This window comes from Schistocerca nitens, chromosome 2 (assembly GCF_023898315.1).
Source record: "Schistocerca nitens isolate TAMUIC-IGC-003100 chromosome 2, iqSchNite1.1, whole genome shotgun sequence".
In the NCBI taxonomy this organism is placed as follows: domain Eukaryota; kingdom Metazoa; phylum Arthropoda; class Insecta; order Orthoptera; family Acrididae; genus Schistocerca; species Schistocerca nitens.
The window spans coordinates 993161059-993441192 of record NC_064615.1 but is presented as its reverse complement, the minus strand read 5'-3'; the positions used below and the strand labels follow the sequence as shown (position 1 = coordinate 993441192).

At 40.2% G+C, this 280134-nt stretch overlaps 1 protein-coding gene across 1 annotated transcript; it reads left to right on the top strand.

Moving 5' to 3' along the window:
* Positions 1–76546: 76546 nt before the first annotated feature.
* Positions 76547–254105, top strand: LOC126235493 (uncharacterized). The gene is made up of 19 exons (XM_049944212.1): positions 76547–76691; positions 114118–114305; positions 117188–117384; positions 122718–130057; positions 139695–139915; positions 158582–158623; positions 174159–174349; positions 175482–175645; positions 178086–178261; positions 182384–182540; positions 190124–190284; positions 191712–192040; positions 196555–196709; positions 206254–206359; positions 213161–213269; positions 225907–226005; positions 239362–239485; positions 247449–249372; positions 251877–254105. The coding sequence occupies exons 1-19, from the start codon at positions 76547–76549 to the stop codon at positions 252721–252723; spliced, it is 12675 nt and encodes a 4224-aa protein (XP_049800169.1). The 3' UTR covers positions 252724–254105.
* The last annotated feature ends 26029 nt before the right edge of the window (positions 254106–280134 follow it).

Sequence of the window (280134 nt, the reverse complement as noted above, 5' to 3'; positions counted from 1 at the left end):
GGTTCGGGGCAACATTTCCATTACTCTTCTCATTTTCTAAACCTCGCCAGTCCTTTCTCTTCATTACTTTGCCTTTACCTTCAACCATTCTGCAAGGAGGAGGAGCCATTGGCTCAAAAAACTCGCACATTTCCACGTCTTGTGTGTGTTTTCTTCTGACACTGCTTGGGAGTAAATTTTTTCTCCATCCATATTATATTTTCAAATATTGCTTATTATTGTTGATATAATAACATAAGCTGATAAAGCAACTTTGATTAAATAACCTGCTTTTAAGAATAGTCAGTCCTCTTGAAGGAGAAAAATAATGTTGTTTTTGACATTATTAGATACTTAGAATAAAATAACACAACTTATAAGGTAAACGGGTTCTGTATTGCCTTATAAATATGGTTGATAGTAAATAAATGTCAATGTTTTTAAATGTGTGGGTGACAATTCCTGTTGTTTCACATCTCAACAGTTTACTAGGAGTTATAAACTTTTATAAAGAACATCAGGTATGAAGTTTGCTTTGACCATTAATAAATGTAGTCAGTTCTAGTTCCTTAATTCTGATACTGTATTCTGACTTTTTCTGTCGTGAATGGTATTTTGTAACCTCCATTTCCCTGTTTCATACTGGGCCATGCAGAGTGGCGTGTTGACTTTCTGCTTAGTGTGAATAAACAATAATGCTTGCAATTCTGTAGCCATTTAATGCAAATTGACCATAATAGTGTTGATGAATAAAGGATGTGAAATTTGATGGCACATAAATTTGCTCTATGTAAGCAATGTACGTAATTCTGAGCCATACTTCCTGGACTATGACTTCATTTTTGTACATGTACCAGACAGGAAACAAATTAAGACAGACAACAGTTTTGGAGTGTGTCCTGTGGTGAATGAACAGTTACTTTTATGATGCAAATTTTAACCAACTGCAGGTAATATCTTTAAATGTATCAAGAAATTGTTGTAATGTATTAATTCTTCTTAGGTGTTCGGCCTCATTGATTGTGCACAAATTTTTGGCTGTGAGATTTGTTTCCTTTCTCAGCTTAACATTAAGATGTTGCAGCAGGGACCTGTTTTATACCCTTAGCAGTACCCCTATTATCAGCCAGAGGCTGGAGTCATAGAGGTTGGGTCTGACCATTTTTGGCAGAGGTGTGCAGACCATCTCGCCAACGTATGTTTTGCAACATTGGCAGGGGCTTCAATAGATTACAACCTTCCAGAGACCAAGATAATCTTGTACATTCCTAATAAACCCCAGGCCTTCACAAAGATATAGTGTTATGCCTTACTAAGTGTCTCTTTATTTTTCATTTGTCACATCTTTGTGCAGGATAGGGCTGTTCCCTCAAGAATTTTCAACTCATCCAGTGTGGGAATACAGGCTATTCCAAAAGTGTGTCATGTTTGCTGATAGTTGTAGCCATTTCTTTTGAATCATTTGTACCAGTGTTTTAAGTCTGCTGCTGAGCTCTTTGAATCACAAATGGCTTTTGTTCTGTGGCTCAATGTGTTTAAAATCCTTCAGACTATGAGCTACAGCTCTGATGGAGGGAAACATGGCATTAAAGCTCTTTATTGTGTCATCTCACTCAAGGGGAAGTTCCCGAGTTCTTTGTGTGAAGTCTCCAGAGTTTTGTACAAGTGTTAGTACATACTGACATGTGGCCTTACTAGTGTTATTAAATGCTTAAAAATCTCATTTACCGTCACTCTCCAATGTTACTTGCAATTTGTTGCAGTGCTAAATTCAACTGGTATGTTTTCTGCTTTTCTGTATGCATAGTCATCAAGTTGCATGCAGGCTTTCTCCATTTATTCTGCAAGTGGGAGTGCACTGTAGCATTGGATCTGTCAGCTTGTGGGAAGACTGTCTCTAGGTCATCTCATAGTGTAGGAAGGGCACACTATCTGCCCTTAAGTAGTGAGGCTCTCGTGAGCATGCAGCACATTTCTCAATGAATTTCTTCTTCTGCGTCTGCAGGTTTGGTCCACATTGATAACAACATACTTTTCCTAAATATATTTATTTTGATTTCTTTTCAGATTTCGTGAAGCGAAAAAGAAAAACATCAATCTTTTTAATAATACCATTTTCTTTGCTTATATGTATCCCATCAGATCTTCTTGCTTGGGAGCATACATTGCACTGTCCATTGGATTGGATTTCTTCTCAATTGCCAGAATGGTTCCAGGGAAATGCCATGCTGATAGCCAAAGGGGTTGTTGCTGAGTGCATGAGGGACATCCAGAAGTTGAAGAAATGACGCTTGCTTTGTGTTTCATTACAGATTATTTCACATTACTTATCAAGGATATCATACTGATCTTGCATTCTTCTGACTATATTATATACAAATTCCAGATTGTTCCAGTGATAACTTACTTTGTTGTGTAGATTTTAACTGCATGTAGTAGAACAGTAACTATGACCAAGCCATCCACTTACTGCAGAGAACAGTCCAGGAATCAGCAAAAAAAAAGTAGATGTACATTCAACAAAAACTTGTTGAGTTACTAAATTGCATCAAAATTGATACTAACAATATCTAGTTTTATAACAGTTGTGCAAGAATCTGTCAGAAATTCACTTTCATACAGACATCATTTTTAAACTTACTAGGTGTGAAGACGTCTCTCCTTACTGCCAACACTGTGGTAGGCGAGTGTGCACTTATCACATTGTTTTTTATTTATTTTTTTATTTTTTAAATCAGATGTAGCTTAAATTGGTCAAGTGTTCAGTATCTGAAACATGAAAATTATGTCAAGGATAAGGTGTTGTTTATTTCCAAACAATGAAATATCATTTGGTGTTAGAGATTTAACACTGAATGACTTTTGCAAAATAGGGCTCAAAAATCATAAGAATAAAAAGGGAACAAGGAAAAAAATGTGTGTGATTTAAGTTGCTGTTTCTTCTGTCTGTTTTTTAAAAGCATCAGGTAAAATCCAAATATGTCACTTATGTAGGTTACAGTGAGTAAACATGTATGTAGATGTGGTGTACAGTGTAGGATATTCAGTGTTTCTCACAATATAGTGGAGATGCTGAGTCTCAGAAAGACACAGCAAAAAGACTGTTGGAAAGTTAGCCTATGACCAACAAAGTCTTTTTCATGCAAAAATACACTCAAACACATGGGAAAAATCACAAAAAGGATGAAATCAGGGGAAACAAGATTAAATCTGAGGGAGTAGATGTGTAGTGAAAGATGAAAACCAGCTGAAATTGGTGTGAAGTCACAATGAGATCGAAGAAAAAATATTAATATTAATAATGTTTGTTGGCCAAAAGCTAACTTTCTGGCAGTCTTTTGGCTGTGCCTTTCTGCAACTCAGCACCTCTGCCATATGGTGAGTAGCAACTATCTTTTTCATTATGTTGTTACATTCCATCCTGAATTTTCCATTGTTTAATATTTGGTGTTTGCTGCACAAGTCAGATGAATGCCTATATTACAGAACATGGAATTCCATTAACAACCAGCAAGACAATAATGTTCTCCGCATGCAAATGCAAGGCAACCCTTATATTGTCTACTGTTCATCTGTAGCAATCAAGACTATGTTGTGAACTGCAATATAAGGAAACATGCTGCTTTTCACCATGATTACCCAACAATTGTCGAGAAAAATACATGGCTATTTAATAGAACAGATTTACAGTGCAAAAAAAAATTGTATAATACAGAATTTTTCTGTTAGAATAATTGATATGTCTTTGATCCACTCCCCAAATGTTACTCTTCTGCATTGTGTTAGATAATAAAATGGCCATATTCTTCTTTTGTAATAGAAAGAATGTATGTCCAGGAACTTCTTCCATACCGCTGGATCAGTTTTAACCAAATTTGGCAAAAACGGCAGGCATCAAGAGTATCAGCACTGTGGAGTTTATAACCTCCTAGCTTCAATACATGCAGAGATAAGGAGTGTGGAATACCATCTGCCTACCCTACCGCCCTGTTTTGCAGTACAGCCTGCACATTAGGGGCACATGTTTCCCTGCCCCTGCCCTTCCACATCGGCTGGACAGAACTAGGGGGAGGTCTGAGAGAGGGAGGAGGAGGAGGAGGAGATGAACAGTGATGGTGGGAAGGAAGGATGGTCAGAGGGGGGGGGGGGGGATGAGGAAACGTCCTGGCACATTAAATCTGTGTGGCGGATCAACACTCAAACTGATGATCGTTGCCTCTCATGTGCAACTACTCTACCCACTAAGCTACCCAAGAACTACTCACAACCTGCCCTCACAGCTGTACTTCTGCCAGTATCTCACCTCCTGCCAGTGCATACTTGGCTGCAGAGTGAAACTTTCATTGTAGAAACATCCCCTAGGCTGTGACTAAGCCATGTCTCAGCAATATCCTTTCTTCCAGGAATGCTAGTTCTGCTAGTCTCAAAGGAGAGCTCATGTGAAGTTTGGAAGGTAGGATATGAGGTACTGTCAGAAGTAAAGCTGTCAGGATGAGTTGTAAGTTGTGCTTTGGTAGCTCAGATGGTAAGCAGCTATTGACGAAAGACGAAGGTCCCATGTTTGAGTATTGATCTGGCACATAGTTTTAATCTAACGGGAAGTTTCATGCAGTATCATTCTGTGGACTGAGGAGTTGGTCAGAGAGAGGGAGAGGCAATGCTGGGCTTTATGGGGGGAGGGGCAGAGGAGAAGGAGATGGAAAGAGAGAGGGGGAGATGTGTGTAGTATATGTGTCGAACATGTCCTCAAGCAAAGCTCCATCACCCCTCACTCTCTCTTTCCATCGACTGCTCTACCCTCTCTCACTGTCCACTTTGTGTAGTGATATGGGTAAAGAAATGATGTACTCAGCCCCTACTGTATAGGTCGTGTGTGTCTGGCATCCCCTCCCCAACCCCTGGATCAGTTTCAACCCATTTTGGCACACAAAAGGCAAACTTCAGGAATATCAGCACTGTCGGGTTTATAACCTAGCAGGAGTGGAGTTACGAGCACCTAGTGTTTTCTCAGCCCCTGCCATATAGACGGCTCTGCATGATAGATGTGTTGTGTGGAAGTAGTATGGCATGCCTTATTGATCAGCTTTGCAAGGCAGCCTACTATACATCAGAGACAAGAAACAATTTCTCAGCCCTGACGTGTAAGCTGCCGTACACAACAGGTGTGGTGGTGTGTTGTTGAATCTGGGCTACCTTATTGGCCTGCTTTGCAGGGCAGCCTACATGCCAGGGGCAGATAACAGTTCTGAAGCCCTTTATGTGGAGGCTGCCCTGCATGACATGCATGTTTTGCCAGTAGTATTGGCCTGCTTTGTCAACCTGTTTTGCGGAGGCTACACATGTGGATGTACACAACTGGGTGAAGGTTGACGTGGGTAGAATGGATGGACAGAGAAGGGGATGGATAGGGGGAGAGGGTGGCAGTAGAAGGGGTAGGAGGAATGGACAGAAAGAAAGGGGGAAGAGAAGAGGGACAGAGAGAGGGGGAGAGGAGATGGATAGGGAGATGGGCAGAGCGAGAGGAGATGATGAATAGAGGGGCAAGAGAAGGAGATTGGCATGGGTATGGGGGATGAGGGTGTGGTCAGATGCAGGAGAAATGGACATAGGGAGGTGGGAAGGAAAATGTACTTTGTGGAAGGTAACATGGACAGCGAGATAGTGGTGGAAGAGACGGACAGACCTGCAATGAGGATAGGGCAAGGGGTGCAAGAGATCGACAGAGATACAGAGGGTTGGAGTGGGGGCCGAGGGAGGTAGGAGGAGGAGATGGGGAAGGAGTACATGGAAAGACAGGGGCAGGAGGTTTAGATGGACAGAGAGGGAGCAGGAGGTGGAGTGTGTGCAACCTGTGTTGACTGCACACTTGAGTGAAGACACAGGGACAAAACTGGTCTACATATAAAAATGAAGGACCTGCAGTAGTATAGGCAACTTACTTAGATACACTGACTGCCGAAAGGCCACCAGCAACCACAGCTGTGCCATATGCCAGATGCCGTGTGCCTACTGGCGGCCACAGCAGAGCCTGACACCAAGGCCTGACCCAGTGGAACATCTATGCTGCAGTCAAAGTGTTAAGGAAGGTAAGTTTACAAGGAACAACTGTTGTGGATCTGAGTGGTCGATAAGCAATTAGACAGAATCAAAATGCTCGCTAAGCTTTCAGACTTATTCAGATAACAGTGCAGCTGTGTTTTTAGATGGATGTGTTTTTGTTAGGTAATTCAGAGAAAGTTGCCAAAAGCTTAATAACAATTTCAATAACATTCATGTGCCTGTCAGCTGTTTGACATCTCAGCTGTAAGGTGAACTTTTACCTGCACCCCTGCTGTTATCTGTATACCACCCAGCATTTTCTGGTATCATGACTCCATTGACACACAAATGTATAACTAGCCCTTCCCCATCTGGGGGTCTGCCATCTCTGTAGAAAAGAATAGACCATACTCACTATGTCAGTCTGCTGCAGCTGAATTCCCAACAGGAAGAAATCCACATGGGACTTCTTTCAAACAGTCAGACTAGGGCTACTTATTCCAGGTGCTGGAGTGAAGCCATCTCAGTTCCCCTCTTTAAACTAGAGTAGGATCTCACCGCTTTCACAGATTAGCAAATCCAGCTTTTTTTATTCTGTTTCAGAATCTATAGAGAAGAAACCATTCTACCCTATATACACTATATGATCAAAAGTATCCGGACACCCCCAAAAACTTACATTTGTCATATTAGGTGCATTGTGCTGCCACCTACTGCCAGGTACTCCATATCAGTGACCTCAATAGTCATTAGACATCTTGAGAGAGCAGAATGGGGCTCTCCACGGAACTCATGGTCTTTGAACTTAGTCAGCTGATTGGGTGTCACTTGTGTCATATGTCTGTGCATGAGATTTCCACACTCCTAAACATCCCTACGTCCACTGTTTCTGATGTAATAGTTAAGTGGGAACGTGAAGGGACATGTACAGCACAAAAGCGTACAGGCCGACCACTTCTGTCGACTGACAGAGACCGCTGACATTTGAAGAGGCTCATAATGTGTAATAGGCAGACATCTATCCAGACCATCACACAGGAATTCCAAACTGCATCAGGATCCACTGCAAGTTCTATGACAGTTAGGTGGAAGGTGATAAAACTTGGATTTCATGGTCGAGCGGCTGCTTGTAAGCCGCACATCATGCCGGTAAATGCCAAACGACACCTTGCTTGGTGTAAGGAGCATAAACATTGGACGACTGAACATGGAAAAATGTTGTGTGAGTGACGAATCACAGTATACAATGTGGCGATCCGAAGCCTAGGTGTGGGTATGGCGAATGCCTGGTGAACATCATCTGCCAGTGTGTGTAGTGCCAAAAGTAAAATTCAGAGGTGGTGGTGTTATGATGTGGTCATGTTTTTCATGGAGGGGGCTTGCACCCCTTGTTGTTTTGTGTGGCACTATCACAGCACAGGCCTACATTGATGTTTGAAGCACCTTCTTGCTTTCCACTGTTGAAGAGCAATTCGGGGATGGTGATTACATCTTTCAACACGATCAAGCACCTGTTCATAATGCACGGTCTGTGGCAGAGTGGTTACACGACAATAACATCCCTGCAATGGACTGGCCTGCACAGAGTCCTGACCTGAATCCTATAGAACACCTTTGGGATGTTTTGGAATGCCGACTTCATGCCAGGCCTCACCGACCGACATTGATACATCTCCTCAGTTCAGGACTCCGTGAAGAATGGGCTGCCATTCCCCAAGAAACCTTCCAGCATTTGATTGAACGTATGCCTGCGAGAGTGGAAGCTGTAGTCAAGGCTGAGGGTGGGCCAACACCATACTGAATTTCAAAATAACCGATGGAGGGCACCACGAACTTGAAAGTCATTTTCAGCCAGGTGTCCAGATACTTCTGGTTACATAGTGTATATAAGAGTCTTTCCTTCATAAGTAGTGTCTCATTGAGAAGGTGTATAACAGTATTATGTGGTTTAATATCTTATGCCAGTTCCACAACTAAGTATTTTATTGTTGTTCTTCTTCTTTTACATTTAGTGTTGGGAGTAGTTTCTCGGTTCATTCTGTTCAAAATGAAGCAGTCTGGATGTGTAGAACCACTTCTGTGCAGGGCTGGGTTGTGGCGAGATTGTGGGAAGAGGCTGTTAGCTGCATAGTCAGTGTCCAAAGGCAAAACATTTTATTAACACTCATTTGACTACATTCATAGTGCCTTGGTGAAGGTGCTGGCCACACACAATCCCCTCCCTCCCATTGCTGCATGTGATGAAGTCAGGGTGTAGCAGCAGTGAGCTGATGGCAACAACACAGTGACATTGTCGCCTGGCAGTGCTGACTCCAGTAGCTTATGAAGCAGCTGGCAGACCCCATAAGTGGGATTCAGCCACATGCAGTCAGAGCCAGTGGCACAGAAAACCGCCAAGTTACATGCAAGGGATGTCAGCTTGAGGTGGTGGAGCTCACCCCAGCAGGTGATGGCGCATGGTGTCCGAACCAGCACAGAAGGGTGGGTGGCTGTACCACCTGCATCTCATTCCACTGTCCTCCAGGGCAGAAATGTTGCAGCTGCTGAAGTGGACCAGGAGACAGCTCACAGGTAGAGTAATACCAAGTCCAATGAGGATGAGTTGGCACTACAAGAAGGTGTGGCAGTGGAAGTCTGGATTCGTCCTATTCAGTTCATGTTCCAACATGGTCCTCTCATCCCTACACACACTACTAGACTGCTGGTGATTTTTATACCCGTTTACAGCGCAGATGTGCTGATGAACTTTTTCCAGCCACACTCGATACCACAAATTCATGGCCTGGGGTGTGGTAACAGCTTGCCTCACTCTGCAAGAACATTGCTTTCGTGTGGCAGCTGCATTACAGTGGTGCATGACCTGGTCCACCTTGTGCTGTATAAACCACCCTGATGCTGCACTCGGCATACCTGAATGTCAGCTGCCTTCCACTGCTATGGCTGAACTGCTAGCTTCTGAGTAATTCCCAAAAAAAGTGGCAGCCTTATATTACCTCCTCTCTTTGGAAGACCTGGGTGCCTGGTCTCTATGTTAGGTGGGTCTGAAACAGAACTTAACATATGTGGATACAGTGCACAATATTTTATAAGTTCCCTTTTAACCACAAGGTTCAGAGGCTATGAATTTACTCTACAGTTTAGTTCCTTGGCTTCACATTTGTACACTCCACGGTCCTTCTAAGTTTACAACCAGTAGTTTCATGGAAGTATTTATGACACAACTTGCAACTGCTATTGTCCTTTCACTCTTAATCCTGCCATCACGGCACATCTCCCAATGTTACTTAATGTTAGCCATGAGCTCCATGCCCTGTGCAATAGAGCTTTGCGCAATCTACATATAAGGGAATACACTTCTTAACATTACTTCTATTGCAATTTTCATGCACACGACAATATTCATGCTCTCCATTTCCTTTTTGTTATTCGTAGGCAACTGGCGACCTAATCTACTTTGGTCTGTACTACTGGGAATTCACTTAGCTGGCCGGTGCTATGCCTCATCTTTCTTTTCCATGTCGCATCGCAATGCTGCAAACACGTTCTCCAATCTCCTCACCTCATTTCTCATCTCCCATACACTGATAACCAGTTTCAGTGCCCACTGATGACTAGTGAGAACCACATCTCTTACCCAATAACGGCACTCCACTGCCCTGATATTGATCTCGCACCACCACCACTCCTGCCGTGGTGAAGCACAGACACAACTACAATCCACTGGATCCCTTATCCCTGGTATCCAGCAACCTGAGAACAGGGAGCTACAGCTACTCTGCCTCCACCCTGTGGAAAGGTCTGCCGTCTCCCGATACACTCCTTACACCTACATTAAACATACACCCGAAATTTATAATTAATAACAGCTGCTTATACAAAATATATTCCACACACCCTTTTCATTAAACCTTGCTGTTTCTGAAAACCACACCATCCTCACATTACTGCTTCATAAGTCCGTAATTACACTACAACATATCACAAAGTATCCCTAATTTCACCCCTCATTTTCTTGGCCTTAATCTGTATGGTCTTCTTGCACAGGTTGCATAACAACTTCACACTCACCCTCTTTTCACATCTTGTGCCCTTTCTCTTTATTGTGGATGTTGATTTAAGTGGCAATGAATCTGGAGCACCTTGAAATGGTCACAGGCATCCAAAATGAACTGTCATCATTCTAGGCAGCAGCTACATCTTAATGTTTACTGGTGCAGATGTTTCTATTATCTGATATGGCCCTAATATGTTGTCACATTTTTTTTTTTTTTTTTCCGGGGTACAAGGGCTTGATAACATTACCCAATCACCTACTCTATACTGAGTTTACTTCCCCATGCACTTTCCCACTGCCCCTTGCAGTTCAAGAGTCCCTTAGTGTCAAAACTGTAAACCAGCTTTCTATCCTTACCAATCTTTGGTTTGATCACCTCAATCTCCCTCCCATACGCCACTCCATAAGGGGATAGCACAGTACCAGTATGAACCTTCGAGTTGTATGCTGCCACATTGAATGATATGTACATGTCCCTCTCATTGTGGTGAGAGGTTAGATAGTGACTCAGCATCTTACCAACAGTTTGATGCATGTGCTCTGTTCTACCTTTGGTTTGTGGGTGCAGCAGACTACTTCTTACTATCCAAACCCGTAGCAAATGACATGGCTGTTTTATCAAGTACAACATGAAATTTGTCCCTTGGTTTCTGATTACCTTCTCAAGTATACCAAACTTGAGCAGCCAGTTGCTAACCATTGCTTTTGGATTCAGTATGGTAACATTTCCATTTACCATGAAAAGTGGTCAACAATTGCTTAAACAGAACCATTTCTCACTGGAGTCAGGTAAAACAGGCCTAACTTCCACCTAAATCATTTCAGACGGTTTTATTGCTTCCAGTAAGCTTTGTAATGATATTCCCTCATGGCTGATGTCCACTCACAGTGCACACTGTTCTTTACATATTGATCCACATCTTTTTCTCCCCTTCCAAAAGCACCGTTCTGCTACTCTCCATTTCATTCCCTTCCAACCTCCATTGCCAGATAGCATGTGGTCTTTGTATTGTTTCCCTTAAAACTTCTTCCCTGAGCTTAGCTGCAACATTACACAGTGCCCTAACCTAGTTGCCTTACATAATAAGCTGTCGCAGACACTGAACTGTGGCTGCATCATGTGCAGCTTGCATTCAACATCAGCAGTTTGGACTGCTTGCCACTCAGTGATGCTGTGTCCCAGTACCTGCACTACTACTACTTTTCTGCTCAACCCATCTGCATTTCCATGCTTCTTACCTGGCTGATGCACAACTTCATAATCAAATTCACATAACCTCAAAGCTCACCTTGTGAGCCTGCTAGAAGAGCCCTTCAGTCTGAACAACCTCTTTAGAACTACATGATTGGTCATTACTTTGAATTTTTTCTGATGTAAATAACACTGAGAATACATGACCCCTAATATTAAACTGAGAATCTCTTTTTCTGTCTTAGAATAGTGCTTTTCTGCTTTATTCAATTGTTACAAAGTGTAAACCATAGGATGTTCCTCACCATTTATGACCTGACGTAAAACACACTCTAATGCCTGATTGGAAGCATCACATGATAGTACAAACTGCTTCTGATAGTCTGCAAAAATCAACACTGGGTTTCATATCAAAAGTGCATGTCTCTCTGTCCAATAGAATTTCAACCTTTTTTCAACAGTTGCATGAGTGACAAATCTCATCACAAATTTCCTATATTAATTTGAGACCCTTAAAAATAATTGTAGCTCCTTATCCATCCTAGAATCCAGGAAATTCTGTACTGCTTGTACCAACTATGCTTCTGCCCTCACTCCTTCCTTGCTATTTACGTGCCCTTTTTATCCCATCTCCTCTAAGGCAAAATGACACTTCTCTGTGCTCAGTGTAAGATGCACAGCATATAACCTTGTAAAAACTTCTCTCAACTACTGTATATGTTCTTCCTCATCCCTCAAGATAACAGTTATTTCATCGAGGTACACTAAGCATTGCTGAGGTTTCAACCCTCTCAGTACTCCATCCAGCAGCTGTTGAAATGCTGCTGACGCATTCCTCAATATGAATGAGGACCGAGAAAGCTGTCTTTGGCCTTCATTCCATGGTAGAGAAATACTGGCACTGCCACAAATTATCAATAACCTCCTTGATACTGAGCATGGGGTACACACTAGTTACTATCTTATTATTAAAATGTCAATAATCACAGCAAAAGGTGTACTACTTTGAACCAGCTGCCAACTTCTTTGGCGCGAATATGACAGGTAGTCCCCCAGGGCCTCGTGCTATCCTCCTCTGTTGTTCCATTGGCTAGTTGCTGGCTAATGCAATCCTCCGTAATCTATTGTAAATGCTGAGGTGTATGATACAACTTCCAATGAACCAGTGCTTTGTGTCCTGTTGCGGTTCAGTGTTGTATTACAGCTTTTGCCAGAAAAGGGCCCTAAAGGATAAAATAACTCAAAACTTTTGTCGTAATCTCTCCAATGACAGTCTTTCTGGTCCTTTTAGATACTTTACTTTCTTATGTAATCCAGTTTCAGTGGCAGCCAGTGTCTGATTATGCTCCACATCTAATGTGCCCTAATCATCTTCCTGTATGATGTCTGAATTTGCTACAAACAGTTCATTGTTTGTTTTATTCCACGGGCGTCAAAATTTTCTATATTCACAGGTACCATTTTCCCAGTATACAATGCTCCTTATCACAAAACAGTGTTCTTTTCTAGTGACTGTATGATACATATCAACAGGTAACTCAGGTTCGATATTCACCTAAAAGTGACTTCCTGGTGCCCTGTGGCACAGATCATATTAATCAAGCCATGGTGTTTTTGTATGCAGTTTTATTGGTCCATCTCTTATGGTAGTTTTACCTTGTGACAGTATTTCACTGGTGACAGTTCCACTGTATGTCACTGAAGGTCAGTTTTTGCCTTATGTTTTGAGAGAAAGCCCAACCCCAGGATCATACAGTAACCTTCACTTACATGAAGCACTACCTACACACACTGTTCAAACTTAGCCACCTCAAACTGAATATTCAATAAGACTGACATCAATGTCTTCATGTTATTGTCTCCCAACCTATAACATGGTGGGTTTTACAGTTCCAGAAGACTTGCCATTGACACTCGTGCCCCACGTCTAACAGAAACATATTTCCTTCCTTTCACCACCCACACTATATGACATTCCGCATCTGCATACATATCTTTAGCATCAAAACTTAATAGTAACCCCACTTGGCAGATCTGAAGTTCCCTTTTATGTTCAAGTCTTATCCATTACCATCTTGGCTATTCCCAACATTACTTCTTTAATCCTGTTGATGGCGTCTATCCACACCATTCTTACTCCATTGAGGCTGCCTACATTGCCTCTTCACATTAGTGGAAAAAACTCCTCATTTGCCCCACACCCTTATTGCTATATCAATTTCCTCAAACTCTTTAGCTAATCTGACAGTAGTGTACAGGTTTTTAGGGGTACCCACCTGAACATATCTTGACACATTGGGTGACAAGCTCCTCAAGAAGCCATCTAGTGCCATATGTTCAGCTTCTTGGAGTATAACTTTCTTTGCTTCATCAATCCTCCTTAATTCTTATGTCTGGACATTACTCTTACATTATTCTGTCTGCAAAACCTCCCACTGGACTCATGTGTCTTTTAGTTACATTACTCAACTACTCATGGAAAAACTTCATGCTGTGGTTTTTCTCATAGCACTACAGGCTGCCTTCCATTAACTGTTTTAATGCCTGTGCATTCTTTAATCCCTCTCTACACCTGACAAACACTGTTGGCTCCCCAAACAACTGCAATTTCGATACTTGTAACTACTGAATATCTGATCAACCTCCTATATTTGTCAATGCTTCCAGGTAACACAAAAAAGACATTATGTTGCAACGTTCCACTACATTTTTATCATGATATTGACTGGTGAGGTAAAGTCTGCTTGGAATTTGTGATTTCCTATTATCCAGTTTTTCTCACTTGGCTATTTATTCACAGTCACCATTAATTCTTGATTGGATTTCATTTCTTGAAGTGCTGCAGTGATTGTTGAAAGTTAAGAGTACAATCCAACATCCAAATTCTCAAAATAAATACTATGCTTCTCACAAACAATGTGTCATATCCTTAACTCTCACTTACAATGACCATGCATAAAAAAGCTGCCTCGTTATTTGGAACATCACAAATACATTAATATGGACTATGTCCAAAATGGCCTGTCTTAGCTAACAGATACCAATTGAATATACAAATAGAAATTTTTCTCTTGTCCCTGTAACGTCATTGGGATTGTCATGACTGTCCTTTCATGGCTTACTTCATATCTCCAAGGCAGGACCCACAACATGAAATAAACTGCCTAACCAGCACCATAAATGTAGTAAGATTTCTATCACCATCCCAGTGAAGTGTTGTTGACTCTCTTCTTATGTGTTTGCAGCCAAGTTGGAATGTCATCTGAAGTATAGTGTGTTAATTTACCTTCACTGCAATTCAGTCATCATTGATTATCTTCCTTATGTGGAGGTCCTGGAAAGTAGTATCTCTGTATAACCATGTGTAGCCCTGGAAAGACTTCAACTCTTCTCCTTTGCAGTGGTTATTGGTGGAAGGAAAAACTGATATCTACTCTAATTATGAAATGATGTCAAAATTTCTTCATTGACCCGTGTATGTGTTTCAGTGGGTGTACAGATCATGATTACTTCGTAACTTGAAGCAGATACAATATAAATTAAATACATCATCTACCTTGAAGTCTCAACAAGAGAAAATAACATTTCATGTTAGACTTTATTTTGTTCTTTGCTCTTTTCATTCTTGGAGAGGATGTCTGCTCCTTAACGCTCAAGACACAGCAAGTCATGACACCAAAACATAAAAGGTTCCGTCTACAGCAGGCAAAGACAATTTACTCACCTTCATGCCTTGCCGATTACTCGAACCACACACATCTCCATTCAACTCTGCACAAACATGAAACAAAATGACCACACACAGTATGTGTTTTGGACCTTAATCCCTACACCATCTAAGCCTACTTTACTACATTGTCACAATTGTCTTTCTTTGTCATAAATTTTGAGTGAGAAATGTCGTTTGCCTAAACAGCAAGTAACACTACACTAGCTTATAGATAAGCTGCATAAATACATTCCAGAATTCATGTACACAAATGAAAACACATGTGAGCAGCAGGCTACACCAATTCACAGCCTAAAGAAACTTTTTGCGGTGGCGCTTGTCAGTCATCAGTTTGGTAAACACTTTTGATGCACATCACTTCACCAAAGTGATATGTTACCCTACAGATTCATACCCTTAATACAAATAATGTTGTCACTATAGTGAAATGCAAATAAACAATGAACATTTAAAGTTCAAAACTAGTTTTAACCTTTGTAACTAAAGTATCAACAGCTTGTGTGTACTTGAGGCATGTTAACAGCTGTAATTGCATCTTATTTGTAATAAATACAATCATTCATGTTTATTACATGCGAAATGCCCTACAATGAATCATAAACCATTAGTCACACTATTTATTTGACCTCTCACCACTTTCATTATGTCTTTCATACCTCTACCAGGTAATCATTCTCTTACTATGAATATGAAACCTCAGATAATAAACATTTACTATCAATACTGATCATTAAACAGTTTTACAATATATCTTCATTTTATACTAGTGTACTATACATTACTAGGACTGTAATCCAGTAGTCCTTTTAGTTTAGTCTTCCATATTTCATTCAGCCAACTATATTTGTTGCAGAGCTCAGACTTTACTAGTCATAGTTATTACACTTTTGGAAATCATCGGATGTGTGCTAACCCTCTGGCAAGCCTAGAAATACTAATACAAAATTTTAGGGAACTTAATTCATACTTCCAATAGGAAGAGTATATGAAATGCTAGTAAACTTGCATAGCTTTAAGTCATTTTAAGAAAGACATCCATTGCTATGAGGCCAGTTTCCAAATTAGACACCTTCAGCATTTATGAGACAGCCACCAAATCAGAGGAGTCACATGTATTGAATGATTAACAATCCTTTGTTGTCTGGCATTCTGTAATCAGTTACCTATCTTTCCAGTTCTTAGGAATAGCATACAAAACTTAGATGCTTGCCTCTTTATTGTTCCGTCTTTAATTAGCACACAGAACAGATTAACAAACTCGGGTAAATTCATCCGCTTTGCTATTTTGGAGGAAGCTCAAAGCTAATGATAACTACTTCCATAGTTATCATCAAGATACATCTCTTTCTGCAGAAAGATTACCTCTACAGAATCATCTAACTATCCACAATGATAGCATCCTTATTTATGTATGCTCATATTTCTCTCAGGTATAGGTCAGTCATCATTTTCCTTTAGATTCTTGTATCCTTTTCAACACACCTTAAAGTGATGGAGCTGACAGCCAGTACTACTTAGAAGAAACAACTCACCTAGATTTTGCAGCCCATCTGCTGGTCGGTGTTTGATAAGTTTTGCTGTTTGCCAAATACACTCATGTTCAGAAAAAAAGCAGAACACTTTGAATGACTAGATAGGACATTCATTTTCACAGGACATGTACATTAGTATGATCTGCAGAAATGATCAGCATTTCAGTCACCTCAGTTCATTACATGTCCTGCTGCCTAGTAGGCACAGGGTCTGCCATAGGCCCTGATAACTCGTTCCATGCGTGATGGCATCAATGCATATAAGGCACTAATGGCGTCCTGTGGTACAGCCATCCGTGCTGCATTCACCTGGTTCCAAGGTTCATCTGTGTTGGTTGGCATTGGTCACAATGCTTTCAAACTCACTGATTTGATGATATGGTTCATGCATATTTTGCAAGGCATCCTGCACATCTGCTCAAGTCACACTGATCCATGACCTTTGGTTTGTAGCAATAACGAGAGCCACAGGCACATTTTACCGGTAGGTGGTCTTGTGTCGCGATATCGTTGTTCACCTTGAGTTCGAGGTCTGACATGGTTCAAATGCTAAAATCATTTCCGCAGAACATACTAATGTACATGTGCTGTGAATATGTAAGTCTATCACTAGCTCTTCAAGGTGTTCTGTTTTTTTTTTTTTTTCCCCCTGAACATGAGTGCATTAATGTAACCCTACATAATTTGAATGAAATGCTTTTGATTGCCAAGAGGCCAGTGCGAGAAGCTTTCAGTGACTACTGTAACAGAATATTTTCGCAAACTTGCATACAAAATCCAATGAAATACTGGTCATATGTGAAAGAAGTCGCTGTTATAACGTCAAATTTAACAAATATATTTCCGAACGACACAACACATATAAGTCACAGAGTAAATTGACAAGCAAGACATGTGTACACGTTAGCATTCGAATGAGCACTGAGTCCCAGTCTAGCGGCCGCTGCTCGGCTGGCCGCTTAGGTGGCGCAGCTGCTGCATGGCTGGCAGACAGCGCCACACCTAGAGGACGCATGTAATTGCGCGGCGGCGCTTTGAATGATCAGCGAGTCACAACACTTTTCCCCCCTTTAAAATTGTTGCACTGGTCTTGATGGAGGTGTCCTGGAGATGGCTAACATCCATAGGCGTTGTTTGACTCGCCGTAAAGTCTCGAGGAGGAGGCTTCCCGTATGGATGAGAGTGTCCCCGATGATAACGGGTTGAGATGACAGGAGATGTAGGGGTTGAATCTGCTGGGGCCCCATGCACCAATCTGCCCATTGCGGCAAGTCCAATTGATATGACAGGAGACATGGGTGATGTGTCGGCGTCCATTGGAGGAGGAGGCAAGTAGATTTGCTCTGACAGAGGATAGTCATCTGGTTCCTGCATGGGCACGTCTCCTGGTGGCGTCCGTTCTTGTGCTGGCATCGCGATGACGGTGAGAGGGCTGCGTTGTGAGTATTGAGAGATGCCAAGATCCCGAGCGTCAGGTAGAGCCGAAGGTGGTATAGCGGCATTCGGAACAGGCGTTGCCGGCACACGAGGCCGAAGCTGGTCCGAATGACGCACTGCAACACCCGTGTCCATCTGGATTTCATATAGGCATCTGCCACGGTGTCGTAAGATGCAGCCCGGGCTCCATTTTGGCTGCCTGCCATATCCCCGTACCCAGATGAGGTCGTCAGCGGTGAACCAGCCAAGTGAAGGCACCCGCGGCCGTGAGGTGGAAGGCTGCAGAAGATGAAGTAGCATGCGGGGCTGTTGGCCATGTAAGAGCTCAGCTGGGCTGTGGTTGCCCATGGGGGTGAAACAGTAAGACGCCAGAAACTGGAGAAGTGCATTGTCAGCAGCAGAAGAAGTTGGAAGTTTCTGCATCTGAGCCTTAAATGTGCGGACCAGTCGTTCAGCCTCACCGTTGGATTGTGGATGGAACGGCAGGGCCGTGACATGCATAACGCCGTGATGAGCACAAAAATCCGCAAATTCGGAAGAGGCAAATTGCGGACCATTATCAGTAACAAGAGTTAGGTGTCAATTATGAGGAGCCAGTAAGTACCTAAAAAGGGTCCCGCAAAGTCAGCATGAATGCACTCCCAGGGCTTCTCAGGTGAAGGCCACGGTGACAAAGATGACTTCGGGGCAGCGGCCTGTGACACACAAGGGCCGCAGGCAGTGACCATGCGTGCTATTTCAGAGTCGATGCCAGGCCAGTACACATGACGGCGCGCCAGAGATTTTGTGCGAGACACACCCCAGTGCCCTTGGTGAAGGAGGCGCAAGACCGAAGCACACAAAGATGCAGGTACCACGACACGCGGCAAAGCATTGTCAGTGGAGAGGAGGACAACACCATCCCTAGCCATGAGGCGGTAGCGCAAAGCGTAGTAGTTCCGCAACGGATCAGGAGTCTTAGCGGACGGGTGATCTGGCCAACCCTTCTGAATACAGCATAAAACCCGGGTAGAGGGTAGGGTCAGAACTCGTAGCAGCTGCCAGCTGTCCCCAGTGATGGGGAACCCGTCCACAACCCGCTGCTCGGCAACATCCAGGTGGAAACACAAAAGTTCATCCCTATCGAATGCCTGATCAGGACCCATGGGAAGGCGAGACAGAGCATCAGCATTTGCATGTTGAGCCATTGGCCAGAAATGAATCTCATAAATGAAACGAGACAAGTAAAGAGCCCAACGCTGGAGGCGGTGTGCAGCCTTGTCAGGAAGTGACGTTGATGGATGAAACAAGGAAACAAGTGGTTTGTGATCCGTAACAAGATGAAATTTTGAGCCATAGAGAAAAACACCAAACTTATGAAGAGCATAAATAATGGCCAGAGCTTCTTTTTCAATTTGAGAATACTTTTGTTGGGCATCTGTGAGCGTTTTGGAGGCATAAGCAATGGGTTGTTCCAAACCGTCAGAAAAACGGTGCGCAAGGACTGCACCGACCCCGTATTGAGAGGCGTCTGTGGCAAGAACAAGATGTTGGCCAGGTTGATAAGTAGCCAGGCACGGGGCCTGTTTCAGCATAGTCTTCAATTTCTGGAAAGCCGCATCGCATGACGCGAACCAGTGAAAAGACACGTTTTTATGCAACAGGCGATGCAACGGCTGAGCCACCGAAGCCGCAGACGGTAAAAACTTGTGATAGTATGCTATTTTCCCCAAGAAGGCCTGCAGTTCCTTAACAGATGTAGGGCGAGGAAGGGCATCGATTGCAGCGACAGTTTGCTGAAGCGGACGAATACCCTCCCGAGAGAGTTGAAACCCCAAGTACATGATAGATGCCTGAAAAAATTGTAATTTCTGAAGATTACACTTAAGACCGGCAGTCTGTAAGACATGAAAAAGTGTGCAGAGATTTTGAAGATGTTCTTCAGTGGTAGAGCCAGTGACAACAATGTCGTCCATGTAATTGATACACCCAGGGACAGGGAGCAATAATTGTTCCAAGAATCGCTGAAAGAGAGCAGGGGCGCTAGCAACCCCGAATGGCAATCGTTGGTATTGATAGAGGCCGAAAGGTGTGTTAAGGACCAGAAACTGCCGGGAAGCAGCGTTGAGAGGAAGTTGATGATAAGCTTCTGACAGGTCAATTTTAGAAAAATACTGGCCTCCAGGAAGTTTAGTGAACAGTTCTTCAGAACTGGGCATAGGGTAAGTGTCGATGAGGCATTGAGCATTTACAGTGGCTTTGAAATCGCCACAGGGACGAATATTACCATTTGGCTTAGCAACGACAATGACAGGAGAGGACCACTCACTGGAAGTGACAGGAAGCAAGACCCCTGAAGTAGTGAGACGATCCAGCTCCCATTTTACCCGATTACGAAGGGCCACAGGAATGGGCCGAGCCCAAAAAAACTTAGGCCGAGCAGTGGGTTTGAGTGTGATATGAGCTTCAAAGTCGTTTGCACGGCCTAACCCAGGGGAAAAAAGGGACGAAAATGTCGTCGACAAGGAATCCAGTTGGGCATAGGGAATAGCATCAGAGACAATATTGACAGAGTCATCTATGGAGAACCCAAAAACGCGAAAGGCATCGAAACCAAAAAGATTTTCTGCATTGCTCTGGTTGACCACAAATATGGGAACAGTGCGAACGATGGATTTGTAAGATACCTCAGCAATAAACTGTCCCAAGAGAGAAATCTTCGGTTTATTGTACGTCCGTAATTGCCGAGTGACAGGTGACAGGAGTGGAGAACCCAACTGAAGATACGTCTGAGAATTAATTACAGTGGTAGCAGAACCGGTATCCACTTGCATGCGAACATCTCGACCAAGGATTTGGACAGTGAGGAATAACTTCCCTGAAAGGGAAGAAGTGCAATTGACAGACAACACAGAATCAGAATCAGCGTCATGTTCATGAACATCATGTATGCGGTCGGATTTGCAAACGGGAGACACATGACCTTTCTTTTTGCAATTGTGACACACAGCCCAACGTTGGGGACAATCCTCGCATGAATGTTTCGTAAAACACCGCGGACATGAAGGAAGTTGCCGGGGGTTTTGCTGCAGTTTCTTAGCGGGTTGTTTATGGCTAGGCCGAGGCTGCGCGTGGGAGCGCACTGCGGCCACGTTGGCCGGAGGGGACGCGCCGCACATGTCGTCAAGAGCGCACAGAGGTTGTATTTCCCCGACATCACCCCACGCCTCTATTTGCGCCCCAGCGGCGCGAGAAATTTCAAAAGACTGCGCAATGTAGAGAACTTCATCTAGAGTCAGATTCGCCAACTGAAGGGCACATTGCCGAACTTCTTTGTCGGGCGCCAACTGGATAATAGCATCCCGTACCATGGAATCGGCATAGGATTCTTTGTGAACGTCAGTAACAAATTGACACTTTCGACTGAGGCCGTGAAGTTCAGCAGCCCAAGCGCGATAGGATTGATGTGGCTGCTTTTGACAACGATAAAAGGCAACACGAGAGGCTACCACATGCATTTGCTTTTGAAAATAGACAGACAGAAGTGAGCACATTTCAGCAAAGGACAAAGATGCAGGATCCTTCAAAGGAGCCAATTGCGACAACAGCCGATACATTTGAGGTGAAATCCAGGAAAGGAACAGAGACTTACATGGTTGTTTGTCCGTGACACGAAATGCTAAGAAGTGCTGTCGAAGACGTTTTTCATAATCAGACCAGTCTTCCGCCGTCTCATCGTAAGGAGGAAAAGGAGGTACAGCCAACGACGAGAAACGCCCCGCATTTGACGCCGCGATGAAATCGCGAATCGCTGCTGTTAGAAGCGTTTGCTGTTAAAGGAGATTTTGCAATAGTTGCTCGGCAGTAGCCATGGAACCCTGTGGGCCAACGTTGAAAAGGAAAAATCCACTACCTCGTCGCCAATTGTTATATTGTCAAATTTAACAAATGTATTTCCGAACGACACAACACGTATAAGTCACAGAGTAAGTTGACAAGCAAGACATGTGTACACGTTAGCATTCGAATGAGCACTGAGTCCCAGTCTAGCGGCCGCTGCTCGGCTGGCCGCTTAGGTGGCGCAGCTGCTGCATGGCTGGCAGACAGCGCCGCACATAGAGGATGCGCGTAATTGCGCGGCGGCACTTTGAATGATCGGCGAGTCACAACAGTCACTATCAGTGGCACCCATCCTAATTTTGAGACATTCATGGATGACACAGGAACTGAAATTGAGGATGGTAAAAGAATCAATACTGAACTTCATTTTCAAATGTTGCTTTGCTAAGGAAGATACAGATGTACTGCCCCAATTACTTCTCACACGTTTGGAAATATGAATGATACAGATATTAGTGTCAGTGGCATTGACAAACAGCTAAAATTAAACATGTCACCAGGGTCTGATGGGATCTCTGTTACATTCTGTACAGAATTTACAGCTGAGTTAGCCTGATTTTTAACAATAACATGCAATATCCCTTGAACAATAAATCCTGCCCAGTGACTGAAAAAAAAGGACAGGTAGGAACAGTCTACATGAACAGTAACAGAACTGATGCACAAAACTATCATAAAATCTCACTGGCATCCATCTATTGTAGAATCCTGTAGTGTCTTCTGGGCCCAAATGTAATGAGATATTTTGAACAGTATGACCTTCTCCATGCCAACCAGCACAGATTGTGAAAACATGGATCATGCAGATCCTAGCTTGCACTTTTCTCACAAGATGTCCTGACATCCGTGAATTAAGGAAATCAGATGGATGCAGTAGTTTTTGACTTCTAAAAAGTGCGATATTAGCATTATTTAATGAGTTATCGTATGAGTTTTAAGCAAAATTTGTGACTACAATGAAGATTTCTGGGTAAACAGGACACAGCAAGTTATCTTTGATGGAGAGTCATTGATAGAAGTAGAAGTAAATTAAGGTATGCTGCAGGGAAGTAGGTTGAGACACTTGTTGTTCATGTTGTATATTAATTACCTTGCTGACAGTATAAATAGCAACATCAGACTTTTGCAGCTGATTTAGTTATCTATAAAGAACTACTGTCTGAAAAAAAGCTGTAGAAATATGTTGGAAACCTGCTTGAAATATACAAACAAGTAAAATTATGCATTTCTACACAATGAGAAAATGTCATATCCTTTCTCATTAAAATCATTTGGGGTGTACTGCCATGTCATGGTATAAAATACCAAAAGACTTAAAGCTCCATTGCTAGCCCTGTCAGGCCATTCAGTAGTGACTGGTCACCATGTCACCCTCCACCAATGGTGTCATTCAAATGCAATGTGGAGGGGCATAGTGTCAGCAGACTGTCCTCCTGGTCATTGTCAGCTTTCCAGACCTTGGAGCTGCTACTTCTCACTACAGCAAGTTCTCAGTTTCTGTCCTCTCACCAAGGAAAAATCTCTTGTAGTACCAGGAATTGGACTCAAGTCCTCCAAATAGCAGTCAGACACACTGACGACTGAGCTACATAGAATACCAAAATAAACTGATGTTTCTCCTATATCTGTGTCCTCAGACAGAATGGTGAACAATCTGCAATATACGAGGCATACCCAAAAGCAACCAGACTAATTTTTTGGTGGGCAGAGCATTTGTAGTACCATGTTTTGCCACTAGGAGCACATAGAGTGAACATTCCAGAGTCAGTAAGTTGAGCACCATTGCTGAAGGAAGTCGGGACTAGTTTCGGCAGAGTTTATAGTGACAACTATTTTGTGTGATTCCCATTTTTGCTATGGCTGATTTTTGTGAACAGTAAAACTTGGAGGAAGTGGAACAGAAGCTCTTGAAAAAATACCAGTGACCTTATAGGTCAGGCATCCACAGCTAAAAATCTTGTACATAATGTAAAGAACAATCAAACACTTTAAAATCAGAGATGAGAAGTCATCCCATCTGGTAAGTGTCCTGTGACCTGGGTTTCTGGGTGACTTTCCGAATCTGTACTCCTGTCCTTAAACCTCTCCAGTCCTTTTCCTTCACCCCTCTTCCTTCCCCTTCAATCCTGCTGCCAGGAGGAGGAGTCACTGGCTCCAAAAGCTTGCATGTGTTCAAGGTTGACATCTTCAGGGAATGTAACACAAAACTCTTTGAAAAAGTGAAAAAGTATAAATTTTCCCCTTCCACTTGTACTTCAAACAACGACAGATTCCCCTGAAATCCTTTGCTGATTTTGTAGAGATCACAGATGAGGTTATCCAAACTGATACCCACTGCTGAAAACAAAAACAAAGCAGTATGGAAGACTGTAAAGCAGGAAACAGGTACCAGAAAGATGAACAAATGAAACATAAAAATCAAAGACAAAGGGAATCTAATAAAAGACCCAAAAGATTTGGCAAACTATATAAATAAGTACTTTAGCAGTATCAGAACAAAATTACAGGAAAAATGTAAACAGCCCTTTACATCAAAAAGCTAAACACGTGTGTACCACGTTTAATGATACTACTGTCCACGACAAAGGAGGAAGTCTGTGAAGCAATTCACAAACCAAAACACAAAACTTCAACAAGTTTGGATGAAGTACCAACTTGTCTGATTAAAGACTGTATAGAGAGCCTACCATCACCATTAACTGACATTATAAATCAACATGGTTGCTTCCCTTACTGCTTAAAATATGCTAAATTACTACTTCTCTTCCACTAAGGTAACTGAAAATATATAAAATAATAGACCACTCTCACTATCTTGCTTTGGAAAAATAATAGAGACTGTGGTAATAGGTAGACTAATGAATCATTTAAATATATATGACATCCTTTCAAGTGACTAGTTTGGCTTCCAATCTGAAAAAGGTATTGAATCAGCAACAGCATACCTAACAAAACATGTCCTAGATGCATTGGATAAAAGGAATTGTACAACAGGTATATTCCTTGAGCTAACTAAAGCTTTTGACACAGTTGCCCACAAAATAGTGTTAAAGAAGCCAGATGAACTGGGAATAAGGGTGGTGGTGAAAAATTGTTTTCAGTCATATCTAGAAAATAGAGTGCAGGTGACTGAAATTACACATATATCAAGAAGCTCCCAATGTATTCACAAACATACTTCTGATCCTAAATATATAAACATAGGGGTACCACAGGGTAGCGTGCTGAGTCCAGTACTGATCCTAATTTACATAAATGATTTCCCACAATGTATCAAGCATGGATAAACAATATTGTTTGCAGATGACTCTAACATACTTTTCACTGACAAATCACTAGAAGCACTAAGAGAGAAAGCTGAAGAAACACTTAGTAGCGTATATGAGTGGGCAATGAACAATAAAGTTGCTCTCAATATAAAGAAAACAAGCACTAGGAACTTTCACGTAAACAAAAAATGAGATTACAACTACCTGAAAATAAATAATGAAGTTATACAGTGTACGGAATGCACAAAATTTCTGGGAATGCATGTTGACTGTCAATTAAACAATTAGCAATAGAATCTCTACAGCATGCAAAGCCCTCCAAATTTTTACATCAGTACTTGATATTTCATGTATCAGATCAGTGTATTTTGCTTATATTCATTCTGTTATGAGCTATGGCATAATTTTTTGGAGAGAGAATAAGAAAAATATTCAAGCTGTATTCAGACTGCAAAGAAGAGTAACAAGCATAATGACCAAGAGTGGAAATATGGCTCACTGCCTCAAACAATATTAAAAATTGCTTAGTACATGATTATAAACACAGAAACTGCTATAATTTGCATCTGAACAGAAAAAAATAAAGTTAAAACTCAGCAGAGTTTATTGTATAATGTCATAGTATTATATAACAAATTACTACAGCATATAAAAGAAATGGATAATGTCTACTCTTTCAAAACAAAACTGAAAGATTATTTACAAAATAAAAGTTTTTGTGGGTTAATGGATTACCTAAATTAAAACAGGTTACCTATTGTAAGAAGTACTGTTTATAATTTGTATATAGAAGTAATAATTAGCTAATATTATAAAAAATACCAAACATAATTAGATTTAAAAAATTTATTGTCAGTTACTATATAAGAAATTAATACTGACCCATAAAAATCCAATGTTTTACATCACAACATCCATATAATGTAAATTGTTTCATGGTTTAACAAAGCAATGAGTCAATCACTCAATCAGTCAGTCAGTCGGTCGGTCAGTCAGTCAGTCAGTCAATATTTCTGAGAGTGTAACTCTCCAGAAAACTTTGACTACGTTGATAGGTGTTTTGTTTCATAGTGTTGCCTAAGATTGTATGCTTTCACAGCACATTACACAAGTAGTTTTCTGCTCCTTTGTTTCCACAGAGAAGTACTTTGCTCCCCATTCTTCATTGAGAATGCTACACACAGTGTCAACTTTCCTAAGTAACCATAATGTATGGTGAAGTAAATGGGATCTGAAAATTCACAAGTCTTGTGATGACACAAAATAACTAAACATTACAATAAACAAGAATTTTAGATAATATAATTTGAAACTGAACATAGCAAATTTAAGACACATAGCTTCCAAGAGGTCTCCACAAGTGTGATGATGTCCTAGTATTGTAAATATGATATTTAAATTGTATCACAATATTTTATGTTCCATACATTTTATCAAGCAAATTCAAGTACTGTTGGCAGGCCAGATGAACTGATGTCCCGGGCTGGATCCAGCCTTCAGGGCATAGTTTGGTGGTCTGGTGTGACAAGACCATCACATCAAGTCAACATGTAACTCCTTCGGTAACTTTAAGCAAGCCACATGATTCCCTTCATATTTGTGGCTATTTTACAGGAACCTTAAATGTACAATCAATGACTAACATCTATCCTGTACTAACACCAGAAGAGTTCATGCCAAAACTATCATGTGCCCAGTGCTTCTCCAAAATTGATTTTTCCTAAACATACTTACAATTGCCACTATATGCACACTCATACCTATTTGTAGTTATTAACATCTCATTTCAACTATACTGAGATAACAGGTTGCCATTCAGAATTGTTAGCACACCAGCAATTTTCCAATGTTTTTTGGAGCAGCTAATTTAAAAAATTCTGAATACAGTAAACTATTTGGATGATATATTGGTAAGTGGCACTACAAGAGAGCAACATCTTGCTAACTTACATCAAAACTTACAACAAAATGGACTTAAGTGCAATCTACAAAAGTGTGAATTCTGTCAAGAGCAAATGTAAAACCAAGGCCATGCATTGGATCGTAAAGGACCACAGCCAACTTAGCAACATGTGGAAGCCACAGTAAAAAATAAAATGCCTAAAAACTTAAAAGACCTTCAATTATTTCCCTGCAAAACCAATTACTACACCAAATTCATACCAAATGCCATCCAGATTGCGAGGCCTCTTAATAATTTACATAAGAAAGATACTAAACATGAAGACTCAGAGCAGTGTCAGGAATTTTCTCTATAGTCAAAATAACATCTAAAGTCTGCTCCTTCTCTGGTGGCCTATATTCTATGAAAATGCCTTATCCTGGCCTCTCAACATGGCATCAGGGCCATCCTTTCTCACAAAAGCACTGATGGGCATGAACAACCAATCACATATACACACATTTAAAACACTAATTTCAGGGCAGATGTACTATGCTCAAATCAAAAAAACAGGCCCTTGCAAACAAATTTGGTGTTCATAAATTCCACACTTTTAGTTAAGGTTCAGAGTATTACTGACAATAAATCACTCATTTCCTTGTCCAGCCCTAACAGCTGATTTCTGGAAAAAATGGACCAATTCTAGGCCTTCTTCCTAAGTAATTATACTTACACAATTCATTGTCACATGACAGCACAAGATACTAGTGCTGGTGCCTATCACGGAATGGTACAGTGCATTGTCTATCACAAAAACTGTTCCACTCATTGCTCCGCTATGGAATCATCTTTTGGGGAAATTCAACTCACAGCACAAATATATTTAAACTACAAAAAAGAGCACTGAGGATAATCTGTGGCCTCAAAAAGCTGGAATCCTGTAAAAGTCAATTTATAAAACTTAATGTTCTAAGCATCCCATCCCTATTCATTCAAGAAACAATCCTATTCACCAGGGAATACATCTCAAGAACAGGCAAATTAATCCGAAACAATGATATACACGCTCATTATACCAGAGGGCAATCTAATATCCATCAATTTTTTTCAAGGACATCATCATACCAAAAATATATAACGCATCTGGGTGTCGTATTACACAATAAAATTCCAGAACAAATAAAAACTGCTCCAGATCCAATATTTAAAAATAAACTAAAGGCATTTCTGACAAAGCACTGTTTCTATTCAGTACAAGAATTCCTGGAAATGAAAAATTATAAAGTTCCTTTGTAAAATACTGTGATTAGAGTAAAACATTCTGTAGGCAAAATAATAACCTAATTTCTACTATACACAACTATGTTTCAGTTTCACTTCCCAAAATTTTTCAACTCGCTTTTGAATGTACAAGTACACATTCTATTAGTATTAAAACTTAATTGTCTGTGAAATCTCAATGTTAATTTCATGTTTAATGTAGTTTTTAAATGACATTATCCTTCTGTTGTGTTTCCAGTTGACATTTTCACTATTCTGTAATCTCAGTGATTATTTGTGTAAATTTAAAGTAGCACTACATTGCCTACATGTTTCTTAGTTCCCCATGTAAATTGTTTGTATTCTCTGTATGTGAAGTTACTATATTCATCAACGAACAATTTTGTGTACATTTTTTTAAATGGCAGTCCATTGCCTATATTTTTTTCTCCAAACTACATATTTGTTAAGAAAAATGACTTGTCCTATATCATGTGTACTTTGTACAATATGTGATCCACAGGATGAATAAATAAATAAATAAACAAATTTTTAAACCACTGTAGAAACTGTGGGTGGTCCATATCATTATGATAGTCAACAGGTTTTTTCAATTGAAAAACTAGAAGTCCTTCAGTCACAAAGCTGTTTGAAGATCCTGCATGGGCCATAATTAATCTGGACCCTCTTCCTGTTGGCTGATGACCGCTGCTATTCGGAGTATCATCTGTCCAGCATTTCTCAACTGATTATCCAGTGTTGACCCAGGTTTTATCTAACCATATGACTGGGTGTATGTACTTTCCTACAATTCTGTGTACAAAAATCATATGAGCTTTTCCTAGTAACAGTTTTCATCCATCTAACTTTTTAAAACAGAAGCCCATACCTTTTAATATCATCTTAAGTGACATTTTCCCCCCTGAGAAAAGTTCACTTTCTTTTAAAGAAAGTAGCAACTTCGCTATTGTGGGGTATTCTTTCCTTTTATAGTATCTGTATATGTGCCGACAAATTGCATCGGATTGGAAAGAATCAATATCTGTAACAGGACATGGCTGCTTTTTTTTTCTTGCCCAGAGTACTTAAAAACACACTGTTTCTTCCACAGGGGCTTTCTTCCACACTGTTCACTTCACTGTCTTTTAAGTCTTGAAGTAGTACCCCTTTCCTTATAACTGTTCTTTGACTGAGTCCTAGAGTTTTCGAGGTACGCTCTAAAACTTTATTAGCAGGAATCAACACATGCTCATGAACAGAAACAAATTCATTTTCTTGATCGTAAAACTCACATGTCCTCTGTAGCAATTCCAAAGCCTGACTATTTAACGGCACTCCACAGCACAACAGATTGTCGCTTGGTGAATGACATCGTTTTGGTGACACTGTTTAGCAAACAAAAACTGTAGTCGAGGCAGTAACACTACACAACAGCAGGCGTTCATGCACTAACATACAATGTTTACACGGAAGCCGGCAATGTGGTAGTGTCGACACTGGAATCAGCTTTTGTTCAGAGCTGTTATTGGTTCAGAAGACACGGCGCCTCCCGTCCCTCACTTGTTTGTTAGTTATATAACCACTCTACGGTGCTTGGGGAGTGACCTTGAAGTGGCATGTTTCAGCGGCACCTTGCAGAAAATATTTGCCTTTGGAGAGGCCCCAAGAACAATTATTTCAAACAGTAGCCCTCCATTCTCATGTAATATATTTCAGGATTTCTGATCTCAAAATGGCATAGTGCACCTGACACAGCACTGTTCCACCCAGACTCCAGTGGTGAAGAAGCCAAGCAGCTGATCCACACCTTTGAGCTGCAGATGCAAAATGTAATGTCAGTCACACCAGCAATGATCTTGTGAGCAAGTTTGGCCTCCTAGAAGGCCACTCCAGTCCAGGGAGGCACTCCAGTGAAAGTGTTCCACAGTTGCGACACTGGAAGCTCTGGGAGCTCCTGAGGACTACAACACACTTATGCCAGCCCAGCTGTTGCCCCACTACTGTCTGGACACAGAAGTATGGGCTTACACTTTCAAGAGAGTTCCATGATGGCTACCAGGCATCATCAGAGTCATCCGCGTGCAGCATACATTCACCATGGAGGCCAGATGTGCTACGCTTCCTTAGGAAGGCTGCTCTAACATGAATGCTTTGTAAGATGATGCAGCAGTACATGAAGGATTTTCATCTGATTGACTCTGGCTGCAGAAGCTTATGTATTTATATCCTGTAGTGCCCTATGACTACAATATTAATGATTCATAATTAGAATCATGCAACTCATACAAGTACCTGGATTCAGCAATTTGTAGGAATATGCAATGGATTGATCACATAGGCTCACTTGTTGGTGAAGCAGGTGGTAGACTTTAGTTTATCAGCATTTTACTGGGAAAATGCATTCAGTCTACAAAGAAGAAAGTTTACAAATCACTGATGCTGAGCGTATATAAAAAAAAGAGAGGCTCAAATGACCACAGATTTTCTAATTCATGAGAAGGCATCATGGAAATGTTGAAAAACCTGAATTGGTAGGCTTTTGATGATACATGAAAATTTTCCCATGAAAGACCAACCACAATATTTCAGGGACCCATATTAAGTGAAGAATCGAGAGATATTTTTCAGCCCCCTACACGTCACTCCTGTAGGAGCCATGAAGGTAAAATTAGACTAATTACAGCATGCAGAGTGCCACTTAAGAAGGAATTTTCCTACACTTATTATGCAATTGGAACACAAAGAAATGCCACCGTGTAGCACAATGTACTGGGGGTGGCATGACCTGACACCACTCTGTTACGGCCCATGGGGGGAGTGAGCTGAGTGGTGGGCTGGTTACTGGGATTAGGTCTGTGCCTATCCCCCATGTTTGGGTTATTTACTTGGGGTGGTTCCATGTTGTTTGGCATGTGGTACCCCCATGAATTATCATTTCTATTTTGCCAGTTATGGTTACCATTTCTGTGTTGGTTGTTGCTTTGTCCCATGTTGTGCTGCTGATTGTTTATTCATTTTCACCTAAGGTGCAAATTGCAATTTTGATGATGCAGTCTGTTTAGTGTTGCAGGTCTGCTGTGTGTATGTACCTAATCAACCTCAGTTAGGTACATGTGATTCCTTTGGAAACAACACAGTGTTGAGTGTAGAGTCCTGATAAAAACTAGCCCACATGTGCTAGTAACAAGGATCCCACAGTAAATGCACGAAGGAAATCAGATATTCTTTTGGTAATGGTGTGGCCTGAGGATGGCAGGTACTGCCAAAAGGTTAATCAGGTACATGTGATTGCACTGAAGATGATTCGGTGTCAAGTATAGACTCCTGATGAAGGCTAGCCTACGTGCGCTAGTAACAAGGATCCCACACTAAATGCATCAAGGAAATCAAATACTCTTTTGACAGTGGTGGGACCTGAGGATGGTGGTAATGTGCCGCCAAAATTGGTCATGTGATAGAATAATGTCATTCTCATGATACAGCTTTGGTGGTACTTTTTCTCATATATATCATCAACTGAAGTCCCTTGTCCATGCAATAAGGTGGACACCCATACATTGAATGGTCAGAGTACTTTCTTAAGCTGCCCTGTTTCATGTTATAGGGCTCAGTATTGTATACTTTTTTCTGGAGTCACTCCATTATGGATGCTCATCAATATTTATTTCAGAAAGCTCTTTCAAATTCCTCGTAAGTTTGGAGTTTTTTGACAGTTTAAATAGCCTAAAGGGTGCCATCTCCTTGTATGTAATTGGTAATGAGTTTGATCTTTTGTTGATCATTCCATATTTGGGGTAACACACACTGAACCATCTTATGAATACAACTGAATGGAGTGACTTTTTCTCTGGGAGAAACATCTGAAACTGCCTATTTTCTAAAAGGCTCTCCTCTAGAAGTATAGCAGATAATGTCAGACCTGCCATCACCTGTCCAAATAAACTGTTTTTGAAGGGTCTGACCAGTACCATCTCCTCTTTGTAGTGTCAGTAATACAAGGTGACACAGAAAAATGGGAATATTTCCACAATGCAATATAACTATAAATGATGAAGGAAAGAAGTTGCATTCATAGTAATTGAAACCTTACAACTTTACCATTAATGAAACATTGATAGCATTTATCATTTTTTTTTAAATTACATCCTTTAGATGGCATCCTCTTGTATGAATACATTCATGAAATCTGCTGTTGAGATTCCTCATTGACCACTGCAACATCTCAGCTGGGATACTGTGAATTGCATCCCGAATTCTCTGTTTTAACTCATCCGTGGTTCTTGGTTGAGTTGCGTAGACTTTGCTCTTGAGGTAGCCCCAAAAAAAGATCATGAACAGATAAATCTGGTGATCTAGGGGTCAGGGAATGTTACCAAATCATGAGATCACGCGGTTGCCAAACAATTCTCGCACATATGCAATTGATTGCTGTGCAGTGTGTCATGTCACTCCATCCTGTTGAAACCATGCTTCTTGAACATTTGGAAAGTTGTTCCAGCATGTGTAACAAAAGTTCATAACATCTCCACATAATAGTCGGCATTGACAGCTATTGTGTTTCCCTTTTCATTTGCAAAAAAATACGGTCCGATAATCCCATGTGATGAAACACCACACCATATCGTCACTTTCCTAGCGTGTAAAGGGCACTCATGAACGTCATTAGGATTTGTGTTTGCCCAGTAATGGTAGTTCTGTTTATTCACATAACATGTGAGGTGAAAATGTGCCTCATCTGACATCCACAACTTGTTTATAAATTCATTGTCATTGTTTATTTTGGTTATCATTTGTTGACAGATCCATAATCGTAACTGCTAATCATTGTCCTTCAATTGTTGTACCACTTGTAGTCTGTATGGATGAAATTTTAAATCAAGATGAAGAATTCTGCGAACACTCTCCGGGGACATTCCAACCACTGCTGCTTGCTCACAAATTGAACGCCATGGGCTCCGTAAGACAGACTCACGTAGAACATCAATGTTTGCTGAAAAACATGCACTTTTTGGTCATTCTGTTGGTTTCTTCTTGAGGACGGATCCAGTCTCTTCAAAGTTAATAATACAACATTTTATCACTTATTTCGATGGAACGGCATCATGACATCCTAAATTATAAAAATGTCGAAACCCCCTCTGTGCAGCTACCAAACTATCATTGTTTTTATAAAAACATTTTTATGGATAAGGCACACTGTTGTCTGTTCCATTACTACTGAAATGGTGGACTGTTTACTCACTAACTGTCACAAACTCACAGTGCTGCCACCTGCCCATGGCTGCCACTACTCATTTCAAACATTCCCGTTATTCTGTGTCACCCTGTATAAATGTGCACTTCTGAATGTGCCACTTGCATGTGTGCTTACCAGTGACAGTTTGTGCACAGTGCCTTTCACTGCTGCTATATCCTGCCACAGGCTGTTGACCTGAGAATTTACTTCTTCACACCACTGGAGTTTGTTGTGCTTTAACTCAGTCTTAATCTGTGTCAGTACTTTTTTTTTACAAGATGTTTAGAGGTGCTGCATCCATGCACCACTTCTTGACTCACACTTTGTACATTAGTACCTAATTCAGTATTCAGCAGTTCATTAATCTGTGTCTCTTGCCTCCTCAACCATTGCTTGTCAAAGCTCTCTCAGAGATTATCCTCTTGCTTCACAACTAAATTCTGAAACAGAGTTGTGGGCTGTTATATCAATGTTACCATTGTGATTCATGCCATGTTTAGCACAGTCAGATTATTTGATAACTGTATTGCAACTGGTATGCCTTGATATGTGTCTCTCAATGCTGTAATTTCTGATTGTATTCCTTCAAAATTCATGGTAATGACAGTCCCATCAGTATTTATACATAGTTGCCTAGTCAACACAAAAAGAAATCAAGAGAGCTACAAATTACAGCAATCCTTTCATTGCCACAATACACATCACATAGAAAATATTGCCCAACCGTTTACAATACTAAGCAAAACTCACAATGGCAATAAAATTCTGAAGTAAAAATGTCCCATGCACTGCCACCAGAAGCACACACTACCTTATTAAAAACCTTCAGAAATGTTCTGCAAAACTGGCTTAAAAAGAAGGCTTTCTATGCCATAGAGAATTTTTTTTTTTTTTTAATTGTGCAAAAGTAGATCGAAAATTTTGACTTAAACTTGTTGTGCATCTGTGTAAAAATCTACATGATCTAACTATTTTCTTTATTTATTATTACATGTATCATTACATATTGTTCAAGTTGTACAAACTGTTAACATCAGTAACATGCAAAATGCTCAAAGATGAAAAATAAATAAGTATAAAATAAAAATATAAATAATTTGTGATACAACATTATAAACAGATCTGCTGTTGCAGATGTTTGGAGAACTATTTCAGCTGAGGGTGATGTACTTGCACTTCTGTCTCAGTGGTGAGCATGTCTATGTTTTCGATGGTTGGCTCCACCATACTGCCGTTTACAACGTTTTCCTGATGTTGTATTGCATCTACATGATTCATGTTTCCTACTCTGACAATTTTCATTATAATACAGTTAATAACTTTGAAAAATAATATTATTCACTTCACTTGCATTTGCATGTATAAGTATGTAATGCAGTTAACAACACTGAAATTGTGACTCTTCAAGCTCTCCCGATGGATGTGTTGTAAATAGTCTTCACAGGTTTGCCACCAGATCACGTTGTGCAAATTCCACAATATTTCCTCAACAAGCTAAGGTTTGTCAAATGACTAAATATGATTGACTAAATGCAAGAAGACTTGCCAAGAAGACGTACTGTGTTTAATCTCACGGAGACGACTTCGAACGACGCTGCAGTTTTGGTGCTAGAGAAGGGTCTGAATTTTGCACCTACACCATGGACCATTCCCATCTGAGATATGATTAGTGGAATAGAGTAGGCTGATTCAAAACTTCCTAAGGATGCTGCCGAAGAGATTAGGCATGACACATGCCTCATCTTGACTCGAGTTTCATCTCAGCTAAAAGAAATGCACTATGAGAATTGAGAGAAGACCAAGACATTGTCATCTTACCTGGTGACAAAGGAAATGCTACTGTACTTCTCTCACACACAGAATATAAAAGCAAGATATACAAACTGCTCAACAATCCTGCATACAGTAAATTAAAAAGTGATCCGATGGGTAGAATCCAGAGGAAAACTGTGGAACTCATCAGGAAGAGCTCGATTCCAGCGAAAGTCACTAAGGGTTTGTGTCAACAGGCTGCAGTTCTTCATAGACTCTACGGCCCACCCAAGATCCATAAGAATGGGGTGCCTCTCCGTACCATTGTAAGTAACATAGGAGCACCTACTTATTTTGTTGCCAAATACCTGACATCACTATTGGGACCTCTCATAGGCAAGTGCAACCATCACATTCAAAACTCGGAAGATTTCATAGGTCACCTGGAAACCCTTAGGTTGCAATAATCAGATCTGTTAGTAAGTTTTGATGTTGGGTCTTTATTTACAAAGGTGCCCTTGCAGCACTCTTTGGAGCTCATTAGCAACAAGTTTGAGGAGGACATAGTAGCATTATTCAGACATGTGCTTACTTCAACATACTTCTTATTTCAAGACCAATATTTTGAACAAGTCGATGGTGTCACAGTGGGAAGCCCTCTGTCTCCTGTCGTGGCCAATTATTTTATGGAGGACTTCGAAGAAAAAGAACTACAGTCAGCCACTCTCAAACCCTCTTGTTTTCTGCAATATGTGGATGATACATTTGTGGTGTGGCCACATGGACTTGATACTCTTCCTACACTTCTTCAGCATCTGAATTCACTCCATATGGATATAAACTTCACAATGGAAGTGGAAAAAGGTGGTACTTTAGCTTTTCTTGATGTCTTGGTACGAAGGAAGCAGATGGAACCTTGGGACACAGCGTCTACCACAAGCCAATGCATACAGGTCTATATCTGCAGGCCACAAGCTGCCATCATCCTGCACAATGCGGTAGTGCATTATGTATGTTAGTTCATAGACCACATGTGGCATCTGATCCTGAGAGCCTGTCGAGTGCAATACAACATTTGAAGACAGTGTTCCGACAAAACAGTTATTCTGAGAGACAGACACGTAATGCATTCAGGCGCAGGTGAGTTCAATCTATGGAGCAGAATGAAGATATGAAGACACCCACTACTTTGGCCTTTTTGCCATATTTGGTGCATGTTGTCAAGAATCGGAAGAGTCTCAGAAGATACAGAATTAAGTGTGTTTTTCAGCCATCTGCAAAACTGAGAAACCTGTTGGTTTCAGTTAAGGATGACCTTGGACTGAGGAAATGTGGTGTGTACAAGATTCTTTGTTAGTGTGGGGCAGCGTATATAGACCAGACATGCCGCACAGTACAAGAACGCTGCGATTAACATCAGCATCATACACGCCTTCGTCAACCGGAAAGGTTGGCAACTGCGGAATACTGCCTGAATACAGGACATTGTATGATTTATGAAAAGACAGAAGTTTTATCCCTGGCATCATCTTTCTAGGACTGCATCATTAAGGAAGCAATACATATCCGTACAGCTGATAATCTCATCAACAAGGATACAGGATTTTAACTGAGCACAGCCTAGAATCCTGCATTGACTGTTATTAAATCACGATGTGAAAATCAAGATTTTTCGATAACAGGCCCGTCATAACACTGGCCTAGTACGGCCATTGGTGAGTAACATCTGGCAGCACTGTTGACAAACGCAGCATACAGCGCACACGCGGGAGAGCCGCTCTGCAATTTTTGGCAGAGGGAGTTTGAATAGGGTAAATCACTGCGCATGTGCGATTTCTGCAGCTGCGCATTCTTTGAGTGCGTGCTCTAAAAATGGGGCACCAGTTTGCAGATACCATGAGTCATACCTAGCCACGAGCAAGGTTGAACCACCTGAAGATGTTAGACAGTTACTCCGAGGAAATATTGTGGAATTTGCACAACGTGATCCGGCAGCAAACCCATGAAGACTATTTACAACAATTCTTCCCGAACTTTTGAGAAGAGGCACATGACATTACAAGGCAAGACAACATCATGTCAACATTTTAACTAGGTGGAATGCAATAATACCAACTTAATGCCATGATTCCTGAGAACTCAACTATTACTGTAGTTAAAATTTTTAGAATTGTCAATTAAAAAATTAATGATGGGTACCATCTGTCCACTGTGGAGGCTCAAGATTCATGACATCTGATAGCAAGAGATAAACCAAGGATAAATCATTTTAGAATTCTCAGTCACTATCATTTCAGATCTCTGTACCATCAATGATTTTTTCCTTTGACGGATCAAATCATGGTGATTATCAATCATCAACTTTGTTTGAAGGTTCATTTTGACCATGAAATACTATTGTGAATTCCATCTAAAAGGTGGCAATGAATATTGTATCAGACTTGGTGAAAATAAATCTGTAGGTTCAATTTGTGAACAATAAAATACTTAAACAACACACTTTGATGAGCCGTTAGTCACTCTTCCTTCAAATAATGTGAGCACAATTTCCCAAAACATCCATCTATAACATACCAATTCATTAATCAATTCAGTATTGTGATATAAAATGGTTAACTGCAATAACTGCCAGACATTTGATATTTAAGAATGAAAGCATTATTATTTCATAAAAGTACAAAATGTGAGATTCTGCAATATCACCTCTTGTCACGTCAATGGCAAAAACAGAAGTAAGTACCCTTAAAAATCATTTGTTTCTTTAAAAAAATTAATATGGCTTTACATTTCATATGCTTGGTCTCTGAATTATCTTTAACCCTTTTTAATTAAGCATTACATTATATATTATGTGTAATATAATAATTTTTAATAAGGTGAAATTTTTTCACATTTTTCAGATACATTTTACTTTTCTATCACACTTCCCAACCCAAGACCAGGTGAGCCAGCATGCTGTCTATGAAATTCCACTGTATGGCTGGAATAATGCTGAGGCAGCACAGTGCAAGATATGAGCCCATCACAGTGGCAAGTGAAGTTAGTTCATGCCACAATCTAACACTGTGTTGCGTTGGTCCCTACGTGACATGAGATGTGACCTGATCATAACAAAGCTGGTCAAATTTGCCATAGATACTCGCTGTCTGGACCTAGCATTCTCTCTCTTCAACTGCACTAGCAGCATCTGTTTTCACCTGCTGCCTACACCAAGAATTACTCCCACTGTCAGCTCAATGTGGATCACCTTGCCTCACTTACAACTAGCTGCTGCCTCCATTAGCTGCTGGTCTGTGGGCCACTCCCAGATCTGTTGCTCCCAATATGTGGCTCGGTTCTCCTCCATGCTGTCATCAACTGTCTCCTGGTTGCCTCCAAGGAATCCTTTGTTCACATTCCGCCCTTGAGCACACCTCGCAACTGACCTGCCAGAGGTGCTGGCTGGTGCATGCTTGCCTTGCTGCCAGAGAATTATCTGATGCAGGAACACACTGCAGGGCTACTGATGCTATGACTCTGCTGAGGCCACCATCCTGCCCAACATTCATGAGCCAACCACACCCGAACACACATTGTGTTTTGATGAGGTGAATTCTGCTTCCTTTGGTCATTGCATGCCAATGAGATGCCACCTTCAGCTACCACACAACTCCTTGCTAAATAAAGTATGATGTTGATATTGATGCAATTCTGGTTCCACAACTGTCAAGGCACTGGTTCTTTACACCCAATAACCCACTCACCATCCTGAGTTGGCGTCCTGACATTTAACAGTTGCAATGGTGAATAGACCATTCTGGCACCATAACAACTATTGTCAGAAGTAGCTGATGATGTTGAGCAACATCATGGTCAGTGTACAGCATCATCATCACAATCAGACGAGTGAAGACAAATTGTGTTTCCCTGCTTTCAATTTGTGTGAGTTGCAATGACAGAACATGTAGACTGGAAAGCTCATTTTCAAGGGCAATTCATGGGGAAAGTTGACTCAGTTGTAGATCTGAGCAAATATTGCAGGAGCACTTGGGAGGTGCATGTGTATACGTGCCCAGGTAAGTGTACACAATGTAATTTGCTGGGGCATACTGCCTACTGTACTCAATTGTCACCAATCATTTGTTTTAAATGTAGAAGGCTTCGATCTTGTGCCACAGAATGCAATGAGTATGTATGGCTGGTGCTGAGATGTTAAGATTAAGTAGTGTTAGAAAAGTGTTACAGTTTGTTAAATCCCTGTCTTTTTCTGCTATATTTTGTCCTATTGTTATAGGTATATACTTTATAATGAGTAAATCAGTGGAATAGATGGTTACTGTCCTGGAAGTAGTTTGGTATTCAATGTTCCTATGCTTCTTTACCTTGATATTAGGTGGTGATGTAAAGTCTAATTGAAAGCTTCAACTTCCTTTCATTCAGTCTTGCTCACCTTATTATTTCTGGACGCTGCCAATATTTTCTGACTGAATTTTGTTTCTCAAAGGCTTCAGTTATTTCTGGAAGTTAAGATTACAGTCTAACTTCCATTTCTTGCAATAAATATGATGCTTTGAATAAACAACATACCATATGTTGTAGTCTTGTTTTAAATGGCTATGCATTACAAAATTGCTTCAGTATTTGGAACATCACAAACACATTGATAACAACTATGTTCACAAAATAGTCTGTCATATTTAAAAGATTATAATTGAGTAACTATGTAACAAGCTTTCTGTTGTTCCCATGATGTCATAGGCATTGTCGCAGTAGCTCTTCCTCCATGGTTTGCACTTTATCTCCATGGCAGGACCCGATAATAAACCACTCAGCCAGCAGGTGCTGCAAACATGGTACAATGTCTATCATTGTCCCCATTTATAGATACACTGTAGCTATCTATTCCTTAATGCTTGCACATAAATAAAACATATGCCCAAACTGTAGGTTATACTAGTTCATTACATAAATAAACTCTTTATGGTGGCAATCATCATTTGTCAGTTTGGTAAATGTTTGTGCAACACATCACTTCACCAAAGTGATGTGCTACATTACAGATTCCTCCCCATATGTGAATGATGTCATTACTACTGTGAAACACTCAAAAAATATAAACATTCAAAATTCAAAACTAGCTTCAACCTTCTTAAGTACAAGTATCAATATCTTTCGTCTGTTTGATGGATAGTTGTGGCTGTAATTGCATCTCATTTCTAATAAATACAATTATTCATGTTTATTACCTGTAGAATGCTCCAAAACAATTTATAAACCATTAGTCATAGGTATTTATTTGCCTTAACTTCACTTTAAGTTTCTTAACACCTTGACTAGGCAATCATTCTTCTACTATGAAGATGGAACCATAAACAAAATTTATTACAGTATGAGTCATTAAACTGTTTTACAGTATTCCTTTGTTTGTCTCAGGAGTTATTAATTACTAGGACCTACAGTCTAGTAGCCATTTAGTCTAATTGCCCATACTTCATCTAATAAAATATATTTCACCAACAATCAGGCTTTTCTAGTCATGTTCATAGCACTTTTGGAAGTCACTAGACATTGGTTACACCTTGGGCAAGACTGGATGTACAGGTTTTAATAAATGGATATAAGAAGTTTTCCAAGAGACTAATGAATATGGTAAAGAGGGAGGATAGCTGAGGTACTCCAGGAGGAGAAGAAAGAAAGGAAAAGACTAAGGATGCTGGAACCTAAGAAAGAAAGAAGATAAACCTTAAAGACTGATACCCACCCCACCACCCACCCCAAGGATCTTGCCCAGGGAGGTTCTTCACCAAAGGGTCGGATATTGAAGATCTTCATCAGATCTGCAGAACAAACTCCAATGGCTTCTTCCACAGTTGTGGAACCAGAATTGCATCAATATCAACAGTTGTTATGGTGCCAGAATGGTCTATTCACCATTGCAACTGTTAAATGTCAGGATGCCAACTCAGGATGGTGAGTGGGTTATTGGGTGTAAAGAAGCAGTGGGACTGTCATCACCATGAATTTTGAAGGAATACAATCAGAAATTACAGCATTGAGAGACACATATCAAGGCATACCAGTTGCAATACAGTTATCAAATAATCTGACTGTGCTAAACATGGCATGAATCACAATGGTAACATTGATATAACAGCCCACAACTCTGTTTCAGAATTTAGTTGTGAAGCAAGAGGATAATCTCTGAGAGAGCTTTGACAAGCAATGGTTGAGGAGGCAAGAGACACAGATTAATGAACTGCTGAATACTGAATTAGGTACTAATGTACAAAGTGTGAGTCAAGAAGTGGTGCATGGATGCAGCACCTCTAAACATCTTGTAAAAAAAAAGTACTGACACAGATTAAGACTGAGTTAAAGCACAACAAACTCCAGTGGTGTGAAGAAGTAAATTCTCAGGTCAACAGCCTGTGGCAGGATATAGCAGCAGTGAAAGGCACTGTGCACAAACTGTCACTGGTAAGCACACATGCAAGTGGCACATTCAGAAGTGCACATTTATACAGGGTGACACAGAATAACGGGAATGTTTGAAATGAGTAGTGGCAGCCATGGGCAGGTGGCAGCACTGTGAGTTTGTGACAGTTAGTGAGTAAACAGTCCACCATTTCAGTAGTAATGGAACAGACAACAGTGTGCCTTATCCATAAAAATGTTTTTATAAAAACAATGATAGTTTGGTAGCTGCGCAGAGGGGGTTTCGACATTTTTATAATTTAGGATGTCATGATGCCGTTCCATTGAAATAAGTGATAAAATGTTGTATTATTAACTTTGAAGAGACTGGATTCGCCCTCAAGAAGAAACCAACAGGATGACCACTAGGTTCACCTTTCCTTTCCAACACACCATACATTCATACAGATTAGAGTAAAAAACCATGGTAATATCATATATATATAATAGAGGGAAACATTCCACGTGGGAAAAATATATTGTGTTTGTTTGTGTGTCTATCGACCTGCCAGCGCTTTCGTTCGGTAAGTCACATCATCTTTGTTTTTTTATATTTAGTCATTTTTTTCCTCTTCCCCGATGAAGCAACAGTTTGTTGCAAAAGCATATATATATATATATATATATATATATATATATATATATATATATATATATATATATATATATATATATATATATATATAAAAAAAGAAAGATGATGAGACTTACCAAACAAAAGCGCTGGCAGGTCGATAGACACACAAAAAAACACAAACACACACACAAAATTCTAGCTTTCGCAACCAACGGTTGCTTCGTCAGGAAAGAGGGAAGGAGAGGGAAAGATGAAAGGATGTGGGTTTTAAGGGAGAGGGTAAGGAGTCATTCCAATCCCAGGAGCGGAAAGACTTACCTTAGGGGGAAAAAAGGACAGGTATACACTCGCACACACACACATATCCATCCACACATACAGACACAAGCAGACATATTTAAAGACAAAGAGTTTGGGCAGAGATGTCAGTCGAGGTGGAAGAGTAGAGGCAAAGAAGTAGTTGAGAGACAGGTGAGGTATGAGTGGCGGCAACTTGAAATTAGCGGAGATTGAGGCCTGGCGGATAACGAGAAGAGAGGATATACTGAAGGGCAAGTTCCCATCTCCGGAGTTCGGATTGGTTGGTGTTGGTGGGAAGTATCCAGATAACCCGGACGGTGTAACACTGTGCCAAGATGTGCTGGCTGTGCACCAAGGCGTGTTTAGCCACAGGGTGATCCTCATTACCAACAAACACTGTCTGCCTGTGTCCATTCATGCGAATGGACAGTTTGTTGCTGGTCATTCCCACATAGAATGCATCACAGTGTAGGCAGGTCAGTTGGTAAATCACGTGGGTGCTTTCACACGTGGCTCTGCCTTTGATCGTGTACACCTTCCGGGTTACAGGACTGGAGTAGGTGGTGGTGGGAGGGTGCATGGGACAGGTTTTGCACCGGGGGCGGTTACAAGGATAGGAGCCAGAGGGTAGGGAAGGTGGTTTGGGGATTTCATAGGGATGAACTAACAGGTTACGAAGGTTAGGTGGACGGCGGAAAGACACTCTTGGCGGAGTGGGGAGGATTTCATGAAGGATGGATCTCATTTCAGGGCAGGATTTGAGGAAGTCGTATCCCTGCTGGAGAGCCACATTCAGAGTCTGGTCCAGTCCCGGAAAGTATCCTGTCACCAGTGGGGCACTTTTGTGGTTCTTCTGTGGGGGATTCTGGGTTTGAGGGGATGAGGAAGTGGCTCTGGTTATTTGCTTCTGTACCAGGCCGGGAGGGTAGTTGCGGGATGAGAAAGCTGTTGTCAGGTTGTTGGTGTAATGTTTCAGGGATTCCGGACTGGAGCAGATTCGTTTGCCACGAAGACCTAGGCTGTAGGGAAGGGACCGTTTGATGTGGAATGGGTGGCAGCTGTCATAATGGAGGTACTGTTGCTTGTTGGTGGGTTTGATGTGGACGGACGTGTGAAGTTGGCCATTGGACAGGTGGAGGTCAACGTCAAGGAAAGTGGCATGGGATTTGGAGTAGGACCAGGTGAATCTGATGGAACCAAAGGAGTTGAGGTTGGAGAGGAAATTCTGGAGTTCTTCTTCACTGTGAGTCCAGATCATGAAGATGTCATCAATAAATCTGTACCAAACTTTGGGTTGGCAGACCTGGGTAACCAAGAAGGCTTCCTCTAAGCGACCCATGAATAGGTTGGCATACGAGGGGGCCATCCTGGTACCCATGGCTGTTCCCTTTAATTGTTGGTATGTCTGGCCTTCAAAAGTGAAGAAGTTGTGGGTCAGGATGAAGCTGGTTAAGGTAATGAGGAAAGAGGTTTTAGGTAGGGTGGCAGGTGATCGGCGTGAAAGGAAATGCTCCATCGCAGCGAGGCCCTGGACGTGCGGAATATTTGTGTATAAGGAAGTGGCATCAATGGTTACAAGGATGGTTTCCGGGGGTAACAGATTGGGTAAGGATTCCAGGCGTTCAAGGAAGTGGTTGGTGTCTTTGATGAAGGATGGGAGACTGCATGTAATGGGTTGAAGGTGTTGATCTACGTAGGCAGAGATACGTTCTGTGGGGGCTTGGTAACCAGCTACAATGGGGCGGCCGGGATGATTGGGTTTGTGGATTTTAGGAAGAAGGTAGAAGGTTGGGGTGCGGGGTGTCGGTGGGGTCAGGAGGTTGATGGAGTCAGGTGAAAGGTTTTGCAGGGGGCCTAAGGTTCTGAGGATTCCTTGAAGCTCCGCCTGGACATCGGGAATGGGGTTACCTTGGCAAACTTTGTATGTGGTGTTGTCTGAAAGCTGACGCAGTCCCTCAGCCACATACTCCCGACGATCAAGTACCACGGTCGTGGAACCCTTGTCCGCCGGAAGAATGACGATGGATCGGTCAGCCTTCAGATCACGGATAGCCTGGGCTTCAGCAGTGGTGATGTTGGGTGTAGGATTAAGGTTTTTTAAGAAGGATTGAGATGCAAGGCTGGAAGTCAGAAATTCCTGGAAGGTTTGGAGAGGGTGATTTTGAGGAAGAGGAGGTGGGTCCCGCTGTGACGGAGGACGGAACTGTTCCAGGCAGGGTTCAATGTGGATGGTGTCTTGGGGAGTTGGATCATTAGGAGTAGGATTAGGATCATTTTTCTTCGTGGCAAAGTGATATTTCCAGCAGAGAGTACGGGTGTAGGACAGTAAATCTTTGACGAGGGCTGTTTGGTTGAATCTGGGAGTGGGGCTGAAGGTGAGGCCTTTGGATAGGACAGAGGTTTCGGATTGGGAGAGAGGTTTGGAGGAAAGGTTAACTACTGAATTAGGGTGTTGTGGTTCCAGATTGTGTTGAAAGGAATTTTGAGGTTTTGGAGGGAGTGGAGCTGGAAGTGGGAGATTGAGTAGATGGGAGAGACTGGGTTTGTGTGCAATGAGAGGTGGTTGAGGTTTGCTGGAAAGGTTGTGAAGGGTGAGTGAGTTGCCTTTCCGGAGGTGGGAAACCAGGAGATTGGATAGTTTTTTGAGGTGGAGGGTGGCATGCTGTTCTAATTTACGGTTGGCCTGTAGGAGGATGCTCTGAACAGCCGGTGTGGATGTGGGAGAGGAAAGATTAAGGACTTTTATTAAGGATAGGAGTTGACGGGTGTGTTCATTGGCTGAGTTGATGTGTAGGTGAAGGATTAGGTGGGTGAGGGCAATGGATTGTTCAGTTTGGAACTGGTATAGGGACTGATGGAAGGAAGGGTTGCAGCCAGAGATGGGAACTTTAAGTGTGAGGCCTTTGGGGGTAATGCCAAATGTCAGACAAGCCTGAGAAAATAGAATATGGGAGCGTAATCTGGCTAGGGCGAAGGCATGTCTGCGGAGGGAATGTAAATAAAACTTAATGGGGTCGTTGTGGGGGTGTTGTGCGGGTGACATGGTACTAGAAGGTCGAAAGTGTAACGTGAGGCTGAAATGAAAATGAATGTAAAAATATGTGGGGAGAGATAAAGGTGAAGTAGAAAGCAAATGGAGATCTGGTGTGAAAAGAGGCGAAAAGGGGTTGGTTGGAGCTGGGTTATGTTGATCCTGTGGTGAAATAGTGTAGGTAGAAAACGATGTGAATAAAGGTTAGGTGGTTGTGTTGCCGCCAAAACACGTTAAAGGGTGGAGAAATTCGGGAAAATTTCGAAAAAACTACGTGAGGATGTATTAAAAGTAGTGGTATGGTGGTGGCAGAATATGGAAATGAGGCTAACAATTGTCTGGTGGAGAAATAATAACGTTAAAACCTGTGGGAAGCGGCTAAAAATGATCGGTGACGTGAAAAAACGGAAATCGAAATAAAGCAAAAGTTATTAAAACTAGCCGAAAAGGTTGTTTAATAGCTGAAAGGAACTGTTTGTGAACTAGAAACGGTGGATTTTATAGCAGTAGCGGAAGAAAAAATTTTTGTTATGGTTTGGAAGTGGGTTACGTATTATTACGTATTGTTGAGTATATATCGGCGGGATAAAATTGTATAGTGGATTACGGTAAAAAGGAGAAGGTGAATACAAAGGGAAACTACTGGCAAAAACAGAAGGAGGAAATAAGACGACAGAAAAGACTTCGAAATGTAACAGTGACAATAACAAACGTCATTGTTGGGTTCAAATTAATGATATGAATGATATGAATATAACAGAGGGATCACACCAGATCTCCATTTGCTTTCTACTTCACCTTTATCTCTCCCCACATATTTTTACATTCATTTTCATTTCAGCCTCACGTTACACTTTCGACCTTCTAGTACCATGTCACCCGCACAACACCCCCACAACGACCCCATTAAGTTTTATTTACATTCCCTCCGCAGACATGCCTTCGCCCTAGCCAGATTACGCTCCCATATTCTATTTTCTCAGGCTTGTCTGACATTTGGCATTACCCCCAAAGGCCTCACACTTAAAGTTCCCATCTCTGGCTGCAACCCTTCCTTCCATCAGTCCCTATACCAGTTCCAAACTGAACAATCCATTGCCCTCACCCACCTAATCCTTCACCTACACATCAACTCAGCCAATGAACACACCCGTCAACTCCTATCCTTAATAAAAGTCCTTAATCTTTCCTCTCCCACATCCACACCGGCTGTTCAGAGCATCCTCCTACAGGCCAACCGTAAATTAGAACAGCATGCCACCCTCCACCTCAAAAAACTATCCAATCTCCTGGTTTCCCACCTCCGGAAAGGCAACTCACTCACCCTTCACAACCTTTCCAGCAAACCTCAACCACCTCTCATTGCACACAAACCCAGTCTCTCCCATCTACTCAATCTCCCACTTCCAGCTCCACTCCCTCCAAAACCTCAAAATTCCTTTCAACACAATCTGGAACCACAACACCCTAATTCAGTAGTTAACCTTTCCTCCAAACCTCTCTCCCAATCCGAAACCTCTGTCCTATCCAAAGGCCTCACCTTCAGCCCCACTCCCAGATTCAACCAAACAGCCCTCGTCAAAGATTTACTGTCCTACACCCGTACTCTCTGCTGGAAATATCACTTTGCCACGAAGAAAAATGATCCTAATCCTACTCCTAATGATCCAACTCCCCAAGACACCATCCACATTGAACCCTGCCTGGAACAGTTCCGTCCTCCGTCACAGCGGGACCCACCTCCTCTTCCTCAAAATCACCCTCTCCAAACCTTCCAGGAATTTCTGACTTCCAGCCTTGCATCTCAATCCTTCTTAAAAAACCTTAATCCTACACCCAACATCACCACTGCTGAAGCCCAGGCTATCCGTGATCTGAAGGCTGACCGATCCATCGTCATTCTTCCGGCGGACAAGGGTTCCACGACCGTGGTACTTGATCGTCGGGAGTATGTGGCTGAGGGACTGCGTCAGCTTTCAGACAACACCACATACAAAGTTTGCCAAGGTAACCCCATTCCCGATGTCCAGGCGGAGCTTCAAGGAATCCTCAGAACCTTAGGCCCCCTGCAAAACCTTTCACCTGACTCCATCAACCTCCTGACCCCACCGACACCCCGCACCCCAACCTTCTACCTTCTTCCTAAAATCCACAAACCCAATCATCCCGGCCGCCCCATTGTAGCTGGTTACCAAGCCCCCACAGAACGTATCTCTGCCTACGTAGATCAACACCTTCAACCCATTACATGCAGTCTCCCATCCTTCATCAAAGACACCAACCACTTCCTTGAACGCCTGGAATCCTTACCCAATCTGTTACCCCCGGAAACCATCCTTGTAACCATTGATGCCACTTCCTTATACACAAATATTCCGCACGTCCAGGGCCTCGCTGCGATGGAGCATTTCCTTTCACGCCGATCACCTGCCACCCTACCTAAAACCTCTTTCCTCATTACCTTAACCAGCTTCATCCTGACCCACAACTTCTTCACTTTTGAAGGCCAGACATACCAACAATTAAAGGGAACAGCCATGGGTACCAGGATGGCCCCCTCGTATGCCAACCTATTCATGGGTCGCTTAGAGGAAGCCTTCTTGGTTACCCAGGTCTGCCAACCCAAAGTTTGGTACAGATTTATTGATGACATCTTCATGATCTGGACTCACAGTGAAGAAGAACTCCAGAATTTCCTCTCCAACCTCAACTCCTTTGGTTCCATCAGATTCACCTGGTCCTACTCCAAATCCCATGCCACTTTCCTTGACGTTGACCTCCACCTGTCCAATGGCCAACTTCACACGTCCGTCCACATCAAACCCACCAACAAGCAACAGTACCTCCATTATGACAGCTGCCACCCATTCCACATCAAACGGTCCCTTCCCTACAGCCTAGGTCTTCGTGGCAAACGAATCTGCTCCAGTCCGGAATCCCTGAAACATTACACCAACAACCTGACAACAGCTTTCTCATCCCGCAACTACCCTCCCGGCCTGGTACAGAAGCAAATAACCAGAGCCACTTCCTCATCCCCTCAAACCCAGAATCCCCCACAGAAGAACCACAAAAGTGCCCCACTGGTGACAGGATACTTTCCGGGACTGGACCAGACTCTGAATGTGGCTCTCCAGCAGGGATACGACTTCCTCAAATCCTGCCCTGAAATGAGATCCATCCTTCATGAAATCCTCCCCACTCCGCCAAGAGTGTCTTTCCGCCGTCCACCTAACCTTCGTAACCTGTTAGTTCATCCCTATGAAATCCCCAAACCACCTTCCCTACCCTCTGGCTCCTATCCTTGTAACCGCCCCCGGTGCAAAACCTGTCCCATGCACCCTCCCACCACCACCTACTCCAGTCCTGTAACCCGGAAGGTGTACACGATCAAAGGCAGAGCCACGTGTGAAAGCACCCACGTGATTTACCAACTGACCTGCCTACACTGTGATGCATTCTATGTGGGAATGACCAGCAACAAACTGTCCATTCGCATGAATGGACACAGGCAGACAGTGTTTGTTGGTAATGAGGATCACCCTGTGGCTAAACATGCCTTGGTGCACAGCCAGCACATCTTGGCACAGTGTTACACCGTCCGGGTTATCTGGATACTTCCCACCAACACCAACCTATCCGAACTCCGGAGATGGGAACTTGCCCTTCAGTATATCCTCTCTTCTCGTTATCCGCCAGGCCTCAATCTCCGCTAATTTCAAGTTGCCGCCACTCATACCTCACCTGTCTCTCAACAACTTCTTTGCCTCTACTCTTCCACCTCGACTGACATCTCTGCCCAAACTCTTTGTCTTTAAATATGTCTGCTTGTGTCTGTATGTGTGGATGGATATGTGTGTGTGTGCGAGTGTATACCTGTCCTTTTTTCCCCCTAAGGTAAGTCTTTCCGCTCCCGGGATTGGAATGACTCCTTACCCTCTCCCTTAAAACCCACATCCTTTCGTCTTTCCCTCTCCTTCCCTCTTTCCTGATGAGGCAACAGTTTGTTGCGAAAGCTTGAATTTTGTGTGTATATTTGTGTTTGTTTGTGTGTCTATCGACCTGCCAGCGCTTTTGTTTGGTAAGTCTCATCATCTTTCTTTTTAGATATATATATATATATATATATATATATATATATATATATATATATATATATATATATATATATATATATATAATCCTCTGTAGCCCATACTCATAGCTGGTTTTCTTTATCTTTATCTGTCTTGTGTGCTGTATTTATTTTACTCCTCTGCACATAATCATTCACTACTGTAACTCTGAATGCCCTCCTATTATATGTTTCAACAAATTCCTTCCTTTTACATGGTTCAACAATTGTGCTTGGATCTTACCCCATTATATTTACACTTTATGGCAAGCATGTATCCTCCTTGATTCTCCTGTCCAAAGTGACGGAGCTAACAACCAGCACAACTTAGAAAAAGAAGTAACTCATCCAGGTTTTGCAGTCTATTTGCTGGATAAAGTTTGTCAATTACTATTGTGAATGTTTGTTTAAATGCCTCTGTGCATGCTGTAATTAATCTAATCTTGCCCTCACAGTTCCTAAGTGAGTGATATGTAGGGAGTTGTAGTACATGTCTAGAGTCATCATTTAAAGCCAGTTCTTGAATATTTATAAGTAAGCTGTTGCAGGATAGTTTATGTCTACCTTCAGGAGTCTGGCAGTTCAATTTCTTCAATGTCTCTGTAACACTCTCTCATGGGTCAAACAAACTTGTGACCTTTCATGCTTTGCCACATAGTAATGCCACACTACATGAGTTGTGCAGTAATTACAATTTTAAAGAAGATAGAGAAATTAGTAAGAGACTGCTATATGGAAAGCTAAAGCTGAAGAAATTTAGCAGACAACTCAATACCTAGTGGGTGTCAATCTGATAAATTCAAACAGAAATTGAATTTATCTGAGGAACGTTTCTCAGGACACGCAAAACATTTCCTCTTATAATTAATCGATATGGGCATAATTTCATGGATCAAGACTGTCTTACATGCTATAAAATAATTTTTCCAACATTCATCATTTTCTTTTATATTCCCATGCAATAGAATAATCAGTAGGTTAAACTATCATCATAAATTCAACTCACTATGTTTTCTTCCTGTCAGAGACCACAAAAATTTGAGATGCTACATTTATTACTCCAAAAATCCCTTTTAATTTTTCAGTTCATCAGCTAACCTTAGACAAATGACTGCATGACAAGACTCTGTCAGATATGTAACTTACACTTTTCTGAACACCATTTCTCATATTAAATAAAATCAATAAACAACCCAGTTATGCTGCCTCATATGTAAAGTGATAAGGTAAGAAAATCACAAACACAAATAAAAACATTTTTAAACACTTGTTAAGTAAATATAAGTTTCTGTAGTCTTGCACCAAGTTACAGAAGAGAGACATCACATTAGTAATGCTCCATGATGTCTCTAGACTAAGTGCCACCCCCCTTTTCCACTCTTAGGAGTGTAAATTACTGTTGACCCTACTCTCTAACTATTATTATAATACCATGGGTCAAGATGTTCAATATCAATTTTTCTTGAGTGTTAGGAGACCAGTACTTTTCCTGAAAATTGATCCAGGACATAAATTCTTCTGCATGAGCAGTCCACCACTCCACTGCATCACCCTCTAAATAGCTTAGTGCAAAATCAATGTTCTTCAAATCTTCTCATTGCTTCAGTAAAGATTTAGTACAGGGGTAGTCAACCTTTTTTACCTATTGCTCATTTTTGTATCTCTATTAGCAGTAAAATTTTCTAACTGCCCACCAGTTTCATAGTAATGGCTTTTTATTAGTGACTTACAGAATTAAATTTACTTTACAAGATTTGTAAAGTAGAGTTAAAGCAAGAAAATCACATAAAAAAGCAGTTACAGCAAGATTCAGCATGTAATAGTGATCACTTACGAAATACTTTACATCGAAATTTTATGAAAACATGATGAAAATGTTTTTAAAATCCCTACAACCTGCCGCCCACCATGAAATCTGGAACACCCACTAACTGGTGGTAGGGGCCAGGCTGACTACCACTGAATTTTAGTAAGTACTCTTAATAAGTATGTGGGGTGAACCTCCCCAGCCAGCTTAAATTTAGGGAATTGTTTGGATAGACTAGTTCCACTTCCCAGCTGTAATTCCTCTATCACCTTGAATGATAGTCAACTATTTCCAATAAACTTTCTTTTATTTAGTTCCTCCTTAGTTTTAGTTAATTCATTCCAAATTTTCTGTAGTTCTCTCTCTGTTCTACCTGTTACAGCATTAGAATGAGGCGCATCTACAGACAATTCATTCTTTTCTTGTACTTTATTATTGACTGAATCAATTGCACACTCCTCCAAACTAGCTGGTGTAGAGCTTGAAAAGGCAGCCTCATCTGGGTCTTTGCTTTGTTGCAGTACACTTAACTTTACTTGTGTGCCTGAGGATTAATCATGTATTGCATTAAATTCATGGTCAGTTAATTCTTTTAACTGTTTCAGGTCTTTGTGCACATCTCTAGATCATTCATTCATTTCATTATGAACTAAATAACACTGTTTCAACTTTTCCAAATTTAGCTCCTCTGTTAAGGTGGAAAGTGTTGTCTGTAATTACAATGTGTTACTTTAGACTTCTTGTTTTACCTTATGTGACTTGTTGATATGCTTTTCAAGTTTGATATTCATTTGCTTGAGTATCATGTTTGTGTGCTTGAGTGTTGTGATTGTGTGCTCAGGTGTCATGTTTTTTGTTTTTATTTCATTTTTTAATTCGGATTTAGTATTCTCTATACTAGCAGTTAGTACACCACAAATGCTGGTTGCAAAACTGCTTGTACATTATCACATAACACAAGCACCACCATCAAAAAAATTTTGAAAGTAATCAACTCAGATTTTAAGCAACTCAGCAGAATCTTGCCGGCACTAGATGATGACAGGAAGTGTTGTGGATTGGCAGAAAGGCCAACCCATATGAATAGAGGAAGCCGAAAGGCACGCGTTTAGCTCATGCAGGCTGGCGTGAGGTCTGGAACAGGACAAGGATATTAGAGCTTAGAAAAAAAGGAGGTAACTGGTGGAATTCTTAACTTTAATCCATTCACGTTGAACGTAGCTCTTGTCTGTACATTCTTTACAATATCAATAGCAACTGATAATGGCGCCTTGCTAGGTCGTAGCAAATGACGTAGCTGAAGGCTATGCTAACTATCGTCTCGGCAAATGAGAGCGTATTTTGTCAGTGAACCATTGCTAGCAAAGTCAGCTGTACAACTGGGGCAAGTGCTAGGAAGTCTCTCTAGACCTGCCGTGTGGCGGCACTCGGTCTGCAATCACTGATAGTGGCGACCCGCGGGTCCGACGTATACTAACGGACCGCGGCCGATTTAAAGGCTACCACCTAGCAAGTGTGGTGTCTGGCGGTGACACCACATTCCTCCCCGGCAAATCAGCGTACGGTTGTGTTATAAGGCTTCCGCCCGCCATGGGGAGGACCCCATGTTGACGTATGCGACGAGGTGGGGAGCCTAACAACAGGCGAGGCTATGCCACCCGCACCCTGCCATTCGGTCCGAGGGGAGCTAGGAAACGCCTGAAAACCTGCTCCAGGGTGCACGCCAACATGCGGTGTATGCGCCCACAGAGAGACAGGAGGGGCCGAAGGGTCGACCTCCATCGGGCCGGTGCACCCGACGGGCGAAGACGCCATATGGTTCAGAGCGGGCAAGAGGTCCATGTCGGAGGACAACTGGGCACGGGAAGCGATCGGCGGCGCGTGACCCAGGGAGGCACCCGGCGGTTGCAGCGAAGCGTCCACTGCGGGCGTCACCAGCAGGAGAACAGGCGGCGGCGGCGCGTCGCCATGGGGCAAAATGGAAGGCAGCGTCGGTAACACCTGGGGCTGAGGCGAGCCAGTAGATGGGTCCCCAGGGCGCTGACCGGACGGCACCATCGCTGAAAGCAGATGGGGAGCGGCAGAACCCATGCGATGACAGAGGCGCAGCTGATGGAGATGCCGACGCACCTCACCAGAGGCCCCCAAAACCAGATACAGAGCGCGTCCGAGGCAGCGAAGAATGCGCCCTTCAAGCCAATGCCGTGAACCTCGATAGTGACGATAGTAGACAACGTCGCCTGGAGCAAAAGCAAGTGTCTGCCGCTGCACAGGAACCCGATGCGGCGGATGTAGCAAAGACATCAAGGTTCGATGAGGACGACCGTGGAGCAACTCAGCCGGCGAGCGACCATCCCGGGGCTGAGAGCAATACGAGGACAAAAAGAGCAACAACGCGTCCCCCCGAGAATGCGACTCTTTCAACTTCAACATCTGGGACTTGAAATTCCTGACCAATCGTTCAGCGGCACCGTTTGACTGAGGCGAAAACGGCGCGGCTGTCAGATGTTGAATACCATTGGCCTTGCAGAATGACTGAAATTCTGCGGACATGAATTGTGGGGCATTGTCGGAAACAATAGTCTGCGGAAGACCTTCAATGCAAAAGATAGCAGATAACGCTTGGATGGTGGCAAATGACGTCGTGGAAGACATCCGGACAACAAAAGGAAAATTACTGAATGAATCTACCAGAACCAACCATCGAGCACTCCAGAATGGACCAGCAAAATCAATGTGTAAGCGTTGCGAAGGGGAAGGGGCTTTCGGCCATGCAGAGAATTTCCGTGGTGGTGCGGATTGTCGTTCAGCACACGCCATGCAAGAAGAGCACAAAGTCGTAATCGCAGCATCAATTCTGAACCAAGTACAGTGCTGACGTGCAAGTTGTTTCGTTCTCACTATACCCCAATGTCCTTGGTGGAGAAGCTGTAAGACAGAGGACTGTAATGAACGTGGGACTACGACCCATTATCAGAACGCAACAGCAAAACACCACGTCGAACAAAAAGTCTCTCCTTGTGAGCAAAAAATCGGCGAACCAACGGGTCCTCGATCTGTGACTTTGACAAGGGCCATTGCGTAGCAACCAAATGCAGAATGGTAGCAAGGACAGGGTCAGCAGCCGTGGCTGTAGCTACACGACGAAAATCAATCGGAAACGATTTGACCACGTCATTGGTTTCCGCATCAATGAACATGCAAGCAAGGTCGGAGGAATCGAATGCTCTATCCTCAGCAACAGGCAAATGGGACAATGCATTGGCGTTTCCATGCTGAGCTGTGGACCGATACAAGATATCATAGCGGTACCGCAAGAGGAAAATAGACCAGCGAATGAATTTCTTCGCTGTACGTGGAGGTACAGGCTTGTTCGGATGAAAAATCGATGTCAAAGGTTCGTGGTCTGTGATGATGGTAAAGTGACGACCATACAAGAAATCATGAAACTTTGTAACACCAAATACGAGAGCCAAAGCTTCTTTCTCGATCTGTGAATAATTTCTTTGCGCAGACGAGAGCAATTTGGATGCAAAGGCAATAGGGCGATCGTATGATCCACCTGTGTACGCAAGCACAGCACCGATCACGAAATCCAATGCATCCACCATCAACAAAAGGGGCTTCTGGGGATCAAACATCGTGAGGCAAGTATTGGAAAGCAACGCCGATTTCAACTGGCGAAAGGCGCGTTTGCATTCCGTCGTCCAGGCGAACGGAACACCTTTACGGCGTAAGCGATGAAGCGGAGCTGAAAGGGAAGAAGCGTGGCGCACATAGCGATGATAATAATTGATTTTTCCCAGCACACTCTGTAGCTGCTTCAAATTCTGCGGTGAAGGCAAGTCTTGTATGGCACGGAGGTGCTCGGGACTAGGGTGTATGCCTTGGGCATTGATTACATGTCCCAGGTAGGGCAAGTCGCAAGCAAAAAACACACACTTGTCCTTCCGCAAGTGAAGACCATTTTGTCGCAAGACCTGAAATAATGTTCTGAGATTGGCTAAATGTTCTTCTTCCGTCTTTCCGGAGATCACAATATCGTCCAGATAGTTTGCTGCAGTAGGGACCAACGTACAAACAGTTTGCAGATATTGCTGAAACAATGCAGGGGCGGATGCACACCCGAATGGCAGTCGTTTGAATTGATACAAACCAAGATGCGTGTTAACCACCAAAACGCGCTGGGATTCTTCGTCCACCGGTATTTGCAAGTACGCATCTGCTAGGTCCAACTTCAAAAAATATTTACCTGGGCACAGTTTGTCAAAAAGATCTTCCGGGTGGGGTAAAGGAAAAGTTGCAATCACTAGTTGTGGATTCACTGTTGCCTTGAAGTCCACACAAAGTCTCAATTTTCCGGAAGGTTTTGGCAAAATTACTAACGGTGATGCCCAGAGAGAAGCCTGCACACGTTCAATCACACCTTGTGATTCCAAATCATTTAATGTTCTTGCGACCTCATCACACAATGCAAGGGGAACATTGCGCGCTCTGCAAAATTTCGGTTGCGCGTTTACTTTCAGTTCCAAATGTGCTTTATAGTTCTTAGTGCAACCAAGGCCCGGTGCAAAAATGTCTGCAAACTCTTCACATAGATGAGAAACACTGTCTGAAGGCACAGTCTGGTTCACTGATAGGACCTGATTTATGATGGGCAAGTTAAACAACTGAAATAAATCGAAACCAAACAAGTTCACTGCAGAAGAAGAACAAAGGACGTAAAATGACACAAGTTTTGTTTGTCCTTTGTATGTTGCAAGAAGGGTGCACTGTCCTAACACAGGGATCGCCTGTCCTGAATAACTACTTAACTTAACATTTGCAGCACGCAACAGAGGTGTGCCCAGCTGTATGTACGTGTCATGATTGATCAGTGAAACTGCAGCTCCGGTATCGAGCTGGAATGGTATAACTTTGCTGTTAATGTCCAAGTCTACAAAAAGTTTATTGTCCTGCTGACGACAAGAGCGACTGTCTCGTGCAACGTGAACTGACACTGGTACAAAATCACTTGTGACATGATGGGATTTCCGTCGATGTCGACGCACACTATTTGTGGGACGAACACAGTCACTGTTAGAGAGAGTGGCACTGGGCGGAGTTTCACGAGCTGGAGTATCCTTGGTTCGATTCCAATTCCGGCGCGAAGCAAAGAGCCTGGAATGGTTGGGAGTGTCCGTTCTGAGCTTTTTCTGGCAAACACTTTGAACATGTCCTTTTTTATTACAGAAAAAGCAAATAGCTTGGCGTGACGGGCAATTCTCATGCGAATGTCTAGTAGCACACCACGGGCATGATTTTAGCACTGCATTTGCTTGCCTGCGCGACACACGTGGCTGAGAGCCTGGTGGCAGCAGTGCGGACGGGCGCGAGGGCTGTTTACTGTTCCGTGCAGCGCGCCCGGTGGGCCGGTTAATGTGACACACGGCTGGTGAAGTTTCAAATGATTCCTGAGCAAAGTCAAATGTGTCCTGTCAATCCAATATGTCCATCACTTGTTGAAGGGAGGGATTGACGAGTTTCAAAATCTGTTACCTTCTACGAACATCAGAAACGTTCTGTGCAATTGCATCACGGACCATAGTATCTGAATAAGGGAGTCCACATTGACACTCAAAAGCACAATCCCTAGTAAGGCCTTGCAAAGTTGCAACACACTCCCGATTAGTTTGACCGGCCGTATGGCTTGTACGAAAGAAGGTATACCTTTTTGCAACTACATTGACTGATTCTTTGAAATATGCATCTAATGCAGACAAAATTTCGTTGTAGGACAGAGTTGCTATTTCGTGTCGGGGAAATAATTTCACTATCACATGGTACGTTTGGACGCCAATGGAAGACAACAAAAATGGCTGCTGCTCGTTACCTTGAATTCTGTAGGCGGCAAGATGGAATCTAAATTGGCGTGACCGCTCCGTCCAGCTTTCCAGTGCAGCATAAAAAGGGCGAAAAGTTGGTGCAACTGTGTGTTGTGGCTGTGTTAGCGGTGGAGCGGCGGCTGCCGCATCGTTTTGCATTGCACGTTGACCCTGGACGAACTGTCCAAGGGCATCCAGTAAGGCCTGCATTTGCTGATTCTGTAAGCGATAAAATTTGGACAGTACATCTGGAGATTGTGGCAAAGCCATTACACAAGTAAATCAGGGCAGTATAGGTACGAACGCGGTTTGGCCTCATCGCCAAAATGTTGTGGATTGGCAGAAGGGCCAACCCGTATGAATAGAGGAAGCCGAAAGGCACGCGTTTAGCTCACGCAGGATGGCGTGAGGTCTGGAACAGGACAAGGATATTAGAACTTAGAAAAAAAGGAGATAACTGGTGGAATACTTAACTTTAATCCATTCATGTTGAACATAGCTCTTGTCTGTACATTCTTTACAATATCAATAGCAACTGATAATGGCGCCTTGCTAGGTCGTAGCAAATGACGTAGCTGAAGGCTATGCTAACTATCGTCTTGGCAAATGAGAGCGTATTTTGTCAGTGAACCATTGCTAGCAAAGTCGGCTGTACAACTGGGGCGAGTGCTAGGAAGTCTCTCTAGACCTGCCGTGTGGCGGCGCTCGGTCTGCAATCACTGATAGTAGCGACCCGTGGGTCCGACGTATACTAATGGACTGCGGCCGATTTAAAGGCTACCACCTAGCAAGTGTGGTGTCTGGCGGTGACACCACAGGAAGCATGATCAGTGTGTAGGTCAGACTTTGTCACAGAAAGTGAGTGCACCATTGACACTCTGTTGCTGCAGGTTGATGAGCTGCGGCTTGATCCATGATGGCTGTCATAGATTCCAGCAAATCTTTGTATCCCAAAACCTCCAATTTTCTTCAAAAATTCATACTTCTGGTCACTGTTCTTGTTCTTTATCAATTTTATTTACTCCCAGCCATATTTTTTCTGGGTTGTTGTCACCACTCACCACATGCACTGTTCCTCTGCTTCTTTATTGTGATACTGGATGGTGATGTAAAATCCGATTGGGAGCTATGACTCCTCTTCAGTCTTATTCACCTTATTATTTCCACACACTTGCCAATACCTTCTGATCAAACTTTGTTTCTCAAAGTGCTGCAATAACTGCTATAAGTTAAGGGTACAGTCAAACACCCAATTCTCAAAATAAATATGTTGACCCTCATTAACAATGGATCATATTTTGTACTCTTGGTTACAATGACTATACATTGCAAAGTTGCTTCTTTATTTGGAACATCACGAATGCACTGATAAGGACTGTGTCCAAAAATGGTCTTTCTTATTTAACAGATTTCAGTTGAGTAACCATATAACAAATTTTATCTTGTCCCCAAGATATCACAGGTGTTGTCATATCCACTCTTCCTTCCTGGCTTGTACCATATCTCTAAGGCAGGACTTGACAACACAGAGTAAACCACCCAATAAACAGGTGCCACAAATGTGGTATGGTATCTATTGCTTTCCCAACTTGCAGATATGCTATGTCCACCTATTCCATAATAAATTTGCATAAATAAAAGATACAAACAAACAGTAGGTCATACTAATTCATTATGAAAAGAAACTTTTTATAGTGGTGATCATCATTCGTCTGTTTGGTAAATTCTTGTGCAATACATCAATTCACCAAAATGATATGTTACACTACAAGTAATTGCTGGATCAAGTGACTCAGATGATGGCAGTTAATGAAGACTTGCAAACGCAGTCAGATGCTTTGAAAGAGGACAGATCCTCATCCAGTTTATCATTATCCATCCTATGTGTTAGTATCATTGGCTTAGTTGATCCTTTTCTGGGTTTGGCAGCAGAGGATATGTTGGCTTTTGAGGACAATCTGTTGACATCTACAGTGCTGAGTTTTTGGTCAGAGGAGCAATTGTTACATATTGCCAAATTATGTTTGGTACGAAATGCAAAAACATATATGATGGCCCAATGAAAACCTAACAAATGCTCAAACATTTGAAGTGCTGAGGTAAGGTTTAGTGCAGCAATTTAGAAGGCAAAATACTTGTAGGTATTATAGGGAGCAATTAAGTGGTGTATCACAATGACAGGGCAAATCCATTGAAGTGTTCATGGATAGAATAAGGAAACTCACTGCCAGTACCTTTGAGTTATTGGGGAGTCATGACAAAATTGAATTATTCTCCAAGAAGAACACCTTTTGTGTGGGGATTACCACCTATATGTCAAGAACAGTATGCGCAGAATTTCCTAAGGACTTAGCTGGAGTTGTAGGAATGGGATTTAGAAAAGATAGATGCTGTAACAAAGTCTGGAATAGAAGAGGTATTTTTTCCACAGACCTCAAATATTACCATTGAGGATATTTAGGTCACATACAATCAGACTACCACTAGCCACAATGTAGTAAACATGGAAATAGGACTGTGGGCAGAATGTAGGACACCTACAAATACATGTACATAGATACTCTGTAAGCCACCGTACAGCATGTGGCAGACCCTACTACTCATTTTCCTTCCTGTTTCACTTACAAATACAGCAAGGGAAAAATGACTGTCTATATGCCTCCATATAAGCCCTAATTTCTCTTATCTTATCTTTGTGGTCCTTATGCACAATGTATGTTGACAGCAACAGAATTGTATGGCAGTCAGTTCCAAACGCCAGTTGTCTAAATTTTTTCAATAGTGTTTTCAAAAAGAACATTACCTTCCCTCCAGGGGATTCCCATTAGAGTTCCAAAAGCATCTCCATAACACTTATGTGTTTTTTGAACCTACTGGCAACAAATCTAGCAGCTCACCTCTGAATTGCTTCAATATCTTCCTTCAATCTGACCTGGGACGGATCTCAAACACTCGAGCAGTACTCACACCAGTATCCTATATGTGGTGTCCTTTACAGGTGAAACACTCTTTCTTAAACTTCTCCTAATAAACCAAAGTCAACCATTCACCTTCTCTACTACAATTCTCAGATGCTCATTCCATTACATATAGCTTTACAACATTATGCCTAGATATTTAAATGACTTGTCTGTGTCAAGCATGACTCTAGTAATACTGTATTCATCCACATTAACTCATATTTCTTCACATTTAGAGCTACCTGTCATGCCCAGATATTTAAATGACTTGGCTGTGTCAAGCAGGACATTAATAATACTATATCTGAACATTAAAGGTTTGTTCTTCCTATTCATCTACATTAACTCATATTTTTTTCACATTTGGAGCTGCCTGCCATTCATCGTACTAACTAGAAATTTTGTCTACGTCATCTTGTATCTTCCTATAGTCATTCAGTCTCAATACCTTACTGTATATCACAGCATCATCAACAAAAACAATCACTGATTATTGCCCACCCTGTTCGCCAAATCATTTATGTATATAGGGAACAACAGCAGTCCTGTAACACTTCCCTGGAGCACTCTTGATGATACACTTGTCTCTGATGAACACTCACTGTCAAAGACAACATACTGGGTTCCATTGCTTAAGAAGTCTTCAAGCCACTCTCATACCTGGGAACTTATACTTTCATTAACAGCCTGAAATGGGGCACCGTGTCAAATGCTTTCTGAAAATCTAGAAATATGGAGTCTGTCTGTTATCATTCATCTATAGTTTGCAGTAAATCAGTTGAGAAAAGGGCAAGCTGAGTTTCGCATGAGTGATGCTTTCTAAAACTATGCTGATTTGTGTACATAAGTTTCTCAGTCTTGAGAAAGTTTAATATATTTGAACTGAGAATATGTTCAAAGATTCTGCTACAAACCAAAGTTAGGGATATTGTTCTGTAATTTTGTGGGTGACACCTGCACTTTTTTTCCAGCCATTTGGGACTTTGTGTTGGGTGAGAGATTCACAATAAATGCAGGCTAGGCAAGGGGCGAATGCCATATAGTACTCTTTGTATAGCTGAATTGGGATTACATCCGGACCTGGTGATTTATTTGCTTTCAAATCTTTCAGTTGTTTCTCTATGCCAGAGATACTTATTACTACACCATCCATATGGGAGTCTGCCTGATGGTCAAATGACAGTATGTTTGCACGAATCTCCTGTGTGATTGATTTCTTGATGGTGAAATTTAAAACTTCAGCTTTCATTTTGCTATCTTCAACTGTCACACCAGACTGGTCAACAAGGGACTGAATGGAAGCATTAGATCCACTTAGCAATTTTACATATAACCAAAATTTTCTCAGGTTCTCTGCCAGATCTTTTGCTAAGGTGTGACAGTGGTAGTTGTTGTATTCTTCATGCATAGATCTTTTCACAGATGCACGAATCTCTACTAACCTTTGCATGTCAACATTGATGCATTCTCTTTTGAACTGAGAGTACAACAATCTCTGCTTGCTCAGCATCTTCCGAATTTTGTTGTTAAACCATCGGGGATCCTTTATCCACTTACTAGGCACATAACTCTCCATACCACGATTTACAATCTGCTTAAACTTTGCCCATAATTCTTCTACATCCATCTTACTGGAACTAAGTGATGTCAGTTCACTGTCTAAGTGAGATGCTACCAGCTGCTTATCTGCTCTGTCTAGCAGAAACACTCTCCTAGACTTCTTAAACTCATTAATTAACTTTCATAATAATAGTTGATATAATGACATCATCACTGCTAATCCCCGTTTGTATACTGATATTGTCAATAAGGCCCAGCCTATTTGTAGCTACAAGGTCTAAGATATTTTCTTTGCGTGTGGGCTGCCGAGCTAGCTGCTCAAGACAGTTTTCAGAAAATGTGTTCAAATATATTTAGCATGACTGTCTGTCTGTAACACCTCCCCCCACCCTCACTCCCACCCCTCAGCATCGAGTCCATAGACATCCCATTCTGTAGTTGGTAGGTTGAAGTCACCTCCAACTAGTGTTGCATGATCTGGGCATCTACACACTACTGACCATAGACTTTCTTTGGGTGACTCTAGAACTATCACAGTGGAATTGGGTGGCCGGTGAAAACATCATACAATTAACTTGGTTTCGACTATACCTGTTATATGTGACTAGATAACTGCACTGTCACACTCGAGGGTTGCAAAATGAGAAAAATAAACTTTCAAACAACAATGGAAACCTTGGGGGCACTGAACAGTGCTCCCAATGAATTTTACCACACCTGAAACATGTGCAGAGGTGGAACTTGGCAACTCAAGTCCTTATTGCTCATAGGTTCTTACATATCTGTGGCAAGTTTGGACCTCATGGCAAAGAGTGGTTAAACCCTCCCTGGTATAAGTAATATGGAGTGGATGATAAGGAAGTGCATTCATTGGGTTTGGTGATTTTAAATTTTCAGGTGGAAGCAAGACATTTCCAAGTCTTGCCTCATATTAGGAGATGAACACTGTGTAGTCTTAGAGTTTGATCTTGAAGAGCATATAGCAGAACTCGGAACATCTTTTTATCTGGAGAAAACAATTGTCAGTGTCACTCTGACACAAGGTTTGTCTGTCATGAAAGCTGAAGCAAGTAAGTTGTATGCCAGAGCACTAAGGACAGTCAGCATGATAAAGCTTCCAGAATGAAATTTTCACTCTGCATTGGAGTGTGCACTGATATGACAAAGTATTGCAAGGTACAGGGAAACTGGCACAGGTGAGCACAGGAACTGATCTGCCAGCAAACTTCTTATGTGTGGTTGAGATACTGGGAGAGAATTATGAATTAAATAAAGCAAAGTGTTTTGTGCACATGAGTATTGTGCATGTGTGGGAGATAGACAGTGAGCATGTAGCGTCTATCAGTATGACTTCCTTGCACACTGCTTGGGTCTTTAGTGGATACAGGAGCAAGGAACAGATGTCTTTCATGAACAGAGAATTCAGATATTAATTTATTCTACATCTAATATCAAATAGCAAAAATAATACATAATTTTGATGCTGTATTTGCAGTGTCAGTAGCTAACAGTAAATTTGAATGTAGAAATATATACAGGTACAAAATATTTACAAATCTGTCATTCTTAAGTACAATGTCTATTCAGAAGATGATGACCTTGGCCGCTATGAAAGTCTGTAAATGTTATTCAACTAGAAAACACACAAAATGGGTCAGTGCATTAATGTTCGAACTTAAGTACGCTGGCAAGTTTGCACAAGTTACGTGCACATTTTTTGTGTATTGTATGTCATGTACCATGGGAATGAGAGCGTATAAAGTGTTTGTTGCACAAATTATGTAGGGATCCTTGTTTTATTTTGTTTTTTGCTTGAGCGTATACAAAAGGCTTTAAACATGTCAGTGGTTATGCTAAAATATGGTTACAGGTAGGCATTTAAGTGTGGTTTAACAGGTACAGTGTTATGTGTTATCAAGTGTGGATGAGTTTCATTCTGGTGGGTTAACGGTTTTTAAGAACGTCATGTGGTTTGTTTAATTGAATTGATTCTAGTAATTTGTTGGTGTTGTAATTTGGGAGATTGTTTTGTTTCACAGTGTATCTGAGATGAAGACTGTTTATTTTATTATATGACTGTGATGTAGTAGAGCTACGAGTTTTTTTTGGTTGTAGGTTTAGAGAGGGCATAACATAACCTGCTATCTTTGGCAAAGAACATTGCAAGAGAAAGTAATGCACAGTTGGCATGCAGTGCAGCACTGTAGAGATTGTGGAAGTTGACTGGTTTTTGTCTGGTGATCCATCCAGGATGATCAAAATTGCAACAGGGCCATGTGAAATATGAGGGACATTTCATAAATAATGTACACTATTTTTTTTTACTTACTAATTTTTTTAAATACCTCTTTAAAGTCCTTCTCCCTGTTTCTCTATGACTGAATCCCAATGTCTTGGAAGCTCTATTATTCCATCCAGGACATCACTTCCGTTCATCTGTAAAATGCTTTGGCAAACAGTGGCAGAAAGCTCCTTCAGAGAAAGATAACGACATCCATGCATAGGTTTTCAGAAGTTCAAAAACAAGTCAATGTCTCATGGGCTCATGTCCAGGTTGTAGGGAGGCTGCGGCAACACTACCCATCCACATTCATGCAGTATTTGGGCTACAGCATTGCTGATAAGCAGGTGGGCATTGTTGAGGAGAATGAGTGGCCCAGCCTTAAGCAACTGAGGTCAATTTTGTGCATTTTTCCACATGGGACTCTGTTGCGATGATTTCTTGGTTATCATAAGCAAAACTCATCATTTGCTTTAGCTTTGATTGAGCCCATTGAAATTTTTTGAACATATAGAATCTGAAGCTCTCCACCTATTATACTGTTATTTCAAATCTAGTTCAGAATCTCTAATCCACTTTTCATCAATAACAACAATTTGACATAAGAATCCTTGACCTTCATGGTTGAATCATTGTTTGTCCTGGTGATTCTGTTTATCTTCTGAAGTCATACAATGTGGGATCCATCTCACAGAAAATATTCTCTTGTTCAAATCATTTGTCAGAATATGGAATATTGATGTTGGGAGAATTCTCATGGCTCTTCAGAGAGTTCCTCATGTCACACTGCGATCTTCTTCAAAACCATCTTCCACAAGTTTCACAGTTCATTCATCTGTTGATGGTTTTGGCCTTCCAGCTCTGTACTCATACGACCTCCATGATAATGATTAACACAATGTGAAATGATACTATGGTCTACTGTAAACTCATCACAAACTCACTTAATGCACACTGTATTTCTGTCAGGCCTTTGCCATGTGAGGTTTCAATGTTCGTTTTCTGCCTCTCAATGATTTTGTGTTAGAGTACAAAGGAAAAAACATAAGAAAAAATACTTGCTTCTTCCTCAAGCTCTCAACTACATGTGATGCAATTTTCATTGTTGTTGCATCAGACAATTCACAGTAATATGCATTAAGTGTGGAATGTTCCTCATAGACTAGTTTCCAGAAGGGACAAGAGCAGAACGGTCTCCACAGGATGTCCTTGTGCTGCAACCTTATTACCAGGTGGCAGGACCACACAGAATAGCTACATCTACATCAATATCTATACTCTGCAAGCCATTGTGAAGTGCATGGCAGAGGGTATGTCCCATTGTACGAGTTATTAGGGTTCTTCCCATTCCATTCACATAAAGACCATGAGAAGATTCATTGTTTAAATGTCTCTGTGTGTGTTGTAACTAATCCAATCTTGTCCTCACAATCCCTATGTGAGGAACAAGTAAGTGGCTGTAGTATATTCCTAGAATCATCATTTAAAGCTGGTTCTTGAAACCTTATTAGTAGACTTTCTCAGGATAGTTTATGTCTGTCTTCAATAGTCTTTCAGTTCAGTTCCTTTAGTATCTTTGTGACAGTCTTCCCACAGATTAAACAAACTGGTGACCATTTTTGCTGCCCTTCTCTGTATACATTCAATATCCCTTGTTAGTCCTATCTGGTATGGGTCCCATACAATTAAGCAATATTCTGTAAATGTTCACATCACTGATTTGTAAGCAATCTCCTTTGTAGACTGACTGCACTTCCCCAGTCACAAATTTTGTTTGATACCCCATATGATTATACTTCTGAAAATAAGCATAGATGTGGTACTGAACCAAATGCTTTCCAGAAATCGAGAAATGTATCTATCTGTCTACCTTGAATCAAGACTTTCAGTATGTCATGTCATAAAAGTGTGAGTTGGGTTTCACATAATCAATGTTTCAGAATCCATGCTGGTTGGCATTGAGGAGATCATTCTGTTCAATACACCACATAATGTTTGAGCTCAGAATACATTCTAAGATTCTACAACAAATCTGTGTCAAGGGTATTTGATGGTAGTTTTGTGGACCACTTCCACTACCATTTTTGTAGATGGATGTGGCCAGTGTCTTTCTAGGAACTGGGCAAGGATTTTTGTTTGAGGGATCTACAATAAATATAGTTAGGAGAGGAGCTAACTCAGCCCCAAATACAGTGTAGAATCTGACAGGGATGCCATTGGAACCTGGAGCTTTGTTCAATTTTAATGATTTCAGCTATTTCACATCACTGACACTAATACTTATTTCATTCATCTTTTCAGTGGTAGGAGGATTAAATTGAGGCAATTCTCCTGGGTTTTTCTATGTAAAGAAACATTTGAAAATGTTATTAAGCATTTCAGCTTTTGCTTTGTACCCTCAGTTTCAATTCCTGTCTCATTTACTAGAGACTGGACATAACTTTGGTGTCACTAACATCCTTTACACATGACCACAATTTCTTTGGTTTCTGTGAAAGACCACTTGACAATATTCTGCTACGGTAGTCATTGAAGGCATCACAGATTACTCTCTTACAGCCAAATGCATTTCATTCAGCATCCCTCCATCTATAGCCCTATGCTTTGTTTTACTTCTATTGTGCAGTAATCTTTGTTTCTTTAGAAGTTTCTTTACAGTGACTGTATACCATGAAAGTTCCCTCACTTTATGAACTTTCCTGCTTGGTACATATCTATCCAGTTCATGGTCAACTATTCTTTTAAACTTGGGCCTTAGTTCCTCGGCATGCTCTTGTCCTATACTGCAGGTTTCACATTCCTCATTGAGATATGAAACTACTGCTTTTTTGTCTAGTTTACTGGACATGTATATCTTTCTACTCGTTTTTGTTGTATTTTGCAGCCGTGTGGGATTAGCCGAGCGGTCTAAGGCACTGCTGTCATGGACTGTGCGGCTGGTCCCGGCGGAGGTTCGAGTCCTCCCTCAGGCATGGGTGTGTGTGTTTGTCCTTAGGATAATTTAGGTTAAGTAGTGTCTAAGTTTAGGGACTGATGACCTTAGCAGTTAAGTCCCATAAGATTTCACATACTTTTTTTTTTTTTTTTTTTTTTTAATCACACTCACTGCATGATCCAGTGCTAGTTGTCACTAATTGCTACAGCTGTGGATGATCTGAAGATACGAAATGTTTACAGCTACACCTACTCTGCAGCAGAATACTGCAAAACAGTATGAACTGTGACATTTCAGGGCCAGTTTTTTGGTTCCAGCAAGTGTAACAGGGGCTGCACTTCTGACTCCCATGTATTCACTACTGTGCTTGTCTGATAAATCTTTAGGAAGATTACCAGCTAGAAACCTGACCTTTCTCAATGATGCCTTGAATCTCTTCTTATTCTGTTCTCTGGATGAGCTTGTAGCAACGCAGAAAGGGTGCATTAGCATGGAACAAATGTTCCAGCATACTCAACAAGTAAGGCAATAGATATCACCAAAACATCATAGTGATGGGAATACCATCATTGGGTACTATCTTCAGTCTGGTACTCACTTGTGCAGCCTCTGTCTGTCTATGGTGGAGAACCAACCACCCTTCTGATCTCCCTGTCTACCGTATACTGACTGAATGTGTCAGCCCTTTGATTAGATTAGATTAGATTAGATTAGTTTTTCATTCCATAGATCCGTGCTGAGGAGATCCTCATGGATGTGGAACATGTCAATTTTTTTTTAAGCTGAAATAACAATACTAATAGTATGAATATATACAATACATCATTTGTTTCTATTAAAAAATTCATCAATGGAGCAGAGCACTATGGCTCTGAGCAATTCATCAATGGAGTAGAAGGAGATGGCCACTAGTAAGTCTTTCAGGCTCCTTTTAAACTGATCTTTATTTGTAACTAAATTTTTTATGTTTACTGGCAAATTATTGAAGATGAGTGTTCCTGAGTAGTGGACCCCTTTTTGAACTAAAGTAAGTGCTTTTAAGTCCTTATGCAGATCATTTTTGTTCCTGGTATTGTATGTATGAACTGAGCTGTTTGTTGGAAAAAGAGATATATTATTTAGAACAAATTTCATTAATGAGTAAATATACTGAGAGGCAGTAGTTAGTATACCCAGTTCTTTGAAGAGGTTTCTACAGGACGTCCGTGAATTTACTCCACAAATAATACATATTACACGCTTTTGGACTCTGAAAACTTTTGTTTGACTTGAAGAGTTACCCCAAAATATTATACCATATGACATTATGGAATGAAAGTAGGCAAAATATGCAAGCTTTTTCATTTTTATGTCACCTATGTCTGCTAACACTCGAATTGCAAATACAGATTTGTTAAGGCGTTTCTGCAGTTCTGTGGTGTGCTCTTCCCAACTGAATTTATTATCAAGTTGTAATCCCAGGAATTTAAGACTGTCAACCTCTTCTATCTGCTCTTCTTCGTATTTTATGCATATGCTGGGTGGAAACCTCTTACAGGTTCTGAATTGCATATAGTGAGTCTTTTCGAAGTTTCGAGTTTGAGTACTCATGAGTACACCAGGCATCATACATTGTGAGTGGGAATGGACTTGCAGGAAGACAGTTAGTGTGAAGTGTGTAAATAGGTACAGAAAGAAAATGTAAAATGTATTATATAATGTTGAAGTAAATCACACACGTAGCAGCAGCCAGGGAATTCAGTGAATGAATCTTTTAAAGGTGGGAGGAGTGTTGTGCCAACTGGCAGAGTTCACAAAACGCAGGCAGGCTGTCCAGCATGCTGCTTGTGAAATTCCACTGAGGGCCAGAATAGTGGTGAAGTGGCATGTTGCAAGACATCAGCCCACTGCAGTGGCAAGTGGAGTCACCTCATGCTGTGCTGCTGATGCTGCACCATCGTGGCCCCCTTTGTGACCAGGGAAGTGGCTTGGTCATAATAAAGCTGGGCAAATTTGCCATAAACACTCACCACTCCTTACCTAGCAGTATCTGTCTATGACTTCTGCCTACAATGAGAACTACAGCTTGCAACCATCAGCTCAATATCAATCAAGTAGCCTCATCTACAAATAGCTGCTGCTGTTGCCTCTGCTAGCTGCTCCTAGACGTGATGGTGTCAGTGTCTGCATGAGCACCACCCAACTGGTCTCTCCTCTGAGCTGTCATAAAATCTGTCAAGGCCACCTTCCTGCCCAGCATTCTCGCACTGATTGTCACCAAATGTGCCACCTTGTGCTTTGCTGAGTCAGAATCTGCTACTTGGGGCTGCACATCAATGTGATGCCATCTTCCACTACTGAACGAGCTCATGCTAAATAAAGTATGATGTTGATATTGATGCATTTCTGATTCCACTACTGCTGAGTAACTTGTTCTTTGCACCCAGTGCCTTGCTCACTATCTTCTACATCTACATCTACATCTACATCCATACTCCGCAAGCCACCTGACGGTGTGTGGCGGAGGGTACCCTGAGTACCTCTATCGGTTCTCCCTTCTATTCCAGTCTCGTATTGTTGGTGGAAAGAAGGATTGTCGGTATGCTTCTGTGTGGGCTCTAATCTCTCTGATTTTATCCTCATGGTCTCTTTGCAAGATTGAATTGGCATCCCACTATTTAACAGTGTCCATGACCAATGGACCATTCTCGCACTATAATACTGACAGGAAGTTAAGAGTCTTCCTTGTGGTATGCTCCTTTTATTCCATGAAGAGCTTCCACACAGTAGTTTAGGTCCCTCACTCTATTACTTAACTTCCATAAAAAGTTTACTGGGAACAGAATGTGATATGGCTTGTTCCAAGACTGATTAACTTTGTCTCAAATCTACCAACAGTATGAGGAAATAACCTGAAAATACACAAAATATAAAAGAGCTTAGAAATAAAGCGTAAACTATATGGAGCATTATTAAACATGAAAGAACTAAAAAACTGAAATGAATGAAACTTAGTTCCTAGACAATAGCTGTGACAAAAATGATGCCATACTGAGAACACTGGGTGTGAAAATTAGTGATTAATTCCTTATGGCAGCAGCAATCATGGAATCTTGTAATAAACAACAAACTGCAGAAGCCTTATATTTACTGTCAGGAACCATGCACATCACAGACAGGCATTAGCTTTCATACTACAACTTCCAAGCAGATTACAAAATTTATTAGATCGATAAAAATGGCAGTTCTTCTCGTTATGATAATGGTTCCAGTAGAATGTTAAAATACTATGCTGGCTTGAGCTTGCTGTGGCAATGCCTGTCTGTGCAGATTCACCACCTGTGGTGAGGTGGGCAGTCTATCTGCCTGTGAAATCCTGCTGCCAATGGTGGAACAATACTCAAACAGCATGATGCAAAGCCCCCAATTTGACACAATGGTGCTCCATAACCAACAAAGTTGGGAACAGCCACAATAAAAACTTGCCACTCAAACCCTAGCAGTATGATGTCTTTGACTACCTAAGACGCTGAGTCCTACTCCACACCATTTGATGGTATCATGTAGGCCAATAAGCTTCATCTACATCTAGCCACTTAATCTGCTGGTCTACAAACTGCTTCTAGACCTGGTGATTCCCAGGCTCAAGTCAGAGCCACCAAGAGGAAGACATCTCAAGGGTTACTTCATCCAGTATCTGGGCATCTCCAAGGGGTCTTGGGTTTGAGGCCTTTGCACCAGCATGCCACACATCTGACAGGCTGCCAACACATGGGCACTTGCTGCCTATCTTCCTGATGGCCACATGCTGCCACAGCCAAACACACTACCTTGTGCTATGCTGACAGGAATTCAACACATGCCATCAAGTTGCTTCCATCAACCATTGTATGAGTGTCTTACTGATAAAAAAAGTATTTTCCAATTGAGCTCTTGTGACTTCATGACCATTGTGTTGCTTCTACTACATAACCCATCATCCTGCATACACCATCTTGTGTTAGAGGTGACTATCCTGACAATTAACAGTGGCTGCAGCCCCCAACACTATTACATAGAAGAGTCTCTGAGCTATTTTTGTAATTAGTCTGTGCACATAACCATTATTTTGTAAATTTCAATATTGGCTATTTTGGTTAAATCAAAATTTATTTTCAAGATTTGTTCCAGTAGTCACACTGAGTTACATAGTAAGTATACTAGCTGTGGTCACATTTTGGTTTCAATATTGGTATTATCACAAACAGTAGCTTTCTTTAGTTTCAATAGTGTAATAAATTATATTTAAAGAGAACAAACCCTTTCATTGTTCTTTTTTTGTAGGTTCCACTAAATAGGAGATGTGGTTCAAGTCGAGATGTCTATAACTAAAGAGAAGCAACTCATAGAAACTTAACCTATGCCCTGTATTAACAATATACTATCACCATACTGAATACTATCTGTGCTTATGCCAGCTAAATTTTATTAGTAATGAAAATCTGCACAATGTGCACATACAATACTGAGTTAAATTAGTCTAATTCTGTAGTCGAGTTGGTATGAGAGGATACCTGACAACTAACATCGCTATTGTCAGCTTTTAGTTGTGTAGTGCTAATGGCTGCAGGTGCAAGCAAAAGTTGCTGTATAACTGTGACAACACTGTGCCGTAGAGATGTTTACAAGATAGCATCATGTGACTGGTTGAGAGAGGTGCCAGGAGCTGTTGTGCCAAACCCCCTGCATCTGTCAGGGATCAGTTTACACCAACTCAACTATAGCTTTATTATTGACAGTCACCTTCTTCTGCTGTTTTTTGCATGATACCTTTCACAGTGTTCCTTGCGCATTTGGCATATGCAGTCTTCATTTGGCTTATAGAATCCCTTGTTTTGGCAGAACTTGCAGTGAAAATCATGTGTTACATACCGTGTTACTACATGTCAATGTTCATAGTTTGCCTGTTTCCACTCTTCCATCCTTGGTTGAGTAAAAATCATTACATACAGAGTTGTTTTTTTCTATGAGTATTTGGCATATGCTTTCAGAGGCATTGGTGTTTGTCAGGAGCACTAGCTCTGACTCTTCTATGAAGACTTCTTTAGTTAAGATGTAAGTCAGTCTTGAAGGCATTGTCTTCCTGGTGTCCAGGATTCTTTTCTTATAGCAGGATTTGACTTCCTGTGATGTTATGAGATCATTGACCTTTAGTTTGTGACAGATTATGTGGATCCCATAAGTTGCTATGGTCCAGTCATATTAATGTGACCACCGCCTATGTTTGATGTCAATGTGCAAACATGCAATAACCACTTCCAGAAGCCACTTTCCCACGCACTGTGTACTTTAACCATGGAAGCACATGAAAATTTTACAAACTTAGCTGTTTTGGAATGCCTACACGTGACAACACGAACAGTGGAGGGTATATAAACTGTGTCAGAGGCACGGCAAACAGTACAGTCATTGTCGTAATGTGGAAACAGAGATATCTTTCTGATGTCCAAAAGGGCATGATCATTGGTTTCTGGGTCTAGGGTGGAGGCATTTCCAAAATGGCTAAGACTGTAAACTGTTCATGTGCTGCTGTGGTAAAATATACCATGCATAGCAAAATGACACCATCCATAAACAGTGTCCATAAATGATAGTGGTGAATGACAGCTGTGGAGATATGTATAAGTGAACAGATGTACAACTGTTGACCAGCTGGCCATACAGATCAACTAAGGGGCTACAAACAGTGTCTCCTCAATGACAGTTTAGCGAACATTGCTGTCTATGGGCCTCCACAGCAGGCGGCTGGTTCGTGCACCTGGGCTGACTGCTGTTCTTTAATGATAAAAGCTGAGATTTTAGATGACAGTACTGCAGTGATAAGATTCTGTATACATGCCGTCTGGTCCTGAAGCCTATTAATTAGGGGTGTGATTTTCTTATTGTCTCATAGGCTGTTTCCTTGTGTTGGTGATTTACATCTACATCTACATCTACATGATTACCCTGCAATTCATATTTAAGTGCTCGGCAGAGGGTTCATCAAACCACAATCATACTATCTCTCTACCATTCCACTCCCGAACAGCGCGCAGGAAAAACGAATACCTAAACCTTTCTGTTCGAGCTCTGATTTCTCTTATTTTATTTTGATGATCATTCCTACCTATGTAGGTTGGGCTCAACAAAATATTTTCGCATTCGGAAGAGAAAGTTGGTGACTGAAATTTCGTAAATAGATCCCGCCGCGACAAAAAACGTCTTTGCTTTAATGACTTCCATCCCAACTCACGTATCATATCTGCCGCACTCTCTCCCCTATTACGTGGTAATACAAAACAAGCTGCCTTTTTTGCACCCTTTCGATGTCCTCCATCCATCCCACATGGTAAGGATCCCACACCGCGCAGCAATATTCTAACAGAGGATGAATGAGTGTAGTGTAAGCAGTCTCTTTAGTGGACTTGTTGCATCTTCTAAGTGTCCTGCCAACGAAATGCAACCTTTGGCTCACCTTCCCCACAATATTATCTATGTGGTCTTTCCAACTGAAGTTGTTCATAATTTTAACACCCAGGTACTTAGTTGAATTGACAGCCTTGAGAATTGTACTATTTATCAAGTAATCAAATTCCAACGGATTTCTTTTGGAACTCATGTGGATCACCTCACACTTTTTGTTATTTAGCGTCAACTGCCACCTGCCACACCATACAGCAATCTTTTCTAAATCGCTTTGCAACTGATATTGGTCTTCGGATGACCTTACTAGACGATAAATTACAGCATCATCTGCGAACAACCTAAGAGAACTGTTCAGATTGTCACCCAGGTCATTTATATAGATCAGGAACAGCGGAGGTCCCAGGACGCTTCCCTGGGCAACACCCGATATCACTTCAGTTTTACTCGATGATTTGCCATCTATTACTATGAACTGCGACCTTCCTGACAGGAAATCACGAATCCAGTCACACAACTAAGACGATACCCCATAGGCCCGCAGCTTGATTAGAAGTCACTTGTGAGGAACGGTTTCAAAAGCTTTCCCGGAAATCTAGAAATACGGAATCAATTTGAGATCACACTTTCATTTAGAGAGACATCAAATGGTTTTCCCATGTGTACATGGAGATTCCTCTTATTGCTAGTGGTGTTCATTTCCTGCACTAAGCCAGCTAAATGTATTGTAGCAGATAAGAAGGCAAACTGCTTTTGAAAAAAAGTTCTGCTCTCTCAGTTGTATTAAACAACTGCTGTTTACCCTCAATTGGTAGCTTAATATTTGCATGATTATGTAGGTATTTTTCAGTGAAAGTAGTTAACTGTAACTGAAACAACAGAGGTCTGCTGGTAGTCACTAGTATTTGTTTCCAGAATAAATTCTCACGCTCCAGCGGTGTGGTGTCCTGATCTGAAACTTTCTGTCAGGTTAAAACTGTGTGCTGCTCCAGCTGTGTACAAAAAGAGTATTTTCTACCTACAATGCTTTAAAAACTTCTTCCTAGGATTCTAATTTTTCTGGACACACAATGATAAAGGCATTGTTTGAGGTTCTGTGATACAACATTTTTCTTCTATGATCTGAACTTAATGGGTCAGCATATATGAGGGTGTGCTGAAAAGTAATGCCTCCAAATTTTTATATAAAAATTCTTAAAGTTTTGTTAAGTAAAAAAGATTATTAACATTCTACGTCTTTATTGTTCATGTCTAATATTTATTGCTCAACATAGTCACCCTGGTGATGATCACATTTCTTCCAACGAGAGACCAGTTTGTTGATACAGTTGCTGTATAATGTTTGACTTTGTTGATGGAGCTAAAACCTCACCTCTGCTTGCATCGCTTCACCACTATCAAAGTGAAGGCTCTGAAGCTGCTCAGCACCTCTTCCATTTGCATAGTAGTGATTTGCTTCTGTAAAAAAAATTTAACCTAAATTTTGTTTGTATTTTATAACTCTAATCCCTTTTTCTTTTCAGAAGCTCATTAGGCTCAGTGTTTTCTCATTGATATATTCCACAATATGTCTCATACACATATCCCACTGTAAACAAATGTTAAGAATCAAAGTATCTTGTACAGAAGAGAGCAATGTGTAGCCTAACACTACCATTTTTTGCGGGTGAAAAGAGGAAATAAATAAATTCATATAAAATATGATTTAAAAAGGCCACAGCGTTCACAGTACCGGAGAATAGTCGAAATCATATGGAATTATCACTCTTTCTTGTTTAAGAACGTTGTCAATGACGCAGGTAGGGAATCCAAGCGTGGAGAATCCAGTTGCTGATGCAACAGGTATCCCGAAATAATAAATGAAATGATCGTAGGGTATTGTTGCCGTGAATATGAGGTAGCTAGGCCGCCTATTGCGAGTCTTCCTATTTGACATCACTTCGGCGACTTGCGCGTAGATAATGATGATCAAATGACGACAACATAAACACGTCAGTAATAATATTGGTTATACCATATTCTTCAGGTGACAGTCGCAACTAAGAAGTGATACGGGTAGTTTTATAGCGCACCCGAATAGTTTACTTTTCAAGTTCTCTTCGCTCTCGGGACGGGGGAAATAGGAACGTAGATTTTTGAATTTACGCAACTTGTCAAAACGATTAACACATTTAATAACCACAGATTCGTGTGTGTTTCGCTTTCTCAGCAATGATTCAGACGAAACAGTACCGCATTGCGTTATCCTAAAAGAATTGCGCTTTCGTACGGAGTTTCAGGACCGGGAAACTCAAATATATACGTTCGTTTAACTAGTATGCCAGCTACTTTTCCTCTAGTAAATTCATTTTTTCCTTGTGTGGAATGATGACTCTGAATTGAAATATCTCATGTGTTTTACCCTCCCTGTATGTTCTAACCATTTAAATCTGACGTGCGAGACAGAGCGGCCTTGGATTGCATGTATTGACATGACGGACATTACACTATATTTGTTATTAAAAAACTCTAGGATCAATAAGAAGTAGCTGTATTGAACACATTAAGGTATTAGTTTTAAGTTTTTAACAGATAGCCATCCCCAAAACTATCTACAAGTGCGTTATGTTAAACTTCCCTCATTTTAATGTGGAGAGTGGTGGCTATTCGGGTTTCATCGATCATAGCTACCGTGCCGGAAATGTTGTTTTTATCTGGGGTATTAAAGCTGCTTTATACAATATAATCAATCTAGTTGAGCAAAACATTGACGTTAGCGTTGCAGGAGCGTTAATTGAACTTGTCTTTAGCAGATTGAAAACAAAGATATTTAACGTATAAAAAGAGCGTAGTTGATATTTAAATTTTTGTGTATTTTGTAGAGCCGCACACAGCAAGTGTTTCGGTTTGGCAAGTCTTCAATTTTGTGATGAATATCCTGATCTGGGAATGTTTAAACGACGAGAGATGCATATCCAGAAAATCTTGTTGTCAGTATCGTAGTTGTGCTTCATGTAAGTGAAAATGGCGTCGGATGGCGAAGCTTCTTGTGGTTCTGACCCAAATTTTGCCGTCATTTGCTCATTTTTAGAAAGATTTGCGAAGTCATGTGGAATAACACATCCAAATATCTCAGAGCTTCAAGAAATGCTAGAGAATACACAAGAAGGTAAGTAAAATCGATAGTTTCGCTAATTATTTGTGCTTTGACAAAAGCGTCAGTACTGTGTGCTGTTAGAGTTTCTCAGTGTTTGGGCATTATTTTGCGGCAGAAATGCAATAAAATACCGTTATACTCTTACGTTTTATAAATATATTAATATTTCGACCAATTATTTGCTCTCACCGCGTTACAGATGTTACACTATTAAAATTGCTGTAATGACTTCTGCTATGACAGATTTGTAGAGATTATGGCGGGGCATATTTAAAAAACTGAAGGTGAACCAAAATACCTACTCAAGATAACTGGGCACAGATCTGTTCAAAGTGACACAGTTGACATTTTGTGCTCCACGTTCATAATTAAGATGTATCTGGAAGGTTAGTGTATTTACGTCAGATGTGTGCCCTAACCTATATCCAGAACGACAACAAAAACAGAAACGAATGTACATATTTACTGCCCGGTTTTGTCGGTTATCTACTGCTTGAAAATCTGTTTCTGATAACTATATATATCATTGGCAATCAGTCGAGGAGTTTTCCTAAATAATAATGTTATGATTGTTCTGTTTGTAAACAGACTGATGCTACTTGAGCCAGGCACATCCTTTGATTACAATAACAATTTTCTATGCCCCTTCCGTACTCACTATTGATTAACCATCTTTTTCGTTTTTTTAAATCATTATTAAAAGTTTGCATGCATAATTGCGTTCTTTATACACACTGTTTTTAGTTGTGTCAAATCTGAACAAGTGCTTTGTATTTTATTGACGTGTTAGTAACAAAGGTATTAACGTGAACCGGAGTATATATTTCACTAAAGAACTTCTTAATAGTGTTCTTCTTCTGGAATCAAATTTTTCTTTGAAATCTAAGTGTCTGTAAGAGCGCCATGTGTTTGGTTTGGCAGCCAGTAATTTAACACAATATCTTACTTAAAATTCAGCTGGTTTTAAAAGTAATGGCCTGGAAATTAACCAGCTGCAGTACTAAAAAAATATTATTGGTATGCTCAAAATTATATATAAGTAGTGAATATGGAAGCCAATGCAGTTTGTGAATGTATTTTTTATGTCCACTTTTTAGTGTATGTGCAGTTTTTATTTTTCAACAGGTGACACCGATTGAGGCAGTAACTCATATACCATCTGTAGTGCAGTTCACACTTCTAAACTATTTATACTTCTGTTAAGCAAAAAGCTCACTTTGTTCGAACAGTGCCTAACAGACAGCCCACATTGTTCTCCATTTGTACCAAAAGTAACGGTCTGAATAAATAACAATAGTAAGTAACTCAAGAATTATAATAGTACTACCTACCAATGAAAAATTGAGGTATTTTGACGATAAGTGTGATTTAAATGTTCAGGATTCAATCATTGGTTGAATCGAGGATTTTTTCTGTTGCTTCAATTTGTTTTGTCTGCAGTAATGATTTGTCAATGAGGAAACTACCAAGTTGCATCAAGGTATGGAGTTGATGTTAAATTGTAAGTCCTGCTATAACTGTTCAGTTGAAGAGTCAGAGAAAGGGGGTATAGAGGAATGTTCAGTACAAGTCATCAGCTTTGACCAATGACATAGGAAACATGTGGGAAATGCTGTAAACAATATAGCAACTATAACGTGATATTATTGGCGATTTTTTTTCAAACAGGCTGAGCTGCTGGTCAGTCTGTCACCACAGCCAGGTTTTTTTGGTAGTGTCACATTCATTGGGTTTGCCAACTCACAACCTTCCAGTCAATCCTACTTCTTGGGCAAAGCTACAGATCAGTCTGTCATCACAACTTCCCCCCCCCCCCCTCTCCCCCCATAAGCCAACGACTTGTGCGGAATGTTCCTCTTGTCCCAAGAAAGGCAAGGGCATTCTTATTGCCAATAGGACCATGCCTTGTAATTCTCTGTGGGGTTCAAACCATTTCCATCTTTATGATTACTCTGCAATTCATACTAAAGTGTTTTGCAGGGAGTTCAAGGAAACACTTTCAAATGATTTGTCACTTCTTTCCTGTCAAGAAACACACATGAAAAATGAATATCTAAATCTTTCCATGAAAGCTCTGCTGTCTCTTATATCATCTCGACATAGGTGGAAGTCAACAACTCACTCTTATAGCATAATGTGCAGCTCGCTAGCTTATGAGAGAGAAATGTGAGTCATACCTTGCTCAAATCCATGCGGCAAATTAAAGACAGTGGCTGGTACACTGGTTTTTAGGAGGTTTTTCAAGCTCGTTCAGGCAAGTACCGGACAGGGCCTAATTTCTGCCTCAGGAAGTACTAACAGTTAAAATACAATTGTATGCAGAATGAAGTTTACACAGTTCATAACCACGTGGCACTCATGACTTTCCTCTAGGAAACTAATGACTGTGGTGACAGGAAGGGCATATGTCACAAAATTAAGTAAAATAAACTTAGCAAATTCTTGAGTACAATGGGCCCCTGTGATAAATAGGATTAATGCTAAGTAAAAGAAGCAGAAGAGAGGGGAGTCAACAAAATATTTTGGCATTTGGAATTTGACTTCCAGAAAACATTTGATATGGTGCCGCACTGTAGATTGATGATTAAGTTACAATCATGTGGAATATATTCCCTGAGATGTGAGTATCTCGAAGACTTCTTAAGTAACAGAATGAAGTATGTTGTTGTTGATTATGAGTGTTCATCAGAGATAAGGGTATCATCGTGAGTAAGCCAGGGAAGTGTTATACGGCTGTTCTTATTTCGTATACACAGATATGATCTGACAGACAGGGTGAGCAGCAATCTGTGGCTGTTTGCTGACTATGCTGTGATGTACGGGAATGTACCATCATTGAGTGATTGTAGGAGAACATAAAATGGCTTGGACAAAATTTCTAGCTGGTGTAATGAATGGCAGCTCTCTCTAAATGTAGAAAAATGTAAGTTAATGCAGATGAGTGTGAAAAACAATACCATGGTGTTGGAATACAGCATTAGTAGAATGCTGGTTGACACGATCATGTCGATTAAATATTACGGCATAATCTTGCAGAGCAATATGAAATAGAAGACCACATAAGGATAGGGTAGGGGAGGTGAATGCTTGATTTTTTAGGAAAATGTTGTTCATCTTAAAGGAGACTGTGTATGGAATGCTACTGTGAATCACTCTTGAGTACTGCTCAACCTATCGATTCGGATTAAAAGAAGACATCAAAACAATTCAGAGGCAGGCCGCTGGATTTGTTACCTGTAAGTTCGATCAACACACAAGTATTATGAAGATGCTTCATGAACTCAAATGGGAACCTCTGGAGAGAAGAGGACATTGTTTTCATGGAGCAGTATTGAGAAAATTGAGAGTTCCAGCATTTGATGCTGACTGCAGAACAATTCTACTGCTGCCAGCTTACATTCCATGTAAGGACCACAAAGGTAAAATAAGAGAAATTAGGGCTTGTATGGAGTTACACAGACGGTTGTTTTTCCCTTGCTCTATTTGCAAGTGCAACTGAGAAGTGAATGACTAGCAATGGAATAAGGTAATCTCCACCATGCACCATATGGTTGCTGGCTGTGTACATATGTAGATGAAAGTTGGTGATCAATCTTCTGTGAAAAGATTTTGCCACATTGAAAGATGCCTTTGCTGTAATGATTGCCATCCCAACTCGATTATCATATCCATGATACTCTGTCCTCTATTTTGTGATAATACAAAGCAAGCTGCCATTCTTTGAGCTTTTAAGATGTTCTTCACCAATCCTGTGTGGGAAGTATTCCGCACTTCACTACAATACACCAAGATATTTGATATTTACAGGTATAGTTTAGGAATTCTCTTTAGTGGATTTGTCACATCATCTAAATGTTCTACCGTTAAAACACTGTGATCTGCGCAAAATTTTCTTATTTGATGGTTCCAATTTAAGTTATTCATAATTGTAGTTCTGTGGTTTTTAGTTTAATTCATAGCCTTTAAATTTGTGTGATTTCTCATGTAATCGAAATTTAGTGATTCGTTTTATACATATATCCTGTCAAAATCATTTGCCGAGTAGGTTTTTTTCTTCTGATGACTATACTAGAAGTTAAACAACACCATAATTTTCAGACGAACTGTGTTGTCTCCTAAAGTGTTTGTGCGGATTGACAACAGCGGACGGTCCATAACATTTCGTTGTGAACCCCCGATCCTGCTTTTGTATCTTTAAATGACTTCCCAGCAGTTACTATTAATTATGACCTCTCTAGCAGGAAATGACAAATTCAGTCATGCAACTTAGGCGAAACTCCATATGTGCACAATTTGATTAGACGTTGCATGTGAGGAACAGTGTCAAAAGCCATCTGGAAGTGTGGAATCAATGTGAGATCATTTGTCGATAACATTCATTGCTTATTGCAAATAAAGAGCCCAGACATCACAGCAGCCTTTATTGTTTTCCATGAATCTGTTCATTAAGTTTTCCATGATCCTGTTCATTAAATACATCAAAGCTGTGGAGCACTGTTTAAAGGAAACATTTTTACTTTTGGTTAGAAACACCATTCTCAATGGACTTGTCACTTGAATGAGGGAATGATGACTTTGTAGTTTTGTCCTTTTTGTTTGGGATCCAAGCAAAGGAACAATTTTTTGGTCTGGGTGTGATGAATTTGAATATTTTAAAATAGGGCTGTATGCAGGGTGTCCTATTTATCACGACCACCCTAAATAACTGTTTGCCCAGATGCAAATTACAAAATTTTTCAAGCAAATGTTCTTTAGCCATCAGGGGGACATCAATCAGCTTGATTGACTTTGTTGTAGCTTTGTTTTTTACAAAGATATGAACAGCGGTATGACTTTTTAAAATGAAACCCTGTATTTTTATTCAGTAATTCATTTCCTCTCCTAAAGACCTATTAAAAAATGTATCACAGTGTACTATTCACTGAAACACAGTGTTATTAATTGCATAACACAGCATTGACTTTGAGCCCAGGATCACAAACTCGTCCACTTGCTGGAGTTGTCAGAAAACAAATGAAAACCAATAAAAACATGAACACAAAATGACTCTACTGTACCATTGCCCAGGAGTAGAACAGTCAAAGGAGCTCAAAGTGGTGACTGGACGCAGATACACTGGTGCGCTCGTTGAATGAAAGAATTATTTACTGCTTCCAGTGTTGCCTGCTGAAGAGAATTACAAGCAAGCACAATATGTTCCTGCATGTCCTCTGGAGTTATTGGAATATTGTGATAGACAGCATCTTTAATGCATCCCCATAGAAAAAACTCCAGAGGATTTAAATCAGGAGACCTAGCAGGCCGAGTAACTGTTCCTCCATGACCAATCTGTCTGTTCAGAATACAGCGTGCACGCAAGGCACTATGTGCTGGACATCCATCGTGTTGATACCACATAAGTATTCTGGTTCTTAGCGGCACTTCATCCAGAAGAGGAGGAAGAGTTCGTCTGAGGAAGTAGGCATACACTGTGCCGTTTAGACTACCATTGATGAAATAAGGGCCAATAATTGTACCAAGCATCCCACACCAGACGTTAACTCTCCATTGACGCTGATGTTCCACCTGTCTAAGCCATAGTGGGTTGTCACTGGACCAATAATGCATGTTCCTTGTGTTTACCTGTCCTTTGTTTGAGAAGTAACATTCATTGGTAAATAGAACATATAAGAAGAAGTTCAGGTTGGCAAGGATTTGCTACTGTGCCCACTAACAGAACTGTATTTGATTGTGGAAATTACCGAATAAAAACTACAGGGTGCCATTTAAGAAAGTCATACCACTGTTCATATATTTGTAAAAAACAAAGCTACAATGAAGGCAATCATGCTGATTGATGTCCCCCTGGCAGCTAAAGGACATTTGCTTGAAACATTTTGTAATTTGCACCTGGACAAACAGTTATTTAGGGTGGTAAAGATAAATGGGACACCCTGTATATTAAAGTACATTATGATAAAGTAAATTAGGATATATTGCTGGTCGCCGCATAGAGGAGTTGTTAAGTGTCGGACAGGGACGTTTAAAGGGAGAATGTTGGTTATTAATTGTTCATCAGATGTGTGTGTGCGTACACACACACACACAACAGCAGGCTCAGATTTAACCCCAGCTTTAGGCAATTAAGAAACAAGGGTGGAAACTTTATTGGTTGTATTTATGACCTATCCAAATGAAATTGATTGATCGGAGATTATAACTTAAATCCTGGATTATTTGTCAACCATGATGTCTCTCTGTACTGCACTTTCCTTTGTTTTTAGGAAACTATTGACTTTTTATCATTATTTTTTTCTGTTTTGATTCCATGCTACAGAGTTAAATGCAACAAAATACATGCTTTACAGCTCACTGAATTCTCGGAGTCGTAGAGCATGTAGAGTTCTGTAATCCAAATTTTTTATCTACTGCATCTAATCTGTTGTATAAACTTCATTTCATGCACATACATCAATATCAAGCCTTCCATCCTACTTTTTATCCTTTCCCCAAATGTTTAGAAAACTGTTTATGATCAGAATTTTTGCTAAGATTTCCATGCATTTGGCTGGCATCTCATCGTAGGTACTTTCATTCATCCTTCAGTGAAATCAAAATGTGCAGGATTGAAAGATAACATGATGAACAGTGGCAGTCTATTGTTTGTTAATATTTATTGCTACCAACACTAACCACTGCTCTTCTCACTGAGAGCTTAAATTGAGAGGTTCAGACAATCTGTCTTGTGCATTTGTCTTTTTCACACACACACACACACACACACACACACACACACACAAAAAGAGCTGAATGCTTTGAGATAAGTGTGTACTGTACTGAATGGTCAGTAACAGGGCATAAAAAGAAATGACAGCTGTAATGTGACACAATTGAAGAAGTGTCTGAAAATAAATTAATCACCAAAAGCCATGAAAAGGAATTACCTGTAACGTCACATAATTGAAGAAAGTGAGTAAAAATAAATAAAGAAATAAATCACAAGATACTTTGTGCAAGAGTAACTTGTGCATGAATTTTTTTAATAATGTTACAGGTACAAGTATGCTTATTGAAATATTCTTTGGAAGTAAAGTGATGAAAATGATGAATATGAGAAAAGATAATATGCATTGAAAGAAGAAATAGTCGTTCCCCCCTACTGGAATTTAAAAGATTAAAGTGATAGAGATGACAATATATTTTAAAAATGTATGCTGAGATAGCTACTTAAATGTTCCATAAGTTGTATTTGTAATTATCATTGCAGCATGGGATGAGTCATCAGTTACATAAAAGCTACTTACAAATCTTAAAATTTATATATTGCTACATGCTGATCATTCACAGAAGAAATGGAGGGACAAGACTATGTTGGAAATTATTTTGGGATCAGGATGTATGATGCTTGCAGATTACATGGTGCAACTTTATATGAGACTTAAGTCAGTGTGGAATAACTTTTCTTGACAGGGAGGCACAGATAAATGCATCCAACAGTGACTTCACTTTGTAGCAATATACTATACGTGGCTTACAAAAAGACTGTGAAAAGCATCCCTAAATCAAGATGAATAGAAGGATGTATTTGTACATAAAAATATTGTAGTAATTTGAAACTATAGTAAGTAGAGAATACGAAGTCCTTGGGTGGCAAAAAGCTGTAATTGTATAAATGCCAACTGTACCGATTCTACCAGTAGTTCAAGAAAACTTCCAAAAAGTTCAGAAAGAATGTTAAAATGTGTATAAGTAACAGAAAAGAAACTGACTATTTATGATATTAGAGTTGGACACACTGTCAGAATTGTTTTCAGTTTGGAGAGGAATACGATGGAAAAGTTAACGCATGTGTGTATTAAATTTGAATTTGATTGCAAGGGAATAATTCTGAACAGAAGTATGTCGTTATTTGGTACAAAACAGAAGTGTAACCAAAGTGAAAGAACTGACAAAGAATCTAGTTACTGATGAGGAGTTTAATGAAGAAAAACTATTATTGGTGTGATAGGGGATTTGGCATGTTTGTAACATAATGAATGAGCCATCATAACCTGTAGCTCGGTAGGAGCTATTAAGCAAGTACTTTGTACACAGTACTAAAGAAATGTAACCAGAAAAATGTGATATATTTCATATATATTAAAAAGGAAACAGATTGCTTGTTAAAATGTGTTATCGGTTACACACAAACAAAAAAGTTAAAGCAAAAAATTTTAAAAAAATATATAAATTGATTCTTAAGCAGTGATGCATTGATTTCATACTTTCTTTAAAATACTACATCTACACCTCCACTCTGTGAACCACTGTGGCAAAGGGGACATTCCATTGTACCAGTTGTAAGGATTGTTTCCTGTCCATTCACATATGCGGCACAGGAAAAGTGATTATTTAAATGCCTCTGTGCCTGCTGTAATTAATCAAATCGTGCACTCCTGATCCCTAAGTAAACGATACGTAAGTGGTTGTAGTATATTCTTAGAGTTGTCATATAAAGCTGGTTCTTGAGACTTTTTAAGTAGGTTTTCTCTGATAATTTACTTCTATCGTCAATAATCGTGCCAGTTCAGTTTCTTCAGCATCTCTGTGACACTCTCCCATGGATCAAACATACCTGTGGCCATATGTTCAATATCTTCTGCTAATGCTGTTTGGTATGGGTCCCCACACACTTCAGCAATATTGTGGAATGGGTTGCACGAGTGACTTGTATGCTATTTCCTTTGTAGTTTGATTGCATTTTTCCAGTATTTTACCAATAAACCGAAGTCTACCACCTGCTTTTCCCACAAGTAAGCCTGTGCGATCATTCTGTTTCATATCCCTACAAAGTGTTACAGCCAGGTATTTCAAACAATGGAAAATCCAGGATGGAATGTAACAATATTATGAGAAGGAAAGGTGCAGCTCACCATATAGCGGAGATGCTGAGTCACAGATAGGTACAACAAAAAGAAGTGACTCAGCATCTCCGCTACATGGTGAGTGGCAACTTTCCTTCTCATAATATTGTTACACCGAGGTATTTGTATGAGTCGGCCAATTCCAGCTGCGACTCATAGATATTATAGTCATCCAATACTACTTTTTTTTCATTTTGTGAAGTGCACAATTTTACATTTCTGAACATTTAAAACAAGTTGCAGATCTTTGCACCACTTTGAAATCTTATCAAGAGCTGAGTGAAAATATGTACAGCATCTTTCAGACAGTATTTCATTACAGATATCTGCATCGTCTGCAAAAAGTCTGAGATTATACTATGATTTGCAAGGTCATTAATGTATAATATGAATAGCGAGAGTCCCAACACACTTCCCTGGGCACACCTGACGTTTCTTCCACATCTGATAAGAACCCTTCATCCAAGATAACATGCTGTGTCCTCCCTATCAAAAAATCCTTAATCCAGTCACAAATTTCACTTGGTACCCCATATGATCATACTTTTGTTAATAAACAAAAATGTGAAATTGAGTAAAATGTTTTTCAGAAAGCAAGAAGTACAGCATCTACCTGACTGCGTTGATCCAAAGCTTTCAGTATGTCATGTGAGGGAAGTGAGAGTGGGGTTTCACATGAGCCTTGTTTTCAGAATCCATGCTGTTTGGCATGTAAGAGGTCATTCTGTTCGAGATAGCTCATTGTGTTTGAGCTCTGAATATGTTCCAAGATTTTACAACAAATCAGTGCTAGGGATATTGGATGGTAATTTTGTGGATCACTTCTACTACTCTTCTTGTAAACGGGTGTGACTTGTACGTTCTTCCAACTACTGGCCATGGTTTTTTGTTTGAGAGATCTATGATAGATTATAGATAGAAGAGAGGCTGACTCAGCCACAAATTCAGTATAGAATCTGATAGGGATTCCATTGGACCCCAGAGCTTTATTCATTCTTAATGATTTCAGCTATTTCTCAACACCACTAACACTTATTTCACCCATCCTTTCAGTGCTATGAAGATGAAATTGTTTTTCCTTTGTAAACTCTCTCTTGACAGCCAAACACGTTTCATTCAGGATCTCTCTATCTATAGTCCTATGTTTTGTTTTGCACCTATTATGCACTAGTCTCAGTGTCTTTACAGTGACTGTATATTGTGGAGGGTCCCTCTCATTATGAGCTTCTGCTGGGTACATATCTATACTGTGCATGGTCAACTATTTTTTTTAAACTTGAGCCATAGTTCCTCTAAAAGCTCCTGCCAGTGCTGAAAGTTTCAAGATCCTCATTTAGAATGACTGCCTTTTTTAATCTAGTTTACTGAAAATGCATATCTTTCTATTTGTTTTAGTTGTCCTTTATACATTGGTAACCAGTGTTGCTACAACATCATGGTCACTGATACCAGTTTTGATGGGAACATCCCCAAAGAGTTCAGGTCTCTATATTGTCATTAAGTCTAGTATATTTCTATTGTGAGTGTGATCATGAACTATCTGTTCAGGTAGTTTTCAGGGAAGGCATTTAGTAATTTTTTCACATGATGTCTTGCCACACCCACCACTAACAAAACTGTAATTTTCCCCATTGATTATTGGATAATGAAAGTCTCTACCAATGATTGCAGTATGATTGTGGAACTTACAAGTGACCTGAGGTTTTCTCTAAAGTTTTCGGTTACAGCAGGAGGGGAATATGGCACATGATGGAAGGAACCAGTTACCATTTTATGCCCACCCCTGACACTGAATCTTGCCCAAGGAATCTGACATGCAGCTTAAATTTCTATCTCGGTGGATTTGAGTTTCTTGTGTTCTGTGAGAAATACACCACCTCCATTTCCCATTACCTTATCCTTTTGATAAACACTTAAATTTTCCCCAAAAATCTCACTGCTATCAACTTTAGGTTACAGCCAGCTTTCTGTACCTAGTACAATGTGAGCTTTACTATTTTCAGGAGTGCTCTGGCACTTTGTTGTGAATGCTTCAGCAGTTATCTACTAGGATTTTAATACTCTCTCCTGTAGGGGACTTACTTGTGGACTTTACAGTAATGCTTCTTGGCCTCCTGCAGCTGTCTTTGTTGGAATTCATGGGGAGTCAATCTAAAAAAAAAAAAAAAAACCACACCACCATGTACCCCCACACGCAGTCAGCTACTTGGATAGCAACTTCTGATATGTAGTACATACCTGACCCATTTAATGGTACCATACAGTTCTCAATCCTGTGACACAGCATAAGTTTATCTCAGTAAAAATCGTGAAAATCTGCAGCATCAACAAAGCATGTGTTCTACGTGGAGCAGCTAACAGTACAGATACTATTGTGGAACAGTATTTGGCAAGTGTGGGACAGAGAAAGCAGTCAAAAACTGGGAATATATGTGCATGGTATATGAAAGTTGTTTATAGAATGCAAGAGGTCTACATAACAGCATCCACGTAAAAGCATGACAAAGAAAACAGAAGCCAGATCACTGTTGATTTGTGTCATGTCATGAGCTTTTCTGTAAAGACCGTTTCAGAACCTTGCCAAACAGGAGCTAAAATCAAGTTCACTCAGTCACAGAATACAAAAAATAGTGAAGATTATGATTCAGTACACAGGGATGTGATAAAACCTTGCAGAGGTAGCACTGATGTATGTATAAAATATGGACAATATGAGAAAGTTTAAATAACTTAAGGGGTCCCAATACTATTTTCTTAACCATTGTATAGAAAACGAGAAAGCTTTGAGGATTATGTTTATATTAAAGTATGTCTGCGGCATCAGGCTCTCTTCCTAACAGTGCAGAACTTTTTTGACACCTGATGACTGTAATAGAAGAGTGTGGTGGCAGCTAAGTTCTAATGCAGCTTTGTGTGTACAGTTCCACTGGTTTTGTAGCGAGGTGGGCAGGTGTAATTTGGGCTAGCATCATCTACAGATGTCTGACATCTCTAACAGTCTTGAGGATAATTTGAGGACTGTGCAACATTGAGACAAGATCCTCCAATCTATTTTATTTATTTATTTATTTATTCATTTATTCACCTAGAGAGCATGTAGTACGATAATATCAGAAATTTCGTAAGCATTACAGAAATATTCCATACATATTATAAATTTTGTGTGTGTGTGTGTGTGTGTGTGTGTGTGTACCATTGGACTGATTTCAGCCAAACTTGATACATATATCCCTTACTGTCAGTTAACAATCACTGTTTGGGTGAAAACCACCTACCTATCATAGTTCAGGAGATATGACTTCATAAATGAGATGCCTGAAAACCTACCACATCATGCACAGCATTTAATTGTATTACTTCTGTGCTACTAGATGTATTTGCAATAAATTTTGCAGGCAGTGTTGTAGTTGTGGTCTTCAGTCCTGAGACTGGTTTGATGCAGCTCTCCATGCTACTCTATCCTGTGCAAGTTTCTGCATCTCCCAGTAACTATTGCAGCCTACATCCTTCTGAATCTGCTTAGTGTATTCATCTCTTGGTCCCCCTCTACAATTTTTACCTTCCACGCTGCCCTCCAATACTAAATTGGTGATCCCTTGATGCCTCGGAACATGTCCTACCAACCGATCCCTTCTTCTAGTCAAGTTGTGCCACAAACTTCTCTTCTCCCCAATCCTATTCTATACCCCCTCATTAGTTACGTGATCTACCCATATAATCTTCAGCATTCTTCTGTAGCACCACATTTCAAAAGCTTCTATTCTCTTCTTATCCAAACTGTTTATCGTCCATGTTTCACTTCCATACATGGCTACACTCCATACAAATACTTTCAGAAACGACTTCCTGACACTTAAATCTATACTCGATGTTAACAGATTTCTCTTCTTCAGAATCGATTTCCTTGCCATTGCCAGTCTACATTTTATATCCTCTCTACTTCGACCATAATCAGTTATTTTGCTCACCAAATAGCAAAACACCTTTACTACTTTAAGTGTCTCATTTCCTAATCTAATTCCCTCAGCATCACCCGACTTAATTCGACCACATTCCATTATCCTCGTTTTGCTTTTGTTGATGTTCATCTTATATCCTCCTTTCAAGACACTGTCTATTCCGTTCAACTGCTCTTCCAAGTCCTTTGCTGTCTCTGACAGAATTACAATGTCATCGGCGAACCTCAAAGTTTTTATTTCTTCTCCATGGATTTTAATACCTACTCCGAATTTTTCTTTTGTTTCCGTCACTGCTTGCTCAATATAAAGATTGAATAACATCGGGGGAAGGCTACAACCCTGTCTCACTCCCTTCCCAACCACTGCTTCCCTCTCGTGCCCCTCAACTCTTATAACTGCCATCTGATTTCTGTACAAATTGTAAATAGCCTTTCGCCCTTTCGCTCCCTGTATTTTACCCCTGCCACCTTCAGAATTTGAAAGAGAGTATTTCAGTCAACATGGTCAAAAGCTTTCTCTAAGTCTACAAATGCTAGAAATGTAGGTTTGCCTTTCCTTACTCTAGCTTCTAAGATAAGTCGTAGGGTCAATATTGCCTCATGTGTTCCAATATTTCTACGGAATCCAAACTGATCTTCCCCGAGGTCAGCTTTTACCAGTTTTTCCAATCGTCTGTAGAGAATATGCCTTAGTATTTTGCAGCTGTGGCTTATTAAACTAATTGTTCTGTAATTTTCACATCTGTCAACACCTGCTTTCTTTGGGATAGGAATTATTATATTCTTCTTGAAGTCCGAGGGTATTTCGCCTATCTCATACGTCTTGCTCACCAGATGGTAGAGTTTTGTCATGACTGGCTCTCCCAAGGCCATCAGTAGTTCTAATGGAATGTTGTCTACTGCCGGGGCCTTGTTTCGATTCAGGTCTTTCAGTGCTCTGTCAAACTCTTCACGCAGTATCTTATCTCCCATTTCGTCTTCATCTACATCCTCTTCCATTTCCATAATATTGTCCTCAAGTACATCGCCCTTGTATAAACCCTCTATATACTCCTTCCACCTTTCTGCCTTCCCTTCTTTGCTTAGAACTGGGTTTCCATCTGAGCTCTTGATATTCATACAAGTGGTTCTCTTCTCTCCAAAGGTCTCTTTAATTTTCCTGTAGGCATTATCTATCTTACCCCTAGAGAGACAAGCCTCTACATCCTTACATTTGTCCTCTAGCCATCCCTGCTTAGCCATTTTGCACTCCCTGTCGATCTCATTTTTGAGACGTTTGTATTCCTTTTTGCCTGCTTCATTTACTGCATTTTTATATTTTCTCCTTTCATCAATTAAATTCAATATTTCTTCTGTTACCCAAGGATTTCTCTATTTCTTCTGTTACCCAAGGATTTCTATTAGCCCTCGACTTTTTACCTACTTGATCCTCTGCTGCCTTCACTACTTCATCCCTCAGAGCTACCCATTCTTCTTCTACTGTATTTCTTTCCCCCATTCCTGTCAATTGTTCCCTTATGCTCTCCCTGAAACTCTCTACAACCTCTGGTTCTTTCAGTTTATCCAGGTCCCATCTCCTTAAATTCCCACCTTTTTGCAGTTTCTTCAGTTTCAATCTGCAGTTCATAACCAATAGAATGTGGTCAGAATCCACATCTGCCCCTGGAAATGTCTTACAATTTAAAACCTGGTTCCTAAATCTCTGTCTTACCATTATATAATCTATCTGATACCTTTTAGTATCTCCAGGATTCTTCCAGGTATACAACCTTCTTTTATGATTCTTGAACCAAGTGTTAGCTATGATTAAGTTGTGCTCTGTGAAAAATTCCACCAGGCGGCTTCCTCTTTCGTTTCTTACCCCCAATCCATATTCACCTACTATGTTTCCTTCTCTCCCTTTTCCTACTGACGAATTCCAGTCACCCATGACTATTAAATTTTCATCTCCCTTCACTACCTGAATAATTGCTTTTATCTCATCATACATTTCATCAATTTCTTCATCATCTGCAGAGCTAGTTGGCATATAAACTCGTACTACTTTAGTAGGCACTACCCCTATTTGATTTTGTATTTATAACCCTGTATTCAGCTGACCAAAAGTCTTGTTCCTGCTGCCACCGAACTTCACTAATCCCCACTATAACTATCTTTAACCTATCCATTTCCCTTTTTAAATTTTCTAACCTACCTACCCGATTAAGGGATCTGACATTCCACGCTCTGATCCATAGTATGCCAGTTTTCTTTTTCCTGATAGTGACGTCCTCTTGAGTAGTCCCCGCCTGGAGATCCGAATGGGGGACTATTTTACCTCCGGAATATTTTACCCAAGAGGATGCCATCATCATTTAATCATACAGTAAAGCTGCATGCCCTCGGGAAAAATTACGGCCGTAGTTTCCCCTTGCTTTCAGCCGTTCACAGTACCAGCACAGCAAGGCCGTTTTGGTTAGTGTTACAAGGCCAGATCAGTCAGTCATGCAGACTGTTGCCCGTGCAACTACTATTAAGGCTGCTGCCCCTCTTCAGGAACCACATGTTTGTCTGGCCTCTCAACAGATACCCCTTCATTGTGGTTGCACCTATGGTATGGCTATCTGTATTGCTGAGGCACGCAAGCCTCCCCACCAACGGCAAGGTCCATGGTTCTTGGGGGGGGGGGGGGGGGGCGGTAGGCAGTATCCACATAAAATGCTAAATGCTTCTACAAAAGAATGTCGTGGTATCAGACATAGTTCAGGAGATACGATGTGATAAAAACTGAGATCCATAAAGAGCTGTTGTATTGTGCATGATGTTTAAATTTATTACTTCTTTTGTACTTACTCTATTCGCAACACATTTTCCAGACAGTACCTACAAAATTATATCATTGTATGACAAATAGATTGGGAGAAATGACACCACAAACACTAAGATGCGTGAAAACCCGCCACATCATGCGTGATGTTTAAAGTTATTACTTCCTGCTGCTGATTCTATTTGCAGCATATTTCACTGACAGTATCTGCATATGCTGCTGAATGTACCTACACAGATATATCATTTTACAATACATAGCTCAAGAGATATGGTTCATAAACACTGAAATACATGAAAAAGTGCTGCATCATGCGTGAAGTTTTAATACATATATATTTTTACTGCTAAGATACTCCTACAGTTGAGTCAATGTTAGGTAATCTCTGACTTCTGGCATTGCTTTTGACAGCTTTCAGCTGTGAAACACAAACGGTTGTAGGTGAAAATGATAGCCATCTATGGAGCTCTGAAGTGGCATTGCCATAGAGATGTTTGTGAAACCATGTTGTAGACACCTGAAGTGGCTGCACCCAGCATACCGAAACTGTCCAGGATCATGTTTCTTAATTTGGGTACTGTACTTGTACATTTCCAAATCATGCATATTTCTTTGTATGGCTGTTTCATAATTTGAAAGGTGTTTTCGTGATTCATGAAAGCCTGTAAATGATATTTTTTGATAGCTCATTACAAAAACAGTTAATTTTTTGTTTTTGTTTGCAACATAAAATTGGCAAAATGAGTATCCAGGCAGTGCTGTGTGTGTCAGCTAATATATACAGTAAAACATTAACAAAATAGGACAGTAGAAGGCGAGGATAGGGCAGGAAATTGGTCATGGCCTAATCAAAGTAACCTTTCCAGCATTCACCACAGTGACAAGGGGAAACCGTGGAAAACCGAAGTCAGGATGGCTGGACAGCGTATCAACCCTGGTCCTCCCGAATGCAGTACATTAAGACTGGAGTATCCACATCACTCGGTACATGATTGGAAGGGCAATTACAAAATATTGCAAGTGCACACAGTAAAAAAAAAAAAAAAAAAAAAAAAAAAAAAAATTAAAATTAAAGACACCGCTGAAACAGTGAAAACACATGAACAGATTACACAAGACTGCAGAAAAGTACAAATTGCATAGTAAGTCAGTCAATAATGTAGGTTAATCATGAAATTTTGATTTAAAACACATCTCAGAAAATAAAACACACTAGCACATTATGCAGCACTACTAAAAAGTATAAAGCACGAGCATACCAAAACCCACCGAAACTATTACCATCGAAATTGGGCTAGTATCAGATCCCTTCTCAGCAGAGGTGTGTCACACTGCATCTGAAACAGAGGAAACAGAAAACCAAAGCAAATACATTCCTTTTTTTTTTTAAAAAAAAAAAGAAGAAGAAGAAGAAGAAGAAGAAGGAAAAACACAGCACTAATGTTACATCAGCTAACAGAATTAAACGAACCCAACAATGAATGAGGACCTAATAATCCTATAAGGTAACTTATTTATTTACATTGTAGAAACTCTTCTCAATAAGAAATTTGTTCTAACTCCAATCTAGAAGCTGTTTCTGTCTCCAATCTCTGTATTGTGTTGGAAGTGCATTGTAAAGAATGGCACCAAGATAGCTCGCATGTCTTTGAGTGCAAGGTGTTCTAACTTGTTCTGTGTAGAGAGACTCACAGTTGCTAGCATTATAACTATGATAATCAGAATTGGTTAGTAGGTCACCAAGTCTAGCTCTTGTCATCAGTGCAGATTTGTGTATGATTCTCTGCAATGAAAAAATTTCGGGTAATTGGATAGTAATTTTACCCAGAAAAGTATTATGTAAGCTACAAGGAACTGAAAGCAACCAAAGTAAGCCATTCTGGCACTAGCTGAGGAGCAAACTTTAGAAATAATTCTCAGAGCAGAACTGTGTTTCTGTAAGAGATTAGTTACATGGTCTTTCTAGTTTAAGTCTTGGTCAACATACAGTCACACATTTCTGCCAAGTACCAAATAGAGAGCTGGATTTTGATCCATCTTCCCCAATTGTATACCACTTGTTTTCTTCACATATAGAGCCAGCCTGTTGATGTTTAACTATGAATCCAAGAATTTAAGTTGTTAATAAGCTGTAGTGGGCAGAGATCTATTACACTAGTGTCATCTGCAAACATGATCTTGGCTGCAGAGTCTGAGGTGTGTATTGTCATAAATATATAAATATAAGTAAGGAACAGAAGGGGGCCTAACACACTAGCCTGGGATACACCTATTTTGACTTTCCTTGAATCGGATACTAATCTGATTTTATGATTAGCATGAGATGATGTGAGCTCCACAACCTGTAATCTGTTTTACAAATATGATTGAACCCACTTGTTGTCTATTCCTTTTATCCTCACCACATCCAAATTATCTGAGAGGATTTTGTGGCTAACCATATCAAATGCTTTAGAAAATCGTAAATTAATTTCTACTATTGTTGTTATCCAGATTACTGTTTTGTCAGTGTAATCATTTATCACTGTGTTTGTACTTCATCCTGTTCGAAAGCCATGTTGATTATTATTCTGTAGGCTGTGGTCGTCTTAAGTACTTGATGATTTGTTGTTTCATTAACCTCTCAGTTACTTTAGAGAATGCCAAGACGAGTGAAATGGGTCAGTAATTTTCATCTTTATGCCTATTTCCACATTTGAATAAATGTGTCACCTTCGATATTTTTAATCTTTCACAAAACACACACACTGTGAGTGATAAATTAAGTATGTAAACTTAGGGCTTTGCAATTTGTGAAGCAGTATGGATTATAAGTGACACTGGAACATCATCTACACCAGCTGATAGTTTGCATTTGAGGCTTTTAATCACCTTTACTACTTCATGCTCATTAGTTAGAAATAACCTCGTACGCTACAGTCAGTATATTGGCAATTGTCTTTCATGATGATCATTTGTGAGTACACTGAACCACCAAGTGAACATGTTCCTTCAGGAGACACGAATCAGCCAAATGGTGTATCCTGCAGCATATGCTAACATGAACTCAATTGAGCATTCTTGTGACCAGTGGAAACTTGTTGGGCATTGTCATTGGAACATTCCTAATGTACTTGTTGCCTCAGGAAGGCTGCTGTTAAAGAGTGGAACAGACGTAAAGAGCAACATGCCAACGAGAATCAGAGCACATTACAATGGATTGAGTGCAGTATGGCACTGGATGTTACACAGCAGCAAATTTTTATTTTATTTTCAGATTTGTACTTTCAAATAGATTGCTGTTATTTTGGTTATTACTTTCTTTTTATTCCCCAGTAAAGCTATTTGTTTAGTTTAATAGGGCTTAAGCTTTCACTCTCCATTTCCCTTAAATCAAAGTCCACACACATTCACAGATATGCAGGCGGTGCAAAATAATTTTTGAGCAGTTTAGATGATGTTGAAAAATTACAGTTTATATAATGATGAAATGAGTGTTAAGTGAATACACATTTGGAAAAGATTGAGATATCATTTATGTTGACAAACCCTGGAGTCCTGTGACTCACATAAACTGTCTTGACTATTATGCTCGTGGTGTCCTGAAACAGACGATAGAGAACAAATTACTATTATCATGGATGAAACTTTTTGGAAGAAGTAGCACCCACAAAATATTTGGGGATTACTCTGAGTAATGAGTTTAAGGAGGAACAACAATGCCTGTCCTCGGTTTAGATGAGTTATTTCAGTAATGGAGTAATAGGCAGAAAAAAAAAACTGTTACCATGCACTTCTGGTCATACACTTCTACTTGGCCTTCTGTGATGGATAGAAGTCAGCTGAACTTGTGCTGCTCCAAAATGTTTACGCCCATTTCTAATGTTAGGTGCTTAATAGTATTTTGCATAACTGTAAGTGGCAGTTGTGAACATAGTGTTGATCTGTGTGTTTTGTTGTGCATAGTGATTGGTAACATTATTTACAAAACTGAATGAAGAGGCTGTACTTGGTCCTTCCAACGATTTGCTATAAGCTTTTGTGTCGCTTCTGTGATCATTAATCCTTTACATGTTCGTTTCTAACCATGGAAAATCCAGAAAGGAGTGTAAAAATATTAAGAAAAGGATAGTTGTTACCACCATATAGTAGGCACAACAAAAAGACTGTTGAAAGTGAGCTTTCAGCCAACAAGGCCTTTGTTGAAATTAGAACACACACACACACACACACACACACACACACACACAAACGACCACAGTCTTTGGCAACTGAAGTCAGAGTCTGGCTTCAGTTGCCAGAGACTGTGGTCATGTGTGCAAGAGTTGTGTTTGCTTGAGGGGATGTGTATGTTGTCTATTTTCGACAAAGGCCTCGTTGGCCGAAAGCTCATTTTCTGACAGTTTTTTCATTTTGTCTATCTGCAACTCAGCATCTACTATGTAGTGAGTAGGCATAAGCTTCAGTTCCCAGCAGCCTCTGCTTAGAACCAAAGTAAAAGTGTGCGATCAGATCAGTACATACCTCTGAATTTTTGTACCATTCATACAGTACAGGGAAACTATTAACACATATCTGAGAATTTTTGCATTGTAAGGAATGGGATGGGGGTAGCTGTAAAAAAAAATTGTAGAAAATTAATATATTATAAAATTGGAAATAAATGCAAATGTTCCCTAGGATGACACCATATGGAGAGGACCCATTGAGAAACTTTCCGAATAGATTGAAAACAGTTGAAAAAGGTTCCCTGTACTTAGGAAGCAAGTTATTACAGTGCCTCCAGAAGAGCTTGGAAGACATCAAACATGATGTAGTAAACCAAAATGTACTTATAGAGTGCAAAATTAGTATTAGATTGTACGCAAAATTAAATTACATTTATAAATTAACAAATATGTGATATAATAATGTATTGATTAGTGTAAGTAAGCTGAGTAAAACAGAGATGATGTGACTTACCAAATGAAAGTGCTGGCAGGTCGACAGACACACAAACAAACACAACAATACACACAAAATTCAAGCTTTCGCAACAAACTGTTGCCTCATCAGGAAAGAGGGAAGGAGAGGGAAAGACGAAAGGATGTGGGTTTTAATGGAGAGGGTAAGGAGTCATTCCAATCCCGGGAGCGGAAAGACTTATCTTAGGGGGAAAAAAGGACGGGTATACACTCGCGCGCACACACACACACACATATCCATCCACACATATACAGACACAAGCAGACATATTTAAAGACAAAGAGTTTGGCCCAAACTCTTTGTCTTTAAATATGTCTGCTTGTGTCTGTATATGTGTGGATGGATATGTGTGTGTGTGCGAGTGTATACCTGTCCTTACCCTCTCCCTTAAAACCCACATCCTTTCGTCTTTCCCTCTCCTTCCCCTCTTTCCTGATGAGGCAACAGTTTGTTGCGAAAGCTTGAATTTTGTGTGTGTGTTTGTGTTTGTTTGTTTGTCTATCGACCTGCCAGCGCTTTCGTTCGGTAAGTCACATCATCTTTGTATATCATCTTCGTTTTTAGATATATTTTTTCCCACGTGGAAGTTTCCCTATATATATATATATATATATATATATATATATATATATATATATATAAAAAGAAAGATGATGAGACTTACCAAACAAAAGCGCTGGCAGGTCGATAGACACACAAACAAACACAAATATCCATATATATATATATATATCCATATAAATATAACAGAGGGAAACATTCCACGTGGAAAAAATATATCCATATATATATAAATAAATATATAAATATAAATATATAAATATATAAATATATCCATATATATATATATATATATATATATATATATATATATATATAAACAAAGATAAAGACAAAAGAAAAATATATCTAAAAACAAGGATGATGTGACTTACCAAACGAAAGCGCTGGCACGTCGATAGACACAGAAACATACACACAAAATTCTAGCTTTCGCAACCAACGGTTACCTCGTCAGGAAAGAGGGAAGGAGAGGGAAAGACGAAAGGATTTGGGTTTTAAGGGGAAGGGTAAGGAGTCATTCCAATCCTGGGAGCGGAAAGTATGTACATCAGCCTCATGTTTTATGGTAGTTTAGTTTAGTTAGTTTCCATGAATCATTTGCGAAATATATTGAAATGAAGTGGAATGGAGTCATTTTATACTGACATCACATATTAATTTGTAATTATGGCTACTTCCTGAACATTTATACTTTTTTAGTGTACTATACAGAGGTGTCAAAAATCAAACAATGGAAAATCCAGGATGGAATGTAACAGTATTATGAGAAGGAAAGTTGGTACTTATCATATAGCAGAGATGCTGAGTCGCAGATAGGCACAACAAAAAGATTATCACAATTAAAATTTTCGGTCATTGGCCTTTGTCAACAATAAAAACACACACACACACACACACACACACACACACACACACACACACACACACACGCGCGCGCAAGCAAATGCCGCTCACACACACGACTGCAGTGTCAGGCAACTGAAACCACAATGCCAGATTGTGTTAGTAGTAATTCCTACCCACCAACATTTACACACTACAATAGTAGAAGTTTATCTACAGAAAAGAAGCAGTTCTCAAGGAGACATTTCTTAAGTTTGTTTTCAGATTTAATTTAGCTGTCTGTTAGACATTTTATATCACTGGGTAAGGAATCAAAAATTTTGATTGCAGCATTATGCACCCCTTTTTGTGCTAAATACAACTTTAATGGGGAGTAACAAATGTCATTTTTTTCTCTTGTATTTAATTATGTACATTGTTGTTCCTCTTGAACATCAGTGGATTATTTAAAGCAAACTCCATGAGAAAATAAATATATTCTCAAGCAGTAGTCAGAATGCCCAACTCCTTACACAAATAGCTACAAGATCATTGTGGTTGAGCATCACATATATTCTTACAGCATTCCTTTGGGCAATGAAGACTTTAACATTAAATAGGAAAACACTTCCTAATGTTCTGGTAAAAATTATATTTATTTGGTCACAAACTGGCTATCAGCTTCTTAGGCAACCTTCATATGACTGTCACAAAGACAGATGTCTGTGTTCGTGACACTCCATTGTCACCTCAAGATGGCCTAAGAAGCCGAACACTACTTCATGACCAAATAATTTGATGTTGTAAATAGTCTTCACAGGTTTTACAACACATCCGCTTGAAGAGACACATAACTTGATGTTATTACTGTGTTCTACCGAGCACCGACTGAAAATTCAGTTAATGAATACTTTCTTTCTTAATGATGAGTTACCCCAGAACATTATTCAGTATGACATTTTTGAATGAAAATATGAAAATATATACCAACTTACCGTTTTGTCTGTCCTGGCCCTGGAGCTTTGTTCAGTGTTAATAATGTCAGCTGTTTCTCAACCCCACCGACACGAACATTTATTTCACTTGTCTTTTCGAGGGTGCAATGATTAAATTGGTTTTCCTTTGCAAAGGAACATTTCAAAATGGAGTTAAGCATTTCAGCTTTTGCTTTGCTTCCCTCTTTTTCAGTTCCTGTTTCATTCAGACACTAACTTTGGTGCCACTAACAGCGGCTTTATATACTGCCAGAATTTCTTTGGGTTTTATTGAATATCATTTGACAATATTTTGCTACAGTAGTCACTGAACACTTCACGCATTGCTCTCTGGACAGCCAAATATGTTTCATTCAGCAACTTTCCATAGTCCTATGCTTTGTTTTACACCTATTATGCAATAGTCTCTGTTTCTTTAGAAGTTTCCTTACAGTGACTGTATACAATTTAGGGTCCTTCTCATTATAAACTGTTCTGCTGGATACATAGTTGTCCAGTGCACGGTCAACTATTCTTTTAATCTTGAGCCATAGTAGGTCTACATGCTCCTGTCCTGTGCTGAAAGTTTCAAATTCCTCATTTAGATATGACTCTGCTACTTTTTTGTCTAGTTTACTGAACACATATATCTTTTTGTTTTACGTGTTCTTTGTACTTTGACAGTCAGTGTTGCCACAATCATGTCATAGTGCCTGACACTAGTTTTGATACGAACATCTTCAAAGAGATTAGATTTGTTTGTTGCCATTAAATCTATTTCTGTCATGAATGGGGTTATGAACTGTCTGCTGTAGGTGGTTTTCAAAGAAGGTATTTAGTAATGTTTCACAGGATGTCTTGTCACACTCACCACTAACAAAACTGTAATTTTCCCAACTGGTTGTTGGATGACGAAAATGTCCACCGACGATTACAGTATAATTGGGGGGGCTTACAAACAAATGATCTGAGGTTTTCTCTCAAGTTTTCGGTTACACGAGGAGGTGAGTGTGGTGAGTGATAGAAGGATCCATTTTCCATTTTATACTCATTCCTGATACTGAGTCTTGCCCAGACAATCTCACATGCAGCTTAAATTTTGATCTCAGTAGATTTCAGTTTCTTGTCTACTGTGACAAATACACTATCTACATTTCCTATTAGCCTGACTGGCTTGGTGCAGCCCGCCACAAATTACTCTCCTGTGCCAACCTTTTCATCTCATAGTAGCACTTGCAACCTACATCTTCAACTATTTGCAGGATGTATTCCAATCTCTGTCTTCCTGTACAGTTTTTATCCTATACAGCTCCCTCTAGTACTATGGGAGTTATCCCCTGATGTCTTAACATATGTCCTATCATCCTGTCCCATCTCCTTATCAGTGTTTTCCATACATTCCTCTCCTTGCCGAGTCTCCAGAAAACCTCCTTATTCCTTACCTTATTAGTCCACCTAATTTTAAACATTCTTCTGCAGCACCACATCTCAGATGCTTTGATTCTTTTCTGTTTTGGTTTTCCCACAGTCCATGTTATACTACCATTCAATGCTGCAGTCCAAATGTACCTTCTTTAAAATTCCTTCCTCAAAGTAAGGTCTATATTTGTTACTAGTAGCCTTCTCTTGGCCATGAATGCCCTGTTTGACTGTTCTAGTCTGCTCTTTGTCATCCTTGCTTTGCCCACCTTGGATTATTTTGCCGCCTAAGCAGCAGAATTCCTCAGCTTCATCTACTCTGTAATCATCAATCCTTATGTTAAGTTTCTTATTGTTCTCATTTCTGCTACTTCTTATTACTTTCATCTTTCTTCGAATTACTCTCAATTCATATTATGTACTGATTAGACCGTTCGTTCCATTTAACACATCCTGTAATTCTTCTTTCATTGAGGGTAGCAGTGTCATCAGCAGAACTTATCATTGATACCCTTTCACCTTGAATTTTAATTCCACTTTTCAACCATTCTTTTATTTCCATCACTGCTTCTTCCATGTATATATTGAACAGTAGGTGCAAAAACTGCACCCTTGTCTTAATCCTTCTTAATCCGAGCACTTCGTTCTTCATCTCCCACTCTTATTATTCCCTCTTCACTCTTTTACATATTGTATTTTACCTGTCTTTCCCTGCAGCTTACCCCTATTCTTTCTTACGATTTTGAACATGTTCCACCATTTTACATTGTCAAATGCTTTTTCCAGGTTGCAACTCCTATGTTCTTCTTTAGTCTTGGTTCCATTATCAACCACACATCAGAACTGTGTCTCAGGTGCCTTTACCTTTCTTAAAGCCAAATCGACCATCATCTAACAAATCCTCAGTTTTCTTTTCCCTTCTTCTTACCCTATCCTTTTGATAAACATTTACATTTTCCCCAAAAATCTCACTGCTAACAGTTTTAGGTTACAGCGAGCTTTCTGTACCTAGCTCGAGGTGAGCTTTATTGTTTTCAAGAGCACTTCAAACTCTGACAGTTTGCTACAAATGCTTCGACAGTTAACTACCAGAATTGTAATACTCTCACCTGTAGAGGGCATTCTTTTGGACTTTACGCTTGTACTTCTTCGTCTCCTACAGTTATCGTTATCTGAATTGGACAGAGAGTCACCTTAAAAAACTTGTCTGTATCCCACATGCAGTCAGCTACCTGGGTATCTGCCTCTGATGTGTAGTGCGCATCTGACCCACTTAGGGGGACCCTACAGTTCTCAACCATGTGGTGCAAGTCCCCGAAGTTACAGCCTAGCGTGTCACAGAATCCTCGAAGTCTTTGCTTCAGTCCTTCCTCTCTACTCAAAACCAGGGGCTCACAATCAGTTCTGAGGGCAATGCTGCAAATTCTGAGCTTTGTTGAAACTCCATGCCTAAGGCTGGTTTTCTCAACGCTTCTCTGCCAATTGCTGGAATGATGCCGGTGTAACTTCAGAGCATAGATGATGTTCCAACATTTGTTCCAATGTGCACCACAATCTACTGTTACTTTAGTTGCACCCTGTTTCCTCAGTGGCTGCCGCAATAGCCTCTTCGTCATGCTGAATGGGGCCCCTAGGCATGTACACAGAGTGCATCTTGTGTTCCTTCCTGCCATATCCCTTGGGGATTACCATTATTCACTGTATGTTTGAACTGCTGATGATTAATAGATCCCTACCTCTTTGCGTTTGCCTCCTCTTGGCATGGGACAAGCAGGCTTCCCCAAAACAGATGAAGTGAATCCCACTGGCTCAGTTTCAGTGAAGGACAGCACCTTGAGCTTGTTAGTTAGGGGGATAGGTATAACACCCTGAGTCCTCCGTGGTTCCTGTCCTCCCCATTCAGGATGCCTAGCTCTTACCATTGAAATGCCACTCGCAGCCAAGAGGACGAGTAATGACAGATCCTGTACCTCCTGCAGAGGTGATGGGATGCACAGGAGAGGATAGTACTTGAGGTATCTTTGGTACCACAGGTACGCAACTCTCAGGAGCTCTGCCGACACACAGATTCACAGCAGCTGCTAATCTTTTGACAGTAGTTGGGGAATTTTCTAGCTGCTTATGAATGTCAACTAACTCATCTTGTATTTGAGAACAGTATTCACAATGGCGCTGCATTGTGGCTGATGCAGTGTTTTACAGGGCAGTCAATGAATAACTTTAAACTAGGCCTGCCCACTATCTTTTCATCTGTTGAGCTAAAAAATTATTACTTCCCTACAAGAATTGAAGCAAATACAAAATGAGATGTCTATTAAGGCAACAGAATAGAACTGTTGTAAAAATTGGCAATTCCCTAAAATTTTTAAGGTTTATTATAGACACTAACAAACTTAAAAAATAGATAACATGTACTACTCTTCAAAGTGAAAAGTAAATGTGACACAGTATCTTAGTTATAATATCTGCTACAGTAACTAAATCACAAATGCTTATTTAATACTACAAATTAGTTTATGCACAGGACAGTAACAACTTCCAAAAATTCACAAAAAGTATCTTTATTTGCTTTGATAAATACCGAAATTCACGGTGATCTATTCTTTGGCATTAACAGAGTCACTGACACTGATTTGCCATGAAATAAGTTATCCACAATTCTTGTAACTTATGAAAATTTTCAAAAATATAGTTTTGTAAGCATCAAAAAATTCTCAGTTTCCCACATATAGTGAAATTAGAGCATATTCTATGGGTTGCAGCCAGGTCCTGTTGACTTCTTGCCACAATATTTCAGCTGGCAACTGTCCAGACATCTTCAGGTGAGTGTCCGTCACTGGAGTCTGCTAGTTCATGGTGTCGGCCTTATAGCAAAAATTGGCACGGAAACTTATGCACATTGGCGGCTGTTACAGGAGCACCCTCTATCGAAGTCCGCGCCCTCTGTAGATACTGTTCCACCGGTGGTGTGCACACGTATGCATAAAGGTGAAACTACATGTACGCCCTCTGTTGGAATGTGCGTTCGTGTCACTAAAAACAAACATCAGATGTTGCCTGATGTCTCATTATGAATAAAATGTTTTCTCTCAGAAGATATTAAGGAGATCACCGGGTCCCAAGTCTTATCCAGTTGAAAGCTGCCATCCCAATTAATAAGATTTTGTACTAGATGAATTTCCACAGATTCTTTAATTACTGAATCCCAAAAGGATTTAGCTAGTGCCAAGATTTTTGTGGCAGAATAATCTGTAGTGTCCTGCAGTAATACAGTACTAGCTACTTACTGGGCTGCGAAAGGCAAGTGTGGTGCTCATGTTCAATGCACCTTTTATGTACTGTGCATAGTGCGATGCCACTACCCGAATTTACTGTATTATTATTAGACCATCGGCATCGGACTTCCGGAAAGCGGCTCTCGCGTGTAATAGGTTTGAATAGACACCCAATGGTGATCCAACTACTACACGGAATTTTCGGAATAAATAATGAAAATGGCACGTAACAAACTTATTTTTACGTCTCTATTTGAATGTTAGTAACACTGATAATCTCTTTGAAGTGACTGAACAGGGAGCACTTAATTCTATGTTTGATATTGCCTAGCAGGAGGACATTATTCATTTAAAACAATACCACAGCCTGAAATCGTTTCACAATACATAAACACACATGTTAAACACTTGAACTTGTTTTAGGTTAATTTAAACTGCACAAATTGTAATTACTGAATTTAATGTTATTGAGCTTGCATTGTGCTGAAGGCACAATGTGTACTGTGGTGGCAGCAATTTCCTTGAACGCTTAATTAAGGAACAATATAGATCTGCTTGTCAATATAGTTACTAAAAACACTAATTGAGAATAAAGTTGCTCAGACGAAACCGAGTAATTTTTAACTATGGCAAAGTACTGAAAAGCCACCACATCGAGCTGGATAGTAATTAAGGTGGCACAGTACCTGGCATCTTCCATCCGTTGCATGAAGCGGCATCTGCTCATCTGCTGGCAATTTTGGCGTTAATTCCGACTATTTTCTCTTGTAATATAGCTACGCCGATACTCACGCACCATAACTTTTCACTGATGTTGCAGCTCATAGAAATCACTGGCTATGGGGTAATAATGAGCTATTTCCTTTAAACAATTGATTACGCTCAGGGAATGCAATTTAAACCACAAAATTATTATTGCCTCCAAACTTTACACACTGTAGAGAACTTGGTTTGACTATTACACAAACTGATGCACAAAATATAAATGTACTGGTAATGGCATCGGTATAACAACCACTGTTCATAGTAATTTTCTTGTAAGATAACTTCTAGTTCGTTGCTACCGAAGTGAGCTCACCAATGGACCTCACCAGTTATTCAGATCATAATATGCCACTGGATGCGGCTACTGGTCCCTTCACACCTTGCCGTTGGCACAAGCAACTCATCGCAATTAACACAGCTTTGCACCATGCAGTGCCATGTACCTCAGAGCAGGAAAATGTACTATTTTGCCACTCACAGTCCATCTCCATTGAAATACCGCATCTTACAAGCCTTAGTGTCCATTTAGCTTGTAGCCATACGATAAATGAAGTCCATATCTGTTTTCAGCTCACTTCTAAATGGTCTGTTAGCAACGTTACCGTAGCAGACACCGACAGTCACTTTTACGCCACTTAACACTTGTTCTGCCTCAGAGCTACGCCAACTTACTTCTACCGCCAATATTATGCGCCAACCGAACACTGTTCTCATTCTCGGGGATTCCCCCCACACCTAAACATTATTTTACATTACGCCAATTTCTCTATTTACAATTAAACATACCATAGCATTACAATATTTAATTAAAGTCATTTTCATATATTAAAGTAATATTACATTTATATTTTTACTACACATAACAATATTATTTAGTTTAATTCTTTTTTTATTTCGCTGTCAGTGTGCAGCACAAGCCATACACTGTCTCCCGTATAGCGTTCATTAATTTAGCTGCTACCAGGCGGAAGCACTTCTGCTTTGCCTTCGATTCTGGCTCACAGATGGCATAAGCGTCCACTTTCTCTACCGTTGCACCTTGACTACGCCTGGCATTTACTAGACGGCACGTTGTCACATTACAGTATCTTCTGACCTATGTAAGCTTTGCCACACTGGCAAGGAATTTTGTAAACTCTGGCCTTCCACAGACCCAGATCGTCCTTTACCACTAACCTTCGCCAGTGGCCGGAAGATTACTTTAACTTGATGATTCTCTAGGATTCTGCCGGCTTTAGATTAAACGCTGCCAACGTATGGAAGGAATGCCCCAAACTTGAACAGCTCCTTATCATCTTAATGTTGTGGGTGATCATGTTTCTTTCTCCTTAGCGCTGTACTAATCTGATGTGGAGAGTAACCATTATCTTTGAACACTGAATGTAGATGTTCTAGCTCGTTTGTAAGACTATCTAAATTAGAAACAACATGGCCTGGTGTGCCAACGTTCCAGGGACGCCGGTAGTTTGTGAAGTGTGATGGCAGCTTAACGCTAGTAGGTAAAGGTCCATATGTTCAGGCTTACGATATACAGAATGCTGTAATGACCCATCCACTCTCTTAGTAACCAAGATGTCCAAAAATGGTAAGCAACCATCCTTCTCTATTTCCATCATAAACTGGATTTTCTTGTGGATTGTATTCAGATGTTGCAAGAAACATGACAGATCTTCCTCACCATGGGGCCACACTACAAAAATGTCATATACATGTTGCCAAAAGACTCTTGGTTTAAGTTGTGCCTAATCAAGAGTGCTCTCCTCAAAGTCTTCCATAAAAAAGTTTGCTACCAGAGGGGAGAGAGGACTGCCCGTGGCAAAACCGTCAGTCTGCTCTTTTTAAATAAAAAGTAGGTTGAGGAAAGGATATGATGAAAAAGTGCTGTTATATTGGCTGTGAACTTATTGCTGATGAGTAACAAAGAGTCCATAAGAGGAACCTTAGAGAAAAGTGTGATGTCGTTGAAGATCACTAGTAGGTTAGTTTCATTGAGTCGAAGCGACTTCAGTCTGTTGAAATGTCAGCAGAGTCGTGAATATGATGCGCGCACTTCCCCACAAAAGGTTTTGGTAGAGAGGCAATGTGTATAGCCAAATCATACGTGGGAGCGTTGATATTACTGTAACAGAACCTCTTTTTCATGAACCTTCGGAAGGCCATATAACCTATGTGGCACAGAACTATGAGGTTTTAATCTTTTGGCCACTTCTTGCGGAATAGAAGAAGAATTCTGCAGTGCTGATGTTTTCCTTTCCATTTTCCGTGTGGGGTCTTTGTCAATCTTACAATACATTGTTTCACTTAGCAAGTTATAAACCTTCTTTTCATAAATCTCATGTAGCAACAGCTGGACGGTTGGCAGCCACAATATTGTGGCAAGAGTCATGCAATTCGGAAAGCTCATAGAATATTCAGTACGCCGGAGAAACTTCAAGAATCAAATTAAAATGAGTATTGATACAGTCATTGAGAGATTATGCACGTGACACAAGAAATAATGCAGCTAACTATTTGCAGAAAACCAGTCAATAATGATTTTAAGAATGTTGTTTACTGTTTCTTCTGTTGCTGTATGTAAGCTAGGGTTGATTACAATACTAGTGTTATCTGCAAAAATAGATGGAAGACTGTCTCCATAAAACGAGAAACAATGGCAGGCCTAAGATTGAGCCTTGGGAAACCCCATACGTAATTTCTCCCCTGTCAGAAGAATATCCCCAATTACATTGGCCGAGTTGCCAAGTACAACATTCTGCATTCTTTTGATTGGATATGACATTATCCATTGGTTGGTTGTACCATCAATTCTATAAAACCTAGTTTTATTTAGTAGAATTATGTGTTTTGCACAGTCAAGTGCCTTAGATAGGTCACAGAAAATACTGACCAGTGCTATTCTGTTGTGGAATACTTGTAAAATTTGGGGAGTAAATGTGTGAGTGGAAATTCATTAGAGCAACACACTGAAATCAGAACTGTAATTTACAGAGGATATTGTTGCTTAGGTGGGATACAATTCTGGAATACACCACTTTCTCAGAAGTTTTGAAAAATAATATCAGTAGTGAAACATTCAGTTGTTATTGAAATCTTTCCAATCATTATTTTTATGGAGGAATTTATCAATGGCATATTTCAATCTCTGTAGAAAAATAACCTTGGGTTAGTGATGCATTTCATATTTCAGATTAGACATAGCTTATTATATGGGAACAAATCTTCAGTACTCATAAACACCATCATATCCAGATGAGTGTTTATTTTTGAGAGAATATATATAATTTTCTTAAATTATGAGGGAGAAATATGATCAAATTTTATGAGAGTTGCTTTTTCAACACACTGCTGTGATTTTTGTATTGAACTGTTTGTTCCTGTACTTGTTACTATATTTCAGAAGTGATAGTGAAACACATTTGCTACCTGTTTCTCATAATTTATGGTTCTTCATTTAATTCAGTAGTGATGTTATCGTCTTCTTTGGCCAAATGTTGTCTCTCATTGCACTACAATCCATATAGCCTTAAGTATGTTGTCGGAATTACTGATTTCTGACATTATGTGCTTGTTCCTTGATTTCTTAAAAAGTTTTCTTTGTAATTTTTAATAGTTTCTGTAGTTGCCAACAGATACATTTCCCTTTTCCTTCTACAAGATAGTTTAATCCCTCTAGTGGTCTATGGTTTTTTTACATAGCTGTTTAGTCTTCTTTCTGATTAGCTTATGTGGAAAGCATTTTCAAGTAATGATATTTATTTATCTTGGAACAGATTAAAATGTATGTCTGGGTTTGGTTCATTATAAATTTCATCCATATCATCTCTTGTAAACTATTCTTGTTGTTGTTGTGGTCTTCAGTCCTGAGACTGGTTTGATGCAGCTCTCCATGCTACTCTATCCTGTGCAAGCTTCTTCATCTCCGAGTACCTACTGCAACCTACATCCTTCTGAATCTGCTTAGTATATTCATCTCTTCGTCTCCCTCTACGATTTTTACCCTCCACACTGCCCTCCAATGCTAAATTTGTGATCCCTTGATGCCTCAGAACATGCCCTACCAACCGGTCCCTTCTTCTTGTCAAGTTGTGCCACAAACTCCTCTTCTACCCTATTCTATTCAATACCTCCTTATTAGTTACATGATCTACCCACCTAATCTTCAGCATTCTTCTGTAGCACCACATTTCAAAAGCTTCTATTCTCTTCTTGTCCAAACTATTTATTGTCCATGTTTCACTTCCATACATGGCTACACTCCATACAAATACTTTCAGAAACGACTTCCTGACACTTAAATCTATACTCGATGTTAACAAATTTCTCTTCTTCAGAAACGATTTCCTTGCCTTTGCCTGTCTACATTTTATATCCTCTCTACTTCGACCATAATCAGTTATTTTGCTCACCAAATAGCAAAACACCTTTACTACTTTAAGTGTCTCATTTCCTAATCTAATTCCCTCAGCATCACCCGATTTAATTTGACTACATTCCATTATCCTTGTTTTGCTTTTGTTGATGTTCATCTTATATTCTCCTTTCAAGACACTGTCCATTCCGTTCAACTGCTCTTCCAAGTCCTTTGCTGTCTCTGACAGAATTACAATGTCATCGGCGAACCTCAAAGTTTTTACTTCTTCTCCATGAATTTTAATACCTACTCCGAATTTTTCTTTTGTTTCCTTTACTGCTTGCTCAATATACAGTTTGAATAACATCGGGGGAAGGCTACAACCCTGTCTCACTCCCTTCCCAACCACTGCTTCCCTCTCGTGCCCCTCAACTCTTATAACTGCCATCTGATTTCTGTACAAATTGTAAATAGCCTTTCGCCCTTTCGCTCCCTGTATTTTACCCCTGCCACCTTCAGAATTTGAAAGAGAGTATTTCAGTCAACATGGTCAAAAGCTTTCTCTAAGTCTACAAATGCTAGAAATGTAGGTTTGCCTTTCCTTACTCTAGCTTCTAAGATAAGTCGTAGGGTCAATATTGCCTCATGTGTTCCAATATTTCTACGGAATCCAAACTGATCTTCCCCGAGGTCAGCTTTTACCAGTTTTTCCAATCGTCTGTAGAGAATATGCCTTAGTATTTTGCAGCTGTGGCTTATTAAACTAATTGTTCTGTAATTTTCACATCTGTCAACACCTGCTTTCTTTGGGATAGGAATTATTATATTCTTCTTGAAGTCCAAGGGTATTTCGCCTATCTCATACGTCTTGCTCACCAGATGGTAGAGTTTTGTCATGACTGGCTCTCCCAAGGCCATCAGTAGTTCTAATGGAATGTTGTCTACTGCCGGGGCCTTGTTTCGATTCAGGTCTTTCAGTGCTCTGTCAAACTCTTCACGCAGTATCTTATCTCCCATTTCGTCTTCATCTACATCCTCTTCCATTTCCATAATATTGTCCTCAAGTACATCGCCCTTGTATAAACCCTCTATATACTCCTTCCACCTTTCTGCCTTCCCTTCTTTGCTTAGAACTGGGTTTCCATCTGAGCTCTTGATATTCATACAAGTTGTTCTCTTCTCTCCAAAGGTCTCTTTAATTTTCCTGTAGGCATTATCTGTCTTACCCCTAGTGAGACAAGCCTCTACATCCTTACATTTGTCCTCTAGCCATCCCTGCTTAGCCATTTTGCACTTCCTGTCGATCTCATTTTTGAGAAGTTTGTATTCCTTTTTGCCTACATTTTTATATTTTCTCCTTTCATAATACATCAGATGACTGAAAGTAAGTAATTGTCTCTTAAACCAAAAAATAGTAAATTAATGACTATTAAATTCAATATTTCTTCTGTTACCCAAGGATTTCTATTAGCCCTCGTCTTTTTACCTACTTGATCGTCTGCTGCCTTCACTACTTCATCCCTCAGAGCTACCCATTCTTGTTCTACTGTATTGTTTCCCCAATTCCTGTCAATTGTTCCGTTATGCTCTCCCTGAAACTCTGTACAACCTCTGGTTCTTTCAGTTTATCCAGGTTTCATCTCCTTAAATTCCCACCTTTTTGCAGTTTCTTCAGTTTTAATCTACAGTTCATAACCAATAGATTGTGGTCAGTCCACATCTGCCCCTGGAAATCTCTTACAATTTAAGACCTGGTTCCTAAATCTCTGTCTTACCATTATATAATCTATCTGATACCTTTTAGTATCTCCAGGATTCTTCCATGTATACAACCTTCTTTTATGATTCTTGAACCAAGTGTTAGCTATGATTAAGTTGTGCTCTGTGCAAAATTCCACCAGGCGGCTTCCTCTTTCATTTCTTACCCCCAATCCATATTCACCTACTATGTTTCCTTCTCTCCCTTTTCCTACTGCCGAATTCCAGTCACCCATGACTATTAAATTTTCGTCTCCCTTCACAATCTCAATAATTTCTTTTATCTCATCATACATTTCATCAATTTCTTCATCATCTGCAGAGCTAGTTGGCATATAAACTTGTACTACTGTAGTAGGCGTGGGCTTTGTGTCTATCTTGGCCACAATAATGCGTTCACTATGCTGTTTGTAGTAGCTTACCCGCACTCCTATTTTTTTATTCATTATTAAACCTACTCCTGAATTACCCCTATTTGATTTTGTATTTATAACCCTGTATTCAGCTGACCAAAAGTCTTGTTCCTCCTGCCACCGAACTTCACTAATTCCCACTATATCTAACTTTAACCTATCCATTTCCCTTTTTGAATTTTCTAACCTACCTGCCCGATTAAGGGATCTGACATTCCACGCTCCGATCCGTAGAACGCCAGTTTTCTTTCTCCTGATAACAACGTCCTCTTGAGTAGTCCCCGCCCGGAGATCCAAATGGGGAACTATTTTACCTCCGGATTATATTTTACCCAAGAGGACGCCATCATCATTTAATCATACAGTAAAGCTGCATGCCCTCGGGAAAAATTACGGCCGTAGTTTCCCCTTGCTTTCAGCCGTTCACAGTACCAGCACAGCAAAGCCGTTATGGTTAATGTTACAAGGCCAGATCAGTTAATCATCCAGACTGTTGCCCCTGCAACTACTGAAAAGGCTGCTGCCCCTCTTCAGGAACCACATGTTTGTCTGGCCTCTCATCAGATACCCCTCCGTTGTGGTTGCAGCTACGGTACGGCCATCTGTATCGCTGAGGCACGCAAGCCTCCCCACCAACGGCAAGGTCCATGGTTTTTTTTGGTGTGGGGGGGGGCGACTATTCTTAAAAACATTTATTCTTGAGTCATTAATTATTCTCATTGGTTTCCACCCTAGAGTATTGAGACTGTAAGACACTATCTTATTTACACTAACTAAATGTACATCATGGTCAGAGAAAAAACTTTTGTTACGTGGTACACAGTTATTTTTTCTTGCTTTTAGCTTATCAAAGAAAAAAAAAACATTATCAATTAGGGTAGATAGTGTCTCTTCTACACTTGAGGGACATTCTATATGCAAAGTACAAAACAACAAGCCTAAATGTAAAAATAAAATTAAAAAGAAATGTAAGTCAAGCTTCAGTGCTTCATGGCAATGTGAACACACTCAGCCAAGAAAAAATAGATGGATGAATGTTTTGTGGCGACAAACATTTTCATGTTTTCAAAGTCATTTTATGATTTAGTTTCTGATGTGTACATTGTCTAGTGGTGCATTTTACAATTGATCAAAATTTCCTTGCAATCAGGTTACTATTTGATGTTTCTGATGTGCACATTATCTAATGGTGCATTTTACAATTGATCAACATGTCCTGGCAATCAAGTTACTATTTGATGTTTCACTGTCATATCTGATATTTCACACACAGCTGATCTGTGAGCTCTAGAATATGTTTTAGTACTTTTTCCATACTTGTGCTGAATATTGGAAACAATTTATCTCTGTTTCGCTGTCTTTGGGATATTTCTGTGCATCCATATTAAAGTTACTTGTTATACAAAGATATAAAAGTGACTCAACCAAGCAAAAGAACTATATGAATATTACATAGGATCATGTTAACATGAAACCTGTGAAATGTACCTGTACCAATTGCAAGAAGTCCATAAGAAACAAATTCATCAGTGAAACAGAAATTTATATTCTGATGAATAAGCTATAATGACAAAATCAGCATCTATACTCTGACATGATTACTTTTCCCAAATCTGATTTCTTGTAGCCTTTCTGGTAAATCATTTTGTGACCACAGAAATGGATAATATGAATCATTGGTGTGAAGTTACAGTTTGTGTGTGCTAAGGTTTCCGAGTTATTTGCCCCACACACTGAGGTCCAGAAATTTCTCACTTTGTTTTGTTACATTACTGTGACTTTGTGGCATTTGGAATCAACATAGGCTAACTATTTTGGAAACACTTTTCAAATGTAGCCGCTTTGCAGCTGATGTTGGCAATTGTGGAATGTCATGTTGTTAAAAGTTATAAGAGATACTTACAGTGAAAAAACTTGTTGTTTTTTTTTTAGTACACTTGTATCTTTACTTTTTGTGTGTCCTTTTTTTGAAAGTTGAATATTTCATTGAAGACTGATCTAGGTAGCTCAATAACTGACACAGTAGCTTTTCAGTTGGCAGGAGAGGGTTCGGATAACCTGTCAGACCATTCAGATTAATTTTTATTAGCCATACAATGGTGGAGCTTCAGCAGTTGTCAGTTTTATTTTCAGACACATTCATAAACAACTTTTATAGCTGTTACTGGTTTTGAAAAGTATGTAATCTTCAGGTAACCAATCCAACAGAGAGAAAGATCATCATTACTGTACGTGAAAATATTAAGGAAATAAAAACCTAAAAGATAAACATGATAAAATAGAAATAAGAACTATGTCACTCACATTATATTCAGCTTCAACAGCTCTTGATCTAAATGGAAAAGTTGTCTTTAGTTTCAGTAAGTGGATCAAGAGCCACAGTACATGAATACCATGTGTTATTCTTTTTATGTTTTTAACACACTGACTTCAGTAATTCAATTTATGTGCTCTGGACATGCCTTTTCTCCACAATGAAATGTTTATTTTGCATTTATTATTTTCAGTACCGCAACCACTGATAGAACTGCATGTGAAACTCCTACGTAAAGCAAGGAAATCAGTATCAGGGGAACGATGGGAGCGTGCACTTATAAAATTCTGTCACACATACTCATCAAATCAAGATGGCTGGGAAATTGAACGTTTTGGCTACAAGAAAGCTCGACTTGGTGTGAAGTTGCGAGTGCTGAAGGTTTGTGTTTATGCCTTGAAAATTGTCAGAGTTATAACCTGTTTCTGCAGATGTGTTTATAATTGAAATATTGTGGTCTTCATTGATGAGTGACTTTAATAATATGTGTGTGGTGTTTGATGTGCAGTTTTCAGAAGTGTTTTTGTCTTTATAGGTAAACAGTTTCTCAAGTTGGCTTTTATTTATCAAGGAAGATATGAATATTGCGTGTTCCAATATATTTAAAATCATAGTCGATATTTCACTCTGTTTTTAAAAATGAGAGGTCTTCATTACTGAACACAAATGACATGGCATTTGTGTAGGTCATAGAAAAACAAATTGTCTCTGAACTTTTATTGTCTCTCTGCATCATTTATTTGCTGAGGAGGTCATTAGGGATCTTTATAATTTTTCCCTTTGCAGGCTAAAGAGAAATTTTAATAAACATTTTTGTAACAGTGATTAAAATTTTTTAAAATTTTTTGTTTTTAAAATTCAGTCTTAATCACACCACATATGTTACAAGAACATAGGTGACCGGTTTCGGTCATATCACATGACCATCAGACCTGTAATTTAATTTAGAAAGTGATAGAAACCTTACTAGATTTACAATAAAATAAGACAAAATGCTTATAAGGATAAAATACAATAAGACGTGTTATACCCAAGGCATCCTTCGAAGATGGTAGGTGGAGCACTCTTCTCAGATGCTGTGATGTCAACTGGTGCCAGCATGTGAGGAGCATATGCTTAAGTACGAAGATGTTCCATCTACCTCTTCTCCCTCCACCTCACATCAACCAATCAGTATAAAAATGGGTTCACATAATTGTCAAAAAAAAAAGTACAATAATAACATAAAAATAGTTATGTATAATATCTCTTTACAACCATGGAATTGTATAAAATATCAATTAAAAGCTTTAAAATAACTGTACAGACAATGTATAGTCAGTGTGCCCTCTATGGGCTAAGGTGGTACTACCACAATTGTTTCAAAGTCAACAATGTTGTGGAGGTCTTTGGCATTGCAGAATCATATCGATATGTGAGTTGTGACTCGACTGCAAGTATACACCTATGCTAGATTCAGTCTGTCTGTCTTTTATTAAAATGTCATAAAACTGATTTATTAAACATGGAGTCACATTTCGTAATATTTCTAGTTGGAAGTTTAAAATTGTGATATAAATATTTACGTACTGTCCTACGGTACATTTCTGAAAATCTAACTGTTCATTGAGAAGCACTGACAGTTCATCTCTGTAATGGGCATATATCTCGATCTCCTCCAAAATATTTAATAATAAGCCTTTATTAGCATAATGAAGGACTTACAAATTCTGTTGTACCTCCACAACATCGTTGACTTTGAAACCGTTGTGTTAGTACCATCTTAGCCCATAGAGGGCACACTGACTATACATCATCTGTACAGTTATTTTAAATCTTTTAATTGATATTTTGTACAATTCCATGGTTGTAAAGAGATATTATACATAACTATTTTTATGTTATTATTGTACTTTGTTTTATTTTTTTTTTATTTTAATTTTAATTTAATTTTATTTTATTTTATTTTATTTTATTTATTTACATTTTGACGATTATGTGAGCTCATTTTTATATTGATTGGTTGATATGAGGTGGAGGGAGAAGAGGTAGGCGGAGCATCTTCATACTTAAAGTGTATGCTCGTCACTTGCTGGCACCAGTTGACATCACAGCAGCTGAGAAGAGTGCTCCACCTACCATCTTCGAAGGATGCCATGGGTATAACACATCTTATTGTATTTTATCCTTATAAGTATTTTGTCTTATTTTATTGTAAATTTAGTAAGGTTTCTATTACTTTCTAAATTAAATTACAGGTCTGATGATGGTCATGTGATATGACCGAAACTGGTCACCCATGTTCTTGCAACATACATGATGTGATTAAGACTGAATTTTAAAAACAAAAATTTTTAAAGAGACATTGTTGTGAACAGTACATGTAATTTTTGTTCATTTTATGTTAATGATGCTGTTAATGACAAACTTGGTAGAATATTAAATAGATTAACAGACTATTATTTATAGAATTGCCTCGAAGAGATTTGATCATTTATAAGACATATAATCCACAAGTTTTTGTGTGATAAAGGCTCCAGGAATTCTTGTAACATTAAATTTAGAGATCTGCACTTTTTGGACAGTTAACATGCAAACTTAAACCAGTTACACAATGAGATTGCAGAAATACTATACGTGAGAGAGTAAAAGAGACAGTAACACTATGTTTCACAGTTTGAAGCAAAGGATGGAAGAAAAAGAGTAAAATTTCTTCTGGAAATTATACACTTATAAAAAACATTGTGCTTTAACCCAAAAAGAGAGAGGAATGTAGCTGCAATAAGGCAGATGTGGTGAGCATTCCATCTTCATGCAGAAAAGTGCTATTTTTCCTATTGCATTTTGTGTTTTAGTTGTTCATGAGTTCTCTTCTTCCATCTGGTTTGCTGTAGTATTAGGTCCTCTTTGTGCTTATCATAATCTTCTGTTGTTTCCATTATGTGTGTTCTGAAATTGTAAATGAAAGTTAGACTAGGAATGTTTCATTATACTTAGCTGTCATTTATATTTTTGTTAAGAAAAAGTTTACCTTTATTGGTGGTAATTTAATGCATGCAAAATTAATATTTTCAGTCATGTGATACTTTTAATGGTTTCTTTCAGAATTCATTGTTTTTTATCACTTTGTCACTAATTCTCCTTTAGTACAAATTGTGGGGATAAAAGTAACTGCTGGTTAGAGGAAAATATTATTTGAGAATGAGTTAATGATTGCCTCCATTTGCTTATTACATTTACAAAGATGGTAGTTTCTTAATTTGTTATTGCCCTTTTTCTCACAGACTCTGCTGGAACAACAGTTTGATTTGAATGCAAAGTTCAAAGCAGAGATCAACCGTTTGAGTGCTATGGAGCTACGCAGCAGTCCTCTTGGCCGTGACAAGCTGGGACAGACATATTGGTGCCAGCTGGACGAAGCATGCAATTTACGTGTATACCGGGAGGACCTAGATGATGAGACATGGGAAGTGGTTGCAAGGTATAATTAACAGCTTGATAACTTATCTTCTACACGTCTGACTTCTTTGCTGTGGTATAAGGGAGGGATGTATTTTTTTGATTACCGATTTAGTATTTTTAGTCATCTTTAGATTAGAATGTTTGTTTTGCAGAATATTGCATCTTAGTAATTGATGTGGTATGATTTCATTGCAATCACATGTATATTAAATGAAAGTAGTTACCACCACAGACACAATATCTGAAAAGCTGTTAGATGAGACTCCTGTAATGTGTAAGTCCATCTACATCTACATACATACTCTAGAAACCAGTGTGAACTGCATGGCAGGGGGTACTTGTTGATGTTGTACCACATGTTAGGGTTTCTTCCTGTTCTGGCTGCATATGGAATGTGGGAAGAATGACATCTTTAACACACTTATGCGTGCTATAATTAGTCAGTCTTGACTTTGCCATCTCTACTGGACTGACACATTAGGGGGCTGAAATATGTTTTTAGATTCTTCACTTAAGGGGGGGTAGGACGTGAAACTGGTCGACTTGGAGCAGGAGAGGCACCATAAGACATTTTAATTTACACTGTCTATACTTTCACAAATAAATTCATAAAACTTTGTTAGTGTGACCAGGAAGGATTCAGGATTCACACTTATAGCAGAGGAAGTTCAAAAACTTAACAAAACAATTTTTTTTTTTTACATTTGAAATTTCATCATTTTTTTCACTGTTGGCTGCATTTGTTGCTGTAGCTACACTTTTCTTCATAAGTAAGAGAGATTCTTTGATGAATTTTGCACAGCATACAAACCATACTTACAGGTGTATGAAACTCTAGAATTTCCCAAATCTGTTAAAAACTGTGGTAAAAATTGAGATAATTAACTATAAAATTCGAGTTTTCTCTAAACACAAAGTTTAAAACATAACAGCCCATTCATTTTTCTATAGATTAAATAAATTCTAGAGTTTCATACACCTGTAAGTATGGTTTTTAAGCTGTGCAAAATTCATCGAAGAATCTCTCTTATGAAGAAAAGTGTACCTATAGCAACAAATGCAGCCAACAGTAAGTGAAAAAAATCATGAAATTTCACATTTAAAAAATATTATTTTTTCGTGTTTTTATACTTCCACGGCTATGAGTGTGAATCCTGAATCCTTCCTGGTCATTCTGAGAAAGTTTTATGAATTTATTTGTAAAAGTATAGAAAGTGCAAATTAAAATGTCCTGTGGTGCCTCTCCTTCTCGAAGTCAGCCCGTATGACGTCCTAACCTCTTAATACTGGTTCTTGAACCTTTGCATGTTGGATTTCACGGGATAATTGGCACCTATGTTCAAGCGTCTGCCAAATCAGAGTTACAGCATTTCTGTGACTCACTCGTGCAAGTCAAACAAATCTCAATATCTTCTGTTAGCCCTATTTGGTATAAGTCCCATACACTTGAATGATATTCTACAGAAGTTCACATGAGTGTTCAGTAAACAAGACTATTTTCCCAGTATTCTGTCAATGAACCGAAGTCCGCTACCAGCTTTACCTATGACTGAGCCTATTATTCCATTTCATATCCATTCAAATTGTTACATCCAGATATTTGTATGTTTTGACTTATTTCATTTGGGACTCATTGATGTTGTTGTCATAGGTTACTACTTTTCTGCATTTCAAGCTGAACACAATTTTAGATTTCTGGAGGTTGAAAACAAGTATGCCAATCTTCACACCACTTTCAAATATTATTTACATCTGACTGCATATTTGAACAGGTATTTCAGATAGTACTTCATAATAGGCAATGGCACCACCTGCAAAAAGTCTAAAGTTTACTCTAAATGTTGTATGCCAGGTTATTCATATATAATACAAGCAGCAAGGTCCCCTATGCATCTGCCTGAAGTTGCTTTCACATCTCTTGATGACCCTCCAGGTGAGATAACATGTTGCATCCTCAGTCCAATCACTAATTTTGTTTGATACCTATATAATTGTGTTTTTGGTAATAAAAGTTGGTGTGATACCAAGTCAGATGTTTTTCACAAATCAAGAAATACTGCATCCACCTGATTTCCATGATCTGTTGCTTTCAGGATGTCATGAGGAAAGAACAAGTTTGGTTTAGTGTGATCAACATTTTTCTGAATCTGTGATACTTGGAATGTGTGAGGTTATTCTATTCAAGATACGCCATTACGTCTGAGCTCAAAATATGTTCTAGAATTCTACAATGAATGGACACCAGTGATTTGGATGTCAGTTTTGTAGATCACTTCTCCCACCTATATTGTAGGTTGGTGTGATCTGTGCTTCATTCCAACTATTTGGCACAGTTTTCTGTCCATCATGTATGTTGTGGAGTGCCCCCATAATAGGTACATATTTTGACCAAAGTATTCATCCATGACTACCTGTACCACCTGACACCAGGGGGACATCATTAAGGAGCTTAAACATATGTACAGAAGACACCAAATTATTTGCCTCGAGAGGGGGGGGGGGGGGGGGGGGAAGGATGCAGATAAATGTCATGACATACTTCTTAGCTTAGTAGAACACTTCTCTTGAACACTGAGCCAATTGGAACAGTGGTTAAGACACTGAATTTGTGTTTGGTAGGAACTGGCTTCAATTTCCCCTACAGCCATCAATATTTAGATTTGCAATGGTTTTTCTGAATTGCGTAAGTCAGATATCAGAATGGTTCCTTTGATAAGAATAGAAACGTTTCTGTCCCCGTATTTCTCTGGTTTGTGCTTGTGCTCCATCTGTAATGTAGACAAGATGTTAAATCCTAAGCTGCCTTTTTGCCTCCTCCATCAGCCAGAAACCGCCTTTTCACATCAAACACGCCACTTTTTAAAAATTTACTATTGATAGGCTGGTGGGATATACTTTGACAAGTGGCGTAATTTACAGGTGAGAACTCATTTGATGAGTATATTGAGAAATGTGCAGGATAAGCCAAGGTTTTAAATTTCTGCTCTTAAAACTTAGGTAGATATGCGTATGGGTTGGTAGGTCACCTACTAAACAACATTTTAATTAAAAAACAATTTGTGTTATAAAGGGAAGAACAACATAGATTTGCGCAAAACATATTTTATAAGCTTACGGAAATTAAAGCTGTGTCGTCTTTTCCTCTTCACCCCATTTTTATCTTTGCTTTTGAAATTTAGGACATAGGAAAAAAAGTAAAAGAAAAAGATATTTACAAACCAAACTTGCACCCTGCCCAAATACACACACACACACACACACACACACACACACACCAGTTCAGTATCAGTTTGAAGAAAGTCAACATGTAATGAATATTGACAAGTAGTAGGTATGCCAAGGGGCATTCTTGTGCAGTCTGAAAACTATTTCTGTACTATTCTAATTGCAGTTGAAATGTCACATGGCTCGAGGTCTGTGGTTCCCGATCTGGGATTAGTTCTCTAATATTTATTACATCACCATTGTCATCATCGGCTGTTTGATGTTCAGCAGTGGATAAAGGCTTCCTGAAGACGCACCCATGTTGCTTCATCATATTTCCCAGAGTGATCTTTCTCTGATTCATTATGTTTTTGCATTAGTTTTTTTTTTATCTGTGGAATCCAATAAACAACATCTTTGCTCCATCTACTATCTCTTTGCCTGGCTACATATTCCACTTGCATCCATTTCATTTTCATTACAAATATAATTATTTTTTCCGCTCTAGTTTGTTCCCTGATCCATTTATTTATTTTCTAATTCTGACCTTGCATCTCTAGATTTCTTGCTGAACACTGCTCACTTTTTTTAATTGTTTCAGCATTTAATGTCTGTCCCTCACTGCCATTATAATACATACAAATTATAAAATTCTAATTTTGGACACAATGGATTCTTTGTTTTGAAAACTAATTTCCCAAATACACTCCAGTCCTTTTGCTCTTTCTGTTCATTACTTTTGCTGTTCATATAGTTGTTGTATGATCATAGTAGTTATCATCAGTAATATATTCTATTAACAATTTTGAGACTATTTTCTTGGCCTCTGTGAGGTCAGTACATTGAAAGTAGACATAAGGTATAGCCAAACTACCAGCAACATTTTGGCAGAAGGTTGGTGACGAGTATCCATTATTAATGGGAAAAGGTATACAGGGCAACCATTCACCACAACTTGCAGGTGTTAGATTTCCGTGTACAATAGCAATATTAACAAAAGTGAGGAACTAAATGAACTTGGGGCATTGGATGACATCAAACAGAATATTAAAAAGATGACTGTTGCCATTGCCAGTTGTCTTATTGACTCATTAATTCTTTGTTTGACAAAAACCTAGAAAAACATGAAAATTTTACTTGTTTTAAAATTTACATTTTATCAACTCTTGTTACTTTAAAAGTAGTGGCATTAACTTTTATTTTTCAATCTAAAGTTAAATTAGGTGCTGAATTTTGTTGGGACTATTGACTAATATCTTATCTGGTTCAAGGGTAATTGTTTCAGAATGAGTGGGAACAATTTCTCTAGGCTTTAAACCATTCCATTACCAATGTTCCTTCAGTTCGCAATGTTTAATTCTTGTTCCCATCCAATGTAAAACTATATCCTCTTAGTTAAAAAAATTGTGGGTCATATTATAAATTGGAAGCATTAGTATTTTTGTTGTTTTATGAACATAGTTTTTTTTAAATAATTTTGAGTTACCTATTGTAAAGATTGTTCTTCATTCCCTCCACCCATGCCACTTATACGAAATAAATACGAGCTCCTCGTGCTCCCCCTCCTGCCCCATTTCCCCCCATATCCTGGGTACACTCATGGCTGTAGAATTATTTCTTTTTTTTTTTTTTTTTTTTTTTTGTTAATCTTTTATGTTTTTGTTTCCTTTGTATACATTACATTTTTCTCCTTTTCTCTTAAAAAACCTTTGGTCTGGTCCGTGCTACATTTTGGTGGCACTGTGTAATGTTCTTCCTTCTTTTAATTCTCTGTGCTGCAAAATTCAAAAACTTGGGATTTCATGTTCTTTTTAATTTAACAGAAGTACCAAATTGTTTACTACTTGTAAAGTTTTGTTATTTCATCTATATTTTGTTATGTTGAAGATTGTATCAGAAAAATAATGAATTATTTGCTTATAGTTAGTCTGTATGGGAACTGCTTGTACTCCTTTGGAGAACTAAGCAAATTGGGGCATCTGTTCTGAAAGGATGACTAGTGTTTTTTTCAAAGTATTATACTATTGTGATGTGTATGATAGCTCAAGATAAGTACTGGTGTTGGTTCAATGTCAATCCTAAAGCAAAGTACATTAACTAGTTTGCCTTTGTTGTTTTTTCATTGAATCCCTGCTATTTTCTTTACAGTGACCGAGAAGGCTTAGTACAACTGATATCACAGCTGTCATCAAATGATCCATTTCGAAGTGGATCAGAAGTCGTAAATGAAGATAGCAACAGCCTTGGAGTGGACAAACCGGTAACTGACACTGGCCAGCCAAAATCCTCATGCTCAAAAGATTGTGATGGTGATGATGCTGATGATGACAATGATGAAGAATTTCAAGAAATTCCTTCAAGTGACTTGGAGGAAGATGATTCTGATTATGACAGTGATAACAAACATCATAAAGAAGACATCAAACTTGGCAGTGATAGCAAACATCAGAAAGAAGATGCTAAACCTAGCAGTGATAGCAAACATCAGAAAGAAGACACTAAACCTAGCAATGATAACAAAAATCACAAAGAAGACGTTAAACCTAATGTTAGTGACAAACATCAAAAAGGAGACTTTAAACCTAGCAGTGATGTCAAACATCAGAAAGAAGATGTAAAATCTGACAGTGATACTGAGCATCAGAAAGAAGACATTAAACCTGGTAGTGACATCAAAGATGAGAGAGAAGATAAAAAATGTGACAGTGATAGCAAACTTCATAAAGAAGACATTAAACCTGGTAGTGATAGCAAACACCAGAAAGAAGACATTAAAACTGAAACTGCAGGGCTTTCAGCTTGTGAAGCAATTCTTTCAGAGAAAAAGGGGGAAATCAAGGTAGAAGAAGGGACTGAACATGATGCTGAAGTAAAACAGGGTAGTTCATCATCACCATCCTGCACAAATTTTGAAAAAAGTGAAACATTAGTGTCTGAAGACATGAAAAGTAGTTGTGTAGAAAGATCATCTGATTCCCCTGATAATAAGAATTCAAGTAGGGAAAAAGTGTTAGCAGATAGTAATGTAACTCTATCTAACAAAAATGTAGATTCAGATTATAAAACAACTGAAAATAAAGTGTGTGACAACAATTCATCTGAGGAGGAACAAAAAACTGATGAGCAATCTTCATCTACTGAATCGAAGATTGTCGCTGACATATCTCACGACCCAAAACCTTCACCTAGTGCACATTCTCTCATTTCTTCAAAAGAAGAAACTATTTTGGGTGCAACTGCCAGTGATTCACCTAAAGAATTCAATAAAGATGCAAGTTGCATATCAGTAAAAAGAAGTATCACATCTACAGATGATGTAGTACCAGCTAAACGTTTATGTGAAACCAGTTTAGAGAAAGAAACTGAACCAGAAGTAGGTGAAGCTATAGAGGAACCTGTAATGGTAATAAGTGGTGAAGGATCAGGGAAAGAATGTGATACAGGTAACCCTATGAAACACAGAGAAAGTAGTGAAAGTGATCTGGAAGTAAGCGAAGCTGTAGAAGAACCTATAATGGTAATAAGTGGTGAAGGATCAGGGAAGGAATGTGATACAGGTAATCCAGTGAAACCAGGAGATAGTAATGATAACGAACAAGGAAAAAATGCAGATACAACTGATTTGAGTAAAAAAGAGAATTTGTCATCTGAGGAGGCTGTGTCAGAGAATTCAAGCTGTGGTAATCTTGAAGTGAGTCATACACCAGATAAAGTGTCTGATGAAAATGTTTCTGTTATCAACTCCAAATCCAAAAGTCTGGAAGAATCAGTCAGCCAGAAAAAGTTGCACAGAGAAAAATGCAGTGCAAGCAGCTCTCAGCATTCACAATTAGCATTTCCATCAAGTTGTATTGCAGATATCTCAGTCGATTCAGAGGCTAACAAACCTATTTCATATCAAGAATGCCCTCCTGAGATGAAAGTATCAACACACAATGCAAGTCAGAGTACAACTAGAAACAAAAGTTTATCTGGAACAACCAGTGAGACTGTGACTGACAGTTCAAATAGGACAACAGATATGAAACAGCTGAATACGGCAGGCCTTTTAAATACAACAGAACATAATCCACATATTGATAGCACAATAAAAGAAGAAAAACGTGGGCACAATATTAGTTCTGAAACTGATGGCCCTGAAATGGCAGAAAATGTTGGCAAACTTAGTGTATCATCTGCAGTAACTTCCATTACTGATGAAGAAAAGCCAGTAGATACAAACTATGCATATTCCTCTGCATCATCAGTGGATCTTACAAAAAAGTGTTTGCCAGAGGATGGTGAGAAAGTGAGCAAAACAAATTTTGCTCAACAACCATCGATTAAAAATGTACCAAAATTATGGAGCATAGACACAATATGTGCCGCAAAAGAAGAAGGTGACAGTGATAAGTCTGAGTTAAGTGTACCAAGCAGTAAAGCCATTGATACCCAGGCTGTTACAAAAATTGTTGGGGAATCGCATGAGACATCTACTCTAATTAATAACTCCCCTGCTGATAGTCTCCCCAAATGTGTTTCAAGGTGGGATGTTGGTAAACCAGAAAGTTCGTTATCGGGTGAATGTTGTAAAGAAAAAAAGAACTCAGATAAAGCAGCTGGTGCCAAAAACCCCAATTCTTATACAAATGAGAATGTTAAACCAGAAGTGAAAGAATCCAACAGTCTACCTAGAAATACAGAAACTGGGATTTCTGGGGCCTATGTTTCTGAACCCTTGACATCACTAACTGCAAGTCAGGTAAACTCAGAAGGGAAAGCAGTTACTGAAACTTCAAGTTCCTCTGCATCTAAGGATTTGACAACCCAAGGCACTGAATGCAAAGATAAGGAACAGTCTGAATTTGGATCTGTCAAAGTAGGGAAAACTGAACCAGACTCTCATACAGCTTGTGATTCTATGCAACGCTCAGGCATGCTACGGGAATCACCTTCTGAAAGTACTAGATACTCAGATAGAACAGATATGAAGTCCAGCATATCTAACAATAAGGAAACTGGAAGTGGCAAAGCAAGTACTAACAGCAATGGAAGAGAAAGTGATGTGTCCCACGATAGAAAAATAGAAATAAAAGCTCCACAACTTACTGTTGAGTCTTTGAAATCAGGTGTTTTGTCTGACATGAGAAGCAAATCACTTGAAAATAGTTTGGCAACTACACTTGAAAGTAGTGAAAGTAAAATAAAATCCTCACATAAGTCAGAGCTGATAAGTGGTAGGGATACAAGTGATAGTGAAGGTAGCAGAACAAATAGGTCACTAACGCATGCTGGTGCAGCCACTTATGATCCACTGAATTTGGAGCTACCTTCAAATAACAGTTGTATGGCACAAATGCCAATACAGAAGGAAACAGGAAGAAATTCCAGCAAGGAAGAATTTGCCCAAAAAACAAATAAAGAGTCAGATATTGTTAGTTCTCAGAATCATAGCAAATTATCTACTTACAGAGTAGACATGCATGCTTCTGCTTCTGCCTTGTCTCAGAATAAATTCAAAACTGGGAATGAAATTGACTGTGGTGCTTCAGTTACCCATGTACAACATAAATTGTCTGAGGACAGAATTTTCAAAGAAAGTAAATACCTGCCAGATTCACTTGACATATCAGCTTCGACGATTGACTCAAATAAAAAGACTGACATAAATACAACAAAAGCCGATTTGGAGACTAGTGCTAGAGATCATTTGGGAAATATTTCAAATTTCTCTGTCTGCAACAGTTCTGTGACAATCGAAGCTATACCACTGACAAAAAATTCACAAAAAAATTGTCCTAAGAATTCAGATGATGAGTTTGTAAAACCTTTAAATCTTGAAAAGAATAGTATGCTTGATAAGAATAGAGGTCGATCAGTTTCTGACAACATAAGTATATTGCCAAGTACTTTAAAATCGAGAGATGCACATGCTGCTAAATCACAGCAATCTGTGTCTGCAATGGGTAAAAATAGAAGAAAATCTGTTGAAAGTATAACAATGGGTATAATGAGCAAACTGGCAGCTAGGGAACACCAGAAAACTGCTCAAATTAAGAGTATAGATGAGGTTATGGCAAATAATATTCCTGATCCTCATAAAACACCAGGAAAAGTCACTGCCATTTCTTCTGATGCACGAGTTTTAGATAGTAAAGATTATCAACCACTGAATTTAGACAAAATGTCAGAAAAACAAAGTGGTAGTAGAGCAAGTGATTTCAGCAAACCAGTCGAATTTCAGCCACCATCCAGTATCCCAAAGAAACACTGCAATCTTGGGTTTCCTCCTGAAGCCATTCATCAGATGGGCCTCCCTCCATTACCAAGTGCTATGTTGGATCCACTGAGGCAATTAACGAATTTAGCACTGCTCAGTCAAAATCCTGCAGATGCAGCATTCCTCAGCAATTCCTTGGCTAAGAGGTTTGATGACATAGCATCACGAAGAGACGTGGAATCACTTGGACTAGAATTGTTAAAGAAAAGTATGGATGGAAGAGGTATTGATCCAGCAATTGCTCTAGACTTACAAATGATGGGAAAATTTGCTGCTGATAGAAAAACAATGTTGGAATCTCAGATGAAAATCCCTGAAATGCATCTTCCTGGTATAGAAAAAACATTTAATGCCTTTCCAGCTGAGAAGTTGAATATGAAGGACTCTGCTGATATTAGCAATTTAATGAAGGCAACTGATGTAAGCAAACTAGCTGAATTGTCACTTCTAAAAAATTTTGTTTCTGAACCTTTAGCGGTGAAGGAACAAGCTTGGTTATGTGGCAGTGGAGTGCCACTACACAATAAAGCTGAAATGCAGGGGCATTTTAATCTTCCATATGGTGCTAATGCTGCCACTCACTTGTATGACGAGAAAATGAGATTGTTATCAGGTGCAAGTAATACATCAGTGAGAGAGAAAGGCGAGAGTAAAAGGTTAAATGAAGAAGTAAAGCACAGAGACAACAGGCATGTCAAGAGAACAGAAACTAGAAGGGAACTTGGAATTGAAAATATAAGAAATAAGAGTTTGGCTTATTATAGTACTGTGAAAGATTTGTCTAACATTCATAGGGACCATGACACAAGCAAGGCTTATCCGTATGGAATGCCTGTCCCTTCGAGAGGTTCTGTAGTTCCACCACCAAAAAGCAAGGACAACCCATTAGAAAACCTCCCACAAGATCTAACAGTGTCGTCATCAAAACATGGAACAAATTTATCGCTCAAATCACCTGACATAACCATGAAAGCAACAGAATTATCCGCTCCACTAAAAAGTGAAGCAATTCCATTGGTGAAAGGTGCACCATATAAGAATATATCTATTGAAAGTTTGAGTGATGAAGCAGTGGCTAAAGATTACTCATCAGTGAGCAATGTAAATATCAAGAAACAGGGAGTATCTCAGAAATTTAATACAATTCCAGTTTCACAAAACTTATCACCACAGAACTTTGAAAAATGTACTGTACCACAAACTTTCCAGCCAATTGTGGCTGACAGGGTATCTGAAAATATGAAACCACTGGACATGAAGTTACCAACACCAACAGAGGCTCCAAAAGAAAAGATTCATTATGGTCTGAAGGTCAAGCCACTGGAGAAACTCTCAGAAGTAAAACTATCTGAAATTGTAGACATAGCCAAAGAAAAGGTACCAGATAGTAAGTGTTCAATAGATGAGGTTGTTATTTGTTCCAAATCAGAAACACAAAATTTAGACAGTTCAAAAAATACTCCTTCGGAGAAACTGGACACATTAACATACCCAGTGGTAAAGCCAGAAGCAGAAAAACCTTTTACTAATGGAATTAAAGTTGTACCACTTGAACGATTGAGTGAGGCTAGTTCAGTGGGTGATATCTGTGGTGCAACAGATAACACACCAGTTTCAGAGACTGTTTTACCGGACTCCATAACTGAGCAGAAACTGAATGAAGATAAGTCAGTGGTTGAGCCTGTCAGCAGCAAGGTTCATACGCAGCTTCCAGTGAACAAGGAAAGCTCAGGTGATGCAGTAACTGAAAAAAAGAATGATACTGCCTCCGAGGAAAAATGTCAGTCTGAAGTAGTGATTGCTAAAGACTGTGTGAAAAATTCTTCTGATGCAAGGTCACCCTCTTCAAAATGTGTCCCTTCAGAAGAAGATGAAAAAAGAAAAAGCTGTGATCAAAGACCCATTGTGGGGAAAATACAAGTTAGATCTTTTGCCAAAGAATGTAAGCAGAAATTGTCAACTTCTGAGAAAAAAAATGCTTGTGAAGAAAGGGAACAAACATGTCCAGAAAAGGAGACAAATAAGTTGTCTGCTGCATCTGTAAAATTACCTAAGTGCAAGTCACCTGAAGTCAAAGAGTCCGAGGATGCTACACATAAGACAGAGAAAAAAGGTGGTGCACAGAGCTGTAGACCTGAGACCTCTGAATCAGTGATTGAAGGAAAGGAATGTGAGCCTGTGACAAATGTTGAAGATAACAGCAATGAACACAAAAAATCACAGTCATCAAAAAACAGTTCTGAGGGTACTGCAATAAAGTTAAAACTTAGAAGTAGGAGAAAGGCACCTCTGGAACCTATTCGTAGTGACTCACCTGAGGAAGTGGAACTAGTTAATGATAAAGGGAAGACAAGTAAACCTGCTGTTAATGAAAAAATTAAAATTACTGCTGCTGAAAGTAGTGAAAGTACTTCAAATACAGGTAGGGCCCCCGTTAAAAAATCAGCAGATGGTAAGTTGACTGATGCTGTTAGAGGTAAGCCAAAATCCACAGCAACAGATATGAAATGTGAGCTAATTACCTCAGAGACACGTGGTAGTGTTAAAGAGAAAATCCCTACAGTAGAAGTCATTCGCCTGAAGATAAAATCACCAAGGTCCATTAATGAAAATTTGTCTTTTGATTTCCACGAAACTGTTAGGCGTGATGTACCTGTTGATAACAAAAATAAACACACAGCTGAACCAGTCATAGCAGGCAAAAGAAGAAGAGGCAGGTCAGGAAGATTTATAAAAAGTCCAAATGCTGAAATTGTGAAGACTCCTATCGGGAAACATGAACCTAGTGATGCTGATGCAGATACAGATCCTGAGCACATAGTGAGTAATGTGAAACGTACAAAACCTGCCCGAGGTGGAAGAAGAGCATTGGAAACACGCACAAGGTCCAGTAGGGAAACAGCTCTTAGAAAGCAGGAGACAGTAGAGGTGAGCAGCAGTGATGATGGCTGCAGGGATAACTTACAGTTACAGATGCGGCTTGGAGAAATTTCGACAGATGACTCTCAAGATCGATCCGCTGTTCAAGCTCGTGGTGCTGCTAGGAAAGGTGGAGCACGAAATAAAGTCAAAGCACGTGCAAGAGGTGGCAAAGCTACCAGAGGAAACCGTGGAGGACGTGGAAAAAGTTTTGGTTCTGTTTCCAGCACAAGAACACCTGTTGATAGCCCACCGCCAAGCAGTGATACTCAATCAGATGCTGCAAAGACGAATAAACGTGGTCAGAGAAGTAAGTAACTTTATACAACTTGTAGTTAATAGCTGCATTTTCTGAGATTTTTATGTGTGGTATTCATTGCAGTGTATAAAGGAAATAAATAAGTACGCTAAAAACAATAATGAGATATCCTGGGTGCACTACAAATAATGGACGGTGTAAAGGTAACAACTCACCATACAACTGAACCATTGAGCTGTAGTGCCAGGTTGTCCAAAAGCTTAAGTTTTCAGCCTTGTCTACGTACCTATCAATTACACAACATGTCAGCTGTGCAGTGAGTTGTTACCCATTTGTTTATGTATATAGAGAATAAGACTGGTCGTATCACACTTTGTTGTGGCAGTCCTGATGGTACCCTTGCCTCTGATGAACACTCACCTTCGAGTAAAACCGATTCCATACACTTGTATCTTCATTAACAGTTTGCAAAGGGGCACCATGTCAAATGCTTTTTCTAAATCTATAAATATGGAATCTACCAGTTGCCCTTCATCTGTAGTTCATGGTATATCATGCGAGAAAAGGACTAGCTGAGTTTTGCAAGAGCAATGCTTTCTAAATCCATGCTGATTTGTGGATGGAAACTTATCTGCTTCAAGCAAATTTATTGTAGTCAAACTGAGAATATTTCTAAGAATTCCACATCAAACCAATGTTGAGGATATAGGTTTGTAATATTGTGGGTCTGTTCTTTTGCCATTCTTATATACAGAAGTCACCTGTGCTTTTTTCCAGTCACTTCACTCATAAATATTTCTCCCACAGTTTGGCTATGGGCACCTGCATGGCACCATCCTATGCCAACTTATTCATGGGCCAACTAGAGGAATCCTTCCTAAATGCTCAGAATCCCAAGCCCCTCACCAGATTCAGGTTCATTGATGACATCTTTGTGATCTGGATTGAGGTTGTGGACACCCTATCCACATTCCTCTAGAACATCATCTCCCCCATTTGCATCACGTTATCTTACTCTATCCAAAAGGCCACATTCCTTGGTGTTGACCTCCACCTCAAAGATGGATGCATCAGTACCTCCCTCCATATCAAACGTACTAACCATTAGCAATACCTCCACTTTGACAGGTTCCACCCATTCCATACCAAGAAGTCCCTTCCATACAGCCTAGCCAGACGTGGCTGTAGCATCTGTAGTGACGAGCGCTCTCTCTCGAAATATACTGAAGGTTTCACCGAGGCCTTCACACACTGTAATTACTTCCCAGCCTTCTACAACAACAGATCTCGTGTGCCTTATCTCTCCAGTCACCCACCATCTTCCAAACTCTCACCATCCGGCCACAGTGGAGCATTCCTCTCGTGACTCAGTACCACCCAAGACTGGATCAGCTGAATCACATTCCCCGCTATGGTTTCGACTGCATCTCGTCATGCCCTGAAACGAGGACTGTTCTACCCACTGTCCTTCCACCTCTTCCACAGTGGAATTTCACCATTCACCGAACCTACAAAATATCCTCGTCCATCCCTACACAACCCTCATTCCAACTCCTTGCCTCATGGCTCATATGCCTGTAATAGACCTACATGCAAGATCTGTCCCATGGATCCCCCCCCCTCCCCCCACCACCACCACCACCTACTCCAGTCCGGTCACAAGCATCACCTATCCCATCAAATGCAGGGCTACCTGTGAAACCAGTCATGTGATTTACATGCTAAGCCACAACCTCTGTGCTGCATTCTATGCGGGCATGACAACCAACAAGCTGCCTCTTGTCATAAATGGCCATCAACAAACTGTGGCCAAGAAAAAACTGGACCACTTCATTGCTGAGAACAGCTCCGAACACTATGTTCTTCACATCAGTGACTACTTCACAGCCTGTGCCATCTGGATCCTTCGCACCAACACCTGCTTTTCTGAACTGTGCAGGTGGGAACTCTCCCTGCAATATATTCTACTTTTCCATAACTCTTCTGGTGTCAACTTTTGTTATTCATTGTCCTTATCCATCTAGCCCCTCTCTGTTCCCATTCCACAGCATACACAGCCCTTTATTCCACCAATGCACCCTAATTCTTTTTACTTCTTTTCAGCTACCCCCCCCCCCCACCAACCCCCCCTGCCTCGTCTAACCTCTCGACTGCACCTAGCTGCCCTACTCTCTCTCCACCTTGTCCCTGTACGCTCCCACAAGCAGCACTTTACTGTGCCTGACCTCCACCCTGTCAATCCCTCCCCCTATGTGCCCCAGCCTCCTCCTTACGCCCACCACCCAGTTGCCTCTTCCACCATGCATTGCTGTTCGAGTGACAAAGATCTTGTTGGTCGAAAGCTCACTTTCTGACAGAATAGAAGCCTTTGGCCCACTTATCGATTTTATGCACAAAGCAGAATTCTCTCAGGTTCTCAGCAAGATATTTTGATAGGGTATGATGGTGAACCCCCCCATGAACCATGGACCTTGCCGTCGGTGGGGAGGCTTGCGTGCCTCAGCGATACAGATGGCCGTACCGTAGGTGCAACCACAACGGAGGGGTATCTGTTGAGAGGCCAGACAAACATGTGGTTCCTGAAGAGGGGCAGCAGCCTTTTCAGTAGTTGCAGGGGCAACAGTCTGGAAGATTGACTGATCTGGCCTTGTAACATTAACCAAAACGGCCTTGCTGTGCTGGTACTGCGAACGGCTGAAAGCAAGGGGAAACTACGGCCGTAATTTTTCATGAGGGCATGCAGCTTTACTGTATGATTAAATGATGATGGTGTCCTTTTGGGTAAAATATTCCAGAGGTAAAATAGTCCCCCATTCGGATCTCCGGGCGGGGACTACTCAAGGGGACGTCATTATCAGGAGAAAGAAAACTGGCGTTCTACGGATCGGAGCGTGGAATGTCAGATCCCTTAATTGGGCAGGTAGGTTAGAAAATTTAAAAAGGGAAATGGATAGGTTAAAGTTAGATATAGTGGGAATTAGTGAAGTTCGGTGGCAGGAGGAACAAGACTTTTGGTCAGCAGAATACAGGGTTATAAATACAAAATCAAATAGGGGTAGTGCAGGAGTAGGTTTCATAATGAATAAAAAAATAGGAGTGCGGGTTAGCTACTACAAGCAGCATAGTGAACGCATTATTGTGGCCAAGATAGACACAAAGCCCATGCCTACTACAGTAGTACAAGTTTATATGCCAACTAGCTCTGCAGATGATGAAGAAATTGAAGAAATGTATGACGAGATAAAAGCAATTATTCAGGTAGTGAAGGGAGACGAAAATTTAATAGTCATGGGTGACTGGAATTCGTCAGTAGGAAAAGGGAGAGAAGGAAACATAGTAGGTGAATATGGATTGGGGGGAAGAAATGGAAGAGGAAGCCGCCTTGTAGAATTTTGCACAGAGCATAACTTAATCATAGCTAACACTTGGTTCAAGAATCATAAAAGAAGGTTGTATACCTGGAAGAATCCTGGAGATACTAAAAGGTATCAGATAGATTATATAATGGTAAGACAGAGATTTAGGAACCAGGTTTTAAATTGTAAGACTTTTCCAGGGGCAGATGTGGATTCTGACCACAATCTATTGGTTATGAACTGCAGATTGAAACTGAAGAAACTGCAAAAAGGTGGGAATTTAAGGAGATGGGACCTGGATAAACTGAAAGAACCAGAGGTTGTAGAGAGTTTCAGGGAGAACATAAGGGAACAATTGACAGGAATGGGGGTAAGAAATACAGTAGAAGAAGAATGGGTAGTTCTGAGGGATGAAGTAGTGAAGGCAGCAGAGGATCAAGTAAGTAAAAAGACGAGGGCTAATAGAAATCCTTGGGTAACAGAAGAAATATTGAATTTAATTGATGAAAGGAGAAAATATAAAAATGCAGTAAATGAAGCAGGCAAAAAGGAATACAAACGTCTCAAAAATGAGATCGACAGGAAGTGCAAAATGGCTAAGCAGGGATGGCTAGAGGACAAATGTAAGGATGTAGAGGCTTGTCTCACTAGGGGTAAGATAGATACTGCCTACAGGAAAATTAAAGAGACCTTTGGAGAGAAGAGAACCACTTGTATGAATATCAAGAGCTCAGATGCAACCCAGTTCTAAGCAAAGAAGGGAAGGCAGAAAGGTGGAAGGAGTATATAGAGGGTTTATACAAGGGCAATGTACTTGAGGACAATATTATGGAAATGGAAGAGGATGTAGACGAAGACGAAATGGGAGATAAGATACTGCGTGAAGAGTTTGACAGAGCACTGGAAGAACTGAGTCGAAACAAGGCCCCGGGAGTAGACAACATTCCATTATAACTACTGACAGCGTTTGGAGAGCCAGGCCTAACAAAACTCTACCATCTAGTGAGCAAGATGTATGAGACAGGCGAAATACCCTCAGACTTCAAGAAGAATATAATAATTCCAATCCCAAAGAAAGCAGGTGTTGACAGATGTGAAAATTACCGAACTATCAGTTTAATGAGTCACAGCTGCAAAATACTAACGCGAATTCTTTACAGACGAATGGAAAAACTGGTAGAAGCGGACCTTGGGGAAGATCAGTTTGGATTCCGTAGAAATGTTGGAACACGTGAGGCAATACTAACCTTACGACTTATCTTAGAAGAAAGATTAAGAAAAGGCAAACCTACGTTTCTAGCATTTGTAGACTTAGAGAAAGCTTTTGACCATGTTAACTGGAATACTCTCTTTCAAATTCTGAAGGTGGCAGGGGTAAAATACAGGGAGCGAAAGACTATTTACAATTTGTACAGAAACCAAATGGCAGTTATAAGAGTCGAGGGGCATGAAAGGGAAGCAGTGGTTGGGAAAGGAGTGAGACAGGGTTGTAGCCTCTCCCCGATGTTATTCAATCTGTATATTGAGCAAGCAGTAAAGGAAACAAAAGAAAAATTCGGAGTAGGTATTAAAATTCATGGAGAAGAAGTAAAAACTTTGAGGTTCGCCGATGACATTGTAATTCTGTCAGAGACAGCAAAGGACTTGGAAGAGCAGTTGAACGGAATGGACAGTGTCTTGAAAGGAGGATATAAGATGAACATCAACAAAAGCAAAACAAGGATAATGGAATGTAGTCAAATTAAATCGGGTGATGCTGAGGGAATTAGATTAGGAAATGAGACACTTAAAGTAGTAAAGGAGTTTTGCTATTTAGGGAGTAAAATAACTGATGATGGTCGAAGTAGAGAGGATATAAAATGTAGACTGGCAATGGCAAGGAAATCGTTTCTGAAGAAGAGAAATTTGTTAACATCGGGTATAGATTTAAGTGTCAGGAAGTCGTTTCTGAAAGTATTTGTATGGAGTGTAGCTATGTATGGAAGTGAAACATGGACGATAACTAGTTTGGACAAGAAGAGAATAGAAGCTTTCGAAATGTGGTGCTACAGAAGAGTGCTGAAGATGAGGTGGGTAGATCATGTAACTAATGAGGAGGTATTGAATAGGATTGGGGAGAAGAGAAGTTTGTGGCACAACTTGACTAGAAGAAGGGATCGGTTGGTAGGACATGTTTTGAGGCATCAAGGGATCACAAATTTAGCATTGGAGGGCTGTGTGGAGGGTAAAAATCGTAGAGGGAGACCAAGAGATGAATACACTAAGCAGATTCAGAGGGATGTAGGCTGCAGTAGGTACTGGGAGATGATGAAGATTGCACAGGATAGAGTAGCATGGAGAGCTGCATCAAACCAGTCTCAGGACTGAAGACCACAACAACAACAACAACAACAACAACAACATGATGGTGAAAGTTGTTCTACACCTCATGTGTCGACCTTTCTGCAGACACATGATTTTTTTCTTTTCTATCTTTTGCCTCTCATCGTGTGCATATTCTTTGTTAAACCAAAAGTGCAGTTGTCTGCTTCCTCACCATATTCTGAATTTTGTTATTAAACCAAGGTGGGCCTTTGCTGTCCTTAATCCACTTACTCAGCACATACTTCTCCAGAGGAAGATTGGCAATCTGTTTATACTTCACCAATGTTACTCTACATGTATTACGTTGGAACTAAATGATGCGCTTTCATTGTTAGGTGGGATGCTAATAACTGGTTATGTGCTCTTTCTAGCAAAAATATTCTCATTAACATGGCTTTTGGTTTAATATTGCATCCTTCATTCTGTGTGTTACAGAACTTTTATTTTAGTATGTAAAACGTCTGCATTCAGTGATGCCATTTGTGCCTAGCATATACAGTGGAAAACAGTCGTAGGCATACCGTGTGGTTAACATTAAAACTCATATTTCAGATACTGCTGGAGCTTTAATTTCATTACCTAAGATGATAAGAGGCCTTTATCCACTTACATTTTCCTTTTCTGCAGTGCGATCTTCTTTTGTAGTAGGAAGTATATTAAAAATCATTACAGGGGAGAGAGGATTTGAGATAGGAAGTAAGCAGAAAAATAGGAGCTGGAAATAAAAAACTACTACAGTAAGTAGCAAAGCATTGGGTTAACAAACAGTACAAAAATGTTGAACATGGTTTGAGAATTTTGCAAATAATTCGGATGAAGGTAGCCTAATATGTGTGAAGATGTAGTATTTAGTCTTGAAATATAATACAGAGTAGACATTGTTGTTCATCACATGTATGTAATTGTTGTATCAAACTACAGAAAAAGTACAGTATAAGATTGAGATTAAAAGAGTGAAGTTCAGTAGCACTGCTGTGAAAGCAATAGGAAGAAGGCTGTCTAGAAATGGTACATGTGGGTAACATAGAGGAATACTTAAAGCACAGTGATGATGAAAACGGCTCACAGCACTGAAAAAATTACTGAAAACAAATAATAAGCAGAAAGGTAACCAATGTAATAAATGACCAGGGGGGTATTGATTGCGGCCTGGGTGATCATATGAGCGAAGTAAATGTTAGAAATGTACATCTGTGTACAATGATGGTTCAATAAAGTTGAGACAAAGCTGTACTAGTTGTTGACAGAAATGTCTGTGGATAGGAATTGTGGTGACACACAGTATGGATGGTAATGAGTATAGTGAGCAAAAGGGAATGCCTTAAATTGTCCACTTCGTGAGGGCACATAATTCTATGTTGTATCTGAAGTATTCATCTATGTCGAATCTTAATGTTGTGTTCCCACATGTATCTTTTCCCCAGATTGATGATTTGCTTTTCTTGGGCTCTGTATTTCCTTCCAAAAACACACAGATTTTTATGTTTCGTTTTTTTAAGTGTTTAATTTTCATGCTCAGGAAAATGTAACCCCTGACACAATTTTTTAAGGGTGTAGAACAGGGTAGAAAATTTTTGTAGCTTAATTTTTTTATTGGCTTAAAATGTTCCTTAGAGGGTCTGTTTTTAAGATTCATTCATAAAAAGTGTGCCATAAATGTTAAAATATGTTAAAACCATGGTTCACTGCATGGGGGACTGACCCATCCGCACTTGAGTGCACCCACTGTAATAATATGATAGTTACCGAATGAAGAGGGTTCCAATTTGTTTTGGATAGTATCACAGAGGGCATTAGAATCAACTAAAATACTATTCTCAATAAGATTTCTCTTCGTAACTTGATTCTTTTATGGTAAACACATGCTTGTCTTTAATCTGTTTAACTTGTTATTTTGCTTGTTTTTATATATATATATATATATATATATATATATATATATATATATATATATATATATATATATATATATAATGTTAGTACCTGAAAATAACAAACAAACGTATTTACAGTGATAGAAAAAGGTTTGAAAAGCAATTGTTAATAAATATAAATTTGTTAAAATCAGTATGGTTCAACATCAATGAAAAGAAAGACAACTGTAAGGTGCTAGCATTTCCGATTAAAGATTTTTCGTACCTCCATAGTTGAAATGGCCTGAAGATGATGATGTTACAATGTCGAAACTAGTTGCCAAAATAAAATACAGCTGGAGGAATTTCTTCATTTTTAATATAGGTTAAAGATTTGTTCAATTTTAATATTAAAAAACACAAGTTGAAACTTTAAATGCTTGTTTTTTCAAAACAACATTTTTCAAGTTGGCGGGAACTATACTCATAAAATATTCTCACAGTTACATTAAACCTTTTTCGTAACTTGTGGTCTGGCATTTTTTCTACTGTACTTTACTAGTCAGCAAGCTCTGCAACAAGACAGTTGTAACCTTGGTGCCATTTCATGACCTGTACCGTAGGGATTCTTCCTTACAATGCCAGTTTCTCAGAACTTTGCAGCTGGAAGTTAGATTTAGAACATGTGCTTGGTTCTTGTCACTCACGGGGCCTAAATTTATTTTAAGTTCTGTAGTCTCAACATTTTAAAGTATCTATTCTTTTTCTTGTATCCCATCATATTTTCTTATTGTTTATTTCCTGGCCTATATATTTTTTCCTGTCTCTCTCGCCCATCTACCATGTGTAATTCACTTCACTTTCCAATCTTACTGAGTCTTTCACGATGTTTCTTCAATAATCTCTATCTTGCTTATTACCCTATCTTCCGTCTTTAAGTTCTCAGGTTTTCAAATCTTTTACGATGCAGGTACCAATAGTCAGTCATTCTTTCTCATATCACCCAATACGTTTCCCCCGATCCAGGATTCTGGGCGACTTTTTTGTAACTCTCGCCATTTCCTAAACTTCGCGAATTGTTTTCCTTCAACCCTTCTGTGAGAAGGAGCAGCCATTGGCTCCTAAAGCTTGCATGTTTCCACATCTTTTATGTGTTTTCCCCTGCTGCTGCTTGGTGAGTAGATATTTTATTTATTCATATTATACTTTCTGTTTAATTTCATGCATTCAATGCTTAGATAAATTAATAGTGGCTCCTCCTTCTTAGTTATGTATACCCAGATCTTTTTTGTAGTTTTGTACCTGTTATCTCTCTCACATTGATCTCCTCCTGTTATCTGATCAGCCTTTTCTTAATCATTCGTCTTTTATCATTCTCAAATTTTGTTAGTGTTGCATGCTGTAATTGTAATGGTATCTTTTTTGAGGGTTCATTCATCTATCTTTAGCAACATCTGATTGGAGAACAGTGTTTAGAGATCAGCTGAAATGTAGCTACAAATCTATTAAAGAGCTCAGAGTTCTCTGTCAAATTATTTTAAAGATCTAGGAAGCAATAAATAATATTGGATTACATGGATCCAAGTAGGGTGGACATTGGGGGGGGGGGGGGGGGGGGTTACCTTTCATCCTAGTCTGGCCATCCAGGTTTAGGTTGGGGTGCCTCTAAGGTGATTAAGATGAATGTTTCAATGATTCCTTGGAAGCAGGTATGTTCAGTTTTCTTTACTATCCATGTCCTAGCCAAGCTTGAGTTCTGGCTCTGGCAACCTTGTCAACAAAATATTTGACCAATCTTTTCGTATTTGTGTTGTACTTGGACATTTGTAGGAACTCCCTCATATTTTCTCACGTCATTCTTTTTTTCTGCCTACTAAAAACCAGTGATATCATGAGGTTAACTGCAAATTGTAGCTTATTTCTTTGAAATACTTTAATAAATGTACTTGTAAAATGATTATTTTGCTACTGTTTATGAAATAAAATTCTGCTACATGGTGAAAGCAGTGTTCTATCTACATTTTTCCTCGTGTTGTGTATTACAGGTAGTTTTTCTTACATATGTAATGAAAACTACCAGAAGTATTCAGTTTTACATAATATCTATTTTTACAGAACCAACAGTACTGGGGCTTGATGTAGGTGTAGACATAGTTCTGGAGGAGAGTAAATCTGATGCAGGGCCAAGTTCAGATTTGCCAATGAGACAGTCTCGCCGTATTGCCCAGATTAAAATTAAAGAAGAAGCTGAGAGACGCAAAATTGAAGAATTAACTTTTCTACAGTTAAAGGAAGATCAGCGCATATACAAACGTGCTAAGAAATTGGAAAACAAGGTAAGATAAAATATAAAGAAAGTGTTAATTCTTTTATGTTAAGTCTATTTTATTTAATAGTAGTGTTTGGGAATGTTGTTGATTTAGTTTGCTACAGCTTTTGTTCCAACATAGGGTTAAAGTAAAACTCTCTCTCTTACGTATTTAATGTCTTTGTAATGGGTGTCGAGGGCACTCCTTTTGCTGAGTTTCATTTATGAGCTTACACATTTTCGCAAAATATTATCAAGATAAAGAGTTGCTTGTGATGTGTTCTTCCACTCCAGTTCTTAGTTGTGATGAAGTGGAAGAGCAGAGTGTATCTGCATGCTTTCAGTGCTGAATTTACTATTGCTGTTAACAGGATTACCTGCCTATTATCGTAGGTAAATATTGTTGACATTATTTAAAAATTGCAAAAGTCCAAGACAAAATTAGAGCAACAGTGTTTAGTTCTGGAAAGCAGTGAAGCAGTCCTGTGTATATCATGCTGCTAATACATTCAAAATCACTCCGTCGTTCATCATTGCTGCAAGATTAGTTGTGTAGATTAAGTCACTAATGAGGAGGTACTGAAATCAAATTGAGGAAAAATGAAATTCATGGCACAACCTGATAAAAAGAAGGAATAATTTATAGGACACATCTCGATGCTCGTCAGTTTGACATGGGGGCTAAAATTGTAGAGGGAGACCAAGGCATGAATAAAAGAAGCTGATTCAAGTGGATGTAGTTTGCAATTCTAACGCAGAAATGTAGATAATTGTTTAGGATCGACTAGCTTGGAGGGCTGTATCAAAACAGCCTTTGTACTGAAGACCACAAAACAACAACGGTAACAACACCAAGACAAGATAAAAGAAAAAACTCCCTGAAATTAAAATTGAAGGTGGATTAGTGAAATATGTCACTTTTAAAAAAATGAAATCATCCTGCTTCTGGCTGTTAAAACATTATTTACTGCAATAAATGATATGTAAACAGTCAGAAGCAGAATGATTTAGTTATCATTAAACTTCTAATTATGTAACTGGTTTAGAATTTGATAAATTTTGAAAGGTTGGCTATTTCCCTCAGTGCTGCCCAAGTCTTTCCAACTCTCCTTGCCTCCTCTTCAGCCATCCTCTTCTCTGTACCTCTAGGCCAGCCTCTAATTCCAATGCCTTCTTTTTGACTGCTCCATCTGGCTTCCTCAATATGTACCCCAGCCATCTCCACTTTCTCTTACATATATGTTCTGCTACAGGTGTCTGGTTTGGTTTTCTCCAGAGATCCTCATGACTTACTTTTTCTGGCAACCAGACATTCATTATGTGCCAGAGACATTTATTTGTGAAGCTCTTTAACTGTGGTGTTATGATGTTATATTTTTATCTATTTTCCAACTTTCACTGCCATACAGAAGAGCAGCCTTCACATTTGTATTAAAATATGAATTTTAGTTTTGCATGTGAAGTTTCTGTTTCTCCATATTGGTTACACTTATGAAGGCAGCATTCGCCTTCTTTATGCGGTTCGTCACGTCTGCTGTGGCTCCACCATCTTCTGTCATCACATTACCCAGACACAAGAATGAATTGACAGTCTCCACTTGCTGGTCCCCTACAAGCAGTGGCACGTCCATGTTCCCAGAATTTATTGTCATTTTCTTTGTTTTATGTATGTTTATCCTGAGCCCAGCAAATTCTGCTTTTTTCTGTGGGCTTAATTTAGCTTTTTTCTGTCAGCCTTTGAGCAAATAAATCAGCGTCATCTGTGAAATTCAAATCCTTCAAATGTTTATGGATCCTCCATTAGATTCCTCGTAGTGTGCCCACTGTCACTCTTCTCATAACTGAGACAAGTAGGAAAGATTGTTGGTGACAAAATAAAACCCTGCTGAACTCCGGCTGTTACCTCTGTTGGATCTGTGAGATTTTCATCATGGGCCACAAAACATTTGTAGCCATCATACAGATCTTTGATGATCAGAATCTTCTGTGGTATACTATACTTCCACAACAACTGCCACAGCACTTCATGTGCGACAGAATTGAAGGCCTTTTTAGAATCAATGAATGCCAGGTACAAGGTTGCCTGGAATTCTTTGCTTTACTGTGATATGATCCTAAGAGTATTAATGAGATCAACACAACTGTGCCTGAAAACCAACCAGTTCTTTATGCAGTCAATTTTCAACTGAATTTTTAATCCTGTGATACCGTGCCAGTTGTCACAGTCTGAAACATTTTCCTTTTTTCGGGAGCTTTACCACCAATCCACTTTTCCACTCCTTTGGTAATTTCTCTTCAAACCAAATATGCTTCAGTAAGGGGTGGGCTTTTAACAGCTCCAGTGGTATGTTATGTAGGCCTGGAGCCTTTGCATTTTTTAGGTGTCTCAAAGCATTCTTAATTTCACTCACTGCGGGACACTACAGACTTATATCTTGATCTGCTTCGACTTCCTCTGGAGCATCCCCCACCTATCCCTCTTGGTTGTCTTTACGATTTGACAACTCCTTGAAATGCTCCTCCCATTTCCGCGGTTGTGCCTGTTGGTTTGTAATCACCACCACATCCTTGCTCTTAACTGGTCCTTCACATCTAAAGCTCTTCATTCATATTGTACTGCTCCTTTATCTTTCCTTTCTGCTGCCATTCTGCCAACTGTGCTTTCTCATCTATCCGTTTCCTTTTATCTCGCCATATCCTTATTTTCACTCTTTTGTTTGACTCCGTGTATTCTTTATGTGCTTCAATCTTCTGCACTCTTGTCTAAAAAAATTGTAACTTTTGTTTTAGTTCTTTCCTGCAGCTCATTTCATTCCATGTGTCATCAGAGATCCAGTCATTCCTTTGACGTGTCTTTAATCCTAATATGTTCTCTCCAACACATAGATAGCTATCTTCAAGATTTTTCCTACCTGTTTCAATTCCTTACTGCTTAAAGTTTTCGTCAGAGCATATCTGCAATCTGTTTTGTAGCTAAAGGGCAAATCTTTGTGTTATATGGTGTTTTTTTAACCTTACCTCTATATTTTTGCTGCTGTGATTGAGCTTGGTTCTATTTGCCACAATATTCAATCTGAACCCAGTTGGTGATCTCCTCCAACAACCACTCTTCTCTTATTTCTGATGCATAGCAGAGTGTGTCAAAATGTATGGCTTATGACTGTATGATCCATCTAATATTCAGTAACATGATATGGCAAGACCCACATTATATTATGGCAGTTGCGATGTGGAAACATCCGCCACACACCGTCAGGTGGCTTTGGAGTATAGATGTAGATATTGTAGATAGAAACAGTGTGCCTACAATGACTAGGTCATGCTCAGCGCATGTATCTATCAGCAGTTCACCGTTTGCATTTTTGTTCACAATGTTGTGTACACCCATGATGTGCTCAAGCCCTTCATTTTCTGAATCAACTTTTGTGTTCAAGTTTCCCATTAAAATTTTTATGTATCTACAATTAGCTCGTCTAAGCACTCCATTTAGGTCTGTATAAAATGCATCTTTTAATTTTCCTTCACACATTTCAGTAGCTGCATAGCATTGGATTATAGTGATATTTCACACATTTGTTCTTAAGGATCTAGTTGTTATTCTTTGTGACATTGGCTTCCACTCCAGTAAACTTCTTTTGCAGCTTTTAGATACTAAGAGCCCTACACTGTTTCTGTACATCGCATCTTCACCTGTCTATCATACATACAGCAGCACTCCAACTTCCTCAGATTCTGGCCACTTTATTTCACTCAGTCCCAGTATATCCAATCTGTAGGTCTCCACCACTTCAAACCCATTGCAAACAATTGTGGCCTAGTGATATGGCACATTGTCATCCATAAAAATTCCATCGTTGTTTGGGAATATGAAGTTCATGTATGGCTTCAAATAGTCTCCAAATAGCCGGACATAACAATTTTGAGCTCCCACACTGTTATGGAGCCACCACCAGCTTGCACATTGCCTTGTTGACGACTTGAGTACGTGGCTTCGTGGGGTCTGTGTCAGACGCTATCATCAGCTCTTACCAACTGAAATGGGGACTTGTCTGACCAGGCCACAGTTTTCCAGTCATCTGGGGTCCTACTGATATGGCCATGAGCTCACGAGAAGAGTTGCATGCAAGCAACGTCATGCTGTTAGCAAAGGCACTCACATCTGTCGTCTGCTGCCATAGCCTGTTAATGCCAAATTTTGCTGCACTGTCCTAATTGATATGTTTGTCATATGTCCTACATTGATCTACAGTTATTTCAAGCACTGTTGCTTGTCTGTTAGTATTGACAACACTATGCAAATGCTGCTGCTCTCATTCATTAAATGAAGGCTGTCAGACACGGTGTTGTCTGGGGTAATGCCTGGAATTTGGTATTCTCAGCACACTCTTGACACTGTGGATCTCAGAATATTGAATTCCCTAATGATTTCCGAAATGGAATGTCCCATGTGTCTAGCACCAGCTACCATTCTGCATTGAGAGTCTGTTAATTCCTGTTGTGCACCCTTAATCACATCAGAAACATTTTCACATGAATCACCTGAGTAAAAATGACAACCCAGCCAGTGCATTGCCCTTTTCTACCTTGTATATGTGATACTACTGCCACCTGTATACATGCAGATCACTAGCCCATGACTTTTGTCAGCTTACTGTTACATGATTTATCTTGTGGCTGAGTCACGAATAAAGGTAATAACTCGTGAAATAGTAGAGGCATTGTGTCATCAAGAGGTACTCTTACAAGACTGAATACACAAGTAGCTTTCAACAAATCCTTTCTCAAGCTAGAGTACAAAAACAAAAAAAGGGGAGGAGGGTGCAGTTATAAAAACACAGGGAGAGATTTCTCTGGCCACTGTCACCTCAGTTCCCCAATTTACTACCCTCATGTGGTGTCCCTATTAAGCTGAGAAACTCGGTAGAAGGTTGGGTGACCAACTCCAGTGGGAAACTGAATCAGTGATTAGACGGACTTTGCAAGTCAGTGAAATGCTACAGGAAACCAACATTGAAATTATCATGAAAATCCCATGGCTTTAATCAACTCAAATGTTATAGGATTTCAGATTCCCTATTTGGATTTCTGGAGGGGAATTAATTTAAGAGAAGCTTTACAACAATTAAGATGCTGTGAGAAGAACTACAGTTTAGTCACGTGGAATATAAGATCGGTGTATCAAGGGAAACTGGACATAGTCAAAAGAGAAGAGAAGAGAATTGACATTGATATGGGGAATAAGTGAAATGGGGTGGACTGACATGGGAGAATTTGCTTCTGATGGATATACAGGATACAATTCTGGACAATAGAAGAACAGAAGTAATGGAGTAGCCTTTATAGTTAGTAACAGATTAAGAAAAGCTGTAATGGTGTGCAATTATAAAAATGATTGAATGATATCTATCAGATTTCAAGTTCAGTCTCCTAATATCACAAGCATTCAAGCTTACATGCCAACCACTCTTGCTGAAGAGGATGTTAATGACCAATTCTAGGGATATTTGCAAGAATTGCTGCTGCTGGTGCCAAAAAAGGATGTTGTCTTCATAGTTGGAGATTGGAACTGTCGAAAGTGTAAAGGAAAAATTTGGTCTTGGTACAAAAATGAAGAAGAACAGATACTCCTATAATTCTACTAAAACAATTCAATGGTTATAACTAACACTGTTCCAGCTACTCATATGACACCTATACACTTAGACTTCGCCAGATGGCCAATACCGGAATCAGATTGGTGACATTCTTTGTAATCAGAGGTGGGAGAGTGCTATCATGTCATTTACAACAAGCCTTGGGTCTGATTGTGGACCAGATTATGAGTTTTCAATTGACAAATTCTGGCTGAAACTGAGAAAAGTAGCCAAAGATATTGCACCTTACAGATACGGCCTTAAGAACATATCTTCTTATTATATAGTAGAAGTCAGGAACAGATTTAATTCAGTTGAGTTAGGAGAAAAAAAAACCATAAGTGCTAGTGGACAGAAGTAGCCTATGCTGTCAAGGAGGCAGCAGAAAAACACATTTCCAAGAGAAAGAATATCAGGAAGGTCAGATGGTTATTGGCTGAGGCATTGCAAATTGTAGAATAATGAAGGAAAGCAAATATTAAAGGGAATAGATCAACAATGTTTAAATTAAATACAGGGTTTCAGAAATTAGCTAGAAGAGACAAGAAGATCTTCTTAAATTAACAGAGCAAAGATGTTGAAGAGAATAGCAGAATGGGGAAGGTTAAGGGTCTTAACAAGAAAATTAAAGGCATCAAAGGAAAATTCCAGGCAAAAATTGGAATGATAAAAAATAGAGACGTTAGGTCTAAAAGAAGCCGATGACATCAAAGAAAAATGGGCAGAACATGTCGAAGATCTGTGTAGGAAAGAACTGCATTGAAAATCTTACAAAATAGGCTTCTGGAGTATATAGACCAAGAACTGCCTGAAGAACAAGCTGTATTTTGTAAAGGAAGAGGGACCAGAGATCAAATTGCCAATATCCATTGCATTATGGAGAAGGCAAGAGAATTCCAGAAAGATGTGAATCTCTACTTTATTGATATGCTAAGGCATTTGACTGTTTCGACCTCAATCAATTATGGGAAGTACTTGAAAACATAGGAGTACCAGATCACGTCATTTACCTCATATGGAATTTATACTCTGACCAAGAAGCCACAGTGAGAACCATATATGGAGCAATTAAATGGATCAAGATTGAGAAAGGAGAGTGGTGAGGCTGCAAGTTGTCTCCTTAATTATTCAATCTGTATGCAGAACACATTATGAGGAATACCGGATTAGATGAAGAAGAAACCAGAATTACAATAGCTGCGATCAATACCAATAACCTTAGATACGCAGATGATACCATGCTGATAGCAGAAAGTGAATAAGAGCTAAAGATCCTCTTATTGAAGATGAAAGACATCGTCAAAGGCTAGTGTAATGCTGAATGCCAGGAAAACAAAATTTATGACAAGTACACCTATCACTTGATGACTTATAGGGGAAGAAACAACGGATGGATTCCATGTTCAGTTATCTCAGATTTCTGCTGATGGTGACTGGAGCTGCAAAATCAAGAGGGCTTGTTACTTGGTAAAAAGACTATGTCCAACCTTGACAATGTTTTAAGGAGTAGGTACATAACTTTAATAACCAAGATCTGTATAGTAAGGGCTAAGGACTTTTCCACTTGTGATATATGGAATTGAGACCTGCGCCATAAGAAAGGCTGAATGTTTTCAATTAGACGCCTTGGAATTGTGGTGTTGGAGAAAACTCCTTAGTGTTTAATGGACCGCAAAGAGAATGAATAGATCAGTATTACAGCAAATAAAAGCCAGATTGCTCCTTGTAAGGTCTAATACTGAAACCAAAGGCGGCCTATTTTGTGCACATTATGAGAAAATAGGGTTCACTGCAAAAGCTGTAAGGCTGGTGAAGATCGAAGGCACAAGAGAAGAGGATGGCAAAGGATGAAATGGATTGACAGCATCACAGAAGTAATTGATTCCAGCCAAGCGGGAGAAAGTGTTGGACAGAAGAAACTGGTGTGCTTAGTTCATGGGGTAACGGGGGTGGGGAAGGGTGGCTTGAGTGAGGTATCTGATGACTCAGAAGGAGACAATAGGTGTATGAAATAGGAAATCAGGAAGAAGAGGCCGCAAGTCTGTGGCATAGGAATGTGACAATCAGGCACCAAAGCCAGTGAGTTCATGCAGTGCACAATGGTCTTTGGAGGAGTAGGTTTGGGGGGGGGGGGGGGGCAATGACAGAAGAGACTGCTGAAATTGAGGCCAAGAGGATTGCAGGATCAAAGGGTATGTTGCAAAGATAATACCTGCCTACTTAGTTAAGAAAAGCTAATTTTGGAGGGGGAAGCATCCAAATGGCATGTGTTGTGAAGCAGGCATTGAAGTTGGGCATGTTGTCCTGAGCAGCATGTTCTACCACTGGGTTCTCTTGGCCACTGTTTGGCAGAGCAGACTTGACCCACCAGTGGCAGAACAGGCTGCTGAACACAACGTGCTTGTTTCCAATGGCTGTTTTACAACCCGCGGAAGTGGATTCTTCGCCTAATCACTAGATTTTCTGAACAATGTAGATAGGAGTTAGCCTTGCAACACATCTTCATTCCCATAGTCATCATGGCTCCAATCTCTGATAACCCCCTGCATGCACACTCTCTTCCTCACTCTCTCCCTTTTTCTCTATTTCGTCACCCTCTCCCAGACTACTCCTCCAAGTCACTCTCACTGATTCCAGGCCTATTTGTCACATTCCTGTCCTGTGCACCTGCCCCTTCTCCCTTTTGCATTCTCCAACTCTCCCTCCCACTCTTTGCCTCCCTTTCCTCCCCTTGCGTACCCCACCTACCCTAACATATCCCTTCACCCAGTCTCCTGCCAAACTGTGGTTCCAGCATAGTGTATTTGGTTTGTGTGTGTGTGTGTGTGTGTGTGTGTGTGTGTGTGTGTGCACTCAATGCCACTGCTACTCAGTGAGTTGTTACCTTTGCTCCTAAATTATTTACAAGGGCGGTTCAGAAAGTAACCTCCGATTGGTCACAGTGCGGGTTGTGGGGGGAGTAGCGACGCCATCTGTGCGTTCACGCACTCAACAGGTCAGTCGGCATCAAGCCGTGGTCGAGTGAACGTCGTACCTGCGCTAGTTTAGTTTTTGTGGCAGTTTGAAATGTGTGCTGCAATAGAAAACCCCGCCAAATGTGAAGTGCGTGCTGTCATAAGGTTTTTTACAGCCAAAGGATATTCTGCAGCAGCTATTCATCGTGAGCTTTGTGCCGTGTACGGACCAAGAGTTATGAGTGAAGGAGTTGTCCGTGAATGGGTACGTTTATTTAAAAGTGGATGAGAAAACGTTCATGATGAAGAGAGGAGTGGTAGACCATCATTGGTGACTGACGAACTCGTTCAGACAGTTGATGCAAAAGTTCGTGAAAATCGACGTTTCTCAATGTCGGAGTTGTCTACTGGTTTTCCACGGATTTCTAAGACTCTCTTGTACGAGATAGTGACAGCAAGATTGGGTTACCGTAAGTTCTGTGCACGATGGGTGCCCAAAATTCTTACCGACCACCACAAAACTCAAAGAATGGCCTCTGCATTAGACTTTTTGTCACGTTATGAGGACGAAGGAGAACCATTGTTAAACAGAATCGTGACCGGTGACGAAACCTGGATTAAGTACATGAATCCTGAGACAAAAGAACATTCAAAGATGTGGGCACATTCAAATTCGCCTACCAAACCAAGAAAAGCCTCGCAAGATTTTTCTGCCAGAAAACTGATGGCAACGGTGTTTTGGGATGCCAAAGGGGTGTTGTTGGTTGAATTCATGGAACGTGGTACGACCATTAATCAAGACGTGTACTGTGAAACAATAAAAAAGTTACGACGGGCTATACAGAACAAACGCCGTGGTATGCTGACTTCCGGTATCGTTTTTTTACACGATAACGCCCGTCCTCACTCTGCTCACAGAACAACGGCCCTTCTTGAGTCCTTCAAGTGGGACGTTATCAACCATCCACCTTACAGCCCAGACCTGGCGCCAAGTGATTATCACCTCTTCATGCATTTGAAGAAATGGCTCGGGTCACAGCGGTTTGATGACGACGAAGAGCTCAAAGATGCGGTCACAGGCTGGCTCCAGGCACAAGTGGGTGATTTTTATGCAGAAGGAATTTCAAAGCTTGTGAAGAGATACGATAAGTGCCTCAATCGCTATGGAGACTATGTAGAAAAATAGTGCAAAGATGTAGTTGTAAGATGTATATATTAAAATATTTTTATTTAACTGGTGTATTTTTTTAAATCAACCGGAGGTTACTTTCTGAACGACCCTCGTACATTCTGTCAAAAATTTACTTACAACATTTCATGACTGAAAAGTATATCAGTGTCTCATAAATGTGTGGCAAATTTGAGCATAGCATATTCAGGTTATAGACATCATCCTAACTGTGATTTTTCAAACAGTTGGAAGTCCAGGGTGGAATAACAATAATACAGAAAGGCTAGAATGCTACTCATCACATAGAGGAGTCATTGGGTCACAGACAGGTACAATGATAAAGAATACTAGAATGTGAACAGCAGAGTTGGAGTTGTTTGTTATGTTACTGAAATGTGTAGCTAAACTCATGTGAATAATTGATCCATTTCTTCAGTTTATCCCCCCCCCCTCTCCCCCACCACCACCACCAAAAAAGAAAATGTTTATATGTGGATACGAAGATAAAAATTTGTGTAGTGTGTGTTCTTGCTAACAGAGATAACTTATTATTTCACAACTCTCACAATCCTGAGCATTTTACCTGGGTCTAAAAATATGATGGTGTGCTGGAAAGTAATACCTCTGAATTTATGTGAAAACTCTCAAAGCTTTTTAAATTAAATAAATGTTATTAACATGCTACATCTTTATTCTTCATGTCTACATATTTATTTCTCAATATAGTCACCCTGGAGGTGAACATGTTTCTCCCAATGAGAGACCAGTTTGTTGATACCATCACTGTTGAGTGTTTTACTTTGTTGGTGTAACCATAACCTCACCTCTACTTGCACTGCTCCATAAATATCAAAGTGAAGTGCTCGAAGATGTTCTTCAAGTTTTGGAAACAGATGAAAATCATACGGGGCCATGTCAAGACTGTGTGGAGGATGATTGATAACAGTGAACTCAATTGCCGTGTTGTTTTTTGCCAAAAAGTCCTGGTGAGCAAGGACATGTGACTGTGACAGAGCGTGTTGTCGTGATGCAGCAGACAGTTCCCTTGACGCCAAAGTTCAGGCCGTCGTCGCTGCACATTTTCATGGAGCCATCGCCAAACTTCACAGTAGTACATGGAATTCACTGTTTGGTTGGATGGAACGAATTCTTTGTGCACAATTCCCTTGCTATCAAAGAAAATGATTATTATTCTCTTCACTTTGCTCTTCATCTGTCTCGCTTTTTTTGCGCTTGGAGAGCCCAGGCTCTTCCACTGGGATGATTGTTGCTCTGTCTCTGGGTCATAACCATAAATCCAGCTCTCATCGCCGGTGATAACTTATGACAAGAAGGTTGGATCATCAGATGTGGTCTGATGAAGGTCCGTACACACTTCAACATGCCGTGCCTTCTGATCGACAGTCAAGATCCTCGGCACAAATTTTGCAGCGACACGATGCATGCCCAGTTCATCAGTCAACATGCGTTGACATGTCCCATAACCAATACCCACTTCATGCGCAAGGTCTTGAATGGTTCGCCGTCAATCCGCACGAACCAATTGTTGACATTTGGCAACAATGCCTGGCGTTGTGTGGCTAATGGGCCTTCCAGTGTGAGCATCATCTTTGACGTCTGTATGGCGGCCCTGAACCGAGCATGCCACTCAAACACACGCGTACAGCTCATGCTCTGCCCCCAAACACTTGTTGAATCATTGCAAGGGTCTCCGTAGCACTTTTCCCAAGATTTGCACAGAATTTGATACACACTTACTGTTCTGTTCGCGGATCCATCGTAAAATCGCCACACACCAAACACAGAATATTACGGAAAACACTGTGTACACGCAACATGTCCTCGCAGCTGAATGCCACTCTGAACACTGACTCATCAGATATGCAGCTCTTGCCTCCTAGTAGTGCAAAGATCTACTACTCTTACTTTCCAGATGGCAGCACCAGTCCTGAAAATTTTGAATTCCACATTGTATGTATGTATGAGTATTGGGAGTATAATTTCCACAGTAAGAATGTGTCCCATTTTGTGAGATTTGTCAAATATCAAGCATTTATAGTGTTGTGAATCTTAAAACAACAAAATTGTTGCAATGTCATTATTAGAATTTGAAAAAGGTGTGATATGGCTGATAGTATGGTACAATCCTGCCAACGCCGATGCTCTTTTGGTTGAGTTGTATGCCACATTTACTTTGTATTTATTCAAATTTCTGGTACTGGGTATCAAGTGCAGGTCTTCTGCATCAATAAACTGAGTGTGCAAATCATTGAATAATGAAAGTAGTGCCAGTGTTAGGAAAGATAAGGCATTAAATAAAAAGCAGTATCCCAATAGTGGTTTTAATAAATTGAGATGTAAGCAATTGGCAAACTATTCTTCCTTGCTCTGATAAACATTTTCTGTAGAAGCACCTCCATTTCCTTTCCTGATGGTTCTCTTTCTCACGTGTGTTTTTTATGTTTTAACATGGGCAGGGGGTAACAAAATATCTGTATGCCACAATGTATGCATTTGCTTACGCATAAATGGGAGGTCAACAAAAAATTTCATAAAATCATGTTAAATCAAGGCCTACAGAAAAAGGTAAAATAATGGCAGTAGATAGGGAGATAGTTTCTGTAGTGAATGATGTGTACACAAATGAATGCTGCAGTTGTTGCTAGCAGTAATTACTTTTTGAGGGTAGTAATAGGACCATTGTGTTATTATACAAGTCTGGCACTATTTCTCATTATAGCAAACTGGCTGGTTCTTTGACAGTGATTTCTCAGTGATTGACAAATTAACTAATTCAGGAGAATGAGTAATTTTTGTACTTTGTACTCAATTGCTGATATTAGTTGTTAGTTGTAGTCTTAAGTAAAGTAAATAAAAGAACTTTCGAATCAAAGATGTACCAACCAAATATGAAACATTATTTTTATAGTTTTGGATACTTTACTGAGTCCATAAACTGGCCTGTGTTTTGTTTGTTCTACCATAGTGTGTTAATTGTTGATGCTATTCAAATGTTTTTCATGTACTGGAAACCGAATACAGCATTTCACCTTCTGAAAAAAAAAAGACACAACAATAAAAAAATTGTCACAGCATGACTCACAGTCATGAGTCGTCATTTGCTTTTCATTTTTTTCACTTTCACTAGGTTTTCAGCTACTGTTTCCCTCATAGGCTTCTCAACTGCTGATTTGATGAGTTTCATGTATCACACTGGTACCCTACATAACTGTGTTGAAAACATTACTGTTCTGCCACATTCCTCTTGTTATATGTATTCAACTGGCAATATTTCATAAGTCATATATTAACATTTTTCTTAATTTTAATAAAACAAAACATTTTGTTTCAGAGTAGGGCCAATAAACTTTATTTCATATCACTCAGATCACAAACAAGCACCATTAGTACTACTCTCGTACATTAGTGTGTACATTCTCAAACTTGAGTGTTACCTGCTACATGTTCACTACTGGTCCTTAATGAAGGACTTGAGGCTTTCAACATGTCGACATGCCCTTGTCCTCCAAATTAAGAGATAAACAGTTGCTTCCAGCATATCTTAATTTCAACTTCCTGTTTGAATTTATCTGTGGTACTATAGTTCCATGTCTTCCCATGCCTACACCTATTATTCTATGTATTTTTTATCCTTTCTGCTGCTGCTGTAACATCCAAATCTACACTACCGTTCTGGAATTCACACTTAAGTATTTGACAGAGGGTTCATAGAACAAATTTCAGATCATTTTCAACCTTTTCTCTCTCCAATACGACAACAAAGAATGAACAACTAGATCTTTCTGTGCAAGCTCTGATTTTTCTTATTTTATTGTTACAGTCTTTTCTTCCCTTGTAGGTGGGAGTGAACAAAATATTTTTGCATTCAGGGAAGAAAGTAGGTGATTGAAATTTCGTGAAGAGGCCTCACTACAGTGAAAAGTGCCTTTGTTCTGATGATTGCCACTGCAACTCGCGTATCATATCCATGACACTCCCTTCCCTATTTTGCAATAATACCAAAAGAGCTGCACTTCTTTAAACTTTTTCAGTTTCCTATGTAAATCCTATCTGGTAAGGATACCATACCGTGCAGCTACTCTCCGGAAGAGGATAGAAAGGTGTAGTGTAGACTAGACTTGTTGACTGATCTACTTGCGAGCTGACTCGCGCTCAGATCACAGCTCTGAGCAACCAGCTGACTCACAGCAAGTAGTTGTAGGGGAACGGGAGTGGAGGGAGGAATTGGAAAGCGATAGTTCCACATGAGAAACTATTGTCAATGAGTTTGTTCTGTGGCCACTAATGTTAGTTCCACGGAAGTGTATTGCTTCACTGTGGTTAATGAAAGCCGTTTATGAAAATTTATTTTTTAAGATAGTTACATTGATGAGAAATGACATTTGTTTTAATTGAGGAAGCAAAGAACAGATATGGCAGTTAAGTATGAAGCATGATATTTCTTATGATTGGTGCAACCTTATGATTAATGTAGTTTTTGGACAGAGTTTAAACTCACATCAGCTTGTGACTATTTTATTCACATGTTAAACATAGAAACATGGGATGTCAGTGAGTACTATTTATTTTGCTTTTCAATAAAGTATCTCTTTTTGAGAACTGCTAATTTGAAGATAAGTTTTTAAGTTGAAATCTGTCCTCTGTGGGTAGATTTCATTCTATTTGTAGGAAAAGGTTGCTTGCCTAAGTATAGGTGTTGACATAACAGACTTGTAAATACATGGAAATTTCTGCTGATGAAATATTTTATACAAGTCTGTGAAGCTTATTTATTTATGAAACTTCTCACCCAACTGTTTAATGCATTTTAGGTCAATGAGATCTAAATGTAGCTATGCACCCTGCACTGACATGTTATATACTGATATTGATGTGTGTGACCTTCTCTATGAAGTACCTGACCTAGTCATCACAATGCTTTTAATCGATTAAATATGACCTACTCTCCATTTTAAGCACTGTGCAAAAAGTATGTATACTGTCTAAGGCTACAATGAACCTAACACATGGTCATTCCTGTGAAGACAACCCACAGTTCTGCTCTACATAGTGATGTCTGAAGTGCCCCATTTATTGCGAGCACTCACTACTCAGGCAGTGAGTGAGCAAGACAGATCACAATTGCCTAGCTGCCTCCTGGACAGGCCTGGTGTAGAAATCTCTTTAATAGATTTGTTGCATCTTCAGAGTGCTCTATCAATAAAATACAGTCTTTGGTTCCCTTTCTCCATATCTGATGATTACAATTGTTTGTAATTGTAATCAATAGACATGTAGTTGAATCAAGAACATTTAAATTTGTGTGATTTATTGTGTAACTGAAATTGAACATACAGTTTTAAGCACTTAAGTGGAAGCCCTCATACATTTTATTTACTTAGGGTCAATTGCCACTTTTTGCACTATGCATACATCTAGTCTAAGTCTTTTTGCAATTTGTTTTGATCTTCTGATGGCTACACTAGATGGTAAACAACAGCACCATCTGTAAACAATGTAAGTGGGCTAGTTAGATTGTCTCCTAAAACATTTATATAGAGTGAGAACAGCAGAAAACCTATAACACAGGGTGGGGCACATAAGTGGCCTGGATGAGTGGATACGTTCGCACGTGACTGTATGCGTGTAACCGTGCCCTGTGACATGCATACCCGTGAATGCCTGCCATGTTTTCCACACCAGTTCAGAGCATAGTGTGAGCTGTGTAAGTGTGGGTGGAGCAGTGGAAAGATGATAGTACTCACAGTGGAGCAGTGTGTATTTGTTGTGGAAAGTTACGTGACGACAAAGTCTTGGAAATGGTGTCGTCAGTTGTTTGCTGAGACGTTTAATGGTGTCAGAGTGCCAGCAAAGAGTGCCATGCAGTGCTTAGTCTGAAAATGGGATCAGACAGGATCTGTTTTGAGCAAGTCAAAAAACATTCCAAAATGTGCCGGCAGACCAGAAAATGTGGCTGCAGTTCGCCAGAAAATGGCTCAGTCCTACCAAATCAACCCAATGCCTGTTGCAAGAGACTGACATGATGTCAGTAATGCATACAAATACACCACCTGGAATTGCACATGCATCCCTGTCAAGTGTCTTTTGTACATGCAGTAAAATCAGCAGATGCTCCACAGCACCTACAGTTTTGTGAGTGGCTGTTCACTGAGATAACAATTAATGGCTTGGACATGGATCTGTTTATTATGTGTGATGAAGCTGGATTTCAACTGTGTTATGTGTGATGAAGCCAGATTTCAACTATGTTATTATGTCAACTCACAGAACCACAGGTTCTGGGCAGCGGAGAATCCGCATTACTTCCACGAAACACTATTGCATTATCAGAATGTTTGGGTTTAGTGTGCATGTCTGCACAGTGCATTGTTGGTCCCATCTTCTTGCATCAGACACTGACTTCGGTGTATTACATTGTCAACATTTTAGAAACCATTTATGGCAGCATTAATGGGGGAGGAAAAGACCTACAGTTAATTCCAACAGAATGGTGCAACTGCCTATACAGCGAGCCAAACCTTGGAATTCATTTACACAGTCTTCATGCCTGGCAGAGTTTTTAGCAGAAGTCAGTCTGGTCACGGCCCTAGCTGAGCACCGAGGTTATCTGATTTGTCAATGTAAGATTACTTTGTGTGGAGAGCCTTCAAGTCTAAGATGTATCATAACAGCCCTCATAGTCTTCAAGAACTGCAGCAGAACATTTCGGATAAGACTGCAGTAATCCTTGCAGTTCAGCCATCAGGAACTTACTGACCAGGGCCCAAAAGTGCCAAGAGATGAGTGGTAGTCATTTTCGGCATGTGCTATAGTCAGGTTAGTAATGTATTTCCTCTTCTCTACTGTTGTTGTTGTTGTTGTCGTCCCCCCCCCCCCCCCCCCTACCCTGGAACAACTCTGTTCTCCAGGCCACTTTTATTTGCCCCATCCTATACTTCCTTATGAACCCCAGATATCACTTCTGTTTCACTCAATGACTTTGGGTCAGTTACTAACAACTGTGACCTTTCTGACAGGAAATCTCGAAACCAGTCGTACGACTGAAATGATACTCCACAGGCACAAAATCTGATTGGAAACTGCCAGTAAGGAACAATGTGAAAAGCTTTTTGGATATGTAGAAATATAGAATCAACTTAAGTTCCCGTGTCTAAAGTTGTGTTTCACAAGAACAATATTTTGTGAACCCATGCTGGCCATCTGCCAGTAGAGCATTTTCTTAGAGGTAGGTCATAATGTTGTAATGCAGTATATGTGCCAAAGTACTACGTAAATTGCACAGTGGTGTGGCTATGTGATTCAGCAGAATACTTCTATATTCAGTAGTGTCCATATTCTCCTTAAAAATGCCCTTGTATGGTAGATTGTTGTCATCTTAAATTTTCTTTTCCTAGACAGATGTTTCTAGTCCAGTATAATGGTTAGCCCCCCTGCCTTTAATATATGTTAGGACTTTGATAATCCAGCATGCTTGGGGATCTGTTAATGCCAGATTATCAAGCTCATTTTTAAAAATGTGGATTAAAACAAGGAATATAATCAAAACCTGAATTTTAATGTATAAAAACAAGTAACTGCAGCAGGAGAGATTACAGCATTAAAATTATGTATTAATTTTCTGTAAAAGCAAAATTAAAACTTGAGTACTGTAGTGCTCTATTAAACTAATTTGAGGCTCAAAAGTTTTAGAATAGTTCATTTATATAAATAATTTATTTACACCAATTATGAATTAAAATAAAAGAATCACCATTGATTGAAAGGATCAAGAACAAGCTAATTGGTGAAAAAGTTACAGAAAATTTGCTGCAGTTTAATCGGAATTACTGTCTCTAGAAATCACACAGATATGACTCGTCGAAGGCATGACTGTGTCACACTGGTATCTATCTTGAATAGTTTAGCTGAAATTTTCTTCTGAGTGCTATGGAACATAGCAGAAATGCTAACATGTTTCTTGGATTGAGCTCTTTTTTGACAAAAATTATTTTGTACACTGTGCAGATACACAACTTCAGAAGTGTTGTATTGTCAGCCACTCTCAGTGAATTTCAAAAAAATGTTGTAAGACTTCTAAAGCTTCAGCCCAAGAGTTGTGAGTTGTAGGCATTTCTTTTTCATCAGTCAGTTTCTGGTGCCTCATGTGAGTTGAAACACTTTGTATTATCACATCATCAGTCAGCTCTTCTTCGGTAGCTGAGTTTCTGCCAGTGTCAATTCTGATGTTTCCTGAAGGCATCCATGGTCTGTACTGCCTGCTGCACTGAGCTAAAAACACAGGAAAATTTCTGATGTGCTCCAGACTGTCGGATCTGTTGGATTATCAAGTGCCGGGTTATCGCAGCCTTACTGTAACTTGACTTTTCCATGTTACTCAGTAGCTCCTGCCATCTACTTTTAAGTCTAGGTAATATAAGGAGTAAAGGTAACCATTCACTATGTAGATGAGTCATGAAGTGTTTGGCTGGCACAGAAACAACACTGAAAACCTTACTGAGCTTTTTGCCTGTCGACCTCTCAAAACCTCAATTAACAGATAGTGGTCACCTTTATTCCATGTATTGTATTGAAGTGTTGTTTTCTCAAAATCAGATATCCCTTTTGCAATTTGTCATGGATATTTAAAACTGGAATTTAATCCCACATGAAACACCCTTCCTGCTTTGTACATAATGTGTTGTCATTAAAGATTCTGAAAAATTTTCACTTCCCTGTGACATCATTTTACACCTTTTGTCATCTGTATTCCTTTTTGACTTGTTGAGAAGGAAGTTTTGATTTAGTGTGTCATAATTTGGGTCATTTCTGTTTTCATGTGTATTTGTGTGTTACTGTACGAGATATACTCTTTCATTTGTCTTTTCAGTTTTTTATGTACTAATGAAGCTGTTAAAGTAATGTTCTGTCATTTTCAGGGCTCAAAGTCGGACAAGAAGAAAAGGAAATCAAGAAAAAATGTAAGTTTATTGCATGAAGTTAATGGTTGGGTAAAAAGTTTTATTGTCTTTGTTGTAATGTAGTGTAGTGTAGTGTAAGAGTGCAGTAAATTCTTTTGCACTTTGAGTTTTGTAATATTTCCAAAAAATTATCAACAATTTTTAAAATGTTGTCCCATGCCACCATATTCTGAATTACTCGCCAATATATGTGCGTCTTAGTGTAAAACAGAGACAGCATGGAGAGCTGCATCAAACCAGTCTCAGGACTGAAGACCACAACAACAACAACAGTGTAAAACTGCTATTATAAGGCCATGAATGATATTCCTACAGTATACTATAACCTTCATAAAGGGAGAAAATATCATACTAATATGTTTTAATACTATGCAGTACTATAAAGATTGCCAGTTTGGCAAAAACTTTTCTGCCCATTTTGAAACCACCTCTACCATAAAAATTCTTCCTAGTATTATGTTTCTTATGAATTTTTGGTCTCTGTGCACTTCATCACTCTCAAGCAATATGAATCCTTGTTGTCGTAATGCTGTGTTCATCCCAAGTATTGCAGTTAGCATATTAAACATGTGTATTGTACGGCATGAGGACATGCATTCAATATCACAAATGTTTATGAAAGCTGTAATGATTGTAGGAGGGCTGTACAGAAAGTAAGATCCCATCGGTCGTGAAATGGAAACCACTGTGGAAATTAAAAATCTTTTATTTGTAGCAGTTTTCTACACCTTCCAGCTGCTTTTCTACATAGTCACCGCTCTGACCTAGACATTTGTCATAGTGTTGTACCAACTTTCCAATACCCTCATTATAGAAGGCAGCTACCTGTGCTTACTGCCACTTCTCTGTGCTGGTCTACAGTTTGTTGTCTGTTCAAAAATGTTGTTTTCATAGCCAGTGGTAAGAGGGATCCAAGTCCGGGCTGTGTGGGGTGTGATCAAACAGTTCCCATTGAAACCGGTGCAGGGGTGTCCTCATTGCCCCTGCAATGTGCAGCTGAGAATTGTCATCAAGAAGGAAACACATGACAGTTACAATATATGGGGTTGCATAAAATCAGGTGAAACCTTTCAATGGGCACTCATGCTAGGCGGGAGACATTATTGTTCTGGGCATCATTACGTTCTCGCTGTGTGCTCTGAACTGAAAAGAGTGACGTGATGCGATCGACAGGCATACTCGAAACAACGTCCAACCCACCTGTGCAAAGCTTCATCGGATTTTCAATGTGGTTTGCATTTTGTTACCAATCAGACCTCACTATCTGAATAGCCCTCGTAGTTAAGAAAATGAATGAAATTCAAGAGTTTTGACTATCCCTGAGTTGTAATATTAAGATGCTGATGATCAGGTGGTGGGAGAGGGAGTAAGTGAAGAGAAATTATAGTCTTAGGAACAAAAAATAAACAAACCAAAAAATATGACAAGAAAAGTTGAAAGGAATTGTGAAAAGATACATCAGGAAGGGGACACTAGTAGAAGACAGAGATTCCAAATATAAACAGTAAAGTGGAGGAAGGGATCATGTAGAAGAGGATGAATAGACAAAGGAGAATGCACGAGCACAAATTGAGATCAGATGGGTAGCAAGATCCAAGAATGTACTTATTTTTATGGTTGAAGCATTGGTTTAGGTAAAAGAAATGTTAGGAAACCAGGGTATAGCAAAAGAAATAATACTTCACTGAGTATTCCTGATGTACCCAAGCCTGTAACAATTCACTCAGGTGTACGGATTGGGAATGAGCAAGGCAGTTCATAAGGCACGTGACTTGCATTTAGGAGGGCAGCAGTTGAAATTCTCATCCAAATAGTTCCAAAAATGTGTGTGTGTGTGTGTGTGTGTGTGTGTGTGTGTGTGTGTGTGTGTGCCCATGCATGCTCTTGCAGTGTGAGTAATAAATGGGGAAAGATATTCTCATGCCGTTTAGTGCTATGTAAATTCAAGAAATGTTCTTTGTGTTTCCTTCTGCATTTATTGTTGATAGAATAAAGAAAGAATTTAACTATCTAATGAGACACTGAACAGTTTTAAGATCTGGGCATGTTATTCTCCCTTAGAAGCATCTCATGACACGTCAGTGTTCTGATTTGCATCAGTCAGCACTGGGAACATACAGGAAAGAAAACTCATCTCATTCTTGAAAAACAGCAGTTGTTCAGGAACTTGTGAACCACACATTGCATGCATTGACAGATTGTATAGTCTCGTGGTGCATGAAGTTTGAACCCAAAAGAGTGGCCTATGCTTCAAGGAAGAATGCTGTTTACAATCTAGACAGGTTGTACAGTGTTGTGCCCTTTCTTCCCAGATTATGCAGGCACGTGCAAAGACTCAAAAGTTCCCTTCATGTTTCTGTTGTATGAAATTCCATTGTGCTGGTATGTATTGCCTTAAGATTATGGGAAACACAATTTTGTATTTGTAATTCAATGGGTAACAGTAGCCATGAAATATTTTTTCTCATTTATTACTCTCTGTAGTGTTATGCCCACACTTGATCCGCACCTTTGGCCACAGACTTCTGTACGAATAATTTATAAATGTTTGTCCCAGAATGAACACTGGTTGTGAATGTTCCATTTGAATTTGATCTTCTGCTGTAATGTGATGTATGTGTAGGAAGTTGTTCAGTTATTTCCCTCACTAGCTTGTTTTCTTTCATTCAGTATTGAATGTGGTCTTTAGCACATGATAATAATGTATGGAAATCACAAAAGAATAATATCTTTTGTTTCTTTTGACATTGTTTGATAAACATAGGCATTGTATTGGTATTACAACATATTTCCACATTCTTGAGCTTCTTTACAGGGTTCACTTTTCCAGAGGTGCACATATAGTACTTTCCACTACTTCACAAAATGTTATATTTAAGTTGAATCCAGTCAAGAAATTCCTTTCTTGTATTTATTTTCACTACCAACATAACTACTTAAATTAGCATTTTGCTGCTGCAACAATGTGGCTAAGTGCTCTGCTTCACGATGCTCACCTCTCCCACATATGCAAGAAAAGATAGGAACTGCGCATTTCAAAACAAACGTCTCCAACATCCAAGAGGAGAGAGATATGAACATGATATTCGATTAACTAAATATGGGCAGGAGACATCATCACTTGGGTTAGTCCTCCTTCCACTGTGCCTCTCAGTTTTAACTGAGATGATAACCCTGTCATTGACTCCACAAGACACTAGAAGTGTTAGAGAGGCACAGAGATTTGTGATTATTCAGCATATGCCTCAGCTCTTGGTAATAATTGATTTTGCATGAAGCAAAAAATTCACAAGCCACTCAAAAGCACCCCAGTTGTGCATAATAAGATTAAAGACATAGGGAAAGATTTTTCGGAAACTGCTACCAGTCATCGATTTTTGTTGACTCACCAAATTATTTAATAAATCAACAAACTTGACCATCATAGGCTACAATGGCTCACCATATCAGTAAATGCAGTTGGTAGAAATGCTGGGAGTACTATGTTTCCTCCTTTGGAAGGTGTGCTTCTTCATCCGAGATGTCGGCCAAGTTGCATAGCCTACTGGGCTATCAAAGAACAATGACTAGTCTGGATCTCTTCCATCATGATGGTATTACTACCAAGGCATTGGTTTTTGCTGAAGACCTTGCAACCCATGTTGCACGTCATCATTGGAGTAACCAAGTAACACATGGAACCAATCCAAGAACCACAAATGTAGCTTAATTCATAAACCTGTGAACAATAACGGAAGTAAGCCTCTCATGACTACCCACATACAAGACAAAAGAAGGTGTAACATAAGTGATACACAGAACAACTGATGTGAACAGTACAGACTTAAAGAATATAGTTGGAGTGAGTTAGCACTGCTGTGTGCATGTATAGACACAAGTCACCAGACAGTGCAGCGGAGACTGTGCTGTGTGCACGCTTCCTATAAGTGGTCTTTAGAGGCTGACCTGCTCTGCCACAGATGGTGATTGATTTAAGTATTCACATGCGGCAACACTACACTCACCACAGTCATACTAACATGCACATGCACTAGTAGCAGGATACAGCACACCTCCTGTTGTACAAGAGACCACCTAAGCAATGGAGGAGACGCCAGCAGCCTGACGAGAGACACATCCATTGGATCCAGAGCGGTAGCTGCTGGTGATGATGGGGACGGGACAGTGTAGCATAGGGCTGGAACACGTGGAGACGTAGGCACGCCCAAGGGTAATGGGCCTGTGCCGCACCTCATGACAGATCAGGGAGGTCAGTGCCGTTGCCATCTCTGTATGATCATCATCAGCAGGCAGATCCTAGTGCAGAGGAGACAGGGCTGAACCCACCAGTGACGAAGGCTGAGGCTATGATGGCAAGGGGGTCAGTAGAGGTGCCCCTATCTGAACAGCAGGCTACAACAGTGGACCCAAGACCGGAGAGTACCGGTGTTTGGAAGCTGGTACCCGAGGGCACCGCCCTTGGAGGAGGCAGCCAGTGGAATGGGGGCACCTACACAGTAGGCAATGACGGGCTTGAAGTAGAGGGCAGTGGGGTGGGGTGTGGTGACGGGGACTACACCCATGAACCGGTAGCTTCCAACACCAAGCAGGGACACAACTGATCAGAGAGGCGGACAACAGTGGCCAGCATCCGCTTAGGCCGGCGACCAAACACCAGCGAGCCTGGTGCAAAACGACTGGACGAAACTGACTGCAGCAAGTGTGTCGCAGGCTGTAGAAAGTGGAGGAGCATGCATGGCTGCTGGGCACGAAGCAACTCAACCGGGATCTTCTCCCCCATAGCATGAAATGATAGGTGCTCAGAAAACAGAGGACATTGTCCAGCAAAGAATCCACAAAAAACTTTTTCATTTGGGCCTCGAATGTGTGCACTGGTTGTTCTGCCTTCCATTTAATTGTGGATGGAATTGTGGAGCCATAACATCATGAATGCCGTGTCAGGAACAAAACAAATGAAAGGTGTGGAAAACAAGCTGGGCCTCATCATCGGAACATAAGGTACATGGCAACCCCTCAATAAAAATAAAAAAAAAACCACCCTCAAAAGCTAATGAATTGTAACTTCTGCTGACATCATCGCACACCAGAGAATGTAAGGAAACCAGGAAAATGAATTCACAACCAAGAGCCAATAGGAATTCAAGAAGGGACCTGTAAAGTCTACATTAATGCATTCCCATGGCTGGTGTGGACCGGACCAGGGGGACAGAGAAGCTGCCTATTGTTGGGCACTCCGCTCACAAATCATGACAAAACAGTCAACTTCGCCATCAATCTCTGACCAAAAAACATATCTGTAGCTAACAGTTTAGTGCACGAAACTCCCCAATAGCCCTGGTGGAGAAGGTGTAGAACCTTGCACCATAACAAGGCTCTCTGGGAGAGAGGTCTTACATGGACAGTAGTAAACCACCATCAAAAACAGAAGCCATGTTGTAAGGAAAAATAGTTACGCAGGGGGTCTGAAGCTCCACCCGTAGTTTATCAGGCCAACCAATTTGAACAAATCGAACCACTTTGTGGAGAACCTTGTCAGCAAAAATGGCAGCTGCTGTGCACGAGCTCATAATTGGGAAACCCTAAACTGTGGCCTGCATTTCAGTATCAAGAGGGAAGCAAAGCAATTCTTCCCAATCAAAGTCAGGATCAGGACCCACGGCAAGGCGGGACAAGGCTTCTGCATCGACATGTTGAGACGTTGGTTGAAACTGAATTTCATAATTGTAGCAAGACAATAACAGCACCCAATGTTTTAGGTGGTGTGCCGCCTAGTCAGGCAAGGAAGTTTGAGGGTTAAACAAGGAAACCAAGGGTTTATGGCCAGTAACAAGGTGGAACGTGGAACCATACCAAAAAACATTAACTTTCTGTAGAGCACAGACTATGGTCAAGAGCCTGTTTTCTTCACCTGAGAGTAACGCTGCTGGGCCACAGTGAGGGATTTAGAAATGAAAGCAACAGGTCATTTAGAGCTGTTGGCATATCTGTGCGCTAAGACTGCGCAGAGCTGTTGGCATATCAGTGCGCTATGACTGCACTGAGACCATACTGTAAGGTGTCAGTTGCCAAAACTACATGCTGGTTCGGAGAGAACATAGCTAAATGAGGGTCCGAAAGTGGTTTGGTTTTCAACATTTGAAAAGCATGTTAACAAACCTAGCTCAAGCAAAAAGGTAAATTCTTGTGTAACAAGGCATGCAACGGGTGGGACAATGTGGCCGCCCCCGACAGGAATTTATGACAGTAGGCTATCAAACCTAGGAAAGCCTGAAGCTCCTTCATGGATGAGGGGCAAGGCATAGACATAACAGCGGAGATGTGGTCTGGTTGAGGGCGAACCCCATCCTGCCAGACCGTGAACCCCAAATAAACAGTAGACAGTTGAAAAAACTGAGATTTCGAGAGGTTATAGTGTAAGCCTACGGATTTTAAGACAGAAATCAGAGCATGCAAATTTTTCAAGTGATTGGCCATGGAGGAACCCCTGACAACAATATCATTCAGCTAATTAATAGAACCTGGGACAAACATACTCAGTTGCTCCAAAAATTGTTGGAAAATAGCAGGAACACTAGCCGCACCAAAAGGAGGGCACAAATACGGATAGAGACCAAGAGGAATGTTCAAAACGAGAACCCGCCGAGACTCTTTTGTCCGCAATAACCTGCAGATAAGCTTCAAACAAATCAGTTTCAGAAAAGTACTGGCCTCCCGATATTTTTGCCAACAGTTCTTCTTGGCTTGGGTGAGGATACGTATCCATAATCAACTGCATGTAGACAATCGTACTGAAGTCACAGCAGAGCCAAAGTTTCCGTGACAGCTTGCAAACTACAACCAGCGGAGACAACCATTCATTAGCCGTAACAGGTTGCACAACCCTTAGAGATTGAAGTCTGACCAATTCTACTTCCACTTGATCTTTAAGGGTGACAAGAATAGGATGTGCATGACAAAAATGAGGCCAAGCCGTGGATTTCAAAGAAATATGAACAGAAAAATTTGTAGCAAACCCAGCACCTTCCAAAACAAGTTTGTAAACTCCTCACACAGCATTTCCTATTGAGAATATGGTACTTGATCGGACACAAGGTGAACTGCATCGGTGATAGAAAATCCAGATGCCCGAAACTCCATCCCGAATAAGTTTTCAACATCAGCGTCATCAAGCACCAAAAATGTAATGGAACAAACCATTGACTTGTAAGAGGCAGATTCCATAAATTGTCCCAACAGCACAATGTTCTGTTTGTTATAATTGAAAGCTTCCACGTGACTGGTGCAGACGACGGCGAGCCTAAATTCACATAGGTGTCAGAATTCAGTAATGTCACTGCAGCACCTGCTTCGACCTGTAGTCTGAGCACTTGGAGGAAAAGCACTTAACTCTATAAACAACATGTAAGAAGTCACAAGCATTGTAGTCACACAGTTTACATCCATGTCCATATTCTGAGCAACTTTTGACGAATGATACACAAAGACAATCTGTCCTTTCTTCTGGTAAACATTATAAGTAGCAGAGTGCATAGGGTACACCGAACATTCTTGCTGGACAAAACAGAAACCCCAAGATGGAAACAGAAAATGAAGAAGCTGGTGCTGTGGCAGTTATCGCAGCTTGGGCTGGCCTCGGTTTGCTTTGCACTGGACCCACACATTTACCACCGCCACTGCCACTTCCTTGTGCCTGAGAAATTTCAAAAGATTGTGCTATTTGCAGAACTTCTGCCTATGGGGTTTTTCACAGAATAAAGCTTTCTGGCACACTTCCTTGTCTGGAGCTAAACAGATAATTGGGTTGCACACCATAGAGTCAGCGTAAGAGTCACTGTGCGCATCAGCAATGAATTGACAGTTACTTCAAAGGCCGTGAAGTTCAGCTGCCCAGACCATGTATGACTGGTTGTGTTTCTTGCATATCGGTATAATTCAACTCACACAGCTATGACATGCATTTGTTAGCGATACTGGTTGGACAATAAACTGCACATGTGATCAAAAGTAAGAGCTACTGGTTCTTGTAAAGGGGCAAGCTGATACAGTAATTGATATACCTTAGGTGGAATGCATGAGAGGAATAAGGCTTTGCTCAAATTCGAGTCTGTCACACTGAAAGCCAAAAAATGCTGTCTCAGTGTTCTCTTAAGCTTTCCAGTTCTCGGCTGAATCATCATACAGAGGACAAGTGGGTGGATAATAGTGGTCGAATGGTACTCTGTCTGTTAATGGTCACTGTTGAAGTAAGCTGTTCAATCAGGGTCGGTAACATAGCATCCATAATGACTAAACCTGTTGAAACAGCACTTAAAGACTGCACATTCTGAAACCATTCCAAACTCATCACCAGCTGTGTAGTAACAAAGTAATACATGAAACTGATGTAACACAAATATGACTTTATTCACAAACCTCTGAACAATAATGGAAATAAGCCTTTTGTGACTCCTCATGTAACAAGACAAAATAATTACACAGAATGTACAACACAAGCAATAGACACAACAACTGATGTGAGCGGTTCAAGCTAAAAGAACATCAAGAGAGTATGTCAGCACTGCTTCATTTGTACATAATCGTTAGTCACCATTAAACAGCATGGTGGAGACGCTACTGTGTGCACACTTCCTACAGGCGGCCTCTAGTGGCTGGCCCATGCTGAAATAGTTGGCGGTTGGCTTAAGTACACACACATAGCAACACGACACTCGGTGTACTCACACTTACATGCACTAGTAACAGGATACAGCAGATGGGGTCCTCTTCTTACCAAGGTACCTTTCGAATGGGTAGAAGACAGGTTGAAGACATACCTCCAAACTCCGCCACCTACCCCCCCCCCCCCCGCCCCCCCCCCCCACCCCACCACCACCACCACCACCACCACCACCACCACCGAGCGAGGTGGCGCAGTGGTTAGCACACTGGACTCGCATTCGGGAGTACGACGGTTCAATCCCGTCTCTGGCCATCCTGATTTAGGTTTTCCGTGATTTCCCTAAATCGTTTCAGGCAAATGCCGGGATGGTTCCTTTGAAAGGGCACAGCCGATTTCCTTCCCAATCCTTCCCTAACCCGAGCCTGCGCTCCGTCTCTAATGACCTTGTTGTCGACGGGACGTTAAACACTAGCAACCACTACCACCACCCCACCCCCAGCCCCCACCCTCGCCCCCCTCCCCCCTCCTCTCTACCATCACGCCAAATTATATAGTACACCTTTCACTGGTGACAAACTACTTCAGGCTCTTGACATGTCACACACTATCGCCACCTTTCACTGGTGACAAACTACTTCAGGCTCTTGACATGTCACACACTATCGCCCCAGATCCTGATGATTACATTCATAATCAGATGATGAATCTGTCCATTCAGTACCTTCAGCCGTATTTTCTCTTTGCATAGGTGAGATATTATCATCAGCCCAATCCTTAAAGCAGGAAAACATCTCACATCCATCAACAGCTACCGACCGAATAGCCTTATCGACGTGCTCTGATGAGGTTTGATTTGTGGGCCGTTCAATCGACATGCTCTGCAAACTGCTTGAAAGAATGATGGTGTGACAGTTTTCCTGGGTTCTCAAATTCCAGGAGCTTTTGCCCCCTATCAGTGTGCTTCCTGGTTAGGTTGGAAATAGCAGTTTGTAGGCTTTATCTAAACACCAACACCTCAATGCAGTCTTTTTTTTATCTACATAAGGCATATGACAGCTCTTGGTGCCATGACATTTTACTGACCCTCCATAACTGGAGCTTACGAGGCTTCCTATCATTTTCAGTTCACCAGTTTTTAACCCCCCCCCCCCCCCCCCAATTGTTTCAGGTTAAAGTTGGTACATCATTGAGTTCTCCTTTTGTCCAAGAGAATGCCATCCCATAGTGCTCTGTGCTGAGTTTTACACTCTCCCTCATCACCTTCAGGCTACTGGTCACCACCTTGCTGTTTGTTGATGGCTTTTGCATTTTTTCAATCTGTAGCCATGGCAGAATACCATCTCCAAGGTGGCACTTGAAGGGCCTCCACTTGGACCCTTTCCCATGGCTTCCAATTCTCTCCCACAAAAAGGCAAGTCTTGCATTTCTATTGTTGTATCATGGTGCACCCTGATCTAGAACTCTGTTTGGGTATTCAGCATTTGGATGTTGTTACACTGTTCTGATTTTTGGGTTTTCTGATAGATAAAAGGCTGACATGGCTGCCCCATATTTGTTGACTAATGACTAGTTGCATGCAGAAACTTAACACTCCGTGCTTCCTTCCCCACACCTCTTGGGGTGCAGACCACACTACTCTACTCCACATTTACTCAGCTATGGTCTCATCCTGATAAGATTACTGTTGGTTTGTTTATTGTTCAGCAACACCTTTGGCTTTGAAATTATTGGAACCAATCCATTGTTGTGGAGTAAGACTGGCCATTTGCGCCTTACAGACTAATCCTATGTCGTGCTGAAGAGCATATCTTACCACATCAGTTCCGTTGCTACGAACACTTGCTCACTTACCCAATCATCATCTTACAATTTCTTAATCATCCTACTTATCAGATTGTTTTTGCATACCAGTGGCATTGACAATCTGACATCTTTGACACACTGACATCTGCCTTCAGGTAGAACTACAAGGATGAATGTACATCAAGACTCTATGCTGGGACCTCCGCTTAATCCCCTAGAATGAGCTTGCCATGCCTCCCCCCCCCCCCCCCCCTCCCTCAAGCCCCTTCCTAGGTTATTATCTATAGCGTGTCTCCTGCTTAGCTGGGTGATAACGTGCTTGCCTCCCATGCAGCAGGCTCAGGTTCGATTCGCGGCCAGGTTGATTTTCTCTGCTCATGGACTGGGTGTTGTGTTATCCTCATCATCATTTCAACTCCTTCACTGGCGCAGAAGTTGCCCGATGTGACGTCGACTGAAATAAGACTTGCACTTGGCGGCCGAACTTCCCCGGGCGGGGCCTCCTGGCCAGCAATACCGTACGCTCATTTCATTTCACCTACACCGTGAACTAGGACTGATCTGTTTCACGGACGTGAAGTTTCAATCACCTCCATGACCTTTCAGTGTCTGTTCCCCTCAGTTCTTCATGAGTATCAGGGTGGTACCTTAATTTACTGTTTGCTTGTGTGAATCAGGAACTACATATGTTTTTACTGTAGAGCTGATAGGTATGTTGAGTCCCTCTTTCATTAAACAGACATCCCTCAGCTGTGTTTTAATATCTAGTGACCCAATGATCAGTCTCCAGGCTATGATCAGTATTACTCTTGTCACCTTGTGGTATCTGCTACTCTCGTTGTACTCCGACAGTCTTATTACGTGTTCAGTTGTCCCCAAGTAATTTGGTGGCTTCCTGGGAAATGAACTGGCCAACTGTTCGGTTAGAGGAGTGATTACTTGCCCAACATTTGCTTTGACAGTCACTGGTGTGGATTTGCAGTTGCAAATAAGATCTCTCCATACCCAGAGATGAGCTGGTGGGCCATTGTCACCTTTAATAAACTCCGGACTATCGAGGAGACTACCGCTTCCTTCCTCGTAGAAGGAATACTATCCTCCACATTGGTTATATAAGAATGACCCATAGTTTTATCTTACGTAACAAGCCATTGTGTGGTTGTGGAGTTTTACAGACAGTAGCTGAGATCCTGGTGGAAAGTAACCGTCTGGCTCTCCATGCTGAGTGTGGTCTTCTAGAGTCTGTACCTCTAACATTGGTGATGACTTGTGGATAGTGAACTGATTCTTTTTTTCTCACTAAAAATGGTTTTTATTCCCAAATATAACATTTTAAACCACTTTCTGGCCTGGGGCAAGGTGACTGGGGCTGAAGCGTCTCTTGGCACGTGATGGGTCTGGTAGATTCTCAGTGCTCCCTCCTTTTGTGAACTGGCTTGGTCATCCTTCTTTCACTATTTCAATTGCTTTTGGATATGGCTAGTCCCTTTTTTGCCACACACTACACTGCCATGAAGAAAAAGAAAAGCAATTACTACACCGGAAAGATGATATCGATTTTACCCCGGTGATAGAATATGCCACCTGGGGTTAGTGGATGTACTGATAATGGTTTCAATGTTGTCTGCCAACAGGTACCATAGTGGCATAGCTACCAGAACACCATCTTGTCTACCCTTTAGTAGGGAATGTTCACAGACAGAAGGCTCAGTGTGGTGTAGAAGTGTGAAGCAACCGTGCCAAGGATACACACTCGTGCTTCCTATGGCTAACTGATTGAGTTTGAAGGGGGTCAAATTGTGGCCTTCCAAGTGGCGGAATGGTCCTTTTGATGAATTGTTATTCAAATTGGATACGGTGTGTCAGTTGTGCAACGATGCCGGTATCAGTTGTCACGTTAACATTCTCCGGAGATGAGGTTCTGGATGTCCACGCAACACGGGTGCTCTCCGGGCTTGTCGTATTGTAAGGGCAGCAGTGGTAGATTGTGTAGCCACTGCACCTCAGATAAGAGTGCTGTCGAGCCCAGATGTGTAAACATGAACTGTTGCGAACTGGTTATTAGCAGTGAGACTACCACTCACGCTACAGCATCGACGTTCGTGGCTCGACTGGTGCCGTCAGAGGATCAGTTGGAAGATGGAATGGTGTGCCGTATTCTTCAGCGATGAAAGCAGATTCTGCCTGCATGCAAGTGATGATCACTTGTTTGTTCGACGTAGGTCTGGTGAGTTCTGTCTCGTAGTGTGCATTCGCCCAAGACACACTGGCCCCTTCTCAGGCCTTATGCTCTTGGTGCGATAAGCCACAACTGTTGTTCACCTTTGGCATTTCTGGAAGGGACGCTAATCAGTGCTCGGTATGTGCAGAATGTTGTTGGACCCATTCTTTTGTCGTTTTCGGAACAGGAAGGTGATGTGCTGTTCTGACAGTTTAATGCTCACCCACACACTGCCCGTGAAACTCGACGTGCTCTGAAAGATGTACAGCAACTTTCTTGGCAAGCAAACTCTCCAAACTTGTCTCCAATCGAGCATGTATGGGATGTAATGGGACAAGAAGTGACTTGTGTGACTTGCTGTCCAGCAACTCTTACAGAACTACGTGAACAGATCCAGCACCTGTGGAAAAAGTATACTAGGACAGTATTCGCCATTTGTACAACTGACTGAATGCCAGAGTCAGTGCCTGCATTGCCGCCTGTGGAGGCAACATCGTGTATTTATATGGGTGTTTCAACAGGGATCGATACCTAGTACGTCAGAACTGCTTGTGCTATTGATCTGTAAATGTAATCATTTCATGTGCTCCACATGGACTGTTACAACAATAAATCTTGAGTGAATTGAGAATGTCAAAAAGTGTGTACTCTCACCCCCCATCCCCCTTGACAGCTAGCACTCTTGTGAATAATGTGTGGTGTTCCCATATTTAACACTGTTGTCTATAACAGATCAGGTGTGGGACGGCTGTGGGAGCATCTCTCGCCACAGATGAGGCCTGGAGGAGCCATCATCTACACTCTGACCTATATACTACCCTGACCCATATAGTTCTACTTCTATTTAAATTATTTCTTAGTTCTGGCATCAAGATTACGTAAAGTGCCTCTTTGTTACCCCTCTCGTACCCTTTCATCATTCTGTCAAATTTCTGGCTGACGTCACTAACTTCAGCTGAATTTTCTTTTGATCAAGGGACTGATGACCTTGCTTGAGGATTTAAATCATACTTCAGAGTTTTAACATAAGGAGTTGACTGCTTTGGCATAACAATTGTGGAGTCTAATCCTGAGGGCAGAATTGTGTAATAAAGGGAATACTATTTTCTTTCTTTTGTATGAGTACCATACAGTTTAGTTTGAATCATGGTGACCCAGCCCTTCAATAACATTCCACAGTTTCTCTCTCATGTCTTTCGGGTCATTGCCTCCCGCTTTGCATGTTCTTATTTTTTACTTTTCTTCACCCCTCCGTCAGTCTTCTCTTCCTCCTACTATTCAGTATAACTCCCCCCCCCCCCCAAATTTTACAGTTTTATCAGGCAATATATTTTATGTCTTTAATGAGCGAGGTGAAGGAAATTGGGTTTTGGAAAGTTTAATGGGCTTTGGTATTTGGGCAGCAAATTAAGTGATGTGTGATGTATGGAAGGGCATTGTTCTGTTTAAAAACTGCAGTGAAGAACTGCAATTCATCTCTGAACACTATGCGACACCATTCATCAGGAGTCTGTGCTGCCATTCACAGTGCCACTCCAACTGTGGCTGTTTGTGTTGTAGTGTTAATGGCGGCCTAAGCATTGGACAGTAATTTCGTAGTCCAGCTGCTGTTAGTCTCTGACTAATGATGTTAGGTGACACAGAATGTTGCAGGGAGTCCATTACTTGTTCTCGTATAGTAGGTGCAGATGTGAAGGGGTTATGATGGCTCAGTGCACAATAAAATGATCCTACCATATGGTGATCAGACGTGGTCAACCCGAACCTTAATGATGGGTATGTCTGGCCTAATATTCTCATGCAGTCCAATGTAGGGCCACTGTCGTATCTGAATGCCCCACATATCTGTATACTGCACAATTTGACCAGCCTGCCAAATGGGTACCTACAGTGAGGCACCTTTCACACTCTGTCAGGTGCTAGTAATGATGGCTCATATGAGCACACAACAGATCCCCATTTTGCACAGCAGGCACTCAATATCTGATGCTGGTAATGCCCCTTAAATGACACATTCAGAATCTTCAAGGAATGCTCAGTGCTCAGTTTGGTAATGGACGGAAGTGGCAGTGGGGAATGGGTGGGGAGGAGGGGGGGGGGGCGTAATTGTCAGGGGAGAGACTTGGCCTTGACTACAGTAAGTAGATTCAAGAGTATGCAGGTTGTAATAGCCAAGCAAAGATGAAGCAGCTTGTACAGGTTAGACTCCCATGGAGAGCTGTATCAAATCAGCCTTTGGACTGAAGGTAACAACATGCCTTTTTATGTTTGCTACCATTTCAGGAGAGTAACTTCTTTTTTGTTGTGCCTTTGTCAGTTACAAATATTATTAGTTCATGTTAACACTAGTTCATGTTTATTTTGCAATGAGGGCTGGAACAGCATTTTAATTCTTTCCATTTCTTCTTGTTCTGATCCAGAAAGTAAATATTACTGAGGGAGGAGTTTCAACAGCCAGTTATTTTAGGAGTGACAGATTGCTGTAGATCCTTAGAATTATGCATTACAGTCTCATTGTTCCTTGATCCATTACAGGGAAAACCAAGAAACTTAAAATGTTAAAAAATGATTGATTATGTTCAGTGTGTCAGCCTTATTCCAGTTGCTTTCATTGATGATTGGTAACAAAGGTCCTGCCTCATTTATTTGATGAGAGCCTGTCCTCTGCTTCAAAACATCACTGTAAAGAAACTAAAGCAAATTATAATGCATGTACTTATTGTATTTAATTTCCATTTTATTGCTTGTAATAATGTTTTATTTTTTGTGAGGCCAAACTTTGCATTATATATCTCAAAATTTCTAGAAAAATTGACAGTATTAGTGAAAAGCATTCTCTTTTTATTTAACAGACTGATTCTGATGAAGATTATACTACGGGCGACCATGCTGATGCTTCTACTTCAAAAAGGAAAGGAAAACAGCAACAGTCACTGCAGTCACAACAGCAACAAAAGACCAACAAGAAGAAGAAACGCAAGAAGAAATATGGATTAGCAAGATTTAATGAAAATAACCCATGGCAGTCTTCATCAGAATCGAGGTAAATGAAAGGCTTCTTCCTTTTAAAATAACATTTCTGCCAATAGTCTTAACTTTAAGATATTATGTAAATTTAAGTTTGAAGGGGGAGAAAGGAAAGGAAACAGAAGTCTCTAATGATGTCAGCTGCATTGGGACATTATGTAGAGTCAGGCCCCCCCCCCCCCATCCACCTTCAATTTACGTAATATGTATTACAGCTGCAGATTCTGCATGGTGTCTCTTCTTTCGAACACATCCAAAAGAACAGACATTACGCATTCATATAATTGAATTGCCTCAATGGGCTATGAATCCACCAGCTTTAGTGCAAATGCACAATCATGTTCAACCTCCAGCAGGAGTCTTAAAGTAGCGAGAATGAAGGGCGTGAATGGGGGCTGCAGATAGGTGGTGCAGGGTGGGAATGTGATACGGCTGAGGAGTATACCAATTTAGTCCACACAGTTGTGATAAATGCTGTGTACAGGTGGTGCAGTGATTAACGCACTGCCCAGCAAGGTGGAGATCCCTGGTTTGAATCCCGGTCCATTATAAATTTTCACTTGGTACCACTGACTTCACATAAAGTCTCAATGCAGCCAACATCATGAGTTCCTTTCCTTTCGTGTCCTTTCTCCCCCTCTACCGTCAGCTTACATAAGGTGTATTACAGCTGCAGATTCCACATAGTGTCTGTTCTTATTTTTTGATTTTGTAACCTCAAAGTAATAGAAAGATCTCTGTCTTTGTATGGAAAGTTTATTTCCCAATACTGGTTAGCTCAAAAACTGAAAATTTTGTAAATTTTAGCAGGTTGTCTTTTTTTCCCAAAACAAAAATTAGAAAGAGAAAGAGAAATGGGGTGGGGGGTGGGGGGGGTCATACCTCTTTATATTAATGATCTGGAGTGATGTAAACAGAGGCATATTTCTTATGTCTTCATTTCAACATTCCAATATTTGATGATGTAACTGTTCTGTCCTCTTGCTGTACTGATCTCTTTAAACTAGACACTGTAAAGATTTTATTGCTTAGTAACTCAAAGAAGTTTGTGATATAAGTGGTACACCTTAATTGGTTATAAGTACTGTGTTGATGGTATGAGCTTCAAATAATGGACTTTGAGGTTAATTTTTGAATACAATTTACAGTTCATCTGCAGAAGAAGAAGAATTGTTACAGACTGAAGAGGAAGAAGAGGAGGAAGAACCCGAGCTTGTGTTCAAATCAGATCATGAATTTTCCCCAGAATCTGACCTAGAGGTGGGCGCTACAGAAGACCTTCCCTTGCGCAGAGCCAGAACTGCACGGAAGGGTAATAATATTTGCTGTATGCCTATTCCAGATCAGAGTGTTGATGATTAGTTAAATAGATTTTGAGATACTTTAGCTATTGTTTTGTTGGACTGATAGGTTTCTTGTTACTTATTAATTTTATTAATCTTTTCTGCCAAGGCATTCAATTTAGTTGAAACAAAGTATTTAATTTCACACTGTTGGCTGCTTTCAACTGTTCGCTGCATGTAAAGTGCACGTTTTCAGTCTTCTAGCTCATATGGCATTATGCCATAATAAAGAATCAAACATGAGATAATGCAGTACTTGTACTCAAGAAAATTTACATCCGAATCTGGACATACGAATGTGCACTTTAAGCCAAATTATGCATTTTAGTATGGTTCACAAAATTCCGATGCTCTTGAAGTATCCTCCGATTTCTTGTTTATTTTATGACATAATGAAAGATCTTTTAATGTTTTACATGTACGAACGTACAGCCTTCCTGTGTCATCGTAACTGCACAAGTACAGTGACGCTTGTTTTCTGGCTCTCTGTGGAACTGCTGAAACAAACCAATTTCTAACAGGTCATGGGAAAATATTGCGAATGGTGGTTTGAAAAGCATTACTTTCGTTTTACGCAAGATGAACTATGTGCGAGAATGTACGACGAATTTCTTAAATCACAGAGCGTTTGACTCTCATTTAAAAAACTACTCTTTGAGGAAGACCATCTAGAAGAACTTCAAGACCAGGAAATCAGACATTTACATCGTTATTAAAAACTACTGATGTATCTTAAAGTGTAACGTGCAAAAAAGATAAACATTATATGTGGAAGCTTAGCTTCTCTTGCAGCTTCTTAATCTTCAAGAGCAATATTATGAGTGAAAGCTTTGCTTTTCTTGTAGCAACACTACGTATATTAATTTAAACCATCAACTTTTCTTATTTGTGTGTTCGCGCTACTTTACAGTGATCTTGCTATTGGCTGACTACATCACGTGTCCTATGCTGTCATCAACTGGCGAGATTACGTGACATGAGCTGTGAGTGGCTTACAAAGCTTGTCGCAATTTCGATTTCAATGCTTCAGAAAGTAACATACGGTGTTTGGTGGAATTCGAATTTATACCTTTGAATTTATACCTTCGTAACACGATAATATGCAGTGTACATGTTGCTTCACGTCAAAGATCTTTCCAAAACGTGTTTTTTTCCCCTGAGTTTCGTTTTCTAAAGTGCTGGGAAATTCTACATCAATGTATAAAACCATAAACATTCAAAGGATTTTACAGTGCTGAAGAGGAGTATACTGTCACTTAACACAGAAAAAGTGTATTTTCACCTGGGAGAAAGTGTATTTTCAACTGGGAAATATCTGGGAATTTTATTTCCCTGTCCATGTATACACCCTGTTGTTGTCAGCCTGTCATTTTCTTTTCAGCTACAAAGATTTAATCCATCTCTACATAAAAAAAACTGCAATGTCACTTTGTTTGGTTGTATGGTTTCCTCCATACCATAATTCGCCTGTAAACTGAAGAATGTGGGTAATGACCTTTCCAGGAAAAATGTTGCAACTGCTGTACAGGATGACTAAGAATCAGTGTACCATCTAGCAGTGCAGCACAGCAGATACTGGTTTATGCAGATTTCATTCATGTGTGTTTATTCTGCTTGTTATAGTAATTACTAATTCTGTATTCCATATCAATTTAATGCATTTGTTTAAAAATGAACACTCCAAAGGCAGGTCTGTGCACTGTGTGGAGACCGATTTAAAGGGTGCTGTGAAAGGGTCATTATAACCTTGTGATGAAGCTGGGTGGAGAGAGTGGGTACTCATCTGCTCACTCTTCAGTTTGTAGACTCACTATAATTCTCATTTCTTGTAGTTAATCATTGTAAATAATGTAAGTAAACCTCCTTGTGGAGACAACAGTCTAGTAGAAGTGCATGATAGAGGGTACTTCAGATTATATCATAATTAGGGTTTCTCCACTTTCTATTGCTATCCTTTTCCATCACCCCTCAAGGAATTATAACAGCTGCTTTGTGTGAAGAGATATATAGTTTCATAGGAAACAACCCGTAGGGAGATTCAGACTATTTTGGTTGCCAAAGATTTTCATCCAGCATATTAAATAGGTGTTCATTTTAGGATTTTATGATTTTTGAGAAGGTTGTTGGTTTGCTGGCTGCTAATTTTAATTGACCAAATTGAGAAATTTTGAGACCAAAGAAACTAAAAACATTTGAAATGACCAGCAAGTCTTTTTGTGTAGTTATTTTTGAAATTACATGTTCTTGTTTGGGATTCTAAAATTCAGTATTCCTCTTGTGAGAATAAAACGTAGTAAGGTGGCGTATGAAGTATGTACCATGTTCCAACTAAACTTTGTGATTCATAACTTTTATTTTGCTGTACTAGAGTCTTTTGTTCTAGTAATTTATCTGTAATACATTTTTTAGATACTGAAACTGAAGAACTGGAAGATAAACATGCTTGCCAAAAATGTGGCAAAAGTGATCATCCTGAATGGATTCTGCTTTGTGATAAATGCGATTCTGGTTGGCATGGATCTTGTCTCAGACCTGCGCTACTTGTAATTCCTGAAGGTGACTGGTTCTGTCCACCTTGTGAACATGTAAGTAGTTTACAAGAGAGAAATAAACAATTCTTTAAAATAATACCTGGCATTATGTGGATAAAAAGTGAATCATAATTTGGTATGTGGCTTTGCAGACACTCAGAAATGGTTCACGCACAGATACCTCCCTGGAATTCCTCGCTGGGGCACAAATAATTAGTCTTAATATTTTTGTCATTACTGTTCATTTTTGTCTTCTTCTTCTTCTTCTTCTTCTTGTTTTAAGCTGCACTGTAAATTTATTTATTTATTTATTTATTTGCAAGGAATGTTAATGTTTCATTAGTCTGTGGTTTTTATTGGTGTAGTTGTTTAGAAATTGTTGAAAAATATAATGCTGTCTGTGTTGCACATCCCTAGTGTTGGTTATAAAAATTCCTTACATTTATTAAGGCATTCTTGTAAAATGTTTATAGTATTATCATAGTTACCAGGAATTTAATATCACATCTCAGAAATCCTCTGGGAAACCATTATTTAAAATAATGGTAGTTATACTGGATATCTTATATAAATGTGTTTTAAAGTTATGACAATATTATGGGACGGATAGAGTGCTACTTAAGCAGAGTTGTTGAGTTGCAGACAGGCAAATCAAAAAGGACTGCTAAACAAGTAAGCTTTCGGCCAAAAGCTCTTCTTTTGTAGTAGACAACATACACACATACATTCACACAAATGCAGCACTCTCAGGCTGCCGAGACCAGACTCTGATTCTTGCATTGGCAGCTAGAGACTGTGCAAGTTGGCTCTGCTGAATGTGTGTTTATGTTGTCTAATTCAGAAAAGAGGTCTTTTATACAAAAGCTTACTTGTTTAACAGTCTTACATTGTGCCTGTCTGTGACTCAACATCTCGACTATTTGGTAAGTAGCACTCTATCCTTTTTCATAATACTGTCAGTATTATGTCCTGGATTTTCCTTTGTGTGTTTAAAAGTTGTTAATTACAAATTGATCAACTGATCTAGTTAAAAATTTTCATGATGAAATTCATTTTTAATTTTTTGTGTTCGTAGTGTACTCGCACTGTGTACTTGTACTGGTAGAAGCCAACCTCGGGGAAGATCAGTTTGGATTCCATAGAAATGTTGGAACACGTGAGGCAATACAGACCCTATGACTTACCTTAGAAGATAGATTGAGGAAAGCAAACCTACGTTTCTAGAATTTGTAGACTTAGAGAAAGCTTTTGACAGCGTTAACTGGAATACTCTCTTTCAAATTCTGAAGGTGGCAGGGGTAAAATACAGGGAGCGAAAGGCTATTTACAATTTGTACAGAAACCAGATGGCAGTTATAAGAGTCGAGGGGCATGAAAGTGAAGCATTGGTTGGGAAGGGAGCGAGACAGGGTTGTAGTCTATCCCTGATGTTATTCAATTTGTATATTGAGCAAGCAATAAAGGAAACAAAAGAAAAATTTGGAGCAGGAATTAAAATCCATGGAGAAGAAATAAAAACTTTGAGGTTCGCCGATGACATTGTAATTCTGTCAGAGACAGCAAAGGACCTAGAAGAGCAGTTGAACGGAATGGACAGTGTCTTGAAAGGTGGATATAAGAAGAACATCAACAAAAGCAAAACGAGGATAATGGAATGTAGTCGAATTAAGTCGGGTTATGCTGAGGGAATTGATGATGATGATGATGAGTCCCATACTCCTTTACAGAGCATAGGGGAGCGACGCAGGAGACCCGCGCCGCCTTACTAGGCAAGGTCCTAGTGGAGGTGATTTGCCATTGCCTTCCTCCGACCGTAATGGGGATGAATGATGATGATGAAGACGACACAACAACGCCCAGTCATCTCGAGGCAGGAAAAATTAATTAGATCACATAAATACAGAACAAGCGAAAGGTGCAGCGATAGCTCATCTGAGCAGCACCTAAAACCATTGGTAAATTTAAATAACAAAGTTAACGAATAAAATAGCTGCCGAACTGATATGTGTAGCACTTAAAACCACATGGAAATTTAATTACAACTGCAACAACGAAAACTAATTCAGTAAATGGCCTGCAAATCCTTGCAACACTTAAAACCGTATTCATTTGAACACAAGCCCACCGCCACTCAAGACAACCACCAAAAATTCCATTCAGGGAACAGAAAAGCCAAGACAACAATCTCGAGGTGGCCTACAGCACAACCCACCCAAGCTCACTTGCCAACAGCCTTCTGTGTCCGTGTAGCCGGCGGAGCTCCACACGTCCCTTGCCCTACTCAAGATGGCATTCCCTGTTTGTACTGCGAGCTACAGATCAAACCAGCGGGTTTTTCAGACTAAACTTGTAGCCGACCCGAGCCGAAAGGCGAAAGACACGCAGCGACAAGTGCCATCAGCTGAGGGAATTAGATTTATTTAATTGTATGGTTAGGGCCCCCCGTCGGGCATACCGTTCGCCAGGTGCCGGTCTTTCAATTTGACGCCACTTCGGCGACCCGCAGTTGATTAGGGTGATAGGATGATGATGATGATGATGATGAGGACAGCACTACAGCCAGTCCCTGGGCAGAGAAAATTCCCCGACCCAGCCGGGAATCGAACCCGGGTCCAGAGGATTGACAATCAGTCACGCTGACCATTCAGCTACCGGGGGCGGACAGGGAATTAGATTAGGAAATGAGACACTTAAAGTGGTAGATGAGTTTTGTTATTTGGGGAACAAAATAACTGATGATGGTTGAAGTAGAGAGAACGTAAAATGTAGACTGGCAATGGCAAGGAAAGCGTTTCTGAAGAAGAGAAATTTGTTAACATCGAGTATAGATTTAAGTGTCATGAAGTCGTTTCTGAAAGTATTTGTATGGACTGTTGCCATGTATGGAAGTAAAACATGGACGATAAATAGTTTGGACAAGAAGAGGATAGAAGATTTTGAAATGTGGTGCTACAGAAGAATGCTGAAGATTAGATGGGTAGATCACATAACTAATGAGGAGGTATTGATTAGAATTGGGGAGAAGAGAATTATGTGGCACAACTTGACTAGAAGAAGGGATCGGTTGGTAGGACATGTACTGAGGCATCAAGGGATTACCAATTTAGTATTGGAGGACAGCATGGAGGGTAAAAATCGCAGAGGGAGACCAAGGGATGAGTACACTAAGCAGATTCAAAAGGAAGTAGGTTGCGGTAGGTACTGGGAGATAAAGCAGCTTGCTCAGGATAGAGTGGCATGGAGAGCTGCATCAAACCAGTCTCAGGACTGAAGACCACAACAACAACAACAACAGTGTACTTGTATGCTAACTACGCAGTGCTTGACACAGTGCACTATCTATTCCGTAGCATGATGGTGGACCCATGTAGGCTGAGTTTGGTCAGATTGCTTTCTTTGCAAAAATTGAACTAAATTTTGATAGCAGTTCAATCTTGTAAAGATATCGCCATGATAACTGAATTACTAATGAAACTTAGCTGGCATTTTGTATGTGTCGAAGGCTGTACCTCGTTAAATAGATTAAGAATAGTTCATTTAATGAGGCAAAATCATTAACACTTTGTGTTATAGACCTCGCTGCTGTCCAATAATTCCTCTATAGGACAGATAATTGTCTTTCCTTGTACTGTTGTCTAAGTGATTTATTTTTTAGATTTACTGTGTGTGTGTGTGTGTGTGTGTGTGTGTGTGTGTGTTTATGGAGGGGGGTGTGGAGGTGCAGGCACATTGTGTTTTTAATCATTTTAATCAGACCGCTCTCATCAACACTACAAAATGCCGCATGAGTTTCATTAATCATATGGTTTGCTTGCTAGCCAGTTGAACTACATGCAACATATTGTCCAATTCTGCTAAGGAATCTATACGACCAAACTCAGCTTAAAGTAATTTATCATTATGCAAGGGATTAAACAGTTAGACAGCACAGTTAGTCAGGTACTGTGCAGTTAGCATACAAGTACACTACCAACATAAAAATATAAATATGAAGGGTGTTCTCTTGCTAAATCCAATATGTAATGTCTGATCACATCTTTTGTTGTATATGTTTGTTTAGCTCAATTTAAATGGTGATTCAGTGATTTACGTTCTTATGTCATTACGACATAGTGTATTAATAACCTATAGAACATGTAACTAACAAAAATAATCCGTGAAATTGTTCTATTTCAGGCTACATTACTTGGTAACCTCCAAGAAAGTTTAAAAGATCTTGATAGCAAACTGAAACGCCGTGAAAATGAAGAACTAAGGCGTAAAAGACTAGCATATGTTGGAATTAGTTTAGACAATGTGCTTCCAAACAAATCAGAAAAGGAAGACCCAGAAGGTGAGAGACTAGACCATTTTTATGTATGATTGTAATATTTTCATAACAATAGGGCTCACATTCAGATTATGTCATTATGGTATGCTGGTAAATCTTCTCTTGAATTAAAACCAGTATTACTGTCAGCCAGGATCTAGCCTTTTGCCACTTGTGAGTGATCACTGAGGTGAATGGTTGGAAATATAGTTCTTCAAATAATGAGGTCTACAACTGTCCTTTTTCAGTGCAGGTGCTGGAGTTGACATCATCTGTGACATATCACTAGGTCATGAATAATTACACTATAACATGTAGTGAAGAAACTTCTGTATAAAACAGGACAATGCCTTGATTCTTGTAAAGAAGCTAATTCTCCTCCTGAAAGTGGGAAGGCCCATCCATGTACAAGTAGTTTTCATATAATTTCCTTCACTAACTGTGAGAGACAGACCTCAAGGGAGTTGGTCGACTACCACTGTGTCTGGGTCCTGGAATTTATACAGCTACTCAGTTTATATCACTACTGGCTATTACTAAATTGGCAACAGACTGATAACATTACTACTGTGAACGGGTTTTAATTTGTGACAATGACTGTATGTATGGAAAGGTATCGGATTGGTTTTGTTTCTCTAAAGATTTCTACTGAAAGGAAACAGTAACAGAATAAATGGGAATCGAACCAAGGCTCTATTAGTAATTAAGTAAACTGTAATTTTGTGAAAGGAAATGGTTGCCCGACTAATTAGGCAAAATTGTACCAGGTACCAGCACGATCCATAAATAAAGTTGACTATTGGGACTGACTTAATCTGATACTGAAATTCTGTTTTGCTCATAAGATACAAGGCAGTAGCACAATTTAATAAGTAATGAACCAGTGGCTTGACATGAACTACACAAGAGGAGTATTAATATGTCGAGGCAACAACTGGTTCTCAGTAACACTTACTATCTGTACAGTACAGTAGGTAGCTAATGATCATTATAGATAAATAATTGCCAATGTTGGAGCACTGCTAACTTGGACAGGGGTTCTTTTGTCAATTTAATTAGTGGAAATTACTACCACACTTCCTTATACTATTTTAGCCCAGATGGAACATGGATTACCTAAAGCTAGTATAGTTTGAATAGTTAAAGCTATTTCCATACTGTAGTGCACACAAGTTATAATAATGAAAATTGTATTTCTTGAGCGCTGTTATTGTAATATGAAATTTAAATCTAGCTGAGCTATTAGCATGGGGACCCTGGTAGACTCGACTCTATGCCAAACATTTTAGTCACAACACAATATTAGAAACACTGTTAATTATACAACACAAGGACTTATAAACATTGTTATTTCAATAAGAAGAACCTTTAAACGGAATACTTTAAATCTTCTTTTAGTAATAGTATTTTGATGAATTTTTAATTATCCTTTTATAAAAATTGTGTGAAGTATTTCAAAACTTTTGCTCACTAAATAATTATGTGCTTTACATCCCCACAGAGTTTATTAACTTTTGTTAAAGAAGGCAGCTGCTTTGGAAGTATCACAGAACTTGGGATTGGACCCTGCCTAGGTAACCAACGAGGGATAAAATACGGGGCTCAATAGAAAGTTTACAAAACACAAATGTATTATTGAAAAAGAAATTGCATCACTGGTCCATGCAGTTATACAGAACTCAGTTGGTAATTTGAGATGAAGGTGGTGGCAGTGCTGATCTCCTGTGGGTATTCAAAAAAGGTGGCAAAGCTGTCCATGGGTGTTGCTGTGTAACAAGCTCTGAGAATTCTCTTCTGAGCATCAGATTTTTGTATTAAAGAGCTAACCAAAGTAAGCCATGAATAATTAGCCAAATTACTTGCACATATGAGGCTGTATTATATAATACTGAAGTTCTTCTCGCGTCTTTCAGTTCACAAGATGCGAATATTCTGCCTGCTGGCCACCAGCGACTCTTACCACTAAGGAGCCATGCAGTTGAATCACCAGATCCACCTTTTCTATTCCCACCAAGCTGTTTCATTGCAGAGGGGCTTCCCTCCATGTTTTACGGGATTGCAAACCTACATGCCTTATGCATGAACCAGTATTACAACAAAATTTTTAACATTTCCATTATGTTACAGCATATTACTTTTGAAAATACATCCATAGATAAATTACAATTATGTAAATGGTCATAAATAATGAATAAAACATTTACGCAGATTGTACATCAAAGAGCTTGGTGACAAAGAAGCCACGTTAAGTAAAAACAGACAAAGAAGTTAGATAATACAATTGTAGGTAATACGAGTAATAGTGTTAAAAGTTGATTTTAGTGGCGTTTTGGGGGGCAGTCATTCAGCAGGCTATGTGCAAATGTCACATAAGAGTTTTTATTTCACATTTTATTTTTTAAAAAAGCTTTTAAAATAATACTTGAAGGTTCAATATCCTCAAACAGCTTTACGCATGGCTTTCTGAGAATGTCTTCCTGTCCAGAGTTTCTTATCCCCATATTGGTTTCTCTCTCTCTCTCTCTCTCTCTCTCTCTCTCTCTCTCTCTCTCTCTCTTTAAATCCTTCTTCGAGCAACTATATATCATGTGTGAATAATAATTACAGGCTGGAGAGTTCGACAGAAATTCTGGTTTTAAATTGCCCACAGTGAAAACAGAGAAATTGAAATTAGAAAGTTTATTATAGATATGGCGCATTTAACAATCAAAAATTGTGCTGTGTGCCCTTACCTCATTGTTGAGCCGGAGCATCAAGAAATATGGAGAGGAGAGTGAATGGAAATGATGGTCAACAAGCTGCACACAGGCAAGGAAATCAGCTGTTGACTCATGCCATTCCATCTTCTGGTCACACAGTTAGTGCAAAACAATATAGACCAATCTCTGTACAGGACATTTTCCTCTGATTCAGTGCCTTGTACTCTGGAGAAAAGACCTACATATTGTATTTCAAAAACACTGTGTTTTAATGGAGTTAATTTTACATTCTGACAAGAGGGCAGCTGTACATTAAGCGAGAACACAACCTATCTAATATTGGTACAAGTCACTTGAACAAATTGCAAATCTCTGTAAGACTTACAGGACCACTATAATTATTTACCAGTCTAATGACTGGAAATGTTCCCTTTACATAAAAAGGAAAATTTCTGATAATAAATCTGAAGCAATAACTTCTGCAAGATCACCCTAGACAGTACTGGGAAGATACCTGAAACCAAATTTTGCCAACTTTGAGAAAACTGAGGTTAAAGTTTGTGAAGAAATGAAGCATCCAAGATGTACACAGTCCTCGCTCACACCATATGGAAATCCAGCAGATGCTCGTTCTCACCTCAATTACTGAATCCCCATCCGAGCTGCAATGTTCTTTCACTGGCTCCTTAATTGTGCTCATTCTCACAAGGTTCATAAATTCATGATCTCCAGGAATTGGAATTGTTGTTTGTTGAAAAAGTGTTGTGTTAATACAAAATGCATTTATTCAAATGTTGCTACCCATCAAAATAATTTGTGCTTCATGTGTTACAACAAACTTTCTTTATTAAGTTAACAAATGTACAAGGCTTTGTTAGCATCTAAGCTTTGGTTCCATTTGTAAAACTGTCTCCACATTTTAAATAAATTATTAGGTCCTTGCTATAGTTTGAATATTAGCACCATATTGTTATGTATTTGGTTCACATTGCATCGTTTGTAAACAGCATTTGATTAACTTCCATGTATTTTCATCTGTTTGAAAAGTTGGCATAATAAGCCTTTCCACCAACTGTTAACTTTGTATGTTGCTTCCTATTCTATGCTGGGACAGTTGTTTTCTGTCATATTTACACCAATCTTCACCATGTGATAAATCTCAGTCTTTGGTGTCCTTTGAGTCTACAGTATTTTAGTTCCATATTATACATTTCCTTGAGAATTTGATTGGTATTCGTCAGTCTCATATGTTATGTATTACCATTCATCATTGTAATGTACTTCATCTTGCTTGCTGGGTTTTTCTTCAATCTTTCTTTCTCATAGTCATTGATTTGTAGCACTAGGTTAGAAATGGAAAATTTTAATCGTGATGTAAGTCTGCGGCTCTCGGGACCATTGTCGTTGAAGATAAAATGTGGGTCATTAGGCTGTGTCCATTTCCTCTTGATTTTCTTTCTACACAATCAGTGTTTTGACATCTCGTCTGGGATCTTCTTTTGGATTTCCTGGTGTTTTTGGTTAGCTGAACACTGTCAAAGAGCAGTATTGCATACACCTAAAAGAGTGAGCTTTTTTACACTTATTCTAAAGAAGTGGAATTATTGGATAATAATCTTCTGGCTACTATTGTTTGGCCACTGTCATTGTATAAGAAGCAAAATAGGCAGAGCAAGAGAGGGGAAATGTTTTATCGAAGTATTATCGATGTGTTGCAAAAGTGGCTTCCAGATCATTTGTATTCCTTGCTTTCATAACTGTGTATTAACTTCCTCGATGGTGGGAGGTCGCTAAGCTGGTAGGATTTACAAAGTTGGAAGCATATAGATGTCTTTCCTATTTAAATCACATTTGTTCTTAGAAATCTCAACCACTTCTCTGACTTTACTTCTGTAACTGTTGCTGTCCTTGGCTAGCATATGAACATTGTTAAATTTGTTGTCTTGGCCATAGTTTTCCTGCTATTCTGTTACCATAGATTTCACACTTTGTGTAAACCGCATGAGGTGTTAATGCTGTTTAATAATTATTTTTATTTTCATTCACATATATACACTTTGCCTTAGTCTCATGTCACTTCATAGACTCCCGCAGTGTGGAGGGAATCTGGGGTGTCCATTTTGTGTTGGGAAAAGTTCTTCATTTACTTCTGTACACCATTTTATCATAGACTTCTGCTGACTTGGTCAGTAATTCTAGAAACAAATGGTAACCTAGGATAGAGAGAAGACAATACTTCATCTTTCTTTTTACAAGATGTTCCACACCCTGGAAAACCAGGAAAACTTATAGACTTTTTTTGTTCTGGAAAACTTGGGGAATTTTTCCATTTTGCCAAAAAACACTGGAAAAGGCACAGTACTCGATTTGCTTTTCAGCAGAGGCATTTGCTTGCCTTCTGCATGACTCAGTGCAGAGCTGCATTTACTGCCCGCTGCAGTTGTTTCAGCATTTCCTACCATCTTCCCTACCCTGCCCCTTCCTCTCCCCTTACCCAGTCCAACGAAACAGCCCAGCCAACCAGGCATGGCCGTTGCTGGCTAGTGCGGAGGACGTTATTTGCAGACTGCCAGATTGTAATGTGATGTGTGCACACTGCATCAAAGACTACAGAATCCGTGTATTGACTTTTTTTGTGAGCACCTGCCAATTTTATAAAAATGACCTGACAATACAGTTTGTGTATGGGAAATAAGCAGTGTCTGATCCTCTGTCATCGTGCCTGAGTCCTTAAAATGCCATGTCTGGTGGCAGAGCATCTGTGATTGAATGTACTGGGAATCTGATCTTTTGAGCCCACCAAGAAGTACCTGTTTATGCTCTTCAAGACAAAGGTCTTCTCCATCTTTTGGATGTTGATTCCATTTTGAAACCTTGGTAGTTGTTCACCAATCTTCTAAATTTGTTCTTGTCAGGAATTTTTCTCTCTGAGGTATCAATCTGTCTAAGATCTTTTTCACATTCTTCGAACCATCTCGGCCTTATATTCTTATATTGGATGAAAATCCATATTCTTTTTGTAAGTCAGTCGCCGTCCAACCTCATGAGATGACGTAACATAACAATCGTCTCTTCTTAATGGGTGTTGTGATAGGTTCTGTCTTGCTTTACAAGTCCTCATTTGCTCTCATTCACCATTGTCCATCAGCCCATCTATTACTTAGGATTTTCCTTAATATCCTACGCTCTCGCTTTTCCAGCCGCTCAGCTTGACCTTGTCTATTCATGGTCAAAGTTTCGGACACATATAAGCCCTCAGGTTTTACAACTGTATTACAATGTTGAAACTTGCCCCCAATACTCATACTTTTTGTTATAGGTAATCTTTATCAGTTGCTATGCCTGGTCTAACTTCCTCATCCTGACATTATTTGCTTGTCCTTCTAATCCATTCTCCTGAATGACTTCACCAAGATACCTGAAATATTTAACTCGTCTGATTTTTCCCAGATTGGTGGTGATCCATTCAGGTCCATCACAGGTGTTCGTCGTATATTTTGTCTTTTGTATAGAGATCTGGAGTCCAATTTTTTCAGCCATTTCTGACAGCCTATTGATCATGTTGACTGCTAACTCTGTGTTGTTAGCAAAAATGGCCAAGTCATCTGCAGTCAATGTACACCCTTTTAGTCTCAGGGCCAAGTCTGAACTGCTCTTCATTTGTTTCTTCTTGGGCTAACAACTTTCTCCACTCTCAAATGACATCTTCCGAGATGCAGTTGAAAAGGAGTGGGATAGTCCATCTCCTTGTCTTATTATTTTTCATTATAATTCCGAGTATAGGCTCCATTATGTTCTTGTATATCAATAAAATTTTTAGATTTTGTGATAAAATAGATGAAAATTGGTTAGGGACTGGAAAATATAGTTTTTTATTTGACACTCAGGATAAGCATAATTAATAATATTTCATTTGAATGCCCTGTCTATGGACAAACTATAGTAGCCGTTGCCCTTCATTGTCTCCTCTAAGAACCCCAATTTCGATTCCGAGCCATTATTGTCATTGGTACGGAAGGTACGTGTAGGCAGTGTGATGAGCACCGATTGCTTCTGGGCTGGATGGCAGTGTGAAGTTGCATCTAAATACCAACTTGTGTTGGTAAGCTTTGTATACACTCCATGCCCTGTAGTACTGTCAGATCGTCTATAGATCACTGTATCTAGTTACGGGAGACTGATCTCACTCCATTACTAAAGTGGAATTGACTTTGGGATGAATCTCATTTAAGATCTTGTGTAACGAAATTTTCTGAGGCACAAATGCTATATCACGCCATGGAATCAAATTTCTTAAGCCTACTACTCCCCTTCCCCCCACTCCCACCTATCTTTTTCCTAATAATGAAAAAGCAAGGAAAATAGAAATGCACATGTATGCATTTCAGTAAATCTGTTTTTATCTGTTACGATTGTGGGGCAGACCAGGACTACAGCTAGAATCTTTGTCTTCAGTGGTGACCCTCTACCAGATAGTCTCACTCATGAAGGTTACATCAAGTGTGCTATGTGCCAAAAAGTGAAAATTTCATTCCACTTAGGCTTCAGCCTCACACATTTCCTCATAGAGAAACCAGTTAAGTGAGGCATGCAATAAAGGTTGTAAGTAGTTTGAGAAACTTGCAAGAGGTACAATGTAATGAAGCATTGAATTCATATTCCTTACCTGCTTAGATGATTTGTAGATCAGAGTATTATCCATGAGAAACAAATGCCTAGGTTCAACCTCACTCTGATACACATTTGAAATCTGTCAGGAGAGTACATTTGGATATACAGTCTGCTGCAATGTTCTGATAAACCCATTTTCTTTATTGTAAGATGCAAGGAAAATGCTGCACACACTTCACTTCACAGTATGATTTCAGTTGTTTTGTTGTTTAAATAATGTTTCCCTCTCTCTTTCAGCAGTTTCTGTACCTGGCTCAAGGAGGTCATCATCTAGTTCATCTAGTTCTGCCTCATCATCTGATGACTCTGAGCCAGTTTACCAGTTACGCCAGAGGCGTCAGACTGTTCTTAGCTACCGATACAATGACTATGATGATCTCATTTATTCTGCAATTCAGGTTTGTGTATACTGATTGAAGAAGGCATTACTCTTATTTATACGTTATTACAATTTTTACACCTTAGTCGAATAAAGTTGCATAACTTAAAAAACAAGGGTGTTTTTCACGTTAATTTTAAGTTACTCTTGAACAGTTACCTGATGATCGCAGCAGCACATAATGGCATGGACTCCACAAGATGTGGGAATTGTTGGGGGTTTAATACTGATCCACAGCTGCTGCACCTCTGCCTGTAACTAATAGATTAGTTAATAGCTGTGTTCAAGGCATGTGCACGTGGCCCATTGCAATCCTAGATGTGCTGAGGGAGGACATGTCCACCACCTACCATAACAATACCCTGTTGGCAAGTAGGTTGCATCAGTTCTTGAATTAATGTAACTTGTTACTGTACCATCAGTGTGCACCAGCATGTACACAACTCATTAGTCCAGCTGACGTTTGTCTGTGCTTTGAGTATCCACTGATGGTGGTCATGCACCCTTGGTGATCTGTTCACTCTGTGATGTATGGTGAGTAGAGGAGCATTTGCTTCTGTGCTTCAAAGCAAGATGATGGTTCCGGATTGTATAGCAGTTCACCAGTTTCTGTTGTGCAACACTGAATTAGTGAGTGATTCATTACAATGTGATCCCATTTCTATTATTACATTTGCATCAGTTAATGGCAAATCTTAATGAATAAGTCTGTAATAACTGTTGGCATTCAACCACTTTAATAACACTTGATACAGATCAAATGCTGGTTTCAAGAGATGCTGTTATCAGCTTGTTTACATTCAGTTTGTGGCATTTGTTAAATAAAATAAAAAGTACATTCAACTATTGGTCCTCATTTTACATCAAATCGGCCACTTCACACACTGCAACCGAGCAGCAGACCGTGTCTGCTTCAGCTGTGGGTACCGAGAGTGTTCACTTGGTGCTCCTCCTGGTGTCTAGAGGTAATTGTGAGCTGCTATGGCCAATGTAAAATAATTATTACTGATAAAGTATAAAAACACTAGCTCACATCTGAAAAACGGTAACATTAAAGTGAACAAATTGTTTACCATGACAGTTGTCCCAAGTTGCAGCAGTTTTCACAACCCGATGTGCTTGGGCCACAATGTGGCATGTGAAAAGTCTGGTACCTGCATGAACTTTGAAATGGAGTAGCCTGTGCTTTGACCACTCACAATCTGGATGCAACCAAATGCACCAATGCACCATTATTGTGCATTTTGCACATCCTTTGAGTGATTGTTCGTCAAAAGCTGGTTCATCCTATCTCAAGACATGCTGAACTGTTCTGTTTGCCATGGCAACAGGAGCACACACTCTGTCAAACAGGACATTTAATTAAATTGCTTTAGGATATATTAACTGTGTTCTGGGACAGAGAATGATGTGTAGTGTAACCCTCAACTTTTCTTTGGTTTCCAGGATGAAATGGAAGCTGTGAAAGGAGCTGGGAATCAAGGGAGAGGAAAAGATATTGCAACTATTGTTAATGCTGAGAAGGAGGAGCAGAAGGAAAAGTTGGAGGCTGGTGACAAGAAAGCTGAAGATGATGAAACCAAAAAGAAAAAGAAGGAAGAAAATGGAGAGGAAGGAAGAGACTCAGATGAGGAGGAAGAGGAAGATGAACCAGAGGGCTACATACCTCCTGTGAGAAGATATCCACTTCCCAAAAAGAAGCATAGACGACTTAACAGTCTAGACATAAGTTCTGAGGATGATGCAGATTCAGATGAGGATTTCAAGGGATCCAGGTAAAGTATTTCTTTATAGTATATTTTGTGTATGATTGTTGCTACCATATAGTGGAGATGCTGAACCGTGGTAGGCACAATAAAAAGATTCACACAATCATAACTTTCGGTCATTAAGGCCTTTGTCAACAGTAGACACACACACACACACACACACACACACACACACACACACACAACTTCCACACATGTCTGCAGTCTCAGAGAGCTAAAACTACACTGCGAACAGCAGCACCAGTGCATGATGGGAGTGGCGACTGGGTGGGGGTAAGAAGGAAGCTGGGTAGGGAGGGGGAGGGATAGTATGGTGGGAGTGGCGGACAGTGAAGTTTTGCAGTTTAGACGGGGGGGGGGGGGGGAGAGGAGAGAAAGTGCAGAGGGGGGAGGGGGTAAGTAGTGGAAAGGAGAGAAATAAATTAAAAGACTGGGTGTGGCGGTGAAATGATGGCTGTGTAGTGCTGGAATGGGAACAGGGGTGGGGCTGGATGGGTGAGGACAGTGGCTAACAAAGGTTGAGGTCAGGAGGATTACGGGACTCCAAAATCCATATCAAAGCCATGGGCACCCACATGGTACCCACCCACACCAACCTTTTTATGGGCTATCTGGAGGAAACCTTCCTAGCCTTCCAAAATCCGAAACCATTTGCCTGGATTGGGTTTACCTGTGATATATCTTCATGATCTTGACCCAGGCCCAAGACACCATATTCTTGTTCCTTCACAACCTCAACACTTTCTTTCCCATCCACTTCACGTGGTCCTCCTCAACCCCATGTGTCACATTCCTGGGCTTTAACCTCCACCTCTCTGGTGGCTCCATCCACAACTCTGTCGATATTTGTAGCTACTAACCACCAACAGTACCTTCATCTCGACAGCTGTCATCGCTTCCTCCATCTGTGGTGACGAGAACTCCCTTGTCCAGTATCCTGAAAGTCTCATGAGGGCCTTCAATGACAGACACTACACCCACATCTTTTCCACAAACAGAAATCTTATTATTTAGTTTTTCTTTAAGTGACTCCGTAATACGTTTTTTGAGGTTGGCATCAATTGTCTGTATTTCCACCATTAATTCCAACTTTTAAGTTGGTATTTGTACTATCTGTCTTAGAATTTAATTCCACTATCATCTCTTCTTTTGTCTCCAGCAAAACTTTTTCGAAATTAATATGCTTTTACACTGGTGTTTAATTGATCGTCTTGAGCTTTGATACTTAATGTTTAACTCAGTGTTTCTCGCATCTAGCTTACTACTCAGTTCACTAAAACTCTGAAACAAATGTTGTAAGTGCATCTCCATGTCTCTCGTCACTACTGACATACATTAGCAACAAAACTAAACATAATTAACTGTAGTTTGCTTCCAGTTGTCACTGAGTAATGTCTCTGTTGTTGAACAAACCCAATAAGCTTTGGTTGCCAGTTTCACTCTTAATTACTGTCTCAATACACACACCACCACCAAAACTAATACAAATCAGCTTGTATTTAATACTGCTCATCAAACAATGCTTGGGTAGCTCACAGCATTGTAATTCTCAAGGGAAGACAGATCACTGTGCTGGGTGAACCGCACTGCTGAAGGTTGGTGTGCGGCTGAAGCCGCCATTGCCGTAGGTGGACAAGCAGTGGACTGGCTACTGTCAGCTGCTGGGGCATGATGGACTGATGAAACAATTTTAGCCTTAGAAGTTGCAGTCAATGATCTTCCAATTCATGGAGTTATTAAATTCTTCGATGTAAATGTAGTCAGTGATTTCAGCGACTGCTCATCGACTACACAGTTTTTCTTAATTTCTTATTGCTACATTGCTGTTAATGGCTTTTCTACTGCAATGTAATCTTGACTTTTGATTCAATTGCCAAGGACAGCAGCGTACAGTTTGATGACATCATCTTTCGAAATTGTTACCTTTGAATTCACATTTTATTTACTCTTTTTATTAAAATTTCAGATATTTCTCAGTGCAGAAGTGTCCTGGGTCCTTTCACCTGAGGCACCAGAATGAAATGTTCCATGCTTGAGAGTATATTTGATTAGATTATGATTGCCATTACTTTTTAATTCTGAACTGTTGCTTATTGATTCAACATCCAGAATAACCATGTACATTGTCTTGACTGTCAACTACTTCTCCATTGCAGCTTGTACTTTGCTGAAAACTGATAGCCATTAACTAGCTTCAACTTTCTATCACTAATAAAAAGTGTATCTTAAGAAATCATATTATATTGATCTTCCCTCTACAAGACAGTAACATGTCATAAGTTCATAAACTGTGATTTTCATTGTGTTGTATTTGATATGAATGACAGTTCTCTTAGTTCAAAATGACAAACAGAATATATCTGCTAGCTTTTTCTTTTCTGTGATGTCATCCAATTTGAAATGGGACTCCTGTTCGATGGCACGTCACACATCTCCAAGCCAGGACACTGCAGCTCATAATAAACTGCCAAACCAACAGCTACCAGAGAGCAGAGGTGTGTTGCCAATGTTGTCCCACCTTACAGACATGCTGCATCCATCCAAACACAAGTAGAAACAAAAATATGACACAAACTTTTGAACACTTTGTGATTCTAAATTGCTTAAATAATAAAATGAATACTTTCAAATGTTGTGACAGTTGTTACACCACAAATAGATTAACAATGAAAATGTGAAAAATAAAAAAGTTAGAAATGAAAAAGCAATAAATTAGTAAAGGAAATAAATCTCGGGTGAACAGCCTGGTATGAGTGTGTATAGGACACAATATTTCTGCAATCGACCACATTGCCATCATCAGGTGTGCTGATGTACTGAATTTCATCATAAAATACGCCTGGAGAAATTGAAGAATCACAATTAGTAAAGGGCCAAAAAAGGAGAAAGAGTAGTGGTTAACAATGGTTGAGTCCAGAAGGGAGGATGAAAGGATGTGTTGGCACACAAGTTTCCATCTGTGCAATTGCAAGGACTGTTGTTGGGTGGAAAGATTCAAATTCCTAATGTGATGTAGTAGACACCTAGGTCCATGGAATTGTGCTGTAGGGCATGTTCCATCACTGGGTAATCCCAGGCAGACAGTTTGTCTGTGTCCATTCATGCGCTAAGCCAGTTTGGTGGTTGTCACACTTATGTAGAAGGCCATGTAGTGAATACACGTCACATGACATGTTGTTTCACGTGTGACCCTGCTTTGAATGGTGTGTGTTTTGCCAGTGGTGGGGATGAAGTAGGTAGTTGTGGGACACAGATTAGCAACCAGTGAAACCAAGGATGTTGTGCTTAAGAACAATTCTGTCACTGGTTATCCACTTCACTTGTGGCTACAATTAATTTTGTTGGGCAGTTGGTTTGGTCAGACCTACATAAAATGCTGTGTAGAAGTTACCACAGAGATGATATATCATGACATGATTGCTTTCACATGTAGCTCTGCCTCTTGTAGAGTAACATAGCCTGAGATAGAACTGGAATAGTCCAGGACTCCAACAATTAGACAGTATAGCTGGCCAGGACCATGAAGTGCTCTCTCTCTCTCTCTCTCTCTCTGTGCTGTGCTGTGTGTGTGTGTGTGTGTGTGTGTGTGTGTGTGTGTGTGTGTGTGAGAGAGAGAGAGAGAGAGAGAGAGGGAGGGGGGGGGGATTAGTTAGTTAGCTCCAAATAAGTTGCTTGTCCGAAGGTTCATCAGCATTTTCATTCTTGTTAGTGCTGCAGTCAACTGCACAGCTCTTTGGCTATAGCATTGTGATACTTCACTCATGATTTTGCAGTATCATATTAATTATCTTCTAAGCAATTCATCCTCACAATCCATGTTTTCTGATGTACTACTAGATTTTTATTGCTGTCTGCTTGCAACTGTATAACTGCTTGGGTTTAACATGTCTCACATCCTGTGTCAGTTAAACCATTTCTTCCGGTAAAGTGATAGGTTTTTACATTTTTATGGTACACCTTTTTTTTTTATATTTCTAGTGTTCTGATGTTCATAATCCATTGTAAAATCTTGTTTATAATAGATGTGTGAAAATTTTGATCTAGGCGAGAGGAGAAAAATATCTGCATTAACAGTTACAACAGCAATTGGGTTTGCGTCTGTGGTGTGAGATGTAAAAAAAATAGTGCATCTAGGTTTTATCATTATATGAAAAGAAAAAGAAAGTGATTAATCATAATTTGCTAGTGATCTCATCACATAAAAAATCCAACAACTTTCAATATAGTACGGTTACAGTTATATCTTTAGCTGCTGTGGTTGTTTGCTGCTGCTTGTCATCATTGTATGTTCTCTATCTAGCAAGACAGCTGTTGGAATGTTACTTGTCGTGTTTCATTCCAATTATAATTCATTTTTCTGTCGGCTCCACTTGAGGAGTGAAGAAAAGAAGACTGTTTTCTTTTCTGCATTTGGACTATTGTCAAACACTTTTACATGTTATTTTTGTTACATAAAGTGATTACTGCAGCCAGGTGGAATATTGAAGTCAGTGTGTAACTGTATGTTTAATGATATGTAGCTCAGAGGAGGAGGAAGAAGAGGAAGAAGATGCAGATGAATCAGATGATTCCGAGGCACCCGGGCGTGGGCGCAGGGGAAGATCCAGAAAGAGGCACGCTGAGCCAGTTCGCAGATCCTCACGTGCTAGGGTCACTCGCTTTGATAAGGAGTTCAGTGAGTACAAATTAATTCTTTTTTTCTCATTGCAAATACACTGCACACAAACTCTATTATTATTTTTGTTGTAAATTTTGTCACCATTTGTGCTTTTGTTTTCTTTTTTGGAATCTGAGAAGTAACTGTACAGAATTCTAATCCTTTTTTATCTGTGTTTTGCAGACAAGATAGATGGAAGTAACTAATCAAAGAACAAGTGAATGTACTTTGTTCATAATAGTATACACACTCAATTAGTGATGTTTAATTATCAAATAGTTCCAGAGATAAAGGATTGTAATCCTTTGCAATAATTATGAAATTATTTTATATTGTAGTTTATTTTTGAGTATTCTTATTAGTATTTGTATAAAAGTGAAAGGTCGATTAAGAAATTTGTTAAATACACAAAGAGACATGTGGGCCAACCAGGTCTGCCAGTCAAGTAGTGCACCGCTTAGGTCAGCTGATAAACAAGTGGTTTTAGCTTGGGGCCTGCTGTAAAACATCCCCCAACAATTTCATCCTTTCTATCTCGGAAGAAGGAAACTTTGTTCTTGAAAGGTACATGTGTTGTTGTTGTTGTATTTATATATGTTGTATTTATATACAGGATGGTCCATTGATGATGACCGGGCCAAATAACTCACGAAATAAGCATCAAACGAAAAAACTACAAAAAACGAAACTTGTCTAGCTTAAAGGGGGAAACCAGATGGTGCTATGGTTGGCCCACTAGATGGCACTGCCATAGGTCAAATGGATATCAACTGCCTTTTTTTAAATAGGAACCCCCATTTCTTATTACATATTTGTGTAGTACGTAAAGAAATATGAATGTTTTAGTTGGACCACTTTTTTTCGCTTAGCGATAGGTGGCGCTGTAATAGTCACAAACATATGGCTCACAATTTTATACGAACAGTCGGTAACAGGTAGGTTTTAAATTAAAATACAGAATGTAGGTATGTTTGAACATTTTATTTTGGTTGTTCCAATGTGATACATGTACCTTTGTGAACTTATCATTTCTGAGAAAGCATGCTGTTACAGCATGATTACCTGTAAATACCACATTAATCCCCCCCAAAGAACCATGGACTTTGCTGTTGGTGGGGAGGCTTGTGTGCCTCAGCGATACAGATAGCCGTGCCGTAGGTGCAACCACAACGGAGGGGTATCTGTTGAGAGGCCAGACAAATGTGTGGTTCCTGAAGAGGGGCAGCAGCCTTTTCAGTAGTTGCAGGGGCAACAGTCTGGATGATTGACTGATCTGGCCTTGTAACACTAACCAAAACGGCCTTGCTGTGCTGGTACTGCGAACGGCTGAAAGCAAGGGGAAACTACAGCCGTAATTTTTCCCGAGGGCATGCAGCTTTACTGTATGGTTTAAATGATGATGGCGTCCTCTTGGGTAAAATATTCCGGAGGTAAAATAGTCCCCCCATTCGGATCTCCGCGCGGGGACTACTCAGGAGGACGTCATCATGAGAAAGAAAACTGGCATTCTACGGATCGGAGCGTGGAATGTCAGATCCCTTAATCGAGCAGGTAGGTTAGAAAATTTAAAAAGGGATATGGATAGGTTAAAGTTCGATATAGTGGGAATTAATGAAGTTCGCTGGCAAGAGGAACAAGACTTTTGGTCAAGTAAATACTGGGTTATAACTACAAAATCAAATAGGGGTAAAGCAGGAGTAGGTTTAATAATGAATAAAAAAATAGGAGTGCGGGTAAGCTACTACAAACAGCATAGTGAACGCATTATTGTGGCCAAGATAGACACGAAGCCCACACCTACTACAGTAGTACAAGTTTATATGCCAACTAGCTCTGCAGATGACGAAGAAATTGAAGAAATGTATGATGAAATAAAAGAAATTATTCAGATAGTGAAGGGAACGAAAGTTTAATTGTCATGGGTGACTGGAATTCGGTAGTAGGAAAAGGGAGAGAAGGAAACGTAATAGGTGAATATGGATTGGGGCTAAGAAATGACAGAGGAAGCCGCCTGGTAGAATTTTGCACAGAGCACAACTTAATCATAGCTAACACTTGGTTCAAGAATCATGAAAGAAGGTTGTATACATGGAAGAAGCCTGGAGATACTGACAGGTTTCAGGTAGATTATATAATGATAAGACAGAGATTTAGGAACCAGGTTTTAAATTGTAAGACATTTCCAGGGGCAGATGTGGACTCTGACCACAATCTATTGGTTATGAACTGTAGATTAAAACTGAAGAAAGTGCAAAAAGGTGGGAATTTAAGGAGATGGGGCCTGAATAAACTGACTAAACCAGAGGTTGTACAGAGTTTCAGGGAGAGCATAAGGGAACAATTGACAGGAATGGGGGAAAGAAATACAGAAGAAGAAGAATGGGTAGCTTTGAGAGATGAAGTAGTGAAGGCAGCAGAGGATCTAGTAGGTAAAAAGACGATTGCTAGTAGAAATCCTTGGGTAACAGAAGAAATATTGAATTTAATTGATGAAAGGAGAAAATATAAAAATGCAGTAAATGAATCAGGCAAAAAGGAATACAAACGTCTCAAAAATGAGATCGACAGGAAGTGCAAAATGGCTAAGCAGGGATGGCTAGAGGACAAATGTAAGAATGTAGAGGCTTATCTCACTAGGGGTAAGATAGATACTGCCTACAGGAAAATTAAAGAGACCTTTGGAGAAAAGAAAACCACTTGTATGAACATCAAGAACTCAGATGGAAACCCAGTTCTAAGCAAAGAAGGGAAAGCAGAAAGGTGGAAGGAGTGTATAGAGGGTCTATACAAGGGCGATGTACTTGAGGACAATATTATGGAAGTGAAAGAGGATGTAGATGAACATGAAATGGGAGATACGATACTGCGTGAAGAGTTTGACAGAGCACTGAAAGACCCGAGTCGAAACAAGGCCCCGGGAGTAGACAACATTTCATTAGAACTACTGACGGCCTTGGGAGAGCCAGTCCTGACAAAACTCTACCATCTGGTGATCAAGATGTATGAGACAGGCGAAATACCCTCAGACTTCAAGAAGAATATAATAATTCCAATCCCAAAGAAAGCAGGTGCTGATAGATGTGAAAATTACCTAACTATCAGTTTAATAAGTCACGGATGCAAAATACTAACGCGAATTCTTTACAGACTAATGGAAAAACTGGTATAAGCCGACTTCGGGGAAGATCAGTTTGGATTCCGTAGAAATATTGGAACACATGAGGCAATACTGACCCTATGACTTATCTTAGAAGCTAGATTAAGGAAAGGCAAACCTACGTTTCTAGCATTTGTAGACTTAGAGAAAGCTTTTGACAATGTTGACTGGAATACTCTCTTTCAAATTCAGAAGGTGGCAGGGGTAAAATACAGGGAGCGAAAGGCTATTTATAATTTTTACAGAGACCAGATGGCAGTTATAAGAGTCAAGGGGCACGAGAGGGAAGCAATGGTTGGGAAGGGAGTGAGACAGGGTTGTAGCCTTTCCCCGATGTTATTCAATCTTTATACTGAGCAAGCTGTGAAGGAAACAATAGAAAAATTCGGAGTAGGTATTAAAATCCATGGAGAAGAAATAAAAACTTTGAGGTTCGCCGATGACATTGTAATTCTGTTAGAGACAGCAAAGGACTTGGAAGAGCAGTTGAACGGAATGGATAGTGTCTTGAAAGGATGATATAAGATGAACATCAACAAAAGCAAAACGAGGATAATGGAATGTAGTCGAATTAAGTCGGGGGATGCTGAGGGAATTAGATTAGGAAATGAGACACTTAAAGTAGTAAAGGAGTTTTGCTATTTGGGGAGCAACATAACTGATGATGGTCGAAGTAATGAGGATATAAAATGTAGACTGGCAATGGCAAGGAAATCGTTTCTGAAGAAGAGAAATTTGTTAACACCGAGTATAGATTTAAGTGTCAGGAAGTCGTTTCAGAAAGTATTTGTATGGAGCGTAGCCATGTATGGAAGTGAAACATGAACGATAACTAGTTTGGACAAGAAGAAAATAGAAGCTTTTGAAATGTGGTGCTACAGAAGAATGCTGAAGATTAGATGGGTAGATCATATAACTAATGAGGAGGTATTGAATAGGATTGGAGAGAAGAGAAGTATGCAGCACAACTTGACTAGAAGAAGGGATCGGTTGGTAGGACATGTTCTGAGGCATCAAGGAATCACCAATTTAGTATTGGAGGGCAGAGTGGAGGGTAAAAATCGTAGAGGGAGAGCAAGAGATGAATACACTAAACAGATTCAGAAGGATGTAGGTTGCAGTAGGTACTGGGAGATGAATAGCTTGCACAGGATAGGGTAGCATGGAGAGATGCATCAGACCAGTCTCTGGGCTGAAGACCACAGCAACACCACATTAATGCAATAAATGCTCAAAATGATGTCCATCAACTTCAATGCATTTGACAATACATGTAACGACATTCCTCTCAATAGCGAGTTGTTCGCCTTCCATCATGTTTGCACATGCATTGACAGTGCGCTGGCTCATGTTAGGCGTTGTCAGTGGATCACGATAGCAAATATCCTTCAACTTTCCCCACAGAAAGATATCCGGGGACGTCAGATCCGGTGAACGTGCGGCCATGGTATGGTGCTTCAACGACCAATCCACCTGTCATGAAATATGCTATTCAATTCTGCTTCAACCGCACTCGAGCTATGTGCCGGACATCCATCAGGTTGGAAGTACATCGCCATTCTGTCATGCAGTGAAACATCTTGTAGTAACATCGGTAGAACATTATGAAGGAAATCAGCATACGTTGCACCATTTATATTTCCATCGATAAAATGGGGACCAATTACACTGTTCGACATGGGTTCTATTTCTGATATTAAAGTATGTGCTTCTGGACAATTTTACCGTGGGAAATTCAAATATGTAAACAAAATATCGTTGTCAGGGATACTTTTTATGTAATACATATATATATGTATATTCACAATTCATGGCAAACACAGAGACGTTATAGAGAAATACTGTTATGTTGCTGCATCCAGTAGTGATAGAACGTGATAATTTCTTGTGCAAAAGCAGGTGGGAAGAATCAGACATCATTAGGTTACCGCTGCCACACCTATGTCATTAAGACCACCTGAAACATGTCATTAACTCGAACGGCGACAGCCGGTCGCTGCCTCGGCAGTGAAGCTTCATGCCTCCTACGGGCAGTTGCATCGGGTTTACAACAGTGGTGTTAGCCGCAATTTGTGTCAGTCTTAACAAGTGGGTGTTTTGGCTGACAAGTGACTGTCTGTCATATTTCTGAGCACAGTTGAATTTTTTAGTTCCTGTGTGTAAACTGATTGAGCCTGGTGCTGAAGGTAAAACGACTGCTTGTTTTTACACATCAGCGTTCCTCTAGTTCCCTACTATTAATTTAATACAGGTATATTACCAAAGTGGTATTTTTAAATTTGCAGAAATGCCATGTCATTGTGGATGTCGATATAAGCCGGAAAACTTCTGCTACATCTGTGGGACGTTCACTTTTGCCAGAAATAGGAAGAAAATTTCTTCAGTCATAAAGAAAACGTACAAACATTACTTTGGAGTAGAGGTAGGAGACCAAGATAAAGAATGGGCACCACATTTCTGTTGTGCTACATGTTACTGCAAACTAATTCAGTGGTGGAAAGGTAAAGAGAATGTGGCGTTGTTTGCTGTTCCCATGGTGTGGAGGGAGCCTAAGGACGATGTTACTGATTGTTATTTCTGTCTAACAAAAATTCAGGGTTTCACAAGCAAAAAGTCGAAGAGGCACATTGTTTACCCAGATCTGCCTTCAGCGAGAATGCCAGTTCAGCATTCCAACAACCTTCCAGTACCTTTAAGAGCTCGAGGTCAAATTCTGAGTGACAGTGAAATAGGTAGTACCGAAAAAAACACAGATGATGATTCTTTATATCACTGCACACGTGAGTCATCGCCACATTTGTTAACACAGGCAGATTTAAATGATTTAGTACGTGATCTAGGACTAAGTAAACAAAAGGCGCTGCTGCTTGGTTCAAGATTACAAGAGTATAATCTACTGCACCAAAGTACTAAAATCAGTGTGTTCAGGCACAGAGAACATGCCTTTATTTCTTATTTTTCAACTGACGAAGCACTGACATTTTGCAATGACGTTGCTGGCCTGATGAAAGTGCTGAACTTCACTTATATTTCACATGAGAGGAGACTTTTCATAGATGCATCGAAAACAAGTCTGAAGGGTGTTTTGCTCCATAACGGAAATAAAATACCATCTGTTCCAGTATCTTACGCTAGTTTGACAAAAGAGAATTACGAATTCGTACAAAGGATACTAAATTCATTAAAATACAATGAACACAAATGGAAAATATGTGCAGATTTCAAGGTAATTGCTATGGAACTGGGAATGCAACAAGGCTACACAAAGTATGCCTGTTTTCTTTGCGAGTGGGATAGTCGAGACCAAAATTCTCACTACGTGAAAAAGAAATGGCCTAGGCGAAGAGGGAAAGTTGGCGAAAAGAATGTACAACGTGAAAGTCTGGTAGCTCCTGAATATATACTACTTCCACCGCTTCGCATCAAACTTGGCCTGATGAAACAATTCGTGAAGGCCATGGATCCAACAGGCTGTGGGTTTGTATATCTAGCTACCAAATTACCCCGTCTTTCAGCTGCAAAAATAAAGGAAGGTGTATTTGTGGACCCACAAATCAGAGAGCTGCAGAAAGATGCAAATTTTGAAGCATGTTTAACTGATAAAAAACCGCATGGGACTGTTTCAAGATGATGTCGGAAAACTTCCTCGGAAGAAGAAGAGCTACTAACTACAAAGCAATGGTGAAGGATATGATCAAAGCATATCAGGATTTGGGGTGCAATATGTCTTTGAAAGGTACATATGATGGACTCTCATCTGGACTACTTCACAGAGAGTTGTAGTGACGTATCGGATGAACATGCGGAAAGATTCCATAAAGACATTTCTATCATAGAAAGGCACTATGAAGGGAAATGGGTACCTTCTATGTTAGCAGGTTATTGCTGGAATATCATTCGAGAGAAGAAAGATTCATAATACAAGAGAAAAAAGTGATGTGCATTACAAGGCAGTGGCTCATTGTTTGTCAATTTTCTGTAATTTCTCATGTCAAATAAATGCTTCAAAGTGTATACACAAAGGTTACTGTGTTATATGTTAGATCCCACCCTCCATTAATGTGATGAACTTATAACATCATAAAGATGTGCATTTGTTTGTCGAATTTCACCTCACGTTTGCTGCACTATATCAGAAACTGAAAAGAGAAATAAAATTGCGATTACTCATAAACTATCCCTGACAGAAAAAAAACCAAAAACAGTTTTCAATTCAGCACTAAAATTACAACTAGGATCACAATACTTTTTATCAGAAATAGAAAAAAAGGTTTTTTTTGTAGAACAGTGTTATCCTTCCTCCCATATTGCCGCACCATACATTAACCCGCCAAGTTCGCTGATGTTCCACTTGTCGCAGCCATCATGGATTTTCCGTTGCCCAGTAGTGCATATTATGCTTGTTTACGATACCACTGTTGGTGAATGACACTTCGTCGCTAAATAGAACTCGTGCAAAAAAATCTGTCATCTTCCCGTAATTTCTCTTGTGCCCAGTGTGAGAACTGTACATGATGATCAAAGTCGTCACCATGCAATTCCTGGTGCATAGAAATATGGTACAGGTACAATCGATGTTGATGTAGCATTCTCAACACCGACGTTTTTGAGATTCCTGATTCTCATGCAATTTGTCTGCTACTGATGTGCGGATTAGCCACGACAGCAGCTAAAACACCTGGGCATCATCATTTGTTGCAGGTCGTGGTTGTCATTTCACATGTAGCTGAACACTTCCTATTTCCTTAAATAACGTAACTATCCGGCGATCGGTCTGGACACTTGGATGATGTCATCCAGGATACCGAGCAGCATACATAGCACACGCCCGTTGGGCATTTTGATCACAATAGCCATACATCAACATGATATCGACCTTTTCCGCAATTGATAAATGGTCCATTTTAACACGGGTAATGTATCACAAAGCAAATACCGTCCACACTGGCAGAATGTTACGTGATACCACGTACTTATACGTTTGTGACTATTACAGGGCCATCTATCACAAAGCGAAAAAAATGGTTCAACTAAAACATTCATATTTCTTTACATACTACACGAATATGTAATAAAAAATGAGGGTCCCTATTTAACAAACATGCAGTTGATATTAGTTTGACCTATGGCAGCACCATCAAGCGGGCCAACCATAGCGCCCTCTGGTTTCCCCCTTCAAGCTAGACGAGTTTTGTTCTTTGTAGTTTTTTCGTTTGATGCTTATTTCGTAAGATATGTGCCCCGGTCACTATCAATGGACCACCCTGTATATTTTCCCATGTTTGTATCTCCTGTCTTGGGAGCTGCACCTCGTGAAGGTAAATACTGACCACCCAATTTGTCAAGTTGTTTCCAGAATAAAAATGGAGGGTAGGAGAGGCATGTTTGGGTAGCTCAGTTGGTAGAGCACTTGCCTGCAAAAGGCAAAGGTCCTGAGTTCGGGTCTCGGTCCAGCACACAGATTTAATCTGCCAGGAAGTTTCATGTCAAGTTGTTATGTGTCCTGTTACAAATTTACAATTCATAATATATTTTCACAATTTCAGTAAATGTACAAAAACTCTCAGTAATTTTTCCAAAGTCTACTATGAACTTCTCTGCACTTTATACTATTACAGGAACCTGTCTTATCAATTGTCTTACAGTTAGTGTATATCTATGTTCATCCATGAGAGTAACAAAGTCCAGGACCAACCTAGAAATTTGCCTCTTTTATCCATTTTTCTGCTGTATACTTGTATCTTCATCCAACCCTTAAAAATACTAACACTGTTGGGTCAGGAGATATAGGTGGTCAGACAATAGTATGACCAATCGAGCCATTGGAAAAAGTGGAGTTGATGTGTGGGAGAAAATTTAGCAGCTCCATCATGTTGGAAGTATGTCGTTTTTAATCTGCCCAATGTAATATCATCTAGTAAGTTAAGCTAAGAATTTTTTCAGAATATACAAGCAGTTTTGTTCTGTAGATAAAGTGTAGTGTTACTAGCAATATACCCAACTTACATTATGTGTGTTCAGCTTTGGAAACAATTCACAATAAGACATATGTCTGTATAGTCTCCTTTGTTTCAAATAATAGTTTCTGTTACCTACTAGGATGTTAATCTTTGCTTGTAAGATATAGTGATGCTGTTAACATACAGTGTGTGTGTGTGTGTGTGTGTGTGTGTGTGTGTGTGTGTGTGAGAGAGAGAGAGAGAGAGAGAGAGAGAGAGAGAGAGAGAGCGATCACAGTCAGAGGAAGGGAGGACAAGTGCAGCAATGAGGAATTGTGGCTTTCCTCACTCAGTTTTAGATACTTTATTATTATTATTATTATTTGCAAGTTTTGTTTTATTTGTGGCCTGTGATTCCTATATCCGTCCACTGTAACTGTCATCATCACAGTGTTTGCTTTTACAGTTAATGATGATAGTGAGGATAGCGATGTCCCCAAGCGTAAAAAGAGTCGTCGTATGTGGCAAGACTCTGAAAGTGAAGAGAGTGACTGGGGCAAGAAGAAAAGAAAGTAAGTAGAACTTTCATTTTTACTTTTGATAATATTTGTTGTTATTCTTGTGCATTCCAGACTAATTTGAAGGTTTGTTACTGATTATATTCCTGTTTATTAATTTTGACAAGATTTTTATTTATGAAATTATAAGAATTTTGTTGCCTGTGTGTGTGTGTGTGTGTGTGTGTGTGTGTGTGAAAGACTTTCAAAATTATGCTAAGCAATTTATTTATTTTTTGTGTATGTGAAAAGCTTTTCTGTCGATATGAGTATAATAATGTTTTTTTCCCCCGTTGGTAGCAGATAATGCCACCTGTGTGTTGTATTTCACTGTTGACATTTTGCCACAGGTGGCATGACATTAAAAACATATTACGAACTTGATATAAAATCTACTCTTTTTCAAACACAACATAAAGTTATTTTGGTCAGGGTATAATGTGAATCCTCTCCCAGCCAGAAAAGAAATTCATTAACATGGGCCCATTCTACAGGTGAAGCCATGTTGGGAACTGAAAGTGTAGCAGGCTGAGCACATTCCTATGGTTTGTAGCATTATTGGCAGGTGTGCCTTATGTTACAGGTGTAGACAACCTACCAAAAAAATTTCTTAGGATTAAGATTCCCCAAAGGAATCAACCTCTCAGCAATTTGAATACAGCAAAGCAAGTGAAACGATGGACATAGACAGCTATTCACTCTCATTAAAACATCAACCACATTGAGTTCAGTCAATTGTGACAGAATATAAAATTGTTCATTTTTACAAAAAAGAAAAAGAAGAAAATAAAATTTGAAAAAGTTAGATTTTAGTATATCTATGGATAAGGAACAGTTTGGACTGTAAAATTTATAGTGTGTTTGTATATACTCCAACCAAATTGAAACAAGACTGAATTTTGTGGCCCTAGACAGATAATATTATTGCTCAATACTTCTGGATTTGCAGTAATATTGAATATGTGGTTAGGTTTAGCAATTGTGAGTAATATTGAGCATATCAAAACTCTTGAAATGTATTGTGTTACCTGAGAAATATTGTGCCATCTGTGAGAAGCATTGCTGGTTGCTCACTTATCTCAGTTCCTCTGTTTATCCACTAAAAGTAGTTCAGAAGCTTAGCTTCTCTTGCAGCTTATTAATCTTAGAGACCAATATTATACGTGAAAGCTTTTCTTTTCTTGTAGCAACACTATGTATATTAATTAAAACCATTACCCTTTTCCTATTTGTGGGTTCGCGCTACTTAACAGTGATGTTGCTATTGTCTGACTACATCACGTGTCCTATGCTCGAAATATCCGCTGTCATTGGCTGGTGGGATCACTTAACATGAGCTATGACTAGCTTACAAAAGTGCATCACAATCTTGATTTCAATGCCCCTCCGAAGATTCGTTTTCTTAAGTGCCAGGCAATTCTACACCGGTGTATAAAACCACAACCATTGAAAGGATTGATAAGTTTTACAGTTACGAGGAAAAGTATACTGTCACTTAACACAAAAAAAAAAATATATTTTCATAAGGAGAAAGTGTATTTTTAACTGGGAAATCCGGGAAAAATCCAAGAACTTTTTTTTCCTTGTCCACATGTACACCCTGAAAGGTGCCTATCACTGTTGAACCATGCGTGCAGTATAAAAGCAGAAAAATAAATAATAGTGTTTGGCAAGTACGGGCCTCTTTCAAGACACCACAAAAATTTCAGTTTCTCTCAACGAATGTTGATGTGTGATTCTGGAAGTTTTCCCAGCATAATGGGAACTTTTAGGCCCTGCAGCCAGGTGACATCAATGTCTGCCCACAATATTTCAGTTGGCAACCATTCAGCCATCTTCAGAAGAGGTTACACTGGAGATTGCTGGTGCATGTCACTGGTTTTATACCAAAAATTGGTGTAGTGGCATGGACACACAGTTTTTCACCAGCAATCTTCATTGTAAACTCACATGAAAATGGCTGAATGGTTGTCAGCCAAACTACTGTGGCAAGATACCGATGCCATCCATCTGCAAGTCCAAAACATCAAAAATACTTGCCCCCTGAGAATTTCTGTTTTCAAAAGATTTATTATCCCTGTAACACTAAGAACAATTGGACAAACACAATATTGATAGAATGCTTGTGAGACCTGATTCAGATACCTGGGCAATTCCTTTAATGTGACCACCCTTTGTATAAGTTGATGCTTCATTTTTAATAACCTGTAACAGGCGGATAGATTTTCAGTTACCTGTAGAAACGCCATCTTATTTTAGGCGACAATTCAGTTAGTGTAGCAAAGATTTAAAAATGTTGTGAGAAAAAAAGACTACTCAGTGGTCTTGTTGTTAACAGGGTGTTAAATCTCAATTTTACTTCCTTCTTTTTTTGAAATGATCTCAGTTTAAACTAAAGCTGTTTTTGCATGTGCACTTGCCCCATGTATATGTAACCAAAAAATTTTACTTCATGGATGAGCAGTTAACTCTTAAGTAAGAGCCAATATATGCAAGTTGCTTCTGATCAGTACTTAAACTGAACTGATCCATTAAGAACTGGGAGCATGAATGTTCTTGTCTGTGGTGTTTTGCTAGATGAAACAGCAGAATATTTGGCAATGTGCCTGTATAAAACAGTTGAACTACAGACTGGAAACAATAAACATTAATGAAGAGAGGCAACCATTAACTTATAGCCGATTGATACATGATACAGAGTCATAGTTAACAGCATTAATCATTTCACAGCAATTTTGAATGAGCCCCCAAGCAGCAACTTGCACAAAAGATGCTAGTGAGCAGTTGATTGGTGGCTTCCTCAAAAAGTTAGTGAAATTTTGTGTGCTGTTAAAATGTATGTGTGCACAACATCTATATGCAGGAAGTGAATTATCGCCTTTCCTCATTTTTGTTTGATGTTTAGTGAAACAGATGTATTAGATGAGTTTTGGTTGGTGTATTAAAGTTAAACATGTTTAGATTTGTTTATTTTTTTTATTATTTTTCCTGTATTCAGAGAAACAGCTAATGTAGAGTGCATCTACATACTGTATTTACCCAAGCATAAGACGACCCTGAATATAAGATGACCCCCCCCCCCTTTTCCTTTTTTTTAAGAGGCGTCTTGGGAAAAAATAGTCTGACTAATAAAAATCACAAAATTTTATTGACCAAAGGTATTGCCAAAAAAGTTTATGTTACAAATATTCTAAACTTTGACATTTACTAACTGTCAATATTTTATTAATACGAGGAGAAATAAACAAAAAGAAATTTTTCACATTAATTTTTATCTTTACTGCCTTTTTTGTTTAGTTAGCCTGTAGTTTATGGTATCATTATTTTAAATCATCATCCTAAAAGGACAGCTGTGAAGCTTATATCTTCATTACCACAAATATTTGACTCTTTCTTCTGAATATGTTGCAATTTCTGAGGTTATGGTTACAGTGGGACCTGAGAACACAGCTGTGCCCCCCCCCCCCCCTCCCCCCCCCCCCCAAATAAATAGTGGATTTCGGCTCTGTGCTGATGTGAGAATGTTACAATGTCTCTTGCTTCCAAACATATCTCTGCCCACCACTCTGTCATTGGCTATGTAGAACCAGCAGCTGACACCCCCCGCCCCCTTTCCCCGTAGTTTGTGCCATACCTCACGATGAGTGTCGACAACATTGCTGCATGAAACACTAATTACGCCACTAGCTCCACTCTAAGAGTTTTACCATCTCCTGCAGAAATGTGTGCTATTGTTTGCTATTGTTGAGTATTTGTCTAATTTTAAAGCCAGTTGGAATCCGAGTACAAGTTAATTCAAGCGAACTGCAGTTCAAAAGTGATGAATGTTCATAAAAAGCCAAAATACACAGTGTAGATTCCCATGGTTGGGTGCACAGCAAAATTTACTGCCTGTTCTACACCCTCCCTCGCCACACTCACTGTAGTTCTCACTTCTCAGCCAAGCTGGTGTCAGTTTCACCTCCAACTAATCTGTAGTGCTGTGCTTGAGCAATGGTGAATTAAGGACGGCAGTATCTTCTAGGGTACAGGTCATGTTAACAACATCAATTAGTATGTAAATAAAAGATCGCAATCATGATTCAGCCCAGTTCTCAAAATATCACTCATCCTGTGATCTAATGACGTCTGTTGGTACTATCTCCACAACGGTTCTTTATGCTGTAATTTATTCTTATGATAACAGCTGCTGTCAGTTTAATATGCTTTTTGTTTGTTAGACATTTAATTCTGGATTAATTGTCTTTCTCGTTTCATGTGAATGTCACCATCTTGTTGTGAAACTGTTGATGTTTTTCCCCCAGTATTCTTAGGTGTGAACACTGAACAAATTTCTCATTTGCAAGCCACTTGGTAATTCACTACAGTTTCTCATAAACAAATAGAATAGTGGCTTGGGTTCAGAATCAAGTAATGGATTTGCAGGGACAACATTTTTTGCTCTTAAATCTTAGCTTTACTTAAAAAGTAGCATAAATGTATGTATACTATATCCATATATCTATGAGACCATTTATTGAAAACCTATTGAAATACATTGTATGATAGTAAGTTGATAGAATTTAATCCTATTTCCTCCCGTGTTTCACAAAAAGATTGCAGATTTACAAACACAACGATTTGTAAATCTGCAATCTTTGTGATAACTTCACATGTGGCAAATTCTTGTGTGTGTGTGTGTGTGTGTGTGTGTGTGTGTGTGTGTGTGTGTGTTGCTTTGCACAATATGGTGATGTACAAATTACATAAGTGCTGAATATATTTAGGAATATTCGGAAAATACAATGCTGCAACTTCGCAACGAAATCGCGCGGAATTTTTGACAGCAACAACACACCAAAAATACTTCGCCACAGTGGAATAACAAAAATCGAAAACAGACGATAATATAAAGTGTATCTTGAAATTCATGTGAACATCCGTCTGATGGTGAACTTGCCAGTTCGAAACTGGTAACGGCGCTATTTACCTAAATAAATAGCAGTATTAATAGGGGCTGGTTGCTGTTTTCTTCTTTGTAAGAATTAATGTACATTAAATGCTTTTTTCTGGGTGGAGGGAAATTGGTCCTGCAATGCGATCGAACATCAGCACACATTCACTTTCAGGCTGACATGTACCTCATCTGTCACTGTATGTGAGTTGGTTGTGCCCCAGATGTGAACATTATCTTTGTTTATCTTACCACACATGTGGAATGTTGTTTTTTCAGAAAGTGTTAAGTTGTTTAGAAAATTTCCATCCTTCTCCAAGCGGTGAAGAACATCCGCAGCAAATTACATACATTGTGGTGTGCCATCTGATTTCAGTCTGTGAACAGTTGCAATCAGTATGGATGCATCTGTATTCATACTGATTGGAACTGTTGCACACATTTCTGAAGGACTCAGTGCATGTCCACCCTTGCGATTTGCAGTTCCTGCAATTTCTGCAGTGAATGTTTGCAAATCAACTATATCCTTTGTGTGAGGGTTTCATTTGTGTTAGGTCAGCCAGTATAATGCCTCACATCAACACCTTCTGGCTGCATAAAATTCCAGTACCGCCGACACATAGACATCCGCAAGGGTGGTTGTTTCCTACACTGTGTTAGGAAGTTCTTTGGAACTTACATGTCCAATTTGGTCTGAATTAAACATTCGATACACTGAGCCTTTTCTTGAACTGTTATCATCATGCTTTGCTCGTGACAGTCTGGAACAACACAAATGAAACTTTGTGAATTTCTCTGGCATGTAAGCCAAACATGATGTGAATATCTTAATTAGTTTAGGTGCTGTAATGCATTGAAGTTGTAGCATACCTTTGAGACACCATGTACTCTAGTCATGCTTGTAACATATTTTCCCCTTTAGATGAAGAATAGTTATTTTTAAACAAGTCTTATTGCTGATCAAGTGTCTTGCTTCTATTGTGTCTCATAGTGTGATAATTATCATTTACTCATAATATAGTGGTGATGCACAGTTAAACAAAATTCTTGCCTTGTCATGTATCACTCTGAAATGGAGTTGAAAAACAAATAAAGGAAATATTGTGATCATTCTTAACACTTATTTGTAAACCTTTGCAGTTCTTATTCTAGGCACTTCAGTCCGGAACCGCGTGCCTGCTATGGTCGCAGGTTCAAATCCTGCCTCGGGCACGGATGTGTGTGATGTCCTTAGATTAGTTAGGTTTAAGTAGTTCTAAATCTAAGGAACTGATGTCCTCAGATGTTAAGTCCCATAGTGCTTAGAGCCATTTGAACCATTTTGCAGTTCTTATGGGTGCCAAAGTGGAAAGATGTAATCTCTTAATGGTATACTTGCATTACATCCTCAACATTGCCATAGCGTACTCATTTTAAAAAGGAAATATTCTGGTATAAAAAATTTGATTTCTCTAAAGCATATGTGTTTTTGGAAAGTCCTAGGACTTATTCACATAATATGTCAATAGAAAGGCTGTGAGAACATCGAAGCATTGTTTTTGTGTCTACCCAATTCTTTCGCGTGATGTAACACATGTTGTTAAGCATCTTCCTTCATTGTTTTGTTTTATAGAATTGTTCCTTATTGCAGGTGGGTTTTGTCATTTATGTATTATGTGAATAGTGATCTTGGCACATCAGTGGCTTAAATCTCGTAAGTGCTCCTAGTTGCTGCTGAACTGCTGTTGTCCACTCAGTATCAATCTAATTGACATTTTTGTTTTGTTTGGGGGTTGCTGCTGAACTGCTGTTGTCCACTCAGTATCAATCTAATTGACATTTTTGTTTGTGTTTGTGATTGATGTTTCAGAATCAAACTACAAATATGGTTGTTTTTATTTCAGGAAAAGTGGTGGTTCATCATCTAAGTCCCGTACAAAGAAAAAGAAAAGGAGGGTATTTGAGGATTCAGATTTGGAAAGTTATAGAAAAAAGAAGCCCAAAAAGCCTAGGGTATGATCAGTTTAATTTCTAATTTTTTTTTCACCGTTCCAAAATGGCAAAACGGCATGTATATTTACAGCATATTGCAATAATGTCTTTGCAGAGAAGTAAGTAACATTATTTAATTCTGCTGGTAATCTCCACATGTGGCACAGTTTTTAATGTTATGATATGTCAGTTGAACTTCATTCTGCTTATCCTATCTATTATAATACTACTATATTTTTACTTTACGGTCCTTACATAATATATGCTCGGAGGTGTTGTTTTACAGTGTATTTGAAATACTGGGCCTGCTTTGTGACATTTTCTTTCTTCAAGTGATGTCCTTGAATTTCCTTAGCACGTTTAATATTCATTTTGTAGGGACTAAATCCAGACTACAATCTGAGCAGCACACTTCTGAATTCATTCAGTTGCATTGTTCAGACTCACTGGTGATGATCCCTATAGCCTTATTTAAGCTAGTTGTCACATTACAATCAAGCTCCAGAGGTGCAATGTTGTCGCATCTAGTACTGTCTGCAGGCAGCCACTACAGCACACCACTCTCTGCTGCAATAGAAAATCGTGTTAAAGCCTCAATCATTCACAAAAATCAAGTAAAAAATATTAAATTAACATATGATATAGACCTTTACAGTATGTCAAAAATCGGTTCTTAATTTTAATTAGGGAAAGAGTTATGTTAATTTGTTTGAAACAGATTCATTTCTGTTCGTAAACAGCTTCAAACTTATTGCATGATATCTTAAAAACTGGTACTATCACTGCAGTATTTTTTTCTTTTTTGGTTATTACTAAAATATGATAGTGATGAATTTTTCAAAATTTTTGCACTACATTACGTTTCCCACTGTCTGCATATGTGTGGATGGATAGGTGTGTGTGTGTGTGTGTGTGTGTGTGTGTGTGTGTGTGTGTGTGTGTGCGAGTGTACACCTGTCCTTTTTTCCCCCTAAGGTAAGTCTTTCCGCTCCCGGGATTGGAATGACTCCTTACCCTCTCCCTTAAAACCCACATCCTTTCATCTTTCCCTCTCCTTCCCTCTTTCCTGACGAAGCAACAGGGGGTTGCGAAAGTTCGAAATTTTGTGTGTGTGTTTGTGTGTTTTTTATTGTGCCTATGTACCAGCGCTTTCCCATTTGGTAAGTCATGGAATCTCTGTTTTTAATATATTTTTCCCATGTGGAATGTTTCTTTCTATTTTATTTATATATATATATTAATATAATAGAGGGAAACATTCCACGTGGGAAAAATATAGTAACCATCCCTGGTGTAAAACCTGTCCCATGCACCCTCCCACCACCACCTACTCCAGTCCTGTAACCCGGAAGGTGTACACGATGAAAGGCGGAGCCACGTGTGAAAGCACCCACGTGATTTACCAACTGACCTGCCTACACTGTGATGCATTCTATGTGGGAATGACCAGCAACAAACTGTCCATTCGCATGAATGGACACAGGCAGACAGTGTTTGTTGGTAATGAGGATCACCCTGTGCCTAAACATGCCTTGGTGCACGGCCAGCACATCTTAGCACAGTGTTACACCGTCCGGGTTATCTGGATACTTCCCACCAACACCAACCTATCCGAACTCCGGAGATGGGAACTTGCTCTTCAATATATCCTCTCTTCCCGTTACCCACCAGGCCTCAATCTCTGCTAATTTCAAGTTGCCGCCACTCATACCTCACCTGTCATTCAACAACATCTTTGCCTCTGCACTTCTGCCTCGACTGACATCTCTGCCCAAACTCTTTGTCTTTAAATATGTCTGCTTGTGTCTGTATATGTGTGGATGGATATGTGCGTGTGTGCGAGTGTATACCCGTCCTTTTTTCCCCCTAAGGTAAGTCTTTCCGCTCCCGGGATTGGAATGACTCCTTACCCTCTCCCTTAAAACCCACATCCTTTCGTCTTTCCCTCTCCTTCCCTCTTTCCTGATGAGGCAACAGTTTGTTGCGAAAGCTTGAATTTTGTGTGTGTGTTTGTGTTTGTTTGTGTGTCTATCGACCTGCCAGCGTTTTCGTTCGGTAAGTCACATCATCTTTATTTTTCCCACGTGGAATGTTTCCCTCTATTATATATATATAATCTTGTGACTTACCGAACGAAAGTGCTGGCAGGTCGATAGACACACAAACATACACACAAAATTCAAGCTTTCACAACAAACTGTTGCCTCATCAGGAAAGAAGGAAGGAGAGGGAAAGACGAAAGGATGTGGGTTTTAAGGGAGAGGGTAAGGAGTCATTCCAATCCCAGGAGCGGAAAGACTTACCTTAGGGGAAAAAAGGAAAAAAGGACAGGTATACACTCTCGCGCGCGCGTGCGCGCGCACACACACACACACACACACACACACACACATATCCATCCGCACATACACAGACACAAGCAGACATTTGTAAAGGCCAAGAGTTTGGGCAGAGATGTCAGTCAGGCGGAAGTAAAGAGGCAAAGATGTTGTTGAAAGACAGGTGAGGTATGAGCGGCGGCAAATTGAAATTAGCGGAGATTGAGGCCTGGCGGATAACGAGAAGAGAGGATATACTGAAGGGCAAGTTCCCATCTCCAGAGTTCTGACAGGTTGGTGTTAGTGGGAAGTATCCAGATAACCCGGATGGTGTAACACTGTGCCAAGATGTGCTGGCCGTGCACCAAGGCATGTTTAGCCACAGGGTGATCCTCATTACCAACAAACACTGTCTGCCTGTGTCCATTCATGCGAATGGACAGTTTGTTGCTGGTCATTCCCACATAGAAAGCTTCACAGTGTAGGCAGGTCAGTTGGTAAATCACGTGGGTGCTTTCACACGGGGCTCTGCCTTTGATCATGTACACCTTCCGGGTTACAGGACTGGAGTAGGTGGTGGTGGGAGTGTGCATGGGACAGGTTTTACATCGGGGGCAGTTACAAGGGTAGGAGCCAGAGGGTAGGGAAGGTGGTTTGGGGATTTCATAGGGATGAACTAAGAGGTTACGCAGGTTAGGTGGACGGCGGAAAGACACTCTTGGTGGAGTGGGGAGGGTTTCATGAAAGATGGATCTCATTTCAGGTCAGGATTTGAGGAAGTCGTATCCCTGGTGGAGAGCCACATTGAGAGTCTGATCCAGTCCTGGAAAGTATCCTGTCACAAGTGGGGCACTTTTGGGGTTCTTCTGTGGGAGGTTCTGGGTTTGTGGAGATGAGGAAGTGGCTCTGGTTATTTGCTTCTGTACCAGGTCGGGAGGGTAGTTGCTGGATGCGAAAGCTGTTGTCAGGTTGTTGGTGTAATGGTTCAGGGATTCCGGACTGGAGCAGATTCATTTGCTACGAAGACCTAGGCTGTAGGGAAGGGACCGTTTGATGTGGAATGGGTGGCAGCTGTCATAATGGAGGTACTGTTGCTTGTTGGTGGGTTTGATGTGGACGGATGTGTGAAGCTGGCCATTGGACAGGTGGAGGTCAACGTCAAGGAAAGTACACCCTTCACAACCTTTCCAGCAAACCTCAACCTCCTCTCACTGCACACAGACCCAGTCTCTCCCATCTACTCAATCTCCCACTTCCAGCTCCACTCCCCCCAAAAACCTCAAAATTCCAATCAACGCAATCTGGAACCACAACACCCTAATTCAGTAGTTAACCTTTCCTCCAAACCTCTCTCCCAATCCGAAACCTCTGTCCTATCCAAAGGCCTCACCTTCAGCCCCACTCCCAGATTCAACCAAACAGCCCTTGTCAAAGATTTACTGTCCTACACCCGTACTCTCTGCTGGAAATACCACTTTGCCACGAAGAAAAATGATCCTAATCCTACTCCTAATGATCCAACTCCCCAAGACACTATCCAAATTGAACCCTGCCTGGAACAGTTCCATCCTCCATCACAGCGGGACCCACCTCCTCTTCCTCAAAATCACCCTCTCCAAACTTTCCAGGAATTTCTGACTTCCAGCCTTGCCTCTCAATCCTTCTTAAAAAACCTTAATCCTACTCCCAACATCACCACTGCTGAAGCCCAGGCTATCCGTGATCTGAAGGCTGACCGATCCATCGTCATTCTTCCGACGGACAAGGGTTCCACAACCGTGTTACTTGATCGTCGGGAGTATGTGGCTGAGGGACTGCGTCAGCTTTCAGACAACACCACATACAAAGTTTGCCAAGGTAACCCCATTCCCGATGTCCAGGCGGAGCTTCAAGGAATCCTCAGAACCTTAGGCCCCCTGCAAAACCTTTCACCTGACTCCATCAACCTCCTGACCCCACCGACACCCCGCACCCCTACCTTCTACCTTCCTAAAATCCACAAACCCAATCATCCCGGCCGTCCCATTGTAGCTGGTTACCAAGCCCCCACAGAACGTATCTCTGCCTACGTAGATCAACACCTTCAACCCATTACATGCAGTCTCCCATCCTTCATCAAAGACACCAACCACTTTCTCGAACGCCTGGAATCCTTACCCAATCTGTTAACCCCGGAAACCATCCTTGTAACCATTGATGCCACTTCCTTATACACAAATATTCCGCACGTCCAGGGCCTCGCTGCGATGGAGCACTTCCTTTCACGCCGATCACCTGCCACCCTACCTAAAACCTCTTTCCTCATCACCTTCATCTTGACCCACAACTTCTTCACTTTTGAAGGCCAGACATACCAACAATTAAAGGGAACAGCCATGGGTACCAGGATGGCCCCCTCGTACGCCAACCTATTCATGGGTCGCTTAGAGGAAGCCTTCTTGGTTACCCAGGCCTGCCAACCCAAAGTTTGGTACAGATTTATTGATGACATCTTCATGATCTGGACTCACAGTGAAGAAGAACTTCAGAATTTCCTCTCCAACCTCAATTCCTTTGGTTCCATCAGATTCACCTGGTCCTACTCAAAATCCCATGCCACTTTCCTTGACGTTGACCTCCACCTGTCCAATGGCCAGCTTCACACGTCCGTCCACATCAAACCCACCAACAAGCAACAGTACCTCCATTATGACAGCTGCCACCCATTCCACATCAAACGGTCCCTTCCCTACAGCCTAGGTCTTCGTGGCAAACGAATCTGCTCCAGTCCGGAATCCCTGAACCATTACACCAACAACCTGACAACAGCTTTCGCATCTCGCAACTACCCTCCCGACCTGGTACAGAAGCAATTAACCAGAGCCACTTCGTCATCCCCTCGAACCCAGAATCCCCCACAGAAGAACCACAAAAGTGCCCCACTTGTGACAGGATACTTTCCGGGACTGGACCAGACTCTGAATGTGGCTCTCCAGCAGGGATACGACTTCCTCAAATCCTGCCCTGAAATGAGATCCATCCTTCATGAAATCCTCCCCACTCCACCAAGAGTGTCTTTCCGCCATCCACCTAACCTTCGTAACCTCTTAGTTCATCCCTATGAAATCCCCAAACCACCTTCCCTACTTTCTGGCTCCTATCCTTGTAACCGCCCCCGGTGTAAAACCTGTCCCATGCACCCTCCCACCACCACCTACTCCAGTCCTGTAACCCGGAAGGTGTACACGATCAAAGGCAGAGCCACATGTGAAAGCACCCACGTGATTTACCAGCTGACCTGCCTACACTGTGATGCATTCTATGTGGGAATGACCAGCAACAAACTGTCCATTCGCATGAATGGACACAGGCAGACAGTGTTTGTTGGTAATGAGGATCACCCTGTGGCTAAACATCCCTTGGTGCACGGCCAGCACATCTTGGCACAGTGTTACACCGTCCGGGTTATCTGGATACTTCCCACCAACACCAACCTATCCGAACTCCGGAGATGGGAACTTGCTCTTCAATATATCCTCTCTTCCCGTTACCCACCAGGCCTCAATCTCCGCTAATTTCAAGTTGCCGCCACTCACACCTCACCTGTCATTCAACATCATCTTTGCCTCTTCACTTCCGCCTCGAATAACATCTCTGCCCAAACTCTTTGTCTTTAAATATGTCTGCTTGTGTCTGTATATGTGTGGATGGATATGTGCATGTGTGCGAGTGTATACCCGTCCTTTTTTCCCCCTAAGGTAAGTCTTTCCGCTCCCGGGATTGGAATGACTCCTTACCCTCTCCCTTAAAACCCACATCCTTTCGTCTTTCCCTCTCCTTCCCCTCTTTCCTGATGAGGCAACAGTTTGTTGCGAAAGCTTGAATTTTGTGTGTGTGTTTGTGTTTGTTTGTGTGTCTATCGACCTGCCAGCGCTTTCGTTCGGTAAGTCACATCACCTTTGTTGTCTTCAGTCCTGAGACTGGTTTGATGCAGCTCTCCATGCTACTCTATCCTGTGCAAGCTTCTTCATCTCCCAGTACCTACTGCAACCTACATCCTTCTGAATCTGCTTAGTGTATTGATCTCTTGGTCTCCCTCTACGATTTTTACCCTCCACGCTGCCCTCCAATGCTAAATTTGTGATCCCTTGATGCCTCAGAACATGTCCTACCAACCGATCAGTTCTTCCAGTCAAGTTGTGCCACAAACTTCTCTTCTCCCCAATCCTATTCAATACCTCCACATTAGTTACGTGATCTACCCACCTTATCTACAGGATTCTTCTGTAGCACCACATTTCGAAAGCTTCTATTCTCTTCTTGTCCAAACTGGTTATCATCCATGTTTCACTTCCATACATGGCTACACTCCATACAAATACTTTCAGAAACGACTTCCTGACACTTAAATCTATACTCGATGTTAACAAATTTCTCTTCTTCAGAAACGATTTCCTTGCCATTGCCAGTCTACATTTTATATCCTCTCTACTTCGACCATCATCAGTTATTTTGCTCCCCAAATAGCAAAACTCCTTACTACTTCAAGTGTCTCATCTCCTAATCTAATCCCCTCAGCATCACCCAATTTAATTTGACTACATTCCATTATCCTCGTTTTGCTTTTGTTGATGTTCATCTTATATCCTCCTTTCAAGACACTGTCCATTCCGTTCAACTGCTCTTCCAAGTCCTTTGCTGTCTCTGACAGAATTACAATTTCATCGGCGAACCTCAAAGTTTTTACTTCTTCTCCATGAATTTTAATACCTACTCCGAATTTTTCTTTTGTTTCCTTTACTGCTTGCTCAATATACAGATTGAATAACATCGGGGAGAGGCTACAACCCTGTCTCACTCCTTTCCCAACCACTGCTTCCCTTTCATGCCCCTCGACTCTTATAACTGCCATCTGGTTTTTGTACGAATTGTAAATAGCCTTTCGCTCCCTGTATTTTACCCCTGCCACCTTCAGAATTTGAAAGAGAGTATTCCAGTTACCATTGTCAAAAGCTTTCTCTAAGTCTACAAATGCTAGAAACGTAGGTTTGTCTTTTCTTAATCTTTCTTCTAAGATAAGTCGTAAGGTTAGTATTGCCTCACGTGTTCCAACATTTCTACGGAATCCAAACTGATCTTCCCCGAGGTCCGCTTCTACCAGTTTTTCCCATTCATCTGTAAAGAATTCGCGTTAGTATTTTGCAGCTGTGACTTATTAAACTGATAGTTCGGTAATTTTCACATCTGTCAGCACCTGCTTTCTTTGGGATTGGAATTATTATATTCTTCTTGAAGTCTGTGGGTATTTCGCCTGTCTCATACATCTTGCTCACCAGATGGTAGAGTTTTGTCAGGACTGGCTCTCCCAAGGCCATCAGTAGTTCTAATGGAATGTTGTCTACTCCCGGGGCCTTGTTTCGACTCAGTTCTTTCAGTGCTCTGTCAAACTCTTCACGCAGTATCTTATCTCCCATTTCATGTTCATCTACATCCTCTTCCATTTCCATAATCTGAGCTCTTGATATTCATACAAGTGGTTCTCTTCTCTGCAACGGTCTCTTTAATTTTCCTGTAGGCAGTATCTATCTTACCCCTAGTGAGACAAGCCTCTACATCCTTACATTTGTCCTCTAGCCATCCCTGCTTAGCTATTTTGCACTTCCTGTCGATCTCATTTTTGAGACATTTTTATTCCTTTTTGCCTGCTTCATTTACTGCATTTTTATATTTTCTCCTTTCATCAATTAAATTCAATATTTCTTCTGTTACCCAAGGATTTCTATTAGCCCTCGACTTTTTACCTACTTGATCCTCTGCTGCCTTCACTACTTCATCCCTCAGAGCTACCCATTCTTCTTCTACTGTATTTCTTTCCCCCATTCCTGTCAATTGTTCCCTTATGCTCTCCCTGACACTCTGTACAACCTCTGGTTCTTTCAGTTTATCCAGGTCCCATCTCCTTAAATTGCCACCTTTTTACAGTTTCTTCAGTTTCAATCTGCAGTTCATAACCAATAGATTGTGGTCAGAATCCACATCTGCCCCTGGAAATGTCTTACAATTTAAAACCTGGTTCCTAAATCTCTGTCTTATCATTATATCATCTATATGATACCTTTTAGTATCTCCAGGATTCTTCCAGGTATACAACCTTCTTTTTTGATTCTTGAACCAAGTGTTAGCTATGATTAAGTTGTGCTCTGTGCAAAATTCCACCAGGTGGCTTCCTCTTTCATTTCTTCCCCCCAATCCATATTCACCTACTATGTTTCCTTCTCTCCCTTTTCCTACTGACGAATTTCAGTCACCCATGACTATTAAATTTTCATCTCCCTTCAGTACCTGAATAATTTCTTTTGTCTCGTCATACATTTCATCAATTTCTTCATCATCTGCAGAGCTAGTTGGCGTATAAACTTGTACTACTGTAGTAGGCATGGGATTTGTGTCTATCTTGGCCACAATAATGCGTTCACTATGCTGTTTGTAGTAGCTAACCCGCACTCCTATTTTTTATTCATTATTAAACCTACTCCTGCATTACCCCTATTTGATTTTGTATTTGTAACCCTGTAATCACCTGACCAAAAGTCTTGTTCCTCCTGCCACTGAACTTCACTAATTCCCACTATATCTAACTTTAACCTATCCATTTCCCTTTTTAAATTTTCTAACCTACCTGCCCGATTAAGGGATCTGACATTCCACGCTCCGATCCGTAGAATGCCAGTTTTCTTTCTCCTGATAACGACGTCCTCTTGAGTAGTCCCCACCCGGAGATCCGAATGGGGGGACTATTTTACCTCCGGAATATTTTACCCAAGAGGACGCCATCATCATTTAATCATACAGTAAAGCTGCATGTCCTCGGGAAAAATTACGGCTGTAGTTTCCCCTTGCTTTCAGCCGTTCGCAGTACCAGCACAGCAAGACCGTTTTGGTTAATGTTACAAGGCCAGATCAGTCAATCATCCAGACTGTTGCCCCTGCAACTACTGAAAAGGCTGCTGCCCCTCTTCAGGAACCACATGTTTGTCTGGCCTCTCAACAGATACCCCTCCGTTGTGGTTGCACCTACGGTACGGCCATCTGTATCGCTGAGGCACGCAAGCCTCCCCACCAACGGCAAGGTCCATGGCTCATGGGGGATATATGAATATTTCAAAACTCTTTGCCTTTACAAATGTCTGAAGGACGGGTATACACTCGCGCACACACACACATATCCATCCACACATATACAGACACAAGCAGAAAACATTCCACGTGGTTAAAATATATCTAAAAACACAGATGATCAGATGATGTGACTTACCGAACGAAAGCGCTGACAGGTCAGTAGACACACAAAGAAACACACGAAATTCAAGCTTTCGCAACAAACTGTTGCCTCATCAGGAAAGAGGGAAGGAGAGGGAAAGACAAAAGGATGTGGGTTTTAAGGGAGAGGGTAAGGAGTCATTCCAATCCCGGGAGCGGAAAGACTTACCTTAGGGGGGAAAAAGGACAGGTATACACTCGCACACACACACATATCCATCCGCACATACACAGACACAAGCTTGTGTGTTTGTTTGTGTGTCTATTGACCTGCCAGCACTTTCGTTCGGTAAGTCACATCATCTGTGTTTTATATATATACAGAAATGGTGTTTTTAATGTAGCTGTGTCGTCTTAAACTCATATCAAGTATGAAGTGTAAAGTCTATATTTCCTACAAAAATAATTTAAAAATTCTGTAATTTTCATATAGCACTGCTCTCTGTGGTATCTCTAAGCCTGTCGGAAATCTTTTTTTGATTTTAATTAGGGCAGGTGTTATGTTGGTTATTGAAACAGGAGACATTTTCATATCCATATCATTGCATGTCTCAAAAACTAGTACACATGTGAAATGAACGTCTCTGTGTCTACACAAAATGAAATGTATTTAAACTGCAGTATAACTTGCATAAGGAGATGATGGGAGGTGGCTGAACAGTAGTCGTTAGTCTCACAACAAAAAAGAGAAATTCATCAAAATAAAGTCACAGATGTAAGATTTAATGGAAGTAAGACATTCATTAAAGTTCACTATACACTACATAGTAATAAGACAATGGGAAGACACCACTTAATTCAGAGTCAATGTCAGTGGAACTACCGGTGTTGCTGCTCTTAGTGACAAGTATTATCAAGTCTTCGATGCACTGTTGCAACACACCTTCATTGTTCCCTGCATTCTGTATAACTCCTTTCACATGACCCACTATCTTTTACAGTCTTCTGGTGTCACTTTCTCAAGTACCTCCTGCAGAAGCTGTTCCACTATGGTCAGTGTAATAATTTTTTTAAAATTTTATTTAAAAAAAAATATTTTTATTTTTGTGCACTCATATGATGCTTAACCTGAGCCCAAATCAGTTCTGTCGCATTAAATCGGCAATGGTTGGGAGAGGATCTGAGCATTTTAAGCCTGTAAAATTTTATTTATTTCTATTTTATCCACAATGTAAACTAGTTTCTTTGGCCTGCATTGCGACACATGTTCTAATAATTCTGCCCTTGTCAATTTGCTGTTATACCATGTCATACATTTCTCTAACCAGCAAACAATGTCATTTTCCTTCGATGCCTTTTGGGCACCTTGTCTTGTATAACTGAATGATATGGGGCATTGTCCGTGACAATTATAGAGTTTTCATTAAGTTTTGAAACACAGTGTCTTCAAACCATTTCACAGAATTAGTGTGGTTCGTCTCTTTGTGACAGTCGAAGATCTCGTTTGAAGGGAATAACAGCAGATGATTAGAAATGAATCCTTTTGAATTTCTGGCATGTGCTACAGTTATTCTTTTTCCTCTCTCGATACGTGCTGCTATACTACCACTGATGGTATCACCTGTGCAGCTTCCTTTCAAACTTTGTCCCCACTAATCCTCTAAGAAAGCAGCATCATGGCATTCCATTAATAACTTGCATCCAGAAACGGATTTATAGCAGAATCCTAGCTTTTTCACAACTGGTAACACGGATGATTTACTACCCTGAAATAGATCCACTGCTACAAGTTTAGCATATAGCTTCTTGAGTGTTACGTACTCCTTCCTTGAATGATTTGCATATATCTGATGACGAATAGCTTCTTCCTGAAAAAGAGTCAAGATTTATGACCCTATTCTAGAGGCGCCTCCTCTTCCCAGTTGCCTCCAATTTAGATGACTCACCTGATTTTTCTGTTGCAAATTTATCTCCAGATTCTTATCACTGATCATTCACTTATTTGCAGAGCAGCTGCAGTTTGCTCCACCACTTTATCCAAAGGAAGTAGAGATGCTCCTGCATCCCTCTCTCTCTCTCTCTCTCTCTCTCTCTCTCTCTCTCTCTCTCTCTCTCTCTCAAAATACTCCCTCGTGGAACACATGAATCCATGCCACTTATTGCGTATAATCATGCCATGTCCGACACTTTTTGAAAGTTTCCTAGGAGCGTGCAGCCTCTGTCTGCCTTTCTTTTGATTACTTTCATCACACATTGTAAGGCATGTGAAGCTGAAAGTCATCCAGATCTCTCAATACAACGGCTCGCTGAGGACTGGCTGCCACAATGCTTTAGGTAGGGCAGCGCAGTGGAAGTGGCAACTTAGTGGAAGCCGACAGTGCCAGGCTCCCAGCAGTGTATTGGTGGTGGGAGCTGTGCAGCATGCTACCTGTCAAGTGAGCACTAGTTTAAATTAGACTATAATGTTCAAACAGTGCTCAAGAAAGTACAACATAGTAGTCTTACTTTTATTGTGCTTTGCAGATGCACAATACTTTTCTTGAATTTTCCTTATGTTCATTTCACATTGTGTACCTTCATAACATAACCCCTAGATAATCAACGAATGTGGCACATTCTAGTGATTTATAATTGTAATTAAGTACTGTCATAATTGTTTCATGTTTATGCATATTGTCGTGCCTGTATACTTGTGGCAAGTTAGCTGTTGTTTCTCGCAACAAGTGGAAAATTTCTGAAATGTACATACAATCATTTGGAAATGTTATCTTCATTTAGACAACTGTGTGAGAGATCTACTTACTCTGAGAATTCATTTATATATGTTGAAATCCTTATCAGTACAATTAATTCAGTAATTTTTAAAACCACCGTTGATTCCCAAATTAACTCTTGAAAAAACTGCTTGTAATTCCGGAAGACTTACATTTAGAAGTTGCATAAATGGTTTGGTTGACAGAACTTAAGCTTTTCTGCCTTTTATCATTTTGTAGCCAGTTATTGGAAAATATTTGTTCTGTAATCTGCAATGTACCTTGAATTCAAGGTACCATATGTCATTCTTGAATTATAGTAGCTAATGCAAACACTTACACTTGCAGATTAAGTTTGGAGGTCTTGATGAAGATGAAGTTCTGTCGCGAAGAACTCGAGGAAAGAAAATCAATTATGAGGAAGTTGCTGGTTCTGACACAGAAGAGGTAATTTTCTTTGCTCAGTTTTTATACCATATGAATGTCAATCTGTTATTTCAATCATTAATAAGGGATCTCTCTTCATTGTCATTGACAATAATCAAATGTATTTTATTTACTTCAAAGCATCTTCCTCTGCAGATATATAATTGCTGAAATTATTAACTAATTTCATTGATTCCATAGAAAAAGTAGAAAAAAAGAAGACACTGACATTGGCTTTTATGCCCATTGTCCTTTGTGTAGCAAGAGAGAAATGTCACTAGTGTTGTAACAGGAAAGTTCACTTTTAACACATTAATAGGAAAGGTTTGCTTGTTCCAAAGTGAGCAGGTAGTCTTCACATTTCTGTTCTTGGGTGAAGCCCCTGTAGGGACGCCAGAGTAACCAAGTGTTGAAAAGTCAAACAATGGAAAATTCAGGATGGAATGTTAAAATATTATGAAAATATTATATTCATAATATTGTTGATAAATAGTGAAAAGGGGAGATATGAGTAATGGAAAGTGTCTTGAAAGGAGGATATAAGATGAACATCGACAAAAGCAAAACGAGGATAATGGAATGTAGTCGAATTAAATCAGGTGATGCTGAGGAAATTAGATTAGGAAATGAGACACTTACAGTAGTAAAGGAGTTTTGTTATTTGGGGAGCAAAATAACTGATGATGGTCGAAGTAGAAAGGATATAAAATGTAGATTGGCAATGGCAAGGAAAGCTTTTCTGAAGAAGAGAAATTTGTTAACATTGAGTATAGATTTAAGTGTCAGGAAGTCGTTTCTGAAAGTATTTGTATGGAGTGTAGCCATGTATGGAAGTGAAACATGGACGATAAATAGTTTGGACAAGAAGAAGCTTTCGAAATGTGGTGCTACAGAAGAATGCTGAAGATTAGATGGGTAGATCACATAACTAATGAGGAGGTATTGAATAGAAGTGGGGAGAAGAGAAATATGTGGCACAACTTGACTAGAACAAGGGATCAGTTGGTATGACATATTCCGAGGCATCAAGGGATCACCAATTTAGTATTGGAGGGCAGCGTGGAAGGTAAAAATCATAGAGGGAGACCAAGAGATGAATACACTAAGCAGATTCAGAAGGATATAGGTTGTAGTAAGTACTGGGAGATGAAGAAGCTTGCACAGGCTAAGGTAGCATGGAGAGCTGCATCAAACCAGTCTCAGGAACAAAGACCACAACAACAACAACGACAAGTAATCACATGGTGAGATGAGTACATGTATGTTATGGTTCAGCATTATGTTCATTAGCAGCATGTAAAAGACTTTATTTACTTTCAAACATATTGAGGTCAATCATTCTAAAATTCTTTTACACTGATTACAGTAGACGCAGAAATTTGAATTGATAATAAATGTAGGACGATAGGTACAGATTGAAAGTGATGTTACACAAATTTATTCCTGTGCCTACAAGTTGTGGCCAGATTCCAAATTACAATTATCTGACCACATAAAGTAACAATACAAGTTTTATTTTGTCCTATTGTTATTTACAATGGATCAGGATTCATGTTCATTTCATGAGATACAGAAATAATCTTTCGCATTGCACAAAGATAGCAAAAGAAATCCAGTTATAGAAACCTTCATTAAATACTGAATAAAGTATATTACATGCCATGCTCTTGTAGTGAAAGGAATTGATTTCCAGAAGTAGATTGTGGTGAACCAGCCATCTCATGAAATTGTATGAGAAGAACGTCAGAGATTAGGAACACAAAGTTCCTTCAGCATTTGGCAAAAACAAACTGAATAAAGAAGCCAGCAGTGAAAAAATAAAGATACTTGTTCATAACATAAAAGCCAGAAAAGAAAGAATTAGTAATATTTTTCACAAGACTGATTAGTTATTAAAATTATCACAAAACAATATCAAACACAACAGAAATATAATCAAACAAAGTAAAGTCCATGATAAAATAATGACAATATTAAGAAAATGATAGATTGCTACTCACCACATAAAGAACATGTTGAGTCTCAGACAGGCACAAACAAAAGACTGCTATACATGTGAGCTTTTGGCAGAAGGCCTTCTTCTAACACACACACACACACACACACACACACACAGACGAGCATAACCCATACACTCATGACTGGATTGCGAGCAACTACGCCTGATGAAAGAAGCCGTCTGGGTGATGGGGGTAAGGAGGAGGCTGGCTTTGGGGAGGGGGAGGGGGAGGGATAGCATGGTAGAGGTGGGGGAGCATGTACTGATGCTTGTGAGAGAATGCAGGGACATGGTGGGGAACAATGTAGGACTGCTGAAGCAGTCGGGAGGTTTTTTTTTGGGGGGGGGGGGGTGGACAAGGATAACTAGAGGAGCAGGGAAAAAGTGAGAGACTAGTGGATGCGTTGATGGAGTAGAAGGCTGCATAGTACTGGAGTGGGAGCAGAGAAGGGGACAGATGGGCAAAGGACACTGACTAGCAGAGTCTGAGGCCAGGGGGGGGGGGGGGGGGGAGGGTTTCGGGAATGCAAGCAAGATGTATTGCAGGGAAAGTTCCGACCTGCATAATTCAGGAAAGCTGGTGTTTGTAGGGAAGATCTAGATGGCAAAGGCTGTGAACTAGTCATTGAAATCAAGCACATTGTTTTGGGCAGCATGTTCAGCAACTGGTTGGTCCAGCTGTCTCTTGGCCACAGTTTGTTGGTGGCCTTTCATGTGGACCGACAGCTTGTTGGTTATCATGCCCAGGTAGAATGCAGCTCAGTTTGTAGATCACACAACAGGTTTCACAGGTGGCCCTGTCTTTGATGGGGTTGATGACGCTTGTGATCAGACTGTAGTAGGTGGCGGTGGGATGATGTATGGGGCAGGTCTTGCATCTAGGTCTGTTACAGGCAAGGCAAGGGGCTGGGAGTTGGGGTGGAGTGGGTATGGACAGTGGTATTACGTAGGTTCAGTGGAGGTGGAATACCACTGTGAGAGATGTGGGAAGGGTAGTGGGTAGGATATTCCTCATTTCAGAGCATAATGAGAGGTAGTCGAAAAGTTGAAAGCCTGGCAGAGAATGTGATTCCGTTGCTCTAGTCCTGGGTGGTACTGCGTCCTAAGAGGAGTGCTCGTTTGTGGCCAGATGGTGGGAATGTGGAAGGTGGTAGGGGACTGTAGGGACAAGACTTGGGAGATCTGTTCCTGTACAAAGTTGAGAGGGTAATTTCGGACTGTAAAGGCCTCATTGGGACCCTTGGTATTTTTGGAGGAGGATGGATGCGATTGCCATGGGTGGTTAGGGTGTATGGAAGGGTCTCTTCTTATGGAGTGTGTGCCAGCTGCTTAAGTGGGGGTAATGGACAGAGGTACTGATTTAGCCATCTTTGAGGTGGACATCAGCATCAAGGAAGGTGGCGTGTTGGGTTGAGGAGGACTGGGTAAAGCAAATGAGGGAGGAAGTGTTGAGGTTCTGGAAGAGTGTGGACAGGGTGTCCTCATCCTTGGTCCAGATCACGAAGAAATCATCAGGGAATCTGAACAATGTGTGGGATTTTGGATTCTGCATGGTTAGGAAATATTTCTCTAGGTGGCCCATGAGTAGGCTGATATAGGATGGTGTCATGTGGATGCCCTTTGCTGTATCCTGAATTGTAGATGATACCTTCAAATGTGAAGCAATTGTGGGTGAGGATATAGTTGGTGATGGTGATCAGGAATGAGGTTGCGGGTTTGGAATCATTCAGGTGTTGGGAAAGGTAGTGTTCAATAGCAGCAAGGCTATGGGCATTATGAATGTTATTGTAGAGAGAGGTGATATCATTAGTGATGAGCAGAGTGCCTTGTGGTAAAAGAACAGGAACTGTGGAAAGTTGGTGGAGGAAATGGTTGACGTCATTGATGTAGGAGGGTAGGCTACGGGGAATAGCATGTAGACATTCTCCCGGTCCATACAGAGGAAACACTTTTTGCCAGAAACGCTACGAGTCTGGCTCAACCTAAACCCAATGTTGTACCCTGCTTGACTGAGCTCACTCTGCTATCCAACTGCCCTCCCACTGCCCCCCCAAATAAACGCCTTTAGCATTCCAGAATTTCTTAACTTCAAACCTTGAGTCATTGTAATTCCCAAATTTGCTCAAGATAGAAGCTAACCACACATCTGCAGAAAGAACCACAATCCTCCACCTAAAAACTCTTCCTGACCTTATCATCCTACCTGCTGACAATGGCTCCACCACTTTGGTTTTGATCTGCAATGATTACCTGGCAGAAGAACTCTACCAACTCTCAGATCACCCATCTGCAAACCCTGCCACAGTAGCTCTGTTCAAGAAATACAGCAGGATATCCAGGCTATCTGCAGCTCCTTAGAGCCATGACAGAATGTCTCCCCTGCATGTCTCTCTTTCCTCACCCTACCACTCCCCACACTCCTGCCTTATACACTCCTGGAAATTGAAATAAGAACACCGTGAATTCATTGTCCCAGGAAGGGGAAACTTTATTGACACATTCCTGGGGTCAGATACATCACATGATCACACTGACAGAACCACAGGCACATAGACACAGGCAACAGAGCATGCACAATGTCGGCACTAGTACAGTGTATATCCACCTTTCTCAGCAATGCAGGCTGCTATTCTCCCATGGAGACGATCGTAGAGATGCTGGATGTAGTCCTGTGGAACGGCTTGCCATGCCATTTCCACCTGGCGCCTCAGTTGGACCAGCGTTCGTGGTGGACGTGCAGACCGCGTGAGACGACGCTTCATCCAGTCCCAAACATGCTCAATGGGGGACAGATCCGGAGATCTTGCTGGCCAGGGTAGTTGACTTACACCTTCTAGAGCACGTTGGGTGGCACGGGATACATGCGGACGTGCATTGTCCTGTTGGAACAGCAAGTTCCCTTGCCGGTCTAGGAATGGTAGAACGATGGGTTCGATGACGGTTTGGATGTACCGTGCACTATTCAGTGTCCCCTCGACGATCACCAGTGGTGTACGGCTAGTGTAGGAGATCACTCCCCACACCATGATGCCGGGTGTTGGCCCTGTGTGCCTCGGTCGTATGCAGTCCTGATTGTGGCGCTCACCTGCACGGCGCCAAACACGCATACGACCATCATTGGCACCAAGGCAGAAGCGACTCTCATCGCTGAAGACGACACGTCTCCATTCGTCCCTCCATTCACGCCTGTCGCGACACCACTGGAGGCGGGCTGCACGATGTTGGGGCGTGAGCGGAAGACGGCCTAACGGTGTGCGGGACCGTAGCCCAGCTTCATGGAGACGGTTGCGAATGGTCCTCGCCGATACCCCAGGAGCAACAGTGTCCCTAATTTGCTGGGAAGTGGCGGTGCGGTCCCCTACGGCACTGCGTAGGATCCTACGGTCTTGGCGTGCATCCGTGCGTCGCTGCGGTCCGGTCCCAGGTCGACGGGCACGTGCACCTTCCGCCGACCACTGGCGACAACATCGATGTACTGTGGAGACCTCACGCCCCACGTGTTGAGCAATTCGGCGGTACGTCCACCCGGCCTCCCGCATGCCCACTATACGCCCTCGCTCAAAGTCCGTCAACTGCACATACGGTTCACGTCCACGCTGTCGCGGCATGCTACCAGTGTTAAAGACTGCGATGGAGCTCCGTATGCCACGGCAAACTGGCTGACACTGACGGCGGTGGTGCACAAATGCTGCGCAGCTAGCGCCATTCGACGGCCAACACCGCGGTTCCTGGTGTGTCCACTGTGCCGTGCGTGTGATCGTTGCTTGTACAGCCCTCTCGCAGTGTCCGGAGCAAGTATGGTGGGTCTGACACACCGGTGTCAATGTGTTCTTTTTTCCATTTCCAGGAGTGTAAATGCTTCCTAAAGTCTATACACCCAACCATCCAGGACGAGAGAATCTCTGCTCTTGTGGTTACCTGTAACCTATCCTTCTAGTGCAAAGACACTGAGCATTTCCTCCACCGACTCTCCACAGTTCCTATTCCTTTGCCACACAGGACCAGCTTACCACTATTGATGCCACCTCCCTTTACACTAACGTCCCTAATGCCCATAGCCTTGTTGCTATTGGACACTACCTTTCCCAATGCCTGGCTGATTGCATACCTACAACCTCCTTCTACATCTACATCCATACTCTGCAAGCCATCTGACGGTGTGTGGCGGAGGGTACCCTGAGTACCTCTATCGGTTCTCCCTTCTATTCCAGTCTCGTATTGTTCGTGGAAAGAAGGATTGTCGGTATGCTTCTGTGTGGGCTCTAATCTCTCTGATTTTGTCCTCATGGTCTCTTCGCGAGATATGCGTAGGAGGGAGCAATATACTGCTTGACTCTTCGGTGAAGGTATGTTCTCGAAACTTTAACAAAAGCCCGTACCGAGCTACTGAGCGTCTCTCCTGCAGAGTCTTCCACTGGAGTTTATCTATCATCTCCGTAACGCTTTCGCAATTACTAAATGATCCTGTAACGAAGCGCGCTGCTCTCCGTTGGATCTTCTCTATCTCTTCTATCAACCCTATCTGGTACGGATCCCACACTGCTGAGCAGTATTCAAGCAGTGGGCGAACAAGCGTACTGTAACCTACTTCCTTTGTTTTTGGATTGCATTTCCTTAGGATTCTTCCAATGAATCTCAGTCTGGCATCTGCTTTACCGACGATCAACTTTATATGATCATTCCATTTTAAATCACTCCTAATGTGTACTTCCTGGTAGCCGTGACTAACTATATTCTCACTCTCAGCTGCTTCATCTCTGAAGGCTTCATCTACAAACAGATCGGTGGTACAGCAATAAGCACCTGCATGGCACCATCCTATGCCATCCTATTCATGGACCACCTATAGGAATACTTCCTAACTACCCAGAATCCCAAACTCCTCACATGGTTCATATTCGTTGATGATATCTTCCACATTCCTCCAGAACCTCAATACTTTCTCCCACATTCACTTCACCTAATCTTTCTCAATCCAACAAGCCACCTTCCTTGATGCTGATGTCCACCTCAAATATGGCTACATCAATACCTCTGTCCATATCAAACCTACTAACCATACCTCCATTTTGATAGCTGCTACCATTCCTTACTAAGAATTCCCTTCCATATACACTAGCCACCTGAGTCTACTGCATCTGTAATGACAAGTAGTCCCCCTCAAAATAGACCAAAGATCTCACGTAGGCCTTCATTGACCGTAATTACCCTCCCGTCTTTGTACGGAAACAGATCTCCTGTGCCTTGTCTCTCCAGCCACCTATCACCTCCCACACACCCACTGTCTGGCCACAAAGGAGCACTCCCCTCATGACTCAGTACCATCCAGGACTAGAGCACTGAATTACATTCTCCTCCAGGGTTTCAACTACCTGAAATTAGGAATATACTACTCACTATTCTTCCCTCATCTCCCACAGTGGTATTCACCTCCCACCGAAGGTATGCAATATCCTTGTCCATCCCTACACCAGCCCTGCTCCCAACCCCTCGCCTCGTAGCTCATATCTGAAATCAGGAATATACTACTCACTATTCTTCCCTCATCTCCCACAGTGGTATTCACCTCCCACCGAAGGTATGCAATATCCTTGTCCATCCCTACACCAGCCCTGCTCCCAACCCCTCGCCTCGTAGCTCATATCCCTTAATAGACCTAGATGCAAGACTTGTCCTATCAAAGGCAGGGCTGCCTGTGAAACCAATCATGTTGTCTACAAACTAAGCGGCAACCGCTGTGCTGAATTCTACTTGGGCATGATAATCAACAGGCTGTCTTTCTGCATGAATGGCCACCAACAAACTGTGGCCAAGAGACACAGGGTGTATACGCTCCGGGACAACCAGGAAATCCGTGAAAAACCTGGGAATTTTTTTACCTAGGAGGAAACCAGAAAAAACCCTGGAATTTTTTTAGAATTCCAGTAATTTTTCATTGTTTTAGTCTTCAGTTAAAATTTTATAATTTTAACTGGTAATAACTGATAGTCCAATGAAGAATTTTACTATATCCCACTACAGCAGAATAATACTGCAGCAATAAAATGTAAATGAGAGAATAAAACCAAAATAAAACTTAAGTTGCAAAGGAAATGCGACATTTACAGCAACAAAACACAGAGCACACACAAGCACCTGCCAAAAGCAAAATGTGTGAAAGGCTTGAAGACAAAGACTATGGAATAGTTCATAACAGCAAACTGCTTCCGATGAGCGTGATGTCACAACTGTTCCCATTAAGTTCGTTTTGAGCAGTTGCCAGCAGGCTCATGTACATGCGCAGTTTGAGTCGCATATGAGCAGTACCTTCTCCTGTTTCTGGCTACTTGAAGTGTGGCTGCAGCAGTAGCAAAAAGCAGTCATGCTACACAGAAGAGTTTTTCTGGCTTGCCCAAGCTGCCAGATTCGCGCAAGAGGGAGGCGGATAGTGACCCGTGTATACGTTTAGTGATTTTTACTGTTTTCCCTTCATTTACATTTTATTTGTCAAATGAAAACAAAACAGATTTCTGTTGGCGGGAGCTATCAAATGAATTAAAATACATTCACATAATTATGAAAGACTAAAATATGTTATTAGTTTCAGTTTTCTGATTTTATTTTGTTTCCATATTTTTGGCAGTCACGCATTAATCGCCTTGCACAACAATGAAGTTATTTTTGTCGGTTTGCTAAATAAACGAGTCTTTTATTAATCTTTTCCAGAGATGCAGTCAATTTATAAGAAATGAAGTGTTTCATTCCACACTATTGTTCACTGAATTTCAAGTTCACATTTTCATCTTCTGGCACGTATGACGTTACGACAATAAAGAACCAAACTTGAGACAATAAAGTACTGGTACTCCAAGAAAATTTGCGTCCCAAAAAGCGCACTGAAAAGCTTAATATCAGGTTGGGGCTTACTTCATTGTGCATGTGGACATATGAATGTGTCCTTTAAGCCGAATTATGCAATTTAGTATGGTTTGTGAAATTCCTATGCTCATGTAGTATCCTCTGAGGTCCTATTTCTTTTATGACGTCATGTAAGGTGTCTTAATGTTATATGTGTATAAACATGTGAGCTTCCTACATCATCGTAGCTGCCCATGTGCAGTAACGACTGTTTTCTGGCACTCTCTGCTGCTGAAGCGATCCCATATCTATGGGGTCATGGGAAAATATTGCAAATGGTTCTTTAAAAAGTATTATTTTCAAAGGAAATTTCCTTTTATGTAAGATGAGCTGTGTTACGTGTGAGAGTGTGCAATGCATTTCTTAAATTGTTAAGTGTTTGACTCTCATTTAAAACTTAACACTTTCAGTTCCAGCCACTTAGAATAATTTTGAGCCCAGAAGACAAGACATTAATGTCATTGTTTAAAATTTTACTGGCACATTTGTGTGACATATCTAAAAGTGTGACACACGCTAAAAACACCAGTGTTTTATTTGGAAGCTTAGCTTTTCTTGTAGCTACGCTACGTACATTAATTCAAACCATTAACTTTTCCTATTTGTGTGTTCATGCTACTTAACAGTCATGTTGCTATTGCCTAACTACATGCTCTGAATATTTGCTGTAATTGGCTGTCAATATCATGTGACGTGAGCTGTGATTGGCTCATGTAGTGCATTGGACACTCTGTTTCAATGCTTCAGAAACTAATGTGCTGTGTTTGGTGGAATTCGAATTTATACTTTCATAATACGAAAATATGCACCCTATTGTAATATGAAGATGCAGCGTACATGTTGCTGCGCATCAAAGGTCTTTCCAAAACGCAGTTCAAAGGATTGAGAATTTTACAGCTCCGAGGAAAAGTACACTGTCACTTATCGTGTAAAAAGTGTATTTTCACCTTGGAAGAAGTGTATTTTCACAATGGAAAAAGTACGTTTTTAACCGGGAGATCTGGGAAAAATCCAGGAATTTTCTTTTCTTGTCCACTTATACACCCTGAGACAGCTGGACCACCCAGTTGCTGAATATGCTGTCCAAAACATGATTCACTTCAGTGGCTGCTTCACAGTCTGTGCCATCTGGATCCTCCCTATCAATACCATCTTTTTGGAAATGTACAGGTCGGAACTCTCCCTGCAGTATATCCTACAATCCCCTAAAATTTCCTCCCTCCTCCCCAGGCCATCAACCTTCGCTAGACACTGTCCTTCAACTATCTGTCCCCTTCCATGCTCCCACTTCAGCACTACAGAACAACACAGCCTTTTATTCCACAAACACACACAATAGCTTCTCTCCCTCCCCCCTTCTGTGCTTCCCTCCTTTTCCACTCCCCCCCCCCCCCCCCCGCCTTCCCCTCAAACCTCCTGACTGCATCTAGAGGCCCTACCCTGTCCCCAACACATCCCTGCATGTTCTCATGAGCAGCATTACACCCTGCTCCACCCCTGCCTTCCTATCCTCCCCTTTCCCACCCCAGCCTCCTCCTTACCCTGCCACCCAGTTTGCTTCTCCTGTCAGGCGCAGTTGCTTGCAGTTCAGCCACAGTAGCCATAACAGTGGTCAAGTGTCCCCATGGGCTTTCTTCTCTGCTGGCCATAGACAATAACATGCATGCATTGAACAGTGGTTAATGGAATATCTAAATGTCACTACAGTAAAAGTCTCGAAATAAAGGAATGCCACCTCATTTTATTCTCTCAATTTCATAATTGGGAAAAACAGTCTTTATAATCAGCAACTTTTTGAGAGTCATTCTATCATCAGTTTCAGCATCAAAGTTCACGGATTCTAATTGTCATTTATCAAAGTTGACAAAATTATATCCACACAATTTTGATGGCAGTACGAGATCATACACAAATGTTTCCTGAGGCTGGTTTAAATTTTAGTTCACCTTTTATAATATTAAATAGTCACTTGTAGTAACAACATGGTATCTGCCTGTGAGAGTCATTCTATCATCAGTTTCAGCATCAAAGTTCACGGATTCTAATTGTCATTTATCAAAGTTGACAAAATTATATCCACACAATTTTGATGGCAGTACGAGATCATACACAAATGTTTCCTGAGGCTGGTTTAAATTTTAGTTCACCTTTGATAATATTAAATAGTCACTTGTAGTAACAACATGGTATCTGCCTGTGAGTTTATTCTAGACTAACAAGTGAGCTATGTGGTTTTGCGTCTGCCCACTTGGGGTGCTCTTGTGATTGGTCGTTTCAGTCCGCCAGTGATTTACAACATTAACTGAAAACTTTGATTAAGCTTGGAACTTCAATTTAGAATGATTGAAATTATAATTAGAATGTTGTCAGTGTGGATAAGATCTTCAGTATCTTTAGAACCGTGTAGGAATAGTAAACAGTAAATATACACTCCTGGAAATTGAAATAAGAACACCGTGAATTCATTGTCCCAGGAAGGGGAAACTTTATTGACACATTCCTGGGGTCAGATACATCACATGATCACACTGACAGAACCACAGGCACATAGACACAGGCAACAGAGCATGCACAATGTCGGCACTAGTACAGTGTATATCCACCTTTCGCAGCAATGCAGGCTGCTATTCTCCCATGGAGACGATCGTAGAGATGCTGGATGTAGTCCTGTGGAACGGCTTGCCATGCCATTTCCACCTGGCGCCTCAGTTGGACCAGCGTTCGTGGTGGACGTGCAGACCGCGTGAGACGACGCTTCATCCAGTCTCAAACATGCTCAATGGGGGACAGATCCGGAGATCTTGCTGGCCAGGGTAGTTGACTTACACCTTCTAGAGCACGTTGGGTGGCACGGGATACATGCGGACGTGCATTGTCCTGTTGGAACAGCAAGTTCCCTTGCCGGTCTAGGAATGGTAGAACGATGGGTTCGATGATGGTTTGGATGTACCGTGCACTATTCAGTGTCCCCTCGACAATCACCAGTGGTGTACGGCCAGTGTAGGAGATCGCTCCCCACACCATGATGCCGGGTGTTGGCCCTGTGTGCCTCGGTCGTATGCAGTCCTGATTGTGGCGCTCACCTGCACGGCGCCAAACACGCATACGACCATCATTGGCACCAAGGCAGAAGCGACTCTCATCGCTGAAGACGACACGTCTCCATTCGTCCCTCCATTCACGCCTGTCGCGACACCACTGGAGGCGGGCTGCACGATGTTGGGGCGTGAGCGGAAGACGGCCTAACGGTGTGCGGGACCGTAGCCCAGCTTCATGGAGACGGTTGCGAATGGTCCTCGCCGATACCCCAGGAGCAACAGTGTCCCTAATTTGCTGGGAAGTGGCGGTGCGGTCCCCTACGGCACTGCGTAGGATCCTACGGTCTTGGCGTGCATCCGTGCGTCGCTGCGGTCCGGTCCCAGGTCGACGGGCACGTGCACCTTCCGCCGACCACTGGCGACAACATCGATGTACTGTGGAGACCTCACGCCCCACGTGTTGAGCAATTCGGCGGTACGTCCACCCGGCCTCCCGCATGCCCACTATACGCCCTCGCTCAAAGTCCGTCAACTGCACATACGGTTCACGTCCACGCTGTCGCGGCATGCTACCAGTGTTAAAGACTGCGATGGAGCTCCGTATGCCACGGCAAACTGGCTGACACTGACGGCGGCGGTGCACAAATGCTGCGCAGCTAGCGCCATTCGACGGCCAACACCGCGGTTCCTGGTGTGTCCGCTGTGCCGTGCGTGTGATCATTGCTTGTACAGCCCTCTCGCAGTGTCCGGAGCAAGTATGGTGGGTCTGACACACCGGTGTCAATGTGTTCTTTTTTCCATTTCCAGGAGTGTAGATAATCAAAGTTACGTACTTGGCACCATACCCAGCAGCTGACTCACTGTTATCCCTCTATATGCTCCAGCACAACACTGCTTCTACTCACACCAATGTTCCCATGCTTCATGATCATCTGTCACTTTGTGGGATGGGTAGGTTTACCTTTCTTGACTGCCTGCTAATGTACAATAACATGAGGCTTCATATATTGTATAATAAAATGAGGTCTCAAATGTGTAAATGTCACATATCCCAAGGCATAAATGCCACTATATAAATTACTTAATAACTTGGACTTTTCTTAACAAGTCAGGTAACATTTCTATTATTTCTAATTACACTTCAGCAGCACCATTACACATAATTACCCTTGAATTAGGAATAGTATTTAAAATAAAGGTAACACTTAATGTGCAAGAGGTAATAACCCACGTATAGCTGACACAAGCATAAACAAAAATATGAATTTTAGCTTTCAGATGGTAAGGAAGAATATATAGGTGTGGCTGTGATGTTTCAAAATTAATAATAAGTTATTCTGATTTCTTCGTTGAGAAACAATTACACCATAATCATATCTTTTTTCCACCACTGTTCATCTGATGCCAAGCATTTGTGATTTTTTATGTTTGTTTCATTTCAAGGAGGTGATAAAGAGAAGTCGCAGACTGGTCGAGAGTGAAGAAGAATTTGTCATAAATGAAGATGAAGGGGAGGAAGAAGAGGAGCAAGAACCTGTAGTCGAACAGGATGACAGTTCTGAATCAGGTAGGTGTTTTAGTCTGAGGAGCAAATTGATAAGTTTACTTGTCTGTGTGCACTATTTTATTTGTTCAGAATATAATAGAGGGAAACATTCCACGCAGGAAAAATGATGTGACTTACCATACGAAAGCGCTGGCAGGTCGATAGACACACAAACAAACACAATCATACACACAAAATTCTAGCTTTCGCAACCAACTGTTGCTTCATCAGGAAAGAGGGAAGGAGAGGGAAAGACGAAAGGATGTGGGTTTTAAGAGAGAGGGTAAGGAGTCATTCCAATCCCGGGAGCGGAAAGACTTACCTTGGGGGAAAAAAGGACAGGTATACACTCGCACACACACCCATATCCAACCACACATACACAGACACAAGCAGACATTTGTAAAGGCTTCCCTCTTTCCTGATGAAGCAACAGTTGGTTGCGAAAGCTAGAATTTTGTGTGTATGATTGTGTTTGTTTGTGTGTCTATCGACCTGCCAGCGCTTTCGTATGGTAAGTCACACCATTTTATTTGTTCATATTGAAATAAAATAAATGTGTTTCTAATATAATTGTATTCACTATTACACTAAAAATGAAGCAGAAACAATAAAGAAAGAGACAGAACCTTGACACAACATTACTCCTTAACACTTGAGGAAACTTATCACATAATGTCGAAATTGTGAAACATCTGATCTCTCTCACTTTTTCAACTTTCTGCACCAAATCATCAGTAATGACTAAAGGTCACCCAGTTCCATCATCATCTTGCACATTTGTACCACCTTTAAAAGCTCTCACCCATTTTGGTAACATCTCATCACTCGTTTCTTGAACTGCACCCGCTTTCACACAGTTAACACTAAGAAAACGAATCACAGTGAGGATTTGAGTGTCAGCTGGATTCTCAGAGGAGGCATTTCAAATACTCCCAGACAAACATAAACACCCCAAATATTGGTGGAAATTGAGTAAAAAAAATTATGTGCAGGCTTTCGGGTAAAAATAAAATTGTAAAGGAAAATGTACTTGTATTATTTTTATTTCAAAATGGTACTTACGATGGGCATTCAGTAAGTAATGCAACACGTTTTTTTTTCCTCGGCCAATTTCAGATGAAAAAATGTGGAATTTGTTGTGGGACATCGTGCTTGAGTCCCTATAGTTTCATGAATTTCAACAGGTGGTGGCACTATATGTAGTCTTTGGAATAGCTTCTGTAAAGGAGGTGCATTCCAAGCAGAGAGATGTCATTGAGTCTCTTTTTGCGGAAAATCAGGCACCACAGATATTCGTATGTACTTGCAGAATGCCTACAGACTCATGGCAACAATGGTGAGCCGTCTCTTATCATTGCAGCAAAAATGTACTGTTCTACCTCATCCACCCTACAACCTGGATGTCACATATTTTGACTTCCATCTGTTTAGCCCAATGAAGGATGCACTCTGCAGAAAGAGTTTGTTAATGATGGGGAGTTACTGATGCAGCAAGAGGTTGGCTCTGACTTGGACCAGTAGAGTGGCACCATGCAGGCCTACAGACCCTCCCACCACTTAAGTCCATTGCATTGAATGGAGATTATGTTGGAAAATAGGTTTTTTTCCAAAAGAATGGGCAGTAATAGGGCGTATTGGAATCTCGAATAAAACCAAAATCCTGTTGCATTACATACTAAACACCCTCATACTTAGAAAACACACCTCGTATCTGTCAGGGTGAAGTAAATGTTGGATGTCTTCCTTAATGTAATTCTACTATGAAAAGGATAGTGGATATTAACCAGAGATGCTGAGTCGCAGACAGGCTCAACAAAAAGACTGCCGAAAAATCAGCTACCGGCCAACAAGACAACACACACACACACAACCACAGTCTGTGACTGCTGAGGTGAGACTGTGAGTAGCATCACATGATAGGAGAAGCAATCAGGTGGTGGGGGTAAAGAGGAGGCTGGGGCAAGGAGGGGGAGAGAGAGCAGGGTAGGGGTAGGCAACTGTAAAATGCTTAGATGGAAGGGATGGGCAGGGGTGGGGGGGGGGGGGGGGTTAGTGCAAAAGGAGAGAAATAAAAAGACTGTGGGTGCTTTGGTGAAATAGAGGTCTGGAATGGGTGCAGGGAAGGAGCTGATGGTAAGGACAATGAGTAATGAAGGTTGAGGCCAGGAGGGTTATCTCTCTCTCTCTCTCTCTCTCTCTCTCTCTCTCTCTCTCTCTCTCACACACACACACACACACACACACACACACACAAACACACACAGGTCGCCGGCCACCTAACTGCATTACTTTTCCAAATAATTGGAATTCTGAGTTACACCTGAGACCTACTGGTGCATTCTTGAGTAGCAATTTCCATTGGGCATAGATCATCCACAGAGCTGAAGACCATTTGTTTCTTATGAGATTTAAATGCTAAGTGATTAGTTAGTATCTTCTTCATGCTGAAGTTACTGTAATTATTATTACTGCGAGGAGATGTATGAAAGGGCTCGAGATATACTTGTTGATTTGCTCAACTGATTTTCGCTGGTGTGAAAAGTATCAAAATGAGCTTCCCACACAGTCAGTTCTCTTATCCACTTTTTCCCCTTTTGCTTTCCATCCAGTTATTGCCTACAGCTGCCTGAAAAATAAACAACTGATCTTAAAGCTCCATTGCTAATTTATACTGTTTCTTTTTTATAAGTGTGTTGTAGAAAATTGTATATTTCAAGAAGGCAGAATAGCTGGTTCACAAGCAAATTTCCAAGTACTGTTGTTTGAAACACTTAAAACTAGAAAATACTATCCCTAGGTTTTTTGAACTTAATTGGTCCTTCATCAGGGAGGAAAGAGGGGATAGTTAGGGAAGGTTGGACTTGAGAGACAAAGTCACTCATGGCCAGAGTTCCTTTCAACTCTATACCCATACAACTTTTCCACATCAAAGTCGGCTGCTAGCAACTGGTACATAGTCTAAGATGACAGAAGCGACGTATCACAATCATTGCAGTAGAGAGAATGGTCGCGGTGGCACACCACTGGACCAGCTGATTTTCTCCACACTCGACAAGTTGAGAACTGCCTGCTGAATGGCTGGGTGCCAGCTTATCTAGCCCAGGGCAGAAGGATATTTCCAGGACTGTTTGCACACACGTGATGGCCAGGAAATACTTCGTTGATTGTTGCTCCCCCTTCCTCTGCTGCTGGTTGATGCGCTCTGGTGGACATTGGCCACACCTATGCATTTGTTGTCAACTGTGGTACTTGCTTGTAAACACTCTCGCGTCAGCCAGACTTCACAGCGGAGTCAGCAACCTACATTGCTGTGTCTGTCTGCGGTGTTGCCACTGCAGTAGGCATCTGTGGTGACTGCAGCACACAGAGCAGGGGATCAAAGGTGTTATGTTAGTAAATAGTGTTCCAGTGCCAGTTCAGAGATGGTAAGAGATACACAGAGAGAAGTTCACATAAATTAAAGAGGAAGGTAAACGGAAATTGGAATAGCAAGAGAAGAGTAATTTATTAAATAATGAACTTCTACCACTTGGAAAAAAGTGGGATGTTACAGGATGTTAAGATCATAAAGGTTTTGAGATTTGAGGATGTAATGGAGAGTAAAGTTCTCTTCTACAAGGGAAACTAGTGCTGGTGAGACAAACTAAATGGCTTATTTGCTGTAGAAAGCTCTTAGCTACTGAGTGTTAGATGTTATCAGGGTGAACAGTCCTTATGTGTCCTTTCATGTGCTCAGCAAATTTAATGGAAATTATTTCTATGTAAAAAGCTGTGCAGTGAACAGATATTACGTGGTAAACAACATGAATGACTGGCTCATGTTTTCCTGCCTGTCGTGCAGGATTTACCAGTGGTGAATCTTAAAGAGTAAGTGGTAGTGGATGGGTGGGAACATGGCCTTTGAGAACAATTGTGTGGATATGTCGATATTAACCTTGAAGTAAGGGGGGATTCCCCTGCCCACTAGTAATCAGTCTTTTGACTGGTTTGATGTGACCTGCCATGAATTCCTCTTGTGTGCCAACCCTTTCATCTCAGAGTAGCACTTTGCAACCTACATCCTCAATTATTTGCAGGATATATCCCAATCTCTGTCTTCCTTTGTAGTTTTTACCCTCTACAGCTCCCTCTAATGGCATGGAAGTTATTCCATGAGGTCTTAATAGATGTACTATCATGCTGTTCTCTTCTGTGTTCATGTTTCCCATATATTCCTTTCCTCCCCTATTCTGCATAGAACCTCCTCAGTCCTTGCTTATCAGTCCACATAATTTTGATCACTCTTCTGTAGCACTACATGTCAAATACTTCTATTCTCTTATGTTCCATTTTTCTCATAGTCCATGTCTTACTACCATACAAAGCTGTGCTCCAAACATACATTCTCAGAAATTCCTTCCTCAAATTAAGGTATATGTCTGATACTAATACACTTCTTTTGGCCAGGAATGCCCTTTTTGCCAGTGCTAGTCTGCTTTGTATGACCTCCTTACTCCATCCGTCATAGGTTATTTTGCTGCCAAGGTAGCAGAGTTCCTTAACTTTATCTACTTCATGAGTGTCAATCCTGATGTTAAGTTCCTCACTGTTCTCATTTCTGCTACTTCTCATTACTTTTGTCTTTCTTCGATTTACTCTCTGTCCCTATTCTGTACTCATTAGAGTGTTTATTTCATTCAATACAAACCGTAATTCTTCTTCACTTTCAGTGACATTAGTAATGTCTTCAGCAAATTTCACCATTGATTTTCTTTTATTTCCATCATTGCTTCTTTGATGTTTTGACTGAACAGTAGAGGTGAAAGACTACACCCCTGTCTTACACCCTTTTTAATCCATACACTTCATTCTGGGTCTTCCACTCCTATTGTTCCCTGTCCGTTATCGTATATAATGTATATTACCCATCTTCCCGTTATTGTATGTAATGTATATTACCCATCTTTCCCTATAGCTTACTGCTGTTTTTCTCAGGATTACACACATCCTCCACCATTTTACATTGTCTAACACTTTCTACAGATCGTCAAATCGTATGAACATGTCTTGATTTTTCTTCAGCCTTGCTTTAATTATCAGCAACCTTTATCTTTTCCTAAAGCCAAACTGATTGTCATCTAACAGATCCTCAATTTTCTGCTCCATTCTGCTGTATATTATTCTTGTCAGGAACTTGGCTGTATGAGCTGTGAACCTGATTGTGCGAAGATTCTCACACTTGTCAGCTCTTGCAACATTGGGAATTGTGTTGATGAGGTTTTTCCAAAAGTCTGATGGTATAGTGCCAGTGTCATACATTCTACACAACGTGAATAATCTTTTTGTTGCCACTTCCTCACTGATGTTAGAAATTACGATGGACTGTTATCTGTTCCTTCTGCCTTATCTGCTTTTAAGACTTGCAAAGCACTTCTAAATTCTGATACTGGAGTAGTGCCTATCTCTTCTCTATCAAATCCTGTTTCTTCTTCTATCACATCATCAGATTAGACGTTGTCGTCGTTGCTCCCCATGCCCAGTAGTACTAACTGTACTCTTTTCACCTATCTGCTGTGTGCTCTTTATTTAACAATGGAATTCCCATTGCATTCTTAATGTTACTGCCCTTGCTTTTAATTTCACCGATGGTTGTTTTGACATTTCAGTCCTTCCAAAAGTGATTTCTTTTTTTGATTTCTGCACGTTTTTCATGTATTCATTTCACCTCAGATTTCCTGCAATTCCTGTTTATTACATTCCTAAGTGACTTGTATTTCTGTATTCCTGAATTTCCCTGAACATTTTTGTACTTCATTCTTTTGTTGATCAGCAATCAGATGGAGTATTTCTTCTGTTACCCAAGGTTTCTTCGCAGTTACCTTCATTGTACTTACGTTTTTTTCTCCAACTTCTCTGATTGCCCTTTTTAGATATGGCCATTCCTCTTCAGCTGAACTGCCCAGTGAGCTATTCATTATAGCAGTCTGTAGCCTCAGAGAACTTCAGGCATATCTCTTCATTCCTTAGTACTTCTGTATCACACTTCTTTGTGCATTGATTCTTCCTGACTAGTCTATTAAAACTTCAGCCCACTCTTCATCATTACTAAACTGTGATGTGAGTCTATATCTGCTCCTGGGTATGTCTTACAATCCAATATCTGATTTCAGAATCTCTGCCTGACCATGATGTAATCTAACTGAAATAGTCCTGTATCTCCCAGCCTTTTCCATGTGTACCTCCTCCTCCTCTTCTGACTCTTGAACAGAGTATTCATTATAACCTCTGAAATTTATAGCTGTACTCAGTTAGTCTTTCTACTCTCTCATTCCTACAACCAAGCCCATATTCACCCTTAACCTTTTCTTTTATTCCTTTCCCTACAGCTGTGCTCCAATCCTCCATGACTATTAGATTTTCATCTCCCTTTGTGCACTGAATTACCCGTTTCTATATCCTCATATATTTTCTCTGTCTCTTCATCTTCTACTTACATTGATGGCACGTATAACTGAACTATTGTTGTTGGTGTTGATTTGCTGTCGATTCTGATTATAATAACAGTCTCACTGAACATTTCACAGTAACTCACTCTCTGTCGTACCTAACGAATTCTACTCCCATTATACCATTTCTGACAAGAAATCCTTGCCTTCTTTCCATTTCACTTCACTGATGTCCACAATATTTAGATTTAGCCTTAGAATTTCCACTTTCAGATTTTCTAGCTTACCTACCACATTCAAACTTTTGGCATTCTATGCCTCAACTTGTAGAATGTTATCGTTTCATTGATTATTCACTCTTTTTCTCATAGTCACCCCCTTCTTGGCAGTGCCCTCCCAGAGATCTGAATGGGAGACTAGTCTAGGATCTTTTTCCAACGGAGAGAGCATCATGATGCTTTTTCAGTTACAGGCGACATATCTTGGGAATAATTATTATGTGTCTTCAATTCAGTGTTTCTGTTGCCTTCTGCACCCCCACGCTGTTGATCATTGCTGATACTTCTGCCTTTTAGGGGCATTTTCCTGTCCCAAGGACAAGAGAGTGCCTTAGACCTTTGTTACTCCTCCTTCCTCTTTGACAAAGCTGTTGGCAGAATGAAGAAGTCTTCAATCACCATTGCTGATGATTTTTATTCAAAATTTAAGAGGTGGTGCAGTTCGAATCCGGGACTGGGAACTTTTTGATTACTAATCAAAGACACTACCCCATACACCACAGGTCTCAGTCTTATGATTTTCAAAAATAATGTAGTTTGTCAAGGATGTTGTGGAGATCAGAAGAGTGGTTGAAGAATGGTGAAAATGATTACCAGATATATCAAATATGTCACAATTGTACAAAACATATCACCATTTTGCCAGCTTTCATTTCTTCCGCACCTCACAACAGTGCTCCGTTTGTGATGTCTTGTGAATGACACATTTTGTAGTTGGAGGCAGAATTTACATACATATTCATTTGACTTACCACAGTAATGGTTACTTTAAATATTCATGGTAATATATTAAGTCCTCTTCTGTTTGACAGATATGTGGAATTTGCTGGTTGCATACAACAATAACCTGACCTTTAATCAGTCCCCAATGAGAAATTATAAAACACAGAATCAGCTACTGTTGCAGACACTATAGTATGATTGAAATAACTGAAGACTTTTAGCACTTCAGCAGGGAGCAAGTAGAGGGTAATATTGACACCAGCACATGCTGAGTATGACACACTGAAGCCACTGATACTACTGTTTACTGGATGGAACAGGATGAACTAGTCTGACTGAACTGGTGATGGTGCAGAAGGGGAAACTGGCTCACAATTGGAATTACTGCAGCAATGGTGTTACCTCTTCTCCTGCAAGCTAAAACAAGCTGTATTTTATCACTACAACTTGTAGCTGCATTCAGTACCTTATGATACATATCACATTTTACCTAATTCAAGTTCTATATTGTGTTGTTTGTGGTCTCAGTAATTAAGCTTTGTGTTTTTATTTCAGAAAAAGATGAAGAAAAGGATAAAGTGGATGAACAAGATGATGAATCAAAGGGATCACCTGCTCCAGACACAAACAAATCAAATGTGGTTAAGAAGAAAAAGCAGGTGATCAGAGATGACACTGATGATAGTGAAGGCGATGGTAGTGACGATGAAATGCAACAACTAGAGGAAGAAATGGAGCGATTAGTCGAGGATGACAAAAATCATGTTGAATCTGTTTTGGAAAGCAGTGTTCCTACTGAACCAGAAGTATGCCCAGACAACCCAAGTGAAAGGTTGAAGGAATCACTAAAGCTAGTAGAAATCTTGGAGGATTCAACTACTGAAGCCCCTTCTACTGAAACACCAGCAGATGTCATACCAGAAGCTCTGCCTATTGCTGTAGTGCCCACACCCAGCCAAGAAACAAAGAGGAAATATGTGAGGAAGAAACCACTTCCAGAGAAGAAGGAAAGGAAGAAACCAGTTCGTAAAAACCAAAAAGAGCCTGAAATGGGCGCAGGAACATTTTCAGAACAGCAGCGACGACTATCTGCCCAAGAAGATCAACAGTCATTCTGCCAACTGTCAGATGAGAGCAGCCCTCCCCCTCCTCCTGGAGCTGGCGTACAGGCTCTCAGAGGTATGCTTGAAGTACCACCACTTAGAGGAATGATGGGCATGCAGCAGTCATTCAAAAATTACATGGAACCACAGCAAGGTGTAACACCACCATCACCACAAGCACCAACAATAGGACAATTACCAGGTTCAGTCCCAACACAGATGCAGAAACAGCAGCCAGAACAGCAGCAGCAGCAGCAACAACAACAACAACAGCAGCAGCAGCAGCAGCAGCAACAACAGCAGCAGCAGCAACGACCACAGCAGCAGCAGCAGCAGCAACAACAACAACATTCTCATCAGCAAATTCAGCAGCTTTCCCATACACTCCATCCCCAGTTGCAGCAGCCACCACCACAGCAGACACAACTTCAGCAACAGCAATTACAACAGACACCACCTAAACAGCTACAGCAGCAGCAGGTGCAACCACCACAGCCACAGCAACAAAAGACACAACTGCCACAGCAGCAACTACAACAGTCTCCTCAGCCGCTGCCATCTCAGCAGCCACATTCTCAAAACCAACAAAAGCAATCTCAGCAACAGCAGCAGCCACTACAGAAACAGCAGCAACCTTCTTTACAGCCACAGCAACATCAACAACTCCAAAATCGCCAGCAGGTGCCACCCATACCATTACTGCAGCAAACCCAGCCACCTCAACCACAATTGCAGCAGCAACCTATCTTACATCAAGGTCAACCACCCGCCATGCAGAGACTTGAGGCAATGCATGTTAAAAGCATACACAATCCTCCAAACGTGGTCGGAATGCAGATAGATAGAGCTAATGATCCTCCTCCTGTCTCAGGTGAGCAGAATATTATAAGAATGAGTGGTGAAGTGCAGTCACCACCAAAACGAAAAGGCAGAGGTCGAGGAAAGGCAACATTGGCTGCAGCGACTGAAACTGCAATTGGTGTGGGTGATCAGACACGATATCCCCCACAATCCCACCAGCAGCAGCCACAGCAGCAGCAGCAGCAGCAGCAGCAGCAGCAACAACAGCCACAACAGCAGCAGCAGCAACAACAACAGCAACAGCAACAACAACAACAACAACAACAACAGCCGCAGCAGCAGCAGTCGTCACCACAGCCCCAACACTACCCTACACATGCAACTCCTGTCAATAACAATGCTACAGGCAGTGTAATAACACGGATGCTACAAGCACAACCAGTGTCTCAGCATTCTCCACAGAGCTTTACTGCAGCAGCAGCAGCAATGGGACATAAATATTTTGGATCAAATCCTGACCAAAGATATGCACCTGTTTCGCCTGGGAAACCTGGAAGGATACCATCTCCATATAGGTAAGGGAATGATTAGTTTACTAATATATTTTAGAGGATAGATTACAACACTTCACTTTTTAATATATGTACTGCCCCCTTCCCTCCTTCTCTCTCTCTCTCTCTCTCTCTCTCTCTCTCTCTCTGTGTGTGTGTGTGAGTGTGTGTGTGTGTGTGTGTGTGTGTGTGTGTGTGAATATCAACAAGCAGCTGTTGGATACAATAAGGCATTGGGGTATGATGGATGTTTTATTGAGTTTTATGCAACAGGAGAGATTGCCATTTGTAGCTTCTGCTATTTATTCTGTACTTTTGAAATAGCGGGCTGCCCATTATAGAGGCTGCAAACATGGGCAACTTAAAAAGGTCCAATAAAATTGATTTCTTGATTGTGGAATGTAATCTCTCATTGTAGAATACGAGACCATGGGAAACTTGTGCATTGATGAATGCACACATCAAGGACAACTCCAGGGACGATTTTGTTTCTGAATGGTGATAAATGGCTGAAAAGAAATGATTCAAGTGAACATTTTGAGTGGCTTAAATTGTTAGTAGTGAGTTACTGTTCACAGAAAACTCTTGGGTAGCCAAAATTGTGTTCTAAAAGCCAGGTAGTGGCAGTTCACCTTAAGCCTAGAAAAAGCAGTGCCAGAATACATTGAAAAATCCGGTAACTTTTTGAGTGCGTCATTATTGAACTCATTGATAGAACTGCATATTTTTTGATTGTTCAGTTACCAGAGGACTTCAGCATGCTTCTGCTAACCAAAGAATCACAAACAGTTGCTATATGTACACATGTGGTATGTAACTGGGGGTGGGGAGGGGCTGTCATATATTAATCTGCTTTCAAATTTATCCTGACTTCCCTGGAGGAGTTAATGGTTGATTCATTAATCGTACATATGTCGCAGAAATCATAAACATAACATTAAAAATGTCTATTAATGAAATAACAGTTATATGAGTAGTTGAAACAATCCACATAACTGCATAAAATTTGGAAGTAAATGTTTCTTTATTTATCAAACCAGTCTCAGGACTGAAGACCACAACAACAACATTCATCATTGTGGATTGCAAGTATATCAGTCTTTCTGGGAGATGATAAAGAAACTCACACCATAACCTATCAGTTTCACACTGATATTGAATTGTCAAGTTGCTCTTGCAAGTTTTCTATTGATTTATGTCCCCTTCACTTGTAGTTCATCACTGTCAGTTACATACACTGATGTGCCAAAGAAACTGATATAGGCATGCGTATTCAAATACAGAGATATGTAAACAGGCAGAATACCGTGCTGTGGTTGGCAATGCCTGAATAAGACAACAAGAGTCTGGCGCAGTTGTTAGACCAGTTACTGCTGCAACAATGGCAGGTTATCAAGATTTAAATGAGTTTGAACGTGGTGTTGGCGCACGAACGTTGGTACACAGCATCTCCTAGGTAGTGATGAAGTGGGGATTTTCCCATAAGACCATTTCATGAGTGTCTGTGAATGTCTGGAATCCGGTAAAACATCAAATCTCTGACAACGCTGCGGCCTGAAAAAGATCCTGCAAGAATGGGACCAATGATGACTGAAAAGAATCATTCAACATGACAGAAGTGCAACCCTTCTGCGAATTGATGCAGATTTCAACGCTGGGCCGTCAACAAATGTCAGCGTGCGAACCATTCAACGAAACATCATGGAGCAAAAGGCCCGCTCATGTGCCCTTGATGACTGCTTGACAGAAAACTTTACACCTCGCCCACCAACACTGACATTGGACTGTTGGGGACGGGAAACATGTTGCCTGGTTGGACGAGTCCGTTTCAAATTGTATCAAACTGATTGGTGTGTATGGGTATGGAGACAACCTCATGAATCCATGGACCCTACTTGTCAGCAGGAGACTGTTCAAGCTGGTTGGGCTATGTAATGGTGTGGTGCATGTGCAGGTGGAGTGTTACGGGACCTGTGATGGTCTAAATATGACTCTGTCAGGCGACACGTACATAAGCATCCTGTCTGATCACCTGCATCCATTCATGTCCGTTGTGCATTCTGACGGACTTGGACAATTCCAGCAGGACAATACACCCCATACATCCAGAATTGCTACAGAGTGACTCCAGGAATGCTCTTCTGAGTTTAAACATTTCCACTGGCCACCAAACTCCCCAGACATGAGCATTATTGAGCATGTCAGGGATGCGCTGCAACATGCTGATCAGAAGAGATCTCCACCCCCCACCCCTACCCTTATGAATTTATGGACAGCCCTGCACGATTCATGGTGTCAATGCTCCAGCACTACTTCAGACATTAGTCGAGTCCATGCCACATTGTGTTGCAGCACTTCTGCTTGCTCGTGGGAGCCCTACATGATATGAGGCAGGTGTACCAGTTTCTTTGGCTCATCAGTGTATGATTTATTTACATTTGTGTACCTTAAATGTGTTCTTTTAGAGATTTAACTGTTGCTTTTAAAGTTTTCCATTAAACTTTTGCATTTTTTGTAATAAACAACAGGCAGCCACCAGGTCCACCATCTGCTAGCAGCCCTGGTATGATGCAGCAACACTACACCTCAAGACCTGGACTCATCAGACCACCTCCAGCAAATGCTGCACCCATCAGCCAACCGATGCGGTCAAGAGTCCCAGCTACACAGCCAACATCATTGTATCATGGGTCACATCACCCACTTGATCCTTCTCCTTCAGGCGGTGGCCCCATTTCAGTGGCCCCAGGACCAAGTGTTGTGCAACGGCCAGCGGACGGCAGCCAGCAGCCGGCACCCACTATGGCTGTGCCTGTCGCTACAGGCAGTCCTCTCGGAGGAAAGCCGACTGCTGGAGCTGTTCCTGTATCTCTAAGTACTCCGTCTCCACAGCCTCCCCCACCTTACACCAGGCCTCGTTTCCCATCAGATGTTCCTCAGGCGGCTCCAGGTGCCCCGCCAGCTGCACGACATTCGTTTTCACCTGCAGCTCACATGCATGCACAACCGTCTCCTCCTCCTCCTCCGCAGCATCAGCAATCCCCACATCATTCGCTTCAACAGGGAAGAGTTCCCAGCAATTACCCGCCATATCATGCTCCCCCGCCTCCTCCTCCCCCTCCGAGCTATCATTACGGAAACTACCCACCACATCCGTCAGTAACAGTTGCTGATGAAGGCCTCCAACATTCACCATATCAGCCACCTGCTTATACAGACCAGTATGTGAATCCTGCTGTAGAGCCACCTCATATACAGCAGTTACCAGATCACAGCACAAGTGAATCAAGGCCATATGAAGAGGACAGTGGAGGGGAGTTTGGCGGCCTTGTCTCGTACTTCTCCAGTCAGCGGGAAGATGACTTGGATGCGTAGCAACCTTTGTATCTGATGACTCATATTATTTATTTTTATTGGCAGCTAAGATATATTTGTTTGTTTGTTTGTGTGTGTGTGTGTGTGTGTGTGTGTGTGTGTGTGTGTGTGTGTGTGTGTGCGCGCGCAAGCGTGCGCGTGTGTGTGTTTGCATGTGCACATGCATGTGCAAAAGTATGCAGGGATGTGTGTGCATGCCACACAGACTTGTCTTTACTTGTTCTCCCACTCACATATTCCTGAGTGGTTGATGCATGATGAATTTGCAGAACAAACTATTAAGTATTAAGGTTGTGTGGTACTATAACTGTTTTGAAAGTTTGTGCAATTGATAATTTACTGGAATGTATGCACACCAGTGACCCAAGTTGTGATTTTTTTGTCTGAAAACTGTAAATATGTGTATATATAAAATCGCTGTATATTTACTATGTATACATATGAACTCAGAAACATTTACATGTACTCAGATATGGCTATACATATTTCATTGTGATTCTATTTAAACAGGTGTCACAGAATTTTAATGTTAAATGTTGTAGTATGTGTGGATGGAGTGATTTCCAGAGTGAAGAGAAGTTTTATATGAATTGTTTATATAGTACCGTTATTAGGTACAACATTTTCATATTTTAGTGTGTCTATACTTTTATTTTAATTTTATGTGACATTTATATTCCTCAACTATTGGAGAGCATCGTGAAGGAATGAATGTGGCTGATCTGTTATAAGCAGTCTGTAGTTTAGTAATCTGCATTTATCACAATTTAATTATCACAGACCTTTCATTAACTTTCAGTCTGAATTTATTATACACAGCTGATGTGCTGATACAGTTTTTGTAATTGTGATTAAAAGTGCTGTCCTATACACCAAAAACAAGCAAAAAGTGTGTTGAGTTTTGTTTCAGGAAAGCAGCAATGACACGTTTCTTTCCTTTAAACCAAAGACCTCTATTATGTTACATCACTGGCAGTATTTTCAAAGTGACTTCATAGCAAAATTGAGAATATATAATAAATAACTGCATTGGTCTTATAAATTTCATTTTACTTCAAAAATAAAAGCTAAATTCATTAAAAATATGTATATTTTTGTGCTGGTGTTATAAAATTTTTGTGACTTTGAATCATTTTGGACCTCATGGGGGGGGGGATAGTTAATTATAAAATGAAATGTGACAAATGCAGTTCAAGTTGGTGTAAAAAATAAGAAAACATGGCAGTATTAGGACATTTTAAGCTGTTATTGAAATGTGCTGATGATATGCAATCAACTAAAATATTAAGAATTTAAATATATGTTCATCACATTTTTTGTGTCATGTTTCTGATTAATTTCTCAACACACAGTAACATATGTAGAATTTGTAAAGAACTGTGAACATAGTTTATGACTGTTTGTGAATAAATTTGCATCTAGTGTATACATTTAAAGATTATCTTGTGTAGTACTTTTTCCTTTCTTTGGTTTCATAGTATTGCAGAATTCCTGACAAAGAAAAATATGACTAGATTTCACATTACACCAGACACTCAGGCTCTTTGCTTTGCACAGATGCTTCAGAAAACAGCTTACAACGTCAAGAGGATAAAGCTTGTTGATGATGTCTGATCCCATACCATACTTTAGTATTATAAAAGTATTATGGTGTATGTAATACTTTACACAATTTAATGCATTTAGATTTTAGTTTATTACTTGGTCTTTTGAGAGTAAGTTGCCAGTATTTTTGCTTACTATTTTTTACTGTGAAATAACTACATTCATAGGCACATACAGCATCACACATGGCATAAACAGTATTCTCTGTAAAATATTTGACTGACACTGTCAAATGGAATTACATGGTACCTAAACTTTTTTTTATTATATTGGCAAATATCTGCAATATTCAACAGGGCGTCAGAAAGGTGACAAAGATATTAAGATTTGTTTGCCACTAGCCGTAAAATTTTAGTGCCAGACAGAGAGCAGATGACTGAAAACACACTTGTAGGATAAAGAAGTACTTGTTATTTACTTCAATAAAATTTAGCACTCAGTGTAAACTACCAAAGTATAGTGGCATTGGATGAGAAGTACAATAAGGTTTTGAAATCAAGAAAAGTGGACAGGTATGTGCACTCCTTTTTACATTGAGTTAGTGTAATATGTACTCAGTTCAATTACTTTCCTTTTTACATTGAGTTAGTGTAATATGTACTCAGTTCAATTACTTTGATGAACATCAGATGCTTCTGTAGTGTAGTCTTGATTCAAATTGGGTAATGTAAAACAATCAATCATTAGCTAATGCTTCTCGTGGGATTCTTCTCTTTCCAGTATTTTTTCATCCTTTTGCTCTGTTGTTTTCTCTTGTTTCCTGTGGGCAGTTGATTGGGTTTTTGTACTGCAAGGAATGTAGGAGATTATTAATTGTTATTGAGAAAGACTATGTTAACAGTGCAAACTTTGTGCTTAAATTTAAAAAGACCATAAAATATCATGTAATTTCTTGGTGTGATCATGAAAACAAAGTGGATAAAGTAGATGGCTGATTGGCACATAATACTGTCATGTTATAACTATCATTTTCAGAGGGATGCCCAAATGAGGTGGTGCAATGGTAAGACACTAGACTCATATTTGATGCAGTTTGCCATTAAATGCTCACATGGCAGGCAGCAGTAATTAAGTTGCCTAAAACTCATTTCTGTCTTCACAGACTGCTGTGACTTGACAATTCGGTTCCTATTACCTTATATAATACAATACGTTTTGGTTTTCTTAAAGAAAATTTTGAAATTAATTCACATCTTAGAGCTTCTGAAACTTTATGCAATACAAATACAGGGTGTACATGAAGTCCGAAACACTTTCAATTATTTATTGCACAAGAACTAAACATTATAAAGATGTCATACATATTGTATTTTGAAGAGAAACTCTGAAAGTTTTTTTTACAAACATTCGATATGCGAACCATGAGTGTCCCAGCAGACGTCAATACAGTAATTGAATTCTTGCCATACCCGTCCCAGCATGGCATCGTCGACTGTGGCAGTCGCTTCCTGTGTTCTCTCTCGGAGCTCTGCTACATCAAATGGTAGAGGCGGTACATACACCAGATCTTTAATGTGTTCCCACTGAAAAAAAATCGAATGGAGTGAGATCTGGTGTTTTTGTCAAACTCCAACACACAGAAAACTCGCTCTGCACCTGAACTCACCATGTTTGCGACTAGCGCTGACTATCGGCAAATTACCAAACTATGCTGTGGCAGTATACATGAAAAGAAACTTTCAGGGTTTCTCTTCAAAATGACATATGTATGACATCTGTACACTGTTTGGTTCTTGTGCAATAAATAATTGAAAGTGTTCCTAGACTTAATGCACACCCTGTACACTTGACAAGTAATGAAAAATTTAAAGCTCTTCCATCTTTGAGTTGTCTCGTATTTTTGTAGCAGCGTATTGGGGAGGGTTGCATCACAATCACCCTCAGATAAAGATTTCTTCATGTGTGCAAAAAAGTGGCAGTCCTTTATCTTTAAATGTAAAATGTATTGATTCCTATATTTACTCACCTACCTCACTCTGTATTAGTTTTTTATTGTATACTTGGACAGATTTGTGTGACTGTAGGGTATTTCCAGATACATCAAAGCATTCTACAAGGTATGCCAGAAAGAACTCTATATAGAAATAAATAAACAGTAGAAATTGGAAGAAAAATTGTACTGCTGAAAAAAAGCTGGTTGTGATTCTGCCTCCTGGTCACCAGTCAACTGTAAGAGAAACACAGATGAAACATCTGTACTCTGTTGTCATTCTATACTTTATGTTGTTAAATATATTTAAAAGAGCCACAATACAGTAGATCAGTTTAGTGCATATCTACAAGAATCACCATTTGTTCGATATAGATTAGTAATCTACTGCTCTACAAAATAACCTCTTATAAATGCATTGTGTACACCATTTATTGTGGGTGCAAGAACACTGCAATTGAAACATGGTAAAATGTTGCTTTTGCTGATTAGACACAATGCATGTCGGTACACATGTGGGACTGGATATTAGTGTGTCAAAATGTGCAAAGCATTGGGTGCTTTTGGTCAACAGGCCAGTGGGTATATACCCAAATGTGAGAGTGCACAATTTCTCAAATGCAGCAAAAACATACAGTTCCAGTCTGAAGCCTAGTCCAATACTGTACACTAAGAATCAACCAGATGACAGCGGAAAATCCGGTTAGCAGTATACCGTCCAGTTTCATAAAAATAATGAATTATTTGTAGATTCTGTCAAGTACATACAGTCTAGATCCATGCAGCTAACCTACATGATGAAGTTTAATCATCATAAACAGACTTACTTAGCAATTTACCTGAATCATTAGTGTCCTCATTTTTCACATAAACTACAGTCAAAAAGCCTCTCTAAGATGGATGGATGCTATAATTAGAATGAAACTTTGCTATACAGGGTGGTCAGAAACAGTCAGAAATGCTTATGGGGGTTTTTATGGGTAGGTTGTGCTGAGAAATAATTGTTAAGAAAAAAATTCAGTATGTTGTGCCATTTCTGAGGTAATTAGCATTGAAGTTGGCCCGTCAGCCATTGAGCATACATATTCAAGTGACCCACCAGATACAACTAGTATCAGCTGTTCTCACAGCATGAGACTGCTCAGCCAATGGCTCAGGTTCAGTACTTACTACCATCCTGTGTCCAATTTTTGTATCACACTCTTTTTCGATTTTAGGAAACCAGATGAAGAACACATTTGGTGACATCATCTCTTGCAGGCCACTTGAATTTAATTTCTAATTAACTCAGAAACAGCGCAGTGCATCAAATTTCTTTCTTAACACACATTTCTCACAAGGAAACCTCCCCATCGCACCCCCCTCAGATTTAGTTATACGTTGGCACAGTGAATAGGCCTGGAAAAACTGAACACAGATCAATCGAGAAAACAGGAAGAAGTTACGTGGAACTATGAAAAAAATAAGTAAAATATACAAACTGAGTAGTCCATGCGAACATAAGCAACATCAAGGACACTGGGAGTTAAGGAGTGCCGTGGTCCTGTGGTTAGCGAGAGCAGCTACGGAACGAGAGGTCCTAGGTTCAAGTCTTGCCTCGAGTGAAAAGTTTAATTTTTTATTTTCAGTTTATGTGACAAACTCTTATGTTTTCATCACTTTTTTGGGAGTGATTATCACATCCACAAGAAAACCTAAATCGGTCAAGGTAGAAGAATCTTTTTACCCATTCACTAAGTGTACAAGTTAGGTGGGTCGACAACATTTTCCTGTCATGTGACGCACATGCCGTCACCATTGTCGTATAGAATATATCAGATGTGTTTTCCTGTGGAGGAATCGGTTGACCTATGAACTTGCGATCAAATGTTTTCGGTTCCGATTGGAGAGGCACGTCCTTTCGTCTACTAATCGCACGGTTTTGCGGTGCGGTCGCAAAACACAGACACTAAACTTATTACAGTGAACAGAGACGTCAATGAACGAACGGACAGATCATAACTTTGTGAAAATAAAGAAAGTAAAATTTTCAGTCAAGGGAAGACTTGAACCAAGGACCTCTCGTTCCGCAGCTACTCACGCTAACCACGGGACCACGGCGCTACTGAGCTCACATTCTCCTTGATGTTGATTATCTTGCGCATGGACTGCTCAGTTTGTATATTTTGCTTAGTTTTTTCATAGTTCCACACAACTTCTTCCTGTTTTCTCGATTGATCTGTGTTCAGTTTTTCAAGGCCTATCCACCGTGCCAACTTATAACAAATTCTGAGGGGGGTGCGATGGGGAGGTTCCCTTGTCAGCACAACCTTACCCTGCATCAATCTTTCAAACTTTATAGATTGTTTTGGATAACCCTGTACTCAATTCATTGGGTAAGTGCTAGACTACATAATCGAAATTGCCAGGATTCAATCCCCAGTTGACCCTCTGTCATTCCCCCCCCCCCTCCCCCCCTCCCCAGTTGAGGGCTCAGCATGCCAAAGATTGCAAAATGACTCAACTGAATGTATAAAGCAGAGATGCTTTCACTTCTAAAGGTGGGTTCATTATCTGACAATCTACTTAAAAAAACTTCGTCCTGGTGCTGCCGTTCTGGGAGATTATAGTGTCTACTCAAGGTACATAAGCAAGAGGTTCCGCTTCAGCTAATTGTAATTTGGTTGCTCCCACTTACAACTTGCCAAGTACTTAGCATCTGTTCTTTACCCTCATGTTGGAAATCGGAAACGTCATATTTCCAATTCTGTGGTCTTTTTTAAGTGTTTGAAGTCTTTGTGTCTTGTCCCCTCAGATTTGCTTGTTAGCTTTTTACCCGAGTTCCTCTGGAAGAATCCTCGCAGTTAATTGGTGAAAAACGGCATGAGGAAACAACTAATAAGCTATGTCATCTTTTGCTGATGTTGATGTACTTTTCATTCAATGACAAGTTGTTTGAAAAATTGATGAAGTGGCTATGGGGAATCCTATTATCCCAAATAGTCGCTAGTTTATTTATGGAAGATTTTGAAGACATGGTGCTGGTGTTGTTGTTGTTGTGGTCTTCAGTCCAGGGACTGGTTTGATGCAGCTCTCCACGCTGCTCTATCCTGTGCAAGCTTCTTCATCTCTCAGTACCTACTGCAACCTATATCCTTCTGTATCTGTTTAATGTATTCATCTCTTGGTCCCCCTCTACGATTTTTACCCTCCATGCTGCCCTCCAATACTAAATTGGTGATCCCTTGATGATGATTCCTCAGAACATGTCCTACCAACCGGTCCCTTCTTCTTGTCAAGTTGTGCCACAAACTCCTCTTCTCCCCAATTCTATTCAATGCCTCCTCATTAGTTATATGATCTACCCATCTAATCTTCAGCATTCTTCTGTAGCACCACATTTCGAAAGCTTCTATTCTCTTCTTGTCCAAACTGTTTATCGCCCACGTTTCACTTCCATACGTGGCTACACTCCATACAAATACTTTCAGAAATGACTTCCTGTCACTTAAAACTATACTCGATGTTAACAAATTTCTCTTCTTCAGAAACGCTTTCCTTGCCATTGCCAGTCTACATTTTATATCCTCTCTACTTCGACCATCATCAGTTATTTTGCTCCCCAAATAGAAAAACTCCTTTACTACTTTAAGTGTCTCATTTCCTAATCTAATTCCCTCAGCATCACCCGACTTAATTCTACTACATTCCATTATCCTCGTTTTGCTTTTGTTGATGTGCATCTTATATCCTCCTTTAAAGACATTGTCCATTCTGTTCAACTGCTCTTCCAAGTCTTTTGCTGTCTCTGACAGAATTAAAATGTCGTCGGCGAACCTCAAAGTTTTTATTTCTTCTCCATGGATTTTAATACCTACTCCGAATTTTTCTTTTGTATCGTTTACTGCTTGCTCAATATACAGATTGAATAACATTGAGGAGAGGCTACAACCCTGTCTGACTCCCTTCCCAACCACTGCTTCCCTTTCATGCCCCTCAATTCTTATAACTGCCATCTGGTTTCTGTACAAATTTTAAATAGCCTTTCGCTCCCTGTATTTTATCCCTGCCACCTTCTGAATTTGAAAGAGAGTATTCCAGTCAACATTGTCAAAAGTTTTCTCTAAGTCTACAAATGATAGAAACGTAGGTTTGCCTTTCCTTAATCTAGCTTCTACGATAAGTCGTAGGGTCAGTATTGCCTCACGTATTCCAATATTTCTACGGAATCCAAACTGATCTTCCCCAAAGTCGGCTTCTACCGGTTTTTCCATTTGTCTGTGAAGAATTCGTGTTAGTATTTTGCGGCTGTGACTTATTAAAGTGATAGTTAGGTAATCTCTACCATCTGCTTGCTCACCAGGTGGTAGAGTTTTGTCAGGACTGGCTCTCCCAAGGCTGTCAGTAGTTCTAATGGAATGTTGTTTACTTCTGGGGCCTTGTTTCGACTCAAGTCTTTCAGTGCTCTGTCAATCTCTTCACACAGTATCGTATCTCCCATTTCATCTTCATCTACATCCTCTTCCATTTCCATAATATTGTCCTCAAGTACATTGTCCTCGTATAGACCCTCTATATACTTCTTCCACCTTTCTGCTTTCCATTCTTTGCCTAGAACTGGATTTCCATCTGAGCTCTTGATATTCATACAAGTGGTTCTCTTCTCTGCAACGGTCTCTTTAATTTTCCTGTAGGCAGTATCTATCTTACCCCTAGTAAGATAAGCCTCTACATCCTTACATTTGTCCTCTAGCCATCGCTGCTTAGCCATTTTGCACTTCCTGTCGATTTCATTTTTGGGACGTTCGTTTTCCTTTTTGCCTGATTCATTTACTGCATTTTTATATTTTCTCCTTTCATCAATTAAATTCAATATTTCTTCTGTTACCTTAGGATTTCTACTAGCCCTCGTCTTTTTACCTACTTGATCCTCTGCTGCCTTCACTACTTCATCCCTCAGAGCTACCCATTCTTCTTGTACTGTATTTCTTTCCCCCATTCCTGTCAATTGTTCCCTTATGCTCTCCCTGAAACTCTCTACAACCTCTGGTTTAGTCAGTTTATCCAGGTCCCATCTCCTTAAATTCCCACTTTTTTGCAGTTTCTTCAGTTTTAATCTACAGTTCATAACCAATAGATTGTGATCAGAGTCCACATCTTCCCTTGGAAATGTCTTATAATTTAAAACCTGGTTCGTAAATCTCTGTCTTACCATTATATAATCTACCTGAAACCTGTCAGTATCTCCAGGATTCTTCCATGCATACAACCTTCTTTTATGATTCCTGAACCAAGTGTTAGCTATGATTAAGTTGTGCTCTGTGCAAAATTCTATCAGGCGGCTTCCTCTGTCATTTCTTACCCCCAATCCATATTCACCTACTATGTTTCCTCCATCTCTCCCTTTTCCTACTCTCGAATTGCAGTCACCCATGACTATTAAATTTTCGTTTCCCTTCACTACCTGAATAATTTCTTTTATCTCCTCATACATTTCATCAATTTCTTCATCATCTGCAGAGGTAGTTGGCATATAAACTTGTACTACTGTAGTAGGTGTGGGCTTCGTGTCTATCTTGGCCACAATAATGTGTTCACTATGCTGTTTGTAGTAGCTTACCCGCACTCCTATTTTTTTTATTCATTATTAAACCTACTCCTGCATTACCCCTATTTGATTTTGTATTTATAACACTGTATTCACCTGACCAAAAGTCTTGTTCCTCCTGCCACTGAACTTCACTAATTCTCACTATATCTAACTTTAACCTATCCATTTCCCTTTTTAAATTTTCTAACCTACCTGCCCGATTAAGGGATCTGACATCCCACGCTCCAATCCATATAACGCCAGTTTTCTTTCTCCTGATAACGACGTTCTCTTGAGTAGTCCCCGCCCGGAGATCCGAATGGGGTGGACTATTTTACCCAAGAGGACGCCATCATCATTTAACCATACAGTAAAGCTGCATGCCCTCGGGAAAAATTACGGCTGTAGTTTCCCCTTGCTTTCAGCCGTTCGCAGTACCAGCACAGCAAGGCCGTTTTGGTTAGTGGTACAAGGCCAGATCACTCAATTATCCAGACTGTTGCCCCTGCAAGTACTGAAAAGGCTGCTGCCCCTCTTCAGGAACCACACATTTGTCTGGCCTCTCAACAGATACCCCTCCGTTGTGGTTGCACCTATGGTACGGCCATCTGTATCCTTTCTACATGGTGCTAATGGCAACATTTTCAAAACCAATTTGTTTTTGGAGGTACATCAATGATACTTTCGTGGTTTGGCCACATGGGAGAGATGGTCTTAAATGTTGCCTAGATCATTTTAATTGCCTTCATCCCAGCATCAAGTTCACGATGTTGAAGGTTCACTATGTTGCACCCCTGGGGTCCTGTATGTTCACTTGCACTGAAGGTAAGTTACAATGATTTTTTGTGCATTTACTGTTGGCCTTCCACAGCATATAAATGAGCTGTCCTTTCACCTGAAGATGGCAGCCAGATGAAACGCTGAAATATTCTGTCAATATGACTTCATGATCCGACTGCAGACCTGAGAAGAATATTATGTTGTGGCACCAGTTTTGTAAAACCTAAAGTGAAACACATGCACTCAAACTATCTTTGCAGTTAGTCAATGACTTCTGCATATTTATTGAAAGACTGGGATGTGATGATGTTCTTGTTGTGGTCTTTAGTCCTGAGACTGGTTTGATGCAGCTCTCCATGCTACTCTATCCTGTGCAACCTTCTTCATCTCCCAGTACCTACTGCAGCCTACATCCTTCTGAATCTGCTTAGTGTATTCATCTCTTGGTCTCCCTCTACGATTTTTACCCTCCACGCTGCCCTCCAGTACTAAATTGGTGATCCCTTGATGCCTCGGAATGTGTCATACCAACTGATCCCTTGTTCTAGTCAAGTTGTGCCACATATTTCTCTTCTACCCAGTTCTACTCAATACCTCCTCATTAGTTACGTGATCTACCCATCTAATCTTCAGCTTTCTTCTGTAGCACCACATTTCGAAAGCTTCTATTCTCTTCTTGTCCAAACTATTTATCGTCCACGTTTCACTTCCATACATGGCTACACTCCCTACAAGTACTTTCTGAAACTACCTCCTGACACTTAAATCTATACTCTATGTCAACAAATTTCTCTTCTTCAGAAACGCTTTCCTTGCCATTGCCAGTCTACATTTTATATCCTCTCTTCTTCAACCATCATCAGTTATTTTTCTCACCAAATAGCAAAACTCCTTTACTACTGTGTCTCATTTCCTAATCTAATTTCCTCAGCATCATCTGATTTAATTAGACTACATTCCATTATCCTCGTTTTGCTTTTGTTGATGTTCATCTTATATCGTCCTTTCAACTGCTCTTCCAAGTCCTTTGCTGTCTCTGACAGAATTACAATGTCATCGGCGAACCTCAAAGTTTTTATTTCTTCTCCATGGATTATAATACCTACTCCGAATTTTTCTTTTGTTTCCTTTACTGCTCGCTCAGTATACAGATTGAGGGATGTGATGCAGTGACCCAGTACTTGATGAAGACTACAAAGCAGTTGGCCTGGAACAGAAGCATGTGGAGACAGCAACTGTGTCAGGAACCTGCCAATATCCCTAACAACTTAAGATTATGATATACGCTTTGATCAAGAAATCAAACTCTCCAAAATAAAGCAGATACAATTCAGAATATAATTAATCAAGAAACAATTCAAAAATAGTGATGCGAATTAAACTGAGTTTCCAGCAAATGGCTGTGGCAGCAATAACGACACATTGAAATCATTCATCGCTGAAGTTAGTGATCATTTTCTCACAGTGGCAGCAGACACTGCTTGAACCACCAACAGACATTAATATGAGAACTACAACCTCTTAAAAGGTTACAAAATTCATCAGATCACTAAAAAGTAGGAATTCTGTTGACTGTGATGGTGTTTATGGCAGAGTATTAAAATCTTGTGTGGAATTGGTGGGAATACCAGTGTCTCCTTATCAGTCGATTAGGATGTATTTACTGAGAGAAATATGTTGTAGTAACGCCTTTCCATAAAAATGAATACAAACAGAGCTCATTTAATTAAAGACTCCCTGTCTTCAAAAGATTTTCGAGGAAGAAGAGGTAGAATATGAAGTCATTTAAGTGAGTAGAATGTGTCAACTGCCTCACTGGTTTGTTGATTTGGGGGTGGGGATCAAACAGCAAGGTCATTGGATTAGGGAAGGAAATCAGCCATGCCTTTCAAAGGAGCCATCCTGGCATTTGCCTAAAGCGATTTAGGGAAATCACGGGAAACCTAAATCAGGATGGTCAGATGTGGGTTTGAACCGTCATCCTTCCGAATGTGAGTCCAGTTGCTAGTCACTGTGCCACCTCCCTCAGTCAGCTGCCACAGTTTGGTTTGTGTAAAGGAGTCGTGCAGGGAAAGCAGTAAGAGCCCTATTTTAGTTTTCAGCTAACTAAACAAGAAAAATTATTCAGTGATCTTGCCAAAGCCCTTGCTTATGTGTATCGCTCAGTTGTACTTGAATTAATGGAGGCTTATTTTCTTGTATTGACAAAATGTCACAGGAATGAAACTAATATTAGATTGGCAAAACATAAAATGATCTTGTATGGACTGATACTGGGCACCCACTTGTTCTTAACCTACATAAATTGCTCAAAAAATGTTTTGCACCACCCTCGTGACTTGCATAGTATATGGGGAATTTTGTATTGGAACCCTCACAACACTCTTTTGACCACAGGAAATTGCTACATATGTCATTTTCTCAAATCCAATTCTCAGCAAATTTCAGGAAAGAACACTTTAAATCCAATTTTGAGTGGGCCAATGCAATTTGCATGCCCTTTTCATCACCCAACATGCCTTGAAGGATCATACACACTTTAAGATCTGCCTCATAGTGGCATCCCATGGTCAATGACATCAGCTGATGACCACTGCCTACAAGTTAAGACTCATACGCCCAGGTGAAAAACATCGTGGGATAGCGGTGTGAACAAAAGCAGATGGCGATACTATTGCATACAGAAGGCATGAAAGGGCAGAGGGGAGCTGTAATTTTTACTCAGGTGATTCATGTGAAAACAAACCGACATGATTATGGCCACACAGCAGGAATTAAGGGTGCAATGGTAGTTGAAGCCAGACACATGAGACATTCCATTTAAGAAATCGTTAGGGAATTCAGTTTTCCAAGATCAACAGTGTCAAGAATGTGCTGCGAATACCAGATTTCAGGCATTAACCCTCATCACGGACAATGCAATGGCAAACGGCCTTCACTTAACAACCAAGACAGCAGCATTTGCATACAGTTGTCAAAGCTAATAGACAAGCAACACTGCGTCAGTGTAAGATGTACAGCGAATGTATCCATTTGGACAGTGCAATGAAATCTGACATTAATGGGCCATGGCAGCAGACAACCAATATGAGTGCCTTGGCTAACAGCACAGTATCACCTCTAGTACCTCTCCTGGGCTCGCGGCCATCTCAGTTGGACGCTAGACGACTGGAAAACTGTGGCCTGGTCAGTTGAGTCCCAATTTCAGTTACATAGAGCTGATAGTAAGATTCAAGTGTGGTGCAGGTCCCACAAAGCCATGGATCCAAGTTTTCAACAAGGCACTGTGCAAGCTGGTGGGGGCACCATAATGATGTGTGCTTTCTTTACAGGGGTTCTCTGGTCCAACCGAACCAATCATTGACTGGAAATGATTATGTTCAGCTACTTTTTGAGACCAGGTCCGGCCACCTTAGTGCAGGTCTTATTACATTTGACACCACATTGGGCGACCTGCACACTGGATGAGGATGAAATGAGGATGAAGACAACACAACACCCAGTCCCTGAGTGGAGAAAATCCCCGACCCAGCCGGGAATTGAACCCGGCCCCCTTAGGGCGGCAGTCCGTCACGCTGACCATTCAGCTATCGGGCAGACACTGGACAGCTATAGAGGCAGTATGGCTCAATATTTCTGCAGGGGACTTTCAGTGACTTTTCGAGTCTACGCCATGTCAAGTTGCTGCATTACACCAGACAAAAGGAGATCCCATATGATATTTGGATGTATCCCATGATTTTTGTCACCTCAGTTTAGTTACCCTGAGGAGACTGCAGTAGAACTGCGCAGTGCCATTTCAGAAACAACTAGATGGTCTTTGCTGGCCAAGATGGTATGCTACTCTCTACACATAATCAATTTGGCCTCTAGACCTCCAGTACAAAGAACTATAGGAAGACCCTAGGTCACTGATGCATAAAGAAGATGGCCACGGGAACATCTAGAATTGATGCAGATTTCAGGCATTACCCCTCACAAAGGACAATGCAATGGCCAACGGCCTTCACTTAACAACCAAGACCAGCAGCATTTGCATCGTGGTGTCTGGTTCTCTTCACCAAGAAGTGCAGGATTTGTCTGACACTTGATGTTCATCATAGAAGAGTGTCATGGCAGTCAGGCACTAGTAATGCACATCTCATGCAAATGTTCCCACAGTTTCAGCACGGAAATGGGTCAGTATTGTTACGGGCAGTATCACATACAGATGTTAGACACCTCTCATTTGAGGGCTGTTCAGTATCAGCACAGGATATCCAACCTGTTGTCGAGCCCTACCATCAACATTTTAGCAAAGGGGACTCACCTTTCAAGCTGACGTCAATACCCAAGTCCAGAAAGTGGCAATAATTGAGTGGAATGGCCTACAGTATCTGCTGACTTGAACCCAACAGAGCATGAAACTTGCAGTGTGTCACAGAATAGCCAGAGATCAGCCACATGTTGCCCACCTTGTGGACAGCATACCAAGGATGACCCAAGCATGTTACAATGCACAGGATGGAGCAATGCTCTGTGCTATCTAGTAGCAAATTTTATTTCACAAATGTCCACTCTTGAAGAGACTGGCATTATTTTTTTATTCTTTTTGTTTTTTATTTCGCACTAAAGTTTAGTTTTGTAAGGGAAAAGCAGCCACTCACCTATAGCGGACTGATGTGTTGAGTAGAGAACCACGTATCCAAACAGTATTCACGCTAGCTTTTGCCATTCTTCTAGTAAAAGTACACACATTCACCCAAATGTATACTCCCACAATGAGACATGATAGTTTATCAATTATTGAAAGTAGTTACTTGGGTTGATGGAGATGGAGGGGTATGGAAGGATGCGTGAGGCAGGATGGAAGCAGGCATGTCTTTTGACAGATGGCTCTGTGGCTGCACAATAAGTCAAAAACACTTCAGAGTGTAGAGCATATGAGATTATAGAAGGAAGGAAAGGGGGGGGGGGGGGGACAAAAATCTTTGCACATTTGCAGATGGAGCTCCACGTTTTTTGAGCAGTTTCACTGATCCTCATTAAAAGGATGGTACAAAATTTCTGCTAATGATGCAAACATACTAAGCAGATGAATCTCAGAATATAGCTTAACGGGCCTATAACTGGTTAACAGCAAACAGTTTTAAGTTTTAATCTCTTAAAGATTCATATTAAATAACTGTAAACAAGTAAACATGATCTTTTAGCACCACAACACTTAATTAAAGATTGTGTAAGATTATACGGCCTCCAGATGGATCAACAAATAGACAAAATACAACCTAGTTTTGACCTTAGAAGGATCATTTTTTATTGATATTTTACCATGCATGGAAAGAATGGAGTGTGTCAGACTCCCTTAAATGTTAGAAATTATAAGTGCAAAGGAAGTAGAGATACAGGAAGACCCCATCAGAGATGGGTACCATAATATTCAATTTTGTCTAATACCCGAAGAGCAGAAGAAGAAGACTATAGTTTTTAAATAATTTGGTTGAAATTTAAACAATGAAAAGTCCAGCATGAAATAACAACAATATTACATACCATATTAAATATGACAGTCAACAAAGACCACAAAACACCTTTCTCGAGTTACTGTCTGTAGTTTGTATCCAATATACAGACTGCTAATTTAGAAGAAGGCATTTTTTTGTTTGAAAGCTTACATGTGTAGAAGTCTCTTCCTTGTTCTCAACATCTCCTCTTATATGAGGTGAGTAACAAGCTTATCCTTTCAATAAAATTGTCAGCTGAAATTAATATACAGAGTATTTCCATATGGCTCCTGTTTGCTTCTTTTAACCTTCCAAGTGACTTATGTTCTTCAGTACAGTTTGTAGTTGTAGGTATGTAAAACTTTTGTTGGTTACAGATAAAATGTCATCCATCAGCATCTTGCAGGAAAAATGAAATAAAATGGAAATTTACTACAGGTCATCAAGACTAATAACGTCACTGCGCCAACACACACACATTGTTCAAAAACAATAATACACACAATGAAACAGAGTATGAGGCTTACATTTAGGAAAGAAGTGGAGAATAAAGCAGTTGCTTGTTTATTTAAGTGCAGGTTGGCTAACTACTTCATCTTTTTGTATGCATTTACCTCGTCATAGACATGGGCTCCGTAATTTTATTTTATTTTGCTTTGTGGATGGGTGCCCTTCCTGTTGCTGTAGCCATCAGTTACTTTGGGGAGGAAAGTAGTAGTGTACACCCCTGCTGTGAATTGTGTAGCTTTGTTGTGTGTGATCATTCTTTAACTGTTTGTGCAATGTGTTGTCTGCGGTGGAACGTAGTGACCAGCTCAACACTCATGTAAAGGAGTGTGGAAAACCACCTGAAAACAGGCTTGGGCTGACCATAGCACCAGCTATGGTCATTTATCTATCACATGGATTTTACTCGGACCTGGCTCACATTACTTTCCTGAAAAGAAATGATTGTATGGCGTCACTGGCTGGGGTTGTTTGGCTGCCTGGTGCAAGACTTATTATTTGACGCCACTTCGGTGACTTGCATATTGATGATGATAAAATGATTATGAGGACACCACAACACCTAGTCCCCAAATGGATAAAATCTTTGACCCAGCCAGGAATTGAACCCAGGCCCCATGCATGGCATTCGGCCATGCTGAGCATTTTTTTAAAATCTCATTTTGTTCATTAATGTTTGTTGCATTAGTTAGGGGCGAATGTCCCATGATGCAAGTTCATCGTTGACCCATTAACTCAGTTTTTTTTATTAAAGAGGGCAGTTAACCCTCTGACCGAACAAGCTGAGCTACTGTGCCAGCTGCACTCAGCTACGGAGGTAGACTTCCTGTCCCTTCTCCCACAAGACAACTCAATGCACATTATACTACATGGCAAGGTTGGGGGTTGGCTAACTCAAAATCAATAAAGTTCCATCATTACTATGACGGAATAAGAGAGTTCCTCCAACAGATGCTGGACTTTGCTCCATTTACCCGTTTTCATGTATATGAAAGTAATTAACATACCTCTGACTAACCTCTTTTTTCCTAATAAATGTGTGGGCTGTAATATGCAGATCTTAATCTACACAAATGGAGCATAAAATGTTTTTTACAAAAAAATGCACTTACCTCCACTTCCCACATGTTCATCTTCTGTCATCGAAAAACATAACTGATGGAGAGCTGACACTGACTGGCACACCATTAACAAGACTGCAACAACTGGCCACAACACTTTGCCTGTCAAGTCACACATTGACTATGTCTGGGATATTGTTGGTCATCAACTTATTTGTTACTATCGCTTGTAGACTAGAATACAAAGAGCACGGGAGATCACCTAGAACATATCCAGGACCCCTTCAATTCTATGGCACAAAGTGTAGGGATGTAGATAGCAATACTTTGGAGCATCACTACATACTGAATTCTCAAAGTACGAGATCATGTACAGATCTATAGTCTTAACCATTTGTGTGTTGCCTTGTACGGATGGAACATCCAATAACTCTGCAAGAAGTGAGGTGATTGAAATCCTTACACTGCTTTACGGTGAGACCAACTGAGGACTGATAGCTACCGTTTTAGAAATTTTTCCAAAGCTTTTAAATAATAGCCACATAATATTTTTAATATATACTGAAAGCAGAGGTATTAGCGGACAGATCGCAAGACTGATGTGCTTTTACTCAGTTGATCAACACGAAGTATTCAGTATACAGTACTCAGTTATTCACCATTGACCAATTACAGCGGAATAGGCCTGAAAATTAAATATACAATTAACAAAAACTTTACAGTAAAGTTTTTACAATTTAATTCCACTTCTTTTAGGAATATTCTTATATACTAAAGTCAATGACTATTTCAAAATATTATGTTATCTTATAAAATGGGTGTTTGAGTAACCAGTCATAAATCTTACGTTTGAAAATATTACTGGTCAGTGACCGAGTAGATGCTGGAAGTTTATTGAAGAGTTTTAAACTCATTATTTTGTGTGAGTTTGCAGTCTTTGTGAGTCTGTGTCTTGGTATGTCGAAGTCCAGTTTGCCTCTGGTGTTGTGGGGATGTATATTCTCTCTGGTCTCGAACTCATTTAAGTTGCTTTTGACATAAAGCAATGCTGTGTAGTTGTATAGATTCACAACAGTTAATATCATGGGCTTGATAAAGATGGGGTGGTGGCAGTGTTCCTTAGGCTTACCTTTGCTCATTATTCTGATTACTTTTTTTTGAATTTTCAGAATTTCACTGACAAAGCAAGAATGTTCCCATAACAATATGGCATAGGAAATGTGTGATTGAAACGGGCCAAAATATACCACCTATAGATACTCATCAACTACATCTGTCAGTCTCCAGATGAGATAACACACTCTTGCTATTCTCTTGCAGGATGGCTATGTTCCTCCCAGTTTAATTTTGAATCAATGTGGAATCCTAATAATTTTACTGATTTGCTTTCAACAGCTGTAGTTAAACCCAGAATTAGTTCTTGTGTTTTATCAGGATTACATAGGAGTTCATTAGAAGAAAACCAATTCATTACTAGTTCTAGTTTTTCCTGTGTTGCCTGATACAGTCCTGTTGTGTCATGGTGTGTATTGAGCAGTGTTGTGTCATCTGCATAACACACAATTGAATTTGCTCCTGCATGGTAAGGTAAGTCATTAACTGCAATGATGAAAAGAAAAGGACCTAGGACTGAGCCCTGAGGCACTCCAGTCCGAACTTCCCTCAGCGAGGAGCGTCTATGTTTAATTCATACAAACTGTCTCCTGTTCTTAAGTATGATTCGATTACATCTAAAGATGGTTTGTGTATGCCATAAAATTCCAAATTTGCAAGTAGGGTGTTAAACGGTATGCAGTTAAAGGCTTTGCTAAGATCACAAAGTACAACTGATACTAGAACCTTATTTTCGAATGCAGTTAACACCTGGTTAACAAACATCAGTGACATGTTTTTGCCATGTTGATATGCAAACTGTCTGTTGGAGAGGAGATCATGCTTTTCAGTTATTTAGTTGGCTGTACATTAGATATTCAAAAACTTTAGAGAAAACTGGGACAATAGAAACTGGTCGATAGTTTTGGGGCAGATGCTTATCTCCCTTTTTAAAGACTGGTATTACTTCAGCAGTTTTGAGTGCATCTGGGAAAACTCCAGATTCTAAACATATAATAAAAATGAAAGAAAGAGGTTGACAGATAAAGTGTATTGTTTTTTTCATTACACAGAGAACCAATAACAGTCCATACTAAAATCTTTCTTGAACTGTTTGTGATCGTGTCTTCTCAGTTTTTGAGTTAAGGATTCATATAAGATCACAAACATGAATGCTGGACGCTATTGCTCGCTTCCTTTTTAGATGAGAGACATAATATTTAGTAGACAATTCCAGTTCAAATGCCTTGTTCTAAAAACATGAAAAGGATACGTGCTACTTGCCACGTAGAGGAGTTGTTGAGTTATGTAGGTTACCCAGATGTGTTGCATGAATTTTATCACTAGTGAGCTGCCAGCCTGCAGCCATGGGTGTTAATGTCTCATTCATTTCTTTCATTTGTAACTTAATACACTGAATGAGCTAAAAACCACAAAATGTCAATTTCCAATGAATCAATTTTAACGGGTTGCAGACTGCCAGCAGTGCTCCTTAACACAGAACCACTGCCCACCACTTCCCTCATCTGCATGAAAGAACAATCTCACACAAATCTCCTAATCTGCATACAATGTGAATGTAAGATGGTGCCTTGGTTTGATTTAGCAGCATGAGAGCATTATGTGAGAAGATCGTTTAGAAGAATTGAACATCTGAGAAGCAGATGGTACTCAGAAAGCAAATAGCTTTTGGTGGGCCGCTTAGCTGAAGTGCTCAGAACTACACACATTTTCACAAGGACAGTTGCTGTAAGCCATATTTTGATACGCACGACAGTGACCACCGTTCGTTGCCAAGAGCTAGTCCCACCAACTCTGAAAATATGGTTCCATAACTCTGCAAGAAGTGAGGTGATGGAAGTCCTTACATACGATGGAGACTCATATTGGCTATAAGCCAGATATACCTACTACTACAGTATCGAGATGGAAATCTCAAGATCAATGTCTTGATGCACACTGGAGAAATTCTTAGTCTTTAGAGTGATCAGTTAATTTCTGAGCTGCCCTTTTCTTGACTGAACACTCAATAGCTAAGTGAATGTCCCTTGATCTCAATCCATGTTAGTAGCTCACTGTTCTTCCCCCTGCAGTTTAGGCGATTGCAGCAAAGTACCAGAAACAGACTGTGTATTGTGCATGCTGTGATAAGCTTTAGGTACCTTCCTCCACATACTGTCACCAGTGGCCATCACAGTGAGTAGTTGGTGACCTGAAGAGGAACGTACCTTCCACAGTATCACGTATATCGGCCGCTTTTATGTAGGCTACTTGAGCCAAAAACCCTGTGTAGAGTGTACGGACACTAATCAAACTGTCTGTAGATTTCATGTCTTCCATATCTTGTTTGAGTCATGCTTACAATAAATGTGAAACTGAGTATCTTTCCCAGTCGCATCTGTTCAGAGGTTTCCTCACCACAGTTTTAAGTGCTGTCTCACAGCATTGTGGAAATCACATAGGTTGTCCCTGAGCAGTGTGTGAATCTTGGCCCCAAGCAATTAATTGTTTTCACTTATCTGAGGTAGTTAACAGTTCTCAGATCATTCAAGTAACATATTTGTGTGATATTCGTTAAAGAGATAACCCGTTTCACCATTACCAGTCATATATTGTACTTTTTTTTTTTTTTTTTTGCAGAAAAGGCTATTTAGAACAACACAACCACAAAGCACGTAATGTCCCTTTTATCAGACTGACAAGGCTCTATCGTGCAGTTGTGGTGTGAGAAACGACATCATGCTGCAAGTGCCCAAGAAATACTCCACACATTCTTGACACTTCACCTTGTCTTCCCTTCCCTCTGAAACACAGTTCACTTCTGTCACATTCATCCTTATTGGACTTGCAATTTTCCACAAATGTTAGTTTATAATATGATACATGAACATTCAACCAAATGTTATAAGCTCTCCATACCCAAATCCAATTGAAATTATAGTTGGCATTATTCAAAAAATTATCGATCTCAGCTCAGACACCAAAATTAATTTTTAAAATTCTAAATGGCTTTTATTTCATAAAAACAGTGCAACTGCATAGATATGTAAAAAGAAAAGTCTTTTTGGAGATTCTGGATCCCAGGGCATTACCTTTTTTTGTCTTATATGGAATTGGATAGTGAACAGCAAAGGAGTGAGAGTAATGAATAGGGAGATACTTTGAGTACATTAGGACATTGGAAAAACAGCTTTGATGGGTTAAAATAACAACCAAAGAAAGAAATTTTATGAAACTATTGCATATATATTATATTTACATCAAATTTATGGTTTTGTGTATATACATTCTAGTCCAGACCTCATACTGGTCTTTTCCTCAATTCTTCCACTTTTCTTCAAATCTTCCATTTAATTCAGGAAGAATCTACTGCCCCATTTCCTTTATGTCTTCACTGTAGATGAATATAGCACACAACTATCTTCTTACAGTGTAAGATGAACATTCAGTAGTAACATTTATTTTCAACAAACTTTCAATACTGAGATCTTTATAACATTGATAAAATTATTCAGCTACATATTTACATGTTACTTCTAGCAACTATTTACACGAAATTTACATAAATTAGGATGCTCACTTGCGAGACTCCATACAACAACAGTAAACTCATTAAAAGAAACCATTTTATTTGTTATTGTGCAGTGTTTGTTGTAAATTGGACCGTGTTATGCATACTCTTATTGTCAAATAAAATTTTACATTGCATAATCACATTTCACACAGCAACAGCTGATGAAGTACCTACAAAATGTTACTAGATATTAGAAAACATTAGAAAACAAGTTGCAGTTTGTGACTTTTATCCCTTAGAAAAATCAACTGCATATACTACTCGTACAAAATGGGCAGCCTGCCTGGAGTAAGATCACAGGAGTTTGTGTTAAAACAAACTGATAAGCAGATACAAAACAATACAATCAATATATTAATCAATGTATGTAGACAAACTGATATCAAGTTGAAGTACAAAACACACTGTTTATTTTATGCACAGATACCAATCTGCATTGTATTATAAAATGTACAAGATTTAAATGGTAAAGGATACATAATAATATCAAATTTTCATTCATTTTTAATGTAAATTAACAAAATTACATTAATACCAAAAATATTTAAAAAGTACTCCTGAAACTGAGTGACAACGCCCATTAAACAGATACTGAAATCACTACACTGTTGCCTCTTTAACTAATGCTAAACAAACAGTACTATCTGATCTGGAAATATTTAATATTTAAGCTGTAGATTAGAAAAAAAACATAATTAAATTTCTGGCATCAAGTGGAATCTAAATGGCAAGGACACTTCCTACATCACGTTCCAGCCACAGTACTGTCAGTAAATATACAAGACAGGATTGTCACTTCGAATGAATTGATAAATCACAAGAAATTACACCACTGCAGCCTAATTGTTACACACATCCTTGTGCCATCTTCATCACATATATTTTTCCGCAAGAGAAATGATATAGAAGTGAAAAGTTCCTCTCCCTCAGATAGTCCTGATGTAACTACGTGATGATACGGCATTAATACTCTAAAAATGTTTGATTTGGGAACCTGTGACTGTAGCATTTTCTAGGAATGTTTGTTACAAGTTACTTATGCATTAAATGAAATATATTATTCAAAGTTTTCTCTATATGAGTGAGTGAGAAGAATAAGAGGGAAAATTGAAGCAAAAACATTTCCAGTTTCATAAAAGATATTTTTAATTCACTCTATAGTTGAAGCAATAAAAGAGTTGTGTACCAGTGGGAAGGAAAGAGTATGAAAAATTATGCCTTTTGTTTCCTTTCTTCCCTTTACTTGTGCCATCTGTAGGACAACAAACCGAAAATTTTAAATCTAGGGGTAGGGAACACAAGCGGATGGAATTTTACAGGAATTTTACAGGTGTATTAAAGCACAAAGTGCCATTTTTTTACAGCAATGACTGTCATGACATTAAGCAGCCATAGGCCTACCTTTCTTTCATATCTTGTTTCTCACACTTTGAATAATAATATTTTTTGAAGCTTTATTGCTTTAATTACCACATGGGCACAATTTACAAGAGGGGTAAAAATAATTCATACTAAAAAGAGCACGAACCTTTGAATGAAGAGAGAACAGCAGTGTTTAATGCATCAATAATTTGCTTGGCAAAATAAGAATGTTCCTTTCTAAGAACCAGTGTCTTCTCCAATGGAGTGCCAAGAAAAAAATCACACTCTTAAGATTAACCTCATCTCTTTGCAAATTTTATAACTTAACAATCAAATAGAGAGAGAGAAAATTCCACTCAAAACTCATGTTCAATGAGCTGAGTAAGAGGGGAATCAAAAGATATGTTTCTGACTTCTCACAGTTGACTTCTTGTCGTGTTCCTCTGTTTGTCAGGTTCTACATTCCCATTCCCAGCTTCATTTCCCTCTTTATTTCTTCACCCAATGACATATCAGGTGTTTAAAAGCTATTGTACAAACAGATTTCATGTACATCTGTCAGTTTGACATTTGCATGTAGATATTCCTATCTTTATTTAGTTGTCATTACAAATTATATCTTTATTTGGTTGTCATTACAAATTGGACTGTGCTTGTATTCAAAGATGATAAGAATGAGTTGCACAGAGAAAATACATTTTATGTGATTACACTTCTTTTGTGACATTTGTGAGTGACATTTAACTCCACATATATGATGGCAATGATACTGACCAAACTGCTTTTAGTTATTCTGTCACTGGTGAATGCACAGAAAGTGGGTTTGTATTCCTTGTGACAGAGGGTTGTAAGCCACGCAGAATAGTCCAATTTCAAAGGACATTGGCAATTTCATTTCATACACTGAATGAATATTAGTGATCTGTATCTCAGTATCAGTTGTTGTGTTACCTCTGCAAGCCTGAGAGTGCAGCAGTTGATCCAAACATACATAGTTCATGATGTCTTCAAAGGCACAATTTGGGATGTTATTTGATGGTCCACCTATGGTAGATGTTTGCCAACGACTTTTTAGGATATGGACATGACGTCCTGTTACTGCTAGATTTCAGATACAACTGATGATGGGGCTGAGTCCCCAAAACCGTGGTAGTGTATAGCAACTTCTGTTGTGCAAGACTTTGGTCAACAAAATATTTTACAACTGTGACAGGCTCAGTATCATCAACATGTTGCAAAACAGTTGTGGATGTTCCACAAATAAAAACTTATATATGTAATAATACAATGTGTACTGCCCGAGGAACTAAGTGAACAACGTATAGTTCAAGTCATGCAAGAATAAGGGAGCTAATGACCTCAGCTGAGCATCCTAAGAAAACACACACACACACACACACACACACACACACACACACAAATTAAGTTAATTGCCAATATGCTAATTTTTTTTTGACAAGAAGGTCAAGGAAATATGCTATCATTCAGTTTGTTTTCAAATTACTTGTTTAAAATTAAAACATTTTGGCCACTGCTATTTATAATTTCAAATTTAGAATATTCTGCAGAGACAGGCCATTCTAAATATTCGAACTTCACACTAAAATGTCTTCACAAAGGAAATTACTTGTGTAGTGCGGTTCATAAAATAAGAATACATGTCCACTTGTTAGTTATGTTATGAGTAGAAAAGTGATTTACTTGGGAAATTCACAAACTGTTCATCGTGGGACTGACAATGTGACTGACAAAGTTCAATATTTTATGTCCTCACAAAAATCCGTTGATTGACATAACTAAATAGCTGCAAAATTTAATATAGGAAACGTGATATGAGCTTTTTATCTAATAAAAAGCTGCCCAAAAGAAAAACATTTAACACAAATACAAGAAGAAAGGCACATTGCAATAAGTAGAGGATGACTTTAGTTCTGCCTTTCAGAACTGGAAGTAGAGCATATTATACAACTGCGTAACATAATTGCTGGTCGGTACTAAGACAAAACATTTTTTGTACTGCTGATAAACACATATAAAGGATGGATGCCTCTCATCCTGAGTTCTGAGTCACTTGCACTTCCATTATAACCTTCCACAACCTATCACTCTTTCCTCCCTGATGTGGGAAGTAATATAGTTTTGTCTACTTTTATATGTTTCTCTCAGCAGAAATAAAAACTTTCACCCCCTGAAGGTACATCCTAACCAATAATTTTGTATGAAGGACCTCTCTATGCAGAATTCAGAGTAGGTGGCTATCTTCCTTTTTTCCTTAACCATAATTCTCAACAAATGACATATGATACAGGATATGATATTTTTTAGAGGTTTCTGTGATTACATCAATCTCTCCATACTTTTTCATAAAAATTTGCATTTTCATTTCAATTTATTAGTGTATGACATTCCAATATTAAACAGTTATTTTACTGAAGCTTGCTGGAAATTCAAATATATGTGAGAATCATTAAAGGTTGAACTACAGTTGAAGTAAATGTCTAAAAATTCTAACTTTATGATGATAAGCAGCCTTTAAGTATACTTTTTGTTACTACCAGTTCATCTGCTCCAGAACTACTGCAGAGCAACATTTCAGGCCTTATAATCGGTGAGAGCTGAACGGTGCACCTATCAGTGTGTGTGTAGAATTTAATCGGATAGATAAAATATCTACTCACCAAATGGCGACAGAACACACACATTTGGTATTACGTATGCAAGATTTCAGAGCCACTGACACCTTCTTCTCTCCTTCTTCTGGGAGAAGGGTTGAAGACAAAGGAAGAGGGGTGAAGGAAAAGAACTGACAAGATTTAGGAAAAGGGATACAGTTCGGAGAAGTCATTCAGAACCCTGGGTCAGGGGAGACTTAGTGGACAGTATTAGATTTTCTTTCTAATCCCGTGCAGTAAGTCTCCCCTGATCTGGTGTTCTAGATGACTTTTCCATACTCTACCCCTTTTCTAAACATCATCACCAGTCTTTTGCCCCTTTTCCTTCACCCTTCCTCCTTCTCATTCAATCCTTCTGCCAGAATAAGGAGCCACTGGCCCCCAAAAGCTTGTATATGATCAAAAATTTCTTCCAAGGTCTTAATAACTGTGTAAATACAATGCAGTATAAAGAGCAGAAACCACTGGCTAGAAAAGTAAGAAAGAAAAAAAGAGCCAGTCATGAAAAAGCGATTAACTGCTGTAAATCTCGTCTGAAGGCACATGTCAAAACTCAGTCCTAGTCTATTCACGTTGATAAACTCTGAGCAGGGTATATTCTACAAATAAGCATTTTACATACATAGGTCATAACAAAACTCTGTTGTGATTTGAGGTGATACTTTGCTGCAATAGCAATCTTTCCCACTGCCTGCATAAAACAAAATATTGTTAACTTCGACTCTTCAGATGGCTAAGAAACACTTATGGAGTGGGAACTCCTTTCTTTCATTCCAATATATTTCTTATTTTCTGTTGGAGCTCATACTAAACCAATACTTGCAGCTCGCTTGTAGGGAAAAGGAAATAGTTGTAATGAGCAACATGTAAAAAAACGGCCTACTTTTGAACAGTTCTGCACAGTTGCTTCCATCACCTGTCAGCTACCAGCGAGGTTTAGTCTCCCCGCGAGTGCCTTACCGTTAAGTCACATTCAACCTCCTATTAAGTGCTCATGTAAGGCCTGGCAAAATGGAAGGTATAAATCCCCACACCTCCTCCTTCCATTTGCATAAAGAAAGCCCTTCCCCATTGTGCTTCCCGACCGAGAGAGGAGCACGTGCAAATACACACACACACACACACACACACACACACACACACACACACACACATATATATATCTGTGTGTGTGTGTGTGTGTGTGTGTGTGTGTGTGTGTGTGTGTGTGTGTGTGTGTGTGTGTGTGTGTACTCTACTGCTTTCAACGAATGATTCATCAGAAACTATTTAGGGAGCTGTTTGCTTCCTAAATTATTTCTGCGGCATGTAAGTTATTCCAGATTGTCTAGTCTGAGCCACGGGACATTTTGGCAACATTCACTGTTTGACTCTTCACTTCATCCTATATTCACACTGACAAGATGTTTAGTGAATAGATGACTCTAGCTTGACAGTGCCACACTAGTATTTATGCTTTATGTTGACAGCTTCAGACACAGCATATTTTATCATCAATGTTGAGTGCCTCATTTATAACCAATTAATTCCAGTAAACATACAACTTTTTCATTAACTGAAAACTATTTCTTCACTTTCACTGTAATCTCCAGTGTGGTCTCAGACTTCCTTTCTGGATTTCAGTGGAAGAGTATGAAACATAGCATTCTGCAACCTGCAGTGACAATAATATGCAGCTTAGGATGCAACCTGAAACTGGATTTTCCTGATTTTCTAGTGATAATGAAGTTACGGCTTGTAGCAGTTTGTTTATTAAAGCAATGCCCACAAAAATTC

Bases quoted from the DNA above. Each gene is read 5' to 3' on its own strand.
- LOC126235493 (XM_049944212.1), top strand. From the start codon at position 76,547: ATGGCGTCGGATGGCGAAGCTTCTTGTGGTTCTGACCCAAATTTTGCC. The intron at 174,350-175,481 runs GTAAATGAAAGG...TACAATTTACAG, and splicing joins CAGTCTTCATCAGAATCGAG to TTCATCTGCAGAAGAAGAAG. The intron at 206,360-213,160 runs GTAAGTAGAACT...TTTTTATTTCAG, and splicing joins TGGGGCAAGAAGAAAAGAAA to GAAAAGTGGTGGTTCATCAT.